The 284,776-nt window shown below is 38.5% G+C and overlaps 17 protein-coding genes and 1 non-coding gene across 30 annotated transcripts; 9 read left to right on the plus strand and 9 right to left on the minus strand.

Moving 5' to 3' along the window:
* Positions 1 to 246: 246 nt before the first annotated feature.
* On the minus strand, positions 247 to 14,690 carry cers2a (ceramide synthase 2a). Of its 3 annotated transcripts, none has more exons than XM_055054024.1 (12): positions 14,231 to 14,690; positions 7,035 to 7,208; positions 6,831 to 6,948; positions 6,321 to 6,439; positions 5,064 to 5,121; positions 4,841 to 4,891; positions 4,662 to 4,754; positions 3,897 to 4,025; positions 3,426 to 3,532; positions 2,497 to 2,650; positions 1,865 to 2,017; positions 247 to 1,756 (listed from the first exon to the last, which is right to left on the minus strand). In XM_055054024.1, exons 2-11 carry the CDS (start codon positions 7,205 to 7,207, stop codon positions 1,886 to 1,888), a joined length of 1,134 nt encoding a protein of 377 aa, XP_054909999.1. In that variant the 5' UTR covers position 7,208; positions 14,231 to 14,690; the 3' UTR covers positions 247 to 1,756; positions 1,865 to 1,885. The 3 variants fall into 3 exon arrangements, with proteins under 3 accessions (XP_054909999.1, XP_054909998.1, XP_054909997.1); XM_055054023.1 differs by having other exon boundaries at positions 1,837 to 2,017; XM_055054022.1 differs by having other exon boundaries at positions 247 to 2,017.
* A 2,129-nt stretch (positions 14,691 to 16,819) lies between these two features.
* Positions 16,820 to 54,692, minus strand: celf3a (cugbp, Elav-like family member 3a). 5 transcript variants are annotated; one of them, XM_055053825.1, is made up of 14 exons: positions 54,535 to 54,692; positions 52,431 to 52,583; positions 50,030 to 50,112; positions 33,707 to 33,755; positions 30,898 to 31,026; positions 29,408 to 29,487; positions 27,700 to 27,843; positions 24,771 to 24,915; positions 23,395 to 23,544; positions 23,117 to 23,176; positions 22,882 to 22,986; positions 21,264 to 21,407; positions 21,039 to 21,171; positions 16,820 to 17,736 (listed from the first exon to the last, which is right to left on the minus strand). In XM_055053825.1, exons 2-13 carry the CDS (start codon positions 52,573 to 52,575, stop codon positions 21,044 to 21,046), a joined length of 1,362 nt encoding a protein of 453 aa, XP_054909800.1. In that variant the 5' UTR covers positions 52,576 to 52,583; positions 54,535 to 54,692; the 3' UTR covers positions 16,820 to 17,736; positions 21,039 to 21,043. The 5 variants fall into 5 exon arrangements, with proteins under 5 accessions (XP_054909800.1, XP_054909801.1, XP_054909799.1 ...); XM_055053826.1 differs by having other exon boundaries at positions 30,898 to 31,023; positions 54,177 to 54,692; XM_055053824.1 differs by having other exon boundaries at positions 54,177 to 54,692.
* Positions 54,693 to 57,921: 3,229 nt separating this feature from the next.
* rprd2a (regulation of nuclear pre-mRNA domain containing 2a) lies at positions 57,922 to 76,186 on the minus strand. 3 transcript variants are annotated; one of them, XR_008607605.1, is made up of 11 exons: positions 75,755 to 76,186; positions 70,148 to 70,277; positions 68,742 to 68,893; positions 67,871 to 67,923; positions 67,656 to 67,782; positions 67,384 to 67,559; positions 66,889 to 67,231; positions 65,908 to 66,249; positions 64,895 to 65,065; positions 63,005 to 64,799; positions 57,922 to 59,104 (listed from the first exon to the last, which is right to left on the minus strand). XR_008607605.1 is itself a non-coding variant. In XM_055054071.1 (10 exons), the coding sequence occupies exons 1-10, from the start codon at positions 75,915 to 75,917 to the stop codon at positions 63,211 to 63,213; spliced, it is 3,243 nt and encodes a 1,080-aa protein (XP_054910046.1). In that variant the 5' UTR covers positions 75,918 to 76,186; the 3' UTR covers positions 62,204 to 63,210. The 3 variants fall into 3 exon arrangements, 2 of the variants coding, with proteins under 2 accessions (XP_054910046.1, XP_054910045.1); XM_055054071.1 differs by lacking the exon at positions 57,922 to 59,104 and having other exon boundaries at positions 62,204 to 64,799; positions 64,895 to 65,062; XM_055054070.1 differs by lacking the exon at positions 57,922 to 59,104 and having other exon boundaries at positions 62,204 to 64,799.
* Positions 76,187 to 76,725: 539 nt separating this feature from the next.
* Positions 76,726 to 83,592, minus strand: ciarta (circadian associated repressor of transcription a). The gene is made up of 6 exons (XM_055054107.1): positions 83,391 to 83,592; positions 80,594 to 80,860; positions 80,436 to 80,511; positions 80,280 to 80,358; positions 80,036 to 80,189; positions 76,726 to 79,235 (listed from the first exon to the last, which is right to left on the minus strand). The coding sequence occupies exons 2-6, from the start codon at positions 80,858 to 80,860 to the stop codon at positions 78,858 to 78,860; spliced, it is 954 nt and encodes a 317-aa protein (XP_054910082.1). The 5' UTR covers positions 83,391 to 83,592; the 3' UTR covers positions 76,726 to 78,857.
* A 2,621-nt stretch (positions 83,593 to 86,213) lies between these two features.
* On the minus strand, positions 86,214 to 87,928 carry mrps21 (mitochondrial ribosomal protein S21). The gene is made up of 2 exons (XM_055053655.1): positions 87,813 to 87,928; positions 86,214 to 86,702 (listed from the first exon to the last, which is right to left on the minus strand). The coding sequence occupies exons 1-2, from the start codon at positions 87,893 to 87,895 to the stop codon at positions 86,522 to 86,524; spliced, it is 264 nt and encodes an 87-aa protein (XP_054909630.1). The 5' UTR covers positions 87,896 to 87,928; the 3' UTR covers positions 86,214 to 86,521.
* Positions 87,929 to 91,905: 3,977 nt separating this feature from the next.
* crabp2b (cellular retinoic acid binding protein 2, b) lies at positions 91,906 to 98,465 on the plus strand. Its single transcript, XM_055053651.1, has 4 exons — positions 91,906 to 92,105; positions 95,667 to 95,845; positions 97,329 to 97,445; positions 98,139 to 98,465. Exons 1-4 carry the CDS (start codon positions 91,925 to 91,927, stop codon positions 98,187 to 98,189), a joined length of 528 nt encoding a protein of 175 aa, XP_054909626.1. The 5' UTR covers positions 91,906 to 91,924; the 3' UTR covers positions 98,190 to 98,465.
* A 4,800-nt stretch (positions 98,466 to 103,265) lies between these two features.
* Positions 103,266 to 110,278, plus strand: scamp3 (secretory carrier membrane protein 3). Its single transcript, XM_055054028.1, has 9 exons — positions 103,266 to 103,668; positions 103,858 to 103,938; positions 104,967 to 105,077; positions 105,504 to 105,624; positions 105,795 to 105,923; positions 106,785 to 106,944; positions 107,045 to 107,146; positions 108,822 to 108,939; positions 109,625 to 110,278. The coding sequence occupies exons 1-9, from the start codon at positions 103,615 to 103,617 to the stop codon at positions 109,760 to 109,762; spliced, it is 1,014 nt and encodes a 337-aa protein (XP_054910003.1). The 5' UTR covers positions 103,266 to 103,614; the 3' UTR covers positions 109,763 to 110,278.
* A 700-nt stretch (positions 110,279 to 110,978) lies between these two features.
* Positions 110,979 to 118,524, plus strand: rnf115b (ring finger protein 115b). Its single transcript, XM_055054029.1, has 10 exons — positions 110,979 to 111,126; positions 111,231 to 111,355; positions 113,385 to 113,443; positions 114,951 to 115,011; positions 115,097 to 115,287; positions 116,612 to 116,680; positions 116,788 to 116,866; positions 117,003 to 117,096; positions 118,088 to 118,203; positions 118,343 to 118,524. The coding sequence occupies exons 2-10, from the start codon at positions 111,278 to 111,280 to the stop codon at positions 118,463 to 118,465; spliced, it is 870 nt and encodes a 289-aa protein (XP_054910004.1). The 5' UTR covers positions 110,979 to 111,126; positions 111,231 to 111,277; the 3' UTR covers positions 118,466 to 118,524.
* A 1,984-nt stretch (positions 118,525 to 120,508) lies between these two features.
* ash1l (ash1 (absent, small, or homeotic)-like (Drosophila)) lies at positions 120,509 to 155,812 on the plus strand. 2 transcript variants are annotated; one of them, XM_055053710.1, is made up of 27 exons: positions 120,509 to 120,820; positions 121,714 to 121,834; positions 128,274 to 129,049; positions 131,012 to 135,368; positions 139,326 to 139,992; positions 140,084 to 140,251; positions 140,349 to 140,443; positions 140,678 to 140,751; positions 140,848 to 140,893; positions 141,268 to 141,376; positions 141,486 to 141,692; positions 141,776 to 141,916; positions 144,272 to 144,380; positions 144,792 to 144,941; positions 145,250 to 145,317; positions 145,661 to 145,827; positions 145,955 to 146,107; positions 146,770 to 146,824; positions 147,097 to 147,229; positions 148,415 to 148,684; positions 148,795 to 148,881; positions 148,974 to 149,064; positions 150,011 to 150,149; positions 150,236 to 150,408; positions 150,554 to 150,720; positions 151,641 to 152,112; positions 153,378 to 155,812. In XM_055053710.1, the coding sequence occupies exons 3-27, from the start codon at positions 128,450 to 128,452 to the stop codon at positions 153,467 to 153,469; spliced, it is 8,790 nt and encodes a 2,929-aa protein (XP_054909685.1). In that variant the 5' UTR covers positions 120,509 to 120,820; positions 121,714 to 121,834; positions 128,274 to 128,449; the 3' UTR covers positions 153,470 to 155,812. The 2 variants fall into 2 exon arrangements, with proteins under 2 accessions (XP_054909685.1, XP_054909686.1); XM_055053711.1 differs by having other exon boundaries at positions 151,641 to 152,085.
* An 812-nt stretch (positions 155,813 to 156,624) lies between these two features.
* Positions 156,625 to 163,128, plus strand: lrrc71 (leucine rich repeat containing 71). 2 transcript variants are annotated; one of them, XM_055054031.1, is made up of 17 exons: positions 156,625 to 156,794; positions 156,997 to 157,047; positions 157,114 to 157,242; positions 157,549 to 157,656; positions 158,734 to 158,809; positions 158,894 to 158,965; positions 159,118 to 159,186; positions 159,273 to 159,432; positions 159,517 to 159,600; positions 159,741 to 159,812; positions 160,807 to 160,908; positions 160,997 to 161,048; positions 161,128 to 161,201; positions 161,290 to 161,316; positions 161,395 to 161,514; positions 161,786 to 161,880; positions 162,976 to 163,128. In XM_055054031.1, the coding sequence occupies exons 1-17, from the start codon at positions 156,728 to 156,730 to the stop codon at positions 163,010 to 163,012; spliced, it is 1,395 nt and encodes a 464-aa protein (XP_054910006.1). In that variant the 5' UTR covers positions 156,625 to 156,727; the 3' UTR covers positions 163,013 to 163,128. The 2 variants fall into 2 exon arrangements, with proteins under 2 accessions (XP_054910006.1, XP_054910005.1); XM_055054030.1 differs by having other exon boundaries at positions 161,395 to 161,509.
* Positions 163,129 to 163,847: 719 nt separating this feature from the next.
* On the plus strand, positions 163,848 to 166,043 carry rps27.1 (ribosomal protein S27, isoform 1). Its single transcript, XM_055054032.1, has 4 exons — positions 163,848 to 163,941; positions 164,550 to 164,658; positions 164,746 to 164,856; positions 165,786 to 166,043. The coding sequence occupies exons 1-4, from the start codon at positions 163,936 to 163,938 to the stop codon at positions 165,812 to 165,814; spliced, it is 255 nt and encodes an 84-aa protein (XP_054910007.1). The 5' UTR covers positions 163,848 to 163,935; the 3' UTR covers positions 165,815 to 166,043.
* Positions 165,504 to 165,633, plus strand: LOC129375204 (small nucleolar RNA SNORA35). The gene has a single exon (XR_008607610.1). It is a non-coding gene; the product is annotated as a small nucleolar RNA SNORA35 (small nucleolar RNA).
* A 945-nt stretch (positions 166,044 to 166,988) lies between the features above and the next one.
* Positions 166,989 to 177,151, minus strand: LOC129374953 (small conductance calcium-activated potassium channel protein 1-like). 2 transcript variants are annotated; one of them, XM_055053665.1, is made up of 10 exons: positions 176,755 to 177,151; positions 175,179 to 176,030; positions 174,605 to 174,700; positions 172,922 to 173,209; positions 172,163 to 172,284; positions 171,214 to 171,355; positions 171,028 to 171,138; positions 169,479 to 169,606; positions 168,551 to 168,620; positions 166,989 to 168,040 (listed from the first exon to the last, which is right to left on the minus strand). In XM_055053665.1, the coding sequence occupies exons 2-10, from the start codon at positions 176,016 to 176,018 to the stop codon at positions 167,816 to 167,818; spliced, it is 2,022 nt and encodes a 673-aa protein (XP_054909640.1). In that variant the 5' UTR covers positions 176,019 to 176,030; positions 176,755 to 177,151; the 3' UTR covers positions 166,989 to 167,815. The 2 variants fall into 2 exon arrangements, with proteins under 2 accessions (XP_054909640.1, XP_054909639.1); XM_055053664.1 differs by having other exon boundaries at positions 168,542 to 168,620.
* A 6,217-nt stretch (positions 177,152 to 183,368) lies between these two features.
* chrna11 (cholinergic receptor, nicotinic, alpha 11) lies at positions 183,369 to 209,164 on the plus strand. The gene is made up of 10 exons (XM_055053666.1): positions 183,369 to 183,541; positions 185,787 to 185,926; positions 186,946 to 186,990; positions 188,550 to 188,659; positions 188,748 to 188,827; positions 192,975 to 193,142; positions 193,224 to 193,418; positions 199,130 to 199,216; positions 201,255 to 201,364; positions 204,223 to 209,164. Exons 1-10 carry the CDS (start codon positions 183,490 to 183,492, stop codon positions 204,943 to 204,945), a joined length of 1,710 nt encoding a protein of 569 aa, XP_054909641.1. The 5' UTR covers positions 183,369 to 183,489; the 3' UTR covers positions 204,946 to 209,164.
* snx27a (sorting nexin 27a) lies at positions 193,042 to 236,985 on the minus strand. Of its 2 annotated transcripts, XM_055053668.1 has the most exons (15): positions 236,502 to 236,985; positions 231,845 to 232,070; positions 231,119 to 231,311; positions 230,823 to 230,887; positions 230,114 to 230,218; positions 229,912 to 229,990; positions 229,214 to 229,377; positions 228,582 to 228,671; positions 227,568 to 227,717; positions 227,245 to 227,373; positions 226,580 to 226,639; positions 226,357 to 226,405; positions 212,474 to 212,574; positions 193,277 to 193,397; positions 193,042 to 193,134 (listed from the first exon to the last, which is right to left on the minus strand). In XM_055053668.1, exons 1-13 carry the CDS (start codon positions 236,804 to 236,806, stop codon positions 212,519 to 212,521), a joined length of 1,671 nt encoding a protein of 556 aa, XP_054909643.1. In that variant the 5' UTR covers positions 236,807 to 236,985; the 3' UTR covers positions 193,042 to 193,134; positions 193,277 to 193,397; positions 212,474 to 212,518. The 2 variants fall into 2 exon arrangements, with proteins under 2 accessions (XP_054909643.1, XP_054909642.1); XM_055053667.1 differs by lacking the exons at positions 193,042 to 193,134; positions 193,277 to 193,397; positions 212,474 to 212,574 and adding an exon at positions 218,417 to 225,308.
* A 481-nt stretch (positions 236,986 to 237,466) lies between these two features.
* On the minus strand, positions 237,467 to 239,829 carry LOC129375095 (ictacalcin-like). Its single transcript, XM_055053926.1, has 3 exons — positions 239,741 to 239,829; positions 238,572 to 238,717; positions 237,467 to 237,721 (listed from the first exon to the last, which is right to left on the minus strand). Exons 2-3 carry the CDS (start codon positions 238,707 to 238,709, stop codon positions 237,578 to 237,580), a joined length of 282 nt encoding a protein of 93 aa, XP_054909901.1. The 5' UTR covers positions 238,710 to 238,717; positions 239,741 to 239,829; the 3' UTR covers positions 237,467 to 237,577.
* A 5,798-nt stretch (positions 239,830 to 245,627) lies between these two features.
* s100a10a (S100 calcium binding protein A10a) lies at positions 245,628 to 247,528 on the minus strand. Its single transcript, XM_055053636.1, has 3 exons — positions 247,419 to 247,528; positions 245,974 to 246,139; positions 245,628 to 245,885 (listed from the first exon to the last, which is right to left on the minus strand). Exons 2-3 carry the CDS (start codon positions 246,112 to 246,114, stop codon positions 245,724 to 245,726), a joined length of 303 nt encoding a protein of 100 aa, XP_054909611.1. The 5' UTR covers positions 246,115 to 246,139; positions 247,419 to 247,528; the 3' UTR covers positions 245,628 to 245,723.
* A 3,370-nt stretch (positions 247,529 to 250,898) lies between these two features.
* trim46b (tripartite motif containing 46b) lies at positions 250,899 to 267,679 on the plus strand. Its single transcript, XM_055054000.1, has 12 exons — positions 250,899 to 251,314; positions 254,773 to 255,034; positions 255,111 to 255,300; positions 255,930 to 256,128; positions 256,917 to 257,063; positions 258,089 to 258,184; positions 258,294 to 258,547; positions 259,654 to 259,775; positions 259,918 to 260,256; positions 262,855 to 263,084; positions 263,771 to 263,838; positions 265,414 to 267,679. Exons 1-12 carry the CDS (start codon positions 251,222 to 251,224, stop codon positions 265,853 to 265,855), a joined length of 2,442 nt encoding a protein of 813 aa, XP_054909975.1. The 5' UTR covers positions 250,899 to 251,221; the 3' UTR covers positions 265,856 to 267,679.
* The last annotated feature ends 17,097 nt before the right edge of the window (positions 267,680 to 284,776 follow it).

Raw genomic sequence — 284,776 nt, forward strand, 5'->3', positions numbered from 1 at the left:
AAAAAGGTAAAACTTTCCACCAGGAATCATAAAAAATGCAATCATGGCCAAATCTTCAATATTTTGAGCAGTATTCTTTTCACTCTAATAAATAATGTGTTTTTTTTATTACCTCATAATAAAATTTAGTTTTCTGATGGAAAGCGACTTTTTTTTACCTTAGTATTTGGGTCAGGATTGATTTTAAAAAAGCTAATCCACCTGATTCTTTCATATTTTAAAACCATAAAATAAAGCACAAGAATGTTATGGCAATATGATCCAATGTTTTAATATTTTGTACATTAACCAAATATTATTAGAGCTGGTATCTCATTACAAATATTAAGTTATTTCATGTAAAACTTAAATCGCGTCTTGTATTTACCCAACTGGTCGTATTGTCTACAAAATGCAAAGAAAACACAAAACAATTCCCAATGAAAAAAAATTTCAGTTGATAAATAAAATCTGTTAAAAACATTTTATCATCTTCAGAAATAAATGCAATAAAAGCAGATATTTTTCCACACAAATTTATATCATCCATGTTAGAAATGTACAACTCAGGAAGAATAAAAACACTTCAGCAGAAGCAAAGTTGTCAGCGGAGAGCTGCATGTGATTGGTCAAGAAGGCATTCGAGAAGATTTAGTTTTGCTAACAATTTAACAGTTGAAATGATGAAGGCACTTGCAAATAACGTCTCAGAAAGTGTAAACAAAAATTTGGCGTTACATTTTGTTTTGTTTTTTTTACATCTTTATTGACGAACATCTTTCTTTGTTCCTAGCTAAACCAAAAACCCTGTCAAAACAAATGAATATTCACGTGAATAAATAATTAAAAAAAATTTTTTTTGAACCTCCAAACAAATAATAATTTGAAATCTGAATCAAAACTGTAACTAAAATGATTCACTAGTTTTTCCAGTCAATACTGATCGTCTAAAGAACCATAAAGTGCATCTCAAGATGACGGAGGCATAAATAATAATAATAAAAATAAAAGCAAATGTACTAAGTGGATATGCTTTGGATTACTCCAGCCAGAAAATAATCATCATTTACTGATAACTTAATCAAACACTTTGCTCCCAAATTTAACCTTTTTGGCTGCACTAAAAGAAATAAACGATGAAAGAAAGATTTTAAACAAAACAAACATTTAAAACAAACCATCGCTCAGAAAAGCAAGTATTTAAAGACCTTTCTCCAAAGGCACATTTCAGTTTGTATGGGAGGCTAGGCTCCTTCACTCACACTATTTAATTATTATTAATTATTGTTATCGTTTCGTCTTTAATCTCGCTGGAGGTGCAACGTTTAGCCAAAAAGAGCTAGAGCGGCAGAAATGCAGCAGAAACTTTTTTTTTTTGTAACTGAATAAAACTTTGGACTTAAGGCGATTCATGGTCCATAGGAGAAAAAAAAATTAAAATAAAAAAATAAATCACAGCCAAATTTACAGTAGTGCTCATCACATCATCTCTGGCATGTGTGTTTATTTAGAGCAAAAATAAGTTAAGCTTTAGATCGACACTTCGAAGCGTCTTGATGAGCCGTGGGGACGGGAGAAACCATCCGAAGCGCCGAGTTTCCAGACAATATTCCCATCAAGAAAACAAAGTTGGAAGCAGGCGGGTCGACAAAGAGGAAAAATATAGAAGTGGACATTTGTTCTGTGTTTATGGGATCATATCGGCTCCTTTTCTATCTTAGTGTAATCCACAGAGAGGCCAAGCGATCCCCTCGGAGCTTTCTGCGTTCCCTAAAACCTAAAATATAAACGAGAGTAAATTTGAATGCGATGCCCGCTGCATGTTCTTCAGCTTCCAGATGAGGGAGCCATTGTCACCTTTTCTTTTTGTTTTGTTCATAATCACCCAGTCTCTCTTTCTGACCAGTCAGACTCTTTTCCTGTAGCTGTTGAGGACAGAGTGACCGTTCTGCACATGGCCGTTCTTCGGCTTGCTGCAGTCGTCTTCGTCGTCAGACTCCACCTCCTCTTTATCACTGCGCTCGTCCTCCACGATGCCCTGGTGCAAAAACACAAAGCAGAAAGGAAAACGTGATGAATTTTGGTCAGCTGATGTGACTTTGTTACATTGCTTTCATCAACTCGTCCACATTGTGTCCCCTTATCTGAAGACTTTGATTCATTTATTGAGTTTTTATGTCACAAATACAGGGTTACTGTCCAAAGTTCTGGATTTTCAAACAGCAGCAACAGATTCTTCCCCCTGAGCCGAGGATCTCTGCAGATCCTCCAATGCCGTCCTCTTCCCTTTCTCATAAGATGCTTTATCTGTTGTCGTTTCTGTCCTAGTGTCTCTAACAAACCTCTGACAGCTTTACAGAACAGCTGTATTTTTATTTTGGGGTGTCAGAGTGAAAGTTGCTATATTTAGATTTTTTTGTGTAAAGAAATGCATTTGAAACCACACATACACTTTATTCCACCCCCAAAAAACAAATAAATCCCAATAAGACACTGATTTCTGTTGCTTTTTCTTACATTTCCTGGCAGGAATTTGATGACCATGCGCAGGATGAGGCCCGTCCAGAAGATGTGCAAAATCAGCAGCACCACCAGCAGCCCGTTGAAGAAGTAGAAGCCGAAGAAGGTGGTATAGAGGCCCAGCGGGTACACGCCCGTTGCATATATGATCCTGGAGAAAGAACGAACAAAAGGTCCATTCAGAATCGGCGTCAGTTATCTTCTGGAGCCCGTCGAGAACGGGCCGGCAGCTCAAACAAAGAATCGTTGTTTGAAGAGGGGAGAAAAAAAAACCCTGAAAAGTTGTGAAAATGTCAACAAATTTATATTTCAAGTAGGGGTGTGCTCTTCTTTAGAGTGAAGATCGTAATCAGTGGCTGATAAAACATTAATAATAAGTTAAAATGACGTCTCAGTGATTCCTCCCACGCTGTGCGTCTCTGTCGAACAGCTGCTTTTGTGACGGTGTAGGAAGTGACATTTAAAGAATGAGAAAACTCACACCAACTTGTGTTTGGGAGAATGAATGCTGAAGGGATATTACAGTGAAGGAGCATCATCTCGAAATCAAAAACACTAAAATGAACAAAACTCCATTCTGTCATTCTCCTAAAAGTATCCAAACTTCCTGATGCGTTTGTAAATAAAATAACGACAGGAAAATATTAACTTTTAAAACTTAAGCATGAAAAATGAAATAACTCGAGGCTCACAGATAAGTCTTTGGTTGGGTTTGCACTTGAAAACTAAACAACTTGGCTGATGGTGTAGAAAACAAATGAGTTTAATTAACCTGGGATAAATATGACGATGGTAAAAGATGCAAAGAAAAACAACAAAAATATAGAAATTCAGCTCTGCTACCACCACTCACACATCCCTACTAAATAAACATTACAGTGAGTAAACGTGTGTGTGATGCATCATGCATGATGTGTTTGTTTTACCAGAAGGGGAAGATGATGAGGCGAGTGATGATGAAAACTGCAGCGAACACAGTGAAGATGAAGTTGCAGGTTTTTTTCCAGCCTGCATAGTTAAACATTTTGGCCGACTAGAAGGAAAGCAGAAGAAGAAAGGAGATTTAATTTTTTTTACCTCTAGAGGGCAGAAACTCTCTACGTACACCAAGGGTGCTCAAATGTCGCAGAAATATTATTTCTGCTGACGTAAAACTGTTCAATTATTCTACACTAAAAGATTTCTTTTTTTTTTTTTTTAATGGCAGAATGAATTGTTATTCTTCTGTCAAACAGTTAATAAATAATTCTCACACTTGTAATCTATACTTGATAATAAATTATATAACATCTAATCTTTTTTAATATTATTTTGGCTTGACCCTTTGGATTTCGCAACAATAAATTTGTGAAAAAGCATAAAAAAACAAAGATTTTTGGACTTTGGACGTGTCGTACCTCCATAAGATAGTCAGAGGCGTCATGCACCAACATGATCAAAGTCCCGGCTCGGATGTAATTGACCAGCCAGGAGAAGCTGATGAGGAGGATGGTAGCCACATGGTGAATGATTTGCTCTTTGAAATCCTTGAAAGGAAGACATAGGTGATGTTAAAAATCCAAATGCACCCAAGGATTGGCGACTTATTGATCGATCTGTAAACATTCCTCACTGAAGCAATGCCCCAGGATCCTGTTTCTTTTTTTCTTTCTTTTTTTTTTATGATTTACTCTGCAGAAAGCAGAGCACACAGCTAGAGAAGCTATGCTACATTTACGTCAAGATAAGACATTTAACTGGAAATGACTAAACAAATTCTCAGATTAAAAAGGAAATTTCAACATGGTGGCATTCTGCTGAACTTTAACCTGCTTTCTGCTAAGCCGTGTTTTGGTTTAACAGATTATCAGCTCCCACTGGTTTGAGGCTTGCAGCTTTAGCGCTTTCTGAATAATATGTAAACCTCCTGCACACATTAACCGGACATGCTACACATAAGCAGAGCAGGAGATCATCTTTACCGGGAGCTCGAACAGCCGACGGCTGCAGTCGATACAACGTGTCGGGATTTCACGAGCAAATCAATACCCAAACCTCAAAACACGGCGCAAACACAAGAGCTCATTTTCAGCCACTTAGGAAATGATCACTCTCGACGGACGGTTTCTGAGGGTGAAGGCGTACAACATCAAACTAGTCAGACACAATGCAGCTTCACTTGCCTTCCGCTTGACATCTGATGCTACGCTGAAAACCAGGGAGACGTAGAAGCCGAGTTCGATCATGTAGTACCAGTACTGGGAGGTCAACAGCGGCTGGAAAAACAGTCGAATCTCGCTCAGTAAAAGCACAGGAAAATATTCACAACTTCAGGAGAGACATTTGAATGAACAACAATTACCATTTTGGGGAAGTTTTCCCACACCAGTTTCACATCGTGGAACCACGGTTTCTTCGAAGAAGCAGAAAAAGAATGATTGAAGAAACACAACAAGGACGTTTTTAAATATTCACAAATCTACAACTGTTAGACCTGTCACAAACAACAAATCAATTAATCACACAAAAAATTTGAAGAAACTCAATTTTCATTTGCTTGATTTGCCGTTTTTCTCTCTACTTACATCAACAAGGACGGCCAGGCCAGCAAAGAAAGCAAGAAGGTAAAACATAAACCTCCAACTGGAAAAGAATAAAACAATTATCTCAGAAAATAAAAATAGTGTTTAATAGTGTATTGCTTTATGTAGCAAAACATAAAAAACTTGACTGAACGGTGTTCAGATAAGGGTAGAAAGCCACTGTTATTAAACAAGAAGAAAAATAATAGCGTAGCAAATTATTGTATTGTTTATCATATATTGTGAACAATTTCTGGTCTCAATAAGAATTTTGATTTATTGTTCTCATGATAAATTTCGGTTGATGTTAAAAAAAATAACAAAAATCTTATTTTTACCGTTGTCTCTACTATTTTTGTTCCCAGTGAGCACCAATAAATATGGATACATTTGAAAATGTGATTCAATGAAGTCTTTATTTGCAACGTTAGTAATAGAAATCACATTCCTTTAGCCATGTGGCTTCCTGAAAAAGCTTATACGAAATAAGAATGCTCTTCAAAAGCAGCATATTTGTGGTGAAGTAATAAATACATATTAGTATGTATTTATCATTATCCCAATAGCTCTACAAAATAATGTGATAAAGTTCACAATCCATATCGCCCACCCTGATGCTGGAGATCATTAAATTAACCAAACACTTAAAAAGGATTTAATAGTTATTTACTCTTCATGCCAACAAGCAGGTAAAAAAAAACAAAAACAAGCGAATCCCATGATGAGCTATTGGGACGGACAAATGGCAGCTGGGAAACAGCTGGCTTGCATTGGTTTTGTCGTTCACCAGATGTCAGTTTTTTCCTTCTTCTGCAACAGGTTTTGTGAAATGCTTCCTCCCACTTTGTGGGCGTGGCTTGCAGTTTGAAATGGAGCCACTCGTGATGAAATCATCATCTGTGCCGCGTGGAAACAAGTCGAATACGATGCAATTAAAGCTTTTATGCGCGACAGGAATTTCTCTCACAGCGGCTTTACAACAACCTCAATAAATCACGGTTGCTGTTTTACAACGGCGGCTGCTGGTGGGAGCTCAGAGCCACACTGCTTTGTGGTTTCTGTGAGAAACAACTTCCCCATGAAGTGTTGCTGCAGGGTTTGCAAGCCTGTATGTCGACACACTCGCAAGAAATGTTTCATTTGCGAGAGAACATCATGACCTCCAAAAAAATGAAATTATGTGAACAGTGGGACTCAGAAGAATTGTGGTTTTGTTCGGAGGGAAATGAAAGGATCTAGAAGCATGGACCGTTAACCAACCTTGCTTCCTGAAACTTTTTGAGCTTGCTGGGTCGGTCTTGATTCCTCCGTCGCCTGAACCACCTCTGCACCTGTCGCACCGAGCATCCCGTCTGTTTACTTAAACTCTCTATGGAGCTCTGGAGTGAAACAAGACAGCAGGGAGGAAAATCAATCCAGTGCTGCAGTCGGGTTGGACTGCACTGAACTCCCCACATCAGAACCTACAAGCAAAACTTTTATCCAGTCTTGGCATTTTTTCATGTCATATTTGTATTGATTGGATGGATGGATTGACGGACAAATAAATGGACAGTCAAATGTAAGGATGAGTGGATGGCTGAACAAATGTAGGATGGACGGACAAACAAACTGACGGATATGTGAAAGGACGGATGGACAGACGGAGAGATGAGTGGATGATTATTATGGAAAACCTTAGGATGGATAAATAAACTAAATCAACATTCACACAGCAGAACAGGGAAGAAGCTCAGCAGCTGAGAGCGCTGATGTTTGCAGTGGGAGTACCTGTGTGGGATGTTTAGATGTGCTACAGAAATGAGACTCCAGGACGGGATTAGGCGACGCACAAACACGATGCTCGTCGCTCACTCCCAGCAGAGATGCTAAAGGAAGTGCTATTGTCCTACGGAGCAGAGAAGCAGACTTAGCGTCACATTTACTAGTACTCAGAAGCAAACAAAAAAAGCCACAGAGATTAAAATGACTCACTGTTCAAATATCTGTCTGATGACGAGGAAGCAGAGCGCGACGGGGAGAACCGCCCAGAGGTCCCGAGTTTTAGGGAAGACTTTCCCATCGTGATCTTTCAGGTCATCCCAGCCGTAGCCTTCTGGGAACCAGATCCAGTCGGCCCATATCAGCTCATTTAACCGAGATAACATTCTAAAAACAAAACACAAAGGAGAGTTGAGAAAACAAAACTAAAGAAGATATTAAAATGGAGGATTTGGTCACTTCGTTGATTGACCAACAGCCATCCAGGAACCGACTGTGTATGAGTCAACTTCTTGACATCTGACCACTTCTTTTTGAAGCTGATAATTTCTCTAATGTAATAGGCAACGTGATCAAACAAAAAGGAATTGATTTGCAAGCGTTACGCAAATGCAGGGATTTAATAACAAATCAGCAGCAACAAAATGAGAAAAAGGTTTTAATTTTACAGAAAATATGATCAACATCTGCATTCAAGGTTCATAACGCTCATTGGATTCTTAATATTGTGGTTGTCTGAATCTAGAGAAGGAAATTACACAAGTAGAAGAGGATGTGGTTATTCTGTTGAGCAACATATCCAAGAAATGTCTCCTGTTATATTTCTACTCTTTCATTTTACTTGAAAGTGGTCTCAAAACAACAATATTATCATTCACTGCAATCATTTCTGGGAGAATTTATTGTCCAGAAAAAATGTGTTATCCTGACAGAAACCTAAAATTCTTCCCTGATCCGACTGAAACAGGTTTCAAGTCTCAGTGTACCTTTTGTCCATCATCTACTTCATAAAGTAATCGGATTATTTAATTGCCACCGCCAGTGGGTGGAGAGGTATTTATTTCCTTTTGAATATCTAACGTTGCAAGCACAACACTGAATTTTAATAGGTTTTAAGTGACATACCGACACCATTTTACAGATTTATTGACAAGAAAATGTATTCAAATATTATATATTTTTTATGTAAAACATTTCAGATTTTTTCACTATATTTTGTTGGTCTATCACAAAAAAACTCCAAACAATTAAGTCATCTTAAACATCTTAGTCTTTAGCAAAGTACACCAAATGTTTTGTGCTTTGTACCGAACAAACAAGAGACTCAAAGCATTTTTGGGGTGTGACTTAATCACAAAAAAATCCCCACAACAATCGCACCTGCTTTGAATTAAAACCGATCACATGCGCTCAGGCTAGATTAGAGTGAAAAATGAGCAATAAGCAGATTGGAGGGCGGGCTTTTTTCATTTGTGCATTGTGTGAAACCGTCGCTTGAATTTGAGCAGCCCCCTATGATCCGCTTTTTGTATGGTTGCGAGTCACCGGCCTTCTGATGGGAGCGTACAAACAGCCGAAGGGTCGCTTGTTAAACCGGGAGGATATTAGCAGAGGTACTGGCATCACCTCAGTGACTTGCTCGGTCAACAGAGAAAAGCTTTCCAACGCCACATCAGCAGGTTTGTAATCCGAGGGCAATTATGTAACAACCTTTGTACCAATGTTGGAGTCTCTTAAAGTTAAACTCTGCTGTTATTCTACTCGCTTCCTGCATAATAAAATGGGTCTGGAATGAGCTTCCCTTTTCTCAAAGAGATCATCAATTTGCAACCTGCTGGTCAGAACGACTCTTTCACCTGCTTCAAAAAGAACAATGAATGGCCTCGACTGATTGTGTTAAATTAGGTCAATGGTTTCAGGTTTGCAGTCGGTCCTCAGAGTTTGTTCTGGGATTTGAATGAACCTGCAGAGACACTTTCTGTCCAATGGGAGAACTGCAAACATTCCTCAAGGCCAATTAGTTGTCAAGACGTGTTTCTAGGTTCTCAAGAGCAAAATGCACTCTCTGCCTTTCGCTGATCTGAAGCGCGCACCTTACTTCAACATGCAGAAAAAGACAATTGTGAAATGAGGTAAGCGAAAGGAAATAATTCAAACATGCTATAAAGATTATGCATGTTGAATCATCCTCTGTTCTTAACCACAGAAATGGCGACAGCTAAGCGTGCACCAATGGCAGTTTTCTGGACGATTACCGATCTTTAAATCAAAACTCAAGTCAATCAAATTTTATTCATATCGCACATTTCAGCAGCAAGGCATTTCAAAGTGCTTTATATCATAAAGTTATGCAACATAGAATCAACAATTGAAACATTACATTAAGTCAAGTGCCATCATTAATTTGTAATTGATTTCGATTCAAATACACTCTGATAGGTGGGATTTTAGTCGAGATTTAAAGGAACCTGCTGGACCAGAGAGTCCGACTCAACTCTCCAGTTGATTCAGTAATAAGTCTTGGTCGACGGTGTCAAAAGCTGCTCTGAGGTCCAACAGAACCAGCACTGTGGTTCTCCCACAGTCCGTATCTTTATGGATATCATTGAACACTTTTACAAGGGCAGTTTCTGTGCTGTGGTGAGATCGGAAACCAGACTGGAAGGAGTCAAAGCTGTTGGTTATCGTTAGGAAGCCATTTAACTGTTTAAATACAGCTTTTTCAATAACCTTGTTAATGAATGGGAGGTTGGAGATTGACCTGTAATTCATCCAGATTGTTCTTTTTTTTTTTAATCAGTGGTTTGATAACTGCTGTTTTCAAAGCTTGGGGGAAAAAACCCCTGATGTGAGCGATGAGTTTACCATTTAACAGGCTGGACTTTCTTAAGGAAATGTGTGGGTAGGACATCCTGACAGAAGGAACTTGATCTTAATTGACTAATTTCTTCCTACCAGACACAACCTTCACTTTAATGATGTCTGAAACTTTAGACTGAGAATCATCTACCAACTTATCTACATCATTACAGCTTAAGGGTGAGGAAGAAGAGTAGATTTGACTAAATGTGTCTGCTATGTTTTCTGTGAAAGAACGTTTTGTGATAGTCGCCGTTTGTCCAAGTGGGTTAAAGGATGAACAACTTTTAAAGATAACAGCGAAGTGACCCGACAGGGAGACATCAGATACAAAGACATATTCATACCCTTACTGATAACCAGGTCCAGTGTGTGTCCTTGTGTGTTTGGCATGTGTTAGAGAAAAAAATCTCAAATAATATTAAAGAACTTTTTTGCCTCTCTGTCTTGGGGGTTGTCAACATGAATGTTGAAATCACCAACAATTATTAAACAATCATAATCAATGCTTATGCTATAAAAAAAATCATTCAAGTCAGTAAAGAAATTTTCCATGTATGTTGGAGTTTTGTATAAATTTTGTGTCAAAGTTCGTTTGTGACCTTTTACCTCAATTCCAAGATACTCAAGAGGTAAAATGACCCAAAGAAATTTTACTACAATTTATGGTATTCTTAAATATTGAAGCCACGCCTCCACCTTTTTTATGTTTCCTATTCCCACTTGAAAATTGTTAGTTAGGAGGCGCTGATTCAATTAGTACGGTTGGTTCATTATTGTCATTCAGCCATATTTCTGTGAGGGGTGGATCAGTGTGAGGGTTGAATTAAGACAGCTGTATTTTGTATTTCTGTATTTTGTCAATTTTCTTGATTCGATCCGGGCAGGTAATGAAGTGAGGTCTGCACAAGAGCACTGAGGAGAGACGTGCCAAGGCGAACCTGTTGATTCAGTCTGTAAATTTGAGAACCTCTGGTCCAGAAGACCATTTCTTCATAGGTTTCTTGTGAATGCAGCGAATGAGTTGAGGAGCAAAGAGGAAGGGGGAACAGGAGGGGAACCGGTCGCTCTGACTCCAGTTGATGTTCTATCAGCTTGTTTTGGAATATCGTGCTCCTGATACACGGAGGGCTCCATCCCAGTCAGATGTCCTTGAGCCTGTTCTTCTCAAGCGATGTTGTCCTTGTTGATAAAATGAAAAAGGTTTGCAGTGAGAAGCTTTATCCCATGTTTATTAAGATTGCGTCTTCCAAAAAGTGGAAAGCGCTGCCAATAGATCCAGAGGTTATCAATGAAGGTTATTAAGCTGGCAACGCAAGTTTTAATCAGCCATTTGTTTATCATGTCCAGCCTGGAGTGTTTTCTGTCTCCTGATTGGGGTGATGACAACTGAGAAATAACTTCATTTTTAATTTTCCCAAAGTGTTTAGAAGAATATAAATGTCCTTTTTCAGAATCTCATATTTTTTTCCTTTGCCAGATCATTGGCTCCAACATGCACAACTAAAGACTCAATATTTGGCTGATCAGTGGTTAGAGTGAGCACTTTGTGAGTCTCACTGTTGATGTGAAGGCGAAGTTTCACTCAGAGGCTCAGGCTGAAGTTCAAAAAATCTGTTTTTCAGTGGGATTCCCATGGAGTCAGAATGTTTTGAGGCTTTGGCTGGTCACTTTGTCCTTAGTAGCGGGGCCAGTGGAGCCATTTTGGTTCCAGCTGCTTGTTTATTTTTCTATGGCGGAGCAGTTGTTGAAGTTGAAGGTGGGTTTCGGCTCAGATTCGCTGATTCGTCCAGGTGAGCATGTGAACATGTCCAAGTGAACATGTCACATATATCATTTGCATAATAAAGTAAAATGAGCTTGATCATTTCCATCCTGATGAATAATACTTTTTGAGGAAAATTTTGTTTGCAAAGCTCCTATATTTAATTTTATTTATGGTTTTGTTTTGAGTTTTTATTTATTGTTTTTAGTTGTGTTTTATTTTGGACACTTACAATATACAATAAAGTTAAGTGTTCTTAAAAAATTATAGGATGAACTTGCATTATTACCCCATTGTCAATGAATTACTTGAAAATAGTCTCAAAACAACAATATTATTGTTTATTACGCTAATTTCTGAAACAATTCATGATCCAGTAACATTTGATGTAATCAACTATGGGGACTGAACTGAGAAATGCATAAAATAAACTAATCTATGAGGGTAAAGTCTTAGTGACCAAGCTGAAATTGTCAAAAGGTGAAGCTTTTGGATGATGACTTGATTATTATTATTTGTTTTAGGTTTAAGCATCCTTGGTTATCCTACGAGACAAGATGTGGTGGATAAAGGGAATTGTAAATATGGTTTCCTAGATTACCAGAAACATGATACAAACAGTAGCAAGTATTGAAATTCAGGAAAACTCCAGCAAGTCTGAGAAAGTTACCAAAAAGGTAGTCAAGGGCATAAAAGAAGCACTTTAAAACAGATTAATCCATGTCCGGATGTATAAGGCTGTAAATAATTACCTTTTAAGATTGTATTTTTTGCCTTGGACATCCAGCTCATCTCCAAACTTTACCACATATTTAATTCCACAGACATATTAATTCCAACATTTTTCTGGAATTTAGCAAATAGAAAAAAATCTCAAAGGGAAAAGTTTATGAAAAACAGTGCAAGAAAAATGCATGAGTCTCTTTTTATGTAGTGTGTGAAAATTTCCAGATTCAACTGTCATGAGTCCTTACACATTGTACAAGAATAGTGTAGCTACACTGGGCTGAATTAGTTAATAAACGGCAATGAAAAAATCTAGAACCTCTTCACATTCCGTCACATTACATATAATATTTATATTCATGGGATCTTATGTGACAGTAGTACCTCTTTTTTTAGGTTAAAGCAAAATACACGCTTTTCAAAATGTCTCAGAAATGTATTTAAAACTCTACAATGACACAAATCTGGATTCACAGAGCCTGAACTACACACACAACAACTCTTAATTAATTAGATGAGTTCTCAGAGTGTTGTGAAAGTGTTAGTCTGATTTCCCCTTTTTTTTTGCATGTTTGTCACACTTCAGGGTTTCAGAGCATCAAGTTTAAATATTAACCAAAGACACAAGTAAATGCAAAAGGCAGTTTTGATATCAAGCTTAATTATTAATGGAGAAAAATATATAAAAATGTACATTGCAAACTGGCAGCAATGCCAAAAGTTAATATGTTCACATCTTTCTCTGTTACAATTAAATATTTATTATACAAATAACTAGTATTTCAGATTTTTTAAAAACAAATTACATAATTTTTATTGTAACCACAAAGAACTGTTAAGATGCAATATTTGGCAGCATACTATCACTTCAATTGGCATGCATGCAAAGATTTACTAAGTCTTAGATGGTTGTAATTCTTGATATATTGAAGTCCAGGATATGAAAATATTACAACAGTCTGAGAAAGACATAAGAAATTGCTTTTCTTTTTAAACATATTTGTTTTCATACTTTAGTAGAATTGTGTTAATATTTGGGGATTTTTATGGCTATAACCTATATTCAAGTATTTGAAAATTACAAAGTACATATTGAACCTACCATTCATCAGTTCATACTTCAAGATATAAAGGACTATGTATTAATGTACTGTAATCAGTATTAGTAGAAATTATTTTTGTGTCATGCAAAGGGCACCAAAACGGGTGCAGCCCATGGGCAGACAACCTTGTAAATCCGGCCCTGATTTTTAAAACTTTAAAAATTAAGGTTTCACCCAAAATAGATAATCTGCACAGAAGTTGTTTAGGTTAAAGTTTCATTTTTTTTTTAATAAATGTAACTTACAAGTTTAAAAACAACTTTTTTCAAAACGCTTAAAAAAACAAACAAACAAAAAATCAACAGTCTTAAAAGTATCTGTGTCTGTTTGTTTTTCTTGTGTTGCTGACATGAACCAGGTTCAGGGAGCGGCAACATCCGGGACATATAGCGGAACAGACTACCTGCCTCTCGGATGGAGCCTTCAAAAAGTTACCCAACACTTAAAATACGCCGCAAACTCGAACACAAAAGAGCCTCTGTGCACATCCTCCTGATCTATGAGTGTACAAAAAACACAGAACTAGGCGTTGCAACACTTCTAGCTAATGTTTTAGAAGTTGTGAACACATAGCTGAAAGTTAGAAAACCGACTCCGGACTTAGTCACAGAGTCGGGTTTTAACGACTTTAATGAGCTTTAACCGTCTGCCTTTTAATGTTCTCCCAGTCTCTCGTCAACAAACCCCGCTTTAAAAAAACAAAAACAAGGCCTGCTAGCTAAACTTTGACGTGCAAACGTTTTCCAGCGGTTAACTTCCAGAAGATGGTGGAGGCTGTCGGCGAAGTTTAAAAACTTCCTACAAACCCTCCCGGGACCGACACGCTCGCGTTTCGCTCTAAAATTAGCCCTCTAAATTAAGTGTACCGTGATTTAGAGCTTTAAACCGCCGAGGAGAGCACGTTTCGTCGAGCAGATGCTCCTGCGTGTAACGGTGCCGCGTCGCCCCGCACTTACCTCGCGTCTCTTCGCCGTGTGCAGACAGGTAATGCGGGCTGGAAATGTGCTCATCGGGCGGTGGGTGGAATCACGGTGTCCGCTTCTTCCGCTCCTCCTCGTCCTGTGTGTCGCAGCCGGGAGGGTTTCATGAATATTTCACCATTCAAGTAGCTCCTAGTCACACATTAGTCCAGCGATTTAATCCGTTTAGTTTCCTTCTTGTGTCAAACCAGAAAAAAAAAAAATGTCGCACTTTGTTTCTTAAAATCTTCTCCCGTGTCGATTTAAATGCGGCGGGGAAATGACTTTAGAGTTGTTTTTCTGTTGTTTTTGTTTGTCCCCAACGTGGTTCTTGGTGACTGTGGCGGATCAGACACGCAGTTCTGGCGGCATAGTGGATTTTTATGGTTCGTTGTAAGATGATGGAAGAGAGGCAGGCAGGCTATTTAAAGTGACGTCCGGGTATGAGGGGTAATCCGTGCCGCCTGGAGAGTCCCTCCCAATCTGTTACAGGAAATTCAGCAGAAATCCCATGTTGTACCTTTAGAGGGCACTGTTGCTTCTGCTTCTGTTTTACCCCTTAAATTACAAGATATACTGCACCTTCAACGTATTTTCTCCCTTACAAAGTTCATATGATTCTGATGAATGCAGGGCCGGCCCAAGGCATGTTCGAGTTAAGCGGCTGCCTACTCCACCAAGTTAACGCGATAATAAAATACATTGACAAATACAAACCAAGTGGTTTTACATCTGGAAAAACAATTTCTGTTGTTGTTGTAGTTGTTACACAAATAATATGCAAATTTCTTCTTGCTGTCGTCTGCTGCCACTCTTGGGGAAATACAAAATATCAAACTTGTTAACTTGTTTACTGTAAACGTAGTGTTCTTCAGATGATGTTACTTTCAATGAGTTAAAATAATATGACATATTTAATACCATTCAGAATGTCAAAATCCAGATATTTTGGGGATTTTTGTTTATACCTGTAAGGGTAAAATCAATAGCCATAGCAACACTGGTATAGTGTAAATCCGGACAATGCTAATAACAGTAGCGTTGCTTGGTAGAGCAGCTTTGGAGTGATAAAACATCTGTTTTTGACTTGTTGGTGTGGTGGACCCTACATGGAAATCTGCTTGGGACCATTAAAAGGTTTGGACCGGCCCTGTATGGAGGCATCAACAGTTTTGTTTGGTTGCAAACAAACTAACAGACTTGCGTTCGTGTTAGGGAAACATTTCCTAAAAAAATGGGTGTTTGTGTATGAATTCGTTTTACTCCAAATGTACTGGACTGAGTGTAGGAAAAATATTAGAGCAGAAAGGTAGTATCTTGTGACTTGTAAAGTTGAATATAATTTTTCGTGCTGAAGAATCAGTGAAGGTGTAATTGTAGCCTTGTGTCTCTGAATGCTAAAAAAAAATTATTCACGTTATATTTTTCTGACATCATTGTTTTGCACCATTTGTTTTGGATCATATGGGGTAAAGCTATAAGTTCAAGAGATTTTTAAAAGTGTGATTCAAAGAATACTATGTGCACTTGTATTTAAAAATTCTTTAATACTGATTTTAAAAAAGAAAAGTACTAGTTCCACCAGCAGATTATTTCACTTATAGCAGGACTATTTTCTTACATCACAAGTGAAATAATCTGCCAGTGGAACTAGCACTTTATTTATCAATATTATAGAATTATTTACTTCAAAGAAGCTCCTATATCTTGCTGAAAAGTTACTTAGAAGTTAGTTGTGTCTTAATTTCAAGCGTTCCAGATATTTGCCCTTGAAACTAGACAAAAATACTTGGTAAGAGTTTGTTTTGCAGTGTAATAGTTTTTTTTTTAAGATATACATCTATTTATCTAGAAATTAAAGAACATTTTGATAAATATGTCCCTGTCTATTCTTGAGCAAGAACAACTTGTAGTAGGTCAAAACCAAAAACAATAAGATTGCCTCATAAAAACACCTAATTAGCTAGTGTAATATCTTGAGCTTGATTTTGTGGCTATAAATATAGTATATTATTTTCATACATTAATATAGAACACTAACTAATTTTCCAGCAAGTTATAGTGGAAAATTATGAATCTGCAGCCTTTTTCTGCTGCTATGCATCATTGCTTCAGCGGCTTTGTGTGGTACAAATAACCCGCCATACCCGGGCATGTCAAAGAAGGCCAAGGCGTGTTAAGACTCATGAGACCAAACCCAGAAGGTTTGTGGCAGACAGGCTTAATGCAAAGTGAAGCTGCGGTTACACGCGCGCGCGCGGACGCACGCACACGCACGCGCACAGCCTTTTCTGTCTTCTTCGTGCCTGACCTGAATATTTCAATCCGAAATGACAGAAAAGTGTTTTTTTTTTCTGTAAATGAGAACGTATTTACGCAAGTACTTCTAAATGCGATGAGATATGTTTCTGTTTTAATTTCGGGCACCCTACTTTGTTTTCACGTAGATTTCCGCAATACCTCTCCGGTCCCTCAGGGGGCGCTACAGATCTAAGGAATCACGCTTATGTGTTTAGAAAAAAAAAATAGAAAAGAAAAAAATTATTTTTCTTTGGGATAAAACAAACGTAAAAGCTCCACAACATATACTTTTTTTCTAAATTGTACTTTATTTTCTTTTAAAGACATATGTTTTAAAACAGCAATTGTAGAGAATAAATAAAGAAAAATGTTTTTTTTTTTGTTTTGTTACTTCCATAGGTACATTTATGCAATTAAAAACTCTATAATAATTGTGTTCATTGTTGTAAAGACCACAGGAATCTTCTCTTTTTTCCCCCCCTTCATAAATAAAAAAATGAAAGAAACTTTCACATTACCCCCGCAATTGAATGGATTACTAAATAAATTAAACGTAAAAAATCAAGATAGAAAAATTCCCAGCCCTTCCTTCCGTTTTGTTTTATTTTTAAACGAAGTGGCAGCAGAGAGTGTTACTTTTGAGAAGTTTTTAAGTCCTCCATTTTTAAACCAAGGTATATACAACGAGAGGAAATCCATGTCGCTTCCACTTTTAACCACTCCATGTTTTTACTTTACTTATAATTAATAAAACTAACTCTACATAACAATATTACCAATGGCAATCATACAGAATAGTATTTTCTTCTGCCGCCGACTGTGTAGACTGGCCTTTTCTTGGCGCCATAGACCACAAATCACACTATACATTAGAACCCTGTTCAGTAGAATAACATCATTGATATGCTTTTTTTTTTCTTAACATGTATATCTTGTTGCCGACGATAGAGTATGTACATAATATAAATGGATCCAGCTGTGGAATGATAGGAACTCTGGAGCACTTCGGATACTGTGTGGATGCGGAGTCTGTCGATGAGTTTGTTGCTGGCTTTACAGCGGTTAATGTTGTTTCTGTAAGCGCATACACGGGATACTGCTTGTTGTGAAGTGTTGCTCCTGTGCTATACGGCTGGTCAAAACAACCAAACAAGGCTGGGACGTCCCCCAAGTGGTTTTCTTGATTGACTTCTTACGTTGTCCTGAAAATTAAGAAGAGGAAGAAGAAAAAAAACAACAACGGAGGACTCTGTTAAACCAAATCACAAAAATCAACCATATCATTGTAGTTTGTTTTTTTTTTCCTTTAAAACTGCAAACTTGCAATAGACACGGGACAGTCATTCTGCTGCAAATGTGCTCACAATCTTAATCATCTCTCATCTCCTAAGCAAGGCAATTTATTTCAAAACATGCAGGGTAGGAATTCTGGTTGGAATCAGCTCTTTACAGTTTAGAAAATTGCCCAATATAGATTCTTATAGCACAAATTATGCTGCACTGTTATTTTAAGTTTACACTCAACATCTCTAATGGTCCGTGATAGAGGATGTCTCAAAAACAAGATCAATTTTCACTCCAATTGTGGAAACAATTCAGGATTAAAGCAGTAAATATAATATTATGAGTAGATAAAGCAGAATAAAGATCTAAACCTTTTAAGAAACACGGATCCTTTCACTTTTATATGCGCACAAAATAAAAAATATTACACATGAAACATAGGAAGCATGCTAACAAAATTATTAAGACGGGATAGTTGGAATCTGAACAACTAGTTCCTCCTGAAGCTGGATGTAGAAAATTTAAAATATTATGAGAGGAGTCTGGACTGCTTAACAATGGCTCAACGTTAAGTTTGTTGTTCTGAGGAGTTGTGATGAGACTAATTTATTCTGCTGGTAGTCGCTAAATGTTCTTGTTCTGCATCTCTTCAGAATTTAAATACCATGATAGTAAATTTAGAGTAAAATCAGAATCTTAAGAATGAAAAAGATTTTATAAAATCAAACTGATAGTTGATTAAAAGAAAAGATTTGGCAAATGAAAGATGATGGATGTCAATTACATGTCAATTATTGCAATGACAGCATTTGTTCTTTGAAATTAAACAAAACTTTTAGATAACAAAAAATGTACAAAATCAAATGGCTTTTCAATTCTGCATTTCTGTATTTATTCAGACATGCTAAGAGGTTCTACAAATATTTTTATGTAATAATTCCAATGTTTTCCAGACACACCTTCTCAGAGTTAAGCTTACAATATTCACCAAAAATGAAATGATGAATGAATGCAGGCTACAAGAAAGGAAGAAAAGGACGGATAAACACAAAGAAAGAAGGGAGAAGTAACAAAGAACAGAAGAAAGGAATGAAAGTGAAAGCAAAAAAAAAAGATGCTGAAGAAAAGGACACATGAAAAAGAAGGAGGAAGGACACAAGTAAGAGTACAATGAAGGAAAAAAGGAAGGACTGACTGAACACTGCAAAAACAAAAATCTTACTAAGTATCGTTAGTCTAGTTGTAGTTCAAATATCTTAATACACTTAAAATAAAACAAAATAAACCCAGAAGTAATGTTTCAGCAAGATAAAAGAGCTTGTTTCACATTAATAAAATTTTAATGCCGATAAAAAGAAGTACCAGCTCCACTGGCAGATTATTTCACTTATAACAATATTTTTTTCCCCTGCTATAAGTGAAATAATCTGCAAGTCCAGATTAGGTACTTTTTTATTAATATTAAGGGATTATTTACTCAAAAAAAGCTCCTAAATCTTGCTGAAAAGTTGCTTCTTTGTTTGGTTTTATTTTATTTCAAGTGTACTAAGATAATTGCATAAGAAACTAGGAGAAAATTATTTGGTAATGTTTTCTGTTTTTTTGCAGCGTAGAGAATAAAAAGCAGTGAGGATGGAGGGATGAAGAACAGAGTAACATACACAAAAAACCCCAAAAAGGAAGCCAATATGAAATGGAAAAGGAAGAGGAAGGAAACAAAGATGGAAAGACATAAGCAAGGACACAAGAAGATAAAGCAAAATATAAATATTTTTTCATATTTTGCCAAACACTGAAAACGCAGAAATTGATTTCCATACTCGTTATGGCTGCTACGTTTCAGAACGCCTAAAATAGTGGTATCAGTGTCACCATACGATCAGAGTCTCACACCGACCCGATGCCTATTTTTAGCATGTATGACTTATGATTTCTTATTCATTTGGAGACCCAGAATTCCTACAGAGGAATGCAGCTCCTCAGCCAGCAGCACAGAAACCAAACAGCTTCACCTGAATCCTTCTAAAATCAGGCTAACACCTCACAGCACATCCACACACTCATATGAACAGCAGGACTGTTTTTTCCACATCTATCAAATATATATATATATATATAAAACATAACCACGTTTAGGTTTGATTTCACACACAAACACTAAGCTGTGAACCACCCGACAAGGTCACATTTAGGATATTTAAAGTCATACGGAAACCCAACGAAGCTCAGGCACAAAAAAGTCACTTTTAAAAAGTCACAATTAAGTTACATCAAGACCAAAATCCAGCACAACTACCACACTAAACAGAAAGGAGATGTAAGAATGATAATCATGACAGACAAAAATAAAACTAGTCAGAAGCAAAAAAATGTTTGGAGAGAAAATCTAAAAGCTTTATATTTGATGCCTAATCCTTTTGTTTATTAACTAACAAAAAACCCCAGCATGTCATGATAATCAGTTACTTACAGATGCTTAGGTAAAGTGACATTTATCAATCAGTATTTTGCAAGGATATAAAAAATCAGGACAAAAATGATCTTAAAAGGAAACTCACAACGCACCAAACACAGTTCACGGTCGCCACTGTAACCCGCCATGCGCATCAGCATGGCGAATCAAGGCAACGGCCCAAAAATCATAATAATTAAACAAAACTGCTAATGGCAACCATCACAGGCAATATCGCCACAGCAACCAACACAGGCCATTAAACTTACGACGCTCTGAGTCGGAAGGGGGCGGGGTTTAGCGACGAACGTCTCCACAATATACGTTTGGCGGTAGTCTTGAGAGTGTTTTTTTTTTTTACTACTCTTTTTTTGTTTGTTTGTTTTTGCAGGAAAAAATTGCACGTCGCACAGCACAAAAACAATAAAAAAAAAGAGAAAAAATTAATGATGGACAGCTGTTAACACTCAACCCTGTGACAGAACAGCAGTTAGACAGAACATTTAAAACAGAGTGAAAATCTCACTTTCTGCTTCTTTCTCATCGGATCTCACACATCAAAGGTATCTTCTAGACAGTTTCGTGTTTTCAAGGAGATGCCCTCATCGTTAAAGTTAACCTACTGAGTTGTCATTGGCTTTCTTCGGTATTTGAAGTGTGAGCTCCAAATTACAGCCACTTTGTATCCCTAATTCTCCCCACTCACATTTTCAGCTGTCAATCAGCCGCTTCCAGTCTTTCCAAACACATTGATTTGCAGTCACTCACCTCCTTCAGTAAGGCCTGTTGGCGTCCTTGGGCCTCTTCAGCTGCACCTTCAGCCTCTTCATGCCGATCTGGAAGCCGTTCATGGCCTGGATGGCAGTCTGGGCGCTGGATGGGTTGTCAAAGCTCACAAAACCTGAGGTGGAACGCAGATGCTTAAAATGTCAGGAAAGGTTCGCATTATTTATTAAAATCCCTTATCTCCAAGCCCTGTTCTTTGTGACTTACCAAAGCATTTACTCTGGTTGGTGGCTCGGTCGACAAAGACCTTTGCAGAAATGACATTTCCGAAGGGCAGGAACATCTGAAGGATCTCTGAGTCGGTGAACTCCTGCGGCAGGTGATAGATGAAGATGTTACACCCCTCTGGACCTGTGGGCAAAGAAAAGAGGGTTGCCGTACAAATAGCCAATCGATTTTTTTCATAGATTAAATCTCTTTTTGAGGTATATCTTGTATTTACATCCATCACCAAGCAACAAAGTGTTTTTAGCCCTTATACTCGTACAATTTCTCAGATTACAACCACAAACTATCTGGGAATTTGCACATGTTAACTATTAACATGTAAAGAAAGCAACTTTGACCTGAAATACACGTGCAGTTTCAGCTGGTGTCTTTTTGACTTATTTATATAGAGTCGTTTTCTAGGGGCCCAACGTTTTCCACGTGTACTTTTCTACAAGTTGCATGTAAAACCAATGATTTGTTCATATATTACAACAAACTGTTCTAACTAGTTAACTTTTTTCACTTAAAAAGTTAAAAATAAAGCTTTTCCTTTGACTTCTTCACATTCAATTAGCTCAGAGTTCAGGAAACTTATTACTCTAAGAGACTTTTTTTTGTTAAATCTGTTTAGTCCCAGAAGCTACATGAAACAAATGAGCTAATTTAGCAAAGCGTATTTAAATAAAATGTTTTAAAATGAAAGGTTAAACTTTTATTTATTTTCTTTAGGTTTTACAACAAAGAAAACTGTTGAGCATTTTTATACTAAAGGAATAAACATGATTTTTCAATTTTAATAAAAGTTTATATTTTTTTATTTGTCCTCATATTTTGTATTGTTGCATGTTGTATTTTAATACTGGTGTATGTTTTGGGGCATCTGTAGCTTTATCACTGGGGAAATGCATCTCTACCTCACAGGTGAATGTATATTGTACATTGTCCCATTTCAATTATTTGATTCATTTAAAATTATTTCAAAAAAGCAAATTTTTTGCAACCAAAAGACAAAAAGTTACTTTTTAAAAAACAATATTCCTTACACTACTAGTGTCATTCCTTGTTGAAATGTTTTGCACATTTTACATGAGAGTAGCTTGCATTTTTGTTTATTACCTTTACATTTCAAAACTAATTCTTTTGCATTTTTGATGAATGCAAATCTCTGAGAAGCAACTATTTTTTTATTAATTTGTTGGTTTCAGTTCATTATACTGCACAGAGTAAGACTCAATGATCACACTGCTGTGCACCACAGAAGTGTTCTTACTTATATGCAGAATAATTCAGTTTAAATCACTTAGACATTAGGCGTTTCTGGTGCACTTGTCAAAAGAGTTCAGTCTGAATTTTCATGCATTTAAAGGTCAAGGATTGTGCTTATCTTTGTTTTATTTTAACAAAATTATCATATCTACTCTAGCATTCAAGCAGAATCAGCCAAAGTTTACCCTCATATCATGAGCTGTGGAAAAAAAAAACACGAAACAAACCTCCTTTATCTAAACATAATTGACAAACCAATGCAAAACATGAAAAATTGCAGTCGACCCAAGCTTACATAACAGAAGCACACACTGCAGTATTTGTCTAAGATAGTTCTGTTTGACTTTACCTTCTCTTTGCTGGAGCTGTTGAGGCTGCTGTGGCTGCTGGGCCACCAGGGTGGGCTGGTGGGGGAACGGCTGCCCCACCAGGCTGTAGGCAGCAGGGTAAGTGGCTGACAGAGATGAACGACAAACAGAACAAATTTAAACAATGTTGTTCCTCAACAAACATCCGCAGCAGCTCCTTCTCTGTACATAACTGGTATCTTGTGACTCAGTCATTAATTAGCCTGCAGGGCCAACCTGTGTAGTGCTGCATGCCTGTGTACGCTTGCTGCAAGGGATCCAGGACCGGACTCTGAGCTGTAACACAGCAGACATGCAGTCAACAAATGCTCAATGCACAACAAAATGATTCAGAAATGCTATTCAGGGCTCATCAACATGCTCCAAATCACATTTAGGGCTTTAGACTTATTCGGTTTGATCTTAATTAAGCCCTAATGTGCTGCTTCTACACGCGTTAATAAGTAGCAGCATGAAGCTTTGTCAACTAATTTACCAATCCACTATCTCCATACCTTGATAGGCATGAACCCCGTTAGTGTACAGGGTTTCTGTGGCTGACTGGCCATTGGGTGGAGCTGCCACAGAGGGGTAGCTGTTCACCGCAATGGGCGGAGGCAGAGCAGGAACGGGCGTGGCCGCAATGGAGGGAGGAGTGCTGGTACCTGTACAAAAGTTTCAAGAAAAGGAAGCAGATTGTTTTTATTTAAAAGTGACCTACACAAAACATGTCCATTACTTTTTTTTTTTTGCACAAAATCATTTTTAGATAATGAGATTTTGCGCTCACACATGAAAACGGATGCAAACAGATGCACAATTAAATAACCGCACAATCTTTGAAAAGCAGAACTGGAGCCTGCCGCACAAGAATGCAGATAGTGGTTTCTGAATAAAAAGTCAACAACCGAAGACTTCTCTTTTCCAGCAGCCATTGAAAACCAGCTGACCAAACTTGCAGGAGTTCTTCTTGAGTTGCTAATTGACAGGCAGCGCTCCCCTGGTCCTGCCAGGTAACGTGCTGGGCTTTGCTCGGGTCTCTGGGAGAGGGGTAGTGCCTGCTGATATGTGACGTTATATTCAGAAGGTTTTTGAAACAAATTATTTGAATCCAGACATTAACGTACTGCCAAAAGACAGCTGGGTATTTTTTAAAGCGATTTCTAGAAACAGTAGAAACCCAAATCTAAGTATAAAGGTCCATTTTAAAGTCCTGGTGATTGGGGTCTCATGTGCACAAAACCAACTTTGTGAGGACTTTTTATTGTTTATTTTTGGACTGAATTTCTCTGGATTATTTTGAGAATAGTTGTAATACTGTGTTTGTTTTCTAAAATGGTAGATTTTTTCCTTCTTTCCATTGTTCTGGAGCTGTTTTCCATCGGGCTGCCATGGTACAAATGTTTCACCTTGTCAGATTTCACTTCCATTAAGAAAGAATTACGCTGCTTGGCTTTTCTGCCTCACTGATAGCAAACATTTCAGCAATACAATCCAGATCAGCAAACTGCTAAAACCTCTGCGTTTAGAGAGGAGCTCAGACTTTCTGATGATCACTTAATCAATATCTTTGATCATCTGCATCTGCTGCTTTACTGTTTATTCTTCTACAGCTAAGAACATTATTTTTATTCTTCCTTCTGAATTTTTATTTAAAAATAACACCACAATGTGATGCGTTGATATCGATCTGATAGCAACTGTTAAATGACTAATTAAAGACAACAACAGTACAAAATAATGCAGAAATCAAACAACAACAAAAAAAACAGCTAAACAAATTTGCTGCACTTTCCTCTTGGGTCCTACTCTCCTTGTGCGTCTGTCCTCATATTTCAAGCAGAAATCTAATTAAGGCCAGCCAGGGCCAGACATCTCTGGCCCTCATTACCTGAGGACGGGGTGATGGATGCAATCGGCGTGGCGATGATGCTGCTGGGGTTGAGCGCGGCGAGCTGCTGCATCTGAACAGCCGCCACTGTAGCAACAGGAGAGAGGTAGGCCGACTGAGCCACCAAGGCCTGCTGCTGCATCAGCTGGAGGGTGAACAGAAACACCGGTGTGAGATGAAGACAGAACCAACCAGGCAGGAAAGAACATGTTTGCAATCTTATCAATCTTATGTCTACATTTTCAGAGTCGCATCTTCAAGATGCAACTTGTTTGAATATTTCCAACACCTGATGAAAGCTTTGAAATCAGGAGTCAGCATGTTTGAAGGTGACATCTAAATACCCAACAATGTGACACAACTCTCTGGAGCAACCCGTTCCAGTTTTTCAAACCGTTTTCTGATCCTGACGTTCTCGGTCATGAAAGCCACTTGGGGTAAAAAGAAGGGGTCTCTTCACTTGGCTGAATGGACACTAAACAGTAAGTGTGTAAATTATACCTGGTGTAGTTAAAACAAACCCAGCAAATGTTACCTGTCACCTCCTTTAATCCCCTTACTCCAGGTAATCTCAAAATGTCCTTGACGGACCTTTTTAGTTTTTGTTGTGAAAAGATCAGACAGCGTATTGATTCCATACGGGCAAAAAAGCAGATTCTACTTGTCTACTTGCGATAACCTCATAGCCCACAAAAATGGCATCGAAGAATCTCCAGGCTGTGGATGTTATGACCTCAAAGTTTCTCTAACACACGGCTGAAAAGTAAAGCCTTCAATTCTTCCTTCCGTGGCAGTTCTGATGTTGGAAATGGATTAATTAAAGTTCATCCCAAACCTCGGTGTAGTTCTTGTCCCCTTCAGGTAAATAATCGTTACTAGAATTTGTAATTAGGCCACAAAAAACTCCAGTTGACACACCAGTGGACTTTTGAAAAAAGTCTGACTTTAAGTAGAGATGTTTGACAGAGTGTAAAAATTATTTATCTGGATTATTAAAGTTTACATGAGAAATCATATTCTCTGAGTACTTGAGTTTTCTAGATTGTTCGACTGGAGTTGTCTAAAACTAAATAGGGTCACATCGTCTCCTTGCACCACAAACTAAACAGCTACAAATGAAGCATAGCTAAAACTATTTGCAGTCAATTAGTGGACACAGTCTTGCACAAATTTAAAGAGCGATTTGCAGCTGTTCTAAGTAAAAACCATCTAGTTAGTCAAGATCATGTCAATCAAATGGAGCATATCTCATTTAATGAGCTGTGCCTTCCAGAAGGTTTGCTTTATCTCTTTCTGAAACAGATAAGACCAGTTTCCACTTCAGGAATCTTTCCCAAGAACCACAGCAGTTTCCTTCGGCTGTCTGGGAAGTTGAAGGGAGTAAATTCTTCAGCTGATCCCTTGGAGGAATTTTACATTTCTTTTAGTGTATGATCACTTTGGAGAATATTGAAATCACTGATGCAGATCCAAATCACAGTCAACAAAAATATCATATTGACTGCAGTTTCAGATTTTCACAAAGTTTGCCTTTTTTAACTATTTTTTTTAGACTGTGACCGCTTTGAAACTGGAAATACATCATCTAAAAGTTATTCTAAATTATTTACAGACACATGTTTCTGCAAAATTGTTTTATTTCCTTATACATATGTTTTGTATAGTGGTAGGACTCGATTAAAAGCCTCAATCAAGTTAATCGAAATGAATCGCAATTTAATCTAAAACCATATTATCGACAAAATGAGCAACAATTTTTAATTCACAAACCCTTTTCGCTGCTAAATTATTGAATAAATAAACAGATGAGATCAACAACAAAGACACCTGTGGTTTTAATCAAGTTTTTTAACCATCAGATTGGTGCAAGGTGTTATTATACCTCAGTTTCCAAGAGTTTTAGAAAAACTAAAACACTTGAAAGTCATGTAACGTCTTTAAAAAAAATCCTCCTTCAGAAATTTTAATGCCAACTTTGTTGGGGACGCCGTTCAACATGATTTGCATTGAGGTGGTATTTTAGGTTTGAAAAGTTTCATTGATAGGCCAACTCCTTTTTAGTACATGATAGTCTTCTCCAATTTTCAATCATTTTGCTTTTTTGAAGCAAAAATCAGCCCCATTCTGTCGGCAGAAGCAGTTTTTTCATCTAAATCTTTAGGATGCTGCGAATGAATCAGATGCAAACAATACAAAGGTTTCATTTTAGGACCTTTGGGTGTAAAATGCGATTAATTAAAATATACATACTAATTAATCAAAGTTTAATTAGGTCTCAGCTCTAGTTACTGAAACTACTGTAAAACTTAAATGATTCGGTTTAAATGTTTCCAAACACACTGGAACTTAAAGCAACAGATGATCTCTGGTGGATGTAGTGAACCTCTTTGTGTTATTATTTTTTTAATATATATTACTGACACAGGCAGAATTAAGAAGGAACAACCTACTGAGTCACTAACATAATTTACTGAACCAGAACCGCAGATGAAGCACAAACAACAAACAAGTGGGGGGAAATTGATACTTCAGAATAATCAAGTTATGTAGAATAAACGGAAGCACAGCTATACTGTGTTCAATAGATTGTCCACTGATATGTTTTTCTTTTGTTTTAAATAAAACAAACATTAGTGAAGGCAGACCTTTATATTTCTGATCCACTTACAAACTTCTATTTACCATGCAAATGCTCCTAACAAGCAATTAGCATGCACTCAGAGGGCTAAAGTTACACAGGATGTTTCCCATTAGTCCGCCTGTTGGGTTATAAGCATGTTCACAAATCAAGGAGCTGCCTCTGCTTATTCTCCGTACAATGAAACATGGCTTCATCCGGCAGGAAAAGACAGAAGATGGAGAAAGAAGGACTGGAACTAAAACTTCGATTGTGTTAGGAGTGATTTTGTGTGCAGCGTGTGTTGCTCACAGCCTGTGTGTAGGCGTTATAAGCCCCAAGATGCAGGGTCATGGGACTGATGACCCCCAGCTGAGAGGCCACCTGCTGCATCCGCCTCAGTCCCCGCTCCTTCTCAGAATCGGCAAACTTGACCACCAGGCTGGACGAGGCGCCCTGAGAGGGAGTCATAAAAAATCACACAGCTCTCTCACAGTAAAAAAAAACTCATCCAGTAAGCATAAAACAGGCTTTTAACGTCATGTGATCAGCTCATTATTATTAAAGGTGACAGAAATTGGAGGTTGGTTTCATGCACACATCTGCAGTCAGTCAATATTGCGGGTGTGTAAATGTCTATGAATCTTCATTTTCCTTCTAACTAAGTGCAATAAATACAGAATGCAGATAAAGACATAGGCAAAAGAGTAATGACAGAGTTCAATAAGTAAAATGTATGTCTTATTGTAGGCTGATGATACTCTCCTCTCTAAATCAGTTTCATTGCCCCCAAAAAAATCTATGACAAATGATGCCTCACTCATAATGTCAGTAGTTCATACCTGTCCACAGATTTTAATTTACGTAAATCTTCTTTTGTCCTTTTTTTTAAAATACATATATATTTAGTTGAAACAAACAGACTTTTATTGTCTGAATAAAATTGGCTGAATAACATTTTAAACGTGGGAAAAATGGAAAATCTTATTCATTATTTTCAGTCTAGTTTCTTGTGCAAATATCTTAGTATATGTGAAATAACACAAAATGAACTTTTCAGCATGAAATATGGGCTTATTTTAAGTCAATAATTCCTTAATAATGACAAAACAAGTACTAGCAATAAGTGAAACAATCTGCTAGTTTAACAAGATATTATCCCTCATATTAAATTAAAAATTTTGTCTTCAAATAGCTGGAACATTTTCATCAATGTTAAGAAATTATTTACTTAAAATAAGGCCACATTTCTTGTTTAAAAGTCTTATTTCAAACATACTAAGATATAAATTATATAAAATATGCTGACATGAAACTTATGAAAAAGAGAAATTAATAATTTATGTCACTAATTAACAAGTTAAAGCAGTATTTGATATTATAGTGTTAGTATTGTGACTTTTAAGAGCTAGAATTGCTAAAAAAGTACATATAAATACATAATCACGGATTTATATTTAGTCAATGAGCTGCGCTTGTTGCAACATGAACTGAGTTTGACCTTTAAACGGGTTGAGTGGCAGGTGCTGATCTGCCTGGATCACTTTCATTACATGAGCAGAAAAGTAACATTAATGTTTTGCTGCTTTTAAAGTTTTTGAAATATCCTCCTGGTGGAGGTTTGCTCTGGTGAAATGATTTCTCCAGGGGAACTCGGTCATTCTTGCTCATTTGCGTGTGACAAACTAAACTAAAACTTTATTGCATCAAATTCCTCTGTTTTTTTTTTTTCTGCTTTAGATTTTCCTTCTGAATTTTTTCAGTCAATGATCTGACATTGCAGCCTTTCACTGTTTCATTGCATTTCCACCACTAAGCTTAGATTTTCCTCCTTTGCATAAACAATGTCAATCAAATACAACTAAATCATCAACAGAGCACATGCCAGATAAAATGTGATTCATTTCTTTCTGTTTGTGATGAGGGGGAGAGTAATTACAAGTGGTGAGTCACCATGTAGCATATTGAAAAGAAGTGGGTCGTTCTGATATCTAATGGAGCTTATTTGTTAGGAACTTACAGGTAAGGTGCGACTCCCATGCAGAGCGTTGATGGCGGCCTGGGCTTCTGCGTTGCTCTGGAACTTTACAAATGCACACCCTGCATGAAACGACACACCAGTGAACACAAAACTCACACCCACACATGCACAAGGATTACAAAACTGCTTCCCTTTAAAAATACATTAGAAGCCGTCTTACATCCGGCGCTCCATCAGTAACCGTGGCGTCGTTAAACACGGTCCGCAGAACATTCATTGCTTCATCAATCATAACCCCGTAAACCACCTAACGCATCATTAGCCATGACCCATAAAACCTATAGGCTCATTAGTCATGCCTCATGCAACAAACGGAGAAAAATCAAGCATCTGTGTTGGAGCTGTCGCCGGACTTTGATTTACACGGCAAATATCATTAGCATTGTTGTTAGTGACAATAGTAATTTATACCAAGAGGAGGTAATGTGCCTCAGGGGTTACAAACAGTTGAACAAAGTCAATACCACTTCCACATTCCTGGCCCAGAGGCCGGCCTGAATAACCTCCTACGGCTGTATTTAAACGCACATTTTGTTACAAAGTTGCTGGAAATTTTGCTGCTTGCGTCCTAAATTTACAAACATTCATCCTTCATTTTGACTTTCATGTAGTTAACTCACTCCGAACCAAAGAGAAAACAGACCAAAGGACGCATTCGACTGATTTGAACAGAAACACAACTACTCTGCAGATTCGATGGTCACCCTGGTAAAAATATAAAAACCATATTAGTTAATAACTAGTTGGTGAACTTTTTCCTCCTGAACTGCAAAAACACAAAATCTTACCAAGTAATTTTGTCTGGTTTCATGAAAAAAGGCAAATCTAACAAGTAACATTTCAGCAAGATATAGCAGTTTGTTTCAAGTCAGTGGTTCTTGAATATTGATTAAAAAAATACTGTCTATTGGCTGACAAGTTTCTCTCATAACTGGAGGAAAACATCATGTTTTTTAAGATAAACATCTAATTAAAAAAAAAAACAAGTATTTCATAGCATAAATCTGGTGCATTTGCAGTAAAATGTCATGATCGCAATATTTTTCGGTATTTATCACAACAACAAAAGTAGGAAAGTACCCGGTATATAAATATCTGGTTTTACAAAACGGCGTTACAAAAGTAGTGAAGGGTGAATGAGTGCAAATATGAATATTGAGTATTATTGAACACAATAATTCCTAATTGTACATATGTCTGTATAAATAAATACAACTGTTTTACTCATTTTATCTTTAAACGTCCATTTGTCAGTGAACTGAGGAAGTATTGCTGAGAAAAAGGAATGCTTGAACAGTCTCCATTTTCCTGCAGAAATCTTGTCAAACTTGATCTGACATGTAAAACTTTTTTAAAAGTCCGTGTAGAGACAGAGAGCACTTTTAACTTATTATATTTAAAGTAAAGCGTATTAGATTGAGGTGTCTTGATTTCCAAGTGTCCTGATTGGTTTTCCATTTTGCTGTCACCTTTGCTGGTCCCATCAGGCCCGCGCAGCACCGTGCACTCCTCTATGCTGCCAAACGGCTCAAACATTTTCCTCACATCGGCGTCCGTCTGCTGTTTTCCCAGCATGCCCACAAACAGCTTCCTGTCTTCTGAGGGGAAGGAGGTCGCCAAGATTGGAGGGAACAAAGCAGGATGCCGCATGTGGGATTAAGAAGAGAGGAGAACATGTTCTATGAGATTATTATTGAGATACATAAACGAGAAACAGAATGGAGGGCGCAATGCCGCAGATCGCCACCAGAGTGCAGTAACAAGAGCAGCTCAGCAAACAAACAGCATCTGGCCATGACTCAAATGTTTGTCACCCACTGAGAAGCAGCTCCGTCTGTCTCTGAAGGATCAAACCAGAAATGTATCTGAATGTTGGAATGCGTCCACGACAAATCGCCACGTTTTTACATTCCTCCACATTATTCTTCTGCACACTGAGACATTAGGAGAGCTCCAGATACCATCAGTCACACAGAGCTGATGTCAGTTTCTGTCGCTCATTTACATACAGCTTTAAATGTCAGAGAGGCTGCAGATGAAAATGTGGTTTGATTAGAAACACCTGCCTGCGTGGAGCTTTGGGTAGGAAGAGTTTAAATGCCAGATAACGAGGATTACCAGATTTTTTTTCAAGCCTCAGTCAGATAATCAATGTAAGAAGACAAAATTGTGGTGAAATTCATGTTTTCTATTAAGCGTTGGTTTTAAATTTGGCAGTTTTGGGCTTTGGAGGCTTCCCACTGCTTCATTTTTGTCGTTTGTCTTAATTAGAAAATATTATCAAGTGTTACGTTAAAATGAGCAAATGTGTCTCCATCAAGCTAAAATGCATGATAATTAAACAGCCTGCTGATCCTAATCTACTAAAACAGTGTGCTCCCTCATCTAAAAAGATTAAGATGATGTGTTAAATGTAAACACAAGAAGGAAAGCAATTCCCTTAAAATGATCTATTACAGTAAATAATTATATTGTTATGGTTAGATTGCATAAGTTCATCATATTGATGTGAACTGACTTCATTTGGCAATTTATACATACAAAAATAACACCAGTGCAAATATTTGCAACAGGAAGCTGCTGGTATAAATGTTACTGAATATTTGACTTTCTTCTTACCAGAGTAAGAAGAAAGTTTCTGGTATTTTTGATGGTGATTTGCATTCAGTATGTATAATTTTGATCCTGTGTGGATCAAAATTATCCACACAAAACTTTAAAATCCAAAGGAATTTTAAACTTTTGGAGCCAAACCTTGTTTTTAAAAGTTAATTAAAGTCGTAGGTTGTAACATCAGTCAGCCTCCAACAAAAAAAACTGTTAAAATGAAGCATTAAAAGCCCCAAATTATTTTGACATTTATAATATGCGCATGTAAATTTCAGCCAGACACTGTCGCACAAAAATAATCATAAATGCTTTTCTTTAGATTCAAAAAAGGAAGGGTCTGTGAAATGACGTTGCAATACTTTACAGCATACATTGTTATGACTTTCAGAATTAAAGAGTTGAATCAAAGATGCATTGAAACAGGCAGAACCTAATTATTTCTTAAAAAGTGAAGAAGGTTCGAGTTAAAAAAAGATACAAGCTTAGAAAAGCTGCGGTGCCGTGACTTCTGCTGACCACTGAGGAGAACGAGCGTCTCGCATGTTTTCAGCAAAGAGGTCAAAAGCCAGCATCTGTGATGTTATGGGCTGCTTTACAAAACTTGGCACATTCGACTTGCACATCTGCGAAGGCCTCATTAACCCGCTGAGATCAGAGGGAACATGTGTGTGTATATATATCACTCTGAGACCTGGAGCGACTGCTGCACGCCTTTCTGAGGAGCAACCATCACCACACGACCATTTTGCTCCTTCACTGAACAATATCGACAAAAAGACCTTAAAAAAAATGTTTAAGATGTTGCGTAGATGGCGACATTTAGCCAAGGTTAGCAGGAATTAATTAGCGTTGCGGATGTTGGGAGTGAAATTCAACATCTCTGCATTTAACGCATGTCAAAGTCATCACCAACAAAACAAACCTAATGTACAAACATAACTGACTGGCTGAAAGAGGCTCATGAAAAGGAAACCGAAAGAGTGAAATCTATTAAAATTACTAGACTTAACAGATTTGTCCTATGTTGCTTCTTAATTCTTTTTTTTTTAAATCTCATTTGTAAATAAATGTAATCCTATTTGAAGAGTAGTAGCAACAATTGTTACTTTGTTGTTTTAAATCAAAGCAGTGAGATCGAATTATATGTTTCTGTTTAAAACGTTTGCGTAAATACCAAGACACCATGATATCTTGATAAAAAGTAAACAAAATATGAACATTTTAAATATACAGCTCTGGAAAAAATAAAGAGTCCACCCCATTGAAAACCTGCTGGTTATTCCACCAAATATTGATTTCTGAACTTTTTCTGAGTTAAAACATTAGTATTGTTGCTTCTAAATTAATTTGAGCTTGAATTTCTTTGGATTGTTAGATCATTTTACATTTTTCCGCTGATAAATACAACATTTTTACTTGGAATTTCAGAGACATGTCAGTAGTTCATAGAATAAAATAACAATGCTCATTTTACTCAAACATACACCTATAAAGAGTAAATTCAGAGAACTGATCATTTTTGCACTGCCCTTTTAATTTGTACGTGTGATTTTTGCTGTACAATTATATATTTTTTCTGTGTTGATCCTGCCAACTGACTTCCTAGTGTTTGCATTTTCAGTGTCTGAAGAGGCGATGGGTTTCTGAGTGGGGACAGGTAACCCTTACCCCCTCTGCTCTCACTGTCTGCCGGCTTCACCTGGATCGGGCGATTCATCTACAAAGAGAAGCAGAACAGAAACAGGTCAGCATGTAAACAGTTAGATGGAGGAAAAACATTTGGAAATAAATGCCAGTAACTGTTTTCAGCATTACATTCACTCAAAATATAAACGACTTTTCTGTGATTTTTACAAAATACATTCCTTAAGTTATTCGTCATGCAAAATAATTACTTTTGACGTATGTAGAGATGCATGTTTTGTACACTTCTCCTGTATATTTTCTCTTCCTACTTCCTCTTGCAGACCACAGCTGACACAGATATGTGTCATATTACATTTGCAGTGTCATACAGCTCCCTCTTCCTCTCCCCGCCCCTCTCTCTCTCTCTCTCTTAGAATCTGCTCTAATCCTGCCGTGGACCCCACACAAAAAGAAGAAAAAAAAAAAAACAGGAAAAGCACACACCCACGCGGGATTGGGGAAGTGATAAGATTAAGAACACTCGTCAGCTAATCTGGATTAAAGGAGCACACAGCAGCAGAACACAGAGAGTTTCTGAGCCTGACGAAGAGGCAGAGATGGATGGAAAGATAGCCATAAAAACAAATAAGAGGAAATGAGGAGACCACCCAACACTGACATGAATTAGCTAACCTTTTCATAATTCATTAAGAGCCAAGCTGCTGAAATGCCATTTCTCCTTCACCTCTCTATTGTCCTATTTAACTAAAGCTCTGTGTGAAATTGTGCACACGTCAGTCCCTTTACAAGCTTGCCCTTCAAATGTATGGAGCATGAAAACGGTGAAAAGAGGTACTGAATGAAATTAAGACAAAGAATGAACAAGAAAGAGCAGAAAGGGGAGAAGGGCGGGATTGGGAGGGATTGAAGGGAATAGAAAGGAGCATATGGAGCAAAGGAGGGAGGTGGGGGAGGTGCAAGCAAAGAAGGAGGGAGGGTTGGCTGACAAGTCGAGGTGAGAGCAACAGAGTGACACTCTGTTAACTGTGGCTTAATGAAGGTCTTAATTATGGGGCTGGTGACATTTCAGCCAGTCACTGATCCCATGCCACCGATTGATCTGCTGTGATCGGTCACCGGGAGAAGATATCGATCTGTTCAGCGGTCGCGATCCTGCCGGCAGGTCCCGCATGCACAAACTTGTCTGAGCGCCTGCTCAGCTGACCCCGGCCGACTGAAACGCCAGCAGAGGCCTCCTGCGTCTCCATCATCAAGAACATCCAATTGATTACACCAATTAATGGGATGATGGAGGGAGTGAGAGGCACCCTTAAATCAGTCAGACGAATGGAGGTTCGCTCCTGTACTCACTGATTTCTAGTTAAAATTATTTGTAAAGTGCTGTTTGGTGTATCACTTGGTAGCATGAGAGGGTTCTCCACTGTTTACCACTGGAAATAAGTCACTTGTTATTCAGCCTGCACACCTACAACACACTTTTACTGCATTTACTTCTACATTTTTGTTCATTTAAAAATGGTATTCATTGTTTTAAACCTATTCTAGATGAACATAGAAACTTCAGAAAGGAATTTCTGTGTTTTAATGTATTCATTATGGTAATTTATTCATTTATATTCAGTCATATTGAATCACTTACATCACTCTTAGGTGTATCTATATATATTTTATAAATTTGATGTCTTATGGTTATATTTATATCATTAATATTTAACATATTGGATGGAGTAGCTTGTCAACTAATTTCCCCTTGGGGACCAATAAAGCAGATTCTTTTCTATTAGCATTTCTCTTATAGTTTGTCAGAACAACAAGTGCAGATTCAGTCTAAGCTGTGAAATTTTTTTGCTCTTGTCCTAAAACGTAATTTTGTCATTTCCAGTCGATGCTAACACCATGCTTTTGTTAGCTTGGACTAAGCAGAATCTATGAGACTACAAAAAAATAGATTTTTTGTTTTCCACAGCTAGCTGTGCTGCAATGCTAACACACTAGCATGTTTGTATTCTATAATCACAGGCTGTAGAAAAAAAGAGTCTTCTTTTGTATTCATCTTTATTAAACGCACATTTTTCTAATTTTTATCATCTTTAGAAGCAACAAGTGGAGATTCAACTTCTGCTGTGTTATTCTCTTTTTTGGAATAGCAGCTAGCTAACACGCTAGCATGTTTGTAAACTGGAATAATTAGACTGTGGGAAAAAAATAATCTTATTTTATCTATTTTATGAAACATACATTTTTTAAAATATTTTTTAAGCATCTCTGACAACAATAAGTGGAGATTCTGTTACAGTTGTGTTATTTGTAGTCAGTGTTCAATGCTAATGGCTAACACAAGATTGTAGGCTACATAAACTGTAGCCTCCAATCTTAAACAGCCACGAGAACATAACACTCGTTATGCTACAAGTGTTATGTTCGAAATTTAAAATTTTTTTAGTTATATTTAAACCCTTCCAGTATTTATCTTTAACTACGATCCATTTTTTAAGGATAACTGCAAATTCAGTTTAAATTTTGCCACTTTTATTACCGTCAAAAACTGTCACATAATTGAGGAATCATATTGTATATGTTTATTATAGCTTTAATTTTACCATTTATAATCTTTGAGACAGTTTCAGCTGTGTTGTTTTTCATTTCTGTACTGAAGTGCTATTTCTGTAGACATTTTCCGTGCTCTAACACTGATGCTAATTCTGCTGTTGCTTGCTTTAGCATCTGCGTTTCTGTTTCTAATAATGCATTTACTGAATTAATTTGCTAAATCCTTCAGCCACCACAAGGGGGGACTGCACCCATGATTGCTCCCTAATTTTAATAATCTAATGTTTGAAAGAAACTGTGTTAATCTGGAACAAGGATTCTTCAAATTAAATCTAACAAACACGACGCAGATTTTCTAACCTTATGACTTTGGTTTATATGGCAACTTTGATTGATGTAATGGAAAATAAAACATCCCTCATCCAATATTTTACCGCAGGCTGCCAAACAGCAAAGGCAGCGGTGGCGCTGATAAGGAGACGAGCAGCAGATGGCTCAGGGGATTGGAATTAGAATATACAAGAGGGAAAACAGGGAGAAGTGGAGGCCATAAAGGCTGCACCACTTCAGATCAGCACAGCAAATGGGGTTACCCTGAGCAACATGGGGAAGAGATGCATGAAAAGGAGAAGAAAAAAAAAAACACGAGAAGGACAAAATGTACCTCTAGGTCAAGAGATGGTGGGATTATGTTTCAGGGGGAAGAAGAGGGAGGTGAAAAATGGAAGACATATATTAAAAGAAAAATGAAGGGATGATGGAGGGAGCGATGATGCCTGTTGAATGTTGGCGCTGCCTTGAGAGCAGATGCAGGAGCAGGGAGGAAAAAATATCTCTCTCTAAGCCTGAACCGCTAACACACACTTTACAGTAATTTGCTCTCTCCCTCCTCCTCCTGTTGCTCCCGTCCCCTCCCCTCGGCTTGTTTACAAAAACAGTCCCATACTGAGCACAAGCAACACAGAAGCAAAATTAAAAAAAAAAAAACTGATCAGAAACTCCATTATACAAGTCTGTTTTCGCCACTTGATTTTTTTTTTCTTCACGCCGTCTCCAAACATCACATACAATCATCCTTCAACTGGACAAACAGTTTCTGCTCAAATACACGCAGTCGGCCTCCCATGATGTATCTGGGGATTTGACGTGGATTACGACATATTAAATTCATGGATTATCCAATGAAATCGTAGCAATGATTATCAGTGCCCTTTATTACCAGCATGACCACCACACCCAAGCAATCCACATTGGCAAAAACACAAAGGTGCAGCAATCTCTCTGTTTTCTCATATAAATGGGTTTTAGGCAGAGGAGGAGTCAAGCAGCAATGACATTTTTCTCATCCTGCTGATTATTACCTCTGTTTTTTCTCCCCCTTTTTTCTTTTTGCTTCTACAACACATTTCTGACGTCTGTCTCCTCTCCTGTTCCGACCCATTTTGTTTGTCTACCCTGAAAAGCGGCTGCTCTGAATGGTAAATAAATCAGCAGAGCGCATCACCCCTGCTCTTTCAAGAGCATTTCAGCGGGGAGGCTGAGCTGGGTGGGGCGTGTAGAGAGAGAGAGTGGAGAGAAGGGAAGGGGGTTTACAAAGACAATTTTCCTGTCTTCACCTCCCCTCCCCTCCCCTCTCCATCACACAGCGCTGGTCATTGCATCGTGCCGGTCGCATAGCAACCTGGCATCCCTCGTCCCAGCCGTCTCCAGGCAACGAGACCTGCGACCGTAATCAACCTGCCTCCACCCCCTGCCTCCACCCCCCCTCCTCCACCCCCCCTCCTCCACCCCCCTCCTCCTCTGCTGCTGCTGGTGCTTTGCTTTTGCTCCCTCGCTGCTTCTTCTCCATCCGCCTCCTCGTTGCGAACGTGCGTCTTAACGCTTAGATACACATGTGAATCCCCTCCGCGCCGGCGGAAACTGGGTGTATATTGACAAGCAATAAAAAAAATAAAAAATAAAGAAGAGTTAAAAACAAAGAGCGGTGATAATGCATCCACACGTGGATGAACACGCAGATGTACGCACACACGGACAGACGGAAAGAAAACAGAGACGAGCCCTCTCTGCTGCCAGCCGGTCGCTAAATCAATCAAACGCAAAGAGATGGACAGGACAACGCTGCTACAGTTCGATGATATTTAATCAATGAGCGAGTATTCAGAGAAAAAGCTGCTTCCTCCGGTGTTGTCTCCAATCTTACAGGGTTCGATAGCTTGTCCAGCCTCACAAAGGAGCTGATGCGCGGTCGTTTCATCAGACAGCCAACAAGAAATCCCTCAAAGTGAACATCAAAGCGTAAATGTAAAACAATTGTTGAGTCGCTTCGGGTTGTTAAATATTCATGTCAAATGTTGTCTGACTCGACACGGCGAAGAAGACTAGGAGGAGAACTAATTTAAAGGCATTTTTATCTGTCTAGGTTTTTTTTTCCTATCTAAATTTAATACATTTTTTTATTTGTATACATTTTCATCATGTATTAGAATTGAGAAAATGATAAATCCTGGAAGTGTGAAGAAAATAAATCCCCAAAACCCTTTTTGTTAGATTTCAGAGCAGATGAGAAAAAAAAAACATTTTTGAAAGGCCAACTAAAACAGTGAGCCACAACCATACATGAATAATGACAACCTTGGAACATAATGGTTTTCTTGAAAACAAAAAAACCAAACATACGTTTTTATTAATACACTGTAGCCACTTATTGGTCATACAGAAAAAATGACCACTTTTAATAGGAAAATAAATTTGCTCATCACTGAACCCACAGTTAATTGAAATAGTTAATTTGTTGTCAAATATTCCCCCTGCAGAACGTAAAATAATTGAAATACTAGATTTATAAAAAGGAACAACCAAAATTTAAGGGACAGGAAGTAAACAGCCAGACCAGTGAGGAAACTAACCTGAATTGTTCTTGAGCATAAACTTTATTACGTAAGAAGCGTTTTCTTTTATCAACAGTATTTCAGCATCACATTTTTTTTTGTGTCTGAACCAAATGAAGCAGAGAACTGCAGATAATGTCTGAGTTTTCTTACCTTCTCCCTGCTGCGTGTGTAGCATTAGCTTGAACCTTTTAGGGCCAAACAACATGCTGCGGGAAACTAACTGCAGATGGACTTATAGAGTGTTTATAAAGTGGCCAGAGTAGCATTTTGGTCTGCCGTAGCCTTGGAAATAAAACATGGTTCGATTATGTAAAGAAAAGTGAGACTTGCTCTACCACTGCATGGTGCCCCAAAATAAAGTATTCTGGTGGACACAGGTGTGAAGAAGGGGCATCAGAGTAACAATAATGAGCAAAAATTGCAACTGCTTTTTATCATAGGAAGTCATTATCTGCTGGGAATTAGAGATAGTGTGACCTCACTATAAAGCGCTTTTGTATTCCTATATAGGGTGTCAGTTTAATAAGTCTCCAAACAATTCTGCTGAATTCATTGGATAAACTACTCTAGAAATCTTCAATTTATGAACTCAGATTTGAGCTGGTTACTTTGCTGTTACTACTTTTGTCTTGGATAGTCACTATGTTTTGCACTGACGCGAGTTCCATAGTTTACATGTTTTAGCTTTCGGCTTTTTGCTTTTTTTTAAACATTTTTTTCATTTCACATATTTCTCAATTGCAGACATGAAATCAAAATGTGACAGTTTGGAGCTAGAATGACCACAGCTGACGATGCTGCAGTGAAAATGACAAAATCAATTTCATTGATTAATAAAACTTTTGGTTTTTGAAGATTTAATTTTTGGAAAATCAGAATTTTTTTTTTTTTTTACCAATGGACTTCTCAGGTTTCTATAGTATATGATGCTAAGGCGTCCAGAGCCACCATATTGATTGACAAGTGAGTTTTACAGCTTCTACTTATTTGGACTTTGAATTCAACTCCATGACAAAATATAATGGCCATGCTAAGTTTGATTTATGACCATAAAGTCTAATTAGTATGAGAACACAGTCATAATGTTACCAGAATAAAGTTGTAATATTTGGAGAATGAAGTAGTAATTTTAAGAGAACTCCAGTACAAACACACGCAAAAAAAAATCTAATTATTCAAGGATTTTTTTCATTAAAACAACTTATTTTCTCACACTTTTAAGACGGTCTTTGGGAAAAATTGCGTCTATGTTATGCTGATATAATGACAACATTTTCATAATTAACAAAAATTATTGTAGCTTGACCCTAACACTTGATCTACATAAAAGCCGCTTTTTGAAATTTCTTTTTGTCAAAGAAACTCAATTAAAATCACAAATCACATCTGATGTGGAAAAAAAATGAGATTTTATTTTTAAGCCATATTTCTCAGCCCTAATAGTCTTCCATATTTATCGCCTAATGAGACTTTTGACACAGCGGCTCGCACATCGAGACGCTCTCCAACCCCCTAAAAACACCACACGTCTCTCAGTAACAGATGTCTGTATTTAAGCTGATAAACACACTGCCTCAGTGCACCTCCAGCAGCACCCCACCTCCACTTTCATTATTTCAAACTTTTCATTCATTTCTTCCTCTCCTCCCCTTTCAGCCTCGGTATTGCACCCCCACACCCATTTTCTCCCTAATTCACACCCTTTATCACCTCCGTAAATCTAATCTGCATTCATCATTACAGTTGGCCCAGAGTGACGTACAAAGGACAATCCCCCCCTCTCTTTTTTTATTTTCTTGCTGTTGTTGTCAGCCTGCGCCGCCTGTCCTACATTGTGCCCGTTTATACACATGCATATGTAAATGAATCGATGCATGAATGCACACTTAACTTCGCGCAGATCCATCAAGTGAAGACAGTCGCTCCAAGGCGCTCTAATTGCCATCATCATAATCATCCATATCTCACTGAGGTTAGGATATAAGCTACACACGAAGGCGCTACCTTCTCCTATTATTGTCAGACAAGTAAAGTGACATATTGCAGGTCAAATAGACACGTCATAAAAGCATGTTTTAGCACTCAGCGAAACATCAGTTTTCGCTTGTAGCACACAAAATGACCATTTTATCTCCTTGCATCATAAATGGCAGACTGAAATGGAGCAATGCTAACAGGTACATGGGGGGAAAATAAGTTAGTGTCACCCTGCAACTGATGTTCATCTACAGTAGGCTGTTTGCAGAGACATTAAGGGAACAAATTATGGTGCTCAGCATTACAACTTCCTATCTCATATCCTTCGTAAAAAGCTCGGGCTATATTTAGTTTATGCATTTTTTTTTTCTTCTTGTCTGACTATCGATAAAACCCCTCTGTCTGCACCGCCTGAGTCCCAACGTCTGAGTAAATGTCAGGATTAGTCAGATGTTCCACTCACAGACAGCTCTTCCCTCTCATATGGCCGGCTTAAATGCAGAAGCACAGGCTTCGTCTTCACACATGCTACAGACTGTGAATCAAGAAACCTAAGAGGACATCATGATAATAATAATGAAATAAACTTTTGTTCATACAGCCATCTTGTTGGGTGCTCTCCACGGAAACACTGCTGCACGAAAGCAAACACACAGCTATACACAAAAGCACACACCCTTCATTAAACTGTGTTAGCGTGAACACCTGCCCTCCCTTCCCCCCGCTGAGCAAGCAAACACACACAGACAGAGCTCATTTTCCCCCTATTTGTCACTATCAAATTCAGATGGCAGTTTGAAAACAAAGACTTCGGCATAGATATATATATTTTCCAAAGCTAACAACAAGAAACGTCTTTGCAGTCCAGTGAGACGAACAGTTTGCCTGACTGCTTTACGGTGCTGAATTCGGAAATAATAATCTTCTAGTCAACTTAACTGTGTTCAAGTCTCCAGACAAAAAAACTGGTTGTGCTAAATAACTATTCTAACTGCTATTAGCAACAAACACTAATGGGCATGTAGCCGAGCATGTGTTTTTCTTATCTATTGGAGTCGTCCAGGTGTCCACTGTAGATAAAGCTAATTGATAGCCAGTGTTAGCATTGGCACTTTGCCACTTTTATTTTGGATGAACATATTTTTTGTAGTAAGACTAAATAAGTTTTAAACAAGTTCGGTCCATATATAATTTAGGCAATTAGCTAAGTGATATGAACTACAAGAGATTGGCATGAGAGACACTTTTCTCACAAGGCCCAGTGCTCTGCACTGCACTGCCTGCGATTGTGTCAGATTTAAAGGCGGGATATTATGCTTCTTTGAGCATGTTAGGTCTACAGACTATACAAAACATGTTTGCTCAGTTCTGCCTATTTCCATCTCCTGTCAGAATAAGCTGTAATATTTACACTTGCATGTGAAAATGGCTGCAAAAAGATGGGCAATTGTACAACGGTTCATCTTTGAAAAGCAGACATGGAGCCTCCTGCACAACCAACAAGAATGCAACAGGTAGTTGAATGGCAACAACAAAACACTTGTCTTTTCCTGCAGCTGTTCAGTATACAGTTCTAAATCCAGCTGACCAGATGTGCTGTAGTCTCAAATTGGGTTGCCAGGTAGGTAGATTGCTGGGTGAGTTGAAGTGCCTCCTGATTTGTGACGTTTTTGAAACAACTCATTTTAACACTAATTTATTGCTAAAAACTGTCTGGTTGGAATTTTTTAAGCGCTTGGAATGCTTTTAGGAGTACAGACCCAAATGGAAGTACAAAAATGTGCAAATGTGAATTTGCATAATACATCCCCTTTAAGGAGTTCAGATGACTAATGGCTCCTGAGGTACAATGATGGGTTAAAAATTTCTGCTCCAGGAGTGAACTGGAGAAAAAGCAGAGCAGGTTTGGTTGTATGCCAGCAGTTGTTCACCAGATCAGTGGAGCCAAGGAAGATTTTTACAGTAAGAGTACAGAAATATGTTAATTCCAGACAATATTTCATACATGATACTACTTTTTTCAAGCAAGTAGGTGACACAATAACTCTTTTTAATAAAATCTTTTTCCTTGACTTCACAGAGTGAAGTAACTCACTATAAGAGAAGGTTGCAACGTACTATTCACACCAGCTTATTCAATGAAATACATGTAAAAGTTTCTTACTGCAGATGTCACGACTTTTTATGCCTTAGGAAGCCAAAATAAGATGTTTTATGGGTTCCATTCAAATTTGAAGCTTTGATCTCTTCATGCTTCAAATGAAACGTGAAGATTTTTCTGTTTGCAAAATGGGAACAAACACACACTTTTGCCACCACTGGCATAATCCTTTTTTATCCATGGACCCTAATTCTTCTTCTTAACCCTGTGCTGATCAGTAAAAAGCCACCCCAACTCTTTTGAGTTAACAACAAAACCTGCAGACGAAAAAAGTGCTAAGCTTTTTAAACAATCACTTTTTGTAACATTTAGAATGATATGAATCAAAACAGCAGCATCTTTCCAGCATATTTTACTTATAAACTCCAGCTGAATCTTTAGACATCCTCATCAAAGAGAATAAAAAAATATAATTTGATTTATGCTGTATTTATTTTTACTTTTTTTTAACACAGTTTTAACTCCTGACAGCAATTATTCTACACATGAATCCCTCTAGCTGATGTCCATTGGTTCTTAATATTTGTCATGATCTTCTATTTTATCTTATTTTTTAAACAAAAGTAATGGGCAGAATATCCTCCATGGTAAAGATTGAGGTTAGTTTTTGCAAGCACAATTATGTTGTTTCAACAAGATCCAGGTTGTTTCAGATACCTTTTCCCCTTTAATAAATAAAGTTGCAGTTTGAAAATACATTTTTGTGTTTACAAAGCTAGTCTTTGTCAAATATTAAAATTTGTTTGATAATCTGAAACCTTTACTTGGAACAAAAAAATAAAAACAGAAGAAAAGTCCATTTGGTTGTAAGGTCTGGTTCTTTCAGTTTTCCTTTGTTGCAACAAAAATGTTATCTATTTCTCATAAAACCCTGAAATATGTAGTGTTTACAATCCCATATAAAATGGTGAAAATATGAACATTTGTTTTTGTTTACTTTGTGAAATGTTCTCGCAAAGATTAATGGATTGTCAAAAAAAATCGCTCCGATTCCTTTTCAGTCATGTTAATTATGCAAAAACATCTTGAGGTCTACTATCTGGCGGTGAACCACTCTGTTTGGTCAAACACCATGACTTCACGTGGCACACTGAGGATGTTACTGTCTCCACACAAATGGGCAAAGACAGGAACGAAGCAGCAACAAGAGACAGAAAGAGACGCCCAGGTCGGACAGAATGAGTGCAGCTAAAGAGGAAAATCTCTCTCCCAAATCTCCACACGCTGAGAGAAATTTGGTTTATTGCCTATGCCTGTTTTTTTTTTTTTTTTTTTAACAGCTCCACCACTCATTTCCTTACCCTGCCTTCAGCTGCTTTCCCTCTTCTCACTTAGAGGCATACTCTCTCACCTGAAATTAAACACAAGGCCAGGTGCCACTCTGATACATCCATCTGCTGCCTGGCGTCTACCTCTTCCTTTCTTTTTCCACGTCTTTCTTCTTTTTCATTGTTAGATGAGACAAAGGAGCCGTAAGAGTGACTCTTTCTACCCAGAAAGAGAGAGGAAGAAGGCAGCACTGAAAGTTAATGACATCTTTCAGCTTTCTCTCATTTCAGGTGTGCTTTCATTTAGGATTTCCTTCTCTCACTCCTATAATTGCTATCATGTTATTCCTTTTGTATCACCCTGGCCATGAGATGCCAAAGTTAATTATTCTCTGGCAGCGCAGGTGCAATTACATGACAATTACACCACAGCTGGTGGCAGGGGTGGAAGCAGATCTTGTCCTTGTGGGCGTGTTTAGAGCTAATAAGATGGTTTTCGGTCTTTTTTTTTTTTTTTCCTCCCCATCTTTGGCGAGTCAGAGCGCGAAAGGGGGGCAGGGACGGATTGGCAGAACACAGGAGGGTTTAGCTTGTTCCACATGGCTTAGAGGTAAGAGGTTGTGAGGAGGAGAGCTGCTGGAGTAGGAGCAGACTGAGGGGGGGAAGAGGGCTTTATCACGGGCGCTGGGCCCTGCTGATCCTGTATGAGAGGTCAGGAAGGGTTACCCTACTGTCACGCTAACAATGGGATTTCTTTTATCGCCGTCCTAATAGCGTCCGCTCTTTAAAACTGTCTCTACGTCACACAGCTGCTTCATGCCTGCAGTTACAACAAACGTCCAGTCCTGACACCTGACTGGACATGAAAAATGAATGAATTCAAGCCACCAATCACAATTCTGCAAAGGAGCAAATCTAGCCAAATGAAAATGTTAAAATGTCAGAGGAAGTTCTGGATAATAAATCAATAACAATATATATCACAATAGACACGTGATAAAAAATAAACAGATAATTCGTTTGAGAGAATATTCAATGTACGAAATATTCATTAAACTCCAATCCAGAACAGCACAGCATTCTGGGAGATGTAGGCAAAGGAAAGGCTTTAGCTCAGTCAGTCACTCACTCTGGTTACCTAGCAACAACTTATTGAGTCACTGGCGCAGCAGCAGTTTCAGGTTTTGCTGCTTAAAAATAAAATCAACAGCATGGAGTGGAAACTGTGAATAAAACAGGAAAGGTCACGTCACCAGTTTGGTCGTATTTCAGTTATTTAAAAAAATAAATAAAAATGTTCAATATCGACTGGAATGAAATGCTTTTATCAAGATACGTTTTTGCAGCCATCTTGTTGAGGCCTAGTTAGTGGCCCAACAAAAATTATTTCTCATTTATTAACCGAGTTTCTGTGTTGATCTTATTTTTGCTATAAACAGAATCACAAACATCCAGCATCTTTTACTAAAAGAAATCCGCGAGATTAACCCAGAGAGAGCAACTTCCTGTTCTTGTTGCTGAGCTTGGTCTAAAAAACAATCCATCCCAAAAAAAATTGTGCATGCTTGTCTAATAATAATTCATGTTTTGCATCAGCAATCATTTATGGATGGGTTTGTCCCAAAAAACTGACAATTTTGTTAATTCCAGCATATTATGAGTTGATAAAATGACAAAAAGTGCTTTCAGCTTCATAATTTTGCCCCTTGTGGCAAAACGTTTGGACATCTGCTTTAGAGGTTAAGTAAAAGCAAAACTAAAGATGTTGGTTTGTAAAACAATATATATATAAACAGTAAGTAAAGCAAGGATCCAAACCACACAATGAGATTGTAGCTATATTTCTAGAAAAATGAATAATCCTCCTTTTTTCAGAACCTGTATTAGAGAATCTGTAATCAGTGTGGAATAATCCAGTCCAGATTTGACTGGTCTTTACTGCAGCAGTTTTTGATAGATGCAAAAAAGGCTCTCTTCCCAGGGCGACACAGCCAAGGGAAGGCAGTGGCAACACTAGAGAAAAAAAAACATATTATCCTCCTGTGATCAAGATGAGTTGCTTATTTTAAAGATGAGTTGCTTATTTTAAGGTTTTGTGAATTTTTTGAGGGATATGCAACGTTAAATTAAAGGGCCTCTTTCCTCAAATAATCAATGAATTATCAACAGATTATTTTTTTAAGCTTCAGATTGTGTGAAAAGCTCCATCTATGTACCAGACAATATACCTGGACTGAACTATGTTGATTAAAGATTCGTTAAAAGAAACTTTCTTTTTGTTTTCAAATGTCTGAATAAACTACTTGATAAAAAAAAAAACTAGGCAGCATAAGAGCAACATTTATCCAAGAGGAATCACTTAGTTTGTAATCTGCATAAAATATTAAAAATGTTTTGGTTTTTTTGTCTCTTTTGTTTGTACAAATTTAATAATGGTTAGGTGTCTTTTTCTACAAAACCTAAATAAACAGAGTTGTGAATCTGGTTGGTTTGTAGTGTCAGGGGTGGAATTTCTCAACAACATGGGGTAAAAATGACATTCTCTCCGATGCATCATGTTTTTGTCAAGGCAACAGATTAAAAAAGCAAAAATAATAATAGAGAGACAGAAGATATAAAACAAATGAAGGAGAAAAAGAAAAACAACAGCTACAAATAAAACAAAATAACAGGTAAAAGCCTGTACACTTTCTGAAGTCAAGGAGTGTTTGGCAAGTAACACAGAGGAAAACAAACTCTACGTCTTTTGCTTTGCATGCATCTGTCTCCACCGAATCAGCTTTTTCTTTTCCCTCTTTTTTTTTTTTGTCATCAGTCACTTACAAATGGGAACTTTTAGCAGGATTTAGTCAATGCTGTTTCCTTCTTTTCCGATGGCCTTTGCACCAATGTGAAAGGTTGTTTGAGCGTGCTTTGATAGAGTTAGCTTACGGATATTACCAGTCTGTGATTACAGACACTTAGGTAATTTTATCGGGCCATAAAACAAAAACCGATACTGGTCGTGGAGCGAGGAAGTTTTGCTGTAAACACGGTCGTACTGCTGTTTTAACGATGCTCCCTGAAGTAACCCCATAAAACAGCAGGTGTATATACCGAGAAAACAATAGCGCTACTCGGCAAGAACGGCGGCAGAATTAAAGTGGTGCAGAAAATACACTCCTTAAACACAATCGTAGATAGGAAAATTAACTCTCTCAGTGTGTTGCATGGTCACATCAGCGAGTCAGCCATGTTGGAAGGGGAAACAACATCTAAGGCAGCCTTTTAATTCAACAGGGGAGCTCTGGTTTTATCAGGATTAGACCAAGTTTATGGTTTTACACCGCAGAGGCACCGGTCAAGCCTCTAATGGTCGACACCAGTGTCAGATTTTCTTTTGAAGGAATTCAAAAGAAACAAAACTGACAATCAAATTCAAGCAATCAAATGTCACAAAGATGAGTTTGTCTCTATTTTTTTTTTTTTTTTTTACAAAAAATAGAAACAAAGAGCAGGAAGGAGCATCATGTTTCCTGATTCCTCAACAGACAAAACAGTGGAATTTTTCAACCTTACATTTAATAAACAGTAGATAAAAGTTACCTTCTGATTTTGATCTAATTTGTAATTTGAAAAGCAAATTTTTAATGGAGGGATTTATTGTCAATAGAAACAGAGTGTTCAACAGCAAACTGAAGCAATTTAATAAATGTACTTGTGTCATTAAAATCCTAAAAAAAATTCCAATACAAGATAGAGCCATGCAATTTAGCACATAATTGATTTGTTTTTTCCACATAGAATTACATGCTTACTTTTACAGATTTACTTTTACTTTTTCAAATTCAGAACATACAGTTCTCTAGCATTTGATAGCTTTCCCTTTGGACTATATGCTTTGCGTCAAACTATTTGGGTTTTCATAGTTACTTGTTTCAATTTTGTCCCATTCTTTATGACTGAGATCAGGGATTTGTGATGGTCACCAAAAATAAATTGACGTTTTTTTGTCCTTGAGTCACTTTGTAGCTAACTTGGTGATTTGGTCAGACCCATTTGTTTTCCAAGCTTTAACTTCCTGAATGAGAACTTGACATTTTGCTTAAATATTTCCACAAAGAGTTCTTCACCTCATGATGCTCTCTGTTTCCTGCAGGAAGGCAGCCACACAACATGATGCTGCCACCTTAGTACTTCACAGTTACAATGTTTTTCTCAGGCTCAATGGTGTTTGGCCATAATGGTCATTATAGTTCAATTTTAGTTTCAAATCAAACAACACCACATGTCTCAAAAAGTTGAGGTCTTTTCCCCTGTGTGCATTAGCAAACTGTAATCTGCCTTGTTATGCAGCTTGTGGCGTAATAGCTACTTCCTCTCTGAGTGGTTTTTCAATGCATGCTGTTGCAGGACTGGTTTCATTCTGCATAATAACACTTTCTTACCAGTCTGGACATCAAACACATTCAAGTTCAATTTTTGGTCCCCCATTAGAGTACAATTACTCTTTCACACCTCCCCAAACAAACCAGACTTTCTAAAAACAAGCAAACTACAGTCTGATTAAATCCGGCTAAATGGAGATTGTATGACTGCAACTTAGGAAACAGAAAAAATTTTTGTAATCCTAATTGAACTAAAACAATAAATTCTTAGTCTGATTTTATGCCAATGACACAAGTGTACGCAACTAATTATTATCTGCCATCATATGAGAAATAATGGCAGCATTTATTTCACAACAACTTGTTTAAGATATTTTGATATTTTTGTTTCAACAGGAATTATGTGACACTAAAAGTAATCTCTGGCTGCAACCCTAAATTGCACATGCTCTTCTCTCTTCCCTCAAAAGCTGCAGTCTTGTCTTCAGCTGACATTCCAGAGTGGAAAAAAAAGACGTGAATGATGTAGATTTGAACAAAAATAACCAAAAGGAAACGGGGGTGATGCCTTGTTAGTAAAAGAGGAAGCACAGCACAGCAGCAAACTCTGAGAGCGCAAACTCTGTCTTAGTAATTCCTTGCCTTGTCGCTTTGTCTCTCATATAGGCGGTTATTATAGAGACGCGGCTGTCATGTCATATTTAGCTCTGGAAATGTCATTTGGCAGCACACCTGCTGCCTGGCTATGCTAATAAAGCTAGGTTTAACTTTGATTAGAATCCAGAGAGAAGAAGTGGGGGCAGAAGAGAAGAGGAACGTCAACGAGATTAAGAGCTGGAAGAGTCACTCCAGCGGTGAGCCTCATGCAGACATCTCTCTCGACCCGTGACATGTCAGCGCGATGACTCATGCCTTAGCTGGATGGATATGTCTGGATGCATCACATATGAACCATAAGAGGGAGAGCAGCCCCTGACCTTTCCTGGAACATATCGGCTAAAGGGTGAAGTCGAGCCCACATGTCAAACTTGCTTTAAATTCCTTGCGTCCACACGCGTCTGTGTTTGTGTGTCCCGACATCCCGACCCGACAGTTACCCCGACTGAAAAAGACAATGACACGCTTACCCCTGGTAGGGTCTTCTGCTCGTGCAATGCATTCTGGGCTTTGAGGGCTGATTCTCGTGCACAGTACGTGAGGAAGGCACATCCTGGAGAGAGAGGCAGGAGGTGGAGAATCACATGCGTGCTATGATTGAATTCAAATCAGTTGGGTTTGCTTACAAAGCTGAAACAAAAATCATCTCAAGGCACTTCAGTTCAAGGCGAGCGATGAGGACTTACAAGTCTTATCACACTTTGTGGTACAATTGTGATAACGATGAAAGTGACAAAAATAGCGTTTTAAGTAACTGTGTGGCGGTGAGGACATGTCACAGCATGCATAGCTCCACAAAAATAAACGCTGCTCTTGAAAAACATTCCCATTTGTAATATGCTCCTTTAGGACACCAGTCAAATAGATAATGATTATATCATTAAGCTGCACCTAGTAATTGCATTTAATCATATTTTCAAGTTGATTGATATCTACTGATGAGAAAGGAAATGGTAGAGAAGCCAAAAGTGATGTGGCTGGTCTCCTTTCTATGGGAAAGACATTTAAAGTTAAAAAGAGCAGCAGCTCCTTTGGTTGCTTTATCCAGGAAGGAAAACATTTGATCAGGGGTACTTTCTATGAGAAAGAAAAAGAAATATGACAACGATATTAATGGTGCCAATAGCTCTGCCAGTGGATTCATCCAGGAAAGAAAGACACACAGCCACAAACACTAAATCTTACCAAGTATTTCTGGTCCCTTTTCTAGTGCAAATATTTTAGTGTACTTGAAATAAAATGAACTTTCATGTAATTCTTCAGCAAGATGTATGAGTTTGTTTTAAGTAAGTGATTCCTTAAAATTGATACTAGAAGATTATTTCACTTGTAAGACATTTTTTTCATCATTGTAGGTTTTTAAGTTACTTTTATCTTATTTTAAGTGTACAACGTTATAGAAGATGGACTAAAAATAATAGTGAGATTTTATCTTTTTGCAGTGCACCTAAGCAGAGAAACGCTGATCCATGAATACTTTCTATTAACAAAAAAAAACTTTAAAGACTTCATAGGAGCTGAAGCTTCGTCAATGTCTTTGTGCATAAAAGATACAGCTAAAGACTAAACTAAGGGGAACTTTTAGTTTAAATGGTACAGCTCTTTCAAATGCTCCGTCCAACAGAGAAACATCAAACACAAAGAGTACTTTCCAAGGGGAAACAAAACAAAGAAAGTTTATGCCGAGTATGTTGTTCTATAAATGAACATTGACTGAAAACATAAAGACAAACAGCTCTTAGTTTTTAAAGCCATGTGAGATGCCTGATCACAAAGTCTGGAGATACAAGTGTGAGCTTTTAATATCACTCCGCTCCAGCACAATGTATGCAGTCCCACATAATAGAGAAAGGCTTTCATTAACCTTTAAAGCTCCCTCACATCATGAATATGTAAATATATGCAGAATAGGTGTTATAGGTGTTGGAAGGCTGATACCACCTGGCCCATACGTCTCCCAAACGACTGATGCTTTTTGTGTTGTTGGTTTTTTTTTTTTTTTCCTTTTTAATTGAGGAGCCTTTTTGTTTTCCCTCCATCTGATTTGCATTAGAAATGACAGTAAGGATCATTGTTCATCTTAGATCGCTTCCCTGGCCTCTGTCCATCTGTCAAATGAGATTTGTTGATTTTTCTTACAAAATATGAACAGCCAGCTCGCCAGGTGATAAACTGGTACTTTCAGATTGTCTTGAGTGTTAAATTTTTCAAAAGATTTTGAGTTAATTCAGCCGGACCGCGGTGTGAAGGATGTTGTCGGTGAGCAGTAGTTAATAAGGAGAAATGTTTGGGGTTTAGAGGTAAAATGTAACATCTTAAGCTGAAAGTGAACTATGTGATTAAGTCCTAAGGCAAAAAAAAAACCTCCTAATCTAATTATTCCTTTAACATTTTTACTCAGCTGTGTCATTTTCAGCAATAAATCTGGACATGACAAACAGACAAAGCCTTTATGTGCCTTTGATGCTAGAGTTAGTGTTATGCTTCTTGTTCTCAGTCACGAAGCCAAATTAATATTCCTTTTGATGAGCATCATCATAAAAAGGACTCCTGCACTTTTTCAAACATGGTCTTGCCTTTATTTATTGATCAATTCTGCACAATACCTTATCTCTGACCTCAAAGAGATGAGTCATCTTTAATGAAACGTGTTTTTTTTCCCCTCCCCCCAGAATAAGACTTCCCAAAAGAGTCTGCAACCAATTTAGGGGTCAAAATAACGCCAGAGATCCTCGTTAGATCGATGATGCTTTGCGTCTTTGGTGATGCGGTCATTTAACGTAAATCATATTTAGCAGAATCCATTTGCAAATGACAATAATAGCTGCAGACCATTTTGCGACCTTGCACTTTGTTCTTAGAGGCGTTTACCTTTGTGCATCCCCGTGTACTTGTCCTTTATCACCGTTAACTCGTAGATCTTCCCAAACTGTTCGAAGATGGGCTTCAGGTCCTTCTCCTCCAGGTTTCGGGGTATCTGCCCGATAAAGAGCTTGATTGCATCAGGCTCCTTCATTGAGAAGTCTAAAGAGGAACAAAACACACACACACACACATATTTATAACAGAAACACAGAGTGGAGGCGTTCAGGAGCCTGGAGGCTTAAATTCACACTGCACAGGAGGTGCAAACAGGAGGCCGGGGATGGAGGTGCAGATGGGAGCGTTCAGTTGAAATGGCTGGCTGAAACGATGGTTTGTACTTTCTCTGTGAAATTCACATCATGATCCTAATAATGCTTACAATGCCAAAATATATCACACTTGATGTTTGAGGCCTACTCTTCCTTCTTAACAAAGTTATTACATGTTAAAATCGCTGCAAAAGCCTAATGTCATAATTATAAAAATGTAAAGACTTAACCCTCTTGTCATGTGATACAATTATTTATCTGCTAAAGTATTTTCCTCATTACTCCCCATTATGTAAATTGGCCTTAATTGATGCTTTATTACATGTTAAAAAAGCAATTTAGTTTAGCTGTTAGATTATCTAACAACTAAACGAGTGAAAAAGCCTGATGTACCGAATACGATACGAACCAATTTAGAAAACAAGGCGACCAGAAACGTTTTCTGTTGAAAAACAAAATGCATCCAATACTTTTTTTAATCTGAATTTTCTGATAATTGTTCATATTATCAGGCTGTAAAATGACACCAGAGGTATCATTTTTAATACGATTATCTAATGGACAGAAAAAAAGTTAGCACTTTCTTGAAAATATGCATTCAAAACACATGTTTGGTTCTACAAATTAAATAACTGGAAGGTCAACTTCATAAGGTATCAGACAAAAAAAAAGAAAAAAACCCCGACAAAATCCTATTTGGTATAATTCTGTTGTCTTGCAAAGGCACCCAATAAACTGTTCTAATTTCATCAGAATTTAAAACAGTATATAAACATGTGAAACCACAGAAATTAAAAAAAAGAACAAACATATACCATTGTGCATAAAACAGAAGTAAAATAAAGCAAACAATATTTAGAAAAATATAGTAAACTGCATGTAAACAACAGCAAAACTGGCCTATATTGAACATCAGTACCACAGCTGCATGTTTTTCTTAACATTGTGTGCCCCTAAAACAGTCGGGATGATTACATCAGAGGGACTTTAAAACCTACAACAAAAGCTCATTTCAAACACATAGTCATAAAGTTTGCTTCTGGGAGAACTGCAAGCTATTTCTCAATTTAGAAATAAAACTTCAAAAGCGGAAAAAGGCACAGTCTAACAATATGCTTTGAATAAAATCGCACAAAAATTCCCCAAAAACAATTAGTAAAAAAACCCCCAAAAACATGCTTTTCCCTTTTAGGGGATTTTTTTTTTGTTTTTGTTTTTATATAATAGATAGCACACTCGCTCTTTTCTCCCTGCATTATGACCATATTTTTATAGGATTTTTCCATTATTGCAGCTTGAACCAAATCCTTCCTGTGGATTTGTGGCAGATTTGAGCTCAACATGACAGCGTGTCAGTCAGCACAGCTGGAGAGCTCTTTGTCAAGACATCGGTGACAACAACAATGACCTGGACGCGATTTCACGCATTTAAAAACACACACACACACACACAGGCAAAAACAAAGAGTTGGGAGGATAATACCTGTGGTGCTGGTCGTGGTATGTAAAAAAAAAAAAATCGAAGTGATCTGGTTTGATGTGTCCTGCTTCCTTCCTTCTTTCCTTCCTCCCTTCCTTCCTGTTGTTTGGTTATTATTATTTCTCAGTTCATCTGTCCGTGTCTGAATCCTGTAACAAGTTAGGCCCGCACGCCCCCTAAAACAACACAACTAACATCCAGCCGAGGTCCTTCATTCGGCATGAGCGAATTTTACGAGATCTTGGTTTTTTCCACTACTGTTTTCACACAGATGCCCTGGATTTCTCTTTTTCTTGAATAGGATGGGGAGGTAGAAAATAAATAAATAAATAAATAATACAAATTAAAACAAATCTCTTACTGGCGTGGCTAAAAAGAGGGTCTTGTGACAGATGAGTCTTTAGACTTCCCTAATTCAGCGGGCCGGAGGGAATTGGCAGTCTGGCTGGCTGTCCTCTCCTCTTCCCTGTGTGTCTGTACTCCTTTGACGTCGTAAGCCGGTGTCTCCCTCCCTGTCCATCTCGGCTCCATCCCTCCCCCTGGCTGCTCGAGCCGTGATGTCTGCCGCCAGGGGCCGTCGCTAAATTACCAGCAGCGTGGAGGGAAGGAAGCGTGTGCTGCAAAAACAGGGGACGCTCCTGCTCACAATGTGTTTGCGCTGACTGATCTGCACTTAAATAATGCTTCCTCTTATTTTTTAGTTTTTTATTTTTTTTAAAGTAGAAATTATACTGAGATTGTTTTGAAAATCACCAAAACGTCACGAGGGATTTCATGGAGGAGCTTTAAATATTAAACATGATTTTCAGTTGAGGTGGGTTTTCATGCGCTCCATTTAGTCCACTAATACACATGCATTTGCAGACAGAAGTACAGTTTTGTACAGTTTCATTAGTTAAAATTGAAGGAAAAAAAAAAAGAGAGACGAGGAAAATTTGCATTATTTATTTCTTTTTTTTTCATTGTTGGCCACGTTTTTGCAAATTTCATAAAATCTAGCTTGCTGATGTGGTCAGTTTTGTTGTTTTTTTTTTTACATTTTTTTAAAAAAAGTCTTTAAAACTAAACAGAGGGATCTGCGTCCCTTCTGCATTTTTTACTTGTCATTGACAAACCTTTTGATTTATTCTTCCTTTTCTATAGTAAAATTACGTTTTATTTTACTATTTTATTTTAATCCCCCAATTTTTATTGGTGTGAAGAAACACAATTGGAAAAAAAAAACGTCTTTCAAATCTCTGCACAACTAATGAAAAAAAATTGCTTTTGTAGGGTCAGATCCTTGAAATCAAATTACAAATCTCATCTGTTTTTTCTCAACAAAGACTTTAATTGTTGAAAGTTACCATTTAAAGTGATTATGCACAGTGAGAAATTGACATAAATAGACAAAAAAAAAAAAAAAAAAAAAAAAACAAGATGATGCAAAACATAACACTTCTACAGCTGTTAATCTTTTAGAAAAATGTGTCCAACTGACCCAGCTGGAGCAAATTGCTCCAGATTTGTGTTCAGGGTTGTCATTGCTGTTGAATCTTCTAAGTATTTATCGATAGCAATTTATCGATAATGAAAATTACATTGAAGCACAACGAGTTCCTGAAAACAGTCAAACAGTTTATGAGTTACAAACTCTATGAAACATTTTTTTTAAAATCCAATTTGCATACATGGAATGAGAGAGAAATCTAAAAAAAAAATAGACAGTAATAAAACTGATTGTATCTGATGTGGTGGGAATAATAAATAAAGCAAAAATGCTTTAAAAAAAATCATTTTGATGACATTTTGTCCATCCCAAGCTTTGCACAAAGGGGCTCTTAGACGGTTAACAGAACTGGAAAAATTACACGTAAAATTATATTCCTGAGAAAAAAAGAAAATCATTTTGGTACAGAACCGAACCTGGTGGAGACATTGTGTTCGTTTCTATTTTTCTTTTCTTTTTTTTTTTTCTGAAGGTTTTCCGTTTTTCCCGTCGCCTGTAAAACGTTGTCGCTCCCTGACGTCAGGCGCTTCCAAATCCGCCTTTTGTTCTCGCCGTGGCGCTGGCCGTGGTTCTGAAATGAATCCCCTCAACTCGTGTCACATTTCCGGGGCTGAAGGGAACGTTCTCCGCGCGGGGCGGACGGGTTCGAGGAAACAACAAGCAGCAAGGAACGTTGTTCCACTGTTTTATTTTTTTGACGACGCGCACAGAGGCTCTCGGGGGCCACACGCCCTCTCTGAGATCTGGGCAGCATGTAAACAATGAGCCCACATGACAGCGGGCTGCACACACCCCGCCACGCATGCGCACACACTTCAAAGGAGTCACGATCTGGACGTGCGGGGCTCAAACACGACGCGTGGTTACAATAAACTGCACAAATCTCCCTCTTTTGTCATTCATTCCTTTATTTCGCTCTCGTTCCTCTCTTGCTCGTCTCGGGAGGTTAAGATGCGCCATCTGCCATCAGTCACCAAATCCGCTCTAAGCCTGGTCGCCGAGACCTGATTCCTGCACAGTTGATCGGGTATTAATTGTTCATGCAAAGAGCTTCGGAAACGTGATCTGTGTCATAGACGCGCAGCGGCCGCCTGCAGGTTTGGAGCCGACACTGACATCTGGCGACGAGCTTCATGAGCCACACGGTGACGGCAGAGGAGCTTTCCATTATTAATGTCCAGCGTAAGAACAGCAAACAGATGTTGTGTGAGTGGATTTTGCTGTTTTATTCGCCTTCAGTAGCAGATGCACGGAGTCAGAGCAGGGTACCTTAAACGCCCCCAGAAGCAATAATAAAGAATTTACTGAAAGTAGTGCGCGGATTAAATTAGGCTTTTAAACTGCATATTACGCAAACACTGGTCATAACTCACACATGACGACATTTCCTCCCTGGATTTGCACATCGAGATAGATATTTGTGATTAAAAACAGAGAAAAATGACATAAAAACGTACCTAGATTGCATCATTACTCTTCATGTAACTAATAATACAAAGACAATGAACTTTCTCATGTTTAGTCATGACTAAACTACATGCTCTGATGGCTTTCAGTGGGATTTGATGTGCCAGAGGTACTAAAGTGCCACTGTCTTCTGACTTTTGGATGCATTCCTGCACCAACAACCCTGAAACAAAAATCCCCAGTGAACTTAATGGCATGTTAGCAAGTTTTACAAAAACCTGATGGTCAACCATTCCTTTGACTCAGGTGGAGCAGGCATGCATGCAAAACATACAGCACAGTGGCATTCAAGGTTCTGAGCTGCAGAACCTTGTCATCGTTATGAATTTTGGTTTCTTCTCTCAATAATGCTTATTTTAAATTAAAATACTACAATTAAATAAAGGTAGATTCTGTTCACTGATTCAATGGGAAAAACCCCCACAAAAAAATCATACAATAGTTTTCACTGTGTAAAATTATAAGACTCTAAGACTCATTATATTAATGAGTCTTAGATCTATGACTGTTTTCTAAAAATCAATCAATTTCTCACCTATTTGTGATTGAAGACATCTTTAAAAAAATGTTTTAGTCAATAAAAAATACGCAACTGCAAAGGAAAATGGATAAAACTTAGAAAAAGCTTGTTTCCTTTTGAGACAAATTTGAATTTTGTATTTTTTTTTTCTGCTGATGATTTGGGGAAATTTGCTCACAAACAAAATAACAGCCTTGAGTTTTTATGAAAGTTTGACTTTAATATGAGCATACAGAATACATTAAATCAAAAAGTAAAACAAAAAAAAAAGAAAAATAGAAAGAAATATTTGCATCCTACTGACTGAACAAAGCATTAGATCGCCAACATCTCCTTCTTTGTTGAGCCCAATGTTCTGATCCCGCTTGGCAATGCAAAGCTAAGCTGCTCCACGATCCTAAAGTGATTCTTTTCAGGTTTTCCCCTTAGAGATGCATCTCGAAGTTTCCTCTGACTGGTACAGAAAATCCAGAGAAATCTCTTGATTGAAAGTTCTCCACCGATATTTAACAAGAAACATTGTTTGATAATAACGCGACCTGACCATTATAATTGCTGTACATACAATTTTAAAAAATAAACTCCAACTTGAAAGGATGGATTTGTGGTGGACTTCCAGATCTAAATCTGCCTGAGGACCCGTAAGGAAGTTTGTCATAGTAAGCAATAAATCTATTGATTGCATAATAAGTTGACAGGAGAGCAATCATTTCCATTGTTTGCGTAGTTTGTTTAATCATTAAAAAGATGTTACCCTTTCAAAATATAGAAAAGTCACCATTTGACAAATGCTGCAAACATTTGACACATGGTACAAAATAGTTTATTTTACAAAAGTCTGAGCCTAAAGATGAATACGTGTTTATAGAGCCTATATAATACAGTTTATTTGTTGTTTCAATTGTTTTGCTCATTTACTTTAGATATTCAAAATGTCTTCTCGTTAAAAAGTCAAATGTTCATTAGAAATTAATGTTTGTTGATCTTTTGGATGCACTTACAATATTGGTTGATAATGGCTTCAGAATGACAATATTATTGTTTAATGCAACGACTTCAGAGACAAAACACAGTCGAGCAAAATTTGTTTTCACCATAAAACTGTGGGCCAGCCCTGGAAACACCAACCAAACTCGACGCAAGCCAAAAACGAACCCAGGAAAACCTAGAAACACCCAACTCCAAATTATATCGTATCTTCGACTGTTTAGATTTCCCCCACTTTTGACACTCACTGTGGTTTCTGAAGGGCTGGAAACTCGGGAGCTTGCTCAGCTTGCCGCGGCGCTCAGCATTCGTTACAGACCGTGAAGAGTCATCATCACCGGGAGCAGAGCGGGATTCAAAGAAGTCCTCACTTCCATCAGCTAACATGTGGCAGAGCAGAGTTTTTTTTTTTTTTTCTCATCTTCTTCTTTCCCATCACATCAGACACATCAAAGTGGCTCTGGATCCCTAAGGATAAGAACAGGAGGGGGGAGGAGAGAGAGAGGAGTGTTAAAATTCAAGGAAAGCAGGTCTATTCCACACACACAAAAAAAAACACATTATTTCTCACTTTGTCGTGCAAAACCTGTGCTATGCATAGGCATCCTCCTGGTGAAAACACATATCAATTAATTGCTTCATTTCTTTCAAAAAGTCTGTGATGTAAAGGATCTCAGCAAGGATCTGCTGACACCTGAACTTGTGCCTCCTCATCTACTGTTCCCAATTAGTTTTATGATTTCGTTTCTCACACATAACTCTCAAAAAACCCTCATGTTTCCCATTTACTTTTATTAGCATGTACCTTTTTTTTAACCATCTCATCTGCTTCCATTTTTTTTTTTTTTGTCATTAGATAAAGTAGTTCTGACTGCAGCTGATCTGTAAACCCCCACCCTAGTAGAAGATCATTTTAAATATAAGAAATGTAAAGAAATGCAACAAAAAAAAACATCCTAAGGAGTTACAATGTAATGATTACTTCATCACTGGTGTGGATTTAAATTAAATGATCTGTTAAAGAATTAGCATCGAATTAGATCCTAGATAAATCCATTTTATAACCTGTTCCTGTCTCTGAATAATTGGCTCCACTGAAAAGGTAATTTTGGTCATTTTCTGGGCTAATTTAACACATATGTCCAGAGACCTCAACTTTTATGCAACTAATTACAGCCAAACGAGAATAGCATGACAATTTGCTCGCTTCCTGTTGAGTAGAAAGTGATTCCTGTGGCCAAATTAAACTAGATCAATGCACACACACACACACAAAAGTGTGCATTTCTAGCTGTGCATTTGCTAAACTGAAAATTTAAAAATGTCAAATGTATTTTCTCAAGTAAAGCAGCCAAACAGTACAAAAACAAAAAAGTGAAATCTCTTTTCTTAGTTGTTTGCATCAATATTTTAAAGAGATTTTTGTGTTTTTATTTTCTTAAGTCCTTTTAAAATTTCCTTCCAGTTTTTTGTCTAACTTTTTCATCCATTTCTGATTATCTTTGAGTGGACGATGCATGGCTCAGGTATTAAAAAGCAAAAGTTTAAATGCAAACATGTAAGAATTAGAATTAGATTAATAATCTACCATACAGCAAGTTTTCAAATAACTTTATTTTAGGAATCACCTTATTAGCATTACAATGATTTTCTGTCTGTTAAACTGTTGTCTTTGCTTTAATGATTTAAAACTAGTTCTTGCTGTTTGCTCAAAGTAGAAAAATACTGGTCCATCTTAGTTTAAGTCTCATTATTCCTTAAAAACATACACAGTCATGATCAAATTTTAGCAATGTTCTACCTGGACCCCGAGGTTTTAGAGGCCCTGAACTGGACTAAAGATGTGTAAAACAAACAAAAAAATAAATAAATAAATAAGTACATAAAAAAGCAGCAAAAGTTCAAAATGTCTTAAAAAAAACTGTAGAAATAATGATCAAGTTCACTTTAAAAGATTGAAAGTAAAATTGATCTTCCTGATGGCACAAAGTATATAGGGGATGTCTAAAGTCATCTGCACAGATTTTATGTACAGTTAAGAAATTATTATGTTTTTTTTAGGAAATAACTTTTCTAAATGAACTAGTTTGAAGAAAAAAAAAGAATCAGAAACACGGTGGTGGAAGTATTATGCTATTGGGTTACAAAATGGAGGGGGAAAAAATCTGACAAGATCAGACCTTTTTATTGAGGGATAGCAGAAACTACAGCTCAACTCTGTGCTGTTGTTCACAAAGCAGGACGGGGTCATAAAAAATAAACCGCAATGGTCTTAAATTTCAAACGAATCATCATTCAGCTAAACATTTCAAAGAGTTTGGAAAGAAAACTAGAGAGATTTCTCTAAAGACCCCGGAACAACGGCTAAGATAATAGTGAATGATTAAGTCAAGTCAGGAAATAAGAGTCAAAGATCACTAGGAGACTCTGCAGGAGAAAAACTCTGACACCTCCAAGCCAGACTAAAATATGTCAAACAGCTTGAAGGAGCATTGTGAGCTGGAAGCATTTCTTTAGATGAGACCAAACAGACGCTGCTCATGTTTTTAGAATGGAAAGGCATCAAGTCTCGAGATTTAAACAAGACTTGTGCTTCCTTCAACATTTTAGGGTCGGTGTATGGACTTTACAAACCACTTTCATTAAATTGTTTTAGTGCAAAATCATTATTGGATAAGATTTTGCCTGAGCTCTTTTCAGAATGAACTGCGCCAAAGCTCTCCCAAATCAGTTTACACTTCTATGTGAAAATGGCTGTGGACAGATGCTCAACTGTCTGCGAAAAGCAGAAGTAGAGCCTTCTGCACAATCAAGAAAAATGCAGCAGCGGCTTCTGAATAGTAAGTTAACAACAAAGCACTCGTCTTTTCCAGTAGTCATTGTACAGCGCGTACCGCAGTAAAACTATTTAAAATTATTCAATGTCCCTTTGGGATCAATAAAATATTTTTGAACAGAATTTGAAAAGCAGCTGACCAAAGATCCCGGAGCTCAGCCCGGGTTGATAGGTGACGGGCCGGGCTAGGCTGGAGCTGCTAGGTAACAGTGCGGTGCCCGTGGGATGTGGCACAACATTCTGGACGTTTATGAAACGGCAGATTTTTCAGACACCAAGCAATAACTTATTGCCAGAAAAATAAGTTTTTTTTTAGCCTTTTTGGTTTTCTGAAGAGCTTAGGCCATTTTAGAAGCAGTAGAAACCCAAAAGGAACCATAAAACCGCGCCAAATGTAAACGCTGCACAACAGGTTCCTGAACGCAAACAACCGCTTGCTCTTCCTACATCACAACCACCGGAAGCATGTCGCTTCACCTCACAAACTATGTCTGGTAGACAAATGTGGACGCCGTAAACAATGACATGAAGGAGAAATTAAGATGAGAAAAAAAAAATCCAGAAGGTTACAAACTCTGAAGGGAGATTTGGTTGCTAAAGAGGATCGGGCCGAGTTTGAACCTTGGACGTGTCAGAGGCAAACGACTGAAGCTCAGAGAAGTTCTGTAGATTTAACTCGTTTCTGTGAAACCGTTTTATTTCTGCGCGTAAAAAGACAGATTCATGAGGGGGAGGTGATCATTTAAACTGTACCCTTCATTACATTAGAAAATTCCCTAGTGTATTATTGGAAAAAAAAAGAAAGTCTAAATTTAAAACAAAGCGTACAAGTTAAGAGAAAGGAAACGACACACATTTCAAACTCAGACTTTTATTGGTCAGTACAATGACATAAAAACTGATAACTCTTCGCCTCCTGCAGATATTTACTCCTCGGGGATGTTGGCGATGAACGATGAAGGAACAAGAAGAAAAAAAAAACACCTAGCTCCTCCCACCTTCCTCGATTTGCGGCGTATTCCTTAACTGAGAGGTGAAACTATCACTGAAGACGTCTTGGTGCACTGGCTGAAGGAGCATGGCTTCACAAATAGGACATTTCCAAGTTTGAACAATGAATTAAAAAAAAAAAAAAAAAACGATTCACCAAATATGTTGGCGGAAAAAGCAACTTCATATTTTTTTCTTTAAGCACACCCAAAATTTATTAAAATGGGATTTAAATTAATATTTGACAAAAATAACTGCCGCTGTGCTGCGGATTTGGAAGGCAGGCAGTTAAAACCGCTTGACGGGAACTAAATTAGAGAAAAAAAACCGGACAGCAACTACATTTTCTGCTGGTTGGTGATAATAGACCTGGAGGAGCAGAAATATGAGGGACGGTCCGTGAGGAGTAAACCTACAGCTGACTGCATGTGAACTGATTCAATCTAACGATCCTTTACAAGTTGAACATTTAATGGGTGACTCATACCGGAACAAAAGCAACACAAAAAGTGAATTATATATGTATATATTTATATATCCACCTCTGATTTTCTTTAATCTTCTGTCTTCACAGCTCAGCAGCCTTCTCGGAGCGTTCCGGGATCTTGTCCGATTTTCCATCTCTTCGCCGCCATTTTTTTCCATCTGGGTTTCTGAACTGTCCGTTGATGCTCACTGGGATCTGCACAGTTTTGACAGAGTTTGGACTTCAACTCTCTTGACTAGCTACTGGTTCAAGTCGGAGCTGTCAGTACCGCGGGGGCGGGAAGGGTCTTTTCGGAGGGAACATGGGACCCCCTCCTCTCGGGCCGGGCCGCTTGCCTCTGAACCTCGGGTCGGGGCCGTTGAAATGAGGGAAGGGCGAGCGAGGCGGGCCTCTGGGGGGCGGATGCCGGGGTAGGTGTGGGGGCCGAGGCGGAGGGGGCCGCTGGATAGGGTGTCGCATATCGTGGCGAGGAGGAAGCGGCCGCCTCGGCGCGAACTGACGTGGAGGAGGGGCGTTGTGCTGCTCGTGGGCAAAGTAAGGGTCCCTTGGAGGGGAGAGTGGGGGAGAGAGGTGCCCTCGGCCTCGTGGATACAGGTGAGGAGGAGGAGGGCGAGGAGGACTCCCCGGTCTGAAATACGCATCATCAGGTGGATAGTAGGAGTCATCATGGAGGAAATGCTCATCATCATGGTAGCGCATATCCTCCTGGTGAGGTTGCTGCGGGCGATGCGGGTCATGGAACAGATCATCCGGGTGATGCAGCGACGTATGCTGATGGTCATGAACCACCATGTTGCTGAAGCTGTCGCCTCTGCTCCCGATGTTGGTGGCAGGCTCCTGCCGTGGGGGGTTCATCAGACCGCCCATTGGCGGCGTCAGCAGGGGTTCGAAGGTAGGTGGTGGTGGAGGGGGCGGTACTTTTGGGACTGGAGGAAGAGTAGGTCTGAACAAAGCGGGGGCGACGGGCGGAAGCTGCTCAGGTGTTTGCTCTTGTTGGTAGGGGTACAGTCCTGTTGTGTTGTCTCTAAGTCCTGGCGCTAACATGTTGTAGCCGCCAGGCTGCCGAGAGCTCCCTTCAGGATGGGGATCGCCAAACCAACTCTGCTCGTTTGCCCTCTGAAAGCCCTCAATTGTCTGTGAGCCCCCAGCGCCACCTGCAGCTCCAGGACCTCCTGGATGCATGGCAACATGCTGATAATGTGTAGCTGGTGCAGGAATCCCACTCTCCAACATCTCCTGATTGCCAAAGGGGAAGGGCTGGAAGACCTGCCCGTTTTGAGCCAAGCCTGGAAGCGGGTGGGCTACATGTCGGGGGTTGTTTGGATTCTTATTCTCAAATGCTACAGGAAGAGCATTGGCTGCTTCGTCAGCAGATGACAGATTCTTCCCAGAAGGGAACGGGACCGCCACCGGCTTGTCCATGATCTCATCTTGAGTGGGAGTGCCTCCTCCCTCGTCCCTCACTGGCGTTCCCCCCTGGTTGTCTGTGCCCGTTACGGGGCTGAAACTCTGCCCTCGCGCTGCCGGGTTTGTTGGAAAACTCTGGTCGAACACACTGAACGCAGGGTTCCCCTGCAGGAAATTGTGTATTTTCGACTCTAAGCTTGTCGAGGAAATAGACGGTTCTGGATCGGTACTCAAATCCATATTTCTGTGCAGAGCCTGGACCAAAGCGGAGGCTTTGGGGGCTGGTTGAGAGTTCTGCTGTGCAGAATGCACAGGTGGCGGAAAGGAGAGAGACGTGCTCCGAGGAGGTGCTGCTGATGCAGATGAGGACGGGTGAGAGGAAGCAATCTTGCCTGGAGGGAACGGGTCTGGAGCCATGTTTGGAGACAGTAGAGGAGTGACTCCTAGATGAAGAGAGAAAGAGATAGAACACAAATGAGTATGTATCATGTTTACTGCTTTCAACATGAAATCTAAAATAAAACAGGTGATGACCAACCCTTCAAACTGCTTTGGCTCTGAACTTTGGACAGGGCACTCAGAAGGTCTGCAGGACTCACATCCACCTTGGAGAGGATGTTCACCAGGGAGCTGGCATCCTGAGGGACTAAAGCAGCGGCGGGTTTGGGTAATGATGGTGGAGCTGCAGGACGATTCTCCCCTGCAGCTGCTGCAAGACAGAACAGGCAGGACAGTCACTCATCATGTGAATCCACATCAAGTCACTCACTGATTGGACATAATGCCTCGCTAAAGAATCACGTTAAAAAAGAATCACGTTAAAAAGACGGACTTTGAACTACTCTGATGGGATTTTATGTTATAGAGCAACACAAATTCTCTACAGCAGTAGCAAGAATGATGCTTTTATGGCTGAAACGATTAATCGGATTGATCAATTACTTAAATAATCGTGAACTAATTTTTTTATGGATTCATTTTTAAGAAATTTCACATTTTGCTTTTAAAATGAAAAGCGTTCTGTGTCTACTTTTAACATATTTACTTGGGACATTGCAATTACAATTTATATTTGCATGTAAACACAGATGTGTGTGTATTGTTTTATTTGTTTGTCATTTTACCTTTGTTTTTCATTTTGATTATTCTTAAATGAAGAACAACAAAATTTTTGCAATAATTAGGAATGCGGACATTGTGGAAAATATGCAAAAAAAAGAAAAAATATAAAAGCACGTAGTTAGCAACCTTAAGAAAATTATGTCTATAGGAATACTTAAAGTTATTTTGTTGGGAAAATTCAATAGAATTGCTACATAAAAACATGGAAAAACTGCTAAAACCTGCATTTTTTACATGTACATTTAAAAACAAAAAGTAGTTATTTGTCATTTTTAGCCAAAGCTGTAGAGAACCTCTGTGGAAGATCCAAAGAGTGGAAGGTTGCACATCACTAAGCTAGGTTTACTTTACTTTACATATAATAATTGAAGTTCAGAATAGTTAAAACATCACAAAAATTATGTTTAAAAAAAAAAGACAGGTACTCACTTGTAGTGTTTATGACTGGGCCCAAGCTGTTGAGGATGGAGCCAATTTCACCCAAATCAACACTTTCCAAGGCAGCTGCAGGAACAGACGCAGGAGCAGACGCAGGAACAGTTGAAAGGATGCTTGTGGGAACATCTGCAGGTGAAGGGATGAGCGGAGGAACAGCAGAGGAAACAGTTGTTGGGATGGTTGCAGAAAGAGCTGCAGGAGTTTCTCCAGGAACAGCTGCAGAAGAAGCTGCAGGAGTTTTGACCGGCAGCTCGGTTGCTGCTAGTGGCTCACTCTTTGCAGGGATTGGAGTAGAAACCACTGGTTGGGTGAGGGATTGTTTTTGCTCCTCAACTGAAATGAAAAAGGTGATAGAAAATATCCAGTAACAATGCAGTAAAGGCAATTTACACAAGTAGCAAGGGCTTTACTATTTTTTTTAAAAAACAATGTAGCTCAGATATTCATTTTATATTGTACACAAAGTCCACATGAACCTGTTGAATTACACTCATGAGCATTGTTATAAACATGCCAAACCCATAGGGGGCAGTGTAGCACAAAGCTAAAACTTATGGCAGCCCATGACTTCCAGTTATAAATTAAGTATGGTGCCTGGAGGCAAAAAAAAAATAAATGAAAAATAAGAAAGCAAACCGAACTAATATAGAAATCAGAACCTCTCTAATAATCGTCATGTTTCCTTCCACTGCATAGTCAAACCATAACAGTGGTCATGTGTGTGAAGTCAGACGGTAATGAGCAGACATCTAAATCTCAGGTTTTCAATGCAAATAAGGAGAATTGTCACATCATCAATTTGGTCAGAGATTTTATTAATAATCGTTTTTAGTAATATTAAACAGTTTATGAGTGCATATAAAATTTATTCGGTTTCCAAGATATTCGGCTACGTGTGGAGAAAACCCGAATGTGTCATTGCACGTTAGCTTCCATAAATGAAATCACATATGTGACTAAAAACCCTTTTACCTATGATCCCACCACTGTCCATTTCGTCCTCAGAGAGCTCCATGTCCTCCACTTCCCGGTTGTCGTCCTCCCCAATGGGCTCCAGCTGTCTTGGGGACGCTTCAGGAGAAGACAGAGGACTCGGGGCCGGAGGTTCGGCGTCGTCCTCCATAACCGAACCGTCCAGGTCTGGATCAGGGTTGGCCAAGTCCAGGCCATGGAACGGAGACTCGGATCCTGTCGGAGACGGAGCGTCTGCGGTAGGCGAAGGTATGGGCGACTCGTCCAGGTCCGGCAAGTTGGACTTCAGGGCGTCCAGCTTACGTTTGAGGTGGGAAACCCGGTTTGCGAAGGTTTGGTAGGCCTGAAGAAAACAGAGAAAGTTAAAATTTATAAACAAACTTACAGAAATTACTCAGTTTGGGAGGGGCTTACAAACATGACAATACATTTTCATTCCTTTGACATTTTAATATAAAAAACAAACACCTAACATCTAAGACATTAAATACTTACATTAGCAACAATTTTGACCTCTTTGTACTGCATCTCGTAGAAGATGTCTGCATTCCCAAGAGCTTCAAGAAGCGCAGGGGCGGTTTTGCTTTGTTTCTCAAAAAACTTGACAAACTCGTGCAGCTGAGCGCTTCCCTCCTCAAAGTCTCTGGAGAACTTCTTTCCTCCTGCTTTATCTGCAAGAATGGATCATAAAAGAGTGATTGTGAGAAAAACATGACTGAATTTCGAGGTACAACCGTTTTAGATGGTGCAGCACTGAAAGCAGGCACCTTTGAGTTTCCTGAGAGCGTCGGAGCTGAAGATGTCCACCCTCATGGCAGCCAGCTGTTTTTCTCTGATGTCAACTTCCTCCAGAGATCTCTTGTACTTGGTCAGCTGGTCGATAAAGGCTTGAGGCTGGAGTAGGAGGAATCATATTCTCAGATCGATATGCAGGTTGAATGGACACAGAGAGGTCTACTGTGCTTATGCACGTCTCACTCACCACAAACTCAGCAACAACCTTGGATCGCAGATCAGCTTTAGACTCAACTGGAGCTTTAAAAACATACAAATTAACAAACTGTAAGCCACAGTTGTAGTACACATCAATTTACAATTAAATTTAACACAGATATGAAAAAACATTAAAGTATAAAGGTATTCGGGATGGGCTTTATTGTGCCTGTCACAATAAATATTGCTGATTTATTGCAATAAATGATAATATTGTTTACTACAATATAATTTTTTAAGTAATAGACTCATAGTTGCAAAATTGTTCTCTCAAAAAGCAATAAACTTTCATTTTTGAACATTTAACACTGAAAATGGAGAATATTTTAAGTATCCAGAACAGAACAATGAAAGACAATAAATAAAATGTAAAATAAAGAACACACACAACCAAAACGGTGAATTTTACGAGGTCTTTGTGAGCAAAATTGCTCTTCCAAAAGCATTAATTATCAGAAAACGATCAAGCTCATTTTAATTTATCAAACAATTAATTGATAAATTGCTTATTGCAGCATGCTAAGGCGGGATGGAATTAGAATTTTACCGCAGCATTTTGCGGTATTTAATCGCAATAACGCTAAAAACTAAAATACAATTTTTTACGTCTCTATATCTAAATGTAACTGCGCTCTCATGGAACAAATAGTGGAGAAAATACCAAAAATAAAACTGCCAATCATACTATCAGATTGTTGGGTTTTTTTAAATTAACATCATTAATTGAAATGTATTGATCCAACAATAAAATCGAAATTCTTATCATAATGAGAAATTTTCCACAATAGATGATGAACAATAGAATACACATAGCCAAATTTAGAGTTTGGGGGATTAATTAGTACAAATGCTACGCTCACTTTTTTGCTCCACAGGTGTCTCGGGGGGCGACTCTTCTTTGACCAGGATATTCCTGAGGTCAGAAACAAGCGTCCCCGAGTAGACGTCCCTCTCCTCCCAGATGGACAGAATCCTCTCCACAGATTTAATCGTCTTGGGGTCACCCTCGAGTCTGGGGAGAAAACAGAGAGGCGAGACCAAAACAATAGTCAGGGATGTTAGAGCTGGACAAGCACAGACCATTTTTACTCAGACCCTGCTTTATTCATATAGATGTATGAATAAAGCAATCTGTGGAAGTCACTTTGTTGGGGGCACCAAGGATGCTTTGAGGTTATTTTCAATCAACTTCGAAATGTCCCCTTGCAACACAAACATATTCAGTATCTTCTTGCAGGGACCTTACAGGAAACTCTCAGACGGCCTCACTGTCTTTAGCTGCGTCTCTGGTTGAAATGATTGCATTAACTATAAATACATTCCCCATTTATTTCAAGTAGGTGTAGGACATGTAGGACGATGGGCTCTGGGAAAGGGGAGTAGCAAACATTCATCTCAGGATTCAACGTATCTTGTAGATACAGCAGTGACAGCTAATGAGTATTTTTAATTTTGTTTATAGTCCAATTTACATTTGGTCAATGATACCAGGTTCAAAATTGTTGGCTAAAATCAATATGGACATTTTAGGACCTGGCATGTGTCCTTCAGGGTGTTTTCACACCTTATAGTCTCAGTTCGATTGGAGAACAAAGTTGCGATATTTGTTACATATATTTCAGTATATATCTCAAATCTTCAGATTTTATTTTGTGGTGGGAAATTTTATTATCCGATGACTTTATCTGATGTTTTTGTCATACTACCTCACAATGACATTTTCCAATACAATCTCTTCTTCTGATCATAAGAAAACGTGTTATATTTTGTATTTGTAATACAAAACATTGCTGACAAAAAGCTTTTCCATGTTTCTGTTTTACATGTCCATGTATTGCAGTAGTGCTGCTGCAGAAAGAGAGCTCCGCTTTCCACTTTGCTGACAGACAGTGGAAACTCCACAGGCTCTAAAGCCTCTAGTGCAGCAACAATAGCACTTCATGGTGTCAACATATTTTTCTTGTCAACTTTGTTGATCAGATTGACAACCGCTGCAGCCCTAATTGACTTATTTAAAAAGTGTTTTCGTCTGCCATAAAAATTGCATTAGCGGAAGGAATCTATCGTAAAATTGTCCCCAACTTGTGTATTTTTTTTTTACTTCAAAAGGATTTGTGAGCATCTACCATCAGTTTCAGTATTGCTGTGCAGGAGATATCATCCACATTTTATTTCTAGAACAAATATCACAATCAACCAGGGGAAGAGAGTTTTTCTGCAGAACCCCGACGACAGCCAGTCTTCTTTGTTGCGACTGACGACTTACTTGACCAGCTGGAAGGCGTCTGGCAGCACCTCGGCAAACGCAGTGCGGTAATTAATGGCGTTCTTCCTTTTGCAATTCTGAATGACATCGTTGGCGAGGTACAGCAGGTTCAGTCTGTGGGAGGCGTTAGCTGCAGAAGAAAACACGAAGAACAACATTAGTGTGACCTAAAGAAACTCATCCTTTTAAAAACATTTAACTGCTCTCAAAATCCCCAATCTGCCAACAGCAACTACTGAATAAGAATCATGTTGTCCACATAATGTATATAATTTGTGCTGGATCAAATATGAAAACAAATGTGATTTAATGAAAAGAAAAAAAGAATAAAAAAATGTAAATGAGGAGGTTTGATGTATGGGTGGGCAATATGAGCTTAAGGATTTATTACAATATTTTGTGATACTATTGTCAGAACAATAAAAGTGATGAAAATAACTATTTATTACTTCTTTATGAAATAACTGGTGTGGCAGACATAATACCCCACAAACACAAATTCTGCTCTTAAAAAACATTCCCATTTGTAATATGCATCTTTTGGACACCAGTCATGTAGAGAAATTAGATTTTTTTTTTAACCATTAAACTGGACACACTAACAGCATTTAATCAAATTTTCACATTTATTGCCATTTACTGACATTCTCATTGAACAAACAGTGGAAAAAATAGTGAAACTAGAAAATCCCAACAATATGGAGACTTTGATTGCTTTTAAACATCAATAATTGTGATGAAAAACTAAATCAAAATTCTCATCATGACAAGAATTAATTATAAAAAATGATACTAAATGCCCACTAACCAATACATGACTTGGTTAGATTCCCTACAAAAATTTTTTTTTATCATTTTAATATCCACTGAAAAAATATTGTAACAAATTATTTTTTAGTCCCAATTTAGCTACATTTATCATTGTAAAAAATACCTGAAAACACATTGCTTCATTATTAATGAATAAATATTGAACCAGTGGTTTTATTGCAGGTTTAATTTAAATAATTTTAAACAGAGAGTTTATTTTTCCAATGATTCCTTTCATCAGAACTTTAATCAACAAAGTTATTTAAACCCAAATTCAAAAATTTTCAGAAAAGTGGTAACTTTGCCACAAACAGCATAAAAGCCATAAGGTTTAAGATGGACACGATATTTTACAAATAGAGTTTAAAACCCATTATTTGTTTACGGGTTTCATGCATAGAAAGAAATCAGAACACAAATTTGGTTAAAACGTTACGACTAGGCATTCAGGAATAAGAAGTTTTCAAAACGCTAAAGTCTTAATACGTTCAAATATTCTGTCACAGTTTCAAAAGGTTGAAGTCTCCAGAGGCCTAGAGGGTAACTGAGTTTTCTACATTAGTTTAAAGCATAATCAAGCTTGAAACTGCAAATTGTTACCCTGTAGCTACACTTTTGTGTTTTGATGCAAAAAAGCAGAAAATCCAGCAAATAATCACCTCAAAAAGACAAATCAAAACAGTTGCAACTAACATTCCCAAGGTGAACTATCAGCAATGTTTTATTATAATCTTGCTAGAAGAAACAGTGACTGCACTCACAGAACAGCAACTAAAAATTACAAGGTCCAACAGAAACAAAAGTGAGCAAAACACCAGATAATTCAACCGGAACATCTTCACTTCACTTTTAGGCATGACGGATGTCATGAAAACTCAGTTCTGGTTTCACCAAAAGACCATTTAATAAAGTGGATATCTGCACTTGAGACTCTGGCATATAAACTGCATAAATTAAATAAAAAACAAATAAATTTGAAGATAAAGGAACAAAAAAAATTCAATAAAAGCAATAATTCACAGAAAAATTTAAACCACCAAATGTGTTTTTTTTTAGATGCATCAAAATTAGCTTATAGCTATGAGATGAAACAATCAGCTTTCCATATTTCAGACTGATGTTAGCACACCCAACAATCACCATCTTGTTTGACAAGAATATTTAATAACTTCTGTTTATTTTGACTCTGAATTGAGCCCAACTTTTTTAAAGTCATTTGTAATTCTTTTCAGAGGACAGAAATGAGGCGGGAAAAAGCCGTCAAAATTGAAAATTCAATTTGGTATGAAACGTTAGACAAATCGGAGATTTTTCTTTTTCAAGCCATATGTGTATAAAACAGTGGTAGATATAAATATAACGCTATGTTGTGTGCCCAAAATGCATAAATCATAGGTACATTACGGCAGGAGATGATCAGACTGAACCATGGAGACGAAGAGGGCACTTCTTTGTTTTTGCTTGCTTATTGTTTACACAGAAGTATATTTCACACTGCAAAAACATAAAGTCTTACCAGGTATTTTTGCCTAGTTTCTAGTGCAAATCTCTTATTGCACTTAAAACGAGACAAACCAACTTAAAAGTAACATTTTAGCAACATACAGAAGCTGAACAAGATAAATTAACATATGGGGAAAAAGTCTTGTTAAAAGTGAAATAATCTGCCAATGGAACAAGTACTTTTTCACCAATATTAAGGAATTATTGACTTAAAACAAGCCTCTGTATCTTGCTAAAAAGTTTCTATCATCTTAGTTGTGTCTCATTTCAAGTTTACTACAATATTTGTACTAGAAACTAGACCGAACTACTTGGTAAGATTTTGTGTTTTTACAGTGGTGTTATCAAAAATGATAAAACAAAAAAGACAAAAAAAATCAATGGGAAAAAAATGGGATTAGAGAAATCAGGCCCTGCTTCTAAATGTTGACCAGTTTTATTGCATTTTTATTTACCTTTGGTGAAAGCCTCCTTGTCATCACCCTAATTTTTAACTCCGACTCTAGCTGGAGAGCTACAAAAAAATAACTTCCAGTGACAGGAAGCATGCGGGTAAAGATTACTTTAAATCGACATGAAATCACTAATTCAAAAATAATGTTGTGTTACTGCAGCTTTTTTATTCTTTTCTCTTCTTTCAGATGAGCTACACCTGATAAATGTTGAAACAGAGGTAGAAAAAGCCAGGAAATTATTTATTGTGGTCTTAGTTTTTCACGTCATAAAAACCAGAGATTTTAAAAGTCTTTTGCAAACGTTTTGTATTCACTTTAACCGTTTATCAGACCAGATGAAACAACTCCCTTTCAGACAGGAAAAACCCTTTTCATTTAAATGATGTTTTAATTATTGTATGTACACTTCTTTTTCTAGGGATAGAAAAGATATTTGTGTGGACCCAGATAATTAGGATTTCCAGAAGATGGAAAGTTTTTCTCTTTTCAAACAGGAGTTTATAATTTGTGGACAAATTGTACAATATAGAAAGAAAGTATGAAAACGAGTCAAAAACAGCAATATAAAGCTATATAATGTATTTTACAGACATAAAACACAAAAATGTTTTTTTTTCCATTAAATATTAATAACAAAAGCCTAAGTATAATAAATCAATGATTAATTGAGAGTAGTCTGTTTTGCTTTGCATTCTGCTGTCCCTCAACTTTACAAACTTCCTCAAAAAAGCCATTTTCTGAAACTTATTTATCTTTCGAAAGCATTTATCATCTTATAGTCTCACTTACTAAACTAACCTCATCAGTCAGTAGCTTTATGGAATCATAATTGACCACTTTCACTTTAAAATAATCAGATTATTTTGAGGAGCTTGTTGCTTTCATACAATCTGGTGAAAATATTGATAAAAAGCATCTTTTAATCCTTTTTAAATGGGGATTTACTCTTTTCCAGTCAATTTAGGGGCTCACTCAAACATCCTTACTTTTTGGAATAGTAAAAAATGAGGCCTGTCAATGAGTGCGTTACCAAAAGAAAAACAATGATTAACTATATCTTGACTCCTCAACTAAAATGCAAATGTGTGCTTTACAAAAACAACTGACACCAATATTCATTGACGATCATACACTGGGAAGAAATTAATGATTTAAAAATCCTAAGCTATCAAGGAGCACTTTAAACAGTTTCGTTTTAAAATGTGAGTCGTGCACTGACTCCTGATTCAAATCACAATTATATAAAACCAAAATGAATCGTTCTTGTCAAGACTGTTTTCAAAAGCTCCAACAAAACCAACCTGATTTTAAAATGTTTATGCTGTGTGAGCAACCAGACATACTAAGAACACTGAAAAGGCCTTCCTTAAAAAAAAAAGAGCCAATCTGATCACATTACCTAACCTGTGATCAACAATAGTTCACTTCAAAACTCCCTAATAATAATAAACTCATCAAACAGAAAAACCATTTAACAACCTTGTATTAAAAAATAATAATAACATACTCAATAAGGCTCTTCTTCCAAAATTATCCCAAACATTTCAGCACATCTTAAAGAAGCAAAATGCATCTTTAAAATTTCAGCTTGGAAATTGGAACAACCTGTGTTGTTGTAGCAAGTTGCAAATAATAATTGTCAAAAAAATACAACTGTTTTGTGTACACCCTCATACGTAGAGTTACTCCAGAAGACATCCTGAGATTACAAAATTATTAAACATAATTTAAAACATTTGCAAAGTCTTGCATGAAAGACACTGTATCCACTGCAAGGAAAATTAACTTTACATTTTTATGGATTAGAGCAGAGCAACCTGGTCCTCACCACTAACACTCAGACTGACTGAACATATTTTTACCTGGATGTTTTATTTTAAAAAACCCTCACGTTATAGTGGCTTTGGAGGTTTGGATTATATCATCCCAGAGATTATCTAATCCGCCAGGTAATGCTGGGAAAAAGTGGAACAAGCTCACGGGACAGATGTGTAAATAAGAGAATAAGTGTGTAAACCTTCCTTCTGGTCATGTGACAGGAACCGGACACTGTCCCGATGAGGTGAGAGGTGGATAGATGGAAAAATGAATTAGTGGATGGAAGGATGGATGGACAAACAGGTAAGAAGGTCAACAATTAGACAAATCCTTCCTGTACACGTCTTACAGTTTGGTCTCAAAGACATTTTCAAATACACTTATTTATAAATCATTGACAGGTTTAGCACCAAAACACATTGAAGACCTGCTGTCGTCATGTCCCGCTTCCAGAGACTCAAGTCTTCTGGTTCTGCTCTGCATGAGCGAGATCAGAACCAAACATGGAGACGCAGCAATCAGATTCTATGCTCCACTAATCTGGAACAAACTTCCAGAAAACTGCAAAACTCCTGAAACACTGAGATCCTTTAAATCACGGCTAAAAACTCATTTGGTTGATGATGTTGCCTTAATAATAGATGGGACATAATTTATTTTTCGTGTTGCATCACTGCAGTGTAATATTTTTGCTTGTTTGTCGGATGTTTTGTTTACATCTTGTAAACCCATTTAAATTGCCTTGTTATTGAAAATCAACTTGCCTTATGCATTTTCTCTTTTCAAAGTGATTCAGACCAGAAAAAAAAACTAATAAAGTTCGAGACTCTGTAGAAACCTAATGTAAATAACTTGGACTATAAACAAGAACTGACGAATGCTTCTAACTAGCGCTTTCCTGAAGTAAATCTTAAAGCAGATGCAAACGTCAGCCTAATTTTTACACACTGCAATCGTTTCATTAACGAAACTAGTTCCGATCAGGTAAAGTGGGCTTCAGGTGGGTGGTAAAACTACTCACATTTCCTCAAACACTTCATCCACTGGCGCACAATGAGGCTGTGGTACTTCTTGTTGTCTATGCACCATGTTGACAGTCCCTGGATGGAGTCCATCGTGTTGGTCAGACCTCTGAACCTCTTGTCCAGTGTGGCTTCCAAAGATCCTCCTGTTCCCGCTGCCATGTCTACAGAAGCCAATCTCTATCGCTCCAACATTAACTTAGCTTGGGCTAGCACTTAGCTTAGCATGCTAGCTCAACCTTACACAAACAGCATCGCGTTCAAAAGCCGCTCGGCAGCCTCCCGCTGTAATTTCACACAAAATTAAAATTCAGCTTAGTCCTTTTTGATCCCCTTTTCCTGTTTAAAAGTTATCCAAAGCGAGATTCTTTCCCAGAGGTAATTTGTCAAATCATTTAACACTTATGGTTAAAACTTAGCGCCTTGTGACATCCTGGTACGCGGACGAACACTTCCGAAACACGCTGTACCGGTAGCGCCCCCTGGTGTACAGCAATGTAATATTAAATATGGAGCCGCACCTCCTGCGTTTTATTTATAACGCGGGACTTTTCTTTTTCTTTTTCTGCGCCAAAATAGTTCCATGTAAAATGTTTAAATCATGCCTAATGTCTAGTTTTTGCAATGTTGCTAAAATATATACATTTCAAAGTAGTTTTAGACGCTTCACGCATAGATATGAATTTGGAAAACGGACATCGCAACCAATGTTTTTCTTCTGCATCGCAGGAAGAAGTCGAGTTTCAGCTATAACTGCAACAAGCTATTGAGCGATAAAGAGAGCAGAAAACGAACTCTTTTTATTTTTATTAATAGAAAAGGTTCAAGCCTATATCCCGCATTCCTTCAACTTCAAATGTATTATTTTGTGTTACTAAGGTCTGTTTGTGTAATGTGAAAACTACAGAGTGTATAAATAATCTTGCAAGCCATGGTGTTTCATTAAAAACTCTAAACCAGCAAATGGAGTGGATAAATCATTAGATTTTTTTTAATATCTGAAAAGATTTTTCAAGCACTCACCAGTAATGACAATATGATTTACAAAAAATAAAGAAATGGCCTCAATAAAAAACAACTGGACCTTTTATAAAGATAAAATTGCAAAGAGAGAACTTTTGTCTTATTTCACAAATATAGTCATTACAGTTTAACAACAAAAACATTAAGTTTCATTGTACACATATTGTTCTCTGCCTTGTGCTTACTGTTTCTACATGAAGTGACATTGAATTATCCAAAATGATGAAGCCTGAGAAACACCTGCGCAAAAAACCCACACCTGGTTTGCTGTGACATGTTTTTTTTTTAATCATTCATAAAATTATGCACTTGATTTTTTTCTGTTGTATAATTTCTACTGTTATTTGTGTTTGTATGCAAGGCTCTGACAATGACAAACTATCAGAGATGTCATTCAACATGAATAAAACTTCACCAAAATGTTTTAAAAAAGTAAAAACAATGAGTTCAGAAGTGGAAATGGTTCAGTTCTTTTCATCTTTACCACATTTTTTATGGCACTTAAAAAAAAAGTGTTGCTAATTTGATGTAATAATAGTGATAAATCCACTACAATGAGGCACAGCAGTTGGCTTCTACTTCCGCATCATGCTTCGTTTTAGTATACTACAATTCTTCAAATGTTTCCCTGCACAGTGACACGCATTTGTAATTCAAGTACCTCTGAGGTGTAACACAAACCAATGGAATTCAAAATATCAAGTAATGCTTTTATAAATAATCTCACAACTTCGTTGATGTTCACAGATGTGTAACATTTCCTCATTTTCATCCAAAGTGCAGATACACAAACTCAGATGCAAACAGGCATAAATATTTTAAGTTGTTTGCTACAAATTTCCACTACAAAATATTTCCAATAAAAGCAAAAGGTGGCGACTCACAAAATAAATAGCACAATATGTAGAATTAAATTCAGCCGAGTATTTCTTTTCTTTTTTTTTTTTTGCTAAAGCTTTTTTGCACATAAACCATTTTCCTTTTCATATTAAGTGGAGAAACAAAAATAAAATAAATAAAATATTTGTGACAACCTTATAAGCCATTTACAATTTGAGAATGCAAAAAATTCTTTTTTTGGCACATCTTGGCAGAAATTGCACGTCTTTCCTACATCATTTAGTTTTATCTGTCAAAAACGCTGGACAGTGTGAGATAATGTACGTCAGCAAGACGACAAAATCTACCAAAAAGTAACTTGATCATAGCTGGAAGCAGAAAATGGGCAGAGGAAGATCCTTTTCAATTTTGGAGCGTCTCCAAGTTACTTCAAGAAAACTATATGCAAAATAGTCAGAAAGATCAACTTTTGAAGGCAATGAGACTGAAGAGAACTTCTTGTAAATGTAATATTAATACAGTAACATTCTCTTACAAATCCAAGGAAGCTGCAAACATTTTTTTTCTTTTAGTTTGCCAGAAATCAGCATTGAGGCTCATTAAACTACTGCAGGACAGAGTGAAAAATATTAACGGTATGTGGTATTAGACAGTGTTATCCCCTGTCTAATACTTTTATTATTATTATTTTTAAAAATCCCTTGCCATTGCTTTTTGGGGCTGCCTTAGAATATGTAAAGTACAAAACAGTAAAAATCTGCTTTATTGCACAAGAAATATCAAATATTTCTAAGCTATTTTAACTCAGTTCTCCACAAAGCATCACCTTCCTACAAACAGTAGCTTCTAAAACAATAACAATAATAATAAAATCATTATTGGTATTATTTTCAGAATGCTGTGCTGCTACTTTTCAGGCTGTCATGTATTATGAAAAACATATAAAAACAGTAAAAACGTCTTTAACACACAAGAAATATAAAACAAAAATATCCAAGCTTCTTCAAATTAGTTTCATGGAAAAACAACAACAGCTTCTAATAAAAATAATATAACAGCCACTTTTGGAAAAGAAACCCAGAGAGTCAAGGGTTAATAAGTATCTTCCTGCACCTCCTCTGGTTTAATGTGCCTTGCAGGCATGGCAGACTGGCTTTACGCCAAACCTTATACTTATGTAATCTGGTCCGCCCTCCAGCTGAGGTACCTCCATGTGATAGCAAGGTCAGCCTCAGCCAGTTAAGGTGAGTCAGTTGCAGGAACGCTGTTGCTTGAAGACACCGAGCAGTCCTGCATAGCTGGGCTGCGGCACAAGGAGGGTAGAAGGACCTCAGTAGGCTTCGGGTTCTCGCTTTCTCCCCTACTGCATATATAAGCCCTGCTTAAAGGGCCAGTCCTGTCTGTAAACCTTTGCCCTGCTAAGCAGTTATCCACTTCGGTGTCAGTAGTTTTCTCCTCTGACGTGATCTGATTTTCTGGAGATAGAGGAAGACATGTCGAAGCGGTGTCGAGTGAAGTGGCAGCGTGGCACCTCTCGTGTTCTCTGTGTTGACGGTGGTTTTGCTTCGCCGGGAGTATGTCGGCAACATCGGGGTCTGACCAGCTCAGCTTTCTCTTCTGCAGAGGAAAAAAATAGAACCAAATGTTGCTCCATGCTTGAATTACAAACACACCACATCATGGATAACAGATGTGTGAACGGGATACAGCTTAACATAATTTGATTCCCCCTAAAGGTGGATCTCTGTTTAATATAACTGTCCTTAATAAAAAAGTATCCATACTCCTTATATCTTTTCACATTTTAAAGTTAGAATTAAAAACTCTTTTTGTGTTTTGTTTTTTGTAATAGACCACTAATAATTCTCCACTATACAAACGTCTACTTTTTGAAACCTCACCATGCTTCTCCACAGCCTTACCATTGATCTGATTGTTGTTGGTCTTCATAATTTCCTAAAGTTACTTTAAAAGGACATCTGGATTTATACTCAGATGAAATTACTCACATGAAAGATATGAACTGAAATTGATTTTGTTACCAGAGAGAAGCTGGGATGAACACAAACTTGCCGACATTTCTCAATTTTATTGGTTTAGCAACCAATGAAATTGCATCTACTTCACATTTATTTATCACTTTGGTCAGTCACAGGCCTATCAGGCTGAGACAAATAACCAGAAGAATAAATATAATGGATTATGAAGCCTAAAAAAGTTAGACTGGTTATCAAATATTTGCAGCATTTCTCAAAATGGCAGCTTTTCAATTATTTTGAAGAGCAGAATCAGGCTAACTACACAAACAGGAATGCAAATGGTAATTACTGCACTCATTTTAATTTCTCATACAATTAATCGATTTATTGCTTATTTCCATTGCTTCTGAAGGCACCAGCCTGTCATTTGATTCTCACCTTGACCGGCATGTGGAGCTGATTTTTCCTCCGATGTAAAGCAAGTGAGGCAGTGCTGGTCTGCTTGGATTTATCCTTGGACTTGAACAACCCCTGAGGGAACCACATTTTGAGCAGCATCTCTATCTGCAGTAGATTCTGGAGGTATTTCTCACTGCAACACAAATCAACGTCAAAACTATTAGTAATAGCAATAACGACATATTTGCTGGAGTTGTTTAATTTAGAAGCACTTTTTTTTTACCCCATTTCAGGTTTCTGCAGGATCCCAAGAATTCGCTGTAATCTGTCTATGGCCATGCTCTGCTGGAAGCTGGTTAAGCCTATGAACATACATCAGAATGTCAGACAATATTGCTGTTTATTACACAGCAATATTTAGTGTAATTAATCCACAAACCTTTGTCAAACCGTCCAGACTTTAATCCCTGCAGAAGCTCCAGCAAAGGGCAGATATACCTGTCCAAATCAGCACACTGAAAATATAGAGAAACGCGTTTTGTTATAAAAAATGAAACACTAGAAGGAGAAAGCTTGTTTTAGTGAAACTGTGCTCACTTTCTTAGCGAAGGTCAAGTCTCCTGGAGTTGATGACCTGAGTGCAGCCGGTTCAGGAGACAAATGTTTGGCTTCATCAGGGTATAGTTCACATTGATCGCCTTTAAACTTTGAGTGCAGGGAGCTTCTTAATACATTGTCCCCTTCTCCCTCAGAGAAGACGTCTGCCTCGTCCTCAGTCTGCTCGCTTTCGCTGGGGGGGAAGCTTGAGGTGGAGGGAAGCGAGTCATAAGACGGCCATTTGGAAGATTTACCCAATGAATTCATCTGTGGGAACATACAGAGTTAGTGCATGACTGTTATTGTTGTATAAATGATCTGCACTAATACTTATTTCACTTCTAAAAATTGCAGGAAAAACATAAAGTATTTCAAATACTAACAGAGTCAATGAGAAACATATTTTTTAATACATGTCATTATTGGCTTCAGTAAAAAAGTTTCACTTAAAAAGAAAGAAAAAGCAAGTTGGCATAAAAATGTCCGTGTCTATTGTGGCATACACTCCAGTTCACTCCTTAAAAGTCACAATAAACAATCATAACTGAAAATGTCACCAGTCAAAAAGGAAAGAATGTCATATTTTGGAGAAATTTGTATATCAGAGTTTACACGAGCCTGGTGGGCCACCAGGCTTTACTTGCATTCCCTCCAGGCTATGCATTGTTTATTTATTTCTCTTAGGGGTTTTTTATGTTTTTGAGACTTTGTAGTTGGTGTTAAGGTATTGTTAGTAATGCTTAGTAAAATTTTCTGTCACCTTTAAAGATTTTTTAACTGAAAAACACAATGGGTTGCTGGATGACTGCTCTAGCGCCTCTAACATTGAGCTTAGCAAGTTTTCTGGAGGAAACCCTGTATATAATTTTAAAACTATAGAATATTGATGAACTATGCACTGCAAATATACCATTACTTCAATATCACTAAAAGAAAACAACTGATGTAAATGGTACTTATTATTTAAGCACAATGAATTCAGTATCTCTGTGCTTGTAATTTAAGCACTGACACTTGTTATTTAGTGCAGCATAAGAAGTTTTGGAAGATAAAGGGGCAATAAGGTGGTAGTCATAAAGAAACTACCACTAAGTTGGCAAAAAGAAATACGTTCACTAAATCCTTGTTAAGATGTAAATAAGGCTTTTGTTCACAACTAGCTGGATAAACAACTCATAATCTAAATTCTATTTTTACCACATATACAAAGCAGAAACACACCTACACTTTTTATGTGTTTATATTTCAGAAATAAACACATAATGGTGGGTTTTCGAATTAATCAATCTATATTCGTCAAAAAATGGCACACATTTCCACACTGCTATGTGCATATTAAAACCAATATCAGTACAGTAGTTGTAAAGACCTGGTGAGTAATGTCTGGCTCGTGTTTGAGCAATCATAACGTAATGAAGATAAGATAAGTTATTCGATATTGACAGTTTATTACACCGGGACGCAGCAAAAAGAACACCTGTACCACATGTGAATAAACTCATAAAGTGCCAGAGACATAAGTGTAAAGGTACATAAAAGATACTTTCTGTTCTGCTATAAACATAATGCAACTTTCATGCATTGTGTCAATTTTGATTGTACTAAATTTTCTGTTGGGAACAGGTAGCACATTTTCTCCATTCATGGTCCGATTTTGTCAAATGTTGAGTAAAAAATAAGTGTACATAATTTTGTATGCACTATGGCTAAAGAAAATTTAATAGGCTAAAGTTGGAAGCACAAAGTCTTTTGCCAACTGGATATTAGTATCGTCTGGTAATGCGAGCCAATATTGGAATTGTCCCATTTTCCCATCATCACTTCTGATCGGAAATCAGCAGGTCTGACACTAAAAATAGTGGTCTTTTTTCCCCTCTGGTCAATAAATGGATCAGAACTAAAAACCTACAAAACTCATATAAATGTTATTACATATGCAGAAGATAAATAAATATTGTAAAAGCTTTTCAGTAATAAAGTAGGTTGAACAAACACTTGTTAAAAGTCAAAATGGGAGACTGATTGCATATTGAGGATGGACAACACCTAAACCTTGGTTTCTGTGATTACCAAAATAAATGTACAATTCACAAAAAACTACACCAAAGATTTTTCACACATGTACAATACAAATACTAACCCTATCACACACAAAAACACAAACTGGAATGTGATCACCAGTGTTGAACATGTGGAGGAACTGGCATTTGGAAAAACATGCATAAAAATATGGGACTGACTTTGTATGGTTACATTTAAGGAAAATGGAGAGACCCTTCCCAGCCAGTCAGTGGACGAAGAATGAAACAAGTTTTCATAATGGAATAAAATTTCAACTGAAAATGTATTTCTTCATTGAAGATGGAGGATAACCCCTCAGAACTGTATTTTTATCTTGTAGGTGCTGTGTCAGAAACTGTTTTCTTTCTAGTTATTCTACATTATTTTTGCGGTACTAAGTATTAAATGGGGGGGAACTGTTATACAAGAGTAACAAGAGGGTGCCTAAAAAGTTCACAAGCCTGGAAATCAATCATTTGAGACACGCACACTCTTATACAACACTATTCTCTGCTCCTATAAAACCAATGTCCTCATCTGTCAATGAGTTTCCTCACATTTCCAATCCAGTCAAGTTAACAGAGAACAGCTTAACCCATTTTTCCCCTTTAAGAATGAACCACCAATGTTTAAATATATGACGGTTTGTCCTATAGTGCTTCTCCACCTCCAAATATATACCTGTGCACGTCAAATATTCAGACATACAAAGACGTAGAGCGAAAATAGTTCTTACCTTTTTGCTTGAAGAATCCAGAAACGGACTTTGCAAACTATTCTTTGAAAAACTGTTCCCCGCAAGCGGAGGGAACTTGAACGCAGAGATAACGGTGAATAAACTCAGCTGTGAATCCCGTCTTGTTCTCCGGTTCAGCTTCGGCTCCTCCCTGCTCTTCCAGTCGTCAGTGTGTCGCTTTTCCTCCTCTCACTCTATGATATCTCCGCACAAAACGTACCAGAGCCGAGAAGCTCAACGGCCGCCGCACGTGCACCGAAGGGTACAAGCGCTGCGATTGGACGAGAAGCAAGAGCGCTCTCATTGGATGGAAACCTCAACCAATCGGCGCTGTCCTCAGTTTCGGGTTTGTCCTTACACGCGGTGTTACCGCCTCACTTCCGAGAGCCGCACGTGTGAGTGTCGAGGCTTGTTGAAAAGGGGAACTGCACGCGGCTGCTGCTGGCAACTGTTGAAAATTTTCATAACAGGGTCACATTTGGCCTCTTCCAATGGATACAACGCAACAAATGAATCAGAGAAACAGCAGATCACGTTTAGAGTGCATTTATTCAGAGACACTCCGTTAAATCAGTGTTTTCATCTGTTTTTATCAGCCAGTCACATTATCCAGTAATTTGCCAATTGTGGAAATATGTTGACTGAAGACAGCAACATGACTTAAATAGTTTGTGAAAAAAAGGCTATATATCTATGATTTTACTTTTTTTTTTCTCATGTACAACTATAACTTTAATCATTCATTAATCCCAAGTATAAATGTGAGCTTCACTGTAAAATATTTTGAAAATGTAATGAAAGTTTCTTGTGTGAACAATTTATTAGCAATTCTTTCTGTTTCTATTTGCAGTTGTTGCGTTGTTCTTGTGTTTTTGAACATGCTCATTTGGCGTTTTAAATCTTTAAAAGCAAAGAAATATGCTATTAATGACTTGTTTGACTCTGAACCTAAGATCTGGGGTTCATGTTACAACCAAGTTAACTTGTTTTGTTGTATTAGTTTGTTTTGGCCCTTGAACATTGTTAGCCCTTTGCTGTTTTAGTCCTTTTGTAACTATTTTGGGAGCGGGTCAAAGTCTGGACCTGAATCCATGTGAGATGCCGTGATCTGACCTGTAAATAAGTGTTCATGCCCAAAAACTCTTCAATTTAACTGAATTAAAACAATTCTACAAGAGTAGAGGGAGTCAAAATTCCCCCACACTGGTATGAAAGGATCATTATTAGTAGTTGCAGGTATTTGAGGGGAGTTGCTGCTTCTATCTGTTGCATAACCTTCAGAAAAACAACTACCTCCACACATTTAAGCTTGTTTTTTTTTTCTTCGTCTTATATTGAACAGTATTATCTGACGCACTGAAGTGAAATCTGTATGAGAAAGAGGATGTTTTCACATCGTTTTGTGAAACAAACAATAGAATAGAATAGAATTCAACTTTATTGTCATTGCACTGTTGCATGTACAAGCAACGAAACGTAGTTTGCATCTATCCAGAAGTGCTATATTGGGTATAAATATTTACAAACAGTTGTACAAGATATAAACAGAGAATAATGACGTGCTATAAATGTTTGTACAATATAAACAATATAAACATAAATATGACAATGCAAACAATGCACATGTAAAGATTTTATTTGTATGAAGTTGTCATTACTGATAATAAATGTCACAAGCTTGGGATACATAGTTTTGCAGACCATTTGAAGTTTCCATCGAGGGGGCTCTAAATAAAGTCCAGCAGAATTACATAATGGCACATAGACTGGAGGAGTGAATCACTTCTTCGGTGCACGAGATACTCAAAAGAAAGGATGTGAAAAGTATGTAGGATAAAAAAACAAAACAAAGAATTATTCTTCTAATCAGGATGATAATTATGAAACGGTTAAGTATAAAGGCAATGTGGCAGAATAAAGGAAAAAGGCACAGCTGCTAAAATTATGGGTGTGAAGGAGAAAGTTCAAACGTCTTTAAATTTTAAACAGAAGCAATCAATCATATGCGTCCCCTGAAAGATCTGAGAACTAGAGTTTCCTGTAAGACTGTACATTAGAGGCGTCAGGTGTAGATCAGCAGAGTACCTTTCTATGGTTTCTTGTTGCAACAGGCTTGATAAGAGTTTTGATATTTGCACAGAGACACTTTGTTCAGGATTTTTTCTTTTCTTTTTGATTACGACACAGCAGATATTGCAACTATGCAAACACACACGTCACAGCAACCTGCTGATAAAATCCCAGGGAAGCAGTACAGGATGGCCAGTAACAAAGGCTCCATCTGCAGTCAGAACCTCAGTGCACAGAGTGCACAGCTCACAATCAGTATTTCTTTGTCTTTAACAAAACATGTTAAAAGTCTATGTACATTTAAGAAAACCATTATACATTCCTACAGACTGCTTAAGTTACAAGACAATTATAAGGTTTTACAATGTGCAATTATCAGATTTTTTTAAGGAGAAAATGTCTGTTTTCTTTCTTCTTCTGAAATTTTTATTACTTTTTTTGTCAAGTACAGCCTAATGAATGACCATTGCACATTTTGTTTTCCATACTTACTGAATTTATTGGAGATGAGGAGTTGAAACTGTTCTTTCAGAGACGGATGTTTTTTATGCCGAAAAAATGGCAAATCTCAAAGTACCTATTTTGAGAAAACTGGAAAATTAAACTTGAACAAAACTTTAAGTGACTGGTCTGAGAACATAAATGTAATCAACAAGGCTCTTTTTTGTTTGGTTTCACCAATAACTAAAAATTATAAACTTAAATTTTTTATAATTGACATAAATTCTTTAAAAAAAAACAAGTGCCAAGAGATCTCAGAGAGTTATTTTATTAAATACAACTTTAGATGACAGATGAACAAAATGAAAGGAGATGAGATAGTATCACATCTTGGTGGTCTTCCTCTGGCTGCAGGGGAGAAAACCACCACAACCTGGTAACACCAGAGATTACTGAGTGTGGATAAATGCTCATATTTCACAGCTTGGATGAAACAAGAAAGTTGCAGAAATTTACTTTTGACCTTTCCTGTCAGATGTAACTCATAGCTTGTGTTTGTGTAGCGATTCTCCTGTCACCCTCGGATGTTTGAATGTCCTTTTTCAACACGTTCAATCTCCTTAGCAACCGAGCCAGGGATCCTCTCTGTTTGTCCTGGAGATAAACGCAATCTTTCGTGCCATTTCCATGTGGTAAATGCGCTTGCAGTTCTCAAAGTTTTTCCGCTGTCGCTCTCGGCAGGGCTTCTCGAAGTAGCGTCTGCGCTTCACTGCGTCGACGATCCCATCCTGGGTTAGGATTCTGGGGAATGTCGAGAAAAAAAAGGTGCGACAGCAAAGTGAGGAAACACTAAAATCAAAGAAAGGAGCACTGGAAAGGCATACCGTCAGTTTACAGTTTCTGTATTTCACAACAATCCCAAGTAGCTCAATTGTCCGCCATGCAACAATCTCTTTCAAATAAATCTAACTTAAACATTTTAATTTACACTATACTTACTCAGACATTTTGGAAACAGGTACAATGGTTGAGAATCTGTTATGTGTGTAAGCCTGTTTTCCCTTTCAAATAAGCTTTTGTTACATGCAGAATAGATTACTGGTCTTCATGAAAATCCTGGCAAAACTACCACAAAATGTAAATGTCTTAGCATTTATAAATTATTTTAATAATTTAAGGTGCAACAGACATTTGAGATCAATATTGCTCCCAATAATCACAAAAATCAGATCTGATCTTATTGTAAAATCCATCCAAACCCTTTTTTCCTTGAAATAATACCTACAGCAAAATTAAAACAAAAGTCCACAGTGTTGCATAATGTTCTTACTGTGGCTTTCATCTTTGTAATAGCCATTCTAAACATCTGAGAGAATAAGGATGAAGGAATAACTTCAATTTAAATAATCGTATTTAATATACTTCACTATTTTTGTTTTATTGCAGTTAAATTTGATGCGCGTTGTGTGAATGACAAATGTTTAGCTTAACTCCACTTACAACCCAATTTTTATTATTTTTAATCAAATGTCTCGACAGCATAATTAACAACAGCCCAACGACATAAGCTCATTAGATTTGTGCGTGTGTGCTTTTATTTTCTTCTCTCGTTTGAAGAACTTCCTGCTGTCCTCTTTGTTCATTAACAATACTCCATAAATAGTTGGTCCCTATAAATTAGAGGATTGTTGGAAACCAGGTTGTGACACATTTCAAAGCCCTTGTCAAAAACATTTAACGTGATTTATTGAACTTGTGTAATAAAACGGAAAGAAATCCCAAAATGTGTCGCCGCTCCTGCGCAGTCGCACTCTGTGACATTGAGCTGCTAGCTGGCGCTAACCTGGCTAGCATTAGCGTTGTGTTCCCATGACGACAGCTAAAATAATACTGAAATTATTTGAATTTAACCTGTTCAAGGTCTTGTACGCGGAATCGACATTGCCATCTGGGACCATCACCGTCCGAGCTACGAAGCGAAGGTGCCGCGCCATGATGAGTGAGGAGCGTCATTAATTTGTTTCCGGAGTGCAACGACTAACTGGGAAAGGTTCCGGATCCAAGAGTCTGGGGTTAAACAATCGCTAGGTGGCGCGTGACTCAAAGAACCTCCCTGTTTGAGTGATATTGACATTAAAACTCACAATTCTAGTATTATGTGCCTAGTTACTTCTGTTTTACACAATATTCTTGCAATTACTCAATATTTTTGAAAAAATATATAATTTGTAAAGTTTGTGCTTTTGAATCTATTCAGACCATTTTTTTCAGTCTAAAATGTCAACATAGATGTTCAGAAAATATAGTAATGTGTATATACGTATGTATGTATGTGTTGAAGATTACTGTGAGCTCATACAAGGTAGAATGACTGACAGAGTTTTGAATGATGTTGTTACCATAGTAAAAAGCATCACGATTAGATTAAGCCATTTTTTCCCGTGGAATATGTTTATCCGTATTTTCAGACACACTGCCAGTAAACTGTATTTTATTTCACCCATACAAGTGATGCATACATTGATGACAGAATCTGCTTGTGATTCTTTTTCTCTCACACTCTCTGCCAGGACTGTTTCACCAGGTCTGGATCAAATGGGACTCCTGTGGAAACATGAGGCACACCATTCACCTCACAAAAGGACTCGTGATATTTTCTATTCAGGTTGGGTAAGCTTCTCTCCAAGAGGCAGCAACATGGAGATGCAGTATAATCCTGTTTGAGTTGCAGCAAGGTTGAAACTATTCTCAAATGCTGAGTTTCTAAAAAAAAACAATAAATAAAAAAACAAACACATAAAACACTCACCAAATTGAATAAACATGGCATCTTTACCTAAACTGGGACTCAGATAAAAATAAAACAGTGGCAGCTTTGAGTTTAGAGGAGGATGGGGATAGTGGGCTTGATGACACACCAACACTGGACACTGGAGCACTTCTATGACAACAAATCTGGCCAAATCTGTGCTTCCCATAGTGATCAGGATATAATAACAAGGTCCTAATCAGAACAGATCTAAGTAATGTGTTCAGAGTGGGACTAAATCTGTAGTTAACAGAGGAGGAAGTCAAGATTTGAAGCCTTTAATTTACCTAATTTTTAATAGGTATACTTTTAATAACACAAAGAGACAAACCAGCTAATGAGACATTTGACACCAATGTAAAGTCTAGACTGAGGACACTTTGTTTTTGTAAAGCAGTCTTATGAACATGATGCTCAGGGTTGTACATATTTTTTTTATTTTATGAGAAATTCTTCTTTACACAATACATATGTATATATTTGAATGGCTCTCAAAAGTTTCTAAAATCAAGAAATCGAGATCATCATACATTTTTTAAAAACCTTTTTCCAGCATTTATCGTGTACACTTCAAGCAATAATCAAATAAGAAGAGAGAAAATAAAGTAGATATTTTTATTACCTTGTTGGAACATCGTTTGATTTAATTTCAAAATTCAATCTTCTTTCGCAAGTGAAAATTGTTGAATATTTTTCTTAAACTTTTGAAAACTTTCTCAAAATCTATCATATAAGAGCTTCTGCTGTACACAGCATTTTCAGGAAACGCCTGATATTCTTTTAGGTTTTGTTCTGGATTCAAGCTGGTCACTTAATATTTTTCTCATCAAGTTATTCTTTTGATGGTGTTTGGACACACTGTGACACTGAAAAACAACATATCTCACTTTCAGCTTTTTAGCAGACACCTGAAGTATTTTTGCACTGATATTTTAGAACTGCTCATAACTTTATTGGTGAATGAAAGCCAGCTAGCCTCATCATAACTGATCAAATTTCAAATGACAAAATACACTTTTCCAAATGTTTCTAGTGTGATGTGTGACTATGTGGATAACAGCAGGACTTGGAGGAGAGAAAGTTGTCTCTGTATCCATTTAAATGATGTAAGGAGGGACAGTTAAGATGAAGGCAAACAACAGCAGCTGCTCTTGTTTCTGGTAAGTAACTCTTGTTTTTATTGAGTGTGTGTACAACTGTTGGCTGTGAAGTGTTTGCCTCCTGGGCAACATTAAAACCCCTTTGAAATGTGAAGCCTTTGTAGACCCTAAAGCACATGTTAAAAAAACCTCTGATGCACATTACTGTGCAATTGTCAAAAGCTACCACTCATTGTTTTCTAATTCACCTTTTTAGTAATTTAATGATTGTTTCTGTTTGTGTTGATTCCTGCAACTATGAAAATACATTTATTGTTTTATCAATAAATGTATTTATTGATAAATCAATGAGAGTGATAGTTTATTACATTCAATAAATTAGATTAAAGGTTTTAGGTAATTAAAACAAAGAGTTCGACGAACTTCAGCCTAATCGTCTGCTTTGCAAAATGTTTGTGCAAAACTGTAGGAGTAAGATATTTTTTAATAACTTCAAAAGTACAATTTGTGTACTTGTACTTTATAATTTCAAGAGGTGTAACTGTTGTTTTGTATCTGAGAAAGACTGAAAAAAAAATCCAGTAGGATTTTTTATTTTTGATTTCAACTTCACAGTTGCAGGGCTGCACAAAAAATATCTCCATAAATTTTTCTCTAATATTTTTTAGATTTGCATTTCACAGAATAGAACAAATAGTGGTAGTTCTGCAACAGTCATGTTTCAAAATGCTCACTATAATTGTAAAAAAAACAAAAACAAACAAGAAACTGAAATTCATTTGCTACTTGAAACTCTATTTGAGACTGAAGATGCTTAGAAAGAATAACTAGATTTACCAAATGTCAAATGTGTGTGTTTCTAAGAGTTATCCTGCATCAAACAAGTTTTAGCAATAAACATTGGACCATTGTTCAAGTCATACAGACACTTCCATCTTTGGTCAATTTCCAGCCCATTTTCATATGGAGACCATATGGACACTTTTGGCTAATTTATGATATCTTAGAGCCTCAGTTGATGTTTTACGGTCAAAAATGACCTCCTGACCCCAGCTTTGGGAACCAGTGAACTGCATAAGGTACCATTTGTAGCCCTTTGACTGAATTTGTGCAGTCCCTCAATTCAAGAATCGTCCTGTCCAATTTGAGGACTTGATGGAAATGGAGACTTTTTATTTGCAGATGTCAAATGTGTGTGTAATATTGGACAGGACAAGAGTAAAATTATTATTGACATATGTTTTGAAATAAGGGAAAACGCTAAAAACAACACAAATATTTGTCTTTTTATAATCAAGCAACTTGTAAGTGAAACATGTTTATCCAGAGACTTTTACAGAAAAGCCGACTTTAACTGCAGCCAAATCAGTTTTTATCTGAATTATTAAACTTGGCTAATTATTGGCTAAATTAGGTCACATTTTAAAAGAAAATGATCAAAATCTATTTCTAATACGTAGAATAAATTGGTTCAGTCAAGCCAAAAACAAAGTGAAAACTAGATGCTTTTCTTTGAATACGAAATATTTCTATTATTATTTTTTTAAAATCTACAATCAATAACATAAAAAGGTTATTTTTAGTATTATTTTCTTGGCCAGTAAGTACTTCTGAACCAACAGTTTTGGCCCATGTGATTAAAAAAAAAAGTTTGATCCATCTGATCTATCTCCTGTTGCAGTGACGCCACCTGCTGGACATCTTATCGTTTGCTCTTCCAACTTTCCCACCTCCCAGCCTGCAGAACAAAACCTTCACACCGGATCTGATTTCACTTTCCAGCTCTTCAACGTTGAACTGTCAATTTTCTCCTTTCACGAGTAACGTCTAAATGTGGAGCTTCTCGTTGGTGCCTTGCGTGAACACGGCTGTTGGCTTTGCGCCATCCACCCAATAAAAGAAACAAAGCAATTAACGCATGTCCCAGCTCTTAATCAGCATCAAAGCTCTTACTGGAAGCGCATTTTTCCAACTCGTATCCAAATCTTTCACCACGCTGCAAGAGGTGGAGGGTGTAGATGGGCTCTGGAGGATTTTTTTGGGGGGGGGGAAAGTCCCTCCCCACCGCCGGCCTCTGCATTGGCTGGGTCAGCATCAGATTCGGGGGCCAATGAATGGAGGCGCAGCTGCAAGCGGAGGAGACGCTTTTTCGGAACGGACGCACAACGGAGCGGAGTGCTGACGATCAGACTGCGGCCCTAATCTGCACCGAAATGGAGAACAAAGTGACAGATTTCTCTGGAAAATGGAAAATGAAGACGTCGGAAAACTTCGAGGAGCTTTTGAAAGCTCTGGGTGAGTTGTTAGTTACTAAATGTTGTTATTGTGACGCATTGCTCTGTAATTGGGATACACTTTCAAAACCTGCACGCTCACAACTGCGGAACTATCAAGTTGCAGGCTTTGTTCTAGTTTTTAATTCTGCTGATTATTCATTAATTGTTTTGTAGTTTAACCCTACATGTGCAAATCTATTTTCTCTTTACTTTGTTTCCATCTTACCAATTTGTTTTGAAAACCTGTGAACCTGATCTTCAGTTCGCAGTTCTCAATGTTTTCCGAAGTTCTTCTTTGTTTTCTTTCTTGTAGTGAAAATGAGCCAAAGACCTCCAGAAAAATCTGGAAAACTCAAGATTTTTTAATGCATTGCTTTAAAATCTGTACAAGAAAATTGATGACTCTCATTGCAAACAAAGTTAAGTGACGCTTTCATGAATTTTAATTGTAGAAACAAAAATCCAAGTGTTAAGGCATCTCTTGCCTTAAGCTTTGAACGTCTTGCCAGAATCCAGGTATATGTCCTCACTGCAGGGGACAAAGGTCAAGCGAGGGCCACATCATGGCATTTGTTGAAAATTTGAAGTCAAATTTCCTGTGGACAAAAGTTAGATTAGACTCATCTAAAGCAGCGCCCTCCTCATGTGGTTGTAATTACAGCCAATGTAAACTGAACTAAGCCTTAACATGGGCCCCAGCAGCCAGCCAACGCTGAGCCTGACTTTCCTTCTGTCTCCCTAAGGCCCCGGGCAATCCGGAGCTTTTTATGTGTCTGCCTGTGTGTGGGTAGGTTACCTCCTCTAAGTACCAAAGCATGAGCAAATATGGCGTAAACTGAATCAGATATCCGAGTCGCCTTGATCCCTCTGAAGTGAGGCCAACCGACATGAATGAGGCAGAAGGTTAGGTGTATTTTTCATCATTAGACATCTAAAAAAACTGAACAATTTGAGAATGTTCTGTTTTGATACATTTCAATCAACATTAGTAAATATAAAACATATTTTTTATTTATTGGAGGGGGGAAAACCTATTTTGACTAACCAGGTTCTAATTAGAAAGTGAATTCCCTCCATTTGCTAAATCTTGTATTAACTACAATGCAAAAAAACAAAATCTTACCAAGAACGTTGTCTAGTTTCTGGTGAAAATACCTCAGTACACTTGAAATAAGACAAAACCAACGTACAAAGAGCTTTTCAGCAAGAAACAGCAGATAATTCTTGAATATTGATAATAATTTTAAAAAGTACTAGTTCCACTGGTAAATAATTTCACTTATAACATGTAAAAAATGTCTTGTTAAGTGAAATAATTCAAATGACTTTATTGACCCCAGAGGAGTCCGATGGACTGTCCAATACTTTCACTGAGCTCTGATCCAGAACCGCACAGCATTCTGGGGATTGTAGGCAGAGGAAAGAGGAAAAACTTTAGCTGCTCAATCTCTTATAGCTGGTCAAGCAAAGATGGTGGAATCAACTAACTCACTCGCTCTTTGGTAACCTAGCAAAGCCATATCGGACCAGTCCTACTTTTTAAAATTTTTTATAATAGTCTCTTATTGTAAAATATCCAAAGGTCATATGAACTTTTTGCCTCAGTGTTTCCTCATCGTGGTTGGCGTAGATGTTTCTATGTTGCTCCATTGACATTATAGATTCCTGCTAGCAGTCCAGGAAACATCTCAAACATTCTGGCTAAACCAACTAGTCCGAACCCATCTGAGGCTTTAGAGGCTTGTATTCGTCATCTGTGGATGTAAATTGCCAATGCATATCTGACTCTGGTTTCTAGGCTTCCATCTGGTTTCAGCAGGTTGTGTATTTGCACAAGAATTAAACCAGAATGTTCCCAACCTTATGCCAACAACGTGATTTTTCTACAGAGAACCGAACACAAACACTTTCTGATGATGACATTTGGTAAACATCCTCTACACAGCCTCATATTTTCAAGGATATGCAAAGTGTAACGGTGCTGTTCTTTTTGCTTTTGCATCAACATTCCCAGGTTTTTCTAATTTTGCTTCATACAGGATTCTTTGTCGCACCTTTATGGTGCCGGAATATCTTGTTTGCATTGAACCGGGTAGGTAAACATCATTTTGTTTTTCATAGAAAGAACATCTATTACCTCCACCAAAGCGAAAAAGAAATTGGGAGAACTCAACCCTCTTTTATCTTTGCACAGTATTGTTTCATTGCTGTTTCTCTAATTTGTGGCACATTGAAACATACCAGATGTTCTGCCTTGTTCCTATTTAGCACAAATTATGGCGACTAAAAAGCCTTTTCGGAGTAGGTGATTGATTTTAAGAGGTTCATTGTTGGTTTGGCTTCATTCTGAGTAATAAATCACAAATGATTATTTCCCTTTGCTGCTGGCAGTTGCAAAGAAAAACCCATTCAGAAAATATGCAAGATCACAAGTCATTATGGGAAAACCCAAACCCTAAAAGGCAGACATTGTGAAATTTATTTTGTTGTTGCTTCATCAAAACGTCTATTGACTCCCAAAATATCAGATAACATGGTTTCAATGAGCCCAGGGCAAGAAGGAAAATTCCATCCATTCTTTGCTCAGTGCTTTATTACCACAGGATGCTTTTATATGTGCTAAACTTTCATAAAACAGAACTGAAGGTAGAGACTGATTCATTCTGATGGATTATTTACCACAATAACATTGAAAACCACTGGCATCCACAGCTGTTTATTACACATTATGGACCACAGCTTCCAGTTTGACAGTGTAACCCTCCTGTGTTCGTCCAATGGGTCGACTTCACGACACACACATTCAGGTTCAACGCATTTATTCTAGGAAAAGATCAAATCAAGTTGGTGGTTAACATCAGCATCAAATTAACAATTTTACATTTTAAGGCTCTTTTAAAGCTCACCACAAAAGGACATCATTTTGAGTCATTTCTGTCACTTTACCTGGCTCTTCTCTTTTGCATGTTCAAACAAAACAAATCTGTTTATTCTCTCTTAACTTAAATAATGCCACAAGGAAGACTTTTGTTCAGCGCTTTACACATTATTTCCAATATTTTTGTTTGTACAATATCTTCACATTTTAAAGTATTACTTTGAATAAAGAGTTTATTAGCTGGTTCATGATATCCCACTTTATTAATAAGCCCTATAGCTGTTTTCTGCAACTTAACTAATTTATCAATGGCTGAACAATAAGCCATTGATAAGGCATAACCAAAGAGGGCTGTATATTGAACAAGCCTTTAACTTTTATTAAATCCTTTTATTTGAAACAATATTCCAATAGTTTATTTCTAATATCTTCAATATGAGGCTTCCAACTAAGTTTATTGTGTAGAATAATCCCTAAAAGTTTTGTCTCATAATCTCTATCAATTTCAACTCCATTTCTGCATAATGTTACATTATTATAGATCCAATTACCACTTAAAGAGCAAAGTGACAGAACGTAAAACACCAATAAATGACTGAAGAAGCAACTAAATTCAAAGAATAAACACATTTTGACAAACTTCATATTAATAATATTGTCTATATTAAAATAAAACCCTGTTACATATATGCGAATCCGTAGGTGTTAATGTGTTCCTGAGGAAGATTGCAGTGGCGGCGGCGTCCAGCCCGGCAGTGGAAATCACCCAGCAAGGAGAAACCCTCTCCATTAAAACATCCACCAGCGTCCGCACCACCAATGTGTCTTTCACCGTGGGTGAATCCTTCAACGAGGCCACCGTCGATGGACGGCCCTGCACGGTACGCATCTTTCTGCTTCTCATAAAGCATTCCTCTATAAAGTTAACATTACGTGCATACCAGAATCCGCTCAAGGACAGCGCAACTGGCGGCAGCTCTGCCTAAAAGGTAACATATGGAAATAATTTTGGGTGAAACTCAAGAGTCAGTCTGAGGGATTTTACGCAGAGATCTGTTCTTGATTTCTTTGTGCTGAATGAGTGATGATCATGGTTCCTGACAGCTCGTAAAGTTTTTCTCACAGAAAGCGACGAGAAGTCCTCAACCATGCCTGATCAAAATTAAGTGTCAAAAGAGGCTTTGGGTCAGTTTGTCCCTCTGGTAGCTCACATACTTATGTTTTATTGTCCTGTTTTCTATTTAGTTCTGTCATGCAGATCATGTTGAATTAAAACTACTGCATTCTACTGCAAAAACACACAATCTTATCAAGTATTTTCGGTCTAGTTTATTGTCCAAATATCTTAGTGCTCTCGAAATAATAAGACAAAAATAGCTTGCAAGAAACTTTTCAACAAGATAATTTATTATTAAAAAGTACTAGTTTCATTGGATGATTATTTCAAAATTTTTTCCTATAAGTTAAATAACCTCCCAAAGCAGTTAGCAATTAGTAATAATTAGCTAGTATTCCCTTAAAACAAACTTGCATATTTTGTTGAAAAGTTAATTGCAAGTTTTTGAAGCACACTAAGATATTTGTCGGGCAAACTAGACTAAAAATATAAAATTTTGTGTTTTTGCACAAAATCTTGGACATACTATTTGTAAATACAAATTGCACATACAATTTATTTTTACTGTTTTGGATTTTGGACTTCATGACCCCCAATCGAACCAACCTAACTATTAGAAATCTTCTCCTGGATAATATTTACATTAAAATTGTACAGTTAACACCAAAATTACACATCTGTCTGACAGATTTAGATTTTAAATTATGTCCATTTAACCCAGAATCTTATTTGTGAATGTTAGTAGCAGATGCATCTTCCAGATGATAATAGAACAATGTCATTTAGAGAAAAAAATGTTTTCTATTTACATTTTATGAAAAATCTGACATATTAGAAGTTATTTATATCCTCCTAAATAACAAGTGGGAAATCTTTATAGCTATTACAGCAATAAAATTCAGTTCAGTTCAAAAGTTCTTTATTAATACCAGAGAGAAACTAAATGTTGTTAAAATTGCAGTTTTATTCAAGGAGTTATTGTAGCAGTCTGTGTTCCAGCAGTTCTCTTAAGACACTCTGTACTAAAACTGTTTCATGAAGAGGATGCTCAGTGTTAGGATAACGATACAAACCCTGCCTATAATTATTATCCTTAGAAGCAAATTACTTTAAACTTTAGTCTAGAGGAATGACTAATTTTGCTTACATTATGTGAGCAGATTGAAGAAAATTCTAGGTTATCATCTTGCACACACTGTGTTTCAAAGGTCTGGTTGAAGTGTTTCTTCTCTTTTGAATCCCTGTAGAGTTTTCCAAAGTGGGAGACAGACCGAAAGATTAGCTGTGCACAGACTTTACCGAAAGGTGATGGACCGAAGACTGCATGGACCAGAGAACTGACCAATGACGGAGAGCTGATCCTGGTAATTATTAGCAAGTAGAAATAATTGTAACAGTCATGACTGACTGAAAGCAGAAAGACTTTATTTAATTTGATTCCAGGCAAAAAGAAAGAGATGTTGCATATGTTTTCAACCATATGTTTCTAAGATTAGCAAGTTCCTGGGTCGGGTTGTTTTAAGGATCCTGGATGTATTTCATAACTATTTTTCTAGTGCTCTAGTTTTCTAAGACTCTAATGCCCAACTCGAATGAAACACCTGCATCACAATCTCTTAATAAATAGAATTAAAATCTCTAAAGCATAGAGTGATTTTAACTCAGCTGATTCAGACCTTCCAGTTTGAGCTAGACTCACAACACAAGGTGTAAAAACTTCCTTCAAACATCTATCCAGTAATAATAATATGATATATTATTCCCGATTATCTTTATTCTGCAAGCTAAAAGCAGATTTGATATTAACTTGTGAAATGTGCTCATTTATTTAACCAATGTTGACTGGATCAAATGTACAATATGTCAAAAGAAAAACATCAGTAGGGTGTGGTGTTAAAGAAAACACTATGTGAAATTATATAGTTTAGTCTACTACAACTTGGCAACTTAGGCCATATACTCAGATTTTCTTTGTACTTTAAATAATAAATTAAACAACTATGTAAAGAAAGTCTCAGAAGTGAAACCCTTTGCTCTTTCCGTCTGTTTTTTTTCAGACTATGACTGCCGGGGACGTTGTCTGCACCAGAGTTTATGAAAGGGAATGAGGACATTTTTACTGAGTGCTGTCATATAATACTTCTGTTTGCATTTCATGCATGGTTTCCATTTACTCGGCATGGTTTCTTCATCCTCATCATCCTCCCAGCCACTGAGTCCTGGTCGAGTCTTTCCCAACCAATGAACTGGACAGAAAGGCAAGAAGCTGCCTTTAACGTGAACATTTTCTCTCATTGTATGATTTAATCAAGATATACATTCCATTTTATTTCTCTATCCCTGTGCCTTTAATCCTGTGAATTTTAATAAACAATTTTATATAATTTTTAACATCTACTGATAATTTTTTGAGCTTTTGCTGCTGTTGTTGCACCTTCGTCACTTGTTTCCTTATAACTTGACTTTTCTTTTTAAATCTCGAGGCGTTTTTCTTCTCATTTCCATACCGTGTCCTCTGTGCGCCCTCTGTCATCAAAGCTGACTACAATATGCACTTGATTAGAACCAAAAACTCCCAAGGATGGTTCATATTTTCTAAACTTTGCAACAAGACACTTGGCACAGGCAAGGGGGAAACAGGGAGTGGAGAGGAAAATGAGCAAGAGAAGGAGAGAGGGTGGCCATGAGAAAATTAAATCCCTGCATCTGGAGTGGTTATGCTTGCTCTGTAACAAGAAAGTATTCAGGGAACTCTTTTTCGCTCTACTCTCTGAGTTTTCACACAGGTATGAGGAGTTATTAGGCCTCCTCATACACATACCTCCGAGTTAGACTCGTTTTGGACAATATAAAGGCAAATATTTACAAAATTAGAGCTTAAATTTTACCTTTTATGAAAAATGAGCCTCGGGGGTCTACCCAGCACTTCCCGATTGGAGGACTGCAACGGTTCACAGGCAGTGATGGTTTTTCCAGGTTTTTAAACAGCGTGTAGACCAACTCCCCTGTGATCTGTTTCCTGAGAACGTACACACAAAGTGCTCAGAAAGCAGCCAGAGCTCACAGCCTCCTTTAAGCTGAATATTCTCAGAAACATCGGCGGTTGGATGTGTTTTACAACTTGGTTGACTGTCTCCAACGCTGCTCTGACCGAACGTTCGATCCAGGTAAAATACATCTGTGTTATTGTGTCATCTCTTCCAAGAGTCTGAGATTATTAATGAGGCGGAAAGGGAGAAACAAGTTGCAAAGCAAAACTCTGCATGTGCTGGACTTTGTTTGCAATCACTGCAAAGCATGGCAATCATGAATTCCTTTGGTTCGATACAATAACATCCAAGATGACGTGTCTTGCAAGTGGCTCTTTGGACCATCCAGAATTACTCTTAATAATTTTGGCTAAAAATTAAAAGGCACTAATTAATGTTTTTAAATGCAGATATAATAACAAACAACTTTTCAAACTTGTTTTCTGCAATATTCCCACCAATTTTTCACAAAGGACACTAAAATTACCAGTGAAATGTTTTAAGCATTCAGGTTTGAATATAGCTTTTTATTTTCCTTTTATGTTTATCTTTATTATAAGTCCTAATAAAGTAGAAATAAAATGCTGTGTCTTTAAAATGACAGAAAATTTCCTAAAATATATATTTGTCTAAAAAAAGACAATTTTTCTTGGATCAGACTGAAAAAGAAGGACATATTGGTTCTTCTGGCCTTGGATAATCCAACAATGAGTAAAGGGTGGATTTATAGACGGCACATTGTTATTTTGCAGCGTCCATTTTCTTTTTTTTTTGTTCAATTGAAACTTAAAAGAAAACTCTCCTGCCAACTCCAGTACCACTGTTGCTGCTGCTGTACATACAAAATTGTAATCTTGAAACTGAATAAAACACCCAACCCAGCAGTTTTCTTTCAACTAGGATTTAAGCTCTTAGGTCTGACATATAAACCGTCATCATTCTCTTTGGTGAGATAACATTTATTAATGCATGTTGACCTAAATGTTTGTAAACAGTTGTAGGAAATCAGAGTACTCACAGAAAATCCAGATCTGCATGGGAAAATCATAGAAACTCCACAAAGGAAATTTCAATGCAGAATTGAAACTGAATGTTTTTTTGTGCAGAGTAAAAGTGGGAACAGCCACATTGAGAAAGAATGACATTTCTGTAATTTTCAGGAATAATTAGCATGTTTCTAACTCAACTTTTTTTTTTTTTTTAAAGTAACAACTATTATGAAGTCATAATAGAGGCTGTGCACCAAAAGTACACTAATAAGTTAAGAGTTCAAATGCTTAAAAAAAGTATTTGAACTCTGTGCAATGCTTTCATAATCTTCACCATCTTCAACGTGTCGCAGCCAGAAGCTTTGTTTCCAGTGGTGTCTCTGAACCCCATATTATTGTGTAAGTGCTCGTCAAAACCGCAGGTCTTGGTGTACAGTGCTGTACTCTGATGTTGGTTTCCTGGTGTTTGCTCAAGAACTGAACCAGCCACATGTGTTCACCCCCCTCCAAAAGTCCAAACACAAAATTCTACTGAAATGACCTCTTTGACAAATGATTGTGTGCCTCAGTGGAGCAGTTTGGAGCTGTTCCTCCTTAGGCGGGTCATTTTCCACACACAACTGTTATGCCAGTTCATTCCTCAGACAGTGATGTCATGGAGAACTGCTTTGCTCTATTGGATGAGGCGGAATGCTGCGGTTTCAGGACAGCGATTGATTGCGAACCAGACGGACGCATCGGGAAATTTTTTAACGACGAGAGCCTGGTAGCCGAGAAACATTGAGGTCGAACAAAACCTTGACTTCTAATTGTTCATCACAACAATTGTGATAAAGCTGTGGAATGAAATGTGAAAAGTGTGGGGAGTATTTCTATATATTATCTTATAACTGTGACTCTTTTGGGTGTATGTCTTATCCATTTGGTACACCTATAGACTGAACTGTCTCATTTTAAGTCAGATTGGATGGAATACATCTAAAAACATTCACTTTTATGTTCTGGTGTCAGATTTGGGCCATTCTAAAACATAAAAACGCTTCATTCTCAATCATTTCATTGTAGTTCTGGTTATATGTTGAGTGAGTGAGGTTGGATAGGAGTGAGTTGAGTAGTCAAATATTTTACCCAAGTTAGAGTAGTACTACTTTAATATATTTTTTACACAAGTGAAATTAAAAGTCAAGGAAATTACTCAAGTAAAAGTAAAAAAAAGTATTTGGTAAAAGAAAAAAAAAAGCTACATTTAATATTTAAAAATAACATCATCCGGCAGACAAAAACATAAAGTTTTGAGGAAATTTTGGTATTTTAAAGCCCAAAGTTAAAATAATTTATAGAAATAACACCCTACAAATTAATAAAATCAGGCAAGTGAAGCACAAAATGTTTTTTCAATGTAAAACTTATGAAACTTTAGCATAAACTGCAGGTGTCTGTCTGTGTCTGGTGAATTTTTGGTTAAAACATGTTTCTTCTTTATTCAGTAAATTTATTCACTGTATGTTTATATAGTATCTAGAAATTTCATTCAATTAAGAGTTCTGGTACTTCATAATAAAATTACCTACATACAATGTAGTAAAAATATTCAATTTTCCCCCCCAAAAATTTACCAAAGTAAGTACAATTGAGTAGTAAATTGCATGCTTTTGGACTCCATTTTCTAAGTAGAAGACTATAAATTAATTAGGTAATGGATTTTATTTCTGGGATTAAGGGTAAAAGAGCCTATCCACATGTATCAGATCTTAATAAAATAAAATAGAATAATAATAAAAAGAGAAAACTAAGTATCGTTTTTCTTTCACATCACATTTATTGATGCATAAGAGGAGAGGTAAACCATACAAGCAGGTTTGAGGATTTGGAGTTTGAACATTTGTAACAAAATCTCATGACCGTCCTCATCCATGTGACCCCATGTGACTTGTAGGAGAAGAAGATTAAAAGAGAGTAGGGCTGATTGTCCGAGGCCAGCAGGGCATGAAATGTGGACAAATGTGCATAAACTGGTGACCATAAAACAAAAACTAAAATCTTGTCTGCTGCTGCTCAACCTGAGATGATGGAGATAAAGGATGAGGAGCTACACTGCTTTTCAAAGTTGGTGGTATTATTTTCACAATAATATTTATTTATAAACTGTAAGAAGTTATAAAAAGTGCTTAACAGTTTCAAATTAAGGGGCAGAGTTCAATTAAACTGGGTGTTGAAATCTCACTTGTGTCATCTGCAATAAGCAATGAACAACAGGGACATCTACTGGTAAAAGTGATAATTACCTTTTTTGTTGTTAATCTAGTTTGACATTGAGGTGTTCTCTTCCTCCTCCTCTGGTAATTATGAAGCTGTTAGAGTTATGAGGTATTTATAATCATACATTTCAGATAGTATTACATCATTATTAATAGTTTTAGAATAATGAAATAGCTGAGTCGTAATTTGGAGATAGTGATATATAATTTTAATTACAGTGGTTGAAATGGGTCTCCAGCATGGGTGGTCCTAGACAAGGGCCAATGGGGGCCAGTGAACCTTAGTGGTACACTGGCCCCCAGTGTACCAGTGTACCACTGGGGGCCAGTGGCTGCTGCTATTGCCCTCGTACTAAGAAGATAGAAAATTAGTTTCTTATGCTGATATGTGCAGTAAATAATCGGTTCCTTAGATTGCTTTCATATTTTACCTTCACAATTTTACTTTAACAAGGAATTAAAAATTAAAGGGTGGCACTTTTAGCTTTAGCAGTTAAGCTCAGTTAGAGATCTGCAACCTGCAGCTCAGGAGCAACAAGTGACTCTTTGACACGATTAATTAATATTAACTTCATATATTGATCGATGGAATATTGCCCTACTTTTTCTTGTTCCCCATGAAAAAACATTGGCTTTTCAAATAAATTTGGTCTACTAAAAATAACTACAACACATTTGAGAATTATTACCGTTATTATTATTATTATTATTATTAATATCGTTATTATTCTTATTATTATCGTTATTTTTGTTGTTATTATTATAGTTATTATTATTATCGTTATTATTGTTGTTATTATCGTTATTATTGTTATTATCGTCATTCTTATTATTGTTATTATTATTATTTAGAACGTGCCTGTTTTTCCGCCCCCATCTGTCCCACGTGACTCCGTGCCGCAGCAGAAGTCACATGACCACTTCTTCTTGTTTTCCTGTACCAGAAAATATCTGATTTCCTCTGCTCTTCCTTGACTTCACAAGACTATTATCGAAACGTTAGCGGCTACTGCAGAAACAGAAACGCCTTTCCATCCACTGGACGTTCGCCTAAACACAAAAGATGAGCAACGAGCCACCAATGTAGCCGGATAAACCGACAGCAGGAAGCAACATCTGCCTTTTTATTTTATTTTTTATTTTTTTTCTTTCTGTTTGACAAGAAACAGAAACTAAATCCTAACCCTTGGCTTGTTAGCATTAGCTTAGCTTCTGTTTCCCTAACGTTTACGTCAGCTGTAGCCAGTGGCTGCTGTCATGTCGAAATATACCAGCTTCCCCGAGCCGACGGAGGACCAGAACCCCTTCCAGGTGGGTGACAGGAAGCCAGTGGGGGTCCTGGTGGATGACACATCCCTGCTGCTGCTCATGTGACGGGCTGGGCCCTTCTGTTCTCCTTAGTGACTCGCCTGCTCGCTCAGTAGCTTTGATAAACAGTAAACTGGTGTGGCAGAGGGAATTCAACCAGTGGGGTAGTTGTTCTAATGTTTGTGTCTGCAGGACCCTGCTGTGACTCAGCACAGCAGCAACACCGAGTTTGCAACACTGGACCTTTACAACCCGTTTGATAAACCAGCTGGGGTGAGTGCATGACGTGGGTTGTGTGAAAAACATGTTGCATTTTTAGATTTTTCTCCCCTTTTTCTCATTTGAAATTAAAAGTTAGCTTCATCCATCTGACACTCAAATCTGTCGGTTATTCCTTATTCCTTTAGTTTCTGCTTTTCTCTGGTTCCATTTCCTTTAATCCAGAGCAGAAATATTTTATAGTGAACTTTTATGTCCAAATGTAATTAAATATTTGTACAAAATATGTATAGGATGCTAATCAACTTGCACAGATCTATACAAGAGCCAATGCTGCGAGAGTGTTTGAGGTTTTACATACTATAATGTCAATAAATTTGAATATTACTGAAAAGTTTATTTATTCAGTAACTCATTACAATACATTATATATGTGTTAATTTTACAGAATGGTTATTTATTTGAGTTTAATATGATGATTTTCAGCTTACAGGTAACGACATTTGATTTATTAGAAGACTAGAATATTACACCAGAACAATTAAAGCCTCTTCAGAACATATTTATGGAGATGTACCTGTATATTTTATGTTATAGCCTGGGATTTTAAGATACAAAGTTCACAGATTTGAATTAAAATGTTCTTTGTAACATCTGAGCTGAGCAAGTCTGGTTTAAAACTTAAAAAAAAAAAGGTTAGACCATTTTCATCCTCTTAAACTTCAATTGTTAGGTGAACTTTACTCATTTTAAACACGTCAGAATGAAATAAAAACTGAGTCAGAAATTTTGCGCAGAAATGTGCTTATAAATATGATTATGTAGCTCTGTAAAACTCAGACCCCTAACCATTGATTGTTTTAGTGCCAACAAGCATAAAAGTGAAATGCTGTTCAAATTAAATATCTGTGACATCCATTTAACATCCTGTGTTTCAAATGTCTAATTGGTTCTCTTAACATTATTGCATTCTGCTGCCATGAAGCCTTTCCAAATGAGTAGTTTAAAGTAAGTTCAATGTATTTTCTATTGACGTTTATGGATGTGTGTTGCTTTTCTCTTTCTAAACAAATGCGTTGCAGCCTCCACCGCCATATGAAGCCTCGTCTCCGTCTGCACCTCCACCTGCACAGACGCCGCCCAGCAGAACGACACCCACTGAGGCTCGCAACTATGGCTCTTATAACGCACAGGTATTCGTATTGTGAAGTTAATACTATGTTTTTAGTTCAGCGGGAGTTAGGTGAGCATATAGATGTGGCTCTTAAAAGTAATAAATGTGATATGAAGTAGATTGTGGAAACAATGTGCTATGGCTCCTGGAAAAGACAAGTGTTTTGTAGTTGACTTACCATCCAGAAATCACTTGCTTGCTGCATTCTTGTTGGATGTGCTGGAGGCTCCACTTTTACTTTTCAAAGATGCACTTTTGTATAATTGTGCAGCTATTGTCACCTTTGAATGTAAACGTTGATTTGGGGGCGTGGCCAGGAGTAGATTATTTGGATTTAAAGTGACAGGAAGCCCTTCTTTTGAAAAGAGCTATTAATTTAACTAGTAAAAGCAGACTTTTAACATGGAAGTTGACATTCCGTTTGCCTGCTGTCTCTGTTTGTAAGCCTGCAGTGAACGCCACCACAGCGGAGCTCCTGAAGAAGCAGGAGGAGCTCGAGAGAAAAGCCCAGGAGTTGGAGAGGAGGGAACGGGAGCTGCAGTCTCACGGCCTCGGCCCTGGAGCCAGTAAGACGCAACCGATTTTGATGATTTTGCTTGTAAGGTGGAATTGTAATACACTGTCTCTTGATAGTGCCTTTTGAGAGATTTCTCTTACATTGGGTTTATCAGAAAGCTACATAAAAGGGTTTGCACTTTCTTTGGTTTTACCTGCTGACTTCTGTTCTCTTCTCCAGCACGTCAGAATAATTGGCCCCCTCTGCCTTCGTTCTGTCCTGTGGGGCCCTGCTTCTACCAAGACATCAATGTGGAGATCAGCCAGCGCTTCCAGCGTACTGTCACCATCATGTACTACTTCTGGCTGTGTGAGTTTTATCTCCCTGAAAAATATACGTCATACTCTTAAAATGTAATAAGCTTTGGTTTTCTTAACTTCATGATCTGGGCCTGATAAAAAGTAAGACTCACAAGTAAGAAGAAGTTTGTGTAATTCTCCAATTTTCTGTGATATAACTTATAGACTCAAATATATATGTACATGTAGGGCTTAAACTAGCAATAATTTTAATAATTTATTATTTTGTCAACTATTCTGGTTGATTGATTAATTGCAACCTTTTGTTTGCACTTCATCAAACAAAAGGTTGACACATTATGCAGATTTTTTTATTTAACAATCATTTAACTTTTTTTAAAACAATGTTAGAAATAAATCAAATGATGTGAATAAATAATTCAATTCATCGTCAACTAAGAAAATCAACATTTTATTCCCTGAAATGCAACAACAGAGCATTCCTTTGGTGTACGCTTCATCATTTGCATCTACATTTAATTTTATTTAATTGTGCTTTGATCTGATTATTATTTTTTGGATTAATACATTAATAATTTGATAACAAAAGGTTCTTAATAGATTTTTTTTTCCCCAATGCCCAGAAATCACATCGCTATCAAAAACTACATTTTGAATACAAGTAAATTACACACAAAAATGCTGCTTTGACACAAATTTTGTTGAAAGGTTTAAGTGTAAAAAAACACTTTAGAAACATTTAAATTCACCCCAAAAACACAAATTCTGACTATAATATATGATGCTATTTAAAGACCAGGGACTCAGGAGAGTTTAATTTGAAATTATGTTTTTTGTGGCTTGTTTCTGTGTGCAAACGGATGGGTTTGGAGTTTATGTTAATGTCTTCTCTGTCTTTTCCAACATGCAGTCTCCGCATTCACGCTGGTCTTTAACCTGATCTCGTCCCTGGCTATGTTCTGCGCGGACACGACCCACGGTTCTGGTTTTGGCCTCTCCATTCTCTGGGCCCTCCTCTTCACGCCCTGCTCCTTCGTCTGTTGGTATCGACCCGTGTATAAAGCCTTCAGGTAATCACAGCTGCTTATCAGCTTTCATGTTCAGATTAAAATATTATTTTGACCGCTGTTAATCGCTGCGTGTTTTTGTTTATTATTTTCTCTCTTGCAGGAGTGACAGCTCCTTCAACTTCTTTATCTTTTTCTTCATCTTCTTTGCTCAAGTCTGCGTCTTTGTCATCATGACTATTGGGATCCCCGGATCAGGATTCAGGTATGAATGTATTTTCTCCGTAATTACATTGTTACACATTGCGTCTGTTGAATTGTAGATCCCAATAATTTAATCTCTCCTCACAATAACATCTTCTTTTCTTGTCTTAACATTATAATTGCTTAATGGGGAAAAGTCAATTTCTTAGTTTGTAAGGCAGCAATGGTTTAAAAAGTTGTATTTATTGTCTTATTTTCAGTTTAATCCTTCAATATCTTTATTTTAGGGGCTGTTTAATCCCGGTTTACCAACCTACAGAGTTAGAAAAGCAAAACTAAGAGTTAAAAATATCATCAAATCAAGCCCATGTATAGCAAGTATGTGGTTATAGACCAAAACACAAGTAAGGTCACACAAGATCAAACATGGAAAATAAGAAAGAAACTGAATGTTTTTAAATAAAATGCTACAAGGTTTACAGAACAGGCATGTTTTGAATTTGCTTTTAAAGTGAAACACTGTAGTTTCCGGAGAGCAGAACCATAATGACTTAAAGAACCGAGAGCTGATCTGGAGTTGATTTTGTGTGTAATGGGAGCTTTACTTGAAGACCTAACGGCCTGTCTGGGATACATTTAGGAAGGGGTCGGGTCATTGAAAGTTTAAAAACGATACAAAGCTTATTAAATCTCTTCACTGTACGCTGGTTTTAGATTAGAGTGATGTGCTCAAACTTTTAGGTTTCAGTCAAAAGCCTAGCTGCTGTGTTTTGGGTCATGTGAAATTCATTAAATTGATGTTTTTAGTTTTCAGAAGAGTGCAGTACAGGAATTATAACTTACTGGAAATAAAGGTGTAGATATGTACATATTTTCAATCAGGTTGTGTCAGGAAGGATGTGACTTTTCTTGTGATATTTTTCCAAGATCATGAAATTCGGTCTTTGACGTGTTTGAAAATGAAGATCCTAATTCATAGTCACTCCTAAGTTTTTGGGAAACTTGCAGGGTATTACCATAACCAACAGCAGATTCAACAAAAAATACTGGCACATTCTGCAGATTTTCCACTGAACTGTTTCAAACAATATTAGAAATACACCAAGAGATGCAAACAATTACATTACTTTTTTGAATAAGAAAAAAACAGCCTAAAATGTAGTAACATAGCACGCTTTAGTGCACAAATGATCATTTGTAAGAAATGATGCACCTGCAGCTTTTAATCCATTTATATTTTTTTGATTAATAATTGGACAGCAAAATATGCCTAAATGGACATTTTGTTTGACCTAATTTGAACCAGGTGAAGCTACAATGCCATTTTAGGAGACCTGGATAGAACAGACGTATACACATTTTGTACTTTTTTGGTTTAATTATCACTCTCACTCTGTTGTTATTTCATCAAGTCTGTATACTCCAGTTAACAATTACTAAATTAGTTAATTATTTGAACAATTGATTCATTCTATTAATTGTTTCAGCCCTAGTTCAATCGCACTTTTGTGTTCATTTAACTTTAGAAAACTCCTCGGATGGACCACTCATAAACTCCATGTTTCGTGCTAAAATGGCTATAACAGATTAATCTCTTTTTTTGGATTTCATTTAATTCACTGCATTTGTGTCCTTTTGAGAGACAAGCAAATCAAAAATGTCTTTGTACCGTTGTGATTTTCTTGCTCTTATCATCACTCTTAGTTTCTCTCACAAGAACCTATTTTTCTACCCAGCGGCTGGATTGTGAGCCTGGCTCTTCTGAATAAAAGCACTGGCGCTGGTGTGCTCATGATTCTGAACGCCACCCTCTTCACTGCCCAGACCGCCATGGGGGTTTTCCTGCTAAAGAAGGTCAGTGTCTGTGGGGTAATCCAAAGTTAGAAGCACGCATTAAGGCCGCATTTTGACATTATGCTCCTCATGTTGCATGTTTTATTATTTTTATAGATCCATTAGCTCCATTTCCATAGAGTTTTGGTCTAAATTAGTGTAGTAAAGTTAAGCCTGGCTATATAGAAATCTTTTACTGTCAGCCCACAGATAGTATTTATGGCTTACTCTGAATAGGATTAAGTTGTAACTTTTTCTTTGTGTTTTTATTCCTGAAAGGAGATGGAGGCTTTTTGATTCTGTATATTAATAGTTACAGCTAATAATGAAAAGCTTTGATTGGCCATATTTTATCACACTAAACTTAAAGTGTGCATTTTAAAGCAGATGTTAAACAGCCTTGCTCTTGTATGTCTTTGATCAATGTTTTGAGTGTTTTTCCACAAGTGCTGTAATTTTGTCCGATTCCTCCAGACCTAACTGCTGTAACTGAGTCAGATTGTAAGCGACCATGATGGTGCACGTCATTGTTTTGTGTCCAAAGTGTGGCCCCTGGGCTCATACATCCAACAGATAGCAAGCTGCCTCTTAGAAAAGCCACATATCAGGTTCTGGGTGTCGTTTTCACTCTCATTGTGCCGATAATATAACAATGAATTGCTGCACATATCAGGTGTCGGTGTACTCTTCTTCTTCTCCACTTCAGATCCACAGCATGTACAGGCAAACCGATGCCAGCTTCCAGAAGGCTCAGGCTGAGTTCGCCACTGGAGTCATGTCCAATCAGGCCGTACGCCAAGCAGCTGCCTCTGCTGCCCAGGGGGCCTTCACTGCACCGCGATAGGAGAACGGGACGAGGCGCCGCTTTTGGATTGGTGAAGAGTATTGAAATACCTCCGTGAAAGTGAAAATTTGAGTAGCCATGCATGAGTTTTCGGATTTTGAAAGTGTGCAGGATGAGCTTCGCACATTGCCAAACTGAGTTAACCAAAAACGCAAAGGTTGAAATTGTGTAAAATATTAAAAAGAATGCTGTCAAATTGTCGGAGGAGGAAGGAAACAATGCTGTCTGTGTACCCAGCTTGTTGAAATAACTACATTTATGTTGAAATGTTGCCACTTTTACCTTTATATGTTCATACAACTCATCCTAAAACAGTGTTTTTGTTTTGCCTTGGTGTTAAATAGCAAAATATTTAGTTGTTGTTACAGATATGAATACTGTTTAGCTCTGCTGCCAAATCTTCTCACACTGTAAAGAGGAAATGTTTTGTTTCTGCTATATGCGATTGTTCTGTTGAAGCCTAATGTGATTAAGATTAGAACTGTTTTGGTATTAATTAAAAAAAATATATCACCATGCTTTCGCACATTTACAGATGCTTTCACGTCTTTAGTTGGGTTGCAAAAATAATTATTTTTAAATAGAAACAATGATTTAATCAGGATGGCTCTTTGCCCAGGGTGCCTCTGTGTCAGGGGGTGGCATGAGTTTGCCAGGATACAAACTTGTATTAGGATTCTTAGTCATTTATAGTTTCTTCAGCAGTTTACATTTGTGTAAGGAACATGTGAAAATAGATTCTTACTTTCAAAAAGCAAACTCACAGGGTTTTTAGTCACATCAGATCAAATTTTCATGTCACATAGATTGTAAATGTGGCAGAATTGGTGGTCTGAGGATACTTTGCATCATTTGGACAAGTTGCTGTAATTGATCACACCATTAATCCTACTTTCTACCAGAAAAATCTGAAGGAAATGCTCAACCGTCACATAGCAACAGCAGCAGCAAGTCCACCTCTTAACTGATTACAAAAATAAAACTATTTAAAGGCTGGCCAAGTTAAAGTCTGAACTTAGACGGTGTGGCGTAACATTAAAAAGCTAATTCATCCTCAAAAACCCTCAGAAAACAATTGCATGTGGGCAAGTACTTTGCCTTGATTCTGTAAAAACACGATATTAACATGTATCCTCTCAATGTTTGTATTTAAAATACATTGTTGATGGTTCAACCAATAGTCGAGTTTGAAAAATAACAAAAACAAAGTGTTCAAATAAATCATTCCGAATCATTTCAAGCCCCAAATTACAATGACATTAACACCTATGAGGGGCCCAGAGGAAGAGGCTGGCACAGGGCGGCATCCATCCAAGAAGCGCTCCTGGAAACACTGAAAACAGTGGAAAGGACCTGCAAGCCTGGTGTCACTTTTATTATTATTATTATTTTATTTTATTTACTTTTTTCATATTTCTTTGTTGCTTTCCGAACTGTGCTGATACTTTGTGCTATTTTATTTTCTGAGTGAGGGGCTGAGAGAGTTAACGTCAGAGACAGTTCCTCACTGTAAACATGGCGGAGGCTGCGGAAACGCCACAACACCGGTTTTACTGCCACTTCTGCAAGACAGAGACGGAGCCCCAAATGCCGGTGGGTCCTTTCAAACATACATGTCTATACATATGTAGCGCTACTATTGTTATTAATCTCTACATTTAAGATTAGCAGACTCACTGTCTGCTTCCTTTTAAACAAAAATGCACTTTTTAATCTCTTATAATTTATCTCAGAGTTATAATAAAGTGAAATCTCTTCAATAAACAGCCTTTAATAGATACTTGGAGGCAGGTCTTGTGCGCGAAGGAGCACGAAACTTAAATTAGATGGTGCGAGTAAAACCTGGTAGGTAATTCACTTTGCCATATTTAGAAGCGCTTCTGCTCCGGGTCCAGTTGTCTGCTGTCAGCTGCGTGTCAAACACGAAGGGAGGGCTGTGGGTGCACACACACACACACACACACACACCCACATACAGGCGCACACACACACACACCCCCACACACACACATACACACACACACGCACACACACACACACACACACACACACACACACACACACACACCAGCCATAATCCATAACACCGGAAATCTGTGGTCCAATCTGACTTTTCTGAAGGTTTAGATAAAAACTGTTCATTTGGAATTTTCCTAGAAGAAGAGAACATAGAAAAACAAAGTATGGCAAGCCGTTGTATCATGTATTGTTAACGGGTTTATGGGATTCTCCCCATGGCAGCATACTACAGAGGTGATACAGTGGTTTGTTTTTTCATAATAGCGCCTCCTGCTATTTCAGGTCACCCAGTCATTATCTGTATTTAGTAAATATATATATATATATATATATATATATATATATATATATATATATATATATATATATATATATATATATATATATATATATATATATATATATATATATATATATATATTATATATATATATATATATATATATGGAAATTGTAGGTATTTTTAGCCTATATGTTAATCCAAATTTAACCTGAACAAAGATATTGAAAGTCAAGCGTATTTAGTCCATTTGATTAACTTTACCAAGCTTTCCACCACCATTAGACGTCTGTACTCACCTTTATTTTTCTACCATATTCCATATATTTCAACAGAAGGCAATGCCAGCTGTTCTACAGATTTTTTTCTTAAGCGGATTTTTGTGTGCTGAACATTTCCACAATAATATCTGTAGTCTATTAAGAGACTAAGATCTCTAGAAAAACTGAGACAAAATAATGTATGCAGTACAATCAAAGAGATTTGATGCAGGATATTGTTGGGTTTTCTTTTTTTTTTAGCATTAATGTGCCTTCGGAAATTATTTGTGAAATAAAAAAAAGAGAAAGCATAAGAAATGAAAAGACTAATCAATTTCTTTCATCACTTTTTTTTGTCTTTCATTTGCTGGCCTAAATCATTTGGGTTGCCTTGTGTATCCAGCATTAATATGACAATAAAAAGCTATTTCAGACACTATGAATGATTTTAAGAAAGAATTTGCAGTGTAATTCTATAAATCTGCAAATATAAACTTTTCTTATGAAAGAAAATACAATTAAAACTGATAAATGATGTAACTGAGACATGAAGCATTGACTGTGGATCAAAACATCCAGCTGAATTTCAATTCGTGTGTTTAGTTTGGCAGTTAAATGTTAAAGTGATTTAAATTTTAGGGACATTTTCTGCTTTTTTTTTTTTTTTTTTTGCCTTTTGGGATGTTATTTAAAAATTTCTCTGCTATTAGTTTAATTTAATTATATCTTAGATTGGGTTGTCACATTTGTCCAAATATTTACTGAATAAAGTTGTCTGAATATATTTGAAGGTCATAAAAATCCAAATTATTTGACATTTAAGAGCGATTCGTTTCAGTATTGTCTCAGAGCGCAACTTGTGCTAAATGAGAATAACAAGCATCTGCTTTGTTTACAACACTGCTCATCCAGAGCATAAATCTGCATTCAGATCTAGTATTTTTCTTGGAAGAAACCGTCGCAGGAATAAACCTCAGCAGATACAGCAGATGATTAAAAACCCAGAGGTATTGCTGTGAAATGAGATGGGGAGATTTCTGAAGATGAACATGTCTTCTTTCAGGATTTGGTCTGCCCCACATGTGAGTCCGACTTCATCGAGGAGGTAACAGAAGACTCCAGGTAAAAACTGAATGCGCAATATTACATTTTTCTCTCAGTTTTGACGATGTAGATGGGAGTTTATCTGCGAAGCCATGCATTACTGAAGATATTTTATATTAAATCGTGTGAAAACCTCTGCATTACGGTCAGGAAAACCTTCAGTCTTCTAAGGTTCTCGAAAGAACCAGTGAATATAGAGAAACAGTTGAACAATGATAAACTATATCTGCATACAATTTTAGTTAGAGGTTACATCAAGTCTTTACTTAAGTAATTTGGATATTTTATTTATACATTTAAACCAAACTTTTCCCAGGCTGAAATGTTTGTACAACAAAAAGCTTCAATTTATTTCAAAAACAAGAGCCGGATGCAGAAGTTTTGATTTATTCTTATCGACAGATAAAGCAATCATTGGGCAGTTTGGCCAAAAAAACAAAAACAAAAATAAAATCTTTGGAAGAGCTAAGTTGAGTTTTCCAAACATTAGAACAATGTGCCAGCTACTGAGCAAAGAAGAGGCAGTATTATGATATGGGTCTCGTTCATCTAGTACTTTCTACTTGCTTGTTGAAAGTTGGACACAATGTTGTTTTTCCAACAGGACAATGAACCTAAATGAAAGTTGACTCACATTAATTTTCTGAAATGGCCCCAAGCTTAAAAGCTTTATAAATGTATGAACTTTGTTTCAAAGCAGTTTATGTCAGCCGGAAATATGCTGGGAGCTTAACGGCGACTGCAAAAGCTGTTGCTCTGCAACTTGCTAAGGGACATTTAGCCAAATTAGTGAGGGTGTATTTTAGCCTGCATGTAAAATATTAGAGAAAATCTGCAACAAGTGCGTCGTTCTTGTTTAATCGTTAAAGTTGATTCCTGTTTGATCATACAAAATAAACATAATGTGCAGACGCTTTCTTTCTAAAGTTTCAGGTTTTATTTTGAAATTCCATCCAGTCTTGCTTTCGTAAAGTGAAAGTTTTCAAATGAATTAACAAATTAATTAAAATTTATTAAATGTAGCTCTCTCAGCAACTCCCCCCCCCCCCCCTCCGAATATCAATTGAATTTCACAAGATTCCCCAAAATTATTTAGAATTAATTATTTTTTGTTTCTTTTTAACAGACATTTTCATTAAAATTTCGGCCATCATACTGGATCCTATTTGCTCATTGCTCCATCTTTAAGCAGTTGAAGATATTCAGCACCTACTTTTATTTCCAGATTACATATCCAAGTTTTCTCTTCCTTTATTTCAGTACATCATTCAAAAAGACATCCACATCATGCTTTTTAATGGATAGTTTGATTCATCCTGAAACAGAAGGAACTTTGAAGGCTCCAACGTCTGACCTTTTTAGCTCACCAGCCATGTCACTTTTAGTCGGAGGAAAATTGGATGCTGAATTTGGCCAGAATCCCCCAAATTCCTTACACTGCAGAAAGTAAATCCTGCTGAAATCTTTTAAGAGAAAGATGCTCTCGTAATTTTTTTCTATTTCTTTTTTTGTTGTTGTTGTGAAGTTTCCTCCAGGATAGAGCGTCATCAGTAACAAATGCAGAGTCAAACTTCCAGTTGCCAGACGTACGTGAAAGTAATTGCATCGTAACAATGACTCCTTTGTGCCTCAGCCTTTGTGTGACAATTTTCTCTGGTCTCCTTTTGCAAGATATGGCAGCTGGTGTTCATGGAGCGCTCCGCCCTGCTTTCCCACCCGCCCTCTTCCGGGTCCAGCCCAGAGGACAACCAGCAGGTATCTCCAGGGTCCCCACTCGTTGCAGAATTGCAGGAACAGGACTCGCCGTTTAACTCTGAGGAGGACGAGTCTATAAGGCCTGACGAAATTCCTGCTGTACCTGGGTAGGTTTGTAGACACTTCAGTGACACAAGGTATTGTGTTTGGCTTCCTAGGTCAATATTTGTCCAGGTTCTCTGAAGTTTTTAACAGTTTTTTGAACATATTCATATTTCTATTGGTCTAACAAAGGGCAATATTTAGATAGTTTCTTTATTTAAGCCTCTTAACTCATGAAAATGTTTCTACACCCAAAGGAGAAATCAGTGTTGCATGCTTGCACAACACAAAACCTGGTAAGAAAAAAAAACCCTGAACATCATAAAGGACATATTTTTGTTCCATGTGACCAGCATAAAAAAATGTGTTCCCAATTCTCATGCCCTTCTCCAGTCCTCGAGAATCACTGACCTGCATCATTTTCATGCAGCCCTGCTTTAAACGTCTGAAGCAGCTCAGTGAAAATCTGACATTTTTAACCCTTCATGAGAATTTCATTCTGTCTAGTGCATTTTTGCAGAAGCAAGTGGCTTCCTAAACAGCCACTAGCTGTAAATGTAAGCTGAAGTTTTAATGTTTGTTCCCATTTCTTAAAACATGATTTCATGTACCATTCCTCTGGGTTTAATGGGACATGAATTTGTATTGAACGTCCACAAAACAGATGCTAAGATTTGGCTCTTATCTGGAGAATGATATTTTGTTGAAAAGATTTTATTTCTTTGTGTTAAAAGGTGATGAAGATGCGTGCCAGTGCACTCCACACCAAAACAATACAGGAATCTGGTCACAATTCACATGTTTTCTGCTGCTGGTGGCATCTAATATGCACCAGTAAATATACTAATAAATGGATACTCCTTGGCTTTTGACCAGTTTTTTTACTATTTTAGAAGTTGATCAGTTCTGTATTGTTTTTTTCTTTTGGCATTTCTACTTTTTTTTGTTTTTGTGCCTGCAGGGGGCACTGTTTAGTTCAAACTGGATGAACATTTTCAAATGTTAGTTCTTTTAATTTACCAATAGACAAATCCAAGTGTAGGGCTTTCTTAGTGCCTCTCCACTGAGAAAGATGATTTTTATTTCTGTTTCTGCTTTTGACACGGTCATCTTCTGTTTTAAGCAATACTTTTGACTTTAAACCTTCAACTTCTTACTCTGCGAATGACTGAATGTAGTATGAAGAATTTATGAAAGGAGAAAATAAATGGAAACTAGTTTTAGAGAACCTCTAGAACTTGTAATGTTTCTTGTAAAATCACTGAAATATTACAAGAATTTCTTATATTATTTTAAAATATTTATCATGTTGGTCTGAAGCGGCTTAAAATCAAGTGAAGGTTTTCTAAGTCAGACGTTTCATTGCTTGGTTTTGTTCTGACTCAAAAGGATCATGCTGCAGGTTTTGTCTGACCTGTTAGCCACCAGCGGAAACTCTTCTTCCACCCCAACCGCACTGTGAGCATGCTTTTCTTTTTCATTGCTAGTTTTGATTCACATCAGTTTCTTTGGATTTCACTCTCACGTTGTGTGAACCACGTCCACTCTTTTGCTTTGCCTCTTAGATCAAGCATGATGCAGCTGTACTCAAACCCGGGAGATTACGCCTGGGGACAGGGAGGCCTCGACGCAGTCGTCACAGAGGTCAGTAATAGGGAAAGTTACTGGCCACAGAAGTACTGCGATATGCAAATCTAGACACACAAAACTCCTTATGTGAAGCACCAAAGTAGTTTAGATATTATTTATTGTATCATGTGAAGTACTTCCTCTCATCCAGTTATTAGAGCGGATGGAGAGCACGGGTCCACCGCCGGCTAAAAAGGAGATGATCTCATTGCTGCCCACAGTTTGCGTCTCTCAAGAACAGATAGGTGGGAATTTTAGCATGGCATATGGATGTACTTTTGGCCTTGTGGCTTTTTAAACAAAGCTTTGTTTCATGATAGAAGTAATTTCCTTCTGAATTTCCCCTTTCCAGTCATCACACTTTATTAGTCTATGTTGTCTTTCTGTAAGCTGACCTATTGCTTCCTTGATCAAATTAGAATATATTATACAAACATGTCTGTTACATCTTTTGCACAAAATCGTTGCTAGATGATGAGATTTCAGTTTGTTCAGTTCTGTCTATTCTGAGCTCCTTTCAGAATGAGTTTTAGGGCCTCTTGTCACTTTATAATCAAATAAGCTGCTGTTTACCACGCCATTAACTCAACATTTACACTTGCATGTGAGAATGCCTCATACACAACCTTCAGTAATACAGCAAGTGGATTTCTGAATGCTAATTCAACAACAAAACACTTGTCTTATCCAGTAGCCATTGTACAACACATACAGAGGTAAAACCAGCTCACCAAATGTGCTGGAGTTCCCCTGGGCTTGCTAGATAACGGAGCAGTGTGACTCAACAACTGGGAAGTTTTTGAAATGCCTCGTTTTTCAGAAATTAAAACACATTAACATAGGGGTCCTGTGGTGGTACAGGGGTAAAGCACAAACAGTATATGGAGGCTGTTTGTGCTTTACCCAGGTTAGGTTTGATTCCTAGCCTGGAGACCCTTGCCCCATGTCTTCCTCCTTATTACCCACTTTCCTGTTCATTCACAATCAAATAAAAGCCCTTAGAGCCAATAAAACCTTTTAAAAAATAAGCATTAACTAATTGCCACAAAATGGCTGGATGTTTTTTTTTTTGTCAGCAGCTTCTAAAATCTGCTGTTTTAGAAGAAGTTGAGACTCAAATGGAAGTACAAAAACATGCAAAATGTAAATTTTGCATAATAGGTTCCCTTTAAAGGGCTTAGGGTGGCAAACATGCCTGCACTAATTAAAAAGATTTTAATTTTTTATTTTTTTCAGACTGCCGACTAGAATGTCCAGTTTGTAGGGAGGAATATTCGCTTGCTGAGTCTGTCAGGAAGCTTCCCTGCCTCCATTACTTCCACAGCGCCTGCATAGTACCTTGGTTGGAACTGGTGAGGATAAAAACTGGCATGCTTGCAAACTATCAACAGGATTTGTTGATGAAACACAAATCTGGATGCAGAAATTTTCCACTAGTGCTTCATCACAAATTCATGTGCAGTGATCCAAAGGTTTTCTCTCCTCTTCCAGCATGACACCTGCCCAGTGTGCCGCAAAAGTCTCGATGGCGTCGACAACAACCTCCCGCCCACATCGCAGCCCCAAGACGAGCTCTCTGACAGGCAAGAGCAACAAGAGAGGGAGGCAATTTGAGCGACGACTCTCCGTGTTGGATCAGCCGCTTTTAAATAAAACACATTACATGCACCACAGTTCTGACTGCAGCTTAAGCCTTCACGTCACACGCGCATCTCCGTGAAGGACCTTCATGTTTTCTACTCTAAGGAAAATGCTATTTTATGCCACAGCTCCCAAGAAGCACCCAGCAGTTTGCTTGACAACATCCTGAGCGAGTGTGCTCTTCTCACTGCGCTGCTCGCTGAGGCAGTTTTCTGAATGACTGACTTTGATGTGACGAACTAATAACCACTGCGCTGCTAGTGGCTGTCGAAATGATGGGCTCTTACAGAGTTATGGGGAAACACTTTTACAATATTGTCTTGGTAAGACAGTTTCAGGATTTTGTTGACCTTTGACCAAGTTAAAGCAGCTATTAAAGCTTAACCCGGTGACCTCCACTCTTTGTACATACTTGTGTTTTATAATGTGATAAAGACAAGCAGGTGTTCCAGTTTGTTCAGTGGTCAGTGAGGTTAACATGGATGTGCCACTGGCTGAACATACAACTGAATCCTTCTGTGTTTTGGGGTTGATTTGGTACAAAAATAATTATAATAATTTCATACTGGCCAATAGAAACGGTTTAACATTTTATGGCAAATGCATGATGAATGAAAGAATATAAATAACCCTAATATAACCATATATAACAGTTTGCAGTACACAAAAGATAAGAAAATCATCCAAACATAAACATATTTTTGTAATTTAATTGAATACAAGAAAGTCATAATATTATATAGATGCTTTACAAACAGAAGGATGTTTTGCAATAATTTATTTCCAGTAATAAATGCATAAAATTGTCTTTTTTTTTTGTAGTAGCACCAGATGTTAGCTGTTGTAGTATTTCTCTTTTATCTCTGGTAAAAAGAACATTTATTTTGGTTCTTTACCCAGAATGCCCTGCGCTTTAGTCCACTTCCTGCTGTTAGAGAGCTGTCTTGGCCTGCTTGCATCCACACATGCATTCAAACCGCACTAGAGTTACTTCAACCGAACCAAGACCTGGGTTCAATTAAAGCAAACTAGAAAGGGCTGTTGTGAAAACACCCTGAAATGCAAGCAATTTTCTTGTTTCTTGCCAAAAACAGCTCGATTTTTTTCAAAAAATTTGGTTTGCTTTTCTTTTTTATGTTTCTAATGACTATAACATAACGTTAAAAGCAAAAGTAATTCGAAATCGGGCTGTTTTCTTGCATTCCAGCAATCCATATTTTCATATTATAATCTATTAGTCCATATTTCAACTTGTGCAACCAAAGTATTTGCCTCATCCAGCCCACATGTGGTAGGATTAATAGTGTTTGCCACCGATGCATAAAAAAGTGCACCAAAACTTTTCAAAAACACTTTTACTCACTGATCATCTATTTTGGATTAATGTTAAAATGCCATGGGATTATCCAAAGGCGTTATACACTGAGGCTGGAACACGTAGCATTTGCAACACAGTGAGTATATTTTCATAATAGAATTAATTAATCACCTATTAATTATATAGGCGTATGAGAAAGTGAATTTTTTTTATTTCCCTTCGCAGTTAATACATACTATATAATATCGCAGAATTCTATTTTCTCTGAATTCTTATTTTAATCTCAAAATATCAGAATTTATGCTTTTTTAAAAAAAGGTCAGAATATGAAGATTGAAGACGGAATCTGAGAAGAGAATCAAATTAGTCAGAATGCTTTTTTCAGAGACCCTCTTGCATATATTACCTCCTTTTAGTTGAGAAGTTTTGAATTCATAGAGGCATTATCACCGATTATTTTTCTGAATTTGAGGTCAAAAACTTCAGCTTCAGGGGATTAGTCAAACAAGCCCCATCATTTTTTTATTTTGTTAGACCAACATGTTCGTTTTTACAGTGTACAATCCGTTTATTTAAAGGCTTATATGCTGCGTTCACGTGCTGTGTATCTGCGCTAATATACTGTAACGTTACGTTGATGTGGTGGCTAAGCCAGACAGTTGACTTGCTGCATAACAGCGAACACACCCTGAACTAACCCACAGAACAACTCTTCACGGTAACCTAGAATAGCTGCAAAACAAAACGGTACAAGAATATTTTTTTTCAGTGACCAAGGACCGCAGGAACCGCTCACAACAGACATTTCCACTCCTCTCCTCCTCCCTCCCTCCCCTCCAGTGTGGGACTCAGAATGCCCGTGTTGTACACACACAGTAGCGATACGGAGCTGAGCAGACATGGAGGCCCGATTAACGAGAGAGGCCCGCGCTGACACATCCAGGCCCAGCTAACGGAGACTCGTTGTGGATCTCAGAGCACCTCTGGAGATATTGCCGTCACCAGTCGCTGTAAGGGAAAACGGTTTTACCCGCTACGAAGGGAGAAATTACACGGAGACCCATTTCGGGTTTCTGTTGATTCAACGCAGCCGCCATTTTGTTGACAGTTTTTTTTTTAATAACCTTACACGGCTCCGCATCTGCTGTTTTTTTTCCACCACTGGAATATAACCCACGTTTTTTAAAATTGCTATTCGGAGTCGAAGTGATTATAAGTGCGTATTTGAAACCGAATTTGGACATCCCCCCCTCCTCCCCTTGGTTGTAGCTCCGGTGTAGCTACTGCATCGTTAGCCGCCGTAGCCGAGATGTAGTAACACGAGTGACTACGAGAATGTGACGGAGATGCAAGATTATGGACATCACTTATCCCCGAGTTGTGACATTTACTTTCAGTAACCGCAAATTGTCTTAAAGCTGTAGGCGTTTGCTGCTCGTTTCTAGCCTAATTAGAGCGCAGGTTGCTGTTGTTGCTGGGTGAAATTAGCTTAAATCGCTATTAAACTGGCTTCTGATTGATAGCGAGTTAGCAACTGCCAGTGCCATTGATACATAAGGACTGTCTATTATTGGACGAGCGTTAGCTGGCAGTTTGCTCCATAATAAAGGAACACATTTATTAATGTAGGAGTTATATCAATCGCAAATTGACCAATTCATCCCCGAGTATTTTTAATGTTCTGCCAACTATAATCGGAAGGATTTAAACACGTTTTTGAGATGCTGGCACTCAAAATCCACCTTCGTAACTTTATGTTTTGAACTTTTGTGTATCCGCGGGGATTTCTTTGTGCTTTTTTTTAAAACTCTTTCATAGCTGCAGGCGCTTTGCTTGGATTTGTATATGTGAGCAGCAATCTCAATTCCAGATCTGATTGTGTTTTTGGTTCTACTATTTCCAGCAGTTGGAAGCTAAATCATCATAATAAAAATAATAAAATGTGGCCGCCACGTTGATGCGTACATGAGGACAGGACACAGAGCCAAATCATGTGAACGCCGTTTCTGGACAATTGTTCAAAGGTGAGTGTTTTCAAAGATGCGATCAGTTGAAAAATAGAGCTGCCTGCTCTTGTTTTGTCTGTGTGACCGAGGCACAGTTTGCATCATGTTCATTTCTAAGCACAATTAAATCTATTCTAAGTCATTTCTCATCTTAATTCAATCAACATCTAATTTGTCTGGACATGGATTTCCTCAGAAATATTAGTATGACTAAACGGCCAGTAGATGCTGAAGAGCTAATACTAGCTGGGTCTGTGTTGACTAAAGGAAACTAAATGCAGCAACATGTTATTTGCTTTTTAAATCAGAATATACTTAGCAAAGCATCAGTGTAGAGCATGCCTGCATGCTTCAGATCTGACTGACACCTGTCATCTCTGATGGGTTTTATTTATACCCTACTACAATGCAGCTTCGGGTTTAAAACATCACAACTGCTTCTGTTCTCTTAAGGGTCACACTCAGTTCTGGTTATATAGTCCTGCTCCATTGTTAGGCGATGCACAGCAAAGGTAGTACTAAAGGAATTTGGCTGGTTCCTCCCTCTCAGAGCGGCTCAGTCTGTGCAAATACCGATGGAGTAAAAAGCCCTGGTGGAAATGACAGGGCAGACGCCAGCCCCTCATGTGAATGATGTGGTGGAGGGTGGAGGTTGGTGAGTGGGTGGGTTGGATACTATTGCTCTGGCCACAGGGAAATCAGCAGTTATGAACAACGTGTGCAAAAGCGAGGAGAGAGTGAAAGGCGGGGAGGGTGAGAGGAAAGAAATGGGAGGGGGCGCGGGAAGTTGTTTACTACGTTTCTCCATGCTCTGTCGTTTTATTTGGTTGTTGTTCGGATATTTGTTATAAATCCCCTGTTATTCAAACTGTTTGTTCTCACTTTACATGCCGTTCTTTGCACTTTTAAGTCTCGGCTGTAAAAGACAAAGCAAACAGTTGACAAGCTGACTGATATCCTAAAAGCAGCGGTGTTGTCGTTGCACAGATCTCTCGAGTAACCGATAATGAAATGACTGTTTTGTAGTCTTGCGCAAAAGCCAAAGTACCTTAATGCTCAACTTGAAAATGACAAGACTTTAGGGGTTGGGGATTACTGATCTGAGATTAGACAAGGGCTCATTCTGGTGGCATTACTAACAGCAAAAGTACCAATGACTGACTTGTCTTAGTTGTTGAAAGATGAGAGAAATGATCTGACTCGCTTAGATTTGGGCGCTTGATTTTTGACGTAGCCGCTAAAGTTGCCTTTTTACCTACAGTTCCCTTAAGTATTCTTACCCTTTAAACTTTTTCACTTTTTTTCCTGTTTAAATCACAACTGTAGTGTACTTTATGGGATACACTGTGGTTGTTATTTATATGTTGATTTATTAAACCAGCAAAAATCTGGAAGGTGTGATGTTGATTTCTGTCCAACCTGCTTTATTCTAAAGCCACTGAGCAAATCCTGGGGAAACAGATGTTTTGAAATTGCCTTATTAGTTAATAAAATACATTTATGTGTAATGTAATCTCAGTATAAATCCAGATGTTCTGTGAAAGGCATAATAGTCAATAGTTGACAAGCAGCGTCATAAAGGTATAGGAACACACCAAAATCTGTGATAAATTATAAAACTATCCCATTTGACCATCTCATGGATCACGCTTCTCATTCCCTGTGAGAGAGACTTAGTTTTGTAAACCTTCCAAGACATGGCCGTCCACCTAAACTGACATGGAGAGCCTTTTTATCCAGAGAAGCAGCCAAGAGGCTCATGATGACTCTGGAGGAGCTGTGAAACTCCACAGCTCAGGCTGTAGAGTTTGTCAACAGGAAGAAAGTTTGTCATGCAAAGTTAGTTTAAGGAAGAGAGGCAAGAAGAAAGTTATTACTGAAGAAAGTTAATGAGGCCCAATTTATATATCCAGTCCACTCTATTGTCTAATACTGTCATTCAAAGGGTGACACCAAACACATAGCACATAAGTAAAACAGAGTGTCAGATCACAAACAGGAAATGACAAATAGTAATGTTTGTTTTTGAGAAATACAACCAGGTGAGACCTGCTGGTTTTTAAAAACTGGTCATTATGACCAAATTAGAATGTAGTCTTTGTAATTTTGTTGTATTTGCATCAAGGCTTGCTGTTATAAAATGACAATAAACTATTCCATTTTACTTATATATTTTATTCAACCTAGCTTGAAATAGTACAACGTCCAAGTCAAGGATCCATTAAGTGTGTAGCAAAAAACTAATATCATACAAAAGTCTGAACACCTCATCTTCTCCGTAAAAGTTGGTTGTGGCAGTATCTTCCTGGAAATTTTCCTCAGCAGCTTTATTAAGAGTGGTCAAAGATTGCAGGAAGATGGCTGAAGCGAAATACAGGGTGATGGACAAGGGGCCACTGAATGCAAATGCACACCACACTTTTAACATTTTTATTTGTAAAAAAGAAAAAAAAATCGTATCTGTTTATCATTTTCCCTTCTGTTCATAGTTATACATTACTTTGTGGGGGCACCAAAAAAAGTGAAAGAAGTTCAGTCAAGACGTTGGACGCAGTTCTCTCATCATTGCAAATGTTTTAGTGTGCAAGAATGTGAAGTGTATTTGTCTCCGTGTTTAAGGAGGATACAAGCAACCGCGTCAGTTGAGTGGGTGATTGGGAGGAAATGTGTTTTTGATTAACGTTTCAAAACCATGTATAGTTTGTGTGCTGTGACTAGTGCTTTCCAAGTTTGCGAAATCGCACAAAGGGGGCATTATAAAAAAAACGCACTACAAGGGTGAACAGATTGATTGAGTGTTAAAGAAATAGGGAGGTGTGAGTTGACTGTGGTATGTGTAACTAGGGGGGAGTATGAAGTTTTGAAGCAAAAAGCTGAAATTGGAGTAAACGGCGAAAAGAAAGCAGCAGAAAATCTTCTGGCTTCATAGAATCCAAAAGTTACGCTTCATTTGCTTTGTGGTTCAACTGAAAACATATCAACTTCTGGTTTTTTTCAGTCATAATCCAAAGCAAACATTGTTAAAGGCTAGACGTACGACTGATTCCCTTTTTTTTTATTCCCTCGTCTTCCCAACGTTGATGCTTAGTTGATGGGTCGTCTTATTTGACTTTCCTGAGGCTCCATTAAAGTGGCTTTTTTACTGCCCTGCTCTAATGTAGGGCGCAGGAAAACTGCTGGCACATCGATGCCTAATCGCTCACTCTCAGTTGCGGCTGTGAGAGGAGAGAGGCTGGGAAAGGCTGCTGGATCGTCTGTCTAGTCCCAGAGGACCCAATGTGCTGAGGTCACAGTTCTGAATTGCCTCCAAATGACTTCACAAAGAGAAAGCACCTGCTTGGGGGCGAATCTGCCTAAATCACTCAGTGCCTGCAGGGAGCCGTAGACAACTTCATTGAATTGGGCTGCCCTCTGTGGAGTGCAATTAACAAGCATTCTGCTGTTTGTTGCTGGGCTAACATGGTTCACCAAGTATTAGAGCTTGTAATTTTGAATCTTTTTGTTGTTTTTTTTTTTTTTGCAACGTGTGTCAAGATGTGACACCACTGGAGACAGTTGGCTCTGGGCCCCTTGGTATTTGTACATCGCAGGTGGAAAATGGCAAAAGAGCTGGAGCCTGATGTTGGATTTCTTATGTGGAAGAGCCACGGCTGTGCAACTGGGTCACACATTATTCTAGGCTGTGAACAGAGCACACCATAAAAAGCCACCTAGACTGAATGAGGGGCACTCTCGAAGTAAAAAGATGATTAGAAATGGTTTTCTGCATCTGTTCTACGTTACTGACAGGGTGCGTTTTGGGTGTAGATTATAACTGTTGGTGCTGCGAGAACCAAGAACTGGTGGTTTGGAAGCATTTTAAAACTAGAAGCCCCTTATGTCCTCGTAATTTGTTAGATTTTATCAACAATATTTGTTGCAATTCTAGAGGGCAACATGAGTTCAAAAACAGTGAAATCAGACCAGTAAGGAAGGATTGAAATAATTAATCATGATAAATTGGTTATTAAAATGTAATAGTCAATTAATTGTTCAGACTCAAGAAAAGGCCATCTTCTGAAAACAACAACTTATTCAACACATGCAAACAGCCAACATTATCTACAATAACTCTTTGAAAAATTTTAATTGACATGAGTTATTAATTTAATTTAATTTCCCTTGGGGATAAATAAAGCATTTTTGAATTGGAATTTTAAATTTAATCAATCAATCAAATTTATTTGTATAGCACATTTCAGGAGCAAGGCATTTCAAAGTGCTTTACATCATAAACACAAAATCATGCAACATAGAATAAACAATATATTGTTACACATTACATTTCAAATGCAATTCTAAAGAGCTGTGTTTTTAGTTGAGATTTAAAGGAAGTCAGGGTTTCTGCTGTTTTACAGTTTTCTGGAAGTTTGTTCCAAATTTTTGGTGCATAGATGCTGAAAGCTGTTTCTCTCTTGGTTCTGGTTCTGGGGATGCAAAGCAGACCAGAACCAGAAGACCTGAGAGGTCGGGAAGGTTGATACAACAACAGCAGATCGTTGATGTATTGTGGTGCTAAACCGTTCAGTGATTTGTAAACTAACAACAGTATTTTAAAATCTATTCTTTGAGCTACAGGGAGCCAGTGGAGGAACTTTAAAACTGGTGTCATGTCTCTATCTTCCTGGTTCTAGTGAGAACGCGAGCAGCAGCTTCTGGATCAGCTGCAGCTGTTTGATTGATTTGTTGGACAAATTTAGATCAGTAATTAAGCAAAAACTGTACAAAAACCTTTTGCATTTAACATAAAGCATTTTTTTCAGTGAATATGTTTTACCCAAGTAGCTTCACCTGGTTCAATTTCCCTAAAATTTATTTTATTTAAAAAACAAATATAATTATTTGTTTATTTGCATCCTTTGATTTATTTTCTCTGTTGTATAAAAGCACTTAAATGGTTAAATAAAAATGTGCCAAGTTTTGTGTCCAATTAATTGTCGGAATAGTCAATAAACTAATCAATTACTGATATAACCAGTAATTGCAGCCATATGATTTGGTTTTTAACAGCGGTTATTGTTTAAAAGGTAACAATAGTCAACAAAAAGTCAAAGTTTACAAAATCACTTCAAACTCCTCGGGAAGGTGAAGCTATTCCAAACATTAAATTTATCTCAGACAAGTACTTGTATGTAAGGGGAGAGAAATCTTACTATAATTACAACCCAGTGTTTTATATCAATGACACTACAACAGAGCGGAGAGGGAAAAGAGTCCGAGTTTTCGTACCAGAGCTATTTGGTTCAGTTTTAGCAAATTGAAGTTTGTTCACTTCATTTTCACCTGAAAACTCTGTTGGAGTCCACTTTCAAGCAGCATCTGTTTGAAAGTAAACCCTGGTGCAGTTTGCTTATCATGGGAAAACAACCTAACTGGCAAGAAAACCAGAGAAAGGAAGTGATGTCTCTTGATTTAAAAACATAAGTGTGATGTAAAATCTTTCTCTGTAGCCATCTTTTGTTGCACGTCTCACCTGCTGCATGACATTCTCAAGGTGGTTTGACCCACTTTCAAAAGTGCAGTGTTGGCATCTCTTTCCAATCAAACTGTGAGTTGTACACTATTCTGGGGTAAAAATACCCTTAGAATTCATGTAAGACGAGTCACTTACAGAGATGTAAAAGTTACAGATTGTAGATAATTAAAGCCTGTGCAGTGTGTCCCGAAGAGCAGATGCACAAACTTGCTGTGAAATATTCTATCAGTAGCATTTTAAATTCCTAAAAGTTTGTTTGTGTACTCTCTGCTCTTCACTTTATTTCTTTAAGTAACGTTTCCACTAAGGGTGTTCTCACATCCCATAGTCTGGTAGACTCAGTTTGATTGGGGACCAAAATTGCACCATTTGCTGCGTTGTCAGCTGTTGTGATTTGCTTCAACACTTCACTATGTCAGACAAACCAAACCCTTTGAGCAACCTGTTCATTCCCTTGCACCAAGTACTAATGGAGAAAATGATACGAAAATTTCTGAAGGACCAGAGTTTGTTTTGTTGGTGTGCATCAGAGTTCGATTTTGCATTCATGCCTCCACAAATGAACCAGACTTTCCAGGCAAACAAACTGGAGTTCAATTAAAGTGAATTAAACTAGGTTGGTGTGAATGCATCCTAAAATGTGATAATTTTAACAGTGTATTTGAAAGTAAGCTTTGTAAAACACAGTATAAATGCTAACTTATTCTGTTATAAAGCTAAAAGTGCTACACCAGTTGTATTTACTGGCGTAGATTTCTATTATTATGTGATTGACTCAGATTTCTGCTGTCAGGGATAAAATAATTGTCCCCCAAAAAAAAAAAACAGTTCATGCAGTTGGCCTTTTATCTTTAAGGCCTTCTTACAATTGTTCTGTTGTTTTTGTGTGTTGGATTCATTTTTGACCTCTTTTTCCTGTTTTACCTTTTTCTATTTTTACAGTTGAGGGTCAGAGAAAGAGGGCTGGACTGCCAAGAAGGAAGAGAAGCCACTTCAAAAGGAGACCTTCCCCCTCACTGTTATCCCCGTCCCCTACTCCCCCCTTCATTCCTATCCCATTCCCATCAAAGAAATCTACCTGATCTACCCAACAAACATCCACACCCCCTAAAGTTCTGATGGATCAGAAGGTTCAGGGGCAAACTACAACACCACCCCCACTTCTCTCTGCTGCTGTCTCGGCGGAGCGAGAGAAGGAGGGAGGAGGTGGAAAAAAGGAAGAAGAGAATGAAAAGAAGCAAGAGAGGGATAAAGAGGGAACTGCCGCCGGTCCTCCTGGCGCAGGTAGACCAGGAGACCCCGGAGGGGACCAGTCCCATTTCTCCGTTACGGAGAGCAGCTTGTCCGAGGGAAACGTCAAGCTTAAGATTGGGCTGCAGGCAAAACGCATGAAGAAGCCCCCGAAGAGCTTGGAGAACTATGTGTGCCGACCTGCCTTCAGGGCCACTGTGAGGCACACGAGTCGTGGAGGAAGCAGCGCCCGTGGAAACCGGGCTGTGGCCGCCGGCGATGGTGCTAGTGGTCAGAGCCAAAGCCCTTCAAAGAGCCAAGGGAAGGAGAGGGAAAAGAGTCCGAGTTTGAAAAAAACACCAGCTACATCATCTTCACTAGCCCCCTCTGGTAAAGCTATTACTCCGTCTTCTCCTGCTGCTCCTCCTAGTATCACAAAGACTCCATCGCCCTCCCAAGTAAATGGCGGCAGTGCACCAGCTAAAAAGGTAAGAGCAGACAAGCTTCAGACTTTTTAAGTTCAAATACACACAGTTTGATCTAAATTGCTGTGTTAAAGTTGTATTAAAGTGAATTGTTTCAATGCTTTGCACAATATTTAATCAATATTATATTTACTATGCTATCATATTTACTCACCATGCATGTTCTTGACTTCAGTCAGCCTTATATTCTTGTTCAAGATAAATGTTTGTGGCCAGAACTTATAGAAAAAGTTGTAGTCCTGCTTTATAAACTTGAACATCATAATTTTTAGTGACTAGTGTTTCAGCTGCTCTCAACTTGCCTGGCACATAAGGATGCAGTGGCCTCCAACATGAATCTCATTGTAAAGGCTAAATACAGTTAAATTTTTAGGAAAAATACAGATTTGCTAGATCACCAAAATAATTTACACCAATAATAAAATTTTTTCAATCTTTGTGCACTAAAGTAGAATGTAATAAAAATACAAAAGCATTTCTGCAGCTGCCCGCCTCGCTAGAAGTGCCCCTGACAGAATCACAGACAGGAAACCAATACCAAGTATTGTGAGTGCATTTTAGTCAGGGAATTAGTCACGGATCATTTTAATCAGGACATTTCTACTAAATTGTGCTCAAAGTTGTGCTTATTTATCTTCCGTGAAATATTTTTTTGGAGCGGAAGGACAAAGCTGACTTAGAAATAACTGTGTTATTGCACAAACAAAGAGAAGGACTTAAATTGCTCTTTAGATTTCATTGTGTTCGCAGTTGGTCTGCTTCTATTCATCATGTCACTCCTCCAATCTTTGTCCGTCTGTTCCAACTCGTCTCTGTCCCTTCCACTGTCGCTGCTTTCCAACCCCCCAATTCCCACATGACCCCTCTCAATACCTCTCCCTTACTGTCCCCAATCTGACCTCACTCTGTAGCTCCTCCCTACTTTTCCTGACCAAACATGTGCTGCAAAAGTGGGTTGAAAATTTGGTCACTGAAAATGAAATTCATGAACCAATCTTTACCTTTTGTAGGAGGGTGATATGGTTTAAAAATATATAAATTCTCCTTTTACCAATTTAGACTTCCAATGTTAGTCAGTTTGTTTCTCAGTTTTTTTTCCTTAAAAAATTACAATTGTATTTAAAAAATGGCTTTTATTTGAGTAGTTCTTTCTGTTGACCTGAATTCAAAGTTGAAATGAATAGCAGCTGTAAAACACGCTTGACAAACAAGATGGTAGTTCTTCAATGGGTTAAGATTGCTCTGGAAGCCCAAGGAATGCAGTGGTGAAAAAATATTAAGATTTTCCAAAAATGTAATCTTTAAAAACAGAAATTTTGATTAAAATCAATTTATTGCCCACATGGGACACAATGATATTGCACAAAATACTAAAGGTCACAGAGTGTAAGTAAAGAGAGGAAATCAGGAAGAGAAGAAAGAATAAAATATTCATATTTTGCATATATGCTATGTTTGTCATTATTATTGCCTTTGCAAGAATGTTTAATATTTTGCAACCCTAGACTGGGACGGACATTCTCCTTCCAGCCTTGTACAATCAAGACTACAATGTAATGGCTTAGCTCAAAAAACATATATATTTGAGTGGCCCAGTCAAAGTGCCTGTCTTATTACTATGGTCTATAACTGTGGTTAAACCTGAAAATTAACATCTGAAAAAAACCCACTTGCCATGCCATGTGACTGAGCTGGTTCTATTTTGAAAAGAACAGCTGGATAAAGATAATTACAGCATTTAGAAACTGAAAGAGATTAAACAGTTGCAGCTATAATTCCAGTAAAATCCTCTTCCTTAACATAATGACTCAGGTTCTTACATATAAATGCACGCCACACTTTCCAGACTTTCATTTGTAAAAACTGTCAAAAAACATGCATCTTTTTCTTTCTAGGTTCAGCATTTATTTACATGCGACTTTGTGTCGGTTGCCGTCACTTACATGCATATTATTTTTCCGACAGGGTCCATCAAAGGTAGACTGCAAGGCCGATTCAAAGTTGGATACAAAGTCAGTCACTGCCTCATCAGAAAGACCCCTCAACCTTCACCGACCGCCGCCAGACAATAAAACTCATTCCTCTGGGAAGAAAACACCAACTCCACAAACCAACTCAAGGACATCTTCACCTTCTTCACCACCAACTGCATCAAAAGAGCCAACCTTTGAAGGCGTCAAACCTCCTCATTACACTTATAGCATGGAAGGTCAGAGAGACAAGGACAAGGGTGTCCAGAGTTGTGGACCACCCACTGTCACTGAGAAATTAGCCCAGCTTATAGCAACCTGCCCACCGTCAAAGACTCCTAAGCCAACTAAACCCACAAAAACAGACCCAAATCCTCCTCTTCCAAGCTCTGGCTTCATGGCTCCCACAGCCAAGCAGCGAGACAGGGCAATGGCCAATAGGAACACATATTCAAGACTAATGCACCTTTCGCCTCCACCGCCAGTGTCCAGACCTCCTGGTCGTCCTTATGGCTCCAGGAACAGAGATGGCATCCCAGAAAATTCACCAACCCTGACGCAGCTGAGGAAGGAGGACTCAGATGGGGCTGGGAAAACTATTGTTGCCAACATTAACAACAGTATTGCGATAGGCAACAGCAGAAGTCGGAGTAGCAGCCCTGCAATCACTCACGGCCGCCCCACAGTCTTATCTAAGGATGCTAACTACGATGGCAGCAACAGCTCTAGTGGTCTATCCAAGTCTCTGTCACGTGGCACTCACAGCTTGCCATCTTCTCCATCTTGCCCAGTTTCTTCATCTTCCTCCTTCATCTCAGCTGAACAGAGGACAGTGACTGCAGTAAGTCACCTGGGCTCCCCTTCTCCCTCACAAGGACACCACGCACAGGAGTCCCTGGCCCTGGCAGAGGAAAGTAGGGCAGATGAGAGGGAGCGGGGCAGCGACAGCCCCAGAGACCTAAACAAGTGCCCTTCTACAGCAGGAATAGGAAAACCAGAGGGAAAAGATAAAGTGGGATGTAATCAATCACTGCATGTGGAGAGGGGGAGAAGCTCCAGTCCCAAAAAACGCAGTCCTAACAGGGATAGTAGCCAACCGAGGCGAACCGCCAGTCCTCCTGAACCCATTAGACAAAGGATGCCTTCAGCATCTGAGCCAGATGACGAAGAAAGCCCACCAACACCCCATAGAGATGATTCACCTGATTCATCCCTGGACTCGCCAGATGAGCAGGATAGTAAACCCCTAAAGAAACGCAGGGGAAGAAAACCTCGCTGGCTTATGAACAAGCCACAGACTCTTCTAGCAAGTCAGGATGGTCTCTTCAATGAGAACAAATCCAGCATGTCTTTGTCTTCAAGTTTAGAAACGCTATCTCCACCAGTCAAAAGACCAGTAGGAAGACCACCAAACCCGAATAAAGTCAAACCAATCCCCGTGCCACACAGTTCAATGTCGCAGCTGTTTCCACCCCAACCTAAGAAAAGGGGACGGCCAAAGTTCAAAATGCCAAGACTCGATGCCCCAGCTCCAGGGAACCCCTCTTATAAGCTGACCTCTTCCAAGGTCTTTTCATCTCTGTTGAAGTCCAAAGAAGAGCAGGACCCACCTGTACTTCATCCAGAGGTAGACCTAAACCCTCCCAAGCCTATACCTAGAAAACGTGGACGTCCCAAACGCCTCCCTCCGACCTTACCCCAAGAGGGTCAGCCTCCTACGTTGGCTCCTGAGGCAGGTGACGTGGGAGACAAGCGGTTCTGTAGCAAAGGAAACGGGCAGCTCATTATGAAAACAATTATTGGAAAAATCAATAAGATGAAAAGCGTGAAGCGGAAGCGTATTCTGAATCAAATCCTGTTGGGTCCGAGAACGGAGGAAACTCCTAGAAACAGCACTGTCGGAATGGTTAACTCTACAGAAGCTACTAGCCAGTCCTTGTCCTCCCTAGCTGCTTCTTTTGGGGGAAAATTAGGACCGCAAATTAATGTTAGTAAAAAGGGAACAATATACATGGGTAAGAGAAGAGGGCGTAAACCAAAATCTGTATCAAGCCTCACGGCCTCGTCACCAGAACCGTTCCTGTCTCCGAACACCACTTCTCCTCTACATCACCACTCTCAGTCCCAGCAACACCTACTGTCCTCTGAAGTGTTTCCCTCGCCCTCCCTTTCGCAGTCTAGTGGCGGCCACAGCCCCATCAGTGATGCCAGCTTTTTGGAACCCAGCTCGGTGCACTTTTCCCATTATTCTAGCTCCCATCATAACCACAGCTCATTTTCCTTCCCTCCCCCAACTTTTTCAGTCCCCAGTAAAGTCTTGAGCTCCACGTCGTCCACAGTAGCTTCTCAGAAAAAGTCTTCTTGCCGCGGGTACCCTCATCATCATCATTACAGACAGCAGTTTCACTATCATAAGCTTTCTCCTCCCAGGCCACTCCACCCAACCTCCCCTGCTCCTCTCAGCGAGCTAAAGGAAGCCACTCCTTCACCAGTCAGTGAGTCGCACAGTGAGGAGACGGTGCCCAGCGACAGCGGCATAGGAACAGACAACAACAGCACATCTGACCGAGGAGAGAAAGCCGGGGGGACAGCAGGCTTGGGCGGAATCGCTTTGCCAGCAGCAATGGGTGGTGGGTTGTTAATGCCCGGTGTAATGAGCTCAGCAATGGCCCCTGGAATGGGCCTGAACTCCAGAGGCAGGCGCCGCCACTCCGCAGTGCTCATAGAGCACCCTTCACCATCTCCGTCGCCCCATGGAACAAGGTCTTCACCTGATCCCAGGAGGCCGCATCCGGCGGCTCCCACCTCAACGTTGTTGGGACACAAGGAAAAACACAAGCACAAGTGCAAACGCCGCAACCACGGTTGCCCGGGCTATGACAAGATGAAGAGACAGAAGAGGAAACGAAAGAAGAAGTACTTGCAGCTGCGGTCCCGACGGCTTGACCCCGACTTTCTGGCCGAGTTGGACGAGATTGTCGTGATGCTGAGTGAGATACGGATATCGCACCGTTCCACAGGGCACCGCCTTGGCAGTGGGATAAGCATGGTGGCAGGAACGAGTCGGATGCCAGGACTGGGGAGTAGAGCTGCCAGTGGAATCGGCGGACCTAGCGGCCCCCCTCCTCATCATTACGTTCACAGGGACCTCCTTCCCACAATCTTCAGGGTTAACTTTGGCAGGTTTTACTCTCACCCCGCGTACTCCTGTGACCCTTTGCACTACGTCCGTAAACCAGACATGAAGAAGAAACGTGGACGGCCTCCGAAGTTAAGAGAATCCATGTCTGAGGTCCCTTTTGTCCCTGGCCTTGGATTCCCTCTCTCCAGTGGAGGTTTCTACCACCCCTCCTACGGTGTCCCCTACTCCTCAGGGCCCCTGGGGTTGGGCTATTACAGAGGCTTTCCTCCTGCAAATGCCCTATATCCTCATCCCCACCACCAGTCGCCTCACACAGCTCCTTCTCACCACTCCCACCACTCACCATCTTTCCCTCCCCCTCCACCCACATCCTACATGCACCATCACCACCCCTCGCATCTCCTCCTAAACCCCTCAAAGTTCCACAAGAAGAAGCATAAGCTGCTCAGGCAGGAATACCTGGGCGGAGGGAGACCCCCCGTCCTGTTCCCACCCATGTCCTCCGAGCTGTCCTTCAATTGGCATCACAAACACAAACACAGGCACAAACACAGAGAGCGGTGCTCTGAGGAAGACCGGGAGGAAGTGCTAAGGAGCGGATCGGCAAGCCGGGTCAGCGCAGGTCTTTCTGACAAAGGAGCCGCTAGCAAAGGAGAGCGAGTTGGAGGTCTGGGAATGACCGAGTCGTTACAAAGATGCAGGTTTGGAAGGGATACCTCAGGCACCACTACGAGTAAACAAGCTTCTGCCAACTCCCCCTCCTCCTCCTCATCTTCATCTGCAGAAAGATATAAACGCAAAGAGGGCTCCATGTCTTGTCTAGGACCGTCTAGGCTAACACTGGACAACAGCTCAAAGGGTCATCATGGCGTTGCGTCCTGGTTTCGGTTGGGCAACACGGAAGCAGACTACTCTAAGCTTTCACGGAGTCAAATGGCCGTGGGCCAGGGCTCGTTCTCAGATGGACGAGCAGGAGAGCCTGCAGGCTGCTCAGACAGCGAGGATGAGGAGCCTCTCACTCCCACAGAGGATGTAGAAGCTCATGATTCTCCTAATCTGACAAATCTGTTTGCCTCAGCTCTGACACGGACTTCGCTGAAGGGAGGAAGGAGCAGAAAGAGTGAGATGGTTACAGAAAGCTCCAGCTTTTCTCACCTGGATCGTCCAGTGAGAAAGGATCGTTCGACATCGGCTGAAAGGAGAGATTTAGGTGAGTCCAGTTTTACTCTGCAGATAGATCCTTGACATGACATTCATGTTATCTTGTCAGGGGGAATTTTTTTCCCTTTTGAATAGTTTAATCTGTTCATGATTATGTTCTGTACAGACGACGGTCACTAAGTCTCCAAAGAAGGATGGCTATTAAAATTAATAATTCAACAAAGTGAATAAATGAAAAGAGTTAATTCATTTTAAGCCTTTAAGGCATCTTTTTATTTTAGTTTTATATTTTACAAAGAAACCAAACACATTCCCACAGTTTTAAAGCCAGTAATATAAAAGGAAGACTATTTCCCACCAATTTGTATGTTGTCTAATGTCCTAAATGTCAGTAATGTAAGAATTTTACTAGAAATAATAATGGTGAAAAGAATACAGTGGATTCATTCACTCTCTCTCCAAAACTCTTATCCCTACCTATTTTAATATACCAAATATACTGCAACTCCAAAGAACTGCATTGTCCAACAGTAGTGTTTCAAGTTGCATTTCATCTAAGTGGATGAAATGCAACTATCTTCCTGTCATTATGCAGAATAAAGGTCAAACTGATAAAAATGTAAAAATATTATTTATTAAAATGTAAAAGGAGATTAAAAGTGTCTTAGGTTTTTGGGCTAAATATCTCCTACTTAGAGAAAATACAATTATTTAACAAAGTTTAATTATAAGAAGTTTAAAAAAATAAATATGAAGCATGTTCTGCCAATTCAGAAGACATCTTGCTTGTGTTTTTTCTGTTTTGTGGAACACAGTTAATAAAGCCTGGCTTTAAATGTAAAATGTATAAGAAACCCCAAATTTTATTAATTTAAGCATATTATTTTTGATTTTCATGCACTGCCACGTGGCACAGCAAGTGGGGCCTAATTTTCTGTTTGATCTCCACAGATGGGTGAATGTGTGCATCATGAAGCCTTTATTGTGTGTGAGAGGTTGTTCTGTGGTTGTTACTGGAACCCTACATGCTTCAGTTGTGGCTACAACAAACAAAACTTCAAAAATATAAGTTCTGCATGTGTAGTCCTCACAACTGTCTACCATTGAAAAATTTTAATAAGATCCAAAAGGCAGCTTAGGTTGATTAAAAAGTGTGTATATCTTCTGTAGACTGAGAATTTGATTTGGTAACTTACAATGTGTGTTTACTTTTAAGAGCTCTGCGAAAGACTTAAAGCTCTAAACACTTTTACAAAGTGCCAGGTACTTTAAGCTGCTTTAAATTTGATATCTTTGAATAAAATCTTGTGCATGTGGGGGGAAAAAATGTTAGTGCAAAAGGCTTGAGACTGTGGTAGGGATACAGTAAAAATGTATTAATGTCTTGGGATGGCCCAATCAAAGCCTAGAGCTACATTCAATTGATAATTGACTTTAAAAAAACTATTTAAAGCAATGTTGTCCATCCAGTTTGACTGTGGTTACATGGAGGAAAACAGCCTGAGTGTCCAGCTGTGGAAAGCTGGTCAAGACGTTGCTAGACAAGACTGCATGTGGTCGCTTTTTTATTTTTTTTCTAGTTTGACTCCTGAAGTAAAAGCTGAATAAAAATTTACACAATACCTTTTAGAGTCTTATTCCATTGGACAGTTGTGCACTAATTTGTGTTGCCTTTTCACATAATTGTTGTAATGTGACAAAATGTATTTGGAAGGAGATCATTTAGTCAGCTGATGCACCATTTTTTTCAGCGATTACTAAAGTAGTTGGAAGTGTTTTGTTAACACATTGCTTGCAGATGTTTCTCTCAAAAGACTGCAATCTGAGTCTGTAGATCTGGCCAGCACCTGATTTAAGTAATGTTGCTAATGTTGCTTATAGGAGGGTAACAAGATCTTGCTATATTGAAACTTTGCAATGTTTTTTGTTGAGGTGACGAAAATAAAGGCCTTTCGGTTGCATAAATTTGATCTTTTAAGATGAATCCAATATTATGTCATCAGACCCAAAGTTGATTCCTCTGAATGGTTAGTCACTTTCACTCTGAATGAAGTGATCCTCTGTGTGAGCAATGGTAAAATGTGTTAATGAGCGTGGCCCTGTGTTTATATGCATGTCTGCTGAGTAAGATGGGACGTTAAAAGGTCCCTGTGGAGGCAGTTCAAAACAAGCCAAGTAATCCTGGATTAGAGCGTAGGATTTGGGGTCAACCGGCGGTCATAGATGGCATGGTGACAGCAGAGGAGGCCAAGAGTAGAGAATCTGGGGAATTGGCCAGAACACAAGTGAAGCAGGGAATGACAGAACAGATAAATACACGCCGAGAATGAAATGGAAAAGGCTGGTGTGGACAAAATTGGCAATGCATACTACTACTGCATAGTACGATGAAGTTTTATGTCTATAGATATTGCTTTAAAAAAAGCATTCCTGTGTTTTAATTCAGATTTCTTTGGAATCCGAGGTTGTTTTGGTGCAGATTAGTCCACTCACAATCTAAAATATGATCATTTTGAATATGGGCATTCCTCCCAGTAACCACCATAAGGGGCTTAATTTTACTTTCAGAACATGAAAATCTGTTCTCACTAGAACAAGTAGATTAATTCAATCTAAGATTGGACTGGAAAAAAACTAAGCTAGAAAACTAAAGATGAGCAAAAATGGCAAAAAAAAAAAAAGTCCTGGAAAGAAATCTGAATTTTTTTCTGTATGTCTTAAGCAGCTCCCAAACATGCACAGAGGATCAAACTTTGAGCAAGTCCAACAGTGAGTAGTTCTGAGCATTCCTCCTGGATTGTACCCAGCTGGCTGTCGTGGCAACAGATATGTGCTGAACTTTCACCCCTTCACCCATACATTTTCGGGATTTAGGCACATTCCTTTATAAACAATTTGGATTACATGTAATATTGCTTTTAACTTCAAATCTTGTTACCACTCCTGTTCATGTTTATTTAGATGTTATTGCACTTTGCAGCAGATTATAATCTCTTTAAATAGTCTGGCTTTGGGCAGATTTCACATATTGGGGGAGAGTAATGTTTTTCAAATATTTTTCTCATAAAGTAAGATGTGGCTTACTGTCAATCATCATTTTATTTAATTAAAAATAAAGAGGTAGAATTATATTCCTACTGTATCATACCAAATCATGTAGTAAAAACTGTGGTATTTCATGTTATTTACGTAAATATTCAAAGCACTGCTGTTATTAAAATGAGAAAAACAATTATTCCTACTGCTGCTCTGTTCTGCTTATATTTTCTATATTTAGAGCAACACAGACATAGAAAGTTATTAGCTGGTTATCCACTTGGGCATTTGATATGCAGTTTTAACAGAAGGGGCAGTTTCGGGGCAGCATCACATCAGGGGGTGGCATGAGACCTCCCACCCCCTCGAAGCAGAAACTCTGCTCAGCCTATTTATTTATTTTTTTTGTCACCAAAATATTTCCAGTCAGTCCAGTTTGTGTACACTATGCTGCATTGCACAACAGAAGGTGGGGGAAGGGTCTGCACTTCGTTATTCGATGCTCAGAGTTCCCTTCAGGCAGTGTCTCTTGCATCTCATCAGAAGGACGTTGAAACATAAGAATGGTGTGAAGGAAAATGGATAAGCTTTTTATCAATATAGGTTAAAAGGTATAAAAATGAAGCACTTTTTTCCTCTTTTAAAGAATTAAAAGCATGACAGATGAAGTCAACATAGAACAAGGAATTGTGCGAGCATAAGTTTACTTTGTATTGTAAAACTTTATTTTTTAAATCATTGTATTAATAATGTGCTGTTTATTCTCATGGGATTTGGTTTTAAAAATGCGTTTTTCTTTGATATTTAGTCATGCATAGCAAATAATGATTTGATTTTGGCTGCGACAGACTGGCGACCTGTCTGGGGTGTACCCCGCCTCTCACTCAGAATGTTAGCTTGACCTCACTAGGGTGTTAGAAAATGGATGGATGGATTTGATTTTGGTGGGTCTCTGTGTTTGTTTTCCCAGGGGCATCAGTTCAGTCCAGAGGTATTGCTTTGGCGACTTCCGACGGACTCGAAGGATCTCTGCACAGCCGGCAGCAGCACCACCACCAGTCCTCTCTGTTTCACTCCCACGTCTCTGCGGGTTCTTCCTGCCTGTCTCCCTCCCAGGACTTCTGCCTGGACGCCTCCCTTTCCCACCGCTCCCATCGAGTTCAGACGTCCAAGCACAGCCTGCATCATGTCAACAAAATCCTGCGTGCCAAAAAACTGCAGAGACAGGCTCGAACAGGTAACAACGTGGTGAAAAAGAGGGGCCCGGGCCGCCCGAGGAAATACCCGCTGCCCTCCCCTCCTCCTTCCCCTCCCCCTGAGGTGGAGTTAACTCAGACTGTGCACAGGGACAGTGGGGTGGAGCGGCTAGCCGGTCAGAGAGGATGGGAGGAAGATACTGTTACGGATGCTATTGAGTCCGTGGTCCAGGGACAGCATAGAAAAGGTCAGAAGAGGGCACATGTGGAGGCCGAGGAGGATGAAGAAGAGGAAGAGCAAGCTGAAGAAGACCCGGAGGCCGAGGAAGTGGAGGAGCAACCGCCTGACAGAGAGGAGAGCCAGACGAACCTGCCGCAAAGACCCAGAACCGGGACAGGAAAAAGCTGGCCTGCTGAGGAGGAACATCAGTACATTCAGGGGTATGAAAAGCCTTAGAGTTTCAGCCACCATGAATTTTAAAAAATATGTATTTACATTTTGTTGTTCCCTAACTTTTGGTTCTATCTGAAGTTCCACAGAAAGCAAGCCAGATGGTCAGTGCTCCATAGAACTCCCAGGCGCCGTCCCCAAGGAGCAGGCTGCACCCATCAGCAGCCAGCGAGAGAAGAAAGCGGCCCGACTTCCAAAGAAGAAGTTCCAGAAAGCAGGACTGTATTCTGATGTGTACAAGACCGAGGAGTGAGTCCCAAAGAAAACTTACTCAATGTTTTTTTTTCTACACTTTAAAGGGCTGCTTTTATATTATATAATTGTTGTTTTGTTGTTTTTTTTAAAGCCCTCGCAGTCAGCTTTTGCAACTAAAAAAGGAGAAGCTGGAATACATACCTGGAGAGCATGAATATGGATTGTTTCCTGCTCCAATACATGTTGGTAAGTTAAGATAATCTGCTTTGATATTTAGGTGAAACCTTTTCTTTATATTTATTACATGAACATGTATTTATTGTTAGAAATCTTAATAAGGAAGACCACAATGCAGAAAATGCATTTCTTTGTTTTTTTTTAAATAAAATATTTTTCTAACTTGAGCAGAGATAAAAGCTACAGTGTGATATTTTTAAAATCTTTTGCTATAATTTCCCATATTTTGTTTTTGTTTTACAGGGAAGTACCTGAGACAAAAGAGGATTGATTTCCAGTTGCCTTATGACATCTTATGGTTGTGGAAACATGATCAGGTGATAAATCTTGTTAAGCAGGAAGTTTTTAAAGTGTTTTTGTTTTTATATACCATTTTAATTAAAACTTCTGTGTTTTTTTTGTTTATTTTTTAGCTTTACAAGAGACCTGATGTCCCTCTTTACAAAAAGATCAGATCAAGTGAGTAACTTTGCATTTGTTCTAATCAAAACTTCCTACTGCAGTCTTTGAGTAGGCCACTGTTAATGTTTGTCAATGACAAATAAGTGTTTTTGTAGCAGTTGCTACAAATATTTGGAAAAGTTTTTAAAAAATGCAGAATCTAAAATGATTTTCAGGTCAAAATATGTGTAGAAAGGACTTATAAACAGTTCTGTCTATTTCTCTATCTCTAATTAACGCTGTCTGTCTGATGTAAATTTCTGACAAACATTTTGTTCTATATAAAAAGAAAGTGAGCCGTAAATAATCAATGCTGCAAAACCTTTGAATTGTGACATGAAAAATGTGTGGGTACCATTAAGACCTGTAACTATCATATTTATGTGTCACAGATGTGTATGTAGATGTGAAGCCTCTCTATGGGTACGAAATGACTACTTGCAACTGCAGAGCTCCAGAGACTTCATCGGAAAAAGGATGCCTGGATGATTGCTTGAATAGGTACAGAAACTTAACGACAAAGCTTGTTGAGTAATAGTTGGCCTAAGAACAGAATTCCAAAACAATAGGCATCACGGCGCTAATAAAAACCTGATTCTGATTTTTCCAGGATGAGCTTTGCAGAGTGCTCCCCCAGTGCCTGTCCTTGCGGTGATCAGTGTGACAACCAGCACATCCAGAGACACGAGTGGGTCCAGTGTCTGGAGCGTTTCCGCGCCGAGGGAAAAGGTTGGGGAATCCGCACTAAAGAGCCTCTCCGAGCCGGTCAGTTCATCATCGAATACCTGGGAGAAGTGGTCAGTGAGCAGGAGTTCAGGTGAGACCGTCAGACCATTTTCTGCCGGTTTCTTTTATTTTAAAGCAACCCAAGTCCTGTGCGTCATGTCTGGTGTGTTTTAGGAACCGAATGATGGAGCAATACCACAACGGCCACTACTGTTTGAACCTTGACAGCGGGATGGTGATTGACAGTTTCCATATGGGCAATGAGGCACGCTTCATAAACCACAGCTGTGAACCCAACTGTGAGATGCAGAAGTGGTGGGTATTCTGATAACTTGAAGCGGGGTCTCTCAAAGCTCTTCTCTGCTATCCTGAAATAAATTTATCTAAGACTTTTCTGGACGAGCTTATGCTGCAAGGTATTGGGAACTGGTTGTTCACCCAAATCTGGTTAATCCTGCTTCCAGTACTTCTGTGCATCTTAAATATTCCAATTCGGTTAAGCTACTCCAAGTGGCCAGTCGAATTAAATTACAAAGAGTATTAAGCCATGGAGATCAAGAAAGATGCATGCGAGAAGCTGGAAGTTGTTACAGCTTTACAGTACGGTATTTGGTTTTCTAAGTGCTCACATCAGTCAGTAATTAGATTGGAAATTGCCCGTTTAGCTAATAGCTACTTTATTTCAGGCAATTTAGGACAGATGTGCAGGTTTCTACATTCTTTAGGCAAAGTGACTAAGGAGAAAATATCAGAAATTGGTGGTATTAGATTCTTACACAAGATTTGATTTAACTATTTTTGAAGCTAACATAGATGCTTGATTGTTCTATAAAATGGCGCTATGTGCCTAGAAAATACATAATAATGTCCCTTTAAGGAATCTGAAAAAGAGCCAATAAGTGAGAGATATGGAATCATTTAGGTTTGATGCATTCAACAAGATTCATACATGGAGTTCATCCATCATTTGATATTTTGAAAAGAGCTGTAGTGCTGATGTAAAGCTGCACTTTCACGTTTTTAATGTCAGATCGGTGCATTTTAATGATGTCATCACTTAAATTTATGAAGAGCTCAAAGGCAGATGCATTTTTGCAAGTCTGTGGCGGAAATGTTTTGTGAAATTTGCTCCGGAGCATTTAAGTGGATCGGAAGTGACTTTATGTCTGGAAAGCATCTGGCTTTTGACACACACAGATGAACAACCTTAAGGTTTTTATTGCCCCTTCAAAGCTGCTTTTCTACAGCTTTTTTCTGCCAGAGTTTGTCTATACAATTTTTCTTAAAAAAAACCTAAAACATTGATAAGTTGCTAGAGTGTAAACATGAAAACGTTGATCTAGTTTGGATGACTAAAAGCACATCTAGCAGGTGTGCCTCTTTGGAAATGAGAAGGCTCTACCTCGAAGCCGCAGGCCTGTCATTTTGTTTGCGGCGGTAATCTGATGAGGTCACCTTGCTTCTCGACACTGCGCGGCCACATAAACAGTTTAAGGTCACTTTCTCCCTGTCGAAACAGTTCACCACTCCTCCAGGAGCCTCTTCATGTTGCATGTCAGAGGCTTGTTTGGACAGCGCCCAATTCTCCACAAGTGAAACCATCTGAAACATTTGCCATCACCTTCTTCACCCTCGGAGGATTTGGTCTTTGCCCTCAAACCGCGATGCCCTCTCATAATGTAGGACGCCGGCCTGTGTGGACGAAATGTGAAGCTGAAATAAAAATCCTCTTCAAGGTTGGAGGATGTTCAGCACAAAGCCAGACAAGTCATTCATCTTGTCACACAAGAGAAATTGTAAGCAACCAGGCCTTAGATACAGCTTTGGTGCTTGAAGACAATGTGCTGAAGCAGCTTTTTCCGCCTGTTGAAGGAATAAATTATTGAGCGCCTGGCAAACAGCATAATGGGCTTTGTTCTTTAAAGAATAGTAAAGCTGGGACACAGCTTTCGTTTGGACAGGAGTAAAAATATAAAGACCCTTCAGTCTCAGTCTAGCTGTCAGTATGACATTTTTATTAAAGCTCAGACTCCTGGAATAAGGATATCTACATTTGTTTTTCATCAATCTCTGGTAGACTTTGGATGTTCATCATTCACAGCGCAATAAAAATATTATAATAACCAGAAATTATTGCTGTAAAATGTTCATATATTGTATTTTTGCTTTGATTACCATTTTTATTGCTGTTTGAATGGCAGCAGTTAGCATTTAGCTGCAGAATTAATTACAGGAGCTTTAAATTAACAATTTTTGTTATACATGCTCTGACCAGACTGGCTCCCCTGGCTGATGCCATTTCTTTCTTTTTTCTTAGAGGTCTGATTTGTCAATTCAGATGTTAACCATATACTTTTGTTTTTTAGTATTAAGTTGACTATAATATGCAAAAAAAAAAAAAGTTTTTATTTTCTTATTTTTATTAAGCTCCAAATAGATCCATTTGTGCTCAAACTGTTGTCAATGTATTTAAAAACTGAAAATAGTGGAAATTCGTAGTGTTTTATATATTTGAATAATACAAAAAAAAAACCTTTTTGCAGAGCTAGTGATATGAAAATTGTTTGATAATGCAACATCTTTCAAATACCTTTTAATAATGTTTCAAAAAAGGCAAATTTACAGGTTTTTATGCATTTATGTATGAAATCACTTTGTCTTGTTTTGCAGGTCAGTGAACGGGGTTTACAGAATCGGTCTCTTTGCTCTGAAGGACATCCACAGCGGCACTGAACTCACCTACGACTACAACTTTCATTCCTTCAACACTGAGGAGCAGGTGAAACATTGGATAACTTTTTCACCTCTTTACACATGTGTGATTCATTTTTTTTTATTCTCATTTTATCCCACAAGTTTGTAAATTACTAATACTGCCAAGGGAAGCGGGTCACACAAAACAGATTCAAGTTTAAGTTTAGCTCAGAAAACTAAGATAAGCTAAGAAGTGTTTATTTATCTAAGTGTTCTGAGATTAAACTTGGTTTACCCTTCCAATAGAAAAGCACAAAAGAAATACTTAACAAGTTACTTATGTCTGGTCAGTATGCGCATTTGCTTGTCTTCAAATTTCCTTTCTAGTTTTAAAAAAATATTTTTCTGCTCCTTCTTTCTTCGCAGAACTCACTTATCTGGACTAAATACGAATTATAATTTTCTTCCCACTTTGTTTCTCCTTTGTTCTCTGCAGCAAGTCTGCAAGTGCGGCTCGGAGAGCTGCCGGGGCATCATCGGAGGGAAGAGCCAGCGCATCAACGGCCTCCCAGGAAAAAACGGAGGCACTCGGAGGCTGGGCCGACTCAAAGAGAAGAGGAAGTCAAAACACCAACTCAAGAAGAGAGTGAGTGGTCCAAATAATGCTTTTGTTAAAGAAAAGTTCGTCTAAGAATTTTTTGGATTGCTTATTTTCAGTGCTGCCTGTTGACATCATTTCACCTAAGTTAGGATTTGGGGAAAAACAGTGATCTTGAACACTCGTACATTTAGAAATGTCTTACTAGATGCAAAATTTCCTTTTCATGGCTCACAATTGATCTGTGTAGCTCAGTGTTTCTAGAAAGTATCACAGAATGCCCGGAAAGGGTTTTCTTCTTACTTCATTGTTTGTGTTTAAAATATGGTCTTAATTTTGGTTTTCTTTAACTTCAGGAGGAAGAGTCCAGTGACAGCAACAAGTTTTATCCACATCTCATGAAGCCCATGTCTAACAGAGAGAGGTGAGAGTTTCCTTAAAGCCTAGTTTCAAATTCTGTGACCACTATGTTATTATATTAGTCAACTTTTGAATTCAGCTTTTATTGTAATAGAGATGTATATCTTTATCTGTATTTTACAAATTATCTCCACTTGCATTGAAGGAGATTTTACTATGGATAGTACTTTTTCTGTTATTACTTCCTTATTAAGCAGAGAAGTTTCTTGATTAGTTAGATAAAGTCATTATCGGTTATGTGTTACTGCAGCAGCAATGATGCCTGTACATTAACACCCTGTAGAGCTACAATTAGATAAAAGCTAAACTTTTATACTCGCTGTCTTCTTCTCTTCTGCTGTGATCAGAAACTTTGTGCTGAAGCACAGCGTCTTTCTGCTGCGAAACTGGGAGAAGATGAGAGAGAAACAAGAGCTTCAGAAGAGAGAGGGGGAAAGAGAGCGGGATCCCAGCAGCATCTCGATGTACGCTCGCTGGGGAGGAGTTATCCGAGACGACGGCAACATCAAGTCAGGTTAGTTAACAGGCAGAGAGTTCTGCAGTGAAATAACAATCGAGACAAACACTAAAGGTTGGCATTGATTTTATTTTCCTGCTGCCTAACCTGAACTGTTTCTAACAGGCATCTGTTCTCTTTCTAGATGTGTTCCTGACCCAGTTCTCAGCTCTGCAGACGTCGCGGTCGGTTCGAACTCGGAGACTCGCTGCCGCTGAAGAAAACACGGAAGTGACACGTACCGCGCGTCTGGCGCACATCTTCAAAGAGATCTGTGACATGATCACCAGCTACAAAGGTCAGTGGAGGGAAACGCTGCAATTTATTTTGCTTTTTCACCAACTTCACACTCATAACATACAGACCACTGGCATATTGTACCAAATTATCTACCTAATAAAGTTTTAAAACACTAACTCACGAACGAGATGTTGACCTCAAACTTGAATTTGTCATGATACAAAAGTTTGAAGCTCATTACTGTCTCTGTTTTTGACAATGAGGGGAAATTAAGACTTTGGTTTGTTTTTGTTTTTTTTATGAAGAGCAGAAAAACAAAATAAAAAACTAGTAGGACTATTTTTATTGTCTTAATTAAACATTATTAAGTTAAATTATGTAGTTCAGCATGTATCGGGAACTATGTTGACCTTTTCAAATTCCTCATACACAACATTGTTGATGTCTTGGACACTTCTGTGAGTTTGTGAAGCACTCTGCTGTTGCACAGCTTGCATACGAGCTAATGGATTCCCTTTAGAGGGAGAAATGGGTTTGCCAGTTTGGGAAGATAAAGACAAGTCGTGTTTTTATCAGATTTGTCCCATAAATGTCTTGAATTGTTTTAGTTCTTAAAAATCCACGTCAGCATCTGCACAAATGTTGGAGAGATGTTTTCATCTTTTATCCTGTAATGGTTCAAATGAAGCAGTTACTAAAATGATTTCCTTGTCATTTCAGACTCATCGGGACAAATCCTTGCTGCTCCTCTGGTGAACCTGCCATCCAGGAAGAGGTGAAACTCTGTTTTTCTATCAACAATGTTACTTCTGTGTTTGTGTACAGCACCCACACACTGTAACAGTTTTATCTTTCGCCACGCATTTGAGCCGTGAAAGCGTGTGTATTGATGGCTATCAGCTGGTGTCAAAACAGAAACGGCACTTATGCTGAAGCTGCTCTAGCGGCTCAGTGAGTGCCAGCACGGACTCGTACGCTTGTTTTGTCCTAGTCAGAGGCGAGGACTTTTAACTGGAGACTGATGACTTTGTGTTTGTGTGCCCACAGGAACAGCCAGTACTATGAGAAGGTGTCCGACCCTCTGGACCTGAGCACCATCGAGAAGCAAATCCTCACCGGCCATTATAAGACGGTGGAAGCGTTCGACACAGACATGCTCAAAGTGTTTCGCAACGCTGAGGTAAGCTGGTTTGCCTCCATTACCGAGTCTCGTCTTTTTCCACTTCAGTCTTAAATGCTGTTGTGGCAAAAATAATCACATTAGGCCGCACACTTTTCATTATATGCAGAGTGTTTGTTGCATTTTTCTTGACTTAAAACCAAATTTGCACAAATGAGTCTGTAAGGCTTAATTTCAAAAATCTGAATCGATGCAGCAGAGCTCAGAGAAAAACCGGAGTCAGTTTCAGCATCAAATTAAATATTTTGCAATGAAATGAAGGATAAGGCATTTAGTCTTCATCAGACACTGAAAAAGAGAAAAGTTTAGCTCAATTCAATCTGATCTTGCTGGATTAGAAATCAAAATGATTGTTGAACTCCACCCAGCCTTTTGTAAAGAAATGAGAAAGACTCCACCTGCCTTTCTCATTCACACAGCACTTGAACTTGATTTTTTTTTTTCTTGCTTTCTGATATTTTACCCCAATCTGCAGGTTTTCTTTTCTATAGCTGAACTGTTTAAATAAGGGCCATTTAAAAGCTCTTGAAGTCGATTAGTCTTTGAGTCACAGGAGTTTCAAGTGGGTGTATAAATTAGGATCACCTCTTCTCATCAAGGGTTTTTTTTTTCTTTTGTGAAGTAAATTTTCTTTACACTTTGTGTTGAGGGGAGCTTTTGGCTCTGAGCAAAGAATAGATTTGTTGATTTCTGTTATCTGAGTCCTGCAGATCATTCATATCGAACCTGGAAGCAAAAACAATGAAAGCCTTTTACTAAGGTCTGAATGAAAGAGGATTAGAACCAACAAAAAAAACAAATTTATTGAAACTCAGGGTTTTTTCTCATAATTTATATTCTGTGTCAAAATCCACATAAATAACTAAATATTCTTAGGTGTATGTCAATTATGTTGTTAGTATATAAAAATAATCACACAACTGTTTAAACGGACTTTATCCAGACTGATGGAAGCCTGTCCCAAATGTATTTGGTAGATTTGAGTCTTAACTAGATTTGCCTGATGATAAACAATTTAAGCAATTTGGATTCAGACAATAAAAAGTCTGATGTTTTTATTTTTTCTCTGACCCCAATCCTCTTCCATACATGGCTGGAGGAGCCAATATATGTTTTTTTGTTGTTTCTTAGAATTATATTTCCTTTTATTAATATGGAAAGCACCGGGTTTTTTTCTCTCTGCAGAAATATTACGGCAGGAAGTCCTCGGTGGGCCGGGACGTGTGCCGGCTGAGGAAAGCTTACTACAGCGCCCGGAACGAAGCCGCCGTCCAGATCGACGAGATCGTGGGCGAGACCGCCAGCGAGGCCGACAGCTCGGACTCGCTGGAGCGCGACCACGTCCACCACCACGGAGGGGGGTCGGGGCCGCACGACAAGGACGACGACGTCATCCGTTGCATCTGTGGGATGTACAAAGATGAAGGAGTGATGATCCAATGTGAAAAGTGCATGGTTAGTCAATGAAAAGCAGCTGGAAAAATGCTCCATTAAGAGAAAGTTGAGATGTTTTAGTCTCAATTTTTCTCTAGTGTGAGTAACGTTTTCATTTCTTGTAATGAAAGGTGTGGCAGCATTGTGACTGCATGCGTCTGGAGACCGAAGTGGAGCACTACCTCTGTGAGCAGTGTGACCCTCGACCTGTAGATAGGGTACGTCTCTCTCTTTTACATATTTGATGTCTCCTTTTTTGTGCCGGTTTTACGGCTTCCTCCTCATTCTTCATGTGTTATTGTAACAACAGGAGGTTCCCATGATCCCCCAGCCCAGCTATGCTCAGGCTGGCTCCATCTACTACATATGTCTCCTTAGAGATGACCTGCTGTTACACCAAGGTATGGAAACAGAAGAACTAACAACCCAGAGCTCTTTTTTTTATGACTCATCTCTGTAAATCATATGTTTAAAACATTTTACACAAATTGTATTTGAAGTTTAAACCGGGGTCAAGCTATGAAGCAGCAAATGTAAAAATTTGGCTTTTATGAGACTTACTTTTGATCCCAATTCAATGCTTCAAGTGGCAGTTTTATTGTGGTAGAACTCTTAATAGTTAACATGAATGCACCATTCCTCAGTGAGGCTGCAGACGTCTTCAAACAGAGATGCACATTTAACCCGTGTCCTTAATTAGGCTACAATTAAATATAACAAAAACTGCTCTTTTTTTCTTTTTGCGCCCTTATCCATCTTTCTCAACAAAGTCTGAATGGTCCGATTCTGATCTTTTCAACCCCAAAAAATCCATTTTGTGCCTCTTCCATATGTGGAACTTATTCAAATACGTATCTGATTATTTTTAAAGCGTCTGCAGTCTGAATGGTCATTCTGCCATGTTGGTCTTTTTTTAATTATTATTATTATTGTTATTTATTTCTGAAACTTTCAAAAGCTTGATTCTACCTCAAGGTCACAAATCCTGTGATCAATTACACAATTCCTTCTCTTTACCATTTCTATTTACAACAACAAAATATAAAAAACAACACAGAGAGGGAGCAAGGGAGCGCTATCTTGACAAAAAGTTAACTTTTACATAACCATAAGAAAATTATGTAGCAAACAGACACGTGCTGAAAGATGAACCCTCTTTTTTTTTACAAATCCAATATTCCTGCATGTTGTGTTTGGTTGGCATTTGGACACAGAAATCTCATTTGGTTGTGGTTAATTGGTAGTATGAACACCCATGCAAAAAAATAATTCAATTTCAGCAAAAAAAAAAAAAAAAAGACAGTGCCAGGCCTTTGGTTTGTAATGTGATACATTTGTTGTGAGCAGGTGACTGTGTGTACCTGATGAGAGACAGCCGGCGCAGTCCTGAAGGCCAACCCGTCCGGCAGTCTTACCGTCTTCTGTCCCACATCAACCGAGAGAAACTCGACATCTTCCGGATCGAGAAACTGTGGAAGAACGAAAAGTAAGCTCACATTCGTAATGAAGCTATGGTCTGTGAAACACATTAAGCTAATTATATTGCTCTGTTCATCCGCACAAACTCTGAAGGGGCGAGCGCTTTGCTTTTGGCCATCACTACTTCCGTCCCCATGAGACGCACCATTCCCCGTCGCGGCGTTTCTACCAGAACGAATTGTTCCGCATGCCGCTGTACGAGATCATTCCCCTGGAGGCGGTGGTGGCGACATGCTGTGTCCTCGATCTTTACACCTACTGCAAAGGTAAAGGGAAAACAGAAATTTCGATGACCATGTGCATGTTTTTTCTATTTCTAAACATGTCATTAGGAAGCAGGATTGAGCCGAGGTCAGATTTTCCCCTAATCATAGAAATTATGCACCAACACAAAGCTCATTTCCCCCACAGGCAGGCCAAAAGGCGTGAAGGAGCAAGATGTGTACATCTGTGATTATCGCCTGGACAAATCGGCCCACCTGTTCTACAAGATCCATCGGAACCGCTACCCCGTCTGCACCAAGCCGTACGCCTTCAACCACTTCCCCAAGCGACTCACGCCCAAAAGAGACTTCTCGGTGAGGCTCAGACGTTTGTTGCTGTTTTTTCTGCTTCTGTTTGAAAAACGGTGACAAAGTACTCTCATTATTTCTGTGGCCTGCGGCAAACGCCTCGCTTAGTCTTTGGGCTAACCAGAAACAAATGAGGCAAACCACATTGTTTTTATTGCAACCTGAGGAGAAACCACAGTGAGACACACGTTTCATTGCTGTTTGCCTGTTAAAACCAGGGAGGATGCAAAGCTAGAGGCAATTTAAATAATAAGCAAGAGGTTTCTATTACAAAGATGGTATAATTTGTAATGTAATTGTATGGACTTAGCGTCTTTGTCAGGAAATTTAAATTGGTCTATTAGTTACGGTTCGTACGAGTGCTTGAAGTCCCTGAAAATACTTCTATTTGGTGTTTTCAAGATTTGGAAAGTGCTTGATTTTTGTATAATGTCCTTGAAAGTTCTTCATTTTCAAACTACACAGTTCTGGTAATAAAGTGCAATCTATTTATGATGAAAAGCCTAAATCTGGAAAACTTTTACAGTTGAATCCAGATATTTTTATATCTGGATTCCTCACTGAAGTTAAATCAAACTAAACTTCTCTTGTTTTAGGTCAGTTAGAATTGCCAAAATAGTTTAGATTATTTCTCCCATTTGCTAAATGGGAGAAAACTTTATGAGGGTATTTTTTTTTCTCTGATTTTTTTTTGTGTATTGTGTTTAAGTGTCCAATTTGAGCAGGAAGGTAATTTACCTTAAATGAATTTGCTTGGATTGTTTCAATGAAAAGAATATTTATTTTTTATAATGAGTTGAAAATGCTTGAAAAGTGCTTGAATTTTGCTCTGGGAAAAGTGTACAAACACTTAAGTTTTCCATATCTTATCCATCTAAATCCAAAAGAGACACTTATCTGTGTGAATATTGTTTATGTCCCTCCAGCCTCATTATGTTCCTGACAACTATAAGAGGAACGGAGGCCGGTCTGCCTGGAAAAGCGAACGAACCAAAGAAGCTGCTGGCTGCGAGGACGACGGCTCCTCCTGCGACCGCGGCGACGACTTCCCCCACGGGGCCGAGGACGGACGGCTGGTAGAGGACGACATTGTGCCGGAGGAACCTGAACACATTCCAGCCAAACCGAGACAAAAGGAAAGGGCGAGACCAGGAGATGAGGAGGAAGACGAGGAGGAGGAAGGGCTGGAGGCCGGGGTGCGGAAAGAGATCGGGGAGAGTTCTGAAGACCGGATAGGGGAGATGCTCGAACTCCCGTTGTCTTCAGCCTCCTCGCCTCTCCACCACCCGGCACTGAGCCGGAGAGAGGCTCAAAGGGAACGGCTCAACAAGATTCTACTGGACCTGCTGCACAGAGCGCCCAGCAAGAACGGTGAGGGACCGGGAGCAAAGCAGGGGGGTAGGTCAACAGATACATGGCTGCTCGCACATGCATTCACACACTGATGAGAAATTACTTCTACACATCTTCTGAGGCACTCTTTCATTCTCCTTCACGTTTTCCATACATTAAGAGCATTTAACCAACATTTTCAGTTCCCATTTGTTGATATGTTATTTAATAAATACACACATGAGCTCAATAACAAATATATTTATTGTTTTTAATGTTATTGATGTTATTCAACCATTGGATGAATGTAAAGTGCTATTATACCTGTTCAGTTTTCCCAGGTGTTTCAGAAACACCTGATCACTCATTTAAAGAACAAATCCTTCATTAGAAATGTGAACTGCAGATGCTGACATTAGCGTTAGGGGCGTCGGTGTTTGCCGCTACATGTTTTGCAACGAGATGCTATTTTAGGTTAGCGTAGCTTCAGTGATACATCACCTCTTTCTTGCATAACTTGCACACAGTAGTCTTTTCCAGCATTCCAGATTATCAGATTGTTTTTTTTGAAGCAAAAATGAATCCCCAGCAGCTTCGTCGTCCATCAAGGTTGTTTGAACCACCTGTGTTTCCAGCTGGAAGTTCACCAGCTTTGCACAGTCGTCTTGAGAATGTTTGCACATTTTCATTTGGAAAAAAAAAGCTGAAGCTCTGAGATTTTAGAGAGTCATTAATTTTCTCCATTGCATTTAGATCTGTATGTAGATCTGTATGTCTCCCTAACATATAAATATGATTTGATCTTAAAGATTTCGGTGTAGCTTCGGCTGAACATTAAGAGTTGTTGTGTTTCTGGAATGTGAACTTAAGCCAGGTTTTCTTGCCTTTTCATTTTTCTCCCATTTACTGTATCCAACCTCTGAAAAAATTCCCACAGCATGATCCCTCAGCACCATGTTTCACTGTGGATATGGTATGTTCAGAGTGATGTTACTTGTCAAACATGCCACTTGGAACATTGTCCATATCTCTGATTATTTGTTTATGTTTCAAACGTTGACGTAATTTGTTGCCAGGTTGTTTTATGAAAAACTGAGCCAATTTACTGTGGTCTTTAGCTGCATTGTTGAAGTCTTATGCAAAGAGGCCGAAAGGCTAAATTATGACAATAACTGTAGAATAGATTTGAACCATGTCTGGTTAGTAAAGGAGGATATAAATCATAGGTACATCAACTACTTCCCCAATTACAACTGAATATGAGCACTTCTTCAATTTAACTTTTTTTTTCTAAAAAGCTCCTAAATTTTCTTCTTTCTCCTCTCCTCTAGCTATTGATGTCACATATCTCCTTGAGGAAGGAGCAGGACGGCGGTTACGGCGAAGGACGCTTGGATTTGCAGATTTTGTCCTCAGAAAGTAACAATTTTGACGTGCCTGTTGAACGCACGCCGCCTTTCGCTGCTGTGAAAAGAAGCCAGGAAGCAAAGAGACGACAAAGAAGGGAAATTGAGCATCGTTGCCTGTCCCACCTTTATGGATCACAAAGCATCCAGCGACGTTGCATCTTCAGAGTTGACCTCTTCCAAGACAGTGACCTCAGCTCTGAGACGGTGGAAGAGGGGCAAAAGTTCTGACTTGAAGGAAGTTCCACCTTAAAGTGGAGAACCGGCCTGGTCTTCTTATTTAAGTATATCATGCAAAACTGTTTTTTTTATTTTTTATTTTATTTTATTGAACATAGGAAAAAAAACAACCCATGCTCTTAAATGCATCGAACATTAGAAATCATGGGTTGATGAATATCGCTTGCCGGCATTGGAAAACAAAACGGTTGGTACTGAACAGGGACGGACAGAAGGACAGGGAGGCGTTTCTTCATTCATTTCCTCGCGAATCCTGAATTATCGTTCTTCATCGTGAGATCTCGCTGCAATGATGAAAATGTAAAAGATGAGAGAGGAAACTGGCTTCTAGGAGAAAATGTAAAGCTGAGCGGTGTGCTCTGATGCTGCGCTTTAGAAAGAGAGAACAAGGGTGGAGAACTGCACTTTTGGTACCTTGGATATTGTGAAGCTCTTGTGTACGGTAATGTATCCGCCATGAAAATACACTAACACTCTCACAGTATTGTCTGCAGCCTGACAAAAGCAAGTTTAAAAACATAGTTGTTGTTGTTTTTTTTTTTTTTTTCCTCAAAGTAGCTCATTTAGAAGCAGAAGAGACCCGTGGCGTGGCTTTGGAATTGAGTTTGCGCTTATGTCAAAGTGTCTTGTCACTATTTTTAACTCAGCCGTGAGGCAGTCGACTTCGCCGCGTCCCCTGTTCTTTTTATTTTTTAAAGAAGCAAAATGATTCACCAGCTTAAATCGGGCAGCGATGGGAGGAGGGAGGGCGCCGGCTTTAACTAACGCCTTACACAGCCGCCACCGTCTCCCACTGCCTTGTGTGCAAGTGTGTGTGTGTCTGCCAGATTTTGTGAAAATATACCTTTTTAAACAGAAAACGTGAAAAAAAAAAATTAAGGGCTCGATGGCAATTAACAGTTTTAAGAAAACAATACTTAACATGAAATGTATCGTGATGGTCATATTTTCTTATATTCTGTGACTTGGGCGGGGCAGTGGATACTGTATATTTGGAGCAAGGGACGACTTGCAAATTTCTTTTTTTGTCTTTGGACTGATTGCCATGGAGAATGTTTGTTTAAAAAAAAAAAAAGAAAAAAAAAGACAACTTATTTGATGTGATTTCCTTTTTCCCTGCAATGTCCCGGTGCAGCAAGCTGAAAGAAATGATGAGAACAGGAAGGAGGAAGAGAACAGGAAGCTGTACAGTGCCAAGTTGTGTAAATACACACACTTTACATTAAGAAGTGTCTCCAAAAGCAATATCTTGAAAATGGATTTCGTTTATTATTGTACTGTACAGGACTCAGCCCTAAATGTGTTATTATTACTGTTATCATTATATTATTATTATAATTTCTTCAATATGTATTACTATAATGAAGACACTTAAAGCTCTGAGGAACATGTTTTTTCTAATGTCCTGAAATACTCACCATAACAGTCCTGATGACATGAAATTTAAGCTGAGTTGTTTGTTTTTTTGTTTTTCTTTTGCCTATAAATTAAGTCCACCTGTAAAGTGCATGAGCAAGAATGTCAGAAGGCGTTGGGATGCGACAGTGACTCTGCAACGACACCTTTCGTCACTGAATTTTGTTAATAATATAACTTTTTTAAGGAGGAATCTTCTCCTTGTTTTTTTGCTGCAAAGTGTTGAACACTAAAAAAACAAACCAACATAAAAATGTTAAGATATTTTTAAACGCTGACAGGAAAACAAAAAGTAAAGCTGTCAGAAACGATATCATGCTATTATAAATATATATAAATATATATAAATATATTTTTTGTTTTTCTTTCAAATAGGAAAACGGTTCCGTTTTGTGATAGCGGTCATTGTATGATGCTTGTACTTGTATTTGTGTGTTTTGTGTGATCCGTTTAGTTATTTTTAGACAATCACAAAATAAGATGCAAGCATTGTAAATGGCAGACTGAGGGACATTTTGTGATGTGTACAGTTTGTCAAAACAACAAAAAAAAAGAGAAAAAACTTCTTCCACTCGTTCAAAGTTTGTAATTACAATTCTTAAGTCATGGAAAAAAATGCTGTTGGTTTTTACTTTTTTGTTTTATATTTGTTTGTTTTTTTTGTTTTGTTTTTTAATAAAAAGCACTACATTATTGTGAATACAGACGGTGTCTGATGTTGTGGTTTTCAAACAGAAAAAGGTAAAACAAGGATGAAAGCAGACTGGAAAAACCGTCTGAATTGCTGTGATGTGGGAAAAAATTATTTCCGGAATATTGAAACCTCGACAACTAAAATGTCTGCCATGAATTAAGAAGTATGTTTTGTATTTACGATTTTATAAAAGTCAGTAAAGGACTGAACCGTGGATGTACTTGAGTGAGTATATACAAGATGTATATGTATTTATATACTATGGACATAAATACATATCCAGTGTGTCATGATAAATGCATAGGAACCATAGAAAGAGTATTTATTTATTGGTTCCTCTCAACATGTCCTGCTGTACAAAATGCTAGCTCAAATTAAGTGTTTAAGACCAGAAATGTCACAATTCAGGACATCAATAAGGTTTTAAATAAATATTTATTTTGAATTAACTTGAAAAAGCATATAAGTGCATGTGATAAGTATAGTCTGTAAATGAATAATTATATTTAAAATGTTTGCAAAAATCATTAAAATTGTTAAGAGCAAATTCATTTTAGAAAATGCTACATTTATTTTGTGATATACCGTAGAAAAATTAAATGTAAAATTAATTACTAACATTTCTATGTAGTTCAATGAAACTTAAATATTATAGTTATTTTATACAATATTATTAAAATAGCATAACCTTAAACAACAGGAAGCTAATTGTCATTTCGTCAAAAATCGCAAGTAATTTAAGAGAAAAATGAACATGAAGGTAAAAATCGCAAATTCAGCAAATGTAAGTCTCGCGATAGGATCCGGGATCCTGGACTGCAAGCCTGGTTGCCCCGGTAACGAGGCGACTCCCAGGATTAACTCGGTTTTTAGATCAATTTAACGGTTTTACACAGATAGTTCGGGTCAGTTCAACAAGTCAGTGATGTCCAGAAAAAAACAGCCGAAGGATAAAGTCGTCCAAGAAGTCGAGGAACCGCCGAAAGTCGCAGGTTGGCTAAATAATGAGTGATTTAATCATAACTCGACAAGCTAACATTATGCTATTGAAACTGATGCTTTGTAAGAAAATGACCTATCTGTCTTCATCATGTGTTGCGGTAGTAATTTACAGGTCTAACTCTTTAGTCGTGTAACTGTATTGTTTTGCAAACTGGACCAGAAATCCTATAACTCTGCCTTGTTGCTCCACAGACACAAAAAGTCACCAGCAACCTCCTGAGCCAGCACCAGTGCAGACCTTTGGTAAGCCGTGACGTCATCATTTTGAAGGTGGTTCTGTCACTGACTAACAATTACCCCATCCTTCAGATGATTATCACTGCACAGGAAATGTGGAGGTTGACTTCCCTATGCTTTGTTCTCTCCTGAATATGAAGGACGTCCCACCAGTCATACGTCAAATCCCGTCCGCTATTGACTCTGACGTCACCTTTAAAGGTAAGAAAGTACTGAGCTGCTTCTGTTCTGGACAGAAAAAACACCAAAGTGCCATTATTCCTCAGACGTTTCCACATTTTGCCAGTGTGTTTTATTGGGAGCGTTCATTTAAAATCATCAGTTTCCTTCCCCTTTACTATCAAGCTCTACTTAGCATTGATCTATACCATGTAAGCCCAATGAAAACTCATTTGAAAATGTAGATATCGCTGACAACACTAATTGTGCGTGATGTGTGCGTATGTAATTACAGAATGTCATTTTTAAGCTGCTGTTGTCTGATGATCAACATAATTTTACCTGCAGAAGATGAAGATGCAAAGTTGTCTGCCTCACCTCTCAGGGGTACTCCATTTTTATGCATTGAGCTGGAAAATGATGACCCTCTTTGTACCAGGAAGGTCAAGATTTCTGGTGAGAATTAAACATTCAAGGGACCTCATGATCATAAACCTACTCATGCACTTACTAATTGCATGAGTTTACTTGTTTGTTAAGTATTCTGATTAATTATGGAGATAAAAATGCTTCAGTAGACTTCTAATTGAATTCAAGTTTATATCTTTTGGCAATAGACCCTATTTCCATTCACGGTGGCTCAAAGTGACCAACTCTTATGTTATATGGTATAGATTATATAAAACCAAGACAAGATATATATCATGTCTTACAGTCATATAACCACATTGTCTTGCAGTAAACTGTAAGTGACATACACATAACTTTATGCCACCAGTCCTCAGTGTAATCATAAAGCATCCCTGGTGCAGAGTTTCTAAATTGTCTGCAACTCACTTCCTTGTAGTATCAGCAAACAGTATTTAAGCTAAAATGTCTAGACATACTTTTATTATGTTGTTGAACTAATAACATAGTATGCAGCATCACTGTTGCATAACTGAAGTGATTTCTTTTGTTTATAAAAGTCAAAAAACAAAGACAACAAAGCCACATATACTGAGGGTGTGTTTTGTAAGTAGAAAGATCCACTGGCTAAAACAAAAAGGATGAAGATGTTTTTTCATACTTTTTAAGCTGTTTCACCTTTTATCAATTCATAAGCGCAAGCTTTATTTTAGGACACTGAGATGCCAACTAAAAGTTGTGTAATTTAAAAAAGAGTGGAAGATATTTTTTTGGTCACAAATAAAAAGTTTGAACCCCAGTCAATCTGTTGAAAAAATCACCTTTTGTTGAAATGACTGCTGCAAGTTTTTAGAGGTGTGTCTCTTGTACAGACTGTACATTTTAGATTCAAATGTGAAGAAAACTTCTTGTTTAGGGGAAATAATCTGCCAGCAGAACTAACAGGTTTTACCAATATTCAAAAAATCTTAACTTAAAACATGCAAAGAAATTACTTTTTAGTTAGTTTTGCTTTAATTCAAGAGTAATGAGAAACTGGACGAATACTTGGTGAAATTTTGTGTTTTTGTAGTGTGGGTTCTTCAGACTGCAGTAACTATTGTCCAATTTGTCCTGAATGTGCAGGATGGAAGGTGAACTATAAGATCTTCAAAGCAGTACTGAAGATGCTCCCATCCGTGACCACCCTACAGTGTCTTCAGTGAGTAATGAGCAGGTACAAAGGGGAGTCGAGCCCCTGCTGTCTGCTTGTTGTTTGTTAGTAACGTTGTCCACTGTGCTGCAGCTTCTGGCAGGCTGCTCTGTCAGATCCAATGGTAATCTCCCTCGCAAACACGTCTCTGGGCTCCAACCTCAGGTGAGAGCATTCGGTGACATCGAAACTGTGCAACATTGTTTTAATTTGCAGCTCCTAGGAGACAAGTCAGAAATAGTTGTGGATTTGCAAGTGAATTTGCTCTGAAATATGCAGGATTACTGATCCAGCTTGTTAACTCTGCCTTGTGGTAGAGCTGTGACACTGGAGGGTAATCCGCTTCTGCAGCATAGCTTCCACCTTCTGCTCTCTGAAGACAGCAAGTGAGTCACACACACGAGATCCAGCCACTAACAACCGTGCTTTTGCATAAATTTGTCCAAATTCACGTCACGTCTCTTTGGTCAAGCCTCACCCACTTGTCACTGCGGAATAATCGGATCGGAGAAGAGGGGGCTCGTCTGATAGGTTCGGCTCTCTCGACCTGTAAATCTGCTAACAAGAACCTCCTGTCACTCAACCTGGCATTCAACAATATTGGGGATGCAGGTGCTGCGCATATTGCGCAGGTATAATCTTGTGCTGATCCACGTTCTCCCTGGATGTTCCCATCAGAGCTGCTGATATGTTTTCCACCTTGTTTTCCCTCCCAGGGCCTGAGGCTGAATAATACTTTAGTCATTCTATCGCTGGCCAACAATAACATCGGAGACGCAGGAGCTACCAGTCTGGCTATGGTATCTGTTTACCTTAAAGACTTTAAATGCCAGATAATGCATTTAACTCGCAGTTAAGATGTTCTTAATCATATTCGGCTTACTGGATTAGATATTACACGATTCAATAACCCTCCAGCGCTAAGCATTTCCATTTTTAGACACTCGGGGAGTTAACTCTACAACATAAGGAGATTGTGGAAAGAAGAAGGATGCTGCTGCACAAAATACAGGTTGGAGATTTTGACATGACTACATTTTGTAAAACCATCTAATCTTTTATTTCTCTGTTTATGGAAAAATTTTAGGATTTTTAAACATCTGAATTAATTTTGATCGGAAGAGCTGTTTAAAAAGTTGTATTTCTAAAATATTCAGGCTTCTTACGATTGAAGTGCACACATTGTTGCTCACTGAATAACTGAAGTTTTACCACAACTGCAAAATTTAATTTATTTTCATTTTATGGTAGAACATCAGAAAAAAATCTGAAAAGTGTGTTCCGCATTTTTACCAAACCCCATTATTCAGTACTTTGTTGAGCCACAATTTCTACAATTACAGCTGCAGATATTTTGAAGCTTTCACCAGTTTTGCACATCTTAAAATGGAATATTTACTCATTCCTTTTTACCTGGATGCTACATGTGCATCCAGGTTCTCTCGACTTTTCATGTCAGTCACAGACTGACATGAAAATTATTATAAAATCATGTATTTCATTAACTCAACTCAATAAGTGAAAAGCACTCTATTAATTCTACAAAGGATGTTTTCAATAAATTATAATTAATTTCTTTAAAATACTGCATTTAAGATTAGATTAACACGTCAGACCAATTAAAAAACAGTTTAATACCAAAATATGACCTTTACAGGAAGTATTTACAACAGCTGCTTGGAGGTAGTTATTTTGAAAAAGGTACTTTTAATCTAACAAACAAGCCTCATCTGAATGCAGATGGTAGTTTCCTGAATACGACTCTTCCTTGCACTTGAAATATAACAGCTCAACTAATATTACACCAAAGCAGTGAATTGTGAAAGCTGCAATCAATTTATTGTATCTCAACACCTAGACTTGCTTTAATCTTCTCCATATCTTCACCTCTGACCTTTCTGCTGGGCTCCTCGGGCTTACATGATGCCGTTTGCTGTCTAATATTCTCTAGCCAACCTCTGTGGCCTTCTGATGTGTTGATTCTCTGCTTTTTGCATTTCTTGCAGTCTTCTCTCAGAGCGGATCTGGAGCAAACTGTTGGCGGCCATCTTTCTGTCATACACAGCACTTCAAGCAAAGGGGACACCAAGAGCGCGGTCAAAAAAAAGGTAATATATAGATATAAGACTGAAAGCAAATGTTCACATAGCCACCATAATTTAAAGTCATCTAATCCTTTGCCAATATATTAATCAGAATAAAGCTGCAAAAAAAGATGAAAAGACAACCGAAACCAAAGTCAAGAGGGGTAATCATCACTGATACATTTCACCAGTTCCTCAGCTGCACTGTTTGGTTTCTCATAGCTGTCTTCAAATCTTCCCCAGGCTCAGACGGAAAGAGACCTCAAAGCAGAACTATGAAGTCTGGAGGCAAAGAAAAGTTGTCATCTCCTCAAGAAGTGCTTGAAACACTTCACCGCATCTAAACATATTATGACAATTTACAAGTTATTTTTCTCCTACACCGTTGTTTCTTTTTCCTTGCAGGATAAATCAAGTTCCATCCTGACTGAGGTTTGGCAGTTGCAATATCTCGAAATAGCAACAGTTTAGCAAATGGATCTGAGTTGAATATGCCGTCTTTGTCTTCAGAATCAGGGAGAAGCTCTGGACACAGGAAACCCCCTACTGATGCAGTCTGTGCATCGCAGGGACGGCGTTCTCTACATGCCTGGAAACACAACGCTCACCTCGCTCAATCTCGCAGGTCAGGTACAAAAATGTTCACATCCAAACATATTTATTAATATTTGCAGACAGAGCAGTTTTACTCTGATTATCTGAATGTTCGTTTATGTAGAGTTTTTTAAGCTCCTACTTTGTGTTTAATATGTATTTTATGATTCGGTATTTACAAAATAATATTTTTATATATAGTAATGTATTCACTAATTTGTTTCACTTTCATTTGCAATTTTAGGATGTTTTGAGTCTCTATCCTAAGGATTTCTGATGCCTTACAAATTTATATTTGTTTGTGTAGGGAACAAAATTACAGAGAAATCTCTGCCTCTGTTCCTGGCAGCTCTGGAAAGACAGGAGGATGTGGGAGGAAACTTGCAGCGTCTCGTACTGCAGGTTTGTTTTACATCTATTTGAAGGGCCGACTCTGTGTTTGCCTGTGTATAAATCTCAACAGAGCAACTAAACATAGCTCAGTGGTAAATTTTACATTTCCAAACATTTCTCCAAAGACTGAGGAGGAACACACGCTTAAGCTGGTCAACTCGGGGACATACACACACACACACACACACACACACACACACTGAACCTAACATGGCTATATTTGGACTGTGGGAGGAAGCTGGAGTACCCGGAGAAACAGCTATGCACTGTGAGAACATGCACAGACACTTATAGCTGAAAGGTAACAGTTCTGACAGCTGCTACACTTTTTTATTTTACAAAACAGTGCTAAAGAAAATGGAAACTTTCTTTAAATTGGTTATTTTCAATGTGGGTAATTGTTTCTTTCGGCCTAGATTTTGCAGTTGTACACAAAATTTGTTTTTGTTTATCTTTGCTCTTCCAGTCAGTTGGAATTATATTACAACTGATTAATTAGCATACAAGTTAATTAAACTGTATTTGAATGATCTTTTATGATGTATGAATATTTCATCAATATTAAATCAACTTTTCCCAAAATACTTTACATCTTGTGGTTGTAAAATTGAGGTACAAAGTTGTGAAGAGACAAAATGACTGAGGTCCAACATCTACTCTTTTTTTGAGTGTTTCTCAGTAAAATTATGGAATAATTTGTTTCACCTTCATTTGCAATTTTAGGACATTATTTTCTAAAATATATGCTTCACTGCATCAGGTAGTATGTACTGGAAAGCCAAGCAATTTAGTTTAATTAATCACCTTAATATTTTATATTTTAGTTTTAGGTATTTAAAATTTTTTAAATGAATTAAGTAGTAATGTTTTGTCACTTAACTTCTTTAATGTAATTCATATGTCTAAAAGTCTTCCTGCTCTTGGAACCACATCCATTTTAATTTCTATATATTCCAGTGGATTGTTTTTGTTGTTTCAGATTTTTTAGCTGCAGCGTCCGACTTAATTCTCACAATTTATCTTTATTTTAGCAACCCACATTCACATCTGACACCTAATGAATATGTATTTGTTATGATTTAGATCTCTTTCTCTCATGCACAGAGAAACCTCTTCCCTGCAGACGCTGAGTGTTACGTAAAGATAAAAGAAATGAAGGCCCTGGCAGATCCTCTGGTCGAACAGAACTCTGGACCAACGGAAGAGGAGGCGAAGGAAACATAGTGCTCAGCAAATCTGATAAAGATATAAATGTTACTTACTACTTTTCTCCAAGTTTCTTTTCACAGTTCAAAAGATGAGGAAGAAAGATTAAACATTTTATTCTGGGAAAGGTCTTTGAGCAGTAACTTTGAACTATTTAGAACAATTCAAAATCTGTAGTGAAATTTTTCTTGCAGTCAGGTGAAAGAACACAAATTCTCTGGGATAATATCAGTACAGAAATCAATTACAAAACAATCAGACAAGAATGACAATCACATTTTAAATGTATCTAAACAACAGCTTGAGTAATGAGAGTTTTTCACAACTCAAATACAAGCACAAATACCACATGAAATACATTAGAATTAGAATATTTGAGGAATTTACACATTCCCTGTCCAATTTGAAATAACTTTTAATATTTGAGTAAATATCCAAGTACTATTGTAAATAAAATGTATGTGTTATTTTATAAATAACAATGTATTTTTTATTGTTTTTGGATGAATTGAACTTGTAACTGGAGATCTAAAGGAAAGAAAACAACGCGACTCAAATTATTAATTCTTATGCTCTTAATATTATCCTTATTTTAATCAATAAAAAAACTTCATACCTGGATCCAATGAGTGGTAAGTTTAAATAACCACTAAAAACTTCTTCTGAATTGTAATTCTACTTACAAAATTTTCAGTAAATAATTTAAGAGCTGTTAAAAGATGTTTTTTGACCTTACCAATATGGCCGCCATGTCGCTACAATGTCGTCATGTCCGGGCTGGGCTCAGGCGAACCACCAATATGAACCTCTCGCTTCCGGTGATTCCTCCTTTTCGGCAGCGGCTATTTACTCGCCAACATGCCAGTGAGTATCAGGAGGCGGGTGAAATCCGTCATCTATGCTTCAAATCGATTATTAGAGACATAGTACAGGGCTGAACAGTTTCAAAAGAAATTACTGCTTTGTTTCGTGCCACTTTGAGCCGGTTTAATCCCGTCGAAGATGCTGGTTTTTAATCATTTTTCAGACCCATTTCGAGCGCGTTGTGAGACAAGATGGCTGCGCGCACACCGCAAACATGGAGCCAGTTTATCGAAGAAGCTGAATACAGGCACCGGATGATAATTGCCGTAGTTTAATCTCGATAATAAGGTCTAGAGTCACCTAAACGCCGGTTTGTAGTTATGTAAACATTGATTTGCGATAAATACGTAGAGTGTTATCTAATGTAGGGGAGGTAGGCCAAGATGTGGGCCCGAGCGGGCCAACGCAGCGATGCTAAAGCTGAGCCAGATGCATGTCGACCTCATTTTTAGCCAAATAATTCTGTCAATATGCACTGAGTCACTCATAACTTACATTTTTACAAAAGCTACTTTTGATTTTTTGACTCCCTGCTTTTAAGTTGTCTCGTTTTATGTCGCTGGTCACGTTTAGTGACGTCTATCTAATTTCCTCCTTTTGTAATTTAGCTCGCAAAAGACTTGTTGCACCCATCCCCTGAGGAGGAGAAGAGGAGGCACAAAAAGAAGCGTCTCGTCCAGAGTCCCAACTCTTACTTTATGGATGTCAAATGTCCAGGTATGTGCGTTTTTTGCACATCTTTTTGTTGATGCAATTAAAATTGGGTTCGTAAAACTCGAGCGTTTTGTACTTCTCTTCCTGCAGGATGCTACAAGATCACGACGGTGTTCAGCCATGCTCAGACAGTCGTGCTGTGTGTGGGCTGTTCAACAGTCCTGTGTCAGCCAACTGGAGGCAAAGCACGTCTCACAGAGGGTCAGTAATCTGCACACAAACCTCCATTAAAAATGTGGTATGCAAGTCTCAAACTAGTTCTTGTCTTTACGTTAATTACAAGGGGCAGAATTGGAGCCGGCATTGAAATATTTATGTTGCACTTGGATTCTTAAACTAGATACCAGCAAACAAAGCTTTGAAGCTGCTGGGATGTTTTCTTTTAGATTTAGAAACGATACCAAAGGTCACAGGCTTTAAAGAACCCACTTTTAGTAAAGTTTTAAAACTCTTTGGTGGTTTAGATTCTGAAGCAGCTGATTTAAGTACCTAGAGATCCATAAGTTAGAAACGGTGCTAGTCCTGTGTAAGTGCTCAGTAAAATAGCGTTTATGTAGGGTGTTGATTTGTAAACTTTAATCTTTCTGCACATTTTGGTGAAGCTTTGATTAAAACATTTCTCAAAACATTACCATATATTTTTTTTTCCACATTTGACATCCTTCACCATATCTCAAAATTCTTATGTGGTCCTCTGGTTTTACATCTGTTTGCAAAGCCCCCATATTTTAAAATAACAAAGACTTGAGTTGTCAAAAACATTGTCTGTTGTACTAAATTATTTTTACATTTTTGTGTAAATTTCAATTGCTATGAAGAGTTTGCCAAGGATTATTTGCCCCATTTTCCCGCACTGCTAAGTGACTGGACTTCCTCCATCGTGGTTTTCCAATCTCATTCCAGTGCCAGATTAACCTCAGTTTGCAGAAGGGTTGAGCTCCAACCATGGCTCCCCCCTTTCGAAAGCTGAGGACAAACCAAATGTAACTTTGTAGACTTTGAAATATTCCAGGATTGGTCCTGATCTGCAGCTCTACGCCATACAATAGCTGTGCCCAGTCGGCAGTATTTCTGCTCTGTGAGGCTCCTCTTTTGTCAGCGATGGGCTAACGTGTCGTTTCCTCCGGCAGGGTGCTCATTCAGGAGGAAGCAGCACTAACTGTTCTCCCTGAAGCTGGAGGGGAGAGGAGGGGCTGGACCGGTTGATATTAGCGTCTCCTGCCTCCGGGACGACTGCAACGGCGGAACCTGTGGTCCCGACTTGAATCAAGAGGAAGAAGAAGAAGACAGGGGACGCACGTTTCCACTGTTCATGTTGACCAATTGGTTGTTGCTGTAACTCCACCCTCCAACCCCGTCTCTCTTAATAAAATGTTGTTTTGGCTAAAGCAAGAAATCCCTGTGTGGTTCTTACTGCATTCCAACTTTACTGTATTTATTAATTCATATCCTGTAAAATAAAGCTCTATTTGGTAAAGCTATTTTTTGAAACACTTGGAGGGATGTACACAAGACTGACACGATGCTGCAATGAACATGAATGTTTGACAGTTACTGTCATTTGGTAATTATGACACTTTTAAAAAAGGTACCTTAAAAGTGTCATTGACCTACTGATGACAATAAACATAAAAACTCCATAGTTATGATGCTGTCATGTCAGTCTTATGAACACCCCTTAAAGTGTTATTTGTTTAAAATTTGGTCTAAGTTAGCATCATTATTATCTAAAGTGACTAGTATTGACTACACAGTGTCAGGAGTTCAGCTTTACTGAAACTTTGGCATTGGAAATAATTTAAATGCAGAAATTTAGGCTGAATGGTAAAAATATCTCTAAAAGAAATTAAACCACTGCAGTGAACCGCACTGTTATTCCACCAAATTTTAACTGTTCTGGAGTTAAAACGTCGGTATTATTGTTTATAAATGAATATGAACTTTGTATTATTTGAGGTCTAAAAGCACTGCATCTGTTTTGTTATTTTGACAATTTCAGTTTCTGCAAATATCTGATATTTTTTCATTTTCCGAAGGACTGAATTTTGGGTAAAGCCAACTGTTTGAAGTTGTGCAACAAATTAACTGCTAGATGATTTTCAAATTTATTCCAGCAAAGCTGCTCTGAAAACTGAACAATGTCTTTTACAAATCATCAGAACAGTTTTGGAAACATTCACAAAAGTGTTGCTTTATAATTTTAGAAACAATCCAAAAAGGCGAATCCATTCTACTGAAATTTATAGAATGTTACTTAAACAGACATAAAAATATCTAAATTTGATCTTGTCAAAGTAAAATATGTTGCATGCTATTAACACAATACCAAACACTTAAAATGTATGAAGTGTTTATTTCACGGTCAGAAAAATGCAGTTTTTACAGAATAACAGTTCCTTAAAAGAAAACAAAACAAAGCAGATGCTTAAGAACAATTAAATAACCTGAAGAAAATAATCCATAAGGTGTCAATTACATTGCATCAGGTCAACTGTAAAATTTGACTTGATTAGGATCAACTTTAAATCTGTAACGTTGCGTTCACACCAAATACGTTTTGAGCGTCAGGCGTATCTGGTTTACGTTCAACTTTGGCTGCGTTCACACTGCAGCCTGAAGTGACCCAATTCCACATTTATTTATTTATTTTTGACGTAATCCGAACTGCATCTGATCTTTTCATGACAGTCTGAACAACACGAGTCGGATTCATTTCGAATGTGAACTTGGGCGTCCGCTACTTATCTGATTCAAATACATTCATTCGACCTGAATGCATCCGAAGCGTCCGATGCTCCACATCGATTTTGAATGTAAACCAGATGCGCCTGATGCTCAAAACGCGTTTGGTGTGAACGCACCAAAGTGCACACGCGTCGAACTTGAAGCGTCAGACGCGTTTGTTTGCAAATCTAGTTTAAAATCAGTGAAACGTTTTGTGTCAGTCCAGGAGAAATGCCTTCAGAAGAAGTGAGCTGGGACAAATTTCTACATATGTCTGTATTTCTGCTACATATAATGTTTTACATAGAGTTGTATGTACATCAATACAAACCTGTCCAACACCTGAGTCAGGAAATCTGCCCCAACATGGCCGCCATAGCTCAATTTTCAATAGAAACCTCCTGAAACCGAGTTCTTCTCCTCCCCACTGCGCCCTCTACCCCTCTGCTCCGCTCACACACTCGCTCTGCTCCTCCCTCTCCCTCAGCAGGTGGCGGATGGAGGAGTTCTGCGTGGACAGCGTGCTGGACAGCAGCGGCATCAGGCACCTGAAGCCCTCCCTCAGCTCCTCCACGTTCTTCACCAGGCTGCTGATGTGCGAGTTCAGCTCCCCCCTGCAGCCCTGCACCTCCGCCAGCATGTCGTACATCAGGCTCTGCATCTGCACGCCAGTTTGGTGGAGGAATTACACCAACGCTCGATCGAGGATTTGTTTTTGAGGGAGTTACGGTTGCAGCTAAAACTATTCGATCTTCAATGTAGAAAAATGTGGTTTATTGGCAAAATTTGCATTTGTTCAGGTGCTTGCTGTAAACGTATTCAAGCAGTCATGTTCCGTGAATTAGAGGAGACTCGTTTGTCAGATTAAAATACTATACTAATATGAAACAGGTAATCTGTGAAATCTCCTCTGAAGAAATCCACCACTTTGCTGAACAAAGCTGAGGTCTTGGTCAAAAGAGCAAAAGCAAACTCTCGTAAGAAGTGAAGACGCCGCATAATTTTGAGTCTGCATTTGAGGCACTTTGGGTTGAGTTTAGAGAACCAACTGGATTTCGTTTGATTTGTTTATTGCAAACACCTTGAATGCTTCTATATTTTGCTCATAAACCTACATTTTTGAATAATTTTAGGTGCAACTGCACATGATGCTTTCACTTGCCTCTCTCACCTTGCAGAGGTCAACGAGCGTGTTCCCCTGATCCGCAAGGATCCGCTTCTCCATCTTCACTCTGCGTAACCTGAAGGTGGCGAGACAGTCATAAATCCAGCTGTAAGTCTGGAGGAATCGCTTGAAAAATTATTCAAAATGTCTGAATACTTTTAGGTTTTGTCACTTTGTCCCCAGCAAGATTCAAGGGATTTTATTTCCATGATTGGAGGATCGGAAGGTGGGAAAAAGACGAAGGATTTTGAATTTTTTCTCATTTTGAAGGGAAAACAGGAGGAAAAAATGATTGGTATAAGTAAAATAATCTGCCAGTGGAGCGAGAACTTCTTCAAAAAAATAAAAATCAACATTAAAGAATTATTAACTTTGAAAAAAAAAACTGCTATTTCTTGCTGAAAAGTTACTTGTAAGTTAGTGTTATCTTATTTCTAAGATATTTGCACTAGAAACCAGTGCTATTGTGTAACTTCAAGTTAAATATGTTCTCTTTTAAAGTTGAATCATTTAAATATCAATCACTGATTTCCACATAAATTCCATCAAAATGAAAGATTTCCTTCTTAAGAGTTTAACTGTAGTTGTACCTTCTGTGTCAAGCTCACGTCTACTAATCACCAGCAAATAAAGATGTTTAAATAAAACTTAATGTACTTTGAAATGAAATGTAGCAGGTAAAACAGCAAACACATGTAATCTCTGTCGTGGAAATAGAGTAACACTGAAATGTATTTAAATTCCAAATTAAATCAGAATTTTGTGCTTTAGAATTTACTGATACTAAGTTTATAGAGATGAAACAAAAAACGAAACAAAAAAAAATAATGGAAAATACTGGAAATGATATCCCATAAGCCACTGATTCTGCTCTGTGGGATCGGATGATAAATGGAAACCGAACTCCAAAGGCGGCAGGTTCCTGTGGTCTTACTGGTGGATGGCCAGCAGCAGCTTCCTCTGGTGCATGCGGACTCTGGTGTGGTCTCTTTCTCTTGACAGCTTAGTGTGCTTGTAGATGAGCCAAGTCTCTCTCAGCACATTTGCTGCTGCAATTTTTATCTGGTGAAAGGGCGCAGAAAATCACGAGGAGTTATTGCGCGTTTATGCACATAACCTCTAAGTGCTGTTTTTACGGGATGTGCTGACTAACACCAACAAACAGTATATATTACTGAGAGCCACACAAGTCGTTTAGACTTATTATTGACTTTCATATTGAAAATAGGTTGTAAATAAATCCTCCAGGTTGGCGTCTTCGTCTTTCTGAATCCCTTTCCGTTGGATTCTCACTAACCTGCACAAACATTTTTCCCCAGTTGCACATTTTTTCAACATTTTTCATTTCAAGCTTTATTAAAAATGTTGAAAAAGCTAAAACGTATTTGTTAATAATTGGGCTGAAACAATTACTTGGAATTGTTGAATCGATTGTTGAAATAATCATCCACTAATATAATAGTTGATAAAAGCTGGAATATACAGACTCAAAAAATGCTAAAACAAAAACCCTAACAACACATCCAGAGCAGTAATTAAGCCAAAACTTAAATTTTGCACTTAATATGAAAACCTAAAGTGCCAGTTTTTAGCTTCTGCTGGTTCAAATTCACATTTTATTGTCTTTTAGGCAATAACATTTTTTATTTTCTAATTTTTAACAAAGGAATTAGAGTGTTTATTTTAATATTTAGATGGGATTTTTATGTAGAGAGTAAAAAATTATTTTAACCTGCAACATTTTCTGCATTGCAATAAAGAAAACAATATATTTTTTCACTCGCAGTTCAACACAGTCAGAGTTTACACCTACAAAAAAAAAACACAAGCATAAAAATGTAATAAAATAAATTATTTCATTTAAAATTTTAGCCCTAATTTATATAGCAAACAAATGTTTGATCCAACTAATTTTTATACCCTTTCATCATTCCACAAGAGGAAAAAACATATTTTTTACATTTAGTCCAAGAAAGTCAGTTTATATTTATAAAAAAACATCAGCACACAAATACAATTTTATAGCATAAAATCAAAAGGATTTTACACTATTACACTATCTTTCAAAAGATACGGTTTAATGAAAGAAAATATTATCAAAATAATTTCACATACTATCGCTGGAAATACTTGAAATTATACTCAGAGCAATTTCAGTAGGCTACCATGAACTAAAATAGATATTTTTGATGGAAAATAAACAATGACTCCTCTTCTTCTCTGCAGAGAAATGTTTGTCTTGTCTGATTCCTGAAGCTCATATCAAGTTAAGATTTAAAAACTTCTATTTTCTAAATCTTCAGCAACAAGAATCATTCGGATTTAATGGTTTAAACCCAGAAATGCACCAGGCCCATTTCAGAGGATGAAAGTTTGAATATTACATATAAAAGGTTCAAGAGATAAATGAAAAATATGTAGAATGTGCCAATTTTGACAACTAAAATAATAGTTCTGTTGCAGCTGTAATTGTTAGTATTCACCCTCTTGGAGATGTGAGAGTCCATCATGAAGTTGTGGACGTGCTTCTCAGCTCGGGTCAACTCCAGCTTCCTGGCCACCACCGCCACCACCAGGACCGTGCATCCCGCCCCCTGTTGAGAAACCAGCATTGAGGGTTTGATGGGACTGGACTTGACGGCGGATCGAACTCCCCGCCTCCGTCTCACCATGATCCCAGTGAGGAGGCAGATGCTGCGGCCGCAGTAGGTGTGAGGGACCACGTCTCCGTAACCGATGGACAGGAAGGTGACGGAGACCATCCACAGGGCCTCCATGTAGTTGCTGCTGAGGTCTCTGTAATTGTGGTGCCTGGAGGGACAAACAAGACAATTTCCTTCCCCCTGTCAACCCAGTGATGGCATAGTTACTTTAAAAAAGTAACTTGACTACTGATTACCCCTTAAAATGAGCAATTAGTAGTTACTTTACTGATGATTTGATTTTAAATAATTAAATAAAATGATTTAATAGTAACTAAGATAGATTACAAGTCTTTCAGTTACTTTTAGTAGCTGCCGACATCGCCCCCTGCTGCCTCAACATAAAAATGGCAAACAGAAATTAAAAATAAATACTAATTTATGTTAGTTTATGTAAGCAAAAAAAAACCCCCAAATATAAATACAGACAGAAAATTATTGTAAAGTTAAAATGTTTCATGCATTAATGTTTGAGACATTTTATTCAAAGAAATTGTGATCCAAAAATCAGCAATCATCTCGTGCGCCTGATCTGGGATCGATTGGTAATGTCTCCATTCTGACGTCACGGTGTCAAGCCTTACTAGTGTTTCACTGTGTTAGGTTTGAAGTCATTTTTCCGTTTCCTACAAACCACAAGCGGTCATAAAAAACGTTTAAATAGTGGCGCATCGATATGCACCCCACCCAGGACCGGACTTTACAGGAACGTGGCCCCTGGGCTGCTACCAGTTTTGGCCCCCTTTTCACTGAGGACAAATTATTTCACCAATGCAAATTACAATACATTCATAAGTCCTTCTATACATCAGCGTGTTTATGTCCTCTAGCCAGTGTTGTTGATAAAGTTAGGAAACTATTTATACATTTTGAAACTCCTTGACAATACCTAAAGGAACGCTCTCCACACACATACCTCTCGCACACATGCAGGCCCCACGCCGCCACGATCCACAGAGAAACACTGAAAATCATCAGGACCGTGCCAGGATAGGTCGTCATCAACGTTTTCCCCACGAAGCGGGTGTTGAAGTGGATCTGGCGATTAAAAACAATCCACTCATTACGTCATCATTTTGACACAGGAGCACTACTTAGCCAGACTATTTAGAATAGCACCTGTCAGATAATCCTTACATAACACAGAGGAGATGAAGGATAAGAAAACTTGTTTGCAATCTGGCTCGATACATGGACAGTAGGTTTGGTTTTGCAGAGGAGGGAGGGATGCAGACGTCATTTTCATCACTTTTATACTGCAGTTATAAGGGAGGGATTAGCCAGGAGGACATGTTGAGATATGGAAATGAAAGCGGGCACATAGAGGAGTCAGTGAGGGACATGGCTGAAACCAGGAGGGTTCGTGAAAGTGAAACTGTTAGTCACACCTCAAGCGTCACACTTTTACAGACCTCTCGGCCCACCTGGACACAACAAGATATAAACAGAGGAGGATGAAATGTGCAAAACTGAAGGGCAGCTCATTGTCCAAAACAGACTCCAAATTTCATAAATCATATCCTAAACAGGTCGTTTTCAACCTGTACTCTGTATAAAATTAAACTTGAGTCTTGAATTTGTCTTCTTGGTTCAATTTACACAAGTCAGACTTTCAAATTCGCGCGGTTCAGTCAGGCCCGATTACAGAGAGCTTGTCGAGGAGTTACACCCCCACCTTGTTCAGCGCTCCGATGCTTCGGGAGGCCGTGTCCGTGAAGAGGCGGCTGTGCAGCATCATGGCCCGACCCAGCAGGTACAGTCTCAGAAACATGGGCAGAGCCAGCATGATCTCCAGCTCGGTCTCAGACAGGGTTGTGCGGACTTTGGTCTTCTGGAAGTATGCCAGCATTCCCACCGGATAAGGATGGATGGCCACTATGAAGAGCTCCAAGACGATCAGGGCGAAGCGGTCGGTGGTCATGGCTATCCTCCAGTCCTCTGCACCAATGTCATGAACGTAGAGCTGTCACAAGGAAGAGAAGACATTATGAAGCTGAAGCAATTCCAATTCTATCCAGAGTTGGATTTAGTTTTAGTCTACACAAAATCTTTATGTCTAGTTTGTATTGATGGCAGCAAAACATTCATGTAAAGGTCAGATTAGTGGTAAATAGTTTTTATTTTATTACTGGGCAGCCAGTATTCTTTCTGAAATTTACTGGTCCCAGTCCAGAGAGAATATGAATCCCAACAAGTATGTGCATGTGGGTCCTAGATAAATTTTGCTAGCCTGGAAGTATACTAATCGGGACTTTAAATTATCGATCAATTCAACATATCCCAGTTTTTACCCAGAGTTGTTCTGAAGCAGTTTCTATTATTCTACACATAAAACCTATTGGGGCCATTATTTAACCTGAGGACGATCCACTTTTTTCCCATGTTGTCCCCATAACTAAACATATTCCTTTCTTCTTCTATGTCTTTATAAGAATGCAGTTACCAGATTTGGGACGTATCAGTTTTATCTATTTAAAAATGTTTGTGCAAAACAAACTAGAATAATTTGAGGAGCACTTCTCAAAGTATGCTACTCCTTAGCTGATTTTTTACAATATTTGCACCTCAAGACACCCCAGTCTGCAACATTCACTGCAGAAACACAAAGTCTGAACAATTTAGTTTCTTGTGCAAATATCTTAGTACTCTTAAAATAAGACCAAACTAACTGATAAGTAACTTATCAGCAAGATGTAGGAGCTTGCTTTTAGTAAAAAAAAAAATCATAATACTATTGACACAAAATATGTTCATTCCATTAGCAGATTTATTTACTTATAACAAGAGAAAGACATCTTGCTTTTTATATTTTTACTTGTTTGGAGAAGGGTATTTAATTGGTGATTTTTACCATATTAATCTACCTTATATATAATTAAACTCCAGCTTCCTGAGAAAATTAATTCAAGATGGGAGAAAAACAATATTTAAGGTTTAGTCCTTCCATAAGGACTAAACTAAACTTCCAAACAATAAGGACTAAATAAGGTTTAGTCCTTATTTAAAGTTGCCCTGCAACCGTAAATATTGCAGGGCAATATTTTCGGTTTCGTCCTCAAATATTGCCCTGCTTTCCTGCAGCACTGCTCACGGTGCTAAACCAGGTCAGCAGTGATTGAGAAATCAGAAAGCAGGTTATAAAACGCTCTCCTCTGAGGCCGAGGCGTTGAGTTTGATCAAACATATTCCCATACACAACTCTGAAACGTTTATTTTAAACAATTTAAGAAGGAGCTTTCCAACAGATAAGAAACGTTTTAAATGTTCCAGGCAAACGGTTGGACTCTTTAATTTCAGAGATCTTAAGAGACACATTGGGGATCATTTCCGGTTACGTAAGAATGAACAGTTGGGTCACCTGCACCTCACAGCAGTGGTACGCCACGATGAGGCCGAACAGGATGAGCGTAGAAAAACTGATGACTGACTTGAAACACAGCGAGTAGATGGAGCTCTGCGGGAGAAGCAGCACATGGAGAATTATTCACATTCTATCTGAAGCTTATTTAAATCTATTTCAAGAAACAAAATCAGAACAACTGAATAAAAGCAACTTCATCTCAGAACTTTATATATATATTTGCATTAATTGCAAATCGTATTTCAAGTGTAATACGTAAAACTAGTCATAGATTATTTGTAAGATTTGGTATTTTTGCAGTGTTTACCATGAATTATCTTTTATGCGTTTTCTGCACCCTAAAATTAACTCCATGAAACATAAAGCTGGGAGTTTATTGAACTTTTTTGTATGTAATATATGTACATGGTGATAAATACAAATATTTTAGGGATATAAAAATGAGGAAACGGCTTCAATCTTGTGTAAATGTATATAAAATAGCATTTTTCTGTTGTTTATAACATCATGATGACATATTAAAGGTGCAGCTGTGCAGTGTGATTTGTTGCAGGACTCTTTGCCCTCTGACCTTGCTGTAGATGCTCCAGGAAAGCTCCGTCTCCATCACCATCATGAATACCCCGAACAGCCCCACTGCCAGGGCACAGTCATTCAGCCGCTGCCTCCTCAGGAACAGGGCCCTCCTGCGGACCAGCCGCCAGCCGATGTTGTGCGTCCGCGAGTACGAGTCCTTGGCGTCTTCCTTGCGTTTGGGGCTACACTGAGGACTGGGGCTCCTGGTGAAGCGCCTGGCCCCTGGCAGCGGCCCCTTGGCCTCCCCCGGGTGCTGGTGATACTGCAGCGCCTTGTGTTTGTGCTGCTGTTGTTGGGGGTTGTCGTCCTTGCTGGTGATGATGATCTCTGGGAGGCTCTGGCGGTCGTGCATCTCCAGAGAAACATTGCCTGGCTTGCGGTACCCTCGACCGTCAACATCCCTGAGATCCAGGTTGGACCTGCTGTGGCCCTTGAAGGGCGATCCGCAGGGGGACACGGGCACGTCGGTGAAGGACGTCACCGTCTCCTGGAGTCTGTTTGCGCTCAGAGTTTTAGTTTTGCTCTGGTGATTGCGCTCCTTCACGCCTGGATTTTGCGGCCGTTTCTCTTTGCCCTTGGTTTTGTCTCTCCTCCTGTTGGATCGAGGCGTCGCAGTGACGTAGAGGTGGCCGTTGTACAAAGGCGTGGTAGCCAGGGCCTGGGTTCTGTCCAGCCATGCGGTGTGGTCGATCGGTGTCTGGACTGTGTGGTGGATCCCACATTGGGGCGAGTAGGCTTGAGGTGGGGCGACGATCCTTGGTGGCAGGAGGGGCCTGTGGTCCTCCAGCTCGTCTCCATCCACCACCGTTGAGTTCATTGACGGGGAATGCTCCATGGGGAAGAGATGCTTTTAAGATTCGAACAGAAGAACGGATTAGACAAAACAAACAAGAAGGTAAAAAGAGTTCAAACAGATGGTAGCAGCAAGTTGAAGCTTAGTGAGCAGAGATCGTTTTCACCTTTCAAATCTCCGCGCCTCACTTTGTATGCAAGCAGATTAGGGCCACTGAGAAAATTTTTTCTTTTTTTACTATTTCTCTAAATTCTGACTTTTAATCTCAGAAGATGAAAGTCATAATTCTGAAATTAAAGTAAAAATTCTGCCAATAAAGTGGATATTGTGATTAAAGAATCCTTTAATTTCATAATTCTGACTTTGTTTCTGAGATTAAAGTCAGAATTCTGAGGAAAGAAACGTGAGAATTCAGAGAAAAATGTCTAAAGTTCTGAGATGAAAAAATCTCAGAATTCTGACTAATTCTGAGATTAAAATCAGCATCCTGAGAAAAAGAAACAGGTTCTGAGGAAAAGTCAGAATTCTGCGATTTAAATGTGTATTCTGAGATTGAAGAATTCTTTAATCTCAGAAACTTTACTTCTGAGATTTAAATCAGCATTCTGGTAAAAAAAAAACCATGAGAATTTTAAGAAATAATGTCAAAATCCTGCAATTTAAGTCTGAATTCAGAAAAAAATAATCTGAATTATTTCTTTGCAGTGGCCCTAATCCTGTTCCGAACCCCTGCATGGCTGCAGATCCAGAGGTTTTTTTCTATTGTTTCTGGTCCTACCTTGCTGTCCAGGCTCACGTCTTAAAACAATCCACAGTGAGGATTAAAAACGCCTCTGTCTGCTCGTTTCCCACGAAGTATTTCAGCCCTCAGTCCTGAAGGTCACATTCGCCCGAATCACAGAGATCTTCAAAGTGAAGTCCTTAAAAGGTCTCAAGAGGATCATTTTCATTCGAGAACGTTCAAACAAAGATTCAACACCATTCAGCTTGGTTGCATTCACAGCCTAATATTTCAAACGTCCGCTCCCTTCATGTGTGAACTTTCCCTGCGGATCCCGCCAGAGCTCCTCCCACAGATTCAGCTGAAGCTCAAGAACTTTCCCTCAACACGTTGAGTTGGACTCGCTGATCTCCATCACATTCATTCAGTCGCTCTGTAATCGTCCGCGTCAGGGCTTCTTTCTTAAAGCTCGGCTGGGGCTTAATGACAGCAAGGACTAAGTTGCAGATGTTGCAAAGGCAACGACGGGGTCATCTGTCAGAGGGGATTGGCAGACTTCCTCCCCCCGGACGGTTTGTGTGTGCATGTGCACAAATGTGAATATGCAAAGACCCCTGGGGCCGAAGATCAAGCTGCAAATGTTCTTAAAGTCAACCCAGAAATGGCATTTGACGACATCATCGTCTATAATCTCTTTAATTGGACTATTATTTTCACAAGAAAAATGTGTTTTTGAAACACTTTGGGGAAAAAGAAGACGTAATCCTCAATCAGTTCAGCAGATTAGCATTGGAGATTATTCAGGTGAAATAGAGACTGTGGGGTGATGAGATTATGAAATATCAAATATGCCAGCCGATTCAAGCAATAGGGTGGAGTATTAAAGGCCAGAGTCATAACAATGACATTCAGCATCATGAATTCATCTAAATCCGTGTGACAGATGGGTGCAAAGATAATAGAGCGGCCTCCGACTGGAAAGACCCAAGAAGCAAAGGGTGGGTGGAGTGCGACTGGATAGTAGCAGGATAACAAAAAAAAAACTATTTAATCTGTAGAAACCGTCTATTTAAAGATGGATTGAGGGAGAGCAGCGGCAGAGTAACAGCAGGTTTCATCCGCCCTGATTTTACCCTCTTCAGACGCTCTTCCATTTGTTCATTACAGTGTTTTGAAGTATTTGCAGCTCTTTGTGTTATTTTTGGGGTGATTCTATGTTAGGGATATTATTTAAAATAAAATAAAAACTTAAAATAACTGCGTTGATGTAAGCTTTTCTTGTTTCGGGAGCAGTGATGCTGTTGGGAGGAAGGATTTGTGATAATGTTCCTTTGTGCACCGAGGATGCAACAAACATCTGGAGTGAATTTCAATACATTTTCTGAAAAAACCATTGCAATATTTAATATATATTTGTCTCACTGTGTGGATGCCACACTTTTCAAACTTTTATTTGCGAAAAAACTGAATAGTGCATGTTCTTTTAGTTCCACGCAAAAAGAAATTAAAACACTTCAACATATTTGTGACAAAATCTGAGAAGGCTCAGTTTGTATAAATACTTCTGCGTTTTCTATTTCAATATTCTCATTCCTTATTCTCATTGCAGGCAGTTGTTGATTGAATATCTCTCTATCTGCCCCATTTAGTTTGTTTTTATAGGGAACAAAACTACTGCATCCTTGCTGTGTTCTAGTTATACACACCACAAATGTTTCTAAATTATGTTGTCCTAAATTATACACATCTGCAAGGCTTCAAATTAATTCAAGCCTCCTGCCAAAAGCTTGTAAATCCACACTGCTGTAGTTGGTAGCTGAGTGTCAATTCTTCTGGGCTTCGTGGACAGAAGCCAACACTTTCTCAGTTAGTCTCCTCTGCTGCAAATCCTCCTCTGACTGTTAAGAAAGTGAAACGAATCAGGGGATATTTTCAGCCTCCCTAATTGCTGGGGCTGGTAAGTGGCAAATCTGCTCCATGCCCTAAATCTTCAGCGTGTGCCAGTTTATCTTCTGGTCAGGTTAATTGCTTCGGTCTGATCTGCTGGGAGGAAAAAAAAAAAGATAAACAAGACTCACTTGGAGAGGTAACAAATAGGACTTAAAAGGGCAAAGGTCGTGATTAGAATTTAAGGAAGTGTCCTACATTTTTGGGTAGATTGAGAAAATATGAAGCTGCAGAGCGACGGAAGGCAACGCGAGTTGAGTCGTTTTAGCTCTGGCCAAAATGCAGGCGAGGGTCTCGCAAAAAGATCCCGAAACTTCAACAGACTGATTTAATGAGAGAAATCTGTTACAATCTAAAATGCGCGAAGCCAAAAACAGATCAGAACCCGTCGATGGAGCAACACTGAGAGCTGTTGTCTCCACACACTTCAAAGCAGTCTAAAAGCGGAAAAGCAGCCACAGTTATGTTTGATCCTGCTGCCTTCCGGCAGCTAATACAGAAATATCCACAGTGATACCAGCAGACTTTACTTGTTTTGCAGCTTAAATGAATGTTGAGCTCCTAATATTTTATGTATGAATCCCAGAGGGCTGAGGGTGAAATACAGTTGTACAGGATGCTGTTGTTCATTAAATTAAACATGTCAGGAAATTCTGCAGACCTCTTTGGTGGAAAATGTCATATAATGTGTAATAATGTGACGATCATGTTTTATCTTATTTGAATGCTTAGGAACTATCACCAAATGAACCAGTCTGAGCTGCACACCCAGTTTACATGATGTTTTCTGCAGCCAGACTGTCTCTTCATAATCTGACCTGAGCTTTGGCTGGATTGCAAAGTGAGCTGCAGGTACGTCATCATATCATATTTCATCACCCTGCGCTATAAACACATAAATATCACCTGAACTAGATCACACAGGCACGCGGCTCAAATGGCTTTGTCTAAATCTCATCACCTGGAGTCAGTTTAACAATCTAAAAGACGACTAGATTTGTTTATCATATGTTCTGATTTATTTTGAGCTTTAGAAGATGGGATGCTATTTTGGCACTTCTTTTATTTGAAAGTTGTTACCGGTTTTTGGCAACAAATCACTGTCGGCCAAAGAAACACTTTGCCGGATCCACTATTCCACACGTTTTATTGGATTACAGTCCACTTTGTCCTCCTCCTGGACTTGCTGCAACAGGATGTAACTGAAATCCATTGGAGCAGAACTTCATCAACTTAACTCCACTCCAGACAACAGGGAAAAAGCCGCTCTGACAAAATCAGACTTCACGGGGAAGTGCCGGTTTTGTCGATAACATCCTATTAAGTGGAGGGGACATGTCAGCGTAGGGAAGGGCCTAATCCAATCAGCTGGGTAATTAAAAGCACACAGCACAGCAGGAGCGATGGCAGATGGCTGATGGCTGCATTGTCAGGTGTGGCATTCAGCATTTAGCACAGTGGAGCAGTAAGTGTGCTCAACCAGAATAAAGTGAATTTAACAGCAAGTTTTAATGCAGAGGCTCATCTTTCAGATACACCTCATCATTTAAAAAGACAATTCCAAACCCCTGATCAATAAGAATGCACAAATGGATAAACAATTTTTTAAATATAAATAATAAAGAGTATTCTGTCAGTAAAATTAACAATATTGTTGTTTTTTTACTTGTTTTTGGCAGTAGAAGTTAAATGTTGCCTCTCCTAGACGCGTCTCTGCGTTGTTGTAATGCGCTGCTGTAAACTGAGTGACCCTCCGCAGGCGTTTAGGTCAAAGCAGGTGAGGCGATAAATCAAGTTTATTTGTACGAACGTTTCAACGACAAGGCAGTTCAAAGTGCTTTACACCACAACAACACAAAGCCAGAAGACACAGCACAGTCAACAATTAGGAAAACCGGTAAACATTACATGATGTCATTACACATTATGTAACGTTAACGCGTAATGTTTGTTTTTTTTTTAGCTTAATTGCATGCGGTAACATTGACAGTCCTGATATTTGAGAATGTTTTCCTTTTTTGCATTTTTACTGTTAGAGCAATTTTTATGTCTGCTTCAAACCTTGCTTCAAATCGCAGACTGTTAGTCAAAGGGGCAGCATTATGTAAAATCAACTTTTTAAAGCTTCACGCCACATTTAAGATGTTATTCCATCATCAAAAACGGACGTGGAGTGTTGTCTTCACTCTTTAATGCATGGCAACCATTCAGCTATGGAAAACGCCTGATTGGACCCAACTCTCACTTCAAGACACAACTCCTCCTGTAAAGCTGCAGCTTCCAGGCTTCTGCCACGCCCACTCTCAGCTCCTTCAGACTAGCCAGTAGCAATTAGCAAACATCTGTTGTAGCTGTGCATCTGCTGAGCTGCCACTCAGTGCAACGCTGGTAAAAACATTCTTAGAGAATTAATGGAGAAACAATGTTGCGATGACTTCCTGAAGGCAGAGTTTCAGAAAGAGCAGGAAGTTTTAAAGAGACAGAGGCCCAATTTCAAAATGTTGAATTGCAAAGTCAGATTTCCTTTCATGTTTTGATATAGGTAGCCTTTTTATAACATTTTTACTTGATTGTACTGTGAAGTGTCACAACAGATACATAATAAATAAACTGGATCAAACGAAGCAAGAAACCTGCAAGTCTTTAAAGTTATTTATGTAAAGCGTTTGATGGATCAGATAGACTCAAATAGACTTTTGGTTTTTTGTGACAAGCCCAAAATTCCTGGCACAAAAATGCCATGAAATTATTACACTTTTCCTAAAAACGAGAAATGTTGGTCTATAGGCAAAGGTAAGTTTTACAAAGCACTGTTAGTGGAATTAACTCAGTTCCTTCTCTGAATTTTTATTTTTATTTTGTGTGTGTGTGTGTGTGTGTGTGTGTGTGTGTGTAATAATTAACATCTCATTTCCGCCCTGCTGTGCTTATCCGACCCCCCCTGCTTGTTAATTGAGACCGGCTCCTGACAGCCTCTCCTGCCGGTGCTGAGCTCCAGCGCGACGCGCACTTGGAAAACAAACCACCAGATGTCACCCACGCCTCAGCGCCTCCGAGCCGCGTCTTTACGACGCCTAATGAATTTAGTTTTGTTGGCTCTGTGTCTCACTGGTTGCTCGGTGCACAACGACGTGACGTGCAGAAAAATAAATAAATAAATAAAAATCAGCGTGGCACAAATTGAAAAAACTAAACTAAACCAGCAACATGATGATTAGATTCTGCTCCAAACGTGCAGTTTTTTTTCTGCTCTTCTTGACTCTGCCATCATTCTTTTCGCCTCAAAGGACCCGCTCTCCATCCTCTGTGTGCAGCAGAGCATGAATGTGCAGCTCCGGATGTGCGACAGGCTTCCTGGGAGAGAGGGGGGGTAATTCCGAAGGGCAGCAGAAGTAATAGGGTAATCTATTATACAGTCTAAGTCTTTCTTCCTCATTTTCTTGCCCTCCTCCTCTCCTCTCCTCTGCTCTCTCTCTCTGTGCCTCGGTCTTTCAGCTTCTCGCTGCCTCTGCCCTTGCATCAGCATTTCACCAGGACAAATGAGGAGTAGAGTTTAACTATGCACATTCCCAGTGTCCTCCTGCAGAGCCCAGCACTTTCTCAATTAAACCGGAGTCCGTCTGCACCGCTGATTCACACACACACACACACACACACACACACACACACACACACACACACACACACACACACACACACACACACACACGCAGGGCTTTCAGCCCCGCGGTGCGTGGCCGTCACCACCGTGGAGTGTTATCACGAGTGAAAGAATCTGCCATGGAGATTTTCTGAAACCTGCTGTGCAGCGCATGTTAACAAGAGAGAAACAAAGCAGGGCGTGTGAAGGATGGATTTATGATGAACTACTGATTATAAACTAAAGGACGAGGAGAAAACTCAGCAGAATTTTAAATCTTTTTTTTTTAATTATTATTATTTGAATTAATAAATGTCATTCAAGTATTTTTGTAACTGTTTTCATTTTTTTTAATTAGTCAAATTAGTTCATTCTTTTTATTTATTATAACAGACCTACACAGGGTCCAAATTGTGAAAATATTTGACATGCAGCATTTTTGTCACAAACCTGCCTTATGGCCAAAAATAAAATAAATAGATAAATACACAAATGGAAATGACAAATTTAAATGTTTATTGTTATGTCTTAAAATACAATTATAATAAAATATAAATTCAAGTCAGAATAATTCAAAAATCAAAATAAAATAAATTAATTAAAACAGACAAATTATATATTTTTTAATCGTAGATATGTAGTTTTAATTGAATACAAATATAAATAAAAAATGAATCAGTCATTGAAAAATTAAATAAACAAATCAAAAAGATAAATATTTAGAACTTATATTTATACATTTCTATTCATCATTATTTAACAATAAAAGATAAAATCAAGTGTGAATTCTTGAATATAGTTTCTATTCTCTGCACTGTTTACATGAACGGTCTCATCTTTTCATATTGCCAACAATCTTCATCATCTGTTCAACCAATTAAAACCTTTCCATTCTCACCCTCCTTCTCTATCTACAACCCTTTCACTCGCATCATTGACATTTTTCTTGCTTTTCCATTTTAGACCCACCTCCCCTGAGAGGCAGACAGAGCTCCCATCTCCTCCACCTCCTCCTCTTCCTCCTTCTCCTCCTCTTCCTCCATCTCCTCCTCCTCCTCCTCCAGCGAGCACATGCTCACGCTGCTCCCATCTGATGCCGACTGGATGCGGAGCTCCGCTCACATCTCCATCCTCTCTCCATCCCCTTCTCCTCTGACATCTGCAGCTTCTCCGTTTTCTTTTCCCTCCGGTTGTTCCCGACCAGGATGTGGCACTCTGTGGCTCTGCTCCTCTCTGGACTCTCCGCTTTGATCAACGGTGAGCTTGACTTCATCTCCCCTCCTCGTTCATTCAGGATTCTGGCTGCAGCAGTGGCATTTTATAGGAATACAGTCAGGAACGGGGTGCTTTTTCTTCTTTTGCTTCATCTGATGAATCATAAAGCAAAACACATTTTAGGGAGAAAAAAGTGAGAGTATTGCTCACCTGTTTGCTTGTGTATTCACATCTAGGGCTTTCTTTTAGATGAATGTGTTCTTATTTGTCTGGAGACATATGTCCTGCGCTTGGATGGCTTTTTTTTTTTTTTTCTGAACCAGGCAGATTGACATCACGATGACAGACGCAGCAGGCAAAACAATCCGAGTTGTCAGAATATTTCGTTACTCCAACATTTTCTTTCCGTCCAAATCTGCGCTCAGCTCAAGGTAAATCCCCCCTGCAGAAGAAGCCCGTCAGTTTAACGACACATACAGATCAGCATCTTGCATCTCGCCTCCCTGTTGCTGCAGCCGGGAAGCTGAATAGGTTTCGGGCTGACGGCGGATGACGGAGCTGAGAGGCAGATGGGGGGAACTTTCCCCGCAGGCGACGAGCGAGATAGTCAGGCTGTAGATGAAAAACCAGAACGACATGAAAGACAGGAGGACAGGAAGGTAAAAGTTTCAGACTGCGCTGCTGCAGAAAGAGAAACGCTCTGAAGAATCCAGAGCCGCTGCTTCTTTCACTCTGAGGAGCTTTAGAGCAAGCTGCCTGATGTTTCTCTGACTCACATCACCGTCCTTTCTCCGTTTTCACAGCACTATGGAGAAGTGCAATAATATTAATCACACTCTGTCTTGTTGTTATAAGGTTTTCTCCTGAGTTCAGTTGCTTTTTCTCTTCTTCTGTGCAGTCTGTGTTTGACTTTAGCAGAACTTTTCAAGTATGTGCATGGGAATTAATAAAACGTGGACGGAATAACAAGTGTCTCTTTTATTTTTTTAAAGCTACTTGAACACTGAGCAGTGTGTGAAACTGAAGTCTTAAGAAAATAGCAGAAAAAAAGTGGGCAAAAACTTGAGGTCTTTTCGGTAATCATCTATCTGGTGTAGATCTTGTAGCCAATAAGACTTAAAAACAGGTTTTTCTTGTTAAACTCTGTTGTTCACTAAAAATAACAACATACTGTGTCAATCTGATGGATTGCCAGCAACTTTATCTACTTTCCTCCCTGGTAAACAAAAAGCAATCCCACAGCATAATGCTTCTACCACCTTGTTTTCCTTCAATCAATCAATCAATCAATCAATCAATCAATCTATCTATCTATCTATCTATCTATCTATCTTCAACTGTATTTTATGGTTGTTTTTTTTCTTATATACAACAATTTCTTATTGAAATGTGGAAACTTTCTTTGTTTTTATAAGTTTTTTGTTGTCAGAAATCCTTCTAGAGAGAGTTATCTGCTTTGAAAAGTCCAATTATGTTTGTTTCATGGCTCATTATTCCCAGATTAAGAAACATTTGTCCCACTAAAACCTGAGGAGCATCTCATAAAACCTACTTGCATGATTCTACTACCGTTTCATAATATTCAATATTTCAGAGCGTCAGGATCTCTACAGCCCTGAAGGAGACAGAAAACTCTATGGAGGGTTTAGTAAATGTGGAAAAAGCCTACTAGAAATTATGCAAAAATAATCCTTACATATTTAATTACTCGTTTCATTTGCATTCGACCTCCAAACCTTTGAAAGCAATCTAATTATACACTAGTTTAAGCCACTTTTGCCCTGAAATAGTTTGTTAGCATTTTTAATTGGTTCATTGAGGATTGTCTGAGTGCCTTTTTTTTAATTCTCTCTTTAATTTCCCACTGGATTATATTAATCTGTTATAATTGTTGAATGATTTATTCTGAGTGAAGAGCAAGACCTTTACCTCCCGTCTCATTAGGAGACAACAAAAGTAAATACAAGTGTGGCTGTAAGTGATATAATAATGAACTAATTCTGCAATTACACAACTTGTTTCCCCCCATTAACTTTTCACTCAAGTCACATTTCCCTAAAATTTGATTTTATATGTAAAAATATTAATTTTCTCTTAATTAAATGTTCCGATCTGAACGGATCGGAACTCCTACATAACTTTCGCCTGTAGGAGTTATGTAATCCCAAACCCATTTCACTGGTTAAGGATTTCCTTCAGGGCTGGAATAACCTTTGTGATTTTTGGGGGCTTGATCACATGTGATCATTTTTCCCAGGTGTAAGTCTTGTTTTGTTGTTTTATTTAGTGTCTTTGCAGGGGCCTCACCAGAGGAACCTGCTGAAAAACCTCCTGAAGGACTACAACCGGATGGAGCGGCCAGTGGGGAATGACTCCCATCCTCTGACGGTCTTCTTCACCCTCAGTTTGATACAGATTATGGACGTGGTATGTGCATATTGTTATTGATTGGCTTTTCTATATTTTTACATCAGTAAAAAACATCTTTGGATTTGTCAACTCACTTCATTGAATTGGTTCTCCTTAGAATCTCTAATTGCTCGTGCAGAGGTGCTCTGATCCACGGCTGTCTTACTCTGGACATCTAGAGTAAGATGGCCGATATGTCATATCATATATGACCGATATGTTGAGCTCTCATCTGTTACAGCTATGATTTGGTTTATTAAGTATCCCTGTAGCTAAGTCAACCTTTAAATCGTCTTCAGTTACTCTGTGTTTTAATCACGGAGTTCCACAGGGTTCTGTTCTCTGCCCCATTTATTTCATTTTCGCTGTTTTGCTTCCCGTTTATTAAGTGAAATCTCCAATCACCTCCATGCAGATGACATTCAGCTTTTTTGTTGTTTTTTACGTTTAACGCCCTCTCTGTGTATTGAAGGGTTAAGTCCTACAGAACTCCTTAAAAAACACAAATTTCTGTATTTGAACAAGGAGAAAGGACTGACTCTTTTTTCAGCTTGCTTGATTTCACAGATTGTTGAACTCCTGCTTACACTGAGGAGTATTTGACAGCATATTATCAGCAAAACAACATTACAAATGCTCTTTTTTTGTTTTCCTCAGTTAAGGAATATCAAGGACAACACCTTAATATTTTTAGTGCTGAAACATCAGTGGGTTCTTCTGACTTATTTCTTTTTGCACATATAACCACAGTTTAACTTTTACTTCCCTCTTGATTTTCTAAGACTTGATTTTCCAGGCACCTCTATAATACCATCACCGATTAAAGAACAGAAAGTAGTTACACAAACACAATTTGTTGACTGTGCTAACATATTTCCTTAATTCTTCATGATGTGGTTATAATCATCATATTGATAAATTATAGAAAGCCTGAAAATGAAGCATTGTTAACATTCTTTTTGTTACATTTTATATTTATCTGCCTTCAAATACACTTTTTATTACATTTTTAAAGAAACTACTTAAATATGTTTCAGGATGAGAAGAACCAGGTGTTAACCTCCAACATGTGGCTTCAAATGGTAAGGACTAGGTGTTTGACTTTTCTGGTGTTCTGGGTGTGTATGTTTTATGAACCACTTTATATGATGTCTAGCACCAAATTAAGGTCACAAGACTCTCTGTAATCCAGTATTTCTAAATTTGGAGCTATGAAAAATGGGCCTCTCCTTGGAAATGCCAATAGGGCTAAATGATTGCTTGTCCAAAACAAAATAAAAGGCGATGCCTTAATTCAGCTGAGCAAATGCGTTCATAGTAAAAAGGCTTTACACTTTCTTTCGTAGTTTGGACAAAAAATAAATAAATCTGGTATTTTATGGGTTCTGAAATTACTAAAACACTCAACAGGTTGTACTAAGAATAGCTTTCTGAAAGATAAATGAACACATACCTTCAGAAGCAGTTTTTCTGTCTGACCTCCAGTCTCTCAAATCATTGTGGAGGGATTATTATCCACTATTCTTCATAGTGTTGCTTCAGTTCATGTAGGTTTGCAAATATTGGTTTATGCATATTTCTCTCAAGGAAGCGTTCCAACGCCGCTGCTCTTTTCTTGTTCAGCCATTTTGGTCTAGATTTGCCAAGCTAAGCTTCAGCTGTTTGACTAAGAGAATCTTCTGGCTCTGAAAAAACTTTAAATCATCAACTATCATCAGACAACTTCGGGGATTTGTTTTCAAATGAAAATACCAAGAACTTTAATATTTCATAAGCTTACTGTGGCCCAAATTATTAGAAATGTAACTTTTTGGGGGCATTGCACCAACTTGTTGAGAATTAGCTGGGAGATCTGGGAAGATCTGAAACTTTATTTTTATGTTTTCACCTTGTGGGAGTTTTTTCTTGAGAAATACTTGACATTAATTGGACAGTTGATTTTTTTTTAGGATAATTAAATACACAGTGTGAAAGTTAATTGACTCTTCTTCAGAGCTGATACAACAACAGATAGAGTGGCGCAGATAAAGTTAAATTAACACTAATTTTGACAAGGACCAACAGATTTGTATACAGTGTTAAATTTAACTCTTTAAATGTTGATTTAATGCAGCAAAATTTGTTGTGAGGTATTTGGAAAAATGCACTGTTGACAGCAAAGAATTGCAATTATCAGAAGTGATCACACCTGCTGGTGATGAATTTATCAAGTGTATTAAATTAGAAGTTAATTTTTTATTTTAGGTCCTGATAAAGACCATATTGTTTTATTACTTAATAATAATAACTTTAATTAATTAATAGCATGTACATTGTTTTTTATCATGACTGGTGGAAATTAACATGAGTAATTAATACATTTGAACTAAAAGCATGCTATTTAATCATAAGAGATGTTTTATATTTGTTAAGTTAGTATGTTCTGAAGAAGACTGTATGTAGCAGTCTTTGCAAATATTTGAAGCAACTCTCTGTGTTGCTATTGTCAACTTTTTAAAAAAGTGCCTGCAACACTTTCCTTCCTGGCAGGGGAGAGTATTTTGGTATTAATCTATTTCTGCTCACCTGCAACAGAAGATAAAGTGTCTTTCCTGTAAATCTGCTGGGCCACATCATCTTATCTGTCTGTGTTGGTTTAAAGAGTTGGTACGACCATTACCTGCAGTGGAACCAGAGCGACCACCCCGGTGTGAAAAACCTCCGCTTCACCACAGATCAGATCTGGACTCCAGATATTCTGCTCTACAACAGGTAAAACACCTGACCACAGTAAACACCTGTTCACAGTGAAGCACACCTGCAGGTGGTGACACTTGTCTCCCCTGTCCTCCTCCCTCAGTGCAGATGATGACTTCGACTCCACCTTTAAGACCAACATTCTGGTAAACTCCAGCGGCTTTGCAAAGTATCTCCCTCCAGGTTGGATTCTTGTTCTGCATTTTTATTTTGTTGAAAAAAATGTTAATTACAAAACGCAAACAAAACAAAACAAAAACAAAAGCCAAACAGAAGGGTTTGGCTATGCTAAGGCCGAATATACGTTAAAAATTTATGCTAAAGCGGAAGCTATGCTACTGAATTTGAGCTAAACCGGAAGTTATAATGAAGCCCTTTTTGCTAAAGTGGAAGTTTAGCCGAAAATAAAGTTACGATGAAACTTAATTTATATTATAAAAAGATTTATACTAAAGCCGAATTTATGCTACATGTAAATCTTTTGCTAAAACCGAGTTTAAGCTGAAACGGAAGCTATAATAAGCATGCTAGCATAACTTCCGTTTTAGCATAGCTTCTGTTGTGGCTTTTGCTGTGCTGTTTTGTTGCGGTTTTTGCATTTTGTTGACTCTTGTGGACCACTATATGTTACTTTATCAATTTTTCTAAAAGAGCTGAATTACTTTTCCTTCTACTTCCCAATTATACGCTGCTTTGCGGTGGTTTGTCACAAATAAATACATTCATGTTGACAAAATGTGGAAAAGGTGAAGTCCTATGAATACTTTTCCAATTTTCTGTTCTGTATATAATTTTTGGTCCTCTTTCATCATGGCTGTCTGATACCTCATTTCCCAGAGGTGCAGCAGCTCATTCTGCACTCTCTCCATACCCTCTTGTTTATACATTTGACATGAATATTTCATTGATAGAAAAACAACATTTGTGAGTATAAACTGCCTACAGCGTTCACTTCCTTCTCCTTATTTCTAAACCTTACGACAGACTCTCCCACACTTCTGGGAAGGTGAGGACTCCCTCAGGGTTTCATGGGTCTTTGCTTTGTATTTTCTCAGGCCCTCCCAGATTAAAAGAGCCTTAGAGTGAATCCCATTGTGCAGCTGGGAGTTAGAGCTTCAATTACCCACTACAGTAAAAGTCGTGGACATCATTCAGCTTATGGACCAGATTTATTGAATCATTGCTGCTGAGCCTCTATGTATGTCTCCTCTTTGCTGAGGTTTAGTTCAGATTCAGTAAAGGGGGCGTTTAAAGAAAAAAACTCAGGTGTGGAAAAGTAAGTGGAGAGGTTTTTGATGGCCTGACCAATGATATAAATCTACTTGGAGCTGCGACTGAGCATCTTATTGACAGTAAATAAAATGCTACATGTATGCCAAATCTAGTTAAATAACTTATAAATATGGATAACAATTTTCTATTGCAGTAGCATTATCTCTTATTACATTAGAGGAAATTTATTCAGTGGAGGAAAACAAACCGTGTTGCTTTATTGAAATCGCTAGTGGAAAATTACTGTCATATGTGCTTTTTATTTAGTTTTTTTGAGTTTCTATGACTTTCTGTTATCTTTATCTTATCAAAAAACGTGGCACAACTACTTCTTGTAGCCATTGGCTATCAGGCTGGATGAGGGCTCATATTTATCTTGCTCCCACGCGCTGTGAGCTGGATGGTAAGAGAGATAAAAAAAAAAATCTTCAAAGCTCACTGTTTGAGAACTGCTTCAAAGCGTGAAGTCTGTCTTAGGTATTAGTCTTTTTTAGATGCCATCTACATGCAGAGCATTTCTGTCTTTCCACCTTGTAAACGTGTAGAGTTTGCTGAAAAGTACCAAGACTTTAATAGTTAAATATATTTTCCCCTATTGACTAGATTTATTCAGTATATTTTTCTAAATATTTTAAGGTTTTTGCCACATACCAGGCTGTCAATAATGAGGTCGGTGCTTTTCTTAAACAAAATATAGGCAGATAATCAGATTTCTCTGCATGCCAGCTTGTGAATGCTTTGCTCTGATTAATGACATTTCAGACAAAAGGTGCAGAAAGTTTCAGCTCTTCTCTCCACTGTGGCATTTACAATGAGACAATCTTATTTCAAGGCCATATAATGCCTCCAAGGCAAGTTATTTCTGCTTTATTTTAAGGGCTGCCTCTTCTCTGTGACAGTGACAAAAGAAAAACCCAGGAGCCTTGAGAAATTTTTGACAGAGGTTGAAGAAAAAAAACAAAAAAATCTGTTGCTTTTTTTTGTCTTGCATGGGATTATTGTGGATTCATATGACTATTATATGACTTTGTCCTGACAAACAAGTGTAAGATTTAATCTTTTATTGCATAAGACAGACAATTTACTGTGGTAGTAAATGAAAGAATTACTTTCTAATCAGTTCTCACATACTTCAAAGAAGGAATGGTAAGATTTATCTCAGCTAATGTTTATTTATCACCTGTCAAATTATTTACATGGATTTAAGGATTATTATATTAATGACTAATTGCGTTAAGATCTTTTAGCTAATGATTGACTGAATTAAAAGAAGCAGAAACTTCTTACTTTAATTCAAGTTTGGCGTCTATTTAGACAAACTTGAATTATGGTTTTGGCTCTTGTATTGGAGAAGGTTTGGGTGTGTACAATGAGCCTCGTTGCTAAAAGCTTCATTCTTAGGAATCAGCACAGACCAGACTCACTTTTAGAGTTCATTTGAAGTCACTGTAAATAACCATGACATATTATAAAAAAACATTTCTCAAGTTGTAGAAGTCGTTTTAATGAGATCTTACACCAAGTCATTAAAAATAGGGTTAATGTAAACTAATATATTAGTAATCGAGTAATCTATCGGTTATTCTTACGAGAAATCGGACAAAAAATGATAAAGTAAAACATTGGTAAATCTAACATAACAGCAGGATTACTATCCCATATCGACATCAGTGCAATTTTTTTTACAGTTGAGCTTCCCTAACAGTTACTTTTCTGTAGTTTAGAAAATAAACTCGTAACAATAATAGCTCACTTTCTCAGTTAACCTGAAGAAAAGTTAACAAAAATATAAAATTATATTAAATGTAATAATAAAAAGGCAGGCTCACAAATATGCTTACAATGTCTATACTCCAGCTTTTTGTTTATGTATACATCTCCAGTCAATTTAATAGATGAACTCTCTGCTTGCCCAGACATTGTCATCAATCAATAAAATCGTCCGATGTTGAACTTGAAAATCGGATGTTATGTTGAAAATTTCGTCAACAACTCAGAGGCTGAAGTGAGAGCTCCGCACAACGCAAATAATGACATGGCCAGAACACAGTGTGCTAGATAATAAAATGTAACTTAACGAAGCTTTGAGGTACTCGAATCACTCGAGGAATCGTTATTAAAAACTAAGAAAAACTAATTAAAAATGAAGAATTACAAGAATTAAGACAACATTTATGTTCTGAACATTGAGTTGTTACTTGTGATTTCACAAAGCAATTAAATAAAAAAAAAAGTTTTTCTGTTTTTTCCAGAATGGCAGCTTGAATGGTGAGAATACAACAATACCCACCACTACTGCGTCTTCTAATACTTGCAAGGAAATTGAATCGTACAATTTCTTATCTTTTTTTTTCCTTCTGGTTCCCAATAATGTGATTGCTAAAAACAATTTCACCCCCATGAAGCAAGTGCAAGAACCCATTTTTCCAGTGCAAAAAGTGCATGAAAATAATTTCATACTACAAATGAGAGATTAACCTCTACATGCTCTCAAAAGCCTGCTAACTTTTTCTGAGAGCTGATTTGCATATCGACAAGTTCACAATGAACTTCTCTGTTAGCTGCAAGGCTTCCATGACATTTTGTTTGTGTATGTGAATGTCTTAACAGGCCTGATTAATTTTGTCCTTTAAGTACATTAAGAGCTTCATCCTGCCAGAAAACCGCTGTGTGGATCATTGTGATTCCCAAGGGATAACAGCCTGGGAAGGGCGCCGTGCTGATGCATACGTGTGAGGGAATTTATTTTGCATGTTTAAAGGGGGCAATCTCATTAGGGCAGTGACTGTAATCTAATTTTTTCAGCGGTGCTGGGAATATTTGTATTCTGTTGATGCTCAGCTAACAGCTGTGTGCCGGCAGAGCGGAGAAGAGAGAATCTGACAAGCAGAGAAAAGACACAGACATGCCTTTGATGGGAGGCAGTGTGTTATCTAGTCAGCTTTCTTTTCTTCAGGCTTCTTTCTAAGTTTCAAACTGTAAACTCTTTGCACTCCTGCTATTGGCCGGGCTGCAGAGCTCGTCTGATCCTCAAATGCATCTTGGTCTGTCTCTGCAGGAATCTTTATGAGCACATGCAATGTGGATGTCCGCTGGTTCCCATTCGACATCCAGAAATGCGAGTTAAAGTTTGGCTCCTGGACGTACGACGGCTGGCTGCTGGACCTCCAGATGACCGATGCTGACATCTCGGGATACATGCCCAACGGAGAGTGGGACTTAATTGGTAAGAAGAAAAAAAAAACATCAGAAAAAAACTTTTACTCATAAGTAATCGGAGTAAGTTTATCTGATTGCATTCCTTTAGGTGTTCCTGGCACCAGAAATGAGGTTTTCTACGACTGCTGCAAGGAGCCGTACCCAGACGTGACGTTCGTGATCACGATCCGGAGGCGGACGCTCTACTACGCCCTGAACCTGCTCATCCCGTGCGTTCTGCTTTCCTCCATGACCCTGCTGATCTTCGTGCTGCCAGCCGACTCTGGAGAGAAGATTTCACTGGGTGAGTGGATCAGAGTGGGCGGTCGGTGAAGCTGCTTGGTTTTACTCCAACTGCAAAACTTTAACTTCAGGAAGGTGCAAACAAAGAGGCGACACGTCAAAATCAAATGCAAAGAAACAAAAAAACACGCACAATTTAGCATCACGGCTAAAATGTAGCACACTTATGTTTGTGTTCAGACATTTGATTCACTTCATGCACATGTTTTTAAATAAATTATTTAATAATAACCCATTATTCCTGAACAGCTCCACTGGGAGGAATGAAGCTGCTAAGAGAGTCATTAACAAGCTCGTTAGATTTGAATAATAGCTTAAAGACGGGTTAGATTTGCTTCCCATGAAGAGAAAACCGTTTATATTCCTGCAAAAAGTCTGTTTTTGTTAAAGACAGAGTTGTCTTGTAAAATGTTTGTCTATTTTGGAGTTTAAGATGCCAAGTTGACCAGGACATATTAGAATATTTTATGTAATTTTGGTTTTCTCCTATTACGCTGTTTCTAAAGTTGTCAGAAAATCAATCCAGTGAAGAGTCAGAACGACCAGCAGGCGTAAAAATATGATTTTTTTTTTCCAGGCATCTTGCTGCCATGTCTGGTTGAAGACAGCTGTGAGTTGTTCATAATAAGCACAAGACAAGCAAAAGTTTTGATTTCGTCTGACGTGCCGAGACTCGTTCTGATTAGATTGCTGCATCCTGTCAACCTTGTCTCTTTGCTCCAGTTGATTATTAAATTGACATCTTCGAAACAAATCAGAAAACCGTGGCCACAAAAAAATAAAAATACTTTAAAAACTGAACCATACTGCAGTATTCTGTTTGCAGCAGAATACGTGCGTCATTTATTCTACAAAAGCAGCTGGATGTTTTTGTGAACAAAATCTCGAGGTCATCAACATAATCAGCGCCGCAAAAAATAAAGTGAAGAAGTGAAACTCATTTTTCTTGTATAATTTTTAGGATTTGATTCTGCAGCAGAAACATATCTCCAAATCTTCAAGTTTTAGTGTTTGTGAATACAAACTGTTTTTGACGTTGGGTCATAACGTCAGAAACTTTCTGGATTTACCCAACGTTTATTTCTTGAGTTGGTGAAGAATCCTGATAGTTGTTAAGTTGCCACATTAATGTTGTTTTTCCACTTGGAGCTGCTATGCTGCTGTCAAAGATCTTTATTTCAGGGAACTACTTTAGAAAATTGTTCAGTGTTCTTTTTTTATTTTTGTTGTTTTTATGACTCCACCATTTTATGTTGGCAAATTTGCAAATCCAACACCGACTCCTGGCATTAGATGCAACTATTATTATTATTATTGTAATAAAAAAAATTCTGTTTTAAGTATTTTTTAAAGATTTTTTTTCCCAATTCAATAGTTTGAGATTATTTTAATGTTTTGATATAGACCATAATCCTGTTGGAAAATAGATAAGAAAAAAAAACCCCAAACTGGCACATCCTGTGACCCGTTAAGCTTATTTTATAAAATTTATAAAATACATAAAAAAGTCAAATAAAACCAATAATTAAAATTTATCTCTTGACTAGTTTTTCAATTCATCGACTAATAATTTGATTGCAAACAGTGATTATTAGGAGATTTTTACCAAATTATAACCAGGTTAAAACGTTGCCACGTGAGTTCTAGGAAGGTTTTTTAATTCAATGCAAATATTCTTCTTTCATTTTTGACTTAATATCTACTCTAAAGTTTCTGTCCTTTCAGAAAATTGCATATTATTGAGTCTGTACGCTAAAGGTTACGATTAATAAATTATTAAATTAGTTGACAATTACTTCAGTAATCGATTAATCACGATTAAATCAATAAATTGTTTTAGAAAATATTAAGGCAGGCTGGGAAATTTAAACAATGCTCAGTTATTAACTGTAACCCAAAGTAAGCCAGGTAATTATCCTCACATCATTATATCAGCAGCAGCAGGTGGGATAATGTTCTCATGTTGTTTTCTCCAACTTCTCACCCTACTTTCTGAATGTCTCAGCTGATATTTTTATTTTTTTTGTTTATTTGGGTTCCCATTAGCCATCGCTGTGACAATGCCTGCTCTTCCTCGGCTTCACACATTTAATATAGCATTAGTAACAGCATATTGACTCATAAAGTATAACTCTTAATTAAACAAGGCTTTTTAAACATCTCTAGTAACGGTAACGTTTATGTTTAAGATGAAGGAAGGGAGTTGCATGTTTTCATTTGTCCAGGATTCTTGGACATTGAGACTCATGAGACTTAGCACCACTTTTCCAGTCCAGTGTTGGTGAAACGATGTGAACTGTAGCCTCCTTGTCTCAGCTGACAGGAGGCAGACGCTGTGTTGTCCTCTGCTGCTGCAGCCTGTCTGCTTCAAGGTTCCATCTGTGTCCCTTCAGCGAATCGTCTTCAACATGTCAACCTACCGAAATTCATTCTTGCTGCCATGTCGTTGACTTTTAATCACTATTTATGGCAATAACCACTGAGCAACCTAACTAGCATTTCTTGTGATTCTCAAGTTTTTCTGGTGTTTGTGTGGGTTATAAGTATTGATGTGTCTTTCACGGACAATTTGATTCTTTTGTCGTGAACGGTAGAATTTGAGTCTCAATGAGCAAGAACTGTTCTTTGTTTTTTACAATTTAGACTCCTTATAATGTTCGGCGCACACATCAAAACTATTGTTATTTTTATTTCATTTAATATTATTGAGTCAGTGGATAGAAATGGGTGGATATTTTCTATATTTAATGGCGCAGAAGAGGATTTTTGTTTCTGCTAAAGCAGTTGATTTGTTTTCTTCCCTTATGCTTCTAAATTGGTGGTTGGATTTGAATAAATATTAATTTTACCTGATACAGATAAATGAACATTTTTGTGAATTTAAAAAACTGTATTCTTAGTGATAAAATGGCTTGTTCTTGGAAAAAAGTAAATTTTCAAAAATGTGTCTTTTTAACGATCCTGTTCACTGAAATCAATGTTTTCTTTTCTTATGCTTCTAAATCACAAATAATCCTAAAATGTTACTAATGCACAAAACACTTGTCTTTAAGAATGACAATTGTTTGACATCTATATTTTAAAATGTTGTATTTTATGAGAATACACAGCTATTTTGTTTGTAAGAACATACTGTGGTTATATTTGTACTTAATACAGATAATTCTACATTTTTGTGAATTTTAAAAACAGTATTGGGTATGAATTTGCTTCTTCCTTGAAAAAGTAAATGTTCAAACCACTGTCTTTTTAATGACTCTTTAAAGTGAACAGTTCCTGAAGATTCAGTTCCCTTCAGAGTCATAGGTCCCTTAGTTAAAACTTGTATCTCATACTTTGATGGTTTAATCAGCGCTGGTCCAGAAATACAAAATGTCGGGCCAAGACAGACAAAAGAAGAAACTGAAGCAGTGTACCTTCAGAACAATCTGTTTCCTCCAAGAGGAAAGTCCTATAAACAGATCAAATCTCTGACTTCACTGCCTGCAGACTGAACTTCTGAAAATAGGCCGTCTTTTAAAGTGAAACATTGCGAAATATCACAGAGCGAAGGCACAGGAGCGGCTCAGGAGATTATCACGAGGCACAAAGGAGGCAAACCGGGAGGGAGAGAGGATGTGAGAGTAGAGGGATTACTGGATAACTACAAATAGAGAGCGGCAGCGGGTGTGGGAAAAAAGCAAAAAAAAAGTTGAGAGAAGAATTAGAAAAAGGTGATGGAGGACAGATGAAAGAAGAAACGAAGGACTGGCGAGACTGACTGTAATAGAATAAAAAGAATAGAAGAAGTGCTGCAAAATTAAATTTTAATTTCACTGTCACCCTCATTTAGGATCTGACAGTCATGCCGTCTGAGCATTAAAGACTCGAGACTATTATCTTGATTTTAAAGAGCAGAGATAATGACATGTAAGAAACTTCAGCCTTTTAAGAAAGCACATATCAAACTCCCTCAGTTCTCAGCCACTCCTTTGTGTTTCTCTCAAAACTAATTGGCCCATTTTGTGTTTCACTGAATTGAACTAAAAGCTACTTTAACATCCCCTTAAAGGAAACCTCAGGAAATCTGGGAGCAGCAGCCTCATTTTCACTCTCTGTCCTCTCACTCTGTAATCTAAATGGACGATAATATATTTTTAAAAATGCTGTTTGCCTCCAGTCTGAGTGGGAGGAAACTGGGAGGGAAGCCACGGCAGCTTTGTCAAAACATTTCCTCAACCTCAATACACGATGGATTATACAGCATTTCTCCAAAGGAGGGAGAAAAAAGCCTCACACACATGCAGCCAATTAACCTATTGATGGAATTAAGTTCTAGTGAATTGATTCTGGGGGAAGGCGCACGCACTGACTTCACGTAAAATACAAGACTGTCACTTCCAGAGTTGAGTACATTTACTCTGTTACATTTACTTAAGTAACTTGTAACCATGCATATATACTTTTGGGAATATTAGTTTTTACTTTTACTTGAGTAATGTTATTATGAAGTATCGCTACTCTTACTTGAGTAAATTTTTTTTATTTTCTACCCATTAGGATGACAAACATGTTTAAACCAAAACGTCACCACATAAAGACACAAACCTGCAGTTTTTGTTAAAGTTTTTATACTTAAAATGCCATTTCCACATAACTTTATATTTTGATCCACCTTATGATGTAATTTTTAAATATTAAATTATTGGTGCTTTGATGAGTTGCTCAGTACTTAATTTTAACCTTTTACCAAATACTTTTTTACTTCTACTTGAGTAGATTTTTTGTATTTTTTTGCTAAGCAAAAAGGCAATAAATCAAATAATAAATTGAAGCTCAGTCATTTTTTTTTCTCTCTTTCTATTTACCCAAAACTGGATGACAAAAGTTTCAGTTTGGTGCTTTTGTCTGGTTTACAGAGACGTCATAATCCATTTTATTTCTTGTTTTTGTTCATTCATTTTGGATATTTGAAATGTTTTCCACTTCAAGCGTAAAATATTCGTTAGAATTTAAAGTTTATCGATCTTTAAAAAATGTTATCGCATCATTAATCATGCAAGACAGTCTCTAAACAACAATACTATTGTTTATCGCAAGAACCTTTGGGACAATTTATCCACCTGGAAAACTCGCTACAGTGAGAACTGAACTCTGGTCACTGCAGATGGCGACGCGACATCAGGACTGAGTGCTCAGGGTTAAAGGAGTCTCCTTTTAACAGGAGAAAATGAAACATAAAGGAAGCATTTTTATTCCACCTAACAGCCTTAAAGCACTCATATTTCACCTCTAAACTCTGGGGTTTAATTGAATGTTCGGATTGGAGACGGTTATGCCAGCAAAGCACTGTTTAAATTAAATCTGGACCATAAATGATGTGGAGGTGGATAAATGAAGAGCATAAGGTGTGTTTCCCAGCAGTGCGTGGTGATTTTTTTCCTGCTGTTTTGGCTGTGGAGATGCAGAGCGTCCGGGTCGGGGGTGATTCAGTGTCGGGGCTTCAGAGAGTAATTTACATAAATCGACCAGATCCCATCATGAGCCTTAACCGTTTATCAAAACACTGAACACACAGGGAAACCCAACCACAGTATCGACTGCCTAACAAAATGTAGCTAAAGCCTCAGAAACAATCTGTGTGCGTGTGTGTGTGTATGTGTGTGTGTGTGTGTGTGTGTGTGTGTGTGTGTGTGTGTGTGTGTGTGTGTGTGTGTGTGTGCGTGCCTGCAGGTATCACCGTTCTGCTGTCGCTCACTGTTTTCATGCTGCTGGTGGCTGAGATAATGCCCGCCACGTCGGACTCCGTCCCGCTCATAGGTACGTGGGGAGCATGTTTTCTATTTTTATGTAAATTTAAATAAAATATTCATGACGTCTAGTCAAAACATTTCACTAAACCAGCATTTAAAGATCATAAATAGGAGTTGGTTTCCCTTTCCAGGCTTATGTGGTTTGGCAGACTGAAAGAAAAAGACTAAAAATCCTCTTTGTCATCCTGTTCATCATGAGTGTTGTCTCTCTTTATGAAGCTTTTCTGTCCCACACTTTCATCCAAGGTTTTCATCGTTCTTATTTCATTTTGTGAAGTAATTTCATCCAATTCATCATCCTTGCCTTGTTACATCAGCCTTCTTCATCCTTCTACTTCCTCTCTATGATGCCGTTTCATCCTAGTTAATCTTTTGATTCTTCTCTACCATCCTCATCATCAATCTTTATTTAACCATTTTATCCCCCTAATTTAAGAATTTAAAAATTAAAAGAAAAGTGCTAGTTCCACTGGTGAAAATGTCTTGCTATAAGTGACAATAGAGCCAGTATTTTAAAATTACTATTTAGGTTTTATTGACTCTCTTATATCTTACTGGAAAGTTAGTTTCGTCTTGTTTTAAGTGCAGATGTCTCCAAAAATATTTCAGATTTTGTGTTTTTTCAGTGTTTTTATTCGCCTCAAGGAGTTGATATTTATTGTATCATTTATTATTTAGCATGATAAATGTTGTATAATAACAATTTATATTTGTTATGGTCAAAATAAATTCCAATTAATGATGTTCAAAACTGTTTGTAATGTTGGGATTGTTAGCTTTACTATTTTCTTAACTGTTTTTTATTTTCAATCAAAGCATCAATAAATAATACATTTGAAAATCTGATTAATGTGATGCAAATAGCACATATTTTGGTGACTGTATGCGAAGAAGCTCATTGCAAATTGGTGCTTTCCAAGAGCAGTATTTGTGTTTGCGTCATACAGTTAACTAAAAAGGAAGTAATAAATAATTCTTATTAAACTTTACTTCCACGTTGCCCAGCCCTGCATCCCGCAAATTTCATCCCACTTATTTTTGTCGTCTCTTCTCAAGATTTAACTCGTTTTTGTTTCAATATGTTCAAACTTTTTCCAACCCAAAGTTCACTGCAGTACAGTACAATCAGCTTAGTCACATTCAATCAGGCTAACCATTAATTAAATTCAAATTTAATTTAAATAAAGCGAATCAAGTCAGTACATTATCTCTCTCCCAGCAAAATCCATTTAATCTTTTCTCTCTTCTTCCTGTTTTGCTTTATCCCAAGGTACAAATTCATGCCAAGTCACTTTTTGGTCTTTTCCCCCCAAATTGCCTCTCCTTTAAATCAGTAAACTAATATTGGTGTGTTCTGGTCCATTTCTAGCAAAACCATGGTCCAGTTGAGCAACACGGTGATTTGCAGCAAGTCAGGTTTACAACAGAGAGCTTATTTATCACACCTATGTGCTACCGTAAGGACATTTTATGCTGTCATAACATACAGCTACAAGAAAGCAGCGCTAAGAAAGATAACCTAAAAAAAAAAAAAGCTGAATTTACACAAGCCACCTGCTTACCCTGAAATTTAAGGGGCTAAATTTATTGTGGCCACAGTGCAGAAAATTAAAGAGAGAAAAAACTTCAGCCAGAAACAGATGCAAATCTCGCCCTGAAGACACAACACCTTGTGTTTTTAAAAGCTTCAGAAAAATCCTCAGAGTGCTGCTCTCAGCATTTTTCTTGAATAAAGACAAACTGCTCTCATCTTAATCTGTTTGATTTTGCTGACATGCACAGAACGAGTGAGCAGAGCCGTAACGATGCCATCACACCTCAGTTACCTTGAAAAAAATATTTAATTTTAAATGAATTCTCCTCTTGAGAACGTGAATATGTTTTAAGTATTCAATCTTTGACCTCACATTGCTCGGAGAGAAATAAACTTTACAGAAAACTCCAGGAACATGAAGGCGAATAACTGAGACGTTAACCTTGCAGATGTTTTTCAAGCTGCTCTGACTTGAAAATGAATGATTTCACTGCTTCCTCCTCCTCCTCAGGTCAGTACTTTGCCAGCATAATGATCATCGTTGGAATGTCAGTCATTGCCACAGTTGTGGTTTTACAGTATCATCACCATGATCCAAACGGAGGGCACATGCCGAAATGGGTAAGTCTCTTTACGACAAACAGCTCTGGAAAAAATGTACTGCACTGAAAACCTCCTGGTTATTCCATCTGAGTTAAAACATTAATATTATTGTTTCTAAATGAATATTAACTTATTTTCTTTGCTTTATTTGACATCTGAAAGAACTGCATCTGTTTCATTATTTTGACCATTTCTCATTTTCTGCAAATAAATAAAACAATTCTTGCTTGGAATTTCGGTGACATGTTGATTCATAGAAAACAAGAACAATGTTAGTTTTACTCAAACAGAAAACTTGTTAAGCCCGGTGTTTGGGTATTAGGGCAGTCGTTCATCCTATGGCCTGTCGTGTTAAATGAGGAAGAAGAGAGAGAAGATTAAAATATAATTAAAGTTGACATGAAATTTGAAAATATCACTTGATAATTACACAACCTAGTCTTAAAAAATGCAAACATTTTAAAGACTTAGACAAGTAAGTAATGCTAAGGCTGGTGGGCTGCCAGGCTTATTATAAAGTTGGGGAAACCCTGACATACCTATGAAAAGTAAAATCATAGAAACTGATCATTTATGTTGTCTCTTAATTTTTTTTCCAGAGCTGCATTTTTATCATGTTTTCTCTTTTCAGCATTCCTGATATAGTAACCTTACTCTTGTTATTCTCGTATTCTGCCCAGCTCAGTTTCGCTTTATCCGTTCGTTAGCGCACCGTATGCTGCGATGCCAGCTTCTCTTTTTATCCGCCGACTTCATCGGCAGTGACTCATCCAGCAGCGGCAGTCTTCAGTAGCGTCACCGCAGACTACAACAGGAGTGCTTTTCAAAGCACCCTGGATATGTGGGTGTACTCGGTTTGACTCACTCCCTACTTCTATTTTTCTTACTTTCTGCTCAATACTGAAAAAAATAAAATGCCTTCATGAAGAAAGTTTGTTCTGACGAGGATAATTTATAGTAGAAATTCGAGCATATTTAAAAGCATGGATTTACTTTTTTCTGCTTTACCTGCAAAAAGAAGAACCTTCAATTATTGATATGTGGACAAGTTTGCTGACTGCTTGTGCAAGCAGGTGCTTTATGCATTGACATACTGCAAGGACGTTCAGTTGATGAATGGCCCGTGTTGACGATGCAATGCCCAATTAGCAAACTAATTGATGAGCTTCAGATTAGGACAGTTCATAATTAGAGCGCTGCACAAAAACAACATCAGTTGACTTCCAAAGATGTTCTGCAGACACTAATTGAGCAGTCATTTGGACATTAGCTCTCATTTAGCAACCAGACTCCCATCTGGATGCTGCTGGGTCATTCTGCCCTTTTAGGGCAAGCTCAGGCTTTTTTTTTTCATAAAGAATCGGAGAGAATGAGTGGAACAGAAGTTTTAAATCCGAACCAATTTGTGCTGTTTTTAATCTAATGCTGTAGCTCACTGAAACACTGCTCTGCAGGCCCATAAGGGCAATAAAACGGTAATCACACAGTCGTCTATCTCAGTGAGTCCACAGTTTGAATGGAAGGCTACATTCGTAAGTAACTGAGAATCTCTGCTGATAATCTAGCAAAGGTATACAGAAAAAACCCCATCTTTGCTTCTTTCTTTTTTTTTGCCTCGGGCATTCTTACAGACCAACACTTTAAACGGAGACAAAACTGCTGCAGAATGAAACAAACCACAATGCTGGAAGCAGTCGGCATCTGAAAACATTAGAACAGCTTCGTTGGAGCTCTGAGAGCATCAAGGAGAAATGATTTTAATATACTTATAATACCTTATTATTTGATATTACAGTCAATTCTTCAAAAGCATTGATTGTCTTTGAAAATGTTCACAATTTTTCTGTTAAGACTTTCATGATGTGGTAGTTGAGGGTGGTGAGGATAAAGAGATGGACCCAGATGGTTGAGTCGTGATGATAAATAAATGATAAACACAATCCAGGCAGCACAGATTAGCAGTGGCAAAAACTCTGAATCTGGTAGCAACTGGTAAATCATCTGACTACTGACGGCAGCAGACGGTAGACGGACATGAGACGAGGATCCGACAAGGAGCAAGGAACACAGATGGGATTAAATACACACAATCCAGGGAAACAAAGGACAGGTGTAAACAATCAAGGGGTAGACGGGACAACACAGAGACTCAACAGAACACAGAAACCTAAATAAATACACAGAAAAACCCAATCCTTACCACATTTTGCATTTAATTTGCTCAAAAAACACAAAGTAATGCAATATGAATAAAAATCCGGCATACATTTTTTATTCACTCCCCTTAATTTAATTAATAGCCGAACAAATCTCCAGGTATGTTTTGACTAGAACCTCCCAAATGTTCAGTTACAATCAATGGTTTAGCAACCCCTGTCAAGCCCAGCCCCGCTACCTCGCAACGCAAATGGAGCTCCAGCACATTTGGTCAGTTGGTTTTACTGCTGCTTAATAGCTGCTAGAAGAGACAACTGTTTTGTTGTCGACTTACTAGTCAGAACAACTTGCTGCATTCTTGTTGTTGGTGCAGGAGGCTCATGCATACATCTCCCTGTTTGTGAAAGATATGTTTGTATAATTGTACATCTCTTTGCAGTCATTTTCACATGCGAGGGTGAACATTGAGTAGGGGGCGTGGCCAGCCACTACTATTTGGATTTAAAATAACAAGAAGTTAGCAGAACTGAACAGACTGAAACTTGATTCTCCAAAAATGATTTCGTGACAAAAAACTTAATGAACATGTTTTTTATAATCCAAAGACTTAACCTAACCTGTTCAAGCCACGCATAATGGATCACGTTGATTATATTTTCTCAGGAATGAGTAGTTTTGGAAGGATAGTTGTATCTCAGTGTTTCCTTTGTCTCCTGCAGGTGCGTCTCGTTTTGCTGCAGTGGGTCGCCTGGTTCCTGAGGATGAAGCGGCCAGGGGAGAACGACGATCCGGAGCGACCGCCCTGCGCCCCGCACCTACGCCGCTGCTCCTCAGGATCACAGAGCGGCAGCATTCCTAACCCTCCCGACGCAACCCTCCATCCGCTGCACCCGCAGAACCTGACGCCTCTCCAGACGGGGCCGCTCCACGCGGGTCATCCTCACCTACAAACCAGCGCCAACAACAACGGGAACCTTCTCTACATGGGCTTCCCGAGCATCGAGGACTCTTCGGTTCTGTCGGAGCCCGTCCAGAGGAATAACATCTCTGTAGGACCTCCCCGGATGGCAGGAAGTCCACCTCCTCACCTGCCTTCGCAGTTCTGCAGCTCCCCTCCGCCTCCAACTCCCAACATGGACACAGTGGGGTGTCCCAGCACTGTCTCTAGTGGTGGAGGCTTTGGAGGGGGACCAGGAGGGTGCTCAACATCTGTGATGGGCGACCCGCAGCTGCAGGCCATCCTGGAGGAGGTGCGCTACATGGCAGACCGTTTCAGAGAGCAGGACGAGACCGAGAGCATGGCTGACCAGTGGAAATTTGCAGGCGCTGTGATCGATCGCCTGTGCCTGGTGGCATTTAGCGTTTTCAACATCATCTGCACCATCTCCATCCTCATGTCGGCTCCAAACTTTGTGGAAGCTATTTCTAAGGATTTTGTTTGAGGGGGTTTGAACAGGAAGGAAAAAAACACACACACACACACATGCAAAGGAGAAAATTAAGGATGGAATGTAGAACGGAACAGGCTCTGATCCAAGGAAACACGATTTCCAGCAAACTGTAAGCTCTGTGATTTGTGATTGCAAGGATCTGGGGGATTGGAAAGAAACTAATGGTTTTCTTTGCAATACATTCTGTTTTGTAACCACAAAAGAAGAAAACAGATGATGAAGGGAATATGGGGTGAAGTTTAAATGAAATTAGAGTGCAGGGTGCTCCATCAGGTTCTTGACAAGGTGAAATTGGTTTTTGAGGCCGATTTGAAGAGGACTTTTGTTTAAAATTAAAGGGAAATATGAGTGTGACAAGGACGCCAACGCAACCCAATGTAATGACGGTCTGATGTCAGGGAAGACTGTGGCATAAAAGAGGAAGAAGAGGCAGACAGAGAGGCAGCGACAGATAAAAGAGACGGATATGTGACTGTTTCATTTCCTCAGATAGGGGAGACAGCCTCTTAGTCCCACAGGTGGAGAAAATACTGCATCACTCAAAGTGATGTGAGAAGAAGAGGCTTTTACAAGGACCCAAAACAAAGAGCAGACGTGAAGGACAGACACTGTCCCTCTGGGAACCTGAGACAGGCAGAGTTTTGAAGAAGCTGCTTGATGCTCGGATGCACAAAAGATGACCGAAGATCAAGAGCATCGCGTCGCACAGGAACTCATCTATTATTCAATCACATTTCGGCTAATGACAGTCAAATTGAAAGGCTTTGGATAATCCTTCAGACTAACAAGCTTCTCAAAGATGAACTCCCATCTCTGCTTGAGAGCCACTTTGAATCTCCGAGACCTTATCTCTGTGAGACGATTGCCAATCAGAACCGTCCTCAGCGGCTCGCTCTGTGTGCGGCGCGCGTCCCGACCCGGAAACTCGAATTAGCCGCTCGTCAACAATGCTGCGGCCCGCCGCTGCGCCACTGTGGAGACCGGTGAAAATTCATGCGCCGGTTACCTAACTGCATCTGGCAGGTCATAACGGGCCAACGAAACTCATTGGATTTCATATTAAAGGTTTAATAACTCAGGCAGGAGGTCAGGGCTCTAAAAGGACACCAGAGGCAGAAGGAAGAGGATGAGATCATTGAATGTAGAGGAGCAAGGTCCTGTTAATTTCCTCTGACTGGTTTACTGCTTCTTGACAGTTTTAATTTCAATATATTTTCATAAAATTTAGAAAATATGAGAGTGCAAATCAACACCACAGCCTTCATACAGGGATTTTCAACAAAATATAGCAAGTCTCTCTGCTGGCAGTTTGAATGAAAACACCATTAATTCAGAAATATTAATGGGGTAACAATGTGTATTTATTAGACAATCCCACCCTGGTTTTTATTTATACCACAGGCTTGTAAAGGTATTCTTACATCTTGAACTTCACATTTTATCCAGTTACAACCTTAAACTCAGAGGAATTTCAGTTTGTTTTGGATTTGTTTTCAGACCTATGTGTCAGTACTTTGTTGGACCAAAACATCTTTAATCAATCAATCAAATTTTATTTCTGCAGCACATTTCAGCAACAAGGCAGCTCAAAGTGCTTTTCATCATCAAAACAAACAGATAAAAGTCAACAATTGAAGCACTAGTGCTGTCATTACATGTCAAATGTTGGTGAGTCTTTCATTTGTTATGGTACCAAAGCAACTCCAAACAGACTTTAAAAAGTCTTAAATTCATTAAAAATGCAGGTTGACCTTATTACTTCTAATAGCTTAGAGCTACTAGCTCTAAGTTTAATCAGCTGTAGGATGATGCAAAAATTTAAGACGAGTTAGTCACAGTTCTTACATTTTTATCATCAATGAACTCAAAGTCATCGTCACCCAACACATGGTGGGCAATAGCGACAAACAGAACAGAAATGTAAAGTTTTTGTTGTGCTTCATTGTAATGCTATGACAGCAGATTAGGGTAATTGCAGATTGAAAAAAAGGATAAGTCAATTTCTGCCAAAAACCCTGAATTTTTTTTTTTTTTACTTTCTGAGCTCCAAAAGTTGAAAATTTGCTAGAAAAAAAATCAGAAACTTTGTGATTAATCTCAGAAATTCTCTTTTATAAAACTTGGACATTTCTAACTTTTAAAAGTTAGAAATGTTTCTAGAAAATTCTAGGAATATTCTAGGCAACATTGAGAAATGTTGACGTTTTTCTAGAAAAAGACAATCTAAAAAATTTTGACTTTTCTGGCATTAATTTACTCGTCAATTTTTTCTATCTGCAATGGCCTTGATATGCCTAATACAATTGATCAATATATTTTTAATATGTGTGTTAAAAACAGCTGGAGGTTTCACAGAAACTCAGATTCCTGTTAAATAACCAGTTTGCCAGTAAGACACCAGTTTGTTTTTCAGTATAATAGTTACTGTTTTTGTTTCCAGCATCGTTTTTCGTTATTCATAGTTATACTCATTCCTCCAGATTACTTCTGATCATAAATTTGTATTTAAACAAAGAGTTTGTAACAACTTTGCTACCAAGGATTCAGAACTTCCTGTAATCTTTTCAAGTGCTCTTGATAAATGTTACATCAGGATAGTTGAACGACCGCGCCGTTCTTGCACATCTTCAGTCCTGTACCAGATCATTTCAGTGGATTTCTTTCCCTTCCTCTCACAGGGAGGTTTCTATTTCTTTAGTTAAATTAAAGAAAAATACCAAAGATAACCGTTCATTGTACAGAAACTCATATTTGACCACCGACAGGGTAATTCCCAAAGAGCTATTTGCTCAAGGTTTAATCAGTTAAAGCATGATGCATTGCTCAGATCCTTAGACTATTTAAAGCTAGCACATCTTCTCTTTAAGGCTTCACAATTGGTAGGTGGTAGCACTGTTGCATGGAGTTTGCATGTTCTTCTTGTGAATGCGTGGGTTCTCTCCAGATACACTAGCTTCCTCCCGCAGTCCAAAAACAGGAATGTTAGGTTAATTAGGTTGTGCTCACACCTTATAGTCTAGGAGAATTAGTTTAACTGGGGACCAAAATTTTCAACTGGTTTGGTTTGCCTTCACACTGCACTGTGTCAAGTGAACCAAACCCTTTCAAAAACTTGTTCCACCCCTCACCAGTGATGGCGCTACACCAAGAACTGCATAAGGAAACAAGATTAAAACCTCTGAAGAAGGCATTGAGCCCAACTTCCTTCTTTACGAAATGTAAATGGCATCAGTCTTCAGTGGGTCAAGGATTTCTCTTTTGTCTCTGGTAAAAGACGGCAAGACATTTCTCTACCTAGCACTAGATTAACATATTTGTTTTGATTGTGTTTACCAGAATGCCCTGCTCTGTAGTTCACTCCTCTCTTTTGGAGCAGTCTTTGGTCTGCTTGCATCCATTTATGTATTCAAACTGCACTTCAGCTGAAATGAGACCTGGGTTTTTAAGGGACCAGACTTCAGCAGTCACACCTCCCGAAGCGAATCAGGCTGTCTAGGCAAACAAACTGGGGTTGAAGGAACAGGACTGGTGTAAAAGCAGCCTAAAGTTGTCGATAGGTATGAATGCGTGCGTGTGTTTATCCTTTTCATCTTTGTTTTATCCTGTGATGGTTACCTGGCAGGGTGCAGCCTGTAACCCTGCCAGGTGAAGCAGGTGTAGACAATGGATGGACGGACATGTTCTATCGTCACTTTCCTTAAACAGTCACTGCCCAGTATGCGGTCATGGTCAGGTGCAACGACGCGACGGAAAATGAGGAAAAGAAAAACTAAAGTCTGAAGTGAAATTTGCAAGAGCTTCTTAAAGTCTGGAGACAAAAAAAACAAAACAACAAAAGCACTTTAAAAGGTTACATGAAAGTTTGGTTTCATACAAGCAAACTGTGACGTCAGATGTTTCTCTGACCCGGCTGTGTGGCAACGTGGCCGGTAAATTGTTTGTCAATTCAGGTCCTTGATTGTGGAAGGTGCCTCTGATTACGTGGCCACCTGGATTGTATTTAAGGAGCAGGCACGTGCAGAGGGGGGCTGACGGGGGCTTGAGCCCCTGCCTCTTTTATCCTTGATGTCCCAAGTGTCCTTTTGAGTTTTTTGTTAATAATTTTTTTTTTATCTATATGTCAGGAGGCCTGCTTTCCCCCTCAGCAATAATATTTCACTAAACATAATGATTTATCAAAATAAACTAGTCTGGCTGCCTTCAATGTAATAATGACCCTTTCTGGCTGGCTCCATGTTGTTCAGATTCCAGGTCCCTGGTGAGGAGGAGGAGGATCTGTGCCTCTAACTATCAAATCATGGGCAGGAATATTTTTTTCATGCACTGGTTTGTGAATAAAAACGTTGGTCTGATGTTGACTTAGAAAAACAGTTTCTATTTATATTTTCATAATTGTCCTCGCAATAGCGGACAAACCCGCCTCGCCCCAAACACAGAAAAGCTGCAGAGAAACTTCTGACTTTAACTTCATCATTATGCTGAAGGCCCGGTTCTACAGGCAGTCTGGGTCGGTACCACCGACAGATAGAAAGGACGTCTGTCTTTATATCAAACATCCTGATATAAAACATGGTACCGACTGTCACCGCGAGTCGCAACGCACCTCAAAGCCCGGTACCATGGTACCACTCACCAGAGGTACCACCTGGTACCACTACATTACTACCAGGCGGGTTAAAGCCACCGCTGACAGGATCTGGGCTGGAGGTGAGCGGCTGTGAATAGAAGTTATTGCAGAACCTCAAGTGTTAGAGGAAGATTGGGCCCAATTAGAGTTCACACAATAAACATCAGAGAAAATACTGATGCTTAAAGTCAAACATGCCACAATTAAATGAACCAAAATGTCCCCAAAGCATCGGTGGACTGACATGAGGGCCACCGGGGGAACCAGGTAGATTCCAGGTAGATTACGGAGATCCGCATCACAGCGGCTGTTCATGCAGGGCCGGCCCAAGGTAATATGGGGCCTCAGGCAGAACCCCCTCTACCCTCTAAAACCTTTTCTACTAAGAACCTCAGCATCACTAACAAGTTTAAATATCGATAAGGTGATTCTGTGAGAGGGAGACCAGGTTTATTGGCCAAGTTTAAAATCAATCACTGATTATTGGTTATTGGTTACTGTGATGTATTTGTGAACAAACAAAGTTTACACCGTATTGTCGTCATTGTAACACAACCATGAAACTATCAAGATGATTCTTTTAAGTTTTACAAAGTAAAGCTTTCTAATTAAATCCTAAATGTACTTTTTGTCTCAGTTGAATGCGTTCAATATAATCTAGTAATATTGTCATTCTCTATTAATTCTCTATTCTCCATTTGTTTCTCCCTCAAGGCCTCAGGGCAGCATTTCAGTCGGCTTCAGGTCCGGATGTCGGCTCGTCCGCCGCCGCGTCATAACTCTTTTCTTTCTCGCTCATTCTGGGGGATATTTGCTGCTGTGTTTAGGATCATCGCTGCCATCCTGTTTGGGCTCATCTGTCAAAACAACCTTGTTTCCGTCGTCTTGTTGGTCACAGAGTCACGGTACCGTTGTTTTTATAGAGAAGAGGCTTTTCTCTTGGCTTGTTCTGTTATGTAATTTCAACCTTCAGCATGCTAGCTGAGGCTTGAAGAGTTTGTGATGAAGCTTTTTTGGTGTATCTCCTCCTGGGAAAATTGGCAGCTGTTCAAAATATTTCACAATGTTAATCATTTCCTTGATGCCTCTCAGGTTAATGGGCAGAAGCAATTAATTCCTGGGGTTTCGGTCGTGGCATTTTATCAAGTGATTTTTTTTTCTTCTTTTACAAGGACTGTACATTTTCAGGTTGATGTGTCACAAAGAACTAACTTAATTTTAATGTTAAGGGTTACTGAAAACCAGTTTCCAATAAATAAAATAAATAAACTACCTTCAAACTGCCAGCAAAGATACAAAATCTAATTGTTATAGAAGAAGCAAACAAAGCAAAACAAGAAAAACCTTTAAAACCAGAGATTGGCATCTTGTGAAGTATTTTTGTCACATCAACAAATCCAGTTTGATGTCATTAAATGGTGGACAGAAATGCTGCATGTTGCAGTTTCAGCAAACGTCCCTCAACGTTTCAGCTGCAGATTAATTTACCTCTGATGCTCTGGAGAGTTTTTACAGCAGCTGGATGATGTATGTGGGACTGATTGGGAATTAAACAAGAGCGCCTCCATTCATCCTGATAGGAAAACATGACCAGTGCAATGTGTGGCTTATTAATGAGCTTCTAATCCTGTTATGACAGGAGGAAAATAAATCTCAGTGCTTAGCCTCACGGCCTGTGTTTATTGGTGTTGGATAGATTTGCTATTTGGGGATTTCACTGGATCTAGCGACATACAGCCAAATTTATTGCCACTTTGATTTATTTAAGAAAACCATTAATATTTTTGTAGTTTTCCTGGGAACGTTGAAGCTCGAAGTTGCAGAAAAGGATTCTCCAGGCGATTCAGGAGGCTCAGTTGAGAAGTTGTTGAAGGACTATTAGGAGTTTCGAGTTCAATCTTCATCCATTTTGTGAAACCGGAGAAAAGCTACAACTGGTTGTGGTGCATTTATCGTATTGTTTTTCCTTTATCGTGTTAAATTTCTTATAAAAAGTTTGAGTTGTTGTTTTCGCAATAAATTTCAATGAATGATGTTCCAACTCCCCCAAAGCTGTTCATAATGTCATAATTTCTATTTTTGCCATTTTCTCCACCAATGAGTTTAATAAATAAGTATATATGTGAAAATATGAGTGAATGGAAATACTGGGTGTAGTTTAGCAATGCATATCACACTTCTTTTTGACATTATAACCAATATTTTTAAATATATTTTGAGGAATTATTGACTTAAAACTGTAGCAGTTTGAACTCCATCCAGCAGAGGGCGCATGGTAATCCTTAACGGGAGGATACGGGATTAAAGATGGCGGAGCTACACCTGAACGGGAAAGAGAAATGGTCCAACAAGTGTCCGATATAAAACATGCTTCATGCGGTTCTGTTTTGAAAATATAAACAATCAGCAAGCTCCTGACGTTTCACCTTAATGGCGCTCAGAGCAACTTCTCATTCAACAATGACAAATTTTCCATGAAGGAACAGGCGTGATGATGACGGTACAAAAAGGCCACACAATGCATCATGGGGGATTAAATCAAGTATTACATTATTTTTATCTTTTATTTTCCTGTTTAGCAACTTACAGGTTCCTATTTTGTTTATATTTTATAAATATGTCTAAGTTTATCGATGTGAGTTTATTCAGTCAGTACCTCATGATGTTTCCTTTTAATTCAGTGAATTTAGTTCTTCATGTTACGACGAGAAAACTCAAGTTGTAAAGAAAATGGCCGCTTATCGATTAATTGTTCGTCGATGAATCAACTTTCGAACTAATAATTAACTGATAACTTGCATCGTTTGCTGAAAGAATGATCTCTGGTTGTTCTCGTTGAACTTCACTACCCAATCTCACGGACAATATGGATGGATTAACGCCGGCTCTTACCTTGAAGGCCGACTTTCTTAGCTACATTCCTGTCTTCGTCTCGCCTCAAAGTGAAGAGTGCCTCTCTTCTTCTGCTGTCTTCCTGTCTCTTCTTCTTCTGCCTGGTGGCAGAGACAAAAGAGGAGAAAAATGACAGTGAAGGGAAAAGAGAGGGACAGGAAGTGCTTATGTGTTGGTGGGAGCTGGACAGGAACTTAATTGATCACTGGTTCAGGAAGGAAAAGAGGTGGTGGTGGTGGGGGGTATAGTAGGAAGGGCAGAAGAGGAAGGGGGGTTAATAGAGGAAAGAGTGGCATCCTGGGTAATTCATCAGATTTATGGGAGGACGGTGGCAGCGGAGATGTGCGCCCAGACAAGTATAACTCAGTCACCGGCATCAAATGAAAGGTCGCTGCACTTTATCACGCCCAGAGGGAGAAATATATACTCCAGAAATAAACAGAAATTAGAGACATATCTCTGTGCGTCCACACGCCCATTGAGGGGAATGGAGTTTATGCGCGGCCTTCACTGTGTCACTCAGTCAGTGTGCCAGGATGAGTAAAGAGTCACTGGTGTATTTATAGTAGTGCACCGGTCCTCATTCAGGCTGGCCAAGGCTCCCTGCCTGATGAGCTAACTCGACGGTGGAAAAATGTGCAGCGCCAGCAATCTGGCAGCACTTAGATTTACTGTGTTCACTCAGATGGAATAAAAAGGGAGAGGGAGGCTGTGGGTGTCCGTGGGGAAGATGAGCCTACGGGTTTGCCGTACTCACACACTTAAGCGATTCTTTTTTTTTACCCCCCGAACTTATTTACTCTGGGGGTTAACCAGCCTCTTGCAGCTCTCAAAGATTTAATTACTGCACGTTTTGCAAATCTCAGCCAGTGCAGGAAGACAAACTTTTGACAAACTCAAGCGCCTTGCGTACAACCAATCCATAAAATGCAAATTGTACAATGTTAACGCAGCCAGCCGGTGTGTTAGCACACCTGTTCCCTCTCTAAAAGTCCCGCTACGGCGCGCTGCGGCTGCATGCTTGTGTACCAACAATCTTGCGGCTGAGGTTTCGATCAATGCCTTTTAATTACCAGAGGCCCAAAGCGCCGGTCGATAGAGCTGACGAGAAGCAGGGAGAGGGAGACTCTCCAGACGTTGATTGATGCCCGCCTCTCCCCTGCGAGCCTAATGTCTACAGATGTGTCGTTAGGCCTGATTAATCCTGCCTGGCTGTATTCACTGGTTTTACAGACTGTCCTTTAACCTGCTCAGGCCGCTGCGGTCACAGGGTTAAGTGGATATGAGGTGTTCACCCAGTGGGACACTGGCCCGTTGCAACCAATCGGTCTGCAGCGACTCCCTTACACAGTTACTCTGTTTTTGCTGCTTGGTATAAATAAGAGTTTAAAATCAGTCTTGGATAATGAGATTTTAATTTGCTCACTTCTGTCTATTTCGTGCTGTTTTAGGGCATCTTGTCAGTTTGATTCTAAATAATCTGCTCCTGGTCACGCCCCCTCAGCTCAACATTTACACTCATCAGAAAATGGCTGATGCGCAATTACACAACCGTACATCTTTGAAAAGCAGAAATGGAGCCTCCTGCACAACTAACAAGAATGCATCAAGTGGTTTCTGAATGGTAAGTCAACAAAACATGTGTCTTATCCAGTAGCCATCATACAGTGCATAGAGCTGTAAAAACAGCTGACCAAACATGCTGTGTCTATTTGGGTTGTTAGGTATCAGAGCAGTGACTGGTGATTGTGACTTAATAATTGGGAGGTTTTTGAAACAGCTCATTTCTCAGGTGTAAAAAAAAACAATTGGGTTGTTTTTTTAGAAACAGTTGAGACCAAACTAAACATACAAAAACATGCAAAGTGTGAATTTTGAATAATAAATCCACTTTAAGCAACACTGGTTGTTTTATTTTGTCAATTCTTAAGGTCACCTCAATTGGATTTAAGACTGGGCCTTAAATCCAACTTGCCCAGGGCACAGAAATATTTTTATTCATTTATTTATGAGCTTAATTTTTCTGCTGCATGACTCATGTTTGCTTCAGGTTAAAAGAGCTGAATTTATTGTTCTATCGATTACAGAAAGTTGTATTAAATAAGTAAAGAAGCAAATCAGCCCCAGTCCATCACACTACAAGTTTGATGGTTTGCATGAAGTTATTTTTCTGAAATGCTGCAAATTTATTGCATAAATAGAGATTAAAAAAAATAATAAATTTCCACTCTTGTTTTCTTATTCCAGAGAATATTTTACCAAATATCCTGTGGATCATCAAGATGTTTAATTTTTATATGAGACATTTATTTGAATAATTCATACATTTGTACACCGCTCTGGAAAAAGTTAAGAGCCAACTTAAAATGCTCCTATTTTCTGATTTTACTCTTTATAGGTATTTATTCCAGTAAAATTAAATTTGTTATCTTATTCTATGGATCACTGACATGTCTCTGAAATTACAAGCAAACATTTTGTATTTATTACCAGAAAATGAGATGCAGCGCTTCCAGACCTCAAACAATGCAAAGAAAATAAATTCATATTGATTTAGAAACAACAATACTAATGTTTTAACTCAGGAAGAGTTCAGAAATGAGTATTTGGTGGAATAACCAGGTTTTTAAAGGGGTTCACTGCAGTGGACTCTTCTTTTTTTTTCCCCAGAGAAGTATATATATTTGAGAAAATGCTTCATGTTTTCAATGTTTCCCTTAATTCAATAAAAGGTGGATTGTCGGGCTTCTGCAGCACTTAACGACATACTGAAGAGGTGATGCATTCATATCTAAAGCATGAAGGACAAACATGTAAATGTTGAGTGGAAGGGAAAAAAAGTGCGTCCTCCACACAGGGATAACTGCAGCCTGGAGATGTTTATGGGTAAAATATTCACTGTACAGTATATGAACATAGTCCAGCAATTGTGCAGTAAAATATTTATTGATGTATTTTTTACCATTTTAAGCATTTTGATTCAAAGTTTTCTGAGAAACCTGATGTTGGGGTTTCATTACCTGAAGGTCATAATCACCAAAATGAACACAAATTACATTCCTGGAATAAATGTTTTACCTTTTGAGTGATACAATAAAGCTTTTCCAATGATTCAAATTTATTGACGTCTTTCTCAAGATGAGAAAAACAAACTACGGGGGAAAAAAAAGAAAAGAAGTCAGCCCACACTCGTTCTCTTCCTGTTTCCCATAACGTGACCTCGGTCTCCACTTTCACGCTGAAGCGTCATCCAGGAAGTTTCCTCTTCAAGCTCCAGCAGGTCAAAGGCAACACGAACCAGCAGCAGGGAGACAAACCAGGTGAACCTCATGGGTCTCTACGTAGCAAAATGTTCCCAGGAGAGTCAGCCTGAGATGTTATGGTCTTTAATATGATGAGGCTGATAAAATTCAGTGAAGATGAATTATCCATACGGCCCATTTTATGGTGTCACTGACAATAAATGTCACAGAAAAACGAACGCTGACTGCTGTGGTGTGAAGCATGAAGGCAAAGTAGTACTACTTTTTTTTTTTTGATGCCACTCTGGAAGTCATATTTAAGTAACAAACACAACTTTGCATGCATTTAAAATCTTGTGATACTCGCTTTAGTTAGAGGGAATATTCATGTTCAGCGCTCCTCCAGGAAAAATGCTACAGTTCTATGCAAGTACAGATTTTTCTCAAAGAGCTAAAATAAACAGAGATAATCCGAGTCTTCTGCTTCGGCTCTGAGCGAATATATATGTGATTATGCAAGCTCAGAGAGAGGGGGGTGGAGGGCAAGGGAGGCGCGGTTACATAATGTCATTTAAGATTCCAGATTCAGCACAAGGAGAAGTGACTGGCTTTGCACACAGGAAAGAAGGAATAATTGACTCCAGCAGAAGAAGAAGAGTGCCGGCGGTAACTCGTTTTGGAGAGACTCCCACACCGGAGCTTCAAGACAAGTGGACAATAAGTGGACCTGACACATTTTTCCTCAGGTGTGACCACTAGATAAGCAGCAGCTCTGAGGTCATTATTCCAGTCTGACAGGGAAACTTAGAGGCTCTTTTCGGCGGGGAGGTGTTCCTGTTGTAAGACGAGGATGTTTTGCTTTCTCCTCCTCAAACAGCAGCTGGAGATCCCCATTAAACCTCAACTTGTTCCTGCTGTTAAATTATTTGGAGCAGATATCAAACTTTCTGCTGGAGTGTCAGTGAACAATAGTGGAAAGAAGTACTGGGATTTCTTTAGCTGCGATTACAATTCATTAAAAAAAAAAAAATGCAAAAAATGTTGACTCATTACTTTGTTATAAAATAAAAAATTGAATGAATGTAATAAAAACTCCAGTTAAATAAATATAAATGGAAATGCAACAAATAAAGGTTTTACTCAGTAGTTTTTGTTTTTCACATTATAGGGATAATTTAGAGATGTTTGCCATATTCACAGACAGAAAGGCTCGTCTGTTTCCTGCATGGCTGCTAATTGTTTCTTTTGGTTCTGAGCTGCAGCTAAGAACCAAAATGCAAACAACCCGGCCACAAATCGACTCTGATTCACGTGAAGCGCCGTGAAGACGCGGTTCCCTTACAGATTTCTTCTGTTTCTTGCTTTTGTTTGTCACATCCAAATGTTTCAGCGCATCAAATAAAAGTCTAATGTCTCTGTCATTTAAAGCAAAGAAACAAATCACTGCTGAAAAAACAACTATTTAATAGAGAAACTGTGGAGCTAAATTGGGGTCATAAAGTTTCCAAATTAGACTTTTTTTTTTTAGAACATTTTTATGGCCCCAACTATCAAAAGGCAACCTGGACCTATGTGAAATATGATCCCTCTCCCTTCGAAAGACGATTAAATATCTGATTACTTACATTAAGTGGATTCATTTCATACCAAAGTTTTATTGTTATAACGCCTGTAGAATAAAAATCCCATAATTAGTCTACTCTGAAGTAGGCTAAGAGCTCAAAAACCAGCACATTGAGCCCTGATGTAAATAATTTCAAGGGTAAATGAGAAACACTTATTACTATCGGTAAGGTCTTATTGCAGCTAGCATTTAAATTAGCCCCATAATTATACTTTTCTAACATCAATAATGAAGGAACGGCAACAAAAGCCAAACCTAAAGCTTCAAAAGGTGTTTGAACTTCAGTGGTTCCAATGAGACATGCAAGACATTAACCGGAGCATCATGTCTTGCACGTGGCGCACCAGCAACCTCTGACTTATTGACTTTTTTTTTTAATCCCTCACCCCAGTCTGCCATTTCTTCCCTTCGGAGTGCAGCAGCGCTCTGAAAACCCATGCAGCGTGTGCACATCAAAATGTCATCTTGCCTCTGCCGGGATGATGTGCCTGCAGGTCTGCACCCCGCAGCGCGCGGCCTCTGGACCTGTAATCTACTGCAAAGCACTTCTCCCTTGCAGGTCAACCTGGGTCCGTTTGCAGGCAGGGAATGTGAGTCTGTCATGCGAGGCGGACGGTGAAAACAATGAGGAAAGAGCATCAGAATCTGTCTTCTGCTCCACTCCAAAAAAAAAAAAAAAAAAGATGAAACTTTGTGTTTCAACTCAGGCTTTCTGCGAGCCCAGCTCAACATTTACCTTCAGCATGAACCGTTTTGCATAAAAGCCACCCACGCATGAACAAACGACACCTTTGCATTAAACCAACACTACGATGATTGGCAACTCAAAGAGATGCCTAATGAGTTATGCATTTGATTTCTGTTAGATTTTTCATCACAATTAAAAAGATTCACTGCACGCACGTCTCCTCTAGGATTGTGATACGTCCCCAGGTGAGCGCCGCTGCTGCTTCATTGCTTTATAGTTTTGAGTTTAGTGAGGTCTGTCTGATGAAAACAATCAGAGAGGAAAACAATCCCAGTGGAAGCTGTTAATGTCCAAGAGAAAGGAAATAAATGCACACAATCACCTTTTTTTTCTCAATATATAGAACTTTATTTAAAATATTGTTACAATTTATTACTCTACACAACATTTTTAAAACTTTTTTCTTCTTTTTCATGTATTTATACTGGTTAGTAAACCTTCAAAGACCTTTTTAAATATAAAACCTTATACTTTTTTATTTTTGTTTTATTTTTTTAGCTTGAGTTAATTGTAGTCTTTATACACTTATTGAATGAGAAACCGCATGTCTTTTAACCACCGTTTGTGGTCGTCTTCCGTGCAGCTGAACCGGCGCCTCGATGGTTGAAGCACGAGAAATCCACCAATCTTTACGAAATCTGCTCCAATAAATAAAAGGCTCTGAGTTGGAGAAAAAAACGAGTCTGCTTCTTTTGTTAGGACTCGTTAAACAACACCTTGGTGATGACAGTTTTTGAAAACGTATTTTCTTTAATGTGTCAGCGTCTTCCTGCTGCTTTGGAAAACCTTTCAAAGCAGTGAACAGATAAGTTTAAGTAGGCAAATATTTTATAAACACATCCACCTGTCATGTTAATTAAAGGTAAAAGATGCAAACACTGATCTGATCTGGATGAATACTGAGTTTCCGCAAGAGATGCACCGAGAAGAACCGGGCGAAAAGGACAGAAATCAATTGTTTCCCAGTTAGTGAAGAGACCACGAGTCGTAATAACAACACTCTTCAGAGTGGATGTCAGAAGACGTCACGCTATTTTCAACCACATAAGTTGAAAGAAGTTATTAAAATGAAACCTGAAGTCGTTCATTAAGTGTGTTATTTTTAAATAGAGTTAATAATATAATAACTTTACAGCAGCTCATCTCAAGCACACACCCAGTGTGACGTCCCCTGTTATTAGCTAATAGCCTCATTTTACATCCACGTGTTGCCATTTCTGCCACTACTTTGAAAAGAGAAAAAAAAGAAAGAAACTTTTCATATCCATGAACTCAAATTATTTCATAGAAGTTCGGTTTTCTGTGTAGTTCAGTAATTTATGAGTTATGTAAACTATTGCTTCAGTTTCACCCATCGGTTGACTAAGATTACTTTCTACAGACTTTGTATTACAGCCAAATTCAAATGATTTTTGACCTGGTTCCTGTTTTATCCAGTTGACTGTTGTAAATATGACTGATTACGATCCATAATCAGGTGGATATCAATGTTTTGATTCATCCGCAAAATTACAATAGACGACAAGTGGATACTAGAAGAATGAATTTAAAAAGTCGTTAGTTGTTAAAGCTTGTACAAAGTGTTCCAATGAGGAGTAAGAATCTGTACTGGTCATTTTGTCTCCAACATTTTGTACTTTTGCGGTTTTGATATTTTCATACTTGAAAACGTCGGAGGCATAAAGGAGTCGTCAGTCACAGGACGTTTTGGACCAACCAGGTGTCAATTAATACCCAGTTTGGGACGCTTCATACTGGCTTTGAGAACTGAGTACTTAATCTAACTCTACCAAAATTTGACTGTCTATTCATATAAACAGTCAAAGCTTATTGGGTTTTGATCAAGGATCACAGTAAGTAGTCTGAACAACAATCAGAATCCCAATGTATGCAAGAGATGGCAAAACATTAAACACTCGAAAACAATATCAAGTATTATTCCTAGAGAAATGATCCTGCTAGCAAAAATCCAGAAACTTTCAAAATCAAACATTTTACATGGCAATTTATGGGACTAAGAAGTGACTTTTGAAATGTGGATTAATCAACCAATACAGTAATTGCAATTTTAAGTAAAATTAATGCAATGAAAAAAGTTTTTAAAGAAGTGCAGCTCTTGTGTTCATGCATGCAAGTCTGAGTATATTCATACTGGTCTTCTATCACATGCACATAGCGCACAGTGAGGCCACGCCCCCTACATGCAGAGTGTGCTCTTTCATCACAGGCACAGGCTGTTTGTATTTTCAAATATATCTAATTGGAAAATAGTTTCACTTGCAAATGGGACATGGACAGCTGGGAAAACAAATATTTATGTAATTTATTTCCAGCTGTTTCCCACAATTACCAAGACATTTTTTGAAAGTTTCTGACTTTGAAATCCTGCTGGTACAAGAGTTTTTGTTTTGGGGTCAAATGGCAACACATGGCTGTGCAGCAGAGGAACAAACCTGCTAAAGGACAAATAAAAAAAATAAAAAAAAACCCAAGACACATTTTGATTACCTGCCTGTTTGTGGAATTTTCAGAAAAATGTAACTTGGAATTGGTCATGAAAAAAATGTGCCTGTTCAAAGTTTCCCCCAGAAAAATGTTAAAATATCACTTGATAATTATGTGTTAAACCAAAAGATTGGAAGATTAATACCTGAACACCAACTATAAAGTCTTTAAAAAATGGAAACATTTTAAAGAGACTTAAATAAATAAGCAATGCTTAGCCTGGTGGGTAAGTAAAGCCTGGTGACCCGCCAGGCTTATAAACCCTGGGAAAACCGTGATACTTGTGGATGTCTTCATAATGCATATCTGAAATATTTGAAAGAAAATATATCAGATATAGATAGTTGTAAAAAAGTTTAACTTTTACCAGGGAATCTGAAATATCAGAGAAATGCTACTATTGGCTGACGTTTACAAAGTAGCCAATCCAGAAGCATAGATAAGGAAACCATGATTGTCAGCCACTGACAAGATAGCAAGATAGTTTCTACTGAGAATTTGTGCATATTAAAGTCAATTTGGTGTACATTCAAGAATAATCATAGTTTGAACAAAGAAACCAGGAAAAATTGGCATCAACCACCAACTCTTATCGGTGCATCTCTAATTCAGGTATTAGTGTCGGTAATGAGACTCCAACTGAACCACCCAAACAAACAAAAAATAACCCAAAGACATCTGAGGAGTGTGATCATCATGAAATGCTCCACATCTAAAAAGAAAAGGCCCACTATACCTGTTTAACACAAAAATCCTGACGACAGTCTAGTTAATGAGGAATAAGCTCTGTTTCTCTTTCACTTTACCTTCACTATCACTATATTTGCTTCACCGACATTCATGTCAATTATCTCCTACTTGAAAGAATTATTTTCGAAAAACAACAGCGTAATTAAAAGCGCGGGTCGCCCAGCATCTCACACACACACACACACACACACACGTACACAACTTGTCATCTCTACAAAACGCACTTCTTTACATTCCTGTCGCGTCTTTGCTTTCATTTTCATTATCATGACATTAAGTTTCACGAGTTCGACGGACGACGCCATCAACACACACCTGCCAATGACCGAGCTGTGAAATGATATCTGACACAGTCGAGACAAAAACAAACCACAAATATATATATATATATTTTTGAAGCAGCTTTCTATAAATCTATTCACAGCAGCACGAGCCACGGGGACAGAGAACAAACATCAAACAGTGGGGGGAGAAAATAAAAATAAAAGACACACACACACACAACCCCAAACACAGCTCTGAATACATTATCAGGAGGAGCGAGTCGGTTGGCTGGCGGGAATAAAAGGAACAGAAGCTGCACTGAGCGTGTTGAGCCAACGTGTTGCTGCCACGGCAACCGCATCCCCCTGCGATGACGGGAGACTAAACCTGGAGAGAGTGAGGCAGCAGAGGACAAACAAGGCAGCGCGCACAATCACAACCCTCAGACCGTCTCGTCTCTTTATCGCGCAGAGGGGGAGGAAAAAAATAAATAAACAACAGCATCATGGCTGAGCAGCTGCAGTTCTTCAATCATCCAGATCCAAATTGGCTATTACTTTGGTGGTCCAGCAACCCGCACATCCGCAGCTTCTCAATCAAACGACCCATGATGAGTTCAACACAAGACGCCACACCAACATGTTAGCTGTTTTTAACCTAAAGGCAACTATCACATGACATATTCTGAGCTTCACTTAACAATGCTGCTCTGGTAGCAGAAAGGCGGGAATATATTTATTATTTTCTGCGAGTGTGTGTGTGTGTGGGTTAAGCAATGTTAGTCAAACAGGAGAAAAACCCCCATTAGTCTAAATCTGTCCAACATCTTTGCCGTCTACAGTTTAAACCCCTCCATCTTCAATCTGAGGCTCTCACACCAACAGCTCATCAGACTCGTCCAATCGGAGCATCCGGGCTTATCAGCAATGTCAACGACAAACACAGAGGACGCACTCAGACGGCACAATGCCTACGGAAAGCTTATTATGACAGCAGCGGAACACTTTACACATAAACATCAGAGAAAGAAAGAAAGACCGCCATGAACAAAAAGTATTGATTTCAAGTTTCTGGTTGCTGGCAAATTGTGAGCGAAGCGAAGGAATGACTCAGAAATGACTCAGAAATGATTGGTTGAGAACAGGCATGGGCCGGTCTGAGATTCTCACTGTATGATAACAATAAAAATAAATCAACGTTTTATGGTGTTTATGCAAAAATTTATTTACAAAAAAAATAGTGTTTGAGCTCAAGATTCAAAATTAGTTTTCATCCAACTAAAAAGTTTGTTTCCAATAGGAAATGGTGCAAGCATCCTTCAGAAGGTGATAAAACATAAGAGGATCAACTTCAACAATAAAAGCATAAAAGTTTTATTGGTTTTCGCTCAGTCCAACCCTTCTTATACTAGCTGGTCAGAGGAAATATGTTGGTAAGTGAAAAGATTTGCCTGAAAACCAAATCTGGAACAATGTTGGGCTTAACTTTATTAAGCCATTTGATTGTCTAACATAGATTTTTTGCCTAATTTTATAGTTTTGAAATTTATCCATGGCTTACCTTTTGCTGCCTTTTAGTTTTTTAAATGTTAAATTTATACATTTTCAGTGTTTCTTCTACAAGTGCTGCCTGTCTTCTCTATTGCACATATGTTTATTAAACATATTTTGGTTGCCCTTTATATTCAGTATTTTATGTACTATTAGGATCTGGCTGTATTTTATTTGCCTTTTCTAAACCTTAACCTTCTTTATTACTTTAATATTTATTCAAAAATCTAAATGGAAAAAAAAAGAAAAGTCAAAGCCTAATTTTAAAACAGAAAAGCAATAATTAATCCAACTAGCATACATGTTTAACTTTTAAAGTTGTATGTGCATAAATCAAAACCACCTACATTATGTTATACCTTGTATTTGCAGATTAGTAAAGAAAGAGTAAGAGAGTTAGAGCAGAGCTGTGTGATTCTTTGCTCTGTACAGCTGAAGAAAATTTTTAAATCACTAAAAGGTATCTATTGGCAGATTGGGGAATTTTATCTGCTCTGAAACTTTAACGCCGACGCCGCTAACCGGCCCATGCCTCAGAGATAAACCTCTAACCCTCGGCGGGACAAACAAAACTACAACCCCGAAATCAAGACGCTGACGCCGTCTCCTGACAACACAGAAAGACACGAACGAACCACCATATTCATCAGAAAGTCACAAAGGTTTCTGTCAAATTTAAATTTTATCAAGTGCATCTGCACACATCAAATACTGTATTCATGTATGTGCAGGAGGAGGAATCGCTCTGAATGCGGATGGCAGTCACACACCTCCATGCACATCTGCTTTCACACACACACCACATCTTTTCCTCCTGACTTGCTTAATGGACAAACTGCAGGAGACTGATACTTTCGGGTGGCTTACAGACCCGGAGGGAATCACAGTGAGATTTCCATTCCAGCTCCCCGTCTTAGCTGCTGCTGCTCCCTGGTGGCCACCCAACAAAACTGCAGCTCGGCACACCTCACCTCGTGAATCCCGTCCCGTCATGTTTGTATTCACAAACTGACGTTGCATAAAGTGAGACATTTCAAAAACATTAAAGCTTTGGCTTGAGACGTTTTTTTGTTCAGGAGCTGAGAATGTCAACACCACCTCTTCACAACAATGTTTGCCAGTAAACTACAAAAAAGAAAAAATATCACTTGGAATGAGGATAAATAATATGTTGAGATTAATGGCGAAGTGCCAACAGAAGTCACTCTCTGCTGAATTAGGCTGGAGGACGAGGTGAAAGATGGATTAGTTTGAGCTCCCTGCCAGCAGTTCAGTTAGCGTTTCATTATGTCAGATCAAAACAAACAAAAAAAAAAGAACCCCTAATTTTACTTGGTCTTATATTAATCTATATTTTCTTAACAGAGGCATAATTGTTAACATACAAATAATTACGAACACATCCATTTTCATTGTTACATTTGTGCTGGCCATATTCTCCGACAAAGTCAGAACCCCAGAAACAGAAAAAAAACCCCATAAAACTAAAAACTTCTGTTAATGTCCGGCACCAGTGTAAGTGTAGAGCAGGATTTTGCTTGTGTTTATCACTGACTTAAAGAAGTGGAACCCATTGTCTGCTGTACCTCTCCTCTTCTTTGTCTTTTTCCCTCTGTGTCTCAGCTCGATTTGCCTTTTGAGACCCAGAAGCAGAACATCTGGACCCAATAGTCATCCCAGAAGCTGTACAAGCGGGTGAATCAGCTCTTTCACCCGCTGCGAGGGTGTTCGACCTGATTAGTAAAGAATCAGGCGCTTGCACACCTCGACCCGTCCAGTGGTGAGACTTTTCTAGTGTTGAGCCAAACGTCACATGGAGGAAAAACAACAGACACACGTTGGAGATCTAGTAAATTACACAAAAGCTGGTTGATGCTGATTCTCCTTCGCTTCTCTTCTCACTCTGCCCATCCTTGGATTTATTTTGGGAGTGACTTTGTTTTCCCCCCCTCCGCCTCAGACTCTCACTTCTTCTGTTTGTCAATGGTCGCTTTCTGTAGGTGGCTGTGATGATGCGAGTGGATCAGTTTTAGTTTGAGTGAAGAATACCCTTTTCTTTTTTTTCTTTCTGGTTTTTTTTTTTAGGACGTTGCGATTTCCCCCCCTAGGTGGCGCCATCCCTTCTGTTGCGTCTCCAGAGGAGGCAGGTATTCTGGAAGGCAACAAGTCTGAGTGACCGTCTTATTTTGAAAGTCATGCTGCAAGAACACAACTAGGGCTCAAACGATTGATCCGATTAATCATGATTAATTGTCAACTAATTCAGTAATCGATTAATCGTTAACTGGTGTATACAGACTTGCAAAAAATCCATTTTCTGAAAGAACAAACTCAAAGCAGTAATTAAAACTATATAAAAAAGATATACATTTTACATTTAAGATGAGAAAAAAGCAAAAACATTTGTCAGTAAATATGATCTACCCAGAATTCCTCAAGTGGTATAGTTTTAGCTTAAAAAATCTCTTTATAAGCAATTTTTCCTATCCAGTTATAAATCGATTAATTCATAAAATAATCAACTGATCAATCCTGCACTGTATTAATATTAATTCAAGCAGAAAGGATTGAGCTGATCATATGATGATGATAGAAGTATTTTTTAGCTGCGGATGCTGCAAACAATCAAATGTTTGCTAAAGGAATGCCGTTATTGCATGTTAAGCAATAAAACATTTTTCATATTGAATAATTTGTTCATTTGCATCTTTCAATGCATTTCTAATATTGTATTGTTTATGCAGCAGAATTAAGATGAGTGAAGAATACCCTTTTCAACACAAGTTTACTGCTTGTGTTTACTGCACAAGCAGATCACACAAGAGCTGATCAGCTGGCACATAAAATCCCAATAAAACTCCCTGGAGTCTGTGGCAAAAGCATAAAGAAGCTTTTGCAAGGTACTCTAAAGGGTATAAATGTAAACGTGCACATTCTAAGAAAGATACATTTGCCAAATTCCAATCAGTACAATTTCATTTTCAATAAATAACAAATTACTGGTTGTAATTCTCCCCCTTCCTCTGACATTTTAGGCTTGATTCGATACGATGTTGCATAATTCATGTAATAGATGGCTGCCATCGATCAAAGTGGCTCTCAGACTGCATATTCCTGTGCGATAATCTAACCTCTTGAACTGCAGGAGTGCTTTTAACAAACTAAAGTCTGTAATCTTATGAACTTTGAGAACTCCTCACCATTGTTGCTGCAGTTTTTGTTGTCTTTATCAGATTCCTCTTCCTCCACCTGAAAGAGATAAAAACAACACACACGGGAATCAAAAGCTTGACATTTTAAACACAAATCCAAAGGAAAGCATGCGAGGCTGCAGAGAAGAATGTAAGAACATGCTAAGTTTAGACATACAAAGCTGGCACGAGGTCGCATATTTCCCAAAAGAGGAAAGGAGGAGTCCCTTACCTGCTTCCTCCACTTCAGCTCACAAAAGACACGCTCGAAGCATTCATGCATGTAGTTGAACTGTGAGGAGAGAAAACGGAGGGAAGCCTGTTAATGACACTTTCCATTTGCTTATTCATACATACGAGGCAAAAGGTATTATTATCACATTGTACATTAAAGATAACCCCACTTTCCCAACAAACATGCATTTCAAAAAATTACATAATTTTGCACTTTTTAGTGATTGCTATAACTGCAGTCACGCATTTGTTGAGCATTTTTTTGTTAAGTTCTCTTTCTAGGTATTAAGGAATGAAAATTCATATCAGAGAAACACTTTATTTTTTCATTATGTTTGGGGTTTTGAAGCAAATGCCCAATAATATAAGGTAAAAAAAAAGGTAATTTTGATGTTACTGACTTACAATTAAATATTGAGGTGAAAATATTGATAATAATTAACCAATATTTTCCTCCTCTAGTTGTTCCTCTTTCATTATTACAAATCTTGGTGCATTAAGGACAGTGAAATCTTAATCATATTATCGTCGTAAAATAACTATTTTTACCATAAGTTGAATGTCAATCCATCATCTCTGACAGTGAGTACCTTGAGATTTATCACATTTCTAGTAAACAAATAAATGACACAAAACCAGAGAAGATGTAAAACCAAAACGTACATATGGAGTAAAAATCTTAACCCAGCGCGGTTTCTTCTCCCCTCTGGCGTACTCGAAGCAGAAAGCCATGCCTTCCTCGTCAGTGTCCCAGCGCTGCATCTCTGCCCACTCAAAAGCTATTACCTGGTTCTGAGAAAGACACAGAAGGACTAAAATGAAAAATAAACATTCATCTGAATGTCGGAGAGAATATCTTCATGGAAAATCCAGGTTTGAATAAGTCGAGGCCAAACTCCGACACAAATGGAAAAAAAGCACCAAATTTGAAAGTGAGGATGTGAACGCAGGGTCTGCTTTGCCGTTCTGCATTCAAGCATGGTCACCTCCAGCGTGCCATCCTCGGTGCACGCGTGCAGCTTGAAGTGATGGATGCTGATGGCGGTGATGACGTGGCCCTTCCTCCTGGAGTCACAGGAGCAGTGGGGGAAGACCACCTCATTATAGCCCTCGCATGTCCGCAGCAGGCTCAGGTACTAACAAGCATCACAGCAAACAGCAGTCAATATTATTCTAAGCAATTTAACCAGATTAATTCAATGTGATTAAAAAAACAACAACAAAGGTTACACAGAAATAAAAGGAGAAAGTCACAATTTAGGCTAGAAAAACGCTACACACGACATTAAAATGTGCGTAAAAACATAGAAAAATATATAATATTCTTCTAGTTCCACCTCTATCACATAAACTCCTGATAAAATACACAGGAACTTGTTACTGTCAAAGGGAAGTGTGAAGGTCAGTACATTTCACAAGGCACTGCAGTTTGATGTGACATAAACACAGACTTTAGTACTTCAAAAAACTCTAAATCTTAAGAGAATTTTGGCCTAATTTCCAGTGGAAATATCTTAGCACATTTAAAATGAGACAAAGCTACTGAAAAGCAACTTTTCAGACATTTCCAGAACAAGACATTTTAACTTATATTATGGTCTTGTTCCACTGGAAGATTATTTCAGTTATAACTAGTATTTTTATTAAATAATAAGGATTTATTGGATCATATATGTTGCTGAAAAGTTACTTGTAAGTTAGTTTTGTCTTGTTTCATATGCACCAAGATATTTACGTTAGAAACTAGGCCAAAAGTGCTTAGAAACTGCACCAAAATTAGACTAAAAAAAAATAAATTAAAAGATTTTGTGTTTTTGCGGTGACTTAATGGTTCAAACAAATCTGTGTGAGCTTGGTGGTTTTAAGTCTGAGTGAACCATTGAGGGTTGCTTTCTAAACTGTGAAAAGACTTCTGACTCTTTCTGTTCGTGTTGGGAGTGATTTGCCGAGAAGTCCTCCCAGTCCCTCCCAGTAAACAAAGACTGGCTTGTGGTACTGACTGTGGCCATCTTGCGCTGCTCTGCCAGTTTCTGCAGCTGGTAGGATTTGTCCTCCGTTTTTATGAATCCCTTCTTCACATCGTCCAGTGCCTAAACGGACAGAGAGCGCCGATGAAGGGGGGAGAGGGAAGAGTGGCAGAAAGAGACGGAGTTTGGCAAATTATTACATGTTCACAAGGCAAAAACACTCAGTGTGACTGTCCAGCAGCATTTATTTCCTCTTTGCTGTATTTTGATAATGCGTAAATAAAAATATGATTACATGATTACCAAAGCTCTGCTCACAACTTTGCTCAAAGTGACTGCATGATCTGTTTGGTGGCTTACTGAGAACCTCTGATGGGTCACTGCTGAACAGCACAGGCCTCAGGTAATGAACGACCTCACCACTCAGCACACAGCTGTGCGCCGGTTCTAACGGGCTTGTTGCTAATTTGCAATGCAAACTCATAGTGTGTGTTTCAGGCTGCTGTTTGTATTTAGACACAAATGAATGCATTTATGATTTCTTACATAATTTGCCTTGTTAAATTTCTTGTTATTTTAGCTGTGGTGACAAACTCTGCAAAGAACTCTGCTCAAAGGACTATATCCATTTAACCTAAAAAAAAGGTTCAGAGCTGTTAGCACACCTGGTGGAAGCAGTAGTGTAGCGCCAGCGGGTTGTCTCTGAGCAGCTCTTCTTCTTGGACACTGAACAGCCATTTGCGGAGCGCTAAGCACGTCCCAGGAACGGCGGATGTGTAGTTCTGCACATAAAGCTTGTGGGGGAACTCGTTCGGAGCGAGTTTCCTCACTGCAACCAAACCAGGGAGAAGGGAAAAGAATCAGGCCCGTGGCATGCTTAAATAAAAATAAATCACAGCAGAATTACCACAACACTTGCCCTCAGGTAACACCCCCACATTTAGAAGTCTGGCACTCGTATAATAAACTGACTCACACTCTCACTAAAACCAGAGCTTTACGCTGGCTCCCTGTAGCGCAGAGAAAAGACTTTAAAATACTTCTGTTAGTTTAGAAATCACCGAAAGGCTTAGCACCACAATACATTAAAAATCTATTGTTGCATCTACTCTGCATCTCCAGAACCAAACATAAAGAAGCAGAATTCACTTTTTATGCTCCTCCAAACTAGAGTAAACTTCTAGAAAACTGCAAAACAGCTGAAACACTAGATTCATTTAAATCAAACCTAAAAACTCTTCTTTTTAAAGTTGTCGTTGATAAATAGCAACTGGAATGTTGATCAGTAGATATGATGTATATCATATATAGAAATATATAGAAATGTATATAGAAAGCTTTACAACAAATACAAATTTCTCACCAAAAGAATGGTTGATGACTTCAAAAAGAGCAAAGTAGCTTGCCATAATACTGTCCATTCCAACCTTCAGCACTAATGCCTAAAAAAATTAAAATAAGAGCAAAATGAACCCAGTTATTTCTGAGCAGACAGGTTCCAGTGTGTCATTTGCGTGAAGCATGAACTGCTTTTTGCAGGTGCATCAGTGAGCAGCTGCTCTTACCTGGTACACCTGGTCCGTCGTGCTGTTTTTACGAACCCGCACAGAGATGGTGGTTTTGTCAGGCAGAGCTATCCGCAGCTCCACGTCTGTGACTCCATTGTAGTTCTGCACGCAGAAACACAAAAAGTGTTGAGTGTAGAGCTGCATTTATTACAGCTAAAGTTTGTGTGTTACCATACATGCTGGTGTTTTGTCTTTTTAGTTTATGAGTAACTACAGGATTGCAACTCATATTTAGCTTTTTAAACCAAAATTTTAAGATTTTTGCAACAGTTTTGATAACACTCTGGATATTTTAGTACAGATTATTTACACTGATAGTGCTCTACTACTGTTTTTATTATTGTACATGTTCCACAAATTCTGGAATACGTCAGGACTGAAGGTATCTCATCATATAGCCAGAGTTTTGTTCATCAGGAGTCAGGAATCCAAGCTGCATAGTATAGATTTTATACTAAAGGATTCCTATTAGATATCATTATCATTATGTTGCAAATTTGTCCAATGCAGTTCTCAAAAATATTTCAAACAAACTCCAAGTCAATAAAATGCAAGTACATTTTTTTCCATTTTTTTCATTGTCAGGGTAAAAATATAAAAAAGGGAAAGAGGTAAAATTATAAAAAGTGAAAAATAAATCCTCTCATATAAGCAAAATATAGAATACAGATAATTTAAGAATAATGTTAGTAAATATGAAGCGTACCTCATCTGATTCAGAGAGAAACTCCTGCATGATGTCACTCTCCCCTATCACCCGCACAGAACATACTGGAGTCAAAAACAGAGAGAAAATGCATGAGAAAAGCAAATAACTCTAAAGCAGTTAAATATTAACAATACATTGTGTTTTAAATCTCCACAAGGAGTATTTTTCATCCAAATTACACAAGATCCACATGTTAAATGCAGTTTTAGCTCGACTTGATAAAAAAAACTGAAAAGCCAACACACACACAATAAAAACAAATCAAACATTGTGTCGGCTTCGTGCGTTTCTACCTCGCTCCAGGTACTCCTCCAGGCCTCTGCGCCGAGCGTCCAGCTGCTGTTCGGACAGGGAGAAGGGCCATTTCCCAGGAAGCTTTGGGAAGTTGAAGTTTGAGAATTCCCTCTTCAGGTTTTGGTGCAGGATGGCAAACTCTCTGTAGCGCTTCGAGCACAGCTGTCTGCCTGACATGTACACGTTGTACACCTGACAATGAAAGACGTGCAAACTGGCATTAGGGAAAACATTCAGCAGGTGTCTGTTTCCTGAAGCAATTGTTCCTTTTTCTGGTACATTTTAAGAGCTGTGATGATTATTAATTGTGATTAATCAATTATCCAAATGATTAGCTAAAACACAGACTCAAGAAAAGAAAGAAAGAAAAAAACATTAAAGCAGTAATACAGCCAAAACTGTACAAAATGTAAATACATTTTGCTTTTTAGATAAAACACTTATCTAATATATTTTGCCCAAAACTCCTCAAGTGGCATTTTTTAATACTCACCCGGTTCAAATTCATTAAAGAAATGCTTTCTTATTGCATTTTAGGCAATAAATTTGAATTATTTGTTCATTTCTATATTTTGTATATTTCTAATATTGTATAGAAAATGCTAAAGTTCTTCAAAGAAAAATCTGTAGAATAGTCAATAGATTAATTGATCACCAAAATAATTTAGGTGTAGCGTTATACGTTTCATGCAACACAAGTGAGAAAAGGGGTCAGATCTACTCACCACAAACCTCTCTGAGTGCTGCTCCACATGTTTGTACATGGGGATGGAAATGGGCACCGCCTGCTTGTCGCTGTAGTCGTAGTTCGGCTGGATGTCCTCCCCTCCTTCTAATCCATCAGCTTCCTGGGGCGGAACGGACAGAACGGCCAGAACCAGCTCCTTCTCCGCTGCACGGATCAGGTCCACCACTTGCTTATGGGTCGCTCCTTCCACGTTCACCCCATTCCTGGAGGAAGAAAAGTAATTTTTTTTAAAAAAATCAAGAAAAAGACAAGTGAAAAATTAGAGAAAACTCCCATTTCTGCCGTTATGCATCTTTTCTCGTGCATTTAAAATAAATCATGAGTTTATTTCATGTGACCTGAAAGCCAGAATGCAGGAGAAAAATAACAAACAAAATAAGATCACATGCTACACCAGAAAATCTCCGTATTACTGGTGAAACCCTGCATCCATGAATATATTGATGATCCCACTCAAGCCTATTTTTGGCAGGAAAAAAAAACAAACAAAAATACTTTTATATAAATATGGCTGGACCTAATGCGACTATGTTTCCTGGGTATTAAATGGCTACAGTGTGGTGTAAGAACAACACATTGTCCTTCACCGATTAACACAGAGATGAGAGTGAGCCAGGTCAGCTCCATTGTTTTTCTTTCCTTTTGCCTCCCTCTTCTTGGCGTTGATGAGACCAGATGGTGACGGCATCAGGTGTCTCTCTTAACCGTCCACTGAGAACCAGCAGGACCCATGCAGGGCGGGAATAAAAAAAAAAGTGCACAAATCTATCATAACAGTTTCTGTTTATAAATATATGTATAACCGTGTAGGACGGACAGATATTCTAAGAATATCAATGGGAGGGAAAACACAGTCATATTAACTTATTAAGTAATGGTTGACCAATCAAATGGTCAACCATTAACCACAACTGATAACCAATCATTGCTGGTCATTTATTATAACGACTTAGGCTTTCGTTCAGCACCTGACAGATTAACACAAACCTGGTCTCTTACTACAGTACCTAAAATAACAGACTGTATTAATTTTCTAAATTTTGAGTCAAATTATAGGTATACAGACAGAAAACTAAATTTGTAGTATGTCTTCTATTGTGATTATTTTTATACGGAGATATGGCTGCTGGATTGTAGAAAAAAAAGTTAATTCATTCAGAAAAACCTAATATGACTACCCATTAAGTTTCAAAACATTTTGTAAATTATATTACTTTTTCATCATTTTAGCTGAAGTTGAAACACAACAGATGTACATGTAACCTGCAAGAACCCGATTCTTTGAGTAATAAGGATTTATGAACTCATGACTAAATCAGTCTGCACACTGATTTACACATCAATGTATAAATAAACAAACAAATAAAATTATACAAGCCATATTGACTAAATTGATAAATATAGTGAGCCAAGAAATAAAGGCCAGAAGTGAAAATAAAGTGCTTTATTTTTGGAGCAATGTTTGTTCCTGTAAAACTATAATTAGATGCAATAACAGGGTTCAGGCCAAAACCCCTGATGAATTATTTATGCCTTTTGTCATCATTGCAGTTAAAACCGGAACATTTTCAGTCCATGTAAACTCTTTCTTGTACTGCATCATTATACTTGTTGGAATCGTTTTTCAATTCAAGAAAATATATAAATAAAAACAGCAATAACTCAACAAGTAATTATCCTAAATGGTCAGAGATTAATAGAAAATGCATACAGTCAGTCACTGATGATTACTAAGATCTTTAAATAGCATGCAGACACATAATGGCTGTAACAAAAAAACAGAAGAAAAACAAGGTCATGGTCAACGAGAAGAAATAGCATAATGCTTCCTAAAGTTTGTTTTTTTCTTTAACAGTGATGACGTTGTCATACCTAATCAGATGATCCTTGTCTGATTTTCAAAATGGTCAAACTAGTTTAAATGCCACATGATAAGTGTTGGTCCTGTCATGTGACCTGAGACTTTCAGAGATTAAAAGGACAGAAAAACTGAGAGGTTGTGTTGAGAAACACACATTCTGGTGTCTCGGCAAGTTGAAGCAGGCCACGGTTCCTTGTTTTTCTGTTTCTGTTCTTCCTTTTGTCCCTGTTTACTCAAATCAGGTTCATTACAGCATGAGCAACTTGTCTCTGCTCCTGCTGCTGATTTTAAAGCTAACAAGGTGCAACTAGGGAAAAAAAGCTGCTTATGAGTAAGCCATAAAAATTTCACACAATTCAATTCCCACAAGGTTACAGTCCTGTGGGAACAGTGTGAAATTTGACATTATGAGTCTTCTTGTCAACAAATAAGCATGGATTAGTGACTGGTATATTTTCAAAATCTCTACATTTTAAGTTATTCCCAATTTTACTGTGATTTTACTTAAATCGTCTGTCATTCAGCAGGACAATAGAAACCCGATACACTTTTACCACACAATAAACACATATTCAGCTGTTTGAGATTATTTCCAACTGTGAAAAACTTTGACAGTCATTTACTGAAACTAAAGGAGCTCCATCAATTATGTGTTGGTGCAGTTACCAAGCTAAAAGCAACATGTCTGCTAAGGTGTAAGTTGCACTTTTAACACATGCAAAGGAAAACCAATAGTTCAGCTTGTTATGCAGATGCTATATGTTTACAGAAAGCAAAATATGGCTAGATTTGCTTAAGGTCAGGTGTAATAATCACAAAATAATTTGAGAGTTTATGTCTTATTGAAAACAAATTTTTTTATTTCAACTGTAGAAATAAGTTTTACTGCAGTAGGACATAGCAGCAGTAGGACATACTGTTTCTTGTATTACATAAAAGCAATTAGATAAGAATTTTATTAGCATGTTTCATGATTGTTAATAGGGTTGGATAAAACGGCTGAAAAACATATCACGTTGTAAGTATTTCCCCATCGATCAATGTCAATAATTATTGATTAGTTTGTTGTTTTAAAGATTTGAAGTACTGCCAAACTGGTGGTGTGACATTTGCTCTTTTTCAACAGTTATCACTCCACACCGTTGTTTATTTTTACGCAGCTATGAGGCACGGTAGCCAAACCTGAAACCACTGATGCACAAGTTGCTCAACTGGTTGTTGCTAGGTAACCAACGAGCGAGTGAGTTAGTTAGTTAATTGATGCCACCCACCATGCTTGGGTTACTGTAAGAGGTTAAGCAGCTAACGCCAGTCCTCTGCCTACATCTTCTAGAATTCTCTGTGGTTTAATTAATCAAAACGTTGCAAATAACATTGCATCCAGCCCTAAGATTTGTATTTGTTATTTTTCCATGTAATACTTTATGGTGCAAATTATTGTTTGCATTTTTATTTTTCTATATTAAAAAAAATGCTACAGCTTATTGTAAAAAAAAAAAAAATCAGAAAAGAGTCAGTCCCTTTTTTGATAAAACCTTGTTTAGAATGACTGAAACGGAGCTGCTTGTTCACACAGTGGTTAGAACTGTTGCCTTGACACAATAAGGTCCTGGATTTAAATGCCAACCTGGAGTCTTTTTGCACAGAATTTGCATGTTCTCCCTGTGAATGTCTGGGTTCTCTCTGGGTACTCTGGTTTCCTCCCAAAGTGAAAAAAATATGACTGTTAGTGTTAATTGAATACACTTAAATCATTTCTAGATTTGAGTGTGTGTCCCCGTTTCCTTATGATGGACTAGCGACCTGTCCAGGGTGTACCCCGCCTCTGACCCAATGACTGTTGGAGACAGACAACAGGTAAACATGAAGTTACAAGGATAGATCGCCAGTTCATTACATGGCAATCAGAGACAATATTTTAAGTTATCAAAGGAATAAAAAAGATCCAGCTTTTGAGGTAAGAAGCATAGTTTGGTTCAAAATGGTTTATTCCCCAGGATTTTGATTTATATTTTAGTTTAGAAGTCCTCATTGCATAAGTCGAAGAGTGAAAAATACTTATGGAAACATGCAGGATGCTTAGCAGCAAATAAATGTTTGATTACTATCCTGCCATGTACATTAAAAGATAAATCAAAACAAAAACAAACTCATTGAGTGATTTATTATCCATCAGCGTCTGCTCTCAGAAATAAACTCTTAGATAAAACTATAATAACTTTTTAGGAAGTTAACCCTGATCCCAAACAGTGAGATCTGAAAGTAACAGGTAAAACATCATCTGTCTGAAGATGTAAACAATTCTGATGTTGAAGGCTTCCCCTAAAGCCAGCTAGCTCTAAAACCACCATGTTGAGGAACAAAACTACCACCAAACACAAATCCTCCTACCATGCAAGTCAATACTGAGTCAACATGGTTGTTATTTTAATCAAACCCTTTCTAAGGCGCTGGAACATCCATTGCACAAGCGGTTTAGCTAAAAACAGAAGCTACCAGGCTTGCTAGTTAGCGCCAGCTAATCAACATGCACAGCCTGTTGTCCAACTTATGTAAGCTGGTTAGCATTCAGTTTAACTCCCTAGCTAGGTCATTGGAGCTACTTCACAAAATGCTTAACTCAAATGCCAAATATATATGTATATTTAACCGGTTTTGTTATATGGCTACAAGTACAAAAGGACAGTAATGTCACACATACTTCAAACTGCATCTAAATGGGCTAATGAGCTAGCCACAGTAGCTTTTATTGGACGGGTTGACGCTGACTTACACTTCAAGGATCCTGTCACCCTTCGCTATCCCCGCTCGGTCTGCTGCACCTCCGGGTAGAACCGCGCTGACGTGCTGAAGAGGAGCGTACAGCTCCCCGTTGATGCTGCGAAGCTGCCCTCCTTCGCTGACCTGACCGCGAACATTGAAACCGTAGCCAGACTCCGACTTGACGATCCGCACTACCCGAGGACCAGACGTTACCGTTGCTGCGCTCTGGCCCGCGGACGGACCGACGGCTGGACCGTTGAAGCGGGACGCCGTCGGGTGAGCCGGCCGAATTTCATCGCCTCCGACATCCGCCATCTTCTTCTTTTTGCGGGCTCTTAAATCCCCCTCCCCTCTTTTTTTTTTTTTTTTTTTTTTTTTTTTTTTTTGCAGTCGGTGATTTCCAGCAAATTCAAAACAACACTTGAGCTCTGTGCCTTCAGTTACGTTAGCTCCAAACAGACCGACTCTGTTGGCGAGGCCACGCCCCTCGGTGACGTCACGAGTCACAGCAACACAACGTGACCAACCGGAAGCGTCATCAGTTTGTTGCTGTTCTTCTGCAGTTCCAGACAGTAAAGAAAACGTGCGATAAAGCTGCATTAAAAACCTTTTATGTTAAATCAACGCAACAATTTCATTGAGCTGACGTCACAAAATAATAATGTACAGGCTGCACGACTATGGAGGGCCAAAAGTGATTTTAAAGATAAATGAATCATTAAAAAAAACATTTTTGATAAATAAGCAATCAAAATTAAGTATTCCATTATTATCTTATTTCAAAACAACTTATTATTGAACTTATAAATAATTTAAACTGTAACTTTTACTTAATTTACCTGCATCACCTCTAAATTTCTCCCCTTGCATGCATGCAGCTTCCTCTCACAGCGCGTGCAGAAAAACCACAGTGGCACCAATGCCGCTGCAGTTCTCAGATTCATGATGCAAAATGCAAAATCACCACATAGACTATTTCAGAGAAAAAAAGACTTTATTTTTACATGACAAAATCATGTGAATTCAGGGTTGTCTTTTTTTCAAATGGCGGATCTTTCAGGCAGCCGCAAGGGGGCGCTTGAGTTCCTACTGTTTCCCAATGAAGTGCTCATGGCACATCTGAGTGAGGCAGCTGACCAGGTTGACAAACTCACTGAAGTCCACGCTGTTGCTCTTGTTTGTATCCAGGTCCTTGAAGATGCGGTCGACTGCTGACTGGTCATTGGCTTTCTGCGGTCAAAAAACAAAGTGTCTCTCTATTTCTGAATTCAAACGTTATTGTAGTAATCTAATGTTAGCCAGTTTGTCAGAACAGACATACACAGAGAGTGCCTTGCAGCAGTATTTTCTACAATATGCTGTCAAAAAGTATTGCATTGTTGTGAAGTTGAAGAAAAATAACACTTGATTAAATTAAAATCGGAAAATTAGACCATGTATTTCCATTCATCTCCTTCGTAACCAATAGTTGCCACGTCTACAACCTCAAATATTTTGGACATTTTGAGATTAAAATTTACTTTAGGCTTAGTTAGGCATCAACTGCATACATATATTATTTTTATATGATGCATCAAAAATGCAAAAATGTATTTTGTCATTCATTATGATTGATTTGAGCTCAATGATTTTGAACAAAAAGCCTTTAAAAAAAACATTTTCAAATTTCACATAAGTATGAATGTGAATTTGCTTTGATCTAAGCCAGGCTATTGTAGCTCTGGCTGTATCTTTAGGGTCTTTCTCCTGCAAGAAGGTGAAGTCATCCCTTTTTTTCCACATAATGTGCATAAAAACAACAGAATATCTATGTCAACTTTCATTGAGTTTGTTGGGAGCAGTGATTTTTACAAACTAACAGCTGCTGGGAAGGAGATGTGATGCAGCCGCTATGTGTATCTGGGATGCCTTCTTATTTTATCTATAAAAAAATGTGAAAACCATGTGTCTTTTATCTTCTGCTCCATAATAAGTACAATACACTGAAGCGTGTGATGGTAACGTGAAGAAATATGGAAAATTTCAAAGGTTATGGACATTTTTACAAGGCAGTGTAACAGTGGATCGTGGGGTCACTTACACACAGCAGGTCTCCAAATTCATTCTGCAGAAGCTCCTTCAGCTCCTCCTTATTCAGGGTGTGCTTGTCACCCTCTATGCTGGCGTATTTAGTGAAGGTGGTGATGAGGAGGGCCATGGCCTTCTGGACGTCAGACATGATGGCAGCTAGTTTTTGATAAAAGTAAAGAGAGAATGTAAAAAATAGAAGAAAAAAATAGTGCAGAGTGTGAGTAACTGAACAGTGATACATTTGTTGGAATCTTATTTTACTCTCACTCCACAGTTTGAGACCGCAAGGCAAGCATCGATATAATCTGTAAAATAATGAAATGAAATGCACATGAGCTGAGCTGGTGATTGGTATCATTATGTTTTTCACTGACTGTGTTTTTCCTTTTTGCTTTTCCATGGAGCTGGATAAAAATACACCCTGGGTTTCCACCTGGGCCCCTCCACTCTTATGTCACGCTGGTCTCTAACACAACAGAGTGACATGGGGTCGTTGATATGGTAACAGCTCCATCTCTGCAGACTAACCTGACCTGAACATGTTGACAAATAAAGAACCTTGCATATTATTGATGCTTGATGATGTTTTTATTGTTTGATTTTTGTTCCATTGCAGGTCTGTAAAGGTTTTGCTGAACCAGCTGTGGTTGCATTGTGTCTCCTCCCTGGAGCATGGTTAGCAGAGGAAACTCTGCCATCAGAGGGTTTGTAAGCTGATGGGAATTGGGAAGGAAAAGGACACAAAACCAGTGCAGATTTTTCCATTTCTTCTGCTTGTTGTTTGTTATTTGAATGTAAATCTGTGTATATCTGTGTAATATAGAAAAATTAAATGTTGTTCTGAATGGCTGTGTAGTACAGTAAATGTAGCCTGTAGAGCATAAACAAGATGTAGGAACTCAGTTTTTTCATTGCAAAACTAATTTTTAGTTTTGTTCAAAATTGTGCAGAAAAGTAAGATCTGACACAAACCATAAAGATTAGACTGAACCATGACCATTTCTAAATTAAAGCAAACAAACAAACATAACAAAACCCCAAAATATTTAAATTTAACAAACCAAAAAAATATTTTTGTTTGCTAAGCTTTAAGTTTCAGATATATTATTTGAAATACATTTAAAGTAAATACTGAAAATAAAAGCCAGATAAAGAAAATCCCTAAGGTTTTTTACTCACCCAGGTTGAGATGGCAGAAGATTTGAACGTGACGGTGAGTGTTTTATGAGCTGCAGGGATACAGAAATGGCTCCGAATGATGCTTTATACATCACCGCACCCTGAATCCTTGCCTGCATGAACACTCCTCTTAACTCCAGCCACTCCTCCTTTACTTTTCTTGTTTCGCAGATGTTTTTTTTTTTTCAACACCACTGAATTATATAGTGTAGTGTGTTTTAAAGTCAATAAAGGAATACCGGTACACCATTTAATTAAATGTACCTCTTTCAATTGGAGTTCACTATTTGTTTTTTTTTTATTATTTAGGAATATCCATATCCAGAATTTGTGGATTCCTCTAAATCGTTACTATTATGAAACTAAATGTCATGCTTAAATCATGATTGTCCCTCACTTGAAGTTTTTACATGCATAAATTATAACATTATAGACTTTGCTATGAATATTTCTGTGCTCTAACTTCTCGACATAACAAACTTTGGTCCTTTTGCAAGATAATCTACAACTTTTAGGACTTGCAATAATCTCTGCCTTTGGAAGCTGACAGAGCTAACTCAGGGAAATACTGGAAAAAACTTGATAGAAGCTGCAGAAGAGTTGAGATTGGGGTGAGGTTCACTTTCCAGCGGGACAACAAGCCCAAATTTTCAACAAGAGCCACAACTGCAAAATTGAAAAACAAAAACAACAAAAAGAGCCAAGGTCAGAATCTGTGCCAAGACTTAAAAATTGATTTTCATAGCTCCTCTTCATCCAATATGACTCAACTTTTAACAATATTATTTTGTCAATATAAGCCAACTTTTTTAAGGTTTGGTGCACAAAAATAAAAATGAGGTGTTTTTGCAAATAAAGTTGGGAGAAAGGAAGGACCCAACAATCAAAGGAAGAACATCAGGCAACACTCAAAAAATGCAAATATAAGGAAGATATTGTGGATGAAATGATTGAGCAAAAGAACAGAAATACAGCCAATGCAACGGGGAATAAAGTTTGGACTTCCAATTTCCAAAACTCTTATCCTCTTTCTCTAAACTCATCCAGATCTCGACAACATTCAGGAGGAATTAATACTAATGTAAAATACAGTAACGTAACTCTTTAACTGTAACAGATCGTTCTTGGTGCTCTGTGTAAGCAGGAGACTGTTTTCAGATTTTTTTTTTCTGTGCTTGTTTTAGAGACATGTGATTATAAATTGAAAACACTGGACACAGTGGCTCACTGTGAGCTGTCTGTTAAGATCCCATTTGGCTTCATTCTTCTTTAGAAATTAGTGTGTTTGTGACTTGCAGTTGCATCACAAAAGCAAAAACGAAAAAGCGAAAAAAAAAAAAAGAAGTGAACAAATCAACACTGAGGCATCTCAGTTTTAATGCTATAAATATGTTTGTGTGTTTGTGTATGCTCTGCTTTTATTTTAGCATTCTCGGTTAGAGTTACTCTAGTCACCACTTCTGCTTTTTTAAATGCATATAAATACAAATTATAAATTAATTGCTTCATATACCTTTTATATTTGTAAATAGTCAGACTTTGTCTTCTTTGTTTTGTTTATTTATTTATTTTACCAACATTAATGGACACTGAACAATGTATAATAAACAGATTTAATATCTCCCTTGACATATTTGCAACTTTTAAATAAGGGACTGTGTGAGGAGCTAATTTTAAGGAGCTGGTTTATAGTTGCATCTAAGCTCTTCTGCCATCTAGTGGCTCAAACCTGTACTTGTAGCTTGAGGTCTATCGTACAAAAGCCAAAGTTAACAGACTTCAGGATGTCAATATTTCTTTAAAATATGAAGAGTTTGTTTTCCATGGAGGTCCCCTGAAATTTATAAAAGCATCTAATTATTTTTCCTATTAAATGCTGTTTGCTGATCAGGTAACCATTTAGGCTCAAATATTAACTTTTGTTGATGTTTCACTGAGTTTAGAGTTATTTTACTTCTGCTATGTTTAAAGATTTCGCAATAAAATAAAACCGAAACACAGAAGCATAAAATTACATGAACAATTGCTCAAATGGTTGCATTCTATAAAGACTAAATCAGATCTGAAAATGACATTAAATTTTGTTTTATAAACTCTTCCGGCCTTCACACACTTAAGCCCAATTCACACTATACGATTTTAGAAAAGTCGTCCGATTCTGAAAACGTGTGTGAGAGAGAGACCACACACTAGCCGATTTAAAATCAATCCTAGAGTGTGAGATTTCACTCGAACACATTCTAATTCCAGACACGAAATCCCTTCAGATTAAAATTCTGCGCTGCCTGAATTTAGAGTAAACCAACAAACATGAACAACAACGTTGAAGTGGTGACTTTAGTTTGCGGACTTATGTTAACCCGAAAAAGACGTAACCAAAAATCAAAGCTTTGGATTAAGAACTGGAGATATCGTGAGCAAGGATTATATTTGTTGCATCGCAACATGGAGGTGAGGGTTTTTTTTCTTCTTTTTTTCATAAAAAATACTGTTTTTAATGTCATGGTCAGCAGTAGCATCTTCAGCCTGGGTAGCTTTCTAAAAGAGGACAAACTGCCGTTTCTTCGCACTCTCGAAAGCAGACTGATTGCCGGTGCAGTGAAGTTATTCCAGGCAAACAGGGAAGAAACAGCCCCACTTCTAAGTGGTCATATATTGTATATATAACCGCGATGTAAGATATATATGTATATATATGCGATGTAAGATACTTTCAGTAAAATATAACTGTTGCTATGATATTATTATTATTATTATGATCACATAATTATGAGATTATGTGGTTATGTATTTTGTGGAGAGATTAAGTCAATGACTGTATACATACATGCTCCAACTCACAACATGCATTGATCTTCACAGAAGTAATGTTTCAAATATATAATTAAAACTTCTTGCTAACCGTATGTTTTGCTATTTTATTTTGTGGTTTTACAGGTGCACTTGATGAAGCTCTGGATTATATTAAGAAGTTGGAGCCCAGACTTCAAAAAGTGGATTTGTCTGCCACACTTTTTAGCCTCTACTGTGCCTCTGATGACCAGATCCGGTTCTACACCAAATTTCCATCTGAATGTGTGTTCCGGATCTTCTGGGAGTCCATTGCACCCTCTGCATCACGCCTGGTGTTCTGGACCAGAGCACAGAAACTTGGAGAGGAAGCATGTGCTGAAGCCAGCCCTGCCTGCTGCATGCCTCTGATTGATGAGTTCCTGATGTTCTCATTCAGGGTAGCAGTGGGCCTGAAGGAGCAGCTCATAGCTACTGTCAGCTGAGTGACCATCACCTGGGCCAACTACCTCTTCATTGTGTTCTCTTCCATCAACCTGTGGATTAGTCGTGAGAAGGTAAAAGCCAGTATGCCTCAGAAATGTCTGAAGTTCTCTCCAAATGTCCGTGTCATCTTGGACTGCACAGAAGTTGCTCTGGAAACGCCATCATCCCTCACCTTACAGTCTGAAACGTTCTCTGCCTACAAGAACCACATCACTCTGAAAGGGCTGATTGGAGTCGCTCCCTGTGGGTTGGTGACATTTATTTCAGCGTTGTACACAGGCTGCATCTCCGACAGATCAAGGAGGAATTAACATGTTCAGACAAAGAAGTGTTGTTTTAGTAATGAGGGGGTTCCTGCTTGTTCACTTAAGCCACAGTGAAGGTCTGAATGTTTGCTAACTCTGAACAGCTCACACAGTGCACTCCCTGACAAGGAGTGGCCACAGTAATAGTAAAACTGAGAATGTGAAGGCTTATCGTTTTTTTAAAGAGGCTGGGAGCAAAGGCCATGATTTTCATTGAATCAATTTCCTTCAATATGAAAATTTTATCATGTAGACAAACTTTATGTCTTTACTTCTTATCTATACATCTGACTCAGCACCACTGCAATTTTTTTAATGTAGTGGTGCTGCATTAATAGCACCACTACACTAGTATGAACTTGAGAGTATAAAAATACTCTGCGCAGCAACAGAGCTTGATGTGAAAACAGTGAATCAAGCTGGAAATCCCGAATCTAAACTCAGCTGTGGGTCACATGGGTGTGGTGCTTCTGTACACACACACACGCACACACACACACACACACACACACACACACACACACACACACACACACACACACACACACACACACACACACACACACACACATACACACACACACACACACACCATACACACACACACACACATACAGACGTACACAGTCAGAAACCAGTTACATAACAACTGCTCTGTTTGCCCCGTTGCCATGAAGCCTGATAAATCAGAGAGCCCTGGCTATGAGGATATGAGGTATTTTCTCCCTGAGTTTAATCTTTCAGGCAAGAAGTTAAGATTCCATCTTTACTACTGGCAGAAAGTCTCCAAAACACCAAGAATTTGTCATTTCATTTATGTAAATGATTGATTTCATTGATGAAATACTGAAAAAAGAAGGCCTTCCTGGCTGATTGCATTGTTCAGGGATGGTTCGAGAAGAGCTGACCTTTTCCTGTCTTTCACCAGATATGAGTCACAATGAAAACACTCAATTGAATGCATCTTGTGACTCTATCGCTTCGTTTCCACACTGTGCCTAAAGCAACCCCCTTTTCCAATTTGACTTGGGTCCGTCTTTTGCATCATCATGTTGGAAGTTGCAACATCAGCTGAGTGAGTGGCTGTACTTCACATCAGGGTGTGTTGAGCCTGGAACATTCTGCAGATTCCTCTGGGCGGCGATAAGCAGGATTTTATGAAGCGGGGAAGCAAAGTTCGCCTCTTTTTCCAGAGTTAGAGAGGCATAAAATACAGGTGGGAGTCACATAGTCACACCTAGTTTCTTTGTCACGCTTGCCAAGAGAGTGATCCACATCATCAGTTTTATAAGGAGGCAAAAGTTGTGAAAGGTTGGAATTTAAACTATATTTAATTCAAAAATCTTAAGATTAAGAGAGTTTTTATGGATCCAGTACACACAAGTTTGACCTTTCAACTGCAAAAACTGTTTTGCCTCAAGCCACTTAAAAGGTCTGTGTATCTGCACCATTCATTTGTCCAAAAATAACCAAAATATGTTAAATTTATGACTTTTCTTGTTCTTATGATTAAATTTTGTTTTTTCAGAAAGATAGCCTTCTTTGTATAAGTTAGAAATTCGGAAAGTATTTAAAATTGCCAAATACTGGCTGACAATAGGATAAATCTAAACGTGAATGAATCTTTTTTAAGTTGAAATGCCTTAACGTAAAATAAATGGGATTAAGTCTTGCATGATCAGTTGTTGAGTAACTGCCTAACCAGTGCAGTTCAGAAAAGCAATGAGCATTTCTTTATCTTATTAGCTTTTTAATATTACACATTTCTCCAGCTACTACTGGTCTGTGTCTGATTGGGTGATCAAACCCTCTTGACGTCTCCATCCCCCAAAGCTTGGGTCACCGGCGAGGTCAGACAGGCGAGTCAGTGAGAAAAAAACCTTAGAAGCCATCAAGAAGTTAGAACAATGTCTGAACAATTTTAGCAGGATTTGGTCACAAAAAAGTAAGTTCTCACCACACTTTACTCTAAATATGTTTATTTTGGGGGAGAGCCATGCAAAAAGTATAATTTCCCTCTATTCACCGTGGATGTAGATATTGTGTCACTTTTTAACTTTCTCTAGTACTATTACTCAATTTGAACTTAAAATTTTTAGAACCACCAAGACATCCAAGACCTGGACAAGAACCAGCAACTAACACCAGTCAGACTCACCCTTCAGTCTCAAAAGCTGTAAAACGAAAGCGTCGCCCTCCAGGATTGCATTTTGATGTATGCTTTCAAAATTGGTGTAGAAACAAAAGGAAAATACTTTTCAAGTGATAAAGACATTACACAAATCTGTAACAAGCAGGAACCTCTGGAAGTTTAAAATCATCCAATGAGTTTATTTGACAAAACAATCTTTACAAAAAATATTCTTGGTGTATTAACCTTCAGCTTTGCTTCCTGTCTTTCACTATTTTGCCGACTTCAGTCCTTTGTGCATCTTATAGCACTGCTCACAGGCAACAGACAGTCCAACTACCAGAGCAACAAACTCCTCAAAGTCCACCTGGCCGTCACCATTGGAGTCCAGGTCCTTCATTATCTTATCGATGGCGCCAGGGTCCTTCTGAGACTGCATGGACGGACAAAAAGAGATCAAAAGTGAAAAGTCTTGCGCTTCATCGGAAGCGCTCGAGTTGTTTTCAAGCTCTTTCTCGCACCTTAAGGAAGTTAGCCAGCTCGTTCTCCATCAGCTGCCTGAGCTCCCGCCGGCTCAGAGTCCCTGCTTGGCCGTCCTTAGAGGCGTAACGGTGGAACACCACGATGAGCAGCTCCATTGCTGTCTCCAGATCAGAAGGCATGGCTGCTGCGAATGTGTGGCGACGACTGCAAGTTGAAGACAGCACAGAGGAAAAACAGTCATACTCAAATGAAACTTCAAGGAGGAGCAGAACGAACTCCTTCAAGATCAGAGCTGCGTTTTTAATTCGGTGAAGAGAATGAAAAGTACCGCTTTCGATCGATTAAAAAAGTTTCATCAATTAAATTCACAGTGCTGCAGTGTGATTAACTTTGTGTGCTTAAAATGTAAAAATTGCATGTTTTCAATAAATATTTAAGAAAATGTTTTATTGTCTCATCACAGTTTTCCAGGTTTTCATATTCTAGAAGGTTTAAAAGAAGCCATTTTGTCTCAAATCTAATTTTGAAATTATAAACTGATTGAGCTTTGGTGGAAGGACAATTCACCGTCACAATAAGTCAGCTACATGCTACCTTAGTTTTATCCAAACATATGTTTGTGTTTTTCCAAAGCAAAATTTGACAGTAACTTTCCTTGGTCATCTTTTTTGGTTTTGCAATTCTGGTCTTGTGCTGCATGTTGCACTGCAAGACCTCATAATGCAGAGCTTTGAATTTAGTGACCCTCCAGTGGAGAGAGGCTTTTGGATCACAATAGTTAAAGCATTATGTAATGTCAGCGTGTTAAACTTTTCACATTAATGCGTTAACATTGACAGAACAACCAGAAAGTAACTACATATTTTTAAATCTTTATCAAAATGCTTAACCTAAATTAATTATAGGTAACTCCCTCTTTGCTTTTTCTCACCACCCTTTAAACAAATGAGTAAAGTTCACAAGCAGTTATTATGCAGGGTATGTTATTAAGTTGTTAGTCAGCAAGATAGGAGCCATTGCCTCATGTTGACAGACAAAAACTTGAAACTCAATCCTCCTGATTATGCTTTGTTGTAGCAACAGCTTGAGAAAAATGGAGAAGTAGGAAAAACTGAGACTGTGTCATTGATGTGGGAGCCTGAGTGGAAAAGTTGAAGTAGATGACCCGTAGTGGTAGAATTCAAGTAATAAGAGAGGACAGTGTCCACAGCCACAACCACACCCCTATTTTACCCTACAATGCACTTCAACAGGCAACAAAAGCACACAATATGGGTTTAATTTATAGACGTAAAGTTCTAAAAGTTGTGTCAAAAAGTTGTTAAAAGTTATCGAGCATTTCTATAAGTTGTATTATTTTAGATTTATCTCTGAAAGACATACATATATTAATAATTCAGCATTATTAGCCCTCTAACAGTCACTGCAGGGGCCCCGCCTGTGTGAGAGCAGCAGCCTGTTAAAGGGTTAGCTTAGCTCTTACCGTGGAAAACGTGAGGAGTCTCTGGCAGAGGAGAGGGCAGAAAATGTGCAGGAGACTGAGAGAAAAGCAGCAGAGGCTTTTATATGCAGACACCGCCCCGGCTCTGTGAGTCAGGCTCTTCTGTCCACTGTAACCACAACAGACTGCAAGGGGGAGGGAACCATAAGGTTTGTAGAGAAGGAGTAGCCCAAAGATCCTTTAATCACAGTACAGTCAGAAAGTCTGGGTTCCTCTGACTGATACTTCATTCATCCTGGAATTTATTACTACATTATTTCCTTATGTCTAATCTAGCACAATGTCTGATTATCAGTAATTCCTTATATCATCATTTCTTACTCGTTTTGATCATTTTGACCATGCCATTGTGCTTCTGTCTCGTGATTAAATCTCTATCCTTCTGTTTCTGACCTCACCTGTCTGTGCTCTACAAATATAGTTTGATCAGTGTCAGTCAACTCTTTAGTTTTCAGGATTTTGATTTATAAACATTTGTTTGCTACTCACAAACAAATGTGAGTAGCAAAAGCAGTTTGAAGTTTATGATGAAGGAATCGAATGTTTAACAAACAAATTCAACTGGTTAAAGACTGAGACGTTATTGGTCTTTCTGGACTCCAAGAAAAGGGGTTTGAGTCTTTTCTTATCTTGTTGGGGTATTTAGAGAACCGTATCAGAAGCGAGTAAAGTAACATTCTGCAATTTCTGCAAAACCTAGACAATTTAAATCACCCACAAGTGATTTTATCTGCGTAAAGGTTTTCTTATGTTCCCTTTTCTTTTGCAGCTAATGTAAATCCACCATATTTTTTCTTCTGATTTGAAAAAATAAAAATAAAATTATTACACTTGTATGCAATTATTGATATATTCTAGATTGCTGTCAGAACATCCCAAATATGTTCTGGTAGACTGAAGACTGTGAAGATCACTGTTAGGTTCAGGAAACAGTTCGAGTTGACCAGTGGTGGTTTCCAATTTGTGCAAAAACTTGACAGTTTTTCTCAGTTGGTTCTGCATGAATAAACTGAATCAAACTGACAGCAAAACGAAGCTTTGGATGAACAGAAAGGAAAGACATTCAGGAATAAAAGATAATTTCTTCAACTGTCTTGTCAACGTGTGTGACTGAACCATAATCATGCTAAAACCATGTCTGCAATGCTTTGGAGAAAGAAAAAAAAAAGTTTGAGTTTAGCGCCACTTCGTGTTGAAAATATAATATTGCACGCAATTACTGCAACACCAAATTGGGCAACCGTTTGGAAAATTAGATCACGATTAGGATTTTATTTTATTTTATTTTATTTTATTTTTGACTTTGAGAATTTACATACGCTACAAAGGATATCAGTCTGTAACGATCCAGTCTAATGGATCTTAATGAGCATAATTTGGTTAATTTTTATTTTAATTATACGTTTTTATTTCAAATAAAATTGTTATAAAGAGAAAAAATGTATAGTGTTAAACTTATTGTCCTCTGGATGAATTGTGGAAGGATAATTTCCTCCAGTTTGTATTTTAACACTTTGAAAAACTCAAAAAAACAAAAACAAACAAACAAAAAAGTCTGCAAGGTCAAGTCCTTTTGCTGTGGGCATACTATTTTTTATGTTTTGGAAAGTACATGTAATTTTTTTACTTTATTTTGTCACCTCAAGGAAAGCCTCACAGGAAGTGGTTTGGTTTTATGACCATTTCCCCCCTAAAAGATAATAAAGTTACTTGTTTGTCCCTTCAGTTGAATGCATTAATGTTGGAAGAGACAGACTATCCACTTCTGCTAACAGCTTGTAAACAGTGGAAAATAACTACATTTCCTTTAAGTAAAAATAATTATTAAAGAAGACCTGAACATTCTTTTTCTTTTATGCCTGCCTCGTCTTGCCCTAATATGCTTTACTGCTCTTCAATATGGAGACTTGCGCCCTCTTGTGGAAGGGAATTAGAAAACGCTGCACATTTCCACGCAGCTGAATGCGATGTAAATGACTAATTTTAGTGAGTTTGTGCACAAAATCATGTTCAATAAATCTCCACCGAACAGGTTTTAGTCACATTTTCAGTTTTTCTACACCTCCAAAAAACAAAAAAAAAAACAAAACAAAAAACAAAACAAAACAAATGAATGACAGATCTGCAATAAAGATTTGGCAGCAGAAGGTTTTATTTATTTAATGTCAAACCAATAATTTTAATGCATTTGTGGTTTTTGAGCTGCTCAGTCTTATTTTTTATTCTTTGCTTCTTTCATGACTTTTTGAAGGGCTGCAAAATTCACTGAAGCGAATCCTGCAATCATCATAGCAAACTCCTTGAAGTCTTCGTCCTGGTTAAAGTCCACACCTTGGAATACCTCGTTGCCAATGTCTTTGCCAGACGCCTTATGGAAAGAAATTAAAATATGAGTAAAAGTTCACTTATTTCACCTTAAATTTCCTCCCTCAGGTGCACATTTTGATAATTTATGACCTTTGTTTCAGACGTGTGAAAAGATCAAACATTGCAATTAAACTTTTTCTGCTTAGTGGGTTATAAAGCGTAATTAGTAAAGGTATACTCATAAATAAATGTAAATGTAGAAAAATCTAACCCACAAAATTTGTACAAATTTGGTAATTATCTAACACCAAAGATGGACATGCGTTCGCCTCACCTTGAATGAGGGTATCTGTTCATTCAGCAGCTCCAAAAAAGCTTGTTTGGACAGCTTTCCATCGTCTCCTTGCTTGTCCATGTAGACGGCATACAAACAACCCAATGCAAACTCGCATTCAGTCATTTTTCCAGCCATTTTCAGACAGGATAAGGATCTGGACACAAAACACAACAGTCAGAATCGCATTTAAAAAAAATTACTGCATTCAGTTTACATTTTTAGACATACCTAACAAAAGTAGAGCAAGTTTCTTAACGTGTGCACCTGAAAAATTTAGATATAAACGATTACGGTTCACTGTGCAACATTGTTAGTCCAAACCCACACCTCCTTAATAGGGCTCAGTGCAGTGGACTAAGAGCTGTGCATACAGTGTAGCCGCTGTTGGGGAAACATAATTAAACTTCCTAACTTGTGTACTGGACACTCAATGTTTGTCTGCTGATGTTACTTTCTAATAGTATAAATATTCTGAGACATTTAAATACCTTTCTACATATCAAAATCCTAATTATTCTGCTTGCTACCCCTATTATCATGGTTCAAACCAGTAACCATAATAACGCAGATATGACAAGCTAATAACAAATTAAGGTAATTATAGCAGGTATGCTACACATTATTATTATTATTATTATTATTATTATTATTATTATTATTATTATTAAGTCATCAGTCTGAAACAACACACGCATTTCCTCTCTCTTCCAGTGCTGTCCATCTCTCTCCCCTCTGTGTGCCACATCATTTGTAGGCATCCTGTGGGGAGGGGTAGGATGAGGGGAGGGATGTCTGGATGAGGAATAAAGCTACAGGCATCCGCTAATACTCAGCGTGGATATATTACATTTTCAGTAAACATTTCTTCTTCTTTTTTTTTTCTCCATCTAAACGCATCACGATGTGACGTTATGCCAACGTGCTTATTTTTAATCCGTGCGCATCTATTGAGAGAGAGAGAGAGAGAGAGAGAGAGAGAGAGAGAGAGAGAGAGAGAAAAACTAACACGCCAAGATTGGCTTTTCGGGAGGGATGATTAGCTGCTTCTTTTCTCCGGATAAACAATTATAATTATTTGTAAGCGTGTCTTTAACATGCACTGTAAGGTCTGCGGTCTGGATACGTGTCGAGACATATCCAGATGATGAAAGCAGAGGGCAGCTATTTTCTTCATGTGGCAGAGATGGATGTGAAAACAGCCTCATCAGCGATGGAAGCCTTGGCTCGGATCAGCGTGAGTATCTTCGGGTTTTATGTGGGTTTGTCTCGAGATGTACATAGAAAATCTGTAATTTGTTTTTTTTTTTTTTTGCTGATTGGGCGGTGAAAATCGCTTTAAAGGGGATAGCGTTCGCGCGCAGATTAATATGAAACCGAGGATCAATACAGTTTGTCCGATAATTGGGTTGCTTGATTGATCAGATCGTAAAGTGTTTTCAAAATTTGCACATAAAATGGTGACTGAGACCACGCGTTTCTTTTTCTTTCTTTCATTTTTTTATTTTTTATTTTTTGGTTGGGTTCCTTGGATGTTTGTTTCCATGGAGACGGGATGCAGGACTCCTGCTTGCTGCTGAGGGGCAAAAACGCGAACGGTGTGCAATGGGGGCATTTTCCCCCCCCAACTCTAAAAGCGGTCAGGTTCAGCAGCGCTGGCCAGAGCGAGAGATCTGAGAGTAGAAATAGAGCAGGCAGACCTGCTCTTATGTGTGTGCACGGTGCCTTTTTTTCACACCTCCTCTCTGGCGATGTAGCGCCTCAAACCCCTCCCCTCCTCTCCAAGAGCGACATCGCTCTCCTCATGCGGGGAGATACAGTGACTATAAGCACGTATAGTCCTGCCGTCATGGCGCCCAGATTCCAGGTGAAGGTAAGGATGCGCCTGCTTTGACGCCCTCAGTAGCAGCAATGCGCACTGACCATTTTGAGAAGGAGACAGAGAGATCCCAGTTTGCAGTGGTTTCTGTAGTCTGCAGGAGAAAACACGACCTGAAATGTGGATGCTGGAGGAGGTGACAGATAGGCCCGAGCTGACATTGGAGAATGGCGAAAAGAAAAAAAAAAGGTGGACTGAAGGATAAAGTTGGTGATTCCAACATTCTTTACTGATTCCAACAGTGTGCTTTAAAGTGTGCTAGCTTAGATTTATTTGCAGGTGCAAAGGCTAATTCAGTCTCAGCCAATGCATCTGCAGCTCTATTATTTTATGTCTAGAAATATGCAGGTTTCATCAGTCCGCATGCTACCGGTTTTTGTTGCCCTGCCATATTCTGCATGGCCTCCTGTGGCCACTTCTGTATGCCGAGATGAGCTGCCCTGCTTTCTTTCCTCCATCACATCATACAGCAGTGACAAAATTACCAAATTCCCCTGTGCAGCACATTCAGACAGCCTCGTCCTCTGCTTGAAGTTAATTCATGGTGAGTGAGATTGGCTGCAGCCGACCTGCAACAGTTTTGCTTTCAGGTTGAGTGTGTGTCAAGGGCATCTACCGAAGCATGTTGGAGAGAGACATGTAGTGAGTTGTCACAGTGTCCTGCAAACACAGCCTGTTCATAAGGTTGGACCACAACGATGAAGAGAAGTCTCCATTAGATGGAGCGACTCAGACAGGGGGTTCCGCCTCAGACAGTTAAAGACCCCGAGATGATACCCAGGGGATTGCTAAAAGCCCTAATGGATGCAACGATGAAACGTGAGGTAGGAAGGGAAGAGGGATGAATGAGACAGGAATACAGGTTAGGGAAAATTGGGATGATGAAGACTGAGGTTGGGATGATGCCAATAGGGATGAAGGGAGGTAGGGGATGAAAGGTCAGTATCGTATCGTATCGTATCGTTTATCATTTATCGTGATAAATTTCTTATCCTGATAAGAATTTTTATTTATGAATTTCTATTAATTATATTTAACCCCCACCCCCCAAACTGTAGCTTTACTATTTTTTCCTCTCTTTCTAAGAAAAGCATCAATAAATACTAATAAATGTGAAAATACCGTTACTGCGTGAAGCTTAGTGATACAAATCACACTTCTTTATGTGACTAGTGTCCTTACAAACGGTATGTGTTCCAAGAGCAGGACTGGTGTTCACGTGGTTATAATTTCTGTGACAGTTACCCAAAAAAAGACGTGACGGCGAGGAGGGTGAGTTATGAAGAGGCAGGCCTGGAGGAGGGTTGATGCGGGATGAAGGCAGTAGTGGAAGTTTAGGGCTGAAAGATGAGGAATAATAGAAGGAGAGAGCGATGAGGAAAGTAAGACATGGTAGTAAACAGGTTGAATGGATGAGGGAAGGATTGGATATGAATAATGGAGGAAGAAAGGTAATCATGAGGGACGTAATATGTGATGGGTCAAGAATAAGCATGACAAGTGGGAGATGAATGAAAAATGTAGAGATAAGAATTGAAGAAAGCAGGGTTTAGGAGTAGAGGACAAAATTGGAAAGGAGGAGGGTAAAGGGAGTTAGACCTCACAATGTAGCTTCCCACCACCAACAAGTGAATGTATGAATGGGTGAATGACTGAATATAGTGTAAAGTGCTTTTGAGCATTTAGGGAGAAGAAGTGGTAAGATTATGAAAGAAGAATAAGGGAAGTGGAGACAGAAGAGGGAGAGATGATGGAGATAGTAATGAAGGATGAGCAGTAGCAGTCCTACGCTAATCTGCTTCTAATTTCTCTTCACTAATCTATCTGGACTTTCTCCCATTGACTTGGATTTCTTCGGTAGAATTTCAGAGGACAGAAGGAGAAGTTGTGAACGATGCTGTAGATTTTCTGCACTTTTTCAGAATTGTAGTCTGCCTTCAGTTGTAGCAATAGCAGCGTAGGAAGTGAATGAACCGCTGACACGAGTGTGAGTTGGTCACGCTTCCAAATAGTGAAATAACATCGACGGCCTCCTCATTCAGATCGGCTCGTCTCTCTTCGCAGTGGAGGATGGTTGTTTACAGTGCAGGCAATTTCCAGTAAGCTTCATAGCATCGAGCTGGCGCTTTACCTGGGTCACGGCTAAGCGATTGGGTAAAATTTAAAACCTCAAGAGAGTCCACAGTTCCTCAGGAAGAAATAGTTTCTCAATAGCTGAGAGCCCAAACTCTCCACAAGAAGCGAAGTGTGGAACAAGGGATTGGGTTCTCAAGCTGTTAACACATTTACCGCATTATTTGTCAAATTTATGTGCTTCAGCTGACCTGCGTTCCCACTCTTCAGCTCTAAACGTGAAAACAGGAGTGTTGGTTCAGGGATAAAATAAAATCCTCTCTATCCTACATGGAGATTTACAGCACTTTGCTGCAATAATGCAGCTGCAGTTCATACTTGTTTGCATTTTATTCTTAGTTCTGCTGGTATAATCAATGCACCACGTTTATATGCATAGCACAATAAAAATAAGGTCAATTTCATAGAATTATAAAGTATATTCTGAATTTGGTCAAGCAGCTCTTGTTCATGCAGGATACTGTTATCTAAGAAATGCAGAGGCTGAATATTTAATATTTGATCTTTATCTATAATTAATATGATTAGTGCCCAGTGGCAGCTGTCTGGTACAGTTTTATTCCCTAACCTCAGTAATTCCTGGTCGCATCTTAATGAGAACATTTTCAGCCAATATTTTGCATTTCCACGTCTCTCATTTCATTTTTGGATCATTAAATGTCTCGTAACCTTTCTCCCTGCAGTCCAACATGAAGAGCCTGGAGCACGAGTTGCATTGTCCTGTGTGTAAGGAGATCGTCAAGCAGCCCGTGGTTCTGCCATGCCAGCACAGCGTCTGCCTGATGTGTGCCTCAGAGGTCCTGGTGGCCAATGGCTACCCACCCCCAGAGCTCCCCCCGGAGCCCAACTCTCCGGCCTCCACGCCCAACTCTCGCTCTCCTCGTCAAGCACGCCGGCCCACTCCCAAACACGAGCAGCGGCCCATTGACCGAGTGCTGCGATCAGGTACAAAGAGTGTACTCAACTCGTTTCCATTTCCCGTTTTGGCTTAAATTTAACTGGTCTTCTGGCTTGGCTCGAGGCCCCCATCCGCCTTCACCATCCATGCCTCGCTCTCCCGGACACGGGACGTATCCAGGGCGACGGCGTAAGGAGGGTCCTCCTCTGGTGATGATGTTCCCCTGCGTCCCCTGCGGCCGGGATGTTGAGCTGGGCGAGAAGGGCCTGACTGACTGTCTCCGCAACCTCACATTGGAGCGCATTGTGGAGAGGTAATTATCACAAGGGTCCTAAAGAGTCAGGAAGATTCCAAAACTAGAAAAAAAGCTGTGAAAATGTGACTAAAAATATGATCAAGGAGTGATGCTGCGTGCTAATGAAACCAAAGGAGGTGTGGGATCATGTCCACATCTCATTATTCAGCTGTAGCTGAACTGTGAAAAAATCTTGCACATTGTGCACTACAACATACTGTACAGTGGCTACATTTAATGACTGTTTTTCCACAGTCCAGCAGCTTACAGTTCACTTTCCCCTGCATTTGTTGCTGCTTGTGACATTCTTTGTTCCAACACTTAATTTTTTCAGCCAATTAACAGTCTGATTTAACGTTTTTTTAAAATTAAAATTTCATCATTTATCTCAGTTGACCTGGAGTTTCAGCTACACAACAAAGAGAGGCTAACATCATCCTTTAAAGGGGACTTATGATGTAAAATTTCATATTTAACACGCTTTGTGTCTTTACTGGTTTTGAAAACAGCCCAGGCGCTTAAAAAAAACAAAAACACCCAGCCGTTTTTTAGCATTAAGTTTTGGAGTCTGGAAAACTAGTTATTTCAAAAACCTCCAGCTAGCACTGCCCGTCACCTTAATTGCTCGTTTTGTACTCTTGCACCAGGTACAGACACACGGTGAGCCTGGGCAGTGTCGCCGTGATGTGCCAGTTCTGTAAGCCTCCTCAAACTCTGGAGGCCACCAAGGGCTGCGCTGACTGCCGGTCAAATTTCTGCAACGAGTGTTTCAAGCTGTATCACCCATGGGGAACGCCCCGAGCACAACACGAACACATCCAGCCGACACTCAACTTCAGACCAAAGGTTAGACACTCCTGACTTCCATTCATTTAGTTCATCCCTTCTCTCCATCAGCTTTGCCTTACTTCCCAAAGCATGATACTGCCATCACTATGTTATACTGTGGGGATGATGTGCTAAGGGGTGATGTACATGATATGGTTGCTTCAGAGTTATTGTTATTAAGATTACTGTTTTCTTAATCCTTTATCCTTGTCGGACTGAAATGTCGTACATTTTAGTTTTCGGGTGATGGATTGATGTTAGATGTTCAGAGCTTGTAATTCAGTTTTAAAACCGAAACCTACCGTCAACTTCTACTCAACGTGTCTAGTGTGTTTACTGGTCTTGCACGCAACACTTTTCAAATTTGTATTTGTGAAGATAAATATTTCTGCAATACTTTATGTTGATGCATCACATGCAATTCCTAACAAAACATTGAAATTTGTTTTTACAACTTCACAAAACTTTCAAGTGTACATAAAATTTGCAAAGCACTATATATTATATTTAAACTGCATACAAGTTGCATTCATAAATGCCTTTGATCCCCTATTATTTGCAATTTATGAAGGTATATAACACATAATTCCTATATTATAATGTACTAAAAGCAAATTTCTGTTAAAAATCTGCCTATTTTCTTTTGTGAACTGCAGACTGAATTACTTATCAGTGACAAGCTGAATTAAAAAAAAAATGAAGTGAAATAAGAACAAAAGGCATAATATTTGACATTGCATGTCATTTTGATGATATGGTATTTTAAACATGCATTAGTTCAGGTCTGTTTGTGTTCTTTTGCTCAGGTTCTGACCTGCACGGAGCACGACCAGGAGAAGCTGCAGTTTTACTGCAGGTCCTGCCAGCGGCTGCTCTGCCCGCTCTGCAAACTGCGGCGCATCCACACTGGACACAAAATCCTCCCGGTGGCACAAGCTTACCAAGCTCTTAAGGTTTTGTACAAATATTCACAGCTTTGCAACAGCTCTGACTGCACCTTTTCTTTTTGCTTCACTTCTGATGAGCCAAACTTTCTTCTAATTCTGTAAAGTGGTCTTGACTAATGCATGGAAAGTACTGGATTACAAAGAAATCGGTACGAAACAGCCAAGTCCAAATAATATTTATTTTTGAAGACCTTCAAAGTGACATCTCAGTCTTTGATTATAACAACTTTAAAAGATTACAAGTGGAAACAAAATCTAAGATTATCTTTTTAAATTGTATTGCACTTTATGCATTATTCAATGTTGTACATTAGCGAAAAACTTCCTATGACTGAGATGAATTAAGAAATACAATTTAAAAATTATTTTTATGTCATTTACTGGAGTTAAGCCAAAGATTATATTTAGATTTTAGGATTGATTTATGAATTATTCCTCTGCAACTCTGAGAATGATAAAATTTGATTTTAGTATTTTACAGGTCTGATAGGTGTTTACAATATATTGTTTAAAATAAAACACAAGATTATAGGAAAATTATTTGTAATTCCAGACATTATTCTCTCTTCTGTTGTACAAATGTTGAATTCTTCCTTTTTTGTGTTTGTCCGTCCCTCTTTTGTGTACCTTTGTTTTTTCTGCTTTAATTTCTTGTGTTCTTTGATTCCTTCCATTCTTCTTTCCTTGTATCCTTTGTTCCTTCCTTTTTGGGATTCCTCTTTCTTTACAAATTCTGCATTTGCTTCTTTGTATTGTTCCCATCTTTCCTGTCTTTTGTCATCTCCCCCACATGTCATTTGTCATGTTGTACTTCCCTTCAGTTTCTAGTTTTTGTTGATGTCAGATCCAAATCCTCCCACAGCACATAAATCTGCCATGAATTCCACAGTGAACATTTATATCTTACACTCTGAAATGAGAATAAGTCTGGCTACGTTTGGCCTGGATTAATCTGGAAATGTTCCATGACAACATTTGTATTTAACTGTAACCTGATGTGCGTGTGTGTTATTCATTGTTGATGTTTTCAGGAGAAGATAACGAAAGAGATGAACTTCATCCTGTCCAGCCAGGACACAGTTCTGGCTCAGATCACCCAGCTGGAGAGCGCCATCACTCAGACTGAGGTGATGAAAACACTTAGCAGTTAAATAACTGCTAAGTTATGGAAAGTACTAGAGTGAACTTATAGAGCCACTCTAGCTCTGTGAACTCCTCTCTGGTTTGTACAACCAGGTGAACAGCGTGTCGGCCAGAGAGCAGCTGGCCCAGAGCATCAGAGACCTGACGGCCGCTCTCGCCGAGCGTCACGCCTCGCTCACCCAGGCCCTGGAGGCGGCGCGGCAGAAACGCGGCGAGGCGCTTTCTGCGCAGGTGGCGGAGAGACGCGGCTTGATGGAACATGCGGGGCTCATGGCTTTCACCCAGGAGCTGCTGAAAGAGACAGACCAGCCCTGCTTCGTGCAGGCCGCTCGCCAAACACACAACAGGTTTTCTCTTTTGCTTAGTTCTTGTGTCACTCTTTGAATTGACTACACAAATCTGAGTTAAAATGTACATTTAGATGCTTCAAATTGATCTTTTTGTCTTCGATCCAAATACATCACAAGAAGAAAAACGTTCTACTCAAAACCTTAAGCAAAGAAGACATCGCAATTGGCTTAAAGAAGCACATATTGCTTATTATCAATCTCTAAAGGCTAAAGGATCATCTCTAAAATGATTGCTCTAATTTTCCAGGTTCTCATGAATAAATCACAGCAGGTTCGGCTTAAGATCAAACCATGCAATGGCAGGAAATTAACAGAGACGTAACAGATTCATCTCGGACTCCACTGATCTCTGCCAGCATGTTAAATGTTTCAGTTTGAGTCAGAACAGGTGGGGAGAAACTAAAGTTGCGTTTGACTTATTTTGGAAAAGACTCATCTGACCAAAGGTTCACCTGAATGAACCAAAAGACGTTTGGAACAAGGCCTTTTGAGCAGATGAGACTAAAACAAAGACATTTTACCTTAATACTTTTTGTAGATATTTTATCTTAATATCTACAAAACGTAGATTTTTGTTGTTCGGTGTATTTGGAAAAACTATATATTGTGTGGACTTCTTTAAAAAAATGACCTTAGCTTTTCGATGAATTATATATGTGTTTGCTTCGATCATTGCAGTTACATGATTGATGTGATGTGATTCCTCTTTAAACAAGCCACAGACGTTTATTGCTGAGAAAAACAATCTCCAAATCCGCATTAATCTCTAAATCTAAATGATGCATAACATTTATTTAATCTAAGGTTGAGTCATATCTTCTTATAAACATTGCTCAGTGGTTTAATGACAATACTTAACCCACAAGACAATGTTTGGGTAGTTTGTCTTCTGCAGAAAGGAATGAGTTTGACATGTTCATAAAACTGATGAGGTGTTATTTTTGGCTCTGTTCAACAGATTTGTTTGGAGTAATAAAAACGTGGAATAGCACGTGGTCTTGTCTTTTATTCAGCCTATTTAATCCTTCTTGTTGAAAGCACTGTATAAACACTTTTCCTCCTCTTACATTGTTTTTTTTTCTGTTACTTTTGAACTGAACCAGGTTGAGCAAAGCAATTGAGAATCTCCAGCATTTCACTTTGGCTGCTGATCCGTCCTTCAGACACTTCCAGCTGGATGTTTCCAAAGAGCTCAAACTCCTGACTGAGCTCAACTTCATCCAAGGTGAGGAAGAGGATGGTGATGTGGTAGCATGCATATTGATTTTCATGTCCAGATACATAGTTATAAAAATAAAAGAGACCAAAATAAAGATAAATTGAGGGAATACGAGCAAAAGTAAACACTGAACACGCTCTTGTTTCAGCTCCTCTGGCTCCTGTCATCGACACCCAGCGCTCTCTGGCGTACGACCAGCTCTTCCTGTGCTGGCGGCTGCCTCAGGAGTCGGCGCCCGCCTGGCATTTTTCCGTGGAGTATCGCCGCCGAGGCGTGGTGCCTGGAGGAGCTTCAAGGGGTGGGATCAGAGGAGGCCTCGCTGCCGCCAGATGGGGCTGGCAGCGGCTGGATGAAGTGAGCGGAACCAGCGCCGTGATCGACAGGCTGGAGATGGACAGCGTGTACGTCCTGCGCGTGAGGGGCTGCAACAAGGCAGGATACGGGGAGTACAGCGAGGAGGTGTACCTGCACACCCCACCTGCACCAGGTGGGGGAGCGCACATGTTAGCAGTTCTTATTGGCCTTTTCCGTAGAGACGTTCATGAAAAATGGGTGGACACAAAACTATTTATGAAATTTATGAAAGTGCAAAAACACAAAATCCTACCAAGTAGTACTGGTCTAACTGGTCTAATTGCTCCTGCAGTTAGACCAGTACTTTTGAACCTTGAAAAGAACCTTAGTACTTTTGAAATAACTTACAAGAAACTTTTCAGCAAGATATAAAAACTTGCTTTAAGTTATTAACAGTGAAAAACTGATGTAAAATACTGGCTACAGGTGAAATAATATGCCAGTGGAAAAATACATTTTCCTTTTCCACTGGTAGATTTCACCACTTACGTCTAGTACTTGATTTTCTGAATAGTAAAGAATTATTTACTTCTAACAAGCTCCTATATCATGTTGAAAAGTTACTTGTGAGTAAGTTTTATCTTACTTCAGGCGTACTAAAATATTTACAAATATTTTAATTTACAAATATATCTACAAACTTGACAAAAACTACTTTGTAAGACTTTGTGTTCCTACAGGGCACACAATTAAACCCACATTATTAAACATGCAAGATTTGAACACGTCGCTCAATAAATTTTAATATGATGAAAATTGTTATTCTTTAAAGGTTCCTTGCTGAAAAATCTGGCTGTGCACAAATTGTTGTTTCCAAACAAGTCAATGAAAAAAGTTCAGTGGAAGGAAAAAGTATGGTTGAAAAAGCAGCTTTGGGAAAATTTTGATACAAAACCCATTCTAGAGTCCAGCTACATCTGCTATGATTCTTGTTTTAAACCAGAAGCATCTTATCTGGACTAAAATAATTGGACTATTACTGAGTGGCCCAAATTATTCTTAGTAAATAAAATTGATCACATGGAGATGCGTTTCAACAGGAAGTACGAAGGATAGATTATGCTCTACAAACAGAGTTACACCTAAGGGCAACTCTTTATGAGTACAGAGGCATGTACTGCCTGCAACAACTTGTACTGGTCTGCTTTATCCTTAATTCCTCTGCACATACAGTTTATTAAAAGCTATATGACACAATCTTGATTTTAAATGTACAAGTAATCACCAATTAAAAGCAGATATTCACAGGCTGTATATAAAGTTTGGCAATGTTATTCCAAAATATTAACTTTGTTGTGTCAGAGTTGGTGTGTTTGGAACAGGACCAAAATGCAAACAGGTTAGGGGAATTGTGAGTCATGTTTACTTTAAAGCAATTATAAAAATATGCAACCAGGAAGATGGAGAGTAACAGAAAGAAATAGTGAAGAGTAATGACTCCATGAGGTAGATATGCAGAGCAGGGAGTGAAGATGACAAAGCAACAAATTAAAGAAACTTACTGCATCTGGGAAAAGAGAAATGAAGCTCGATTAGGTCAAGAACTCATCAAGGGGACTGAATGGCAGCCTGACTCAAACAAAGACAACACACAAAATACTAATAAAATAAATCCAATTGCATTGCACTGAGAAGTAGCTCGTATATTGAGCTTAACAGATGTGTAGTTCCACTAACTGTGTGCTAATTGCTGCTGGCTAGTCTGAAGGAGCTCTGTAGTGGAGTCACGGCTCTGTGAAGTGAAAGAACCAAAGCTTGAAAACTGCAGCTGCAAGGAGGAGCAGCGCCTCTGAGGTGGCGCTGGGTCCACCCAGGTCTTTGCACATTTGAATGGTTGCCATGAAGGTTAAATTTTCATGAAAGAGTCAAGCTAACATTCTAAGTCTGTATTTGACAAGGGAACAATATTATAATATGACATAAAGCTCAAAAAAGTCGATTTTACATAGTTCTACTCCTCTAAATAGGCACAATCCTAAAAGTAGTCAAATTTGAAATACAAAAAAAACTAAATGAGTCTTTTCTTTTTCCATTTCCACCTTTTTTCTGCAACAGTTTTCTCACTACCGACACATCCTCACTGTCTTGCTCTTTATTCCCTCACTTATTTCCATTTCACAGCTTTGTACTTGTCATCTTGAGCTGTGCTACTTCCACGCTGCCCAGCCTACATGCCTCCCACAGAACGTAAGAAGTGTATTCATCCCTGTCCCTCCTCTCTGCACCCCTGTGTCATCCTCTGTTACAACACCATCCCATTTTAGCTCCCAAACCAAGATCTGTCTGATGAGTTTTGCACTTTGTTAAGACATGGAGCTTAACAAAATGGATCGGATTCAGATCCGGGGCTTCGCAAGGGTCGATTTGTGTGCCTGGTGAATTCCCTTGTCCCCCCGTTGGCTGTTTTCCCTTCCTGCTATCCTTCCAACAACCAGGATTCCTTCTGTAAGAGCTGTGTGGTGAAAACTGCTGTTTATTTGGCTCCCTGAGTCATCGGTGTAAAGATCAATATGTGTTTCTCTTGCAGTGCTGATGGGAGGAGGTGCATGTCTGCTCTTTTCTTCTTGATGCTTTCTGGCAGTAAATCTGCACAACTTTCCTTCTGTTAACTCCCGAACTACTTCTGTCACTCTCTGCTCCTAAATCTGATGTCTCTTCTCGTCTTCTCTCATAACTCTCAGTCTGATCTCTCCATATCTTCCTCCTCTCTCTGCCTTCTCCTCTCTGTCAGTGCTTAATTTCTACCTTGACTCTCGTTGGGGTCTCCATGCTGACCGACTGGTGGTCAGCAAAGAGCAGCGTGGGGCTCGAAGCGTCCCTGGTCTCTCCCTCCTGCAGGCCGCCGACCACGCCCTCACCTCTTGCCACCTCACGTCGGACCTCCTGGTGGGGGATGTTGCCATCACACAAGGAAGACACTACTGGGCATGCTCAGTGGAGCCTGGATCCTACCTTGTAAAGGCACGTTCATTCTAGTTGCACCACATCGAGAAATCGTATAAACTTAAACAACTGTTGATGCCTTTTATTTATATCTTAGCCTAAACAACAATTACCACTGAACCACATGTTTGACAGTCAGAAATATTAACAGTTCTCTCTTGCAGGGCTTCATTCAGGGTCTTTTAAATTAAACTGCAACATACTATTGTAGTAATATTGTAGCATTTTATGCCATTTAAAGTATTTTCTTTGTGATTTGTTGAAGTGAAGCTCTCAAAAAGACATTAAAGGCAGATTTTCTTCAGTTAAAACTAAAAATATTGAGCTTTGGGGTAACTGCAGGATTTGAATTATTTTTGGGGTCATGTAAATATGTATTTCCAGACATTAGATCTTGTAAATCCATCCATCTAATTGTCACAGCTTGAAAATATTTTTTCAGTATTAAATGGATGGATGGACTGTCCCTTCAGTTCCTATTCATTAATTTGTCCTTCCTATCTTACTTGATTTGAGTGAATTAAAAAAACAAAACAAAAGCGATTTCCAAGGGAGTTCAGAGATTTTAGTTTAATCAACATCCATGTAAATTTATTTTTAGATTCTGGATTGTTTCTAAAAAAATCCAGTTTCAACTTCTAGTTGGATACAAGAGGCCTCCTGATTGGTCACTTCTCATTTGCTGCATCATTTTTGCTGTGCAGGTTGGAGTCGGGCTGGAGTCCAAACTGCAGGAGTGGTTTCACCTCCCACAGGACATGGCCAGTCCTCGGTGAGTTCAGCAAACACACAATCCCGACTATGAAAACTTAGCGGTGGCGGCATCATGCTGTGGGTTTTGAGGGACAGTAAAGCTGGTCAGGGTTAATGGGAAGAAACTCAGACGGAGCAGAGAGGCTGAGAACATTGACCAGTCTGAGCTTCAGCCATTTGGCAGAGAAAAGATGCACAAACCCTTAAGAGACACTATAAAAGAGTTGCTTCAAGAAAATATCATCTTAGGTTGACAGAATAAAAAAGTATGTTTGCAAATAAAATAGGAAACTACATATTTATTTCCTTTTGACATTTATGCCATATTTGATCCATTTCTAAACAATAGACCAAATGGAGGACAATTTGTTAGCATTTAATTGATTTAAACATAACTAAATTTCAGCTATGTTTATGATTGTAACATAGAAAACTTGAATTCAAGGAAATACAACTACTACTAATACTATTGTTGTCTGGTGGTAAATCAGAGAATCCTCTGCTTCCCCACTTTGAGACCAGCCAGCTGAAAATAGTTAAAACCTTTCTGGAGATTTTCTGGTCACATCAAACTGGGAGGAAACCCCCAGGGTCAGACCAGAGACAATATATTTATTCTGGTCTGATAGAAACATGAATTTAGGAGTGTTTCTGTGGGGAGGAATGCCAGGGTTTCCCATCCATCCCTTTGTGACCTGACCTCAGATAAGCTGAGGAAAATTAATGGATGAAAAGTTCAACAGAAATATTTCAACCCCGAAGAATGATAAGGTGAATAATGAGCTCCATTATAAATGCATCTTTCAGGTTTAGTTTGACATGTTTCAGCTCTTCTCTTAGTCCAAAAACAAAGATGAATTCGTTACCCTAAATATTGGGTTAGGGTTCGGGTTGAGGTGTGAATGTATGGTTGTTTTGTTCAGTGTGTCTCCATCTTGTCCTGCGATGGACTGGCATGAGTTTAGAGGGCCACTTACAAAGCAATAGTTGGCCATATTTTTCTCCTAAACATCTAAAAGCGACTCTAACTCTTGTGATTTCTGTCTTGGTTGTTCTTTTGAGAAACTAAATTTTCCAACACCTTAATATCTAATGCACTTGGGTTATACATCAGGATCATAATGCAAATCAAACCAGCAGGTTACCTTTATGCGTGACTCTTTACCTAAATTAACAATTAAAAAATCCATTTTATCTGGACTTAAAACTATCAGATACTTTGGCATGAAAAATTCTCAAATTAAAAAAATCCAACTATATTGCTCAAATCCTGCAGTTTCAGGAAAGACGAGTGAGACAAAAAGCCAAAACACTTCATTCCAGTGATCACAAAGACTTAAAGTCAAGTTTATTTCTACAGCACATTCCTGCAACAAGGCAGTTCAAAGTGCTCTACATCATAAAAACATAACTGGAATAATAAACATTAAATTTTGTCAGATGCCATCTTCAAAATAAAGAAGCGAATGTGCTGATCAACGTGCCAGTTGATCAACATCTGATGGGTCAGTTCAGGGGCAGCTAGTTTTTCATTTCACTGTCAGTTTGGTTGCAGATACAGAAATATTCATCACTGCGTTTGTCTTTTATTAAGCTACGACCCAGACAGCGGCCATGACAGTGGAGCAGAGGACGCGCTGGACTCTGTGCCGCCCTTCTGCTTCCTCACCATGGGCATGGGTAAGATATACCTGCCCCAGCACAGCTACCACCACCACAACAACCACGGGGGCAACAATCGAGACCCGCTCACCAACAACAACGTCCCCTCGGGCCTCACCTACCCGCTGCCCCCTCGACTCGGCTTGTGCCTTGACTTTGAGAAAGGGCGTGTCACGTTCTACGACGCCCACTCCCTGCGGCCCCTGTGGGAGGGTCACGTCGACTGCTCCGGCCCCGTCTGCCCCGCTTTCTGCTTCATCGGCGGAGGCGCCCTGCAGCTGCAAGAGCTGGTGGCCAATCGCAATGCAGACCAGACGCCGGTCAGGAGGGTGACCATCCAACCGCGCGTCACCAATTTAAACAACAACAACTGATCCCCGATCGGCCGGTAATCTGGAATGTATTTGGCAAGTATTTACTCAGCTACAGCAAAAAGGTAGACATCTCAGCGATTTCTTTGTTTTGTATTCCATTTTATTTAAGAAAAACAAGATGTTTCTATAGCAACAAATATGCAATGTAATTATGTTTCTTACATTTTGTTACATGCAGTTTTGCAACAGTTATTGCTTAAGTGGTGTCTGGTGAATCCGGCACTCGGTATGTAATTATATATATTTAGTGCTTGCACTTGTAGCCAGGCTATGTTGCATTTACAGCTATAAAGCTTATGTAAAAAAAAGAAGAAAAAGCTTAACACAGTTTTCTCTCTATAATGTACAGGCTTTTCTTATGTATGTCTTTAATGTCTGCCTTTCTTTCATATACAGTGCCCTCCTGACTTATTGCCACCTCTGGAAAGGCTGAATGAAACACCTTCAAATATTTCCATCTCTATAGCAGAAATTCAGGGGAAAATACAACCTTTAATTTGAGTGTAATTACCCTTAACAAAATGATAAACAATTATTGGTAATCATGTAGTCAATACTTTGTACAACAACCTTTTTATAAATGGGTGGCATTAAAGAGAGGTTTAAAGGATGCACAGTGAGTTGAGCCTTAAAGTTTTCGATTGCCTATTTGCATGTTCAGTCAATGGGCAATTAGCGCCCCCTGCTGACTGCTGAGTGCATAGGCACTATTGTGTGTGCTTTGTTTGGGGCAGCAGTGCATTTTATCCTGCACTAAATGAAGGAAATTATCCAATATCAGGGTAAAAATGGGATATTTGACCGTTCCTCTTTGCTCGTTAAATCCTCCAAAGTTTTGGACCCACCTTTATAATTTAATCTATTCGGCTCATCTCACTGAATCATTTTTGTGAGATTCAAATCATTTCTGTGTTGATTTGGTGACATGCTTTGGATCACAATTGAGATTAAAGCCCCAGTGATGACCAATTTGTAAAGTTTCTCATAGTTGTCACCATGTTTATTTCAAATCTACCGACATTTTAATTAGTTAATGGTGATTTGCATGCTGACAATGTTTCTTCAGCCTTTGGTAAAGACATAATCTCACAGCCTTACAAGTTCTGCACCATATGTAACAGCATCTGAATCAAGGCACAAAAACAAATCAAGCATATTCAACAAACTAATTAACTAATGTGAGTCGAGTAAAAACTAGACTTTAATTATTATGATTTTCGCTTTCTATTGGATTAAGATACTCAAATTAAAGGTTGGATTTTTCTGAGATGTTCAGTGTAAGATTAAGCTTAAAATGGATTTATTTTAAGGCTTTTCACACATAATTTGTCAGAGATGACAATAAATGTGAGAGGCGCAGTGTAAGTGCATTACAGAAAAAAGTCTACAAGATTTTATTGCTTCTATAAGTAAATATGTTTCTGTTAGCCATTTGACCTCAGCCAAAGTTATTGTTTTATGGGATGTAAATGTGCTAAATTAGAGGTACGGAGTAACAATGAGGCTCTATGGCAATTAGAGGCTCCAATTATACCTCCGGTACACAGCAAATCACTAGTTCTCACAGTTTTGTTTGTGCATTGGCGTTTCGTATTTCAAACACGAGTCTGATGTTGGAGCGAGTGTGTAGGAGAGTCCTACAATAACGGGCTGACAGTATATGCTATTTTTTATTATTTTTTTTTGCTTGATTGTAAAAGAATGAGCAACACGTATGAAGAAAAGAGTAGCAGATTAATTCAGAGTAAACTTCACCTATTGAGAGTGTTTGTTAAAGTATAACAAAGGAAATAATCACGGAATAAAGTGAAATGGTTTAAATGACGCTTTCTGATTCCTCTTATTTGCTTTTTATTTGAATGATCTCCAGCTTCTTTAACGTGAGGATGTGTCAGAGTGTCACCACTGGGGGGCAGCAAAACACCAGACAGAAATCTTTCTGCGTTTGCACCTAAATGGACGGTAAACATGATGAATATTTGGAAAGATTGAGGAAATTTGGCAAACAAATGTTTTGACAAGCGTTATTCAAATCCAATAGATCTTGGTCCAGATTTTCTCCTTCAATGGAAACCAGAAAAACAAAAGCCTGAATAAATGAATTGACATAAAATGAATGCATTAACTACACAAAGGTGCAAAACACTGCACAGGAAAGCAGGATTTAGGATCCAATTGTCCAGAAGAATCCAGAAGAATAGGTGAAGAAATAATTGCGGCAGAATTGCTCTACGGTTGGAAATCTGCCCAATATAATTATTTTTTCAATATCTTACAGCCTGCAGTCGAAGAACTTTTAGCTTTGCATTTTGATCTTCACTTCTTGTGATTCCCAGATTAGATACCCTCCTCCCCCCACCAAAAAAACACAATCATCCTCATACAACTTTAAAGCACTGTGCCAAAAATCACAGCTTATTTCTTGTTTTTTGGATATTAAAAACAAACCGTGACGTTTAAAAAATTAGAAAAACAACAAAACCTGCCATTCCAGTAATTGGGATGTATGTCAAACGTCAGAAAAAGGAATGGCTACTTGAAAACGCTGCTCGCTTAAACTCGCCCAGTTTAACAACAGTCAGATCAGCAGCTTGAAGGTTTAAAACAACTACAACTGTGGCAACCGAGGCAGGACGAGGATGCGAGGCTTATCGTGTTTTCACACAGTGATGAGAATGTGTGTTAAAAAGTCTGCAAAACAATACTGTTAGAGAATAGCAGCTAAAAGTGGCACATTCAGATCAGCAAGTCGATGTTTATCCATGTGATGCTCTGAGATATGCCAGGAAAATATCATTTCTGTCTAGTACAAATGTAAACATGGACTTTGATAAATGCTACTGAGATTTTAGCTGTATGTTAACAACAAATGCTCCATGGAGGATCTGCTGTAAAACAAAAGGCCCTAATACCCACTGCTAAGTACAGTGGGGAATCTGTGCTGCTGTGGGTTTGTTTTTTCTTTAAAAGACTCTTTGTTCAATCTATGTCATCCTGAAATCTGTCAAATACCAACAATTTTGAGTAAATCTTGATGGAAACTTGCAGAAATGTGAAAATGAATCAACATGGGGTCTTTTAAGAAGATAATTAAATTTATGCAATCAAAACAAAACATAAATGCTTCACCAGGCAAAACAAATCAACATTCTTCCATGGAACAATCTGGAGAACATTGAATGGTCAAAAATCCCTCCAAGTAAATATTTACATTTTAATAAATGCGATAGAACAAGAGGATGTGCTTTATTTCATTGTCCAATCATCTGTCCAGTTCAGTGTGAATCACAATAGCATGCATGGTTGCAGTTCCTGAGCCTTTGCTACAAAGGCAGGGGTGATGGTGCATTAGGCATATCAAATGCCTAATGGAAAATACAAAAGCCATTAGTCTACTTTATGAGTTCAGATCAGTTATCCCTCAATATTTTCTCAGTATTTGTGACAAGTGAACAATCCAGTCCTAAATCACTGACCCATGTGCTGTGAGGACAAAGTCTCTCTGATATCCTGTAGCTTATTTTCACAGTAAATCTATGAACCTTGTCTAAATCATGATCTTTATTCTGTTATGCAACACTTTCTATCCTCATAAGTCTTGTCTTTTTTCCACAAAAATGGCAGCAACATTAAATGGAGTTACAAATATGAGATCCCCGCTGGCATGAGCCTGAAACCAGCTTGTTAGAGAGAGTTCTCCAACACCTTACAGAGAACCAAATTAGGGAATATTTTAAGGAAGCAAAGAGCCAGACGTTCGTAGAGTGAATGCCAAGACATTAGTCCATTCTGGCAACATGTGCTGTTTAACATTAAAGCCACATGTCGGATTGTAACCTGCCTTTTCCTTCCTATTTGTGTTTTTAAGCTCTCAAGTAACACTAAACTGTGTTGTCTGTCAAGCCATAAAGTTAGATCTATTTTCAGAAATACGCTCAGCAATGACTTTAAACCACACCTTGCTGGTATTATATCAGACCACTTTTCCTATAGAGATGCCTCAATTTATCACTCGACACATTTAACAAGATGTCTGAAACATTCTTTGGAGACTATGGTTCTTTTTTTTGTTCTTTTTTACATGAATTCGTCACCCAGTTGCAGTAGAAATGTTGGCTGCACATACTGTGCATGATGTAAATCTCTTGTTCCACCACACCCCAAAGGGACTCTTTTGGATTGAGATCTGGTGCCTATGAGGCCAACAGAGTACAGAGAATTTATTGTCATGTTGAAGAAAACTCTGAGATGATTTGAGCTTTGTGACATGATGTATTCTCCTGCTGGAAGTGGCCATTAAAGGCGGGTACACCGTGGTATAGTCCATGGACTATTCTCATATAAGGATGTACATCAGCGGTTCCCAAAGTCAGTCCTCGGGGGGCCGGCATCCTGCATGATTTAGTTCTCTCCCTGGTTTAGCACACCTGCATCAAATGATGGCACATTAGAAGGAGAACATTGACTTGCTGAGGAGGTTGTTACTACCACTAGAGAGAGAACTAAAACTTGCAGGATGCCGGCCCTCCAGGACCGACTGATGTCCACAGTCAGCATGAGTACTTCGGCAGACCGATCCATGTTTTCAATCATCTAAATGAGGGGTGTCAAATTCATTTTCATTTTGAGCCATAGTCATTTTGAGATCTCGAAGAGCCAATTTTGCCAGGATGTCTCGTCAGAAGCCAAAACCAATACTTAAATATTCATAAACAACCATTTCTTTACTTAATAAGTGCTGTAATTTGGCAGTATACAGATAAAATCTGCTTTAGTCTGAAAAAGAAAACAATGTTCAAGGAAACAACTGTGATCTTGAATGTTCTACGGTGGGCCAGATTTGGCCCTCGGGCCTTAAGTTTGACCCTCGATCTAAATGACACAGCAACAATCAAGACTCGTTGGACCGAACAGCTTTTTCCCCCCAATCTGCTATCATCCAATTTTGTAAATTCTACTACTAATTTTATGTGCTTGGCTGACAAGAGCGACACGTTTGTGAACTTCTGTAGTGGGTGGTATTCCATCCATCCATGTCAGGCAGCTACTAGTTTTTTTTTTTAGCTACTTTTACCCCTTTTTGCCACTCTCTGAAAATATGAGAGACGTTTGTGTGCTAATCCCAGCAGATGAAGTTCTGTGTTAGTTCTGTGAACAACACAGAACTAATTTGACTGTTTAACTTCTGTCTCTGAGGGTTTGGAGACCTGAATGCTGTAAAATACTTGGTTGATTTTAATGACCTGTAATTACAAGGCTCCCGTAGAATTTGGTTAACTGATTGAAAAGCTCATTCAAATTTTTAAATCGTCAGTATCACATTTAAAGCTCGTAAAACACTCACCTAATAGATGTAAAGGTGCCTGACCTCGGTTTCAGATGCCCCCTATTGGCTGACCACTAGAATAATACGGCAAATAATTTAAACATGCTTCAGATTCCTTCAAATGTCGAAATGTTTGGTCTCTCCTGACGGGAAATGAAAGGAATTCTCCAGATATCAAAAAACAACACTCCCATTTATGAGATTGTTGCTCAGTGAAACGGCCTGGGTGAAGAGTGATGAAGAGTGAAAGTCCATCTGCTTTCGATTGAGATATTAGCACACCTCACATATGCAGGCACTTAGCATTCCTTATGTAAATGTAATGTAAATCACTGGAGTTTACCTTTTATGAGCTTCAATATGAAAATGCACATATGTCCCTAATTGGACCCATATTCATGAGAAACCTGTATGGGAATTGGGGTTTGCCTGATCCACAAAGGAAGGATAAAAATGGTAAAAAAAAAAAAAAAGGAAATTTAAAGAAAGCCTTCACACAAGCCAAGGTTTGCTTTTAATGTTCTTACACACGTAGATAAAAATACTGCTTGCAAAAGTGGGTTTCAACTCTGATCCCCTATGATATAGAAGAACTGGAATGTACTATAAGGCATGAATACTGTACCGCACAAACCCCCTGTACGCTTGCTGCACCTCTCTTCTTTATTCCAAATCTGTAACAGATTGGGTTTAGTCTGACTGGAGGTATGCAGCCACAACACCACATGTAGGGGTCTCCATAATCCCCTCTGCCGGGTATTAAAGCTCACAGCATGAGCGTTCCTTTAAAGACCTTGCAGAAATTACCAACACGTAATCTCCATGATCATCATTTAGTTTATTTTTTATGGTTGTCTACTGCGGGGTGGAGGTGGGGGTTCATCTGATGCTTGTAGGGAACTGTGTGGGATGATGTGCGGTGCCATCTGGTGAACACACAGGGCAAACCGATGGAGTCTTCTAACTCAAGTATCCCAAACAACATAAAGCTAAACCACATGTTTCAAAGTCCTGATCTGGTTGCTGAGTGAAGTATGCGGTTCCTATAGCCCTGAGGTGGAATACATTGTTTATGGGGGGGTTGTGCTGAGTCAAAATCACCATCATGGATCTCTGTGATAAAAGGCCTGGAGTATAAACAGCCAGTGGAATAGGAAGAAATCATTACTGCATCTAATTTTTTATTTTTTCGCAGAAGTATGTTGAAAGTAAATATCCCGCCACAGATTTGTAATGCTTTTGTGTTTCTGTCACACTTTAATGTTTCAGATCAACGCAATCACCGTGTTTTAGAGCTCTACCAGGCTTGATCGCTTCAAGCTCTATTAAAGTTATAAGAAATTGCTTAAATAAAACTTGTCTGACAACATGAAGTAGGCTGAGAAAAGGGTTCTCAAAATTTTCTATGCTATGGTCCCACAAATAGCTCTAGCTTTTGGTCAGGGAACAAACCAAGCACTTACAAAAAAAAAAAATAAAAAATTGTTGGCAATAAATAAATTTTTTACCGTTTCAGAAAACCTCCGAATGTAACATCACAAGGCACTGCCTACATTTCAAAGATGGAGGATTGCACAATTGCGCATCTTTTCACAGTCATTTATATATATGAGTGTAAATGTTGGGTTGGGAGGCGTGGCCAGCAACATCTTATTTGGATTTAAAGTGACAGAGTACCCAAAATAGCTCATTCTAAAAGAAGCTCAAAATAGGCAGAATTGATCCGAATAAAACATCTTAATGCAAGAATGTTTTTGTGCATAAAATGTAACAAAAAGACCTATCTTAACCTGTTAGAGGAAGCATAATAGATCACCTTGAAGCACACTTAGGCCATGCAGCAGAACAATGATCCTAAGCACATCAGGAAGTCCAAAACTATGAAAAACATTTAATGAATTAGAACAAGATAGAGCAATTTTTACACAGGGACATAAAAAAAAACCCTCTTTCCCATCGATCACAAACATTTGATGATAGCTTATATTGCCAAGAGGGGCACAACCAGTTACTAAGCTTTGGGGGCAATTACGTTTTTAGAAGGGGCCAGGTTGGTTAGGACAGCTGTAGATTTCCCCCATAATAATTGAAATAATGATTCGAAAACTGCATCATTTGTCTGATTTTAAAATGAGTTTGATGACCTGAAACATTAGAGTCTGACAAACAGAATAAATCTGTGAAAGGTCAGACACTTTCTCACAGCACTGCAAATGAAATATATATCCGTATATGGAGATTAATTTCTTCCACTGGGTTTGCTGATATTCCTCTTCCAGATGTGGTCAGAGCCAAACACATTCACTTCACTTTCTTCAACATCGTTTCACCCTGGAGAGATCAATAATTTACAACGTCCTGCTTTTATCCCATTGATAATCTGAATGGATGTAGAAAGGAAAAAATCAATCAGCTAAATGCTGGCTAAGAGGATTTGTGTGGCAGAGTGGGGGCCGTCTTCCCCCGCTGTAATAAATGAGGGGTGGCAGAGCCCATATGGACACACAGTCGACTATGAATACTCAACCCTAATTCAGTCTAACATTTATAGAGCGATGGCCTTGCCTGTGCTGTGTTTAAATTGTGTGTTTTATTTCTTCTGTTTAATGACGCAACATATTATGCAATAAAATTGTGTAAGAACATTCAGTGGGTCTGATAAAAGATTTTTGTCTCTCATTTGGGAATAAACTGCAACAGATTTCAAATAAAGCGTTGCATAATAGATTTGAGTTATCATCAACTGGAGTAAGCACACATATCTAAGCTTTGTTGGTATGACAAGAGAAAGATAAAAATAATAAATAGTCCAATTTGGATGTGGACATTAAAAAGATTTGCAGTCTTTTTCCAACTTAACAGACCTAAATTACCTATGAAAATATTTTTAAAAAATGTTTTCAAATTGTAACTTAATTATGAAAGTCTTGCCTAACCTTATGAAAAAGTAATTTCCCTCAAAATCTAGTCACTGGTTCTCCCTCTCTTGGCTCCAAAAACTCCTCTCACATGTTTGTGGCAGCTGGCAATGAGTGTTTCCCATTGCTGTAAGAGAATAAATATGTAAATACTGCTTTTATTCACCATCATTTCAGGGTTTTCAAGCATGAACAGTCTGATTTAACCACACACTTTGACTAAGTCACTTTAAAACTTCACTTTTAAACCATTCAGAGGTGGATAAATCCCAGGGTCTCTTTGGTCTGCTTTGGTTTTTTACCTCAGACCTAACCCATGAAAGCCATTTTAGTCTTTTTGTTAAATAATGAACTCTGATCCTACTTCATGTTGTCAGACGGTTCCATTTAGAAAATATTTGAATTCTACATTATTGCAGCTATTTGCCATTTGTAGGACATTAGAAAAGCAGCAACTTAAACCTCTTGGGAAGAACTGATTTAAACACTGCAGCATGCTTGAGATACTTTTATACATTTTTGCAGAGTAGCAACCATTTATTAAACACCTAACATACAGGGTGTGTGTTGAGTCATTTATTTCAGAGGGCATTGCTTAAATCTTGGCAGTTAAAAGATACCATAACAAAATTTAGTCCAGCAGTGAGTCATTAGCTGTCAGTGTCTGATGAGTCTGAGAAAAGCTTAAGCTCCTGTGGCCTATAATTGACTTGTGAATAGGAAGAAGAAGCCATTCACAAGAAAAGCCAAACCAAATTCTACCACATTCAAATGCAGTACTTCTGTATACGTGACTTAACATCCAAACCAAAATAAAACATTTTCCTCTTTTTTCATTTTCTTTTTTGAACCAATGAGTGGCCAGTACAGCCAGGCATATTTTAGAGCTCGTTTTCCATCCACTCAATCTGCCAGTTTTGTCATTTGCTAACAATTACCAGTTGCTAATTAGGCAGCTTTAGGTCTTGTAAATGCAGTTCAAATACAGATATGCTTTCTTTTCACATTTTAAATTTCTCATTTAACAACCAGCCACCCAGTTTTAATAGGATTTAATCTAGGTCAGGTCATCGGGGTGATCATATTAGACGTCTGTCTAGCTACTCTAAGCAGTTAAGTACTTGGAAGCATGTGATGGAGCATTGTGCTGCATAAATATAATTTCACTGAATTATTTTTTTACTGCACCACAGCTTAGAAAAGTATTAGTGAAAGAAAAAAAAAATCCAACCCTGGAATCAGTGATTATGCCTAAGTGCCCGCCGCTTCTCCCTCTACATATTTCCCAGTACATTGGAGATCAAACAGTTTCTACAAACACTCTGTGCATTGGAAAAATATTCAACATGGCTCCTACTGACAGTTATTAGATGTAAAGAATCACAAACTAATTGCATGATTTAATAAATGTTGCTGATCTCAATAATCCTTTAAATCTTCTAACAAAAGTTTGGATTATAAATTTTAGGATCTTAACAGAAATTATGTATCCTAAAAACATTTTCAAAACACCTCTAGAAGTTTTTAAGCATGGACTACTGATTGGTGTTGGAAGGAAGATGAATCTAAGTCTCTTGCAACACGAACTGGAGTCAACAGTCTGGTTGTGGATCAACAAGTTCATACAAACAGTGGTAGCTTGTAAAAGGATTACATTTTCAATTGCACAGTCACAGGCTAATTTATTAGGTACAAACAGTGAATCAATCAATCGCATGACAGCAACTCAATCCACTTAGACTTCAGCAAGACTCCTCTTACTTAAGTTGCAAGTCCTTGCGTGTATCAGTGGTTTAGGCTTGTGTTATGTTTTGAGAGACATTTTTTTGCACACTTTGGAAGTATGCAGTATAAATTAGATATTATTTGCTGCTGCACATCTCTGTCTCTTTACAGTCACATCGTAGCAATCTATGTGTCATGTCACCAGGTGAAAACATCTCAAACTGGTTTCTTGAATACATCAATAAGCCTCCTCAGTCACCAGATCTCAAAACAACAGAGATTCTTTGGGATTGGGACAAACAGGATAGTTCAATTGTGACTGTGCAGCTGACAAATCTGCAGCAACAACATGATGCTTCGTCAAAGTGGACCCAAATCTCTGGGGAACATTTCTCACACTTTGCTAAATCTGTGTCGTAAAAATCTAAAGCTGTTATGAAGGAAAAAAGGGAATTCAATCTAGTAGAAGAAAGGCGTACCTAATGAAGTGGCCATGCATTTCTGCACTAAGGTATAATATTTGAGAGCAATATAATACAACATATAATCATTTACATTTCCACAAAACACTTGACTTTCATACTTGTGTTATGAAAATGATGCCTATTAAGTTTACTATTGAACAGGTAAAAATGAAATGTTTGACCCACAAATACTTTTGACTTGACATGTTTGGCCAATGTGAAAAAAACAGGAAAATCTTCTCATGTTTTTGGGAAACAATATACAGAATTAAAAGGCTATAAAGGGAAGTAAAGAGGTAAAAGCAATTATCCCAAGATTTTTCAAGTGTTGGGTTTTACAGTGTCAGAAATGAATGCACTGGATCAACTCTGTGAAGAGGCATAACGTTGTTTTTCCTATAACTAATAAAGTAATTTTAATTGTAATTGATCATTTATGCTATCTTGCGCCAACTAAGCATGGTGGCAAAACCAGAGCAAACACAACATGAAACAATAAACAACAGAATGTAAAAACGCAGCAAAAGGAAATGATGAATCAAAAATAACATTCTGGTGTGATCTCACTCTCGGTTTGTGTCATTTTTGCAACTTTTCACTGCTTTGTTGTTTGGTTATTTACAGATTCTGGTCTGGAGCTTCACGTTGCTCTTCAGAATCACAACATTAGCTCAGGAGAACAGCAGTTTTCTTTTTTTCCCTGTGTGCCTAAACGCCTCCTTCACCCCCAATAAACTGTATTCAGCATCCAAAACCTTAATTTTGTATTTTCTAATTGATCTGAAACATTTAAGTTTGGCAACAAAGCAAAAACAAAACAAAACAAAAAAGATAGGGGCAAACACTGTTTCATGACAGATGTCTAGCCCTGTTTCAGTTGAAGGAGCTCAGTTTTTTTTCCAGGCATTAATTTCTTTTTGCCTCACAGGTGCATTTATTATTGAATTATTGGCATGCAGGTTGCACCTGTTTGCCGTAAAGCCAACCATTTAAACTGCCCAAGGTCTGAGATGTGGGGTGACAATGTTCAGCTGGTGTTTGCAATCTGTCTTTTTGAGACTGACAGTTTATATTAAACTAATTATTATGATTATATGGCTTCCACATTAGCATAGGTTGTTAATCTCCTATGAATGACTCAAAGCATGCAGCTGTAAAAATACTAAATGTATCGCTGTTTTGGTTCATTTGGTTAGGTTGGAGAATGAATGCAGCTTTGTTCGATAACTCAAAATAGAGAGAAGACCTTCACAATAAATCGTCCACCTGCTTGCATTATTAATCACAGTATTTTGTGTCAAGCTGTAAAGCGTTTGGTCCTGTCGTTTTAGCACCACAGACATGTCTGCTCAGTAACTTAACATTTAGTGTTATGACTCCCATAAAAACCGAGGTGTGGAAAAGCATTTTAGGAAGACTAACAACCTGAAATTCTTTGGGACAAATGGTGTGAGCAGGTGTGGGGGCTATAGCCTGCATGATCAGAAACCATAACTCTGTATTGTACTAAATGGCACATCCATTCAGTCTATCAGGATGCACCACACGTCGAGCGGTTTCCCACCGTGGTCAAAAACTCTAAGCTGGACCTCAATGTTCCCTTGCACAGTTAAAATCCTCTGTAAGTAAAAAGGAAAGTCAAATCTGCGCGTCATTAAGGGATCTGTAAGCCACAGGTTTCCTGGACAGCTCTGTCAAGACCAGCTGTGCACACATCAGACGCTGAATGATATGTGTACACTGGTGAAGACAGCGGAGAGAAGGAAGGATAAAGGACTAAAAGCAAACAGAAGGACAAGGACTTATGACAAAGAACACACCGTGTCCTAAAAAAGCATTAATGCCACTTGACCATTTTCATACATAGCTACATAAACCTAAGTGTATCTTATTTGGATTTTATCATAAGATACTGCATAACTATAAAATGGAAGAAAGTTTTTAAAGTGTGAACAGCTTGCTATCCATATGTAATCAGCCACCAGGTTACTTCAGGAGTCGGCTAATTATCAAGTAGAGTCGAGATGTGTGTAATTTAGTATCAGTTTCAACGCCAGTAGTTCTGTGCAGGCCTCAAAGGTTTGTTAGACAACTCTGATGAGCAGACAGGATCAGAACGACCAAGGAACACTGCAGACAAGTCAAGTTAACATTTTGTACTTCCATTTGAGTCTCTACTCATGGATTATTGCAGTTTTGGTTGCAATAAGTTCATGTTTTTTGGTGTCTGAAAAATTTGCCACTCAAAAACCTTCTAAAAGCCTTCTAAACAAGCACTGCCCCCCATCTTGTAACCCCAGTGAAGCCCAGACCTGTTACCTTGCAACCCCAGCGAAGTTGCAGCACATTTTCTTAGCTGTATAATGACAAACAAAAAGATAAGATTTTGTTTGTTTTGTTGTCAACGTACTATTCAGAAACCACTTTCTTGTTGGTTGTGCAGGAGGCTTCACTTCCACTATTCAAAGATGTCCAGTGGCGTAATTGTGCGTCTGTTTGCAGCCATTTTCGCGAGTGACTGTAACTGTTGAGTTGGGGGGGAGGAAAGAGTGTGTAGCAGCTTTCTCGCATTTAAAAGTCACAAGAATCGCTAAATCAGCTCATTCTGAAAGGAGCTAAAAGAAGGCGGAACTGAACAGACTGAGAATGATTTTGTGGAACAAAATGTAGGGAGCATGGTCTGTAAACCTATCTGAAACATAATAGTAAATCTGGTAGTTGAACCTGTTGATAAAACTACTGTTAATCATGCATTCCACCATCCTGCCTTTATGATTGAGCAGAAAGAACTGAACCATTGTTGAACCAAAGCCATAGAGTTCTGTTTGCAAAAATACATGTGGGAGACACATTCGTCAGATGCTATGAAATTTGAGATGCTGGTCAGAGTTGACGTGAAGATGAGTGGAGCTAAATATAGAGTGATCCAGAAGAAAACCTATAAAGAGGGTGAAAAAGAGTTGAAACTAGTCAGGGGTTCACCTCCCTGGAGGGTCGTTACCCAGAACTTAAAATCATACCTACAATGGGATGTTTTAGATTAAAGCATATTCATCTCTGATCCAAGTCCAGTCTGACTAAGGTTGAGCTGTTTTGCAAGGAAGAACTGGAAAAACATCAATTTCTAGATGTGCAAAGCTAGAAAAGGGTTATCACAAAACACTTGCAGATGTAGTTGCAGCAAAAGTATCGTAGACTAGTCAACACTTAGTCTACGGAGTACTGACTACAGAGTGTTTCATGCAAAGTCATGTTTTAATAGAAAAATAAAATTTGAAAATATGTTTTATAAAATTAACACTTATAATGTATAATGTGGTTTATCTCATAAAATCGCAACCAACTGTCAAATTTGTGGTTATAATGCAACATAAAATCTCAAGGCTTGTGAACACTTTTCAAAGTCACAGAACATGAAGTGGGGGATGGAAATTTGTAATCAATCTCTGAAAAGAAAGTTGAACTGTGTGTCTGAAGTATACTGACTTCATAACCGGATCTGTTACCATGTCAATCGCTCTCAGCAGCTCGGCATGGCTGCCTCATCTGTCCTTCCTCACCTTCCAGATGCTCTCCCAGTAAAGAGGTGAGAGGTCGCCAGGTGCTTCAAAACGCCGTAGAGTCAGATTTCTGAGATGTAAAGCAGTTGCTGTATTTGGTTGAAGCAAGCGTAATGTTGATGCAGTGTGCTTAGACCCCACACAGACAAAACATCATAAATCCATGCTGATCATCGCTATTAGCAATCAACGGCTTTTTGGGTTAGCCAAAATCTGCTTTTATGGCATTAAACACTAGCCATCAAAAATCCATAATCCCAGAATCCTTTGCCTTTAACACATTAGCATCAATTCAGTAAATCAGTATTTAGTCTGCACAGCAAATCCACAACAGATCCGTTTTTATTCATGGATGTTTTTTAGGGACTTTGTTACAATTATTCTGTCAAAACTAACATTTAAGGGATTCAAGATGCAACTAATAATTTTTGTTGGAGGTAGTTAATACAAATACATTGTCAAGATCATAATTTTCATTTTAAATTTTTTGTATGTAAAAAGTCTAAAAAGCTTCTTTAGGTAAATAATGTTCCCCCTTATTATTACTGTGTCATAGATGAATTAACTACAGAATAAAAAAGGTTGCCACTGATTTTCTGGACATGCTCAACAATTTCAATGACCTTACATGTGCTGAATGTGTGGCACTGCTTCTGTATTTCTACAATTGATGCTCAAATGTAGCAGTTCTGACCTCATAAGATTATTTTATCTCATGCAATATTATGGAAATGCTTTGTGTGGACGAAGACTCACTCACCTCAGCATGCAGGAATCTTAAAGAGAAGCTACTGGCATAATCTACTCTGAATAATTCAGCAAATATTCATCAAATTTCACCATAGTGCCGCCATTGGTAGCACTGTAGGAAAGCACCTGCAATGATAAACAGAAATGAATGGATGGACAATATTATTTTCAAAACGCTAGCATTCCTGACAAGCTAGGAAACAATGTGACTGTGTGTGGAAGTAATGAAACAACCTATGAGAAAGCCTTATTTTAAACCTACACTGGTTGTTCTAAAAAGACACTTTGACTCTATGTATACCAATAGTCAAACAGTAATCATTACCAATAATAACTCAGTTAAATTTTTTGAAGCATAATTGATCTGGGGAAATCGCGGGAGAAAGATTCGGCGATAAAACACTGGACACATTTTGAACTTGGACTGTAGTTTAATATACTTGCCTGTCAAACATTCATATTTAAAAGGGCAGTATTGTGTTTTTGAGCCCGATAATTTAATTTTATAGCACAATAAAGTAACTATGTCAACTTGAGTTGACTTTATAATTTGAACACCTTGAAATTAGGCAGTAGCCTCTTTAAGATGCCATCATATCGACATTCCTTGATAAGGTCTTTCCAAATGTTTGTTGGAACGCTGGACTGAGAAGTAGTTCATATAATTATCTCGGCAGATGCGCAGTTGCTGCGGTTTGATAATTGCTGCTGCAAGTGTGAAGGAGGTGGAGGGGAGCTGCTCTAGGAGGTGGAGCCTCTGCTTCTGCAAACCCAAATGGTTACCTGAAAAGATTCAAGAAAGAATCACTGTTACACTCCAGGTATGTTTAAGGCGAGGGAAAACAATATACCATTATCTAAAGCTCAAAAAAAGTCAATTTTACATAATACTGCCCCTTTAATATAGTATTTTCAAAGTAGTGCGAAACTGAATCGTTTTATTTTTCTGCTCTGAAAAATAGCTGGTGATTTCTGTTATTTTCTGTCACTAGAAATCACATTGAATTCACTTGCATCTCTAAGAATTGAGCGCATGTGTTCCATTATTGTGATGAGCAGTTACGACTGCAAAACAGATTTCCCTGCTTTACCCAATCACCATCCGTTATGCGAACTGGCGATGAGGTCAGTTTATTAAGTCTAGACATGTAGCCCTCCGTCATCCGCCCCTTGCTGTGCAAACTGCAGTGACCCATATTAATACATTTGTAATCAATATTTCTTCTGGTCTACAATGCAGATTTTTATTTCTGCATTTGTATTTGTGTTTTCTTCCCAGGGGAAAGAAATTGTGCCGTCCACTTTAAAATGTCCCAGGGGAACTTTCATGGCCATGCACCAATTAGTTTTACTGTCAATAACAGTAATGCTGCGGGACATTGTGTTTCTGGGTGAGAGGAGAGAACAGATAGAGGAAGGAGGGAGACATGGTGAAGAGCACGCCTCATTGTTAAGGACTTGTTACACTGACAAGAAGGATTTGATCAGACATAGATGTACATTTATTGTTGGCCCAGACTGCCGTTGAAGGGCTTGTGTCATGGGGCAAAACTGCACAATCCTTGAAGATAATGAGTAATGGCGTCTTATAAAGGTCAACAAACAAAGCAGTAGTGGGGAAACGCAGGCCATGTGATGAGATTCATTAGGACGGCAGCAGGAGTTGGCTGGAAGAGGATAAGGGGGGAAAATTCCTTCCCCAATGAAACAGGTGTGTTTCTATAAGGAGGGGAACAAAAGTGCTGATCCAGGCTGGTCACACGTGATCACATTCTGACCTTTGAATAACCCTGGATTTCATTAAGTAGGTCCTAAGTAGCATACGTGTCCCACAGCTATTATCGCAGCAATTTAATGTTGACTGTGGCTGTCACTAAATGATCTCGGGCTGAGGATGTGTATCAGCTGTGTGAGACGTTTCAGAGGGTTTTCAATGCTGATCCAGCTGCACAAACATGTTCTCGCTTCTGGAAGAACATCTAATAAAATATTTCAATAAAAAGACACAAAGAGTGTCATTTTAAGACGACATTTTTATTCAGAGCATCACAGATCCTTGTCTCTTTAAAAGAATGAAAAACACATTTGATCCCTTTAACTCAGATCTAATGACAACACACAGCTTTGGTTTCCAGCTCAGGAAACAGAGGGTTCCTGTTTTTCACTCCAAGCTCTATTGTTATCCTAAACACAAGGGTTCGCTCTCTCTTTTTTTTTTTCCTTCATACATTTCACATAGTAAACAGTTATCACTTACCCACATCTTGGTCCCTACTATTTAGAAGCACCACCTTCTTATCAGAACCCTTTCTTTCCTAATATTGATAAATCTAGAGAGATAAAGTCAACAGAAGCCTCCATCAGTACTTTTCCTGTTTTATCTGACCTTCTAATCTGTTTGCTTGGAATCAATAGCTGGATTTTGAATCATGCAAATTGAAATTACAGAAATAAGTTCACTTAAAGGAAACATAAAAATAATAGTAATGATAATAATAAACATAAAAAGAACACTTTTCCATGAAAAGGGTGGTTATAAGTCATGTCACATGATCAACAGCCGGATACGAGTACTGGGAAAAATGCCAAAGAAAACAGAAAGTATTAGGAGGATAAAGGTTTTTTTTTCATATTTTTTCAACAAGGTGTAGCTTCCCACAGCATTGAACACTTCAAAAAAAGTTGTGTAATTTGGACATGTAGAATCCACAGCTCTTCCTGAAATCACAGACAACAATTCCCCCAAAATGTTGCATACTTAGCCTCTGTTCAGTGTAAGGGTCTTGTTGTTATTTATATTAGCACAATGGAAGGAGACCACTGCAAAATGATCAGTTTCTCAGATTTTACTCTATATGTTTGAGTAAAATGAACATTGTTATTTTATTCTATGAACTACTGACTACATGTCTCTGAAATTCCAGGCAAAACATTTGGTATTTAATTACAGAAAATGAGAAATAGTCAAGATAAAAAATAAAAGAAATAAAAAAACATGCAGTGCTTTCAGACCTCAAATACTGTAAAGAAAACAAGTTCATATTCATTTAGAAACAACAATACCAATGTTTTAACTCAGGAAAAGATCAAAAATCAATATTTGGTGGTTCAGTGCAGTGGGCTCTTACTTTTTTCCAGAGCTGCATAAACAAAGATTTGTACACCTGCAAACTGGAAATGCAGCGATTCTCATCTCTATTGGGGGATTCTTGGGGTTCATGAATTACCTGTATAACTGCTTTGTTTTCTCACTAGCCAAGTGTTTTCTTGCTTTCTTGTTCCCTTGTGGGAACAACAAAGGTGGGGTGTCCATGTTGCTGTGGTGCTAAAGGTGTTGGATGGGATTGAAGTCTGGATAAGCAACAGCTGGATTTAATGCACCATTAAGGTCATTTGTTGTTCAGGCTGCACCTGCAAATCCCCTGATTTCACCCCCCATGTTGAGCCCCCTCCCCTGTCTGCTCTGCTCCCCTCTCCTCTTTCCTCCATACACTCACTCACCCTTTCTTTTCATTCCTGCTCCTCTCAGCTTTCCTTCTCTTGTCCTGTCAGCCGTGAACCCCTCTCCCTCCCTTACTGCTTCTGCTTTCTGTTTTTTAATAATAAAAGAAATATCAGCTGCCACTGCATCGGACTCTTTATGCTACAACTCCTTCCCCTCCTTCCCTCCTGTTTTGTTTTACTCCTGTACGCCTCCCTCTCATTGTCTCTCATTGTCTCTCTCTGTCTCATTTTCTCAGTTTCGGGCCCCTCCCGCTTACAGGCTGTCGTGTTGTGTCTGCCAGGCCTTCTCGGCCAGAGCGCAGGTTTCCTGAGTACTGGAACGGAACAAGAGCTGGCAGGGAGACGCATTGAGAAAAGCCAGCTCGGCCGTTCCCACTGAACGTCACACACGCTCAGCCTCCTGTTTGTGTCCGCGCAGCCCGAGCCGGACCCAGCACACACAGTGATGGATGCAATGATCCTGCGTGTCACGGGTGATCCCACCTGGATGCAATTTATCTTGTCAGGGCAGCAAGAGGAGGCTGACCTTGACAGTGTGATATGTGCCATATCCCATATGATTACATGGAGCAAGTGTGTGACATGTTGAATGCATTAATTCTCCATTTTTTTCCCACAACTTCAGCTGAAAAATTGGGCATGGATATCAATAATGTAAATAATAAAAGCAATAA

The sequence above is a fragment of the Poeciliopsis prolifica genome, unplaced genomic scaffold (assembly GCF_027474105.1).
Source record: "Poeciliopsis prolifica strain line A6 unplaced genomic scaffold, Auburn_PproV2 SCAFFOLD038, whole genome shotgun sequence".
NCBI lineage: Eukaryota > Metazoa > Chordata > Actinopteri > Cyprinodontiformes > Poeciliidae > Poeciliopsis > Poeciliopsis prolifica.

What these genes read in the sequence shown, in the direction of transcription:
- lrrc71 (XM_055054030.1), top strand. Translation starts at nt 156,728, where the DNA reads ATGTCCAGAAAAAAACAGCCGAAGGATAAAGTCGTCCAAGAAGTCGAG. An exon ending in GTGCTGCGCATATTGCGCAG is followed by an intron (nt 159,433 to 159,516) that starts GTATAATCTTGT and finishes TTTCCCTCCCAG; the next exon opens with GGCCTGAGGCTGAATAATAC. An exon ending in TGCTGCTGCACAAAATACAG is followed by an intron (nt 159,813 to 160,806) that starts GTTGGAGATTTT and finishes CATTTCTTGCAG; the next exon opens with TCTTCTCTCAGAGCGGATCT.
- snx27a (XM_055053667.1), bottom strand. Translation starts at nt 236,806, where the DNA reads ATGGCGGATGTCGGAGGCGATGAAATTCGGCCGGCTCACCCGACGGCG. An exon ending in AGCAGCGCAAGATGGCCACA is followed by an intron (nt 227,718 to 228,581) that starts GTCAGTACCACA and finishes GATGCTTGTTAG; the next exon opens with TACCTGAGCCTGCTGCGGAC. An exon ending in AGCTGAAGTGGAGGAAGCAG is followed by an intron (nt 226,406 to 226,579) that starts GTAAGGGACTCC and finishes TATCTCTTTCAG; the next exon opens with GTGGAGGAAGAGGAATCTGA.
- LOC129374953 (XM_055053664.1), bottom strand. Translation starts at nt 176,018, where the DNA reads ATGGAGCATTCCCCGTCAATGAACTCAACGGTGGTGGATGGAGACGAG. An exon ending in GCCTCCTCACTGGGATCATG is followed by an intron (nt 171,139 to 171,213) that starts GTGAGACGGAGG and finishes GTTTCTCAACAG; the next exon opens with GGGGCGGGATGCACGGTCCT. An exon ending in ACTCTCACATCTCCAAGAGG is followed by an intron (nt 169,607 to 171,027) that starts GTGAATACTAAC and finishes CCCTTTCACCAG; the next exon opens with ATAAAAATTGCAGCAGCAAA.
- rps27.1 (XM_055054032.1), top strand. An exon ending in TATGGATGTCAAATGTCCAG is followed by an intron (nt 164,659 to 164,745) that starts GTATGTGCGTTT and finishes CTCTTCCTGCAG; the next exon opens with GATGCTACAAGATCACGACG. An exon ending in CAAAGCACGTCTCACAGAGG is followed by an intron (nt 164,857 to 165,785) that starts GTCAGTAATCTG and finishes TTCCTCCGGCAG; the next exon opens with GGTGCTCATTCAGGAGGAAG.
- mrps21 (XM_055053655.1), bottom strand. Translation starts at nt 87,895, where the DNA reads ATGGCGCGGCACCTTCGCTTCGTAGCTCGGACGGTGATGGTCCCAGAT. An exon ending in GCGTACAAGACCTTGAACAG is followed by an intron (nt 86,703 to 87,812) that starts GTTAAATTCAAA and finishes GACATTCCCCAG; the next exon opens with AATCCTAACCCAGGATGGGA.
- chrna11 (XM_055053666.1), top strand. Translation starts at nt 183,490, where the DNA reads ATGTGGCACTCTGTGGCTCTGCTCCTCTCTGGACTCTCCGCTTTGATC. An exon ending in TGATACAGATTATGGACGTG is followed by an intron (nt 185,927 to 186,945) that starts GTATGTGCATAT and finishes AATATGTTTCAG; the next exon opens with GATGAGAAGAACCAGGTGTT. An exon ending in CCAACATGTGGCTTCAAATG is followed by an intron (nt 186,991 to 188,549) that starts GTAAGGACTAGG and finishes GTTGGTTTAAAG; the next exon opens with AGTTGGTACGACCATTACCT.
- s100a10a (XM_055053636.1), bottom strand. Translation starts at nt 246,114, where the DNA reads ATGCCTTCTGATCTGGAGACAGCAATGGAGCTGCTCATCGTGGTGTTC. An exon ending in AGCTGGCTAACTTCCTTAAG is followed by an intron (nt 245,886 to 245,973) that starts GTGCGAGAAAGA and finishes CCGTCCATGCAG; the next exon opens with TCTCAGAAGGACCCTGGCGC.
- ash1l (XM_055053710.1), top strand. Translation starts at nt 128,450, where the DNA reads ATGGATCAGAAGGTTCAGGGGCAAACTACAACACCACCCCCACTTCTC. An exon ending in AACTGTGAGATGCAGAAGTG is followed by an intron (nt 141,917 to 144,271) that starts GTGGGTATTCTG and finishes CTTGTTTTGCAG; the next exon opens with GTCAGTGAACGGGGTTTACA. An exon ending in CCCATGTCTAACAGAGAGAG is followed by an intron (nt 145,318 to 145,660) that starts GTGAGAGTTTCC and finishes TGCTGTGATCAG; the next exon opens with AAACTTTGTGCTGAAGCACA.
- celf3a (XM_055053825.1), bottom strand. Translation starts at nt 52,575, where the DNA reads ATGAAGGAGCCTGATGCAATCAAGCTCTTTATCGGGCAGATACCCCGA. An exon ending in GTACACGGGGATGCACAAAG is followed by an intron (nt 50,113 to 52,430) that starts GTAAACGCCTCT and finishes CTCTCTCTCCAG; the next exon opens with GATGTGCCTTCCTCACGTAC. An exon ending in CGGGGTTCATGCCTATCAAG is followed by an intron (nt 23,177 to 23,394) that starts GTATGGAGATAG and finishes GCTGTGTTACAG; the next exon opens with CTCAGAGTCCGGTCCTGGAT.
- rprd2a (XM_055054070.1), bottom strand. Translation starts at nt 75,917, where the DNA reads ATGGCAGCGGGAACAGGAGGATCTTTGGAAGCCACACTGGACAAGAGG. An exon ending in AGGTCAAAATTGTTGCTAAT is followed by an intron (nt 67,232 to 67,383) that starts GTAAGTATTTAA and finishes TGTTTTCTTCAG; the next exon opens with GCCTACCAAACCTTCGCAAA. An exon ending in CCCAGTCATAAACACTACAA is followed by an intron (nt 65,066 to 65,907) that starts GTGAGTACCTGT and finishes TCTGTCTTGCAG; the next exon opens with CAGCTGCAGGGGAGAATCGT.
- rnf115b (XM_055054029.1), top strand. Translation starts at nt 111,278, where the DNA reads ATGGCGGAGGCTGCGGAAACGCCACAACACCGGTTTTACTGCCACTTC. An exon ending in GAAATTCCTGCTGTACCTGG is followed by an intron (nt 115,288 to 116,611) that starts GTAGGTTTGTAG and finishes CTGACTCAAAAG; the next exon opens with GATCATGCTGCAGGTTTTGT. An exon ending in TCGACGCAGTCGTCACAGAG is followed by an intron (nt 116,867 to 117,002) that starts GTCAGTAATAGG and finishes CCTCTCATCCAG; the next exon opens with TTATTAGAGCGGATGGAGAG.
- scamp3 (XM_055054028.1), top strand. Translation starts at nt 103,615, where the DNA reads ATGTCGAAATATACCAGCTTCCCCGAGCCGACGGAGGACCAGAACCCC. An exon ending in CCCGTGTATAAAGCCTTCAG is followed by an intron (nt 106,945 to 107,044) that starts GTAATCACAGCT and finishes TCTCTCTTGCAG; the next exon opens with GAGTGACAGCTCCTTCAACT. An exon ending in GGGTTTTCCTGCTAAAGAAG is followed by an intron (nt 108,940 to 109,624) that starts GTCAGTGTCTGT and finishes TCTCCACTTCAG; the next exon opens with ATCCACAGCATGTACAGGCA.
- cers2a (XM_055054024.1), bottom strand. Translation starts at nt 7,207, where the DNA reads ATGTTATCTCGGTTAAATGAGCTGATATGGGCCGACTGGATCTGGTTC. An exon ending in CATCTAAACATCCCACACAG is followed by an intron (nt 6,440 to 6,830) that starts GTACTCCCACTG and finishes GTTTCACTCCAG; the next exon opens with AGCTCCATAGAGAGTTTAAG. An exon ending in AAAAAGTTTCAGGAAGCAAG is followed by an intron (nt 5,122 to 6,320) that starts GTTGGTTAACGG and finishes ATTCTTTTCCAG; the next exon opens with TTGGAGGTTTATGTTTTACC.
- ciarta (XM_055054107.1), bottom strand. Translation starts at nt 80,860, where the DNA reads ATGAATTCATTGGGTAAATCTTCCAAATGGCCGTCTTATGACTCGCTT. An exon ending in GTCTGGACGGTTTGACAAAG is followed by an intron (nt 80,359 to 80,435) that starts GTTTGTGGATTA and finishes GTATGTTCATAG; the next exon opens with GCTTAACCAGCTTCCAGCAG. An exon ending in CTGCAGAAACCTGAAATGGG is followed by an intron (nt 80,190 to 80,279) that starts GTAAAAAAAAAG and finishes TTTGTGTTGCAG; the next exon opens with TGAGAAATACCTCCAGAATC.
- crabp2b (XM_055053651.1), top strand. Translation starts at nt 91,925, where the DNA reads ATGGAGGCGCAGCTGCAAGCGGAGGAGACGCTTTTTCGGAACGGACGC. An exon ending in TCGATGGACGGCCCTGCACG is followed by an intron (nt 95,846 to 97,328) that starts GTACGCATCTTT and finishes GAATCCCTGTAG; the next exon opens with AGTTTTCCAAAGTGGGAGAC. An exon ending in ATGACGGAGAGCTGATCCTG is followed by an intron (nt 97,446 to 98,138) that starts GTAATTATTAGC and finishes GTTTTTTTTCAG; the next exon opens with ACTATGACTGCCGGGGACGT.
- trim46b (XM_055054000.1), top strand. Translation starts at nt 251,222, where the DNA reads ATGATGAAAGCAGAGGGCAGCTATTTTCTTCATGTGGCAGAGATGGAT. An exon ending in GCTCGCCAAACACACAACAG is followed by an intron (nt 258,548 to 259,653) that starts GTTTTCTCTTTT and finishes GAACTGAACCAG; the next exon opens with GTTGAGCAAAGCAATTGAGA. An exon ending in GCACACCCCACCTGCACCAG is followed by an intron (nt 260,257 to 262,854) that starts GTGGGGGAGCGC and finishes CCTCTCTGTCAG; the next exon opens with TGCTTAATTTCTACCTTGAC.
- LOC129375095 (XM_055053926.1), bottom strand. Translation starts at nt 238,709, where the DNA reads ATGTCTGACGTCCAGAAGGCCATGGCCCTCCTCATCACCACCTTCACT. An exon ending in AATTTGGAGACCTGCTGTGT is followed by an intron (nt 237,722 to 238,571) that starts GTAAGTGACCCC and finishes TTTTGACCGCAG; the next exon opens with AAAGCCAATGACCAGTCAGC.